Source organism: Ambystoma mexicanum, chromosome 9 (assembly GCF_040938575.1).
Source record: "Ambystoma mexicanum isolate Mex_15411 chromosome 9, UKY_AmexF1_1, whole genome shotgun sequence".
NCBI lineage: Eukaryota > Metazoa > Chordata > Amphibia > Caudata > Ambystomatidae > Ambystoma > Ambystoma mexicanum.
In genome coordinates, this window is record NC_090931.1 from 218,837,176 (window position 1) to 219,125,533 (window position 288,358).

Here is a 288,358-nt window from a genome sequence, read left to right on the forward strand (position 1 = left end):
GACAGCAAAGAAAAGCACATTTGGCCCTATTTATATACCAGGTTCAGGACAATAATGGTGCTGACCCATGATGACAAGCTGCATGCTAATCCTGCCCTATGATATTTTGGGGAATGGTGACCTGGGTAATGTAGTCTGGGGGCATATTTATATTGCAGGGTATTGGGAGGATGTATATATAACCTGGCACAACAGTCGGAATGATACCAACGTGTATGGAACATTCTTAATGAAATTACTCTTTTTACAGTCTTGCAGGGTCTATCAATGCATCCCCAACAGGCAGGTGCATATATCAAACCTTTGGAAAGTATTCATCAATAATTGGAAAGAATGCAACATGGTTACATAATCAATACGTCTATTTGTATTGTACTAAGAAAGCAATGCCCAATTACATAAATACGTTTTAAGATGTTCTCGACTGTTGTATGGTATGTATTTTTTTTTAAATTAGGAATGCATGCATTATCCTAACATTTCACGGATGTGTTGGAGGTAAAAAAAAATAAAAACATAAATAAAAGAAGCATAGATTCATGATGGCATTTTATTATTTGTATTATTTTAAGACCTTGCCCAGAGAAAGCAAATAAATAAAAAAGAGGCATTTAAAATGAATAGAGGAAATGAATGTCCACTCACAGAAATAGAAGCGAAGGAAGTGCATCCACAAGCAAACTGAATAATTAACAATCAGTAAAGCAACACAACGTTTAACAGCATTCAGAGTGACACACTTGAGGAATTAGCAAAGAAGGCAAGGCATGAATGAGCCAGCCACAGTGTTGATTACAAATGTGCTAATGTGCCAGCGTATGCCTTTGACCTGCCAGCTATTGGGCCAATCACAAAGGGGCAATGTATCCTCATGGTCATCAGCCCCTGCTCTTAGGTAACATGGTATATGTTATGTTGCGCCAACACGCCATTCAGAGGCAATTTAGGAGCTTAGTGGAGGTGAGGGTACGCCCCCATACATGTTACAATCACTAAAACAGACAGCAATGAAGTAGAAACATCTGCTAAATAGTTCCAACAGTGTATTAGACATTATCAATGTCTACAGTTGAAGTCAGGATGGTCAATATATCAGGCACTATTCTGAGAAATTCCGGCATTTAAAAATAACATACAGGATGCACTTTCTTTAAGAGGCTTGACTTTATGAAATGATCACGTCATTTTATTCCCAAAGGTGACTTGTGCATTTCAAGGGGGCTGTTTGCCAGTGGAAGGGGGCTGTTTGCCAGTGCAAAGGATCGTCAGCCCCTTTGCATACATTACTGATGGGAGTGTGCTCAGGACACTAATGAATATTGGCACCCCAAAGGGGTTGGCAGCCAGGCTCTGAGCCAATCAGGGAGCTCCTAATGTGGGCTTTACCTCAAAGTTAAATCCTGCGTTCCGGCCCTCCACGGAAGTGGGAGGCTACCATATTCCCAGGCGGGCACCTGGTGCGTACTACCGCAAGCCCCACCTCCACTCCCCAAAGTCCACCTCCCCGCTAACTCCTCCACCCAAACCCTGCCCAACTTAACTTAAGTTGCTTGGTGTCTGAAACACTCATTGTTCCGGAGCTTCTCCACCATGTATTGGGCTCCATGGAAAGGGAGAAGGGACTATTTCCCTTCTCCCTTAACCAGGATGGCCATCTTGGTTTGTCGTTTAAAAACAAAAAATGTTATTGAGAATCGGCAACTGTGCCGTTTAACAACTTAAAACAAACATGTTACCATCCAAGTCACTATTAAGGGATGCTAATAGCAATAAACCCCTCTGGACGGGGGCTTTACCGGGTCTGGTAATGCCTCGGGGCTCATGTTAAGGCCCTTGCTTTGCTCGGGCCTGTAACTGAAATCCCTTTTTGGGGTGGACAGAAATGCAAGTGACATACAAGGGGCGTTTACTACTGCTATCCTGCATTAACGAATCATGGAAGGGAAGGCAATTGGGGTCTCCAGCAGAGCTCCTCTGGCCCCTCTGCAGTTCCAAACAGGAACCGGGGAATGTGGTTATTTTGTGCACAATGCAAAGCACATCCTCTTTGTGAATTTGCGATGCCCACCGGATTTGCTGAATTACGCTCTAAGGGAGTCATCAGAATGCACTCACCTGTGATGCACACATCCAGATCAGCTTGTGAATTTTGCAAAACATGTTATGGCACAATTGGAAAAATATTTTGGGAATCAGGCTTTCGTTGTTTTTCAATGATTCAGCCTGTTATGGCAGAAAAACTTCTCATGTTGCGGCCTGAGGACCTGCCATCCAGGTGTCCAATAGTGAGAAGTGGTCTAGACTCCGCAGACAGCGGAGCGACTCCGCTGCCATAGCATGATCTATTGCTACGCACCTGTTGGCAAGCGATGAGTTGCTAGCCTGCCAGAGCGCACCCAGCAGGAAGTGCAGGCCGCGTGCTCTGCTTAGAGACAGGATTACAAAGCTTCCCCTGTGGAAGCTCACCCATGTCTGAAAGATGGATCTGCTTACAGGCTTCCTCCCTCTGCACATCTACTGGCAAGGCACGAGTGCAGACTCCGGAGTCACGTGATTGCATGTCATCTTTTAAGCAGGAAGTGTCTTGAGAACAAGTGAAGGGAGCTGTCATCATGCAGCCGGTATAAAGACAAGTGTCTCAGCTCCTCCGAGGCATCGCAGCTGCTACACCTTGCAGGAAGATTGGGGACGAGTGCATCACAGATGAGGCTTTCAGTGTCAAAATGGCAGCTTGATTAGAGGCAGTGATGAAAATGGAAATTATTAACTGTGGTATCCCACCAACTGCAGGGCGAGAGGGGGCGCAGTGCGTATAGGAGCACGCGTGTGGGTTCCAAGTTAAATGTGGCAGAACTCACAATATTTTGCTCAGCACCCCCATTCTCAGAATTAAACATTGCTTAAGGCTTTCAAATGGTAATATAGCAACAATGAGTCTGATCAGAGTGGGGGCCTGTAAACATAACTTGTCAGTTAAATGTTAAATGTTAAAGGTATTTGTACCGCGCACCGTCACCAATGCAATTGGTCCCCAGGCGCTCTGGCGGATCTGTAAACGATAAGGTGGGATGGGTTAGTAAGGTGAAGAGGGAGTAGGATAGTGAGAGGAGTGGTGTTCTGTTGGCAGCTTCAACTCGGTATACACTGGGTGCTGAGCTTTGGTGCGGGTATTCGATCGGTGTCAGTCCACGTGTGCTGTTGCTCTGGCTTATGTGTTGTTGCAGTGTTGTGAAGTGCGTGCGGCCTGTGGTGCGAGAGATGGCTGTGTGAGTTTTTAAGTGAGATAAGAATGCAGAGTTTGAGGTTAAAGTGGTTAGTGGGTTACCTGACCTTTAGCATGCTAACATTCATAGTATTGTCTAAGCGTGGCACTTGTTGGCATTCACAATCCTATCTAGAAGCGGCGCGGGCCATTGTTCAGAATTCTGTCTAGGTGTGGGCATGCTAACATTCACAGCCTAATCTAGATGCAGCGCAGGCTGGTGTTCACAGTTCTAAGTGTGGCACATGCTAACATTCAAGTTTCATCTGGGCGCGGGCATGCTATCCTATGTCAGTAACATGCCACTTTGAGTATGATCATTGGTGGTCTGCACACAGATCCCAGCCCGCCTGACGCAGGTTGTGGTTGGCTTGCTAAAACCATGCCACCCATCCCAGCTGGCAAGCCTGGATTCTAGGACCTCCAGCCTCTGAAGGAACACCAGGGGTCATAATTAATTTTTAAATAATGACCAGCGGAAGTGCCCTCGTAAGTGCCTGATAAGCCTGGACACCTTGCTGGATCAATATTTACTGCTGTTTAAGCTATGTGCTCAATTTTATCTGCAACGAGGCCAAGGCTCCCTGCTAGCACCTCCCTACTTGAGGACATGAGCGCGTGCCTTAGCGCGCGCCCAGCGGAAGTGCCCAGCGGAAGTTCCCTCTTCAGTGCCTGATAAGCCTGGACACCTTGCTCGATCAAAATTTACTGCTGTTTAAGATACGTGCCCAAATTCATCTGCAACGGTCTGTTAAATATCATGGACTATACCAAGGCCTTACTAATGCTCTATCGTTAGTTATTTACACCATAATCTGTGTTATACTACCTATATAGCGTATTTAAACACTTGTTTTTGTATTCTGAACAGAGGCCACGCCTCCCTGCTAGCACCTCCCTACTTAAGGACACAAGCGCGTGCCCTCGCGTGCACCCACGGGAACTGCCCTCGTAAGTGACTGATAAGCCTGATAGGTCTGGGGGTCTGCGGCTGGCTCTCACGCGCAATGCCCTTATTTACATGTGCTGGTTATATCGGCTGCGACGTCTGTCGCAGCGCTACCTCCCTTACACGAAGAACGCGTGTGATAACGAGGTACGTGTGTTTCATTAATGTTCGCTGACCAAAGTTGAGCATCCCTTGGGCTTTGATCTTTAGCGGTTAACTTTCACTACCGCATTAGCGTGCTTGCGGAGTTTAACTGGTAATGTGTTTTATTAGCAACCTAGCACGTTTGGGTATCATACTGCAGTTATTCTGTGCTTGCTGCCCTGCAAATTAACCTTGCGTGTAAAAGATTTCTTGCTGGATTTGTTATGAGTACCGAGCAGAGCAAGTTTGTTGGAACGAAGTTCCCTATAATTGGTGAATGTGATTTCCTTTACTGCAAACCTGATGTAATTAAATGTTGAATCGTCATAGGTTTGGAAGTGTGCATAGGAAGTCTCACAAGTTGATACGTGTGGGCGGCTTAAACATATAGATTTGCCGCATCCGCCGCACGTTTATAGTGCTGCCTGGAAGTTATAGTACGGAGTACCATGGTTAATGCGCTGCGAGGCGGGTGAAAGCTACAAGGGAGTTCTGAGGTATCTTTGATTAGTTCTAACACATTGATGCAAAGCCAGACTCACGTGGAATCTATTCAGATCACGTTGTCTGACACTGAAAGTGACGCAGTGTCGGCTACCTGCTCTGATTCGAAAGACCCCCAGAGTAATGCTTCTAACCCCGCCTTAATTATTGAGAAAACATTTCCTAACCTTGAGACGGCAAAAGTGCATAACCATGGGCCTGAAGTTAACATACCTGCAACTTACGCGTTGCAAGAAATAAATGATTTTGATATTAATACTAACAATGATCCGACCTTACCCAATGCCGTAATGCCCTCTAACAATTCCACCTGTAATCTCATTTCAGAAGAACTATTTAATAATAAAATGTCAGAAATTCCTATGCTGGCCCCAGCTATTGAAGCTGAATTGGGTAAGCACACAGGATCATCACTAGGACCTTCAACGCAAGCTTCCCAAAGAGTGGGGTGGGGGGGGGGGGGTTGAGAAATGGTTGAGAATGTATTTCTATTTAATTAGAACCAAGGCAATAAGAGCTCACTGCCTGCCCCGAGTGATGTGAGGCCAATGTGTTGTGGTCACCTGCCTTCTTCTAGTTCCCCCACACAGGTGATAGAAAACAAACAGTTAAACTTTGAGTCTTGTGCTTAAAGTGATCAGGGTGGATTAGAGAAGGACTTGGGGCCTAATTTTTCTTTTGCTGATATGATATAGCGCCTATACACAATGTGTTTCAAAGCGCTTCAAGGCAAGGGAGGGAACAAGGGAAAATACGACGACATTCTTACAGGCCATGAACAGTAAGGATGTGAAATTAACTATCGTACTCGGCCTGACGACATTTCAGATAGTGCAAGAGCTAAGCCATAGGTAAGGAAGAGAGCGGGAAGGAAATGGAAACAGACAGGCGACTACCGTACTAGGCCTGATGACATTTCTGGTAGAGCCAGAGAAAAACAAAAAGGTGAGTGAGAGGGGTGCAGAAAGGGAGGAGATGAACAAAACAAGCGACTATCGTACTAGGCCTGACATTGTTTCAGATAGTGCTGGAGGGAGGGGGAAGGGGAACACTAAGGGGATGGGGGAGCGACAGACGAGGTTGCTATCATACTAGGTCCAGGGACACTTCTGATAGAGTAAGTGCACAGAAGAAAGTAAGGGGAGGAGGGAAGGAGATAGGAACAGGGAGAGATGAGGGGAGGACAGAACAGAGAGTAAGCAGTCAAAAAGAGGGGAGAGCGAATACAATTGCAGAAGTCAGTAGAAACACATATTGTTGCAAGTCTGGATACAAGATGAAGATGGGAACAGCATGATACAGGGCCACCATGAGTACAAGATCAGGCCCCTGCTGGTTTTCCTGCATCGCCACAGCAACATTTTGACAATAGTGTGAATGATATGCATTCTTTCCCAGTACTTATGCGTATTTTGAATTTGCTTGATAAAGGTCATGAACAAACTCACTGGGACATTCGTGAAATGAAACTACTTTTATTAGACATTCAGGGAAAACTGATTAAACTAGAGGGCTTATTTTTTTCATATGAAACTATTTTAACACTTTCCTCTGCACCTAAAAGGGTCGGTAATCAAGCTTCTAAACAATAGCAAAAACAGATCTTCCTAATATATTGGAGCCCAAATCCAAATATTACATTGAGGTTGCAGCGACTAGAGATTCCAAAACTGTACCCAACATTGAGGACTGTGGCGATAATTTTATACAAATTGTTGGCAGCAACTCCGAAAAAAATAAAAAAAATTGGAGAATGAATTGAGAGCTCTATTGGATGCCCAAGTAGGTACATTTAATTTACCATTAGGTTCACTTCAGGTTAATATTGCCAATTTACAAAATATGGAAGAGGGCCCAAATAGTACTTCGGCAGTGACCGATTTCCTGGACCTAGAGAATAAAAATGATAGTGTACCAGTTGGAAGGAATGATGATGAGATCTTCTCAGGAATTCAGGAGGCTACGGGCTCCTGTCTTTCACGAAGAGAGAAACGTTTAGCTGTGAGAGCTCAAAAAAGAAACTTACAGAAAGAAAATTCAAATAAGTCTTGAAAAAAAATCTAAAAATCAATCTGCAAAGAAAATCAATGGTCATAGTGCCAATGTAAAAATCTTATGTAATATCTCGAGTGATGATGTACTTCTGGAGCTCCATAACCTCAATGATGAATCAAAATCAATATTGGATATTAAAAATGATGCCCAAATGACCTTATCTAAAGTTACTACTCAAACCAATGTTAACAAAAACAAAAACAAAATGGGGTGTAATTCTGAATGTCCGGAGATGCTTGGAGTGAAGCCGATGGTAGATGAGGACAACATTCATGATCACTTCTTGAATCCAGGTAGGCAGAAGCAAATTGAATTATTAAAGTTTTATTCAATTAATGGCATTAAAAAATGTCGTGGGGCAGTGCCCGGGGACAGTGTCCTCGGTAATTACAATGCAATTGGGGAAGGACGGGTGGAATCAGTTCTTCAGGTAAAGCATCAATCGACGATATGCAATTTGTATCCAGAACAAGAGAATCGCCCTCTTGAAATTTCGTGTCAACAACTTGGCGCTGCAACTGTGGTGGTAGTAAATGACAATTTACTGAACCAATTAGATTTGGACTTGGTTGACCAAGCAAAAAACCATAGCATCGAGCTCACACAATACAGAAAATATGGGAAGTGAGCTTGCCAGGGCCTCGGGAACCAACAACCCCCCCCAACCAATTGATATTTTTACTTGTAAAGCAACTAAATTAAAAGAAGTTGTCCCCCTAATAAAAATACTGCTTTATGGAACGATAATACTGTGTCTACATCCGGTCATGTTTTGACTGCTGATTTCCTGATTATTGTGATTGGGAAAGTGATCCAGTGATAAACGGGAGGGCCCGCTTAAATAGGACCTATAAGCTAAAAGCGTTTCAAACTAGTCCATCCCAGAGAATGCTTATATTTGAACTGGATAACTTTAGCTGTTAACAATAATACCAGCATGATATGTCATTATAAATCGTATATCATTAAAAAATCAATATGGGACAAAAGATCAGATCTCTCCCACATAGGACTCACCCACCATATATTTAACTCAATAGAGGAGGCTACTACATTTGTGCAAACCCAACCACCCTCAAATGAGCCAGTCGCCTGTCAGGTCAACAACGGGTTACCTTCTGGTATAAATGAAGAAATCGTAAAACAATTCACGACATTTGCGTCTGAAGGAGCTAATATGGCTCGAACCCTTTATGAATTATATAACAGCACAAAATAAAGCTGTGCCAGTCGCCTAGCGACAATTTGCTCATGTTTATTTCATGGAATCCATGCGGATTTAAGAATTTCAAAAATTGGTTTGATTTAATTGCTGCAGATGACAAACCCGCTATTGTCCTACTCCAGGAGACCATGATGACTACCCATTTTACCATAGAAGGCTATGACTCCTTCAGACAAGCTGCCTCGAAAGGCGTGGCTGGTAGACCATCAGGTGGCCTAGCCATTTTAGTCAACAATGCCCTTAGGGCATCCTCCGTCTTAATTTATAATCTTGATGATTTATTGGTCATTGAATTACTCCTTCATGGTGAGCCTCGGGGATCATTTTTGATAATATGTATCTATTGGAATTGTGTGAAAAACCATTTATTGCTTATGCTATCCCAGCTAGGTTTATTTGTTGAAGAAGATCTCACGAGAAAGCCACGTTATAAAATAGTAATCAGGGGTGATTACAATTGTAATTGTACAGTACCTGCCATGACTAACTTTGACGACTTTGGCAAAGGCACCTCCACGACGGCCAACAGTGGTCGAACCTGGGTCAGTTATTTCCTTGACTGGGACATACAGGTTGTTCTCTCGGATGATTTTAGTTATAACTATACATGGACTAGAGGGACTGGGAGATCGTATATAGATTTTTTTTTTGTTTCAACATGGCTGTATACTGCCTGTGAGCCTGTTGTGATTATTAACCCAGTATTTGGTGATCACATGGTAATTAAATTGATGGTGAGATTGCCATATGGCAAATTTAACATCGAACCAAATCTTGCATTGATAGAACCAGATCGCTATCAATTATCAGTGAGGTGGAACCCACAGCTCTGTCGTAGGCTTAATTATGTGAGCAGTCTTGATAGTGGTCTTGTGACCAATTAGAGGTTTCTTGGCCTAAATGCAACACAGGTAGAGGATAATAATCTTAGAATTGTTAAATTCCATCTAAATAAACTGGTTAATGAAACACTAGCTGAACGCCAAGTTGTTAACCATCAACATATCTATAACTTGGCGGTTGCTAGATTAAAAACAATCAAGAATAAACTGATAAGAGAGTTAAGGAAACAAGCCCAGTCTTGCACTGACGCTATAAGTCTGAAAAGACGTATTTGTCAATCGCACAAAAATAAAATGAAAATTCTAAAGAATGACTTACACATTGCTGATAATCAGCGAATCATACATAATTTGATCAAAAAGAACTTGAGGCATGTATGGACAACCTTGAGAACCATTACCGGTGAGCATCAGGGTCTCTTAGAATCATCTATTTCTGCTGATGTATGGACTGAATATATTGCTAAAAAATATCAAATCCCCATTCAGCTATTGATACCAATGTCAAATGCGAGAACTTTACAACTCTTATACTTACGGCTTCTCCTTGGTCCCATAATGACATAATATGGGCAATTTCCAAGCTCAAAAGTTCTAAATCTGCTGGTCCTGATGGGATCCCGCCCTGTGTCCTGAAAACTGACCCAGACATTTGGCCCAATATTCTTAAACAAAAATCTGACTACATTTTTCAATCAAGAACTATCCCTCTTCCATGGTGCTCAGCAGCGATTATTCCGATATACAAGATGGTTAATCCTTGTAATCCTGACATTTTTAGGCCAATAGCTTTAATGGACGCTTCTTTCAAAGTGTTCTCTTTACTTATTCTCGAAGACTTACAAAGATACATGTTGCTCCATGACGTACTGTCACAATATCAGGTGGGGTTTCATAAAGATATGGGCTGCCCACTTAATGCAACAATTATAGCCCATATCTTGCAACAAACCAATTGCGGTCCAGTTTATATGGCTGCACTTGATATGACGGCTGCATTCGACAGTCATTAGGAATCATCTATTTACAAAAATTCTTACTTTGGGAATCCCCATTCATCTAGTTGCCATTATTGCCATGCTTCACACCAAAACAAATTATTGGGTCAGGCTTAATAGATGAGGAGCCCTCACTGATCACATTCCTACTAATATTTGTGTGAAGCAGGGCTGCAATTTAGTAGCAGTCCTGTTCCATCTTTATTTGTGGGATCTGGTTAATTTATGGAAACAAACCAACATTTTCCCAATGAAATTAGGCAAACTGTTGTTAAATTGGATCGCCTTCGTGGACAGTCTAATCTTTTGTAACAGGACGCCCCTCAGCCTGCAAAATTAACTGAACTTGTTTGCATCATTTGCAACCAAGTTCAACTTGCAGGTGAATCCTTCCAAATCACACATTGCAATCTTTTTGAATAGGAAATGAAAAGTAACTAGGTTCACGTGGTCAATTCATGAGCGCGCACAGTCATTGCGGTATTTGGGTTATACCCCCACGGACATAAATTTGATAGTAATGTGGAAAGACTCCTTGAATCTCAAAATTAACCCATTGAGGTCTCAAATTAAGCTAATGTATCGACTATACTGTACATGTTCACTTCTCCCTCTTATTCAATTTTATTTGCTAAATGTGGAGCCCTTACTATTGTATGGCTTGGATATGTGTTTAGCTGACATTGAAACTTTCCTGGACAGTTTGCAGGGCACACTGTGGAAACACACTCTGGGACTAGAATCATCACTACCCAACTCTATACTTTGTCACAAACTGGGACTCTCACAACTTTCATTAAAGTGTCAATGGCAGATGATGACCAATTATGTTAAAATTATAAATCCATCGAGGTATTCAATGTATGAGGATTTATATCAAATGGTCATTGATTTGAATCCACCCTCTATAGTGAAATTTGTTGAAAGAATAAATAAAATACTACTGACTATAACTATAACTTCGAAAGGAAGTGCTAGACACCCTAGTTCTAAACGGAAACATCAAGACTATCGCTGGTGTATTATAACAGATGAACATCTGGGGTATAATTTGTATTATGAACATGAAAAATTTGTTAGAAAACGAGGGGACAGAGCACCCTACTTATGCAAGTTTCCATGCAATAAGGCGCGAATGCTGTACATGCATTTTAAGGTGAATCCATTTTCGACAAATAAATGGCTCCAATACTGACACCGTGATGAACTATACAGTGGAACTGGATGGTGGCGCTTTTGTGCTGAGACAAAAGAGGTTGAAACCTTAAAGCATTTTTATCAAATATTGTACGCATTTTAAAAATACTCATACTATGATATTTGACAAATGCATTCAAACCAAATCCGAGCTTTCTAGAGAAAGATTATGGATAAGATGTATGTGGGGGGGAATAGTCAATCCCTGTTGCTAGCATTGACACGCTTACTGATTATAATCAGAAAAAAAACGAACAGAAAAGCTTACCCAAAAAAGAAATAATTTTTAAGACATCATTTTATACTCAAAAAGAAAAATGTATTCTGTGTACCGGATTGATATCTGAAAATATTACATGGACTGGTGCAATATGTTTTGATATATAAACATGACTTTAACTTTTTTCCTAATAATCCTAAATGCTTGAGCTGATCATTGCTTGTGGCTTGGTGTTTTTAAACTATAAGGAATTAGGATAACTCTAACATGATTTGATGTATTTTTGTTTCATGTTGCAGTGCAATGTGCAAATAGCCATCTCCGACAAATAGTTCATGATATGTCGTTGGCTATGGCTGGCTTTTGTAGTGACCTTCTGGTTGTTATAATACAAAGTATGAATACTGTAATGTACGGTTTGAATGTAACTGACAGATGGTTTTGTTTTGTTTTAGATGTTCTATTTTTGATCGTTTTTTATCTGTTTTATCTGTACCTTGCATGTTTTAGGGATTTTATAGGTATGAAATTGAAGTTGTAATTGCATTTATATGTGTTTTAAAGCATTAAGCCATGTTGTTGTAAAACTGGAATATATTTTGTAAAGGTTTATTGTACAAACCAAAACACAAATAAAATGAAAAAAAATAATGATCAATCTTCACCCTGGTCTGATTTTGAGATCATTATGTTTCAAGAAACCTGGCTCTTAGACAATCTGGGTATAGACGGCTGAATGGTGAATTATAAATCTGCTTGGAAAGAAACACAAAGCCGCCCTAGAGGATGTTTGCTGAATACTACTAGCCCGTCAGATAGCACAGTGAGTAGAGCGCTCGCTTTCACACCTGTGCAGAGCCTGCTGGTGCAGGTTCATATCCCGGCAGGGCCAAACTCAGCCTTTCATCCTTCCGAGGTCGATAAATGAGCACCACACACCGTGTGTAATAATAAGCAGTGCTCAGATACCTGAGGGTTCGTAGCGCTATATAAATGCAAAATTATTATTACTAGGGTTAGTTGTGGTCGCTCGCTTAAGAACTGGTGCTTTAAAACCAAGGCCTTACTAGAAATGGAATTAATTGATAAATCTGGCCCAACAAAAATGTATCTGCTGATCGTTAACATCTACTTCAATTCCATTTGTTTTCCAATTGAAAAAACATAGGGGGACTTAGACAATCTACTCATAAAGTGGGGAAAATCTCACCTGCAGACGCCAGTTCTGGTAGGGTCGACTTCAACTGCTACTGTGCTGTCAATGTGGGAGATGTTGATTTCGTGGCAGACTTAAATTTGAGGATCATCCCAGCTCTCCATCTTAGCGGAACAGGGTCCAGGGATACACATGGCAGGGCCTGGTCATCTTTGTTCTCAAGATGGGGATTCAGTCAAACAAATTTACTTTTGGTGGTCAGTGGGCAAAAACACCTAATTGCTGCAATATTGGGGCTGACTCGATTATCGATTATTATTTTTTTCTAACGTAGACCATGACAGAATTTGTTCCTTTGAGATAATTAACACTCCTCATAGTGATCATTTGATGCTTTCACTGACTTTATCACTGGGTATTTCTCCAGTAGTGAATAGGGCAGGGGTTGTTAACTTGTCTGTAACTGGAGCTTGGCCTAGGATCAGGATAGAAAGTAAATGGCTAATGCCAACAGCAGACTAAATGTTTGGTGGGCTGGACTTTCTGAAGTGGAGGAAAAATGCCAGTACCTGCCCTAGCATGTTTAACTATTTAATTAATACTTGGGGACGATAGGTCAGGATTCTAACACTCTGACCCATTCCTTTGTACTTAAAGATAAGCGACCTTTCGGTGTTGCTTTTAATGAGAAGAAAGGGGACAAAAGAAGGGCACTTAAACTGTTATCCCGCTCTGAGACCTCGCTAGATGGAGCTGCCAAGGGCAAAAATATGATTTGATTAGCTTACTCCAGATGGCTAAGGTACCATAAAATCCAGCTTTATACTGATGAAAATCAGAAATTGTTTAAGATACTTTAAGAGTCTTATTGATAAAGGTGTTGCTGCAATATTGAGATTACGCAACAGCACTGCTTCTAAGCAATCAACTCTCCAGGTATGTTGTGTGTCTGAAGGAACTTGGTCGGATTACCTTTTCAAAAAATGGAACCAAGGGAGAGGGGCAGAAGTTCCGGGGAGTGTGAATCCCTTGGACTCTGCTTTGTGGGAGTTTAGTTTAGATACCTCTGAAGACTTGAGGCATACATTGGGCATACCGAGAGATATGCGTTCATGCCGGATGTTTGGCTCTGACCAAATTGAATCATTTGCCCACTTAGTACTAGAATCCCCCTTTTTCTTGGCCCAGAGAATTAGCCACTGGGAGGCCTTTTACAGATTAGTTACCTTAATGAGCAGAAGCAGTTTTCTGGGATCCGAGACTGGGTGAGACATTTTTTGCCAGATCTCAGATCCAGGAAAATCCGGCCCAATGACCAGCGCTGATTGCAGGCAGAACTAAGTTGACAATAATCACGACCTTGCTTCATCTCCTTACAAACATGCTTGGTATGGTAATACATAGCATGTTAGAATATAATATAAATATGGCTCTCGGGTTTATGGTAATTTCGTCAATTACTTCTGTATGTATCCATATTTATTTTTTACGCATTTTAATTGTATTTACCCTCATTTATTTTTTACTCTGCAAAAGAATATACATATGTTTAGATGCCTGTAATGTGGCACATACAAGGGTGAGTTCTTGCAAATCAAGCCAAGAAGAACCATTTTCACTCTTAGATAAAAACTGCTTGTCCTGCTTTTCCTTGTGACCTGTGCAACATCTCTGCCACCACTTAACCAACTTCAAATGGGAGCAGATTCCTTGTTTCGCCTCTTTTTGTGTTACTTTGCAAGGCCACTGAACTGCAAGGAATGACTGACCAACTGAAGAGCTACGCAAGAGACCTGCATTCCTTTTTTCCCATTTTTTGGAAATTAATATTGAAAGGAAACAGTGTGATTTTCATGTGCATCAATGAAAAACATTCGCGAAAGATGCGAAACACGGACCCCTAAACATGAACCAATCCACACCCCCAACAACCTTCAACATGCACCCACATTAGCCAAATGGTCCCCACCGGACACACTAGTCGTTATATCCCTGAACCTAACAATCCTCTTCCTCGCGACCTTACACTCTGTCATCACGCTGTGTCACATAGTGTTTAATAGGTTCCATAGTGTCACATAGGTTCCGGTAGTTGGCCTAAATGTTTCCTTTCACCCTTACTTAGTGGTATTCTGGTATGTGCATTTTACCTGCTTACCCTACTATAAGATTGTCCAGCTCTTCTCCCATTCTTCCTGTTATCTACATTTCTCTTTGACCTGCCAAAATACTGAAGGTGTACTTATCCATAGGCTGCAATAACTATGTATTGAACATTAGAACATCAGAAAATGAATCAATAGCCCATCATGGCCCCCCTACTCACCCTTACAATGACTGTCGACCCCCATGAGGGCTAATGTGCCTGCATCTTTTATTACTGCCAGGGCATTGAGTGGTGGCTTGTGGGCGACTCACTCGGTTTCACCAAGCATACTCATAATTATCTGCAAAGGAGGTGGCAGGCTGCCAAGTTGCCTAGGCTCTTGATCTGCAAACATGTTTACAACAAATTACACAGGTCACAATAATATGAGCAGGTATCGAAAAAGGGCAGGTACTCTGACTGTCTGACTGTGGCAGATGAGCAGGAGGGCTTGATTGATAGGCATTGGGATGGGGTCCTTGTGCACTATGCTTTACTGTGTATGAGGCGGATGGGAAATTGTAACTAAGGAGTTAGTGGGATGGCTGTCGCGACCCAGCAGGACCACCGTAAGGGCCTTTGAAAATGTTAAAGAATTCAAAAATCTGACAGCATCGAACACAACTCCTACTCCAACTAAAGAACCCTGCGATAAGATTGTAGCACATTTCAACAATAAGACCCTCCTTCTCAAATAACACCTAGACAACAAAAGATGGTCACATTCAGACTCCACCAATGGCAACTCATTGACTCTTTCCTCCACCATCTCTCTACCTAAATTCTGCGTTTTCCCTTCAGAGAACCTATTCACCAGCAATGACTCCTGCAACCCAACTGCATCTCTGGTGGATCCATGCCCTGCCTAAATTATACAAATACATACTGAGACATCCAGAACTAATGCCTGTATTCCTTTTCGTCCTTAATGACTCCTTCAATGCCAGAACGGTCTCAGCTTTGCTGAAATCAGCATGCATCAGACCGCTGCACAAAACAAAGCACAGCTTACTCAAATGACCCAGCTAGCTACCGTCTGATCACAAACACTCCTTTCATCAGGAAGTTACTGGAAACCTTTTCTAGAGTCAATTCCGGGAGTTCTTTGAAACAAACAACCTCCTGAATGAGGCACAACATGGGGTTAGACCTTACAGAAGTACAGCATCTATGCTCCACTCGCTATGGGATACACTTAAAAATAATATACATGCACATTCTGAGTGTGCACTCATCCTTCAAATAATCTCATCTGCTTTGGACACCATCAGTCACAAGATTCTTCTAAAAAGACTAAGACATTGGAGTCAAAGGCATAGCTCTCCCTTGGGCCACCTCCATCCTGAAGGGTAGGACCAGAAGCACTAGCATGGCTCCCTAGAATATTCAACCTCACCGCACTCACCTGTACAGTACCCCAATGATCCGGGCTGTCACATCTCCTACACAACATCTAAGTGACACCACTACTGGAACTAATCAGCCGATCAGGCATCACCAACTACAGAGGTGATACACACAAATTCCTTACACATGTGGACACAAAAATGACAACAAGCAGATAAAACTCAATCCTACCAAAACAGAATGAATGCTCTACAATTCAGCAACTTCTAGCACCTCTTCAATCAATCCCATGACCTTATAAGATGTGCCCATGCCCAACTCAATCCATCACTGTTTAGGAATCTCGGCCCTACAATGGACGATATGCTCACACTGGAACCACAGATCAAGGCCATCAACAGAAATTATTTTTCCAACTCTGCACTCTATGTCGTATCATACCTTACTTAAATTTCACTCAAAGAACCATGGCTGTTATATCACTAGTTCTATCAAATCTAAACTATGCTAACAGCCTCTACCTCAGACTCCTGGACTACCTGATGCGAAAACTGCGAAGAGTACCATATGCAGGTGCCAGAATACTCCCCAGGATCAAGATGTTAGAGCATATGACACTGGCTTCATGTACTCTTCACTGGATGCCTATAAAGAAAAGGATTAAATTAAAAACCCAGCGCAATGCCCATCGCTCCTAAAATAGAAGATTGCTATCCTTCAGAAGGAAATTCCAGCACTGCATTCCTTCCAGAAATGCTGCCCTTATTCCTAATTTCAACAACAAATGACAAGAAGGATCCTCATTTCCCCTACTGGCTGCAAAACACTGGAACACACTACTTAACACTTCACCTGGAAGTGAACCACATGATAGTAAGGGCACAGTTCAAAATATGGCTCTTCAAATGGCCTGGAATGAACAGCACTGAAGCTGGAGCGCTCCAAACATATACTCTTGCACCATGCCAAGTAAACGGATAATAGGCCATCCCACTGTGCAAACATGCTACATTTTGAGAGAAGGCTTTTTTATCCAGACCTGGTGAAGAACACTCACATCCAGCTCCTCACTCGCTACTATGAATGCATGCTATCTTGTGTCAATAATGACCTCATTTAAATAGCCCCTCCAAACTTTGAGCCTGAAACCTACCATAATTCCAACACCTATACAACAAATAAATCAAGCCAGTCTAATCTTCCACTCAGGAGATGTCCCATATGGTCTGTGGATCCTGTATCTACAACCACACACTGCCCTCCCACCCATCTCATACCTCAACTAACTCCTCACGATTAAAAACGTGCACACTTACACCTCACTCGCTCCCATCAGACAACCAACCAGATTGACTATGCTTAACAGACTCATACCTTTCCACCCCTTGCAACAACCATTTCAATCAGTGTTTTAGATCCAAGGGCTTCCCTTTTGGCTGGGTTTGCAACCTTATATAACCCACAAAGGTACAGAGTTAATGGATACCTCCTACCTGCACTCATCAACACCACAGCTCTTCCACGTCTGCCTTCCTACTATCTGACTAACACTCCACATGCATTTTTTCACAGCGAGGCCAACATTCTCGGCAGAAGGGCACTATATAAGACGACTTCAATTAACTTACCATCTGAGGGACACATAAGGCTAGAAGAATCTTTAAAATGATGAATGTTCGAGCCTCTGTGAAGGTTCAGCGCATATAATATAGTCTAATAGATGTTGGTGCTTACTGGCAAAAATAGTCTGTTCTGTGCCCTCACAAAGTATCACAGCCCAAGTAACGAACATGGAAGGCATTGCTGAATCCGATCCATCCGCCGACTTGATGCAAAAGCATTTGTGGCAGATCCCTGCACACCCAGGGTCCTAACCTCTGGAGGGCCCTCCAACCACACCTAAGACACAAACATGTCTTTGTAAAATTCCACTGAGCTGTAAAAACACACATCTTCTGCAGGGCCCTGGTAAAAAACAAACAAGCTATCTCTCATGCTTACCTGACGGGTCTTTCTTTATCCCGCTGGTAAGGTTCAATTCACCCGTCAGATGCCCAGGGCAATTCACACCTACGTGTCTGTCATGACAAGGAACGGGAATGTATGCATTCAAAGACTTCCTTACCATTATCCACACACTCTAGAAGTAGTGCTTGTGAATTTTAATATCACTTCTTCAGAAACTGATGCTGGTTCCACCATTTCCTGCTGAACTCTTGAGCTACTCTCAGCGGCATCCTTTAACTGAAGTGTTCTGAGATGGTTGCAAAGTGAATACACAGATGAAATACTTGCACCACACCACATAAAAAGAAAGCGTGTGCAGAACATTTCACATCTCGACTGCAGAAATGCACAGCTCCCAACCTTTCAAAGTTGTATTGAGAGTCGGTCGGTGTGGCCAGCAGCCATGCAGTGAAGTTGTGACTACTATGTGCTCCTGCTGGCTCCGTTAATGATAAGCCTTTGAAAGTTATTCAAATCTAGTCAGACTCCTGACCAGTAAAACCTGGCTGAGAACAGGAGCGAAGGGGACGGATGCCGCGATTGGCGAACAGTGAGGCAGGGACGACTTCATCCTGGTGGCAGTAGTCGGCAAGATGGTGACCGCCATGAGCGCTGAGGTGGCGGTTAGCGGAGCACACTTGTGGCAGCAAGCCGGGGTGACAGCAGAGGATCTGAAACAGATTGGCACTCAGATCCAGGCAGCTTGAGCAAAGGTCTCCTGCATTGCCCGTCTGGTGCTGGTATGATCGAGGCAGCATTCAGGGAATTGAAGAGAGGGCGAGTGTGTTGCACAGGAAGATCTGCAGTGTGGGGGCCCTGACCGTCATCACATACGAGTGGCTGCAACGGCGGCCGGACACATGTACTGGTGACACAGTGCTGAGATTGGGGTATATGCAGAGAGGTTAGTGTTGCCTGTGGGTTGGGGCAGCTGGAATAGTGCCATACATACCAAAATGGAGGCCTAAACCATCAGCAGTGACAGTAAAATAACATCCTTGATGGCCGACATGGTGGTGTAGGTGCCCAAGCCCCTTGCACATCATGAAGGAGGTGAGCAGCAAGTCCTTATGACCATTACTGCATTGCAAACATGTCTTGAGCAAATAAATGATGCAGTCATGATAGATGTGGGCCTGCTCAGACAGGATGTTCATGCTCTTGCTGACAGGATGGGCAGCATTGAAAAGCAGGTGGATGAGAACAAGGCAAACATCTTGAGTATACAATCAGAGGTTAAGGATCTGATGCTGAAGGTGAGAGACCTGGAACATCAGGCAGAGGATGCAGAAGGAAGAGCCTGTAGAAATAACATACGGATACTGGGCCTGCCAGAGAGGGAAGAGGGTTACAAACCCACCACATTTGTGGAGAACATGCTCCTGAAGGAAGTGGACCCAGGCACATTGATGCAAGGTTTCACCACTGAGCACACATATAGATCCTTGACCAAGAAGCCTCTGCCACGGTTACCCTGTGACTACTCATTGCTAGAATCATGAATTACAGAGACAGAGAAAGAATAATATCTTAATTTAAGGATGCAGGCATTATTCAAAGAGCATCCACCAAACTGGCCATACATCCTGATTATACGCTCCAAGTACAAAGGCACAGAGCTCAGTTTGGCTCCACCAAGAAGCTGCTGTGGCGGGCGGGCCTTAAGTACATATTAATCTACCCTGCCAGGCTCAAACTGTTCCATAACGGCATGTCTCTCTTTTTTGAAAACACCAAAGACGCCCACTAATGGTAGACATGATGAAGGTGGCCCCTCTCAAAGTGAGATGAGACATTGATATAAGAGAACGAGGTGTATGATGGGTCTTATCTGACATTTTGCAATAAAAGGCAACAATGGGACACAGAGATGCGGGAGTCAGGAGTTCAGTGGCGGACACAAGCATAGTCGTGGGCCCAGTTAACTGACTGCAATTGGCCCTGGGGCACCCCCACACGCATTGACTTTAGAGTGTCTGTTCATGGTACCCGGCTTCTGCATGCTGCACCGGGAAATAGGGAGGTGGGTGGGTGGGAGAAGTGTTAACACCTCAATATGTTGTATACTATTGCTGTTTGTCATTGAATTTGTGTTTTGTTTGAGTTGCTTGCTTGAAATGCAGGCTTGGGTTATGTGCTTGTAGCGTGACTCTGAGCCTTCAATTAAGGTTTTGATCATTTGTATACTCTTAAGGATGGTACGAGAGTGGATGTGGATGATGGTTGGAACAGAACCAATGATAAATCTGGCTGAAGGGATGGGTTTGAAAGTTAAGAAACAAGGGCTAGTGACTTGAGTATTGTTTATTGGAACGTCGTTGGGCTCAATAGATTTATTAAGAGAAACTGAGTGCACTCATACCTGCACAGGAAAGGGGTGCAAGTTGTTGTTTTGCATAAATGCACCTCACAGAGGATAGGCAGACCATGATAACCAAAACCAAAAAGTAAGGGGGGGTTAGATATGCATCCACTTATTCTGCATATGCCAGATGTGTTTACATATGGATGGCCCCATCAGTGCCCTTTAAATTGTTGGTGACAAAAAAGGATGATGAGCCAGAATGGTTTTGGTTCACGGCTTTTTAGAAAACAGAAAAGTGTGAATCCTCAACACCTATGCACCTAACCATTATGCCACTGCCTTCTTGAAATCGTTAAACCTCACACTGGTACCCTATGGGGGAGGCTTTTGGACCTCGGGAGAGGATTTCAATTGCACGCTTGACCCCAGAATAGACAGGTCAGACAAAAAATATAGGAAACCTGCTCAGCCGGCAAACATCCCTGCCATTGAACCTTGAGCTTTAGGAGGTATGGAGATTGATGAATGGCGATATGCGAGGGTACTCATATTTTTCTGCCCCACACCACGTCACCATTTTCAATGGTCTTGGGCATTAATAATCACTCCTTCATGAATACATTGACCAACTTCCTGCTCTTGCACTGAAACTAGTGCTCCGTGTTTTGCTCTCCAAAAGGACAGATGTGCATGATTGGAGAGTATGAGGTCTGAAGGGAGAGGTGGCAGCAATAATAATAGTTTGTCCATATATTTTACTATATTTTACCTTTAGACCAGCCAAATGCATTGGACAAAAAGTGCAAAGAGTGATATGATTGACTGCAAAAAATACTGTTGGGAGATCAATGCTTTATTTTCTTCCACTATCCAGCACTTTCTCCACGTATTCTATTAGTGAAGCTTGATTATCTAATCACAGTAGTCTAGAATATGTTGGGAAGGCTGTGTAGAGGGAGAAAAAAAATCATTGTTGTCTTCAATGATGTTATTTCCTCCAACAATATCCCATACAACTGACAAAAATACTTATTTGGAGGTGAATCCAGACATATTTTGACTAAAATGGTTGTAAAGTGTTGGTCTGACCCTCCAAATATGGGCTTACTGGGCTCAATAAAAATACAATGTATGCTGTACATCTAACCAAACGTTACCAAGCCGGTCCCGTTTGAAGAATCCTGTGTCGATGTGGTTGTTCACTATCTGGAGTGGACAATGTGTCATTATTTGGAAAGCTGGACCATCTTGAGATTCGGAAAAGAATGGCGAGCACACTGTGGGTTTTAGTCTGACACTAAACCGTGGGAGGCAAGAGAAACTCAGATCGCTCTTTTTGGATCAGTATGCTGGTGAATTGGTGATAGCAAATATTAATACATTTTTGAACCGTGCACTCTGATAGCAGGCCTACCATATCTGGAAAAACAGTGTATTGCCTAGCAGGCAACATTCTGAATACAGCCTTTTACACAGAGAGAGTTGCCAATATAGCATGTAATGACCTGCCCAAAGCTTTCCTCGGGCCAAATGTTAGGGACGGGTCATTCTCCTAAGCAATAATAATCCCTTCCATAGTCTATAAGTTTATTAACACATGGGGCTTATGTTCATCAGAGCAGTAACATAAATGCAAGGCATGAAAGCCTTGAGTAAGGCTTTAACACTTTCCATTCATGCCACGGTTCATTTTCCATCATTTGTATGGCAGAGAGGAGGGACAGAACACAACTTGTATTTATGTTGTCTCCCTTCCTCTCCACCATAGAAATGCTCCAGCATTTGTGGCAGCTTGGATTTTCTTGCTGGTGAACATGCTGGAGATCCCTGTGGGGTTTCCCCGCTTTATGCCATGCATAAAGCGGGTAGACTTCATAGGGATCCATTGCGCACGATGCCTGCAATGCCCATATACAAGCATGGCTGCGACGCTCACAAGAGTGGTTTGGCAGGCTAAAGAACAATGGTCTGGAGGGTTGCCCAGAGCTATGAACAGGAGTGGGTCCCGAGTCTGCTGGGCTAGGAGACCAAAGCTTCACCTCAATAATGACTCCCAATGAGGCTGAAAACATGTCTGGGTTGCTTGTGGACTCATGCGGAAGGCATGTGAGCAAAACGTTTGGGTTGGACTGCCCCTTTTTGAGGGGGGGACCAAGCCTGATTTGCATATGGTCTTTCCCCTTTTTGTGATGCCCTGGCAGATTGAAGAACACTGGTATGGAGGGTATCCCAGAGCTGTGCCAGATGTTACGATTAATTCTAAACCTTCCAGCCATCACCTCTTTTGTTTTGCTTAGTCACCTCGAGAGGGACGGGTATGCCCAGAAGTGGGTCCGGAGACTGCTGGGCCGAGATACCCAAGCTACATATCACTGATGATGATCAATGATGCTGAAACATGTCTGGGATTGCTTTTGGTCTTGTGCAGAAGGGATGTGACCAAGCACTTTGGGTTTAACTGCCCTTTTTGGATTTGAGTAAATCCTATTTACATATGGTGTTTCCCCTTTCTGTAATGCCTTGCCAGGCTGAAGAACAAGGGACTGGAGTGTTGCTCAGAGTGATGCCCGTTCTTAAGATCAATTATAAAGCTTCCATCAATCACCACTTTTATTTTACTTAGCCACCCCGAGTGGGACGTGTATACCCAGGCTTGGGTTACGAGCCTGCTGGGCCTAGAGACCGAAGCTACTCCTCATTCCTGATGCCCAATAAGGCCGAAACATGTCAGGGTTTCTTGTGGTCTTGTGCAGAAGGAAGGTGACCAAAAGGTTTGGGCTGGACTGACCCTTTTGGGGGTAGGAGCCAAGCCTGCTTTACATATGGTCTTTCCCCTTCTGTAATGGCTTGTCAGCATAAAGTACAATGGTCTGGAGGGTTGTCCAGAGCTATGCCAGAAGTTAACATTAATTCTAAACCTTTCAGCCATCACCTCTTTTATTTTGCTTAGTCACCCTGAGTGGGATGGGTATGCCCAGAAGTGGGTCCTGAGCCTACAGGGCCTAGAGACACCGGAGCTACACCTAAAGGATGACTACCAATGAGGCCAAAACATGCCTAAGTTGCTTGTGGTCTCATGAAGAAGCAGTGTGACCAAACAGTTTGGGCTGGATTGCCTCTTTTTTGGGGTTGGGACCAAGCCTGATTTGCTTATGGTCTTTCCCATTTCTGTAATGGCATGGTAGGCTAAAGAACAATGATCTGGTGGGTTGCTGTGCCAGAGGTTAAGGTTAATTCTAAACCTTTCAGCCATCACCTCTTTTATTTTGGTTAGTCATTCCGAGTGGGACGGGTATGCCTGTAGACCGAAGCTACACCTCACTGAGGATGCCGAAACATGTCTTGGTTGCTTGTGGGCTCATGTAGAAGCAATATGACCAAATAGTTTGGGCTGGAGAGCCCCTTTTGAATGTGGGGACCAAGCCAGATTTGCATATGGTCTTTCTCCCTCCTGTAATGTCTTGGCAGGCTAAAGAACGATGGAGGGTTGGCCTAAGCTATTCCAGAGGTTAAGATTAATTCTAAACCTTCCAGCCATCACTTCTTTTGTTTTGTCAAATTGAGGGTGCCATGAAAAAGGTAACTGCTTAGAGTGAGTGTCTTGTTGAAAGAAATCTTGCTAGGAAATTTCATGATTTCTGATGTATCCCTGTTTTTGAAATCAAAATGGTCAGATCACAGTCAATAACAGTAGTTGCTGTCTGCATGCTAAGTTTTCTTATTGGCTAAGAAGAGATCAGTAATGACTTCCATGTGTTAATAGCTCTCACAACTTTTGTAACTTTGACTGGGGTACACGGATAGGGCATTACCCTGAAGCCTGGAACCAGTAGGTTATGTTGCAGACTAAGAACACGCTGGCCACGGATCTCCAACAGGACTGATGTTTGTTTATTTATTCGGTAATGCGCACCACACCCTTGAGTAGCTGGGCGCAGCAATCATGATGTCCCATGATTGAGGTGTATGGGGCCCGGAGGGAGAGGAGATACCCCCCGCCCCCAGATTGAAACTCCCTCTATCTCCAAAGCAGAACAAGAAGTACCAGCTTTCAGTGCAGGAGCAGGAAATCGGGCAATGTATTCATGAGCGGGTGATTATTAACGGCCATGAACATTACAAATGGCGCCATGAGACGCTGTTCACTGCACATCCAGAGGCCTTCCCTTTCCAATGAGTGAAATATGCAACAAACATTACACCACATAAAGATGTACAATCATTTATCCTTTCAATTTATTTAAAATATAAATATTATGCAGTTCTCGCGTGGCAAGGAGCGGCGAAGCCATTAAAGCATTGCGGTTTTGTGGCTGGAAATCTGTTGTGCACTGCAATATCTCACGGAACATTGGCACATATAATAGGCAGCATTATTGCCTCCTGCATTAAACATAATGCACAGAAGAAATAAATGAGCGGTGCACACAGCTAGGAAGCTGGTGGAGCATTCAGGTGGGGCGGGGTGGCGCGGGAGGCAGTGGAGCGACAGTGGGTGGGGAGAAGAGGGAGACCATGAAGAGCGAAAGGAAAGGGCGTGCCCTTGACTCAAGTCAGGATCAAGCAAACTAGATACCGGGGGTGTGGGGGTGGGGTTCTTTGGAGGGAGACCACAAAGAATGAAAGGAAAGGGGTGCACTAGGATCATGTAATCTAGATGCGGGAGGGCGGTAACGCAACCCGGTCCATGGTGTTAAGCAGTGGAACATGTCACACAGCCCTGCAGGTTATTTCCGCAATTTTTCAACCATTCTATTTTAGGACCAAGGAAACAAGGGGGTTTTGTATTTCAGATAAATATGTTGATGCATTTCCAGGGTTCTATACAATTATTTCGGGAATGCCTACGTGCGTAATTTTGTATTTTTTGATGGCATAAATAGATTGTGTGGGTATTCTAATAATAATTAAAAATGGTTGTGCTTTATCACGTTTTGGTATCAGATTGCTAATATCTTGGAATCTTTACAACAATCCAAAAACAAACGTTTTCTCCTTCCTTAAACTCAAACCCAATTGCTTAACCCTAAACAACTTTTTTCTGTGAGTAGGCCATGTTTGTTAATGTGTCAGTGGCAAAAAAGTCGTCGCCGCCCAGGCAAACACGTCTATATAGTGACGTCAGGTAACCATAAAACACATGCCTGATGACAATCGTTCTGCAAAGGTAAGTGTACAGCAATGAGATGCGCGCGCACGTGGCCAATGCGCGCCTGCGTTGTATGAGTATCTGGCATCGCAGTAAACACCTGTCTGCACTTGGGCCCACTAAGTATGGTCTGGAATATGCAAAATACGTGTTTTTTGCCGTGTAGGCGGCCAACAAACCTTACTTAATACTGCCCATGTCCACGTGTGTTTAAGTAGAATGTTTTACTTTTCATTATTCTGCTAATAAAAGTGCTTTCGTTCACAAGTGTTCTTCCGCCCTGGTCTACCACTTACCGGGTGCTGTGCAGTGCATCCGAGGGTTAATCGGACACGTCCATGCATTTCTATTTTAGATGGAACAGCAGAAGTCTGAACTTCTGATGCCCCGCTGGCATGTCTGGCATGTCTGGCCCTCGAACTGGAATAGAAAATGCATGCTTTCGTTTTTTGACATTTCACAGCGACAGGTCCTTAAGTACACGTCACTGTGATTTGCACCCACATGGATACTAGGAGGCAATCAGACACTCGTGTCTGGAGAATGCTTTCGACACTTTAAGAGACTTCGCCTGTTTATCATTTGTGCAGGCACATAGCCCCCCAAAACATGCAACATCTATAATAATGAGCTGATCAACTAATTCCCCCAAAATAGGCATCTAAACAAAGCACATCCTGTTACTTTTAGATGCCAGATTATTTTGGGAATCGTGCCCTTTGTAATTACCACTTCTACAGTAAATAGGTCCGACTTAAGTGCGAAATTGAGCACGATTTAAGGTACGTTTGAAAAAAATAGTTAAGTGTTTTGAAAACAATACATGTCAGCTCCATCAATGTCAGGGCTTTAATGTGTTAGGGTGACAAACATTCAATGTCTATGGGCGTGCACTGTTGGAATTCCTCTTCCCTAGTAGTTGCTAAATAATACATGTCACGCATGTATGTCTCTCAAAATGGTCACTATAGTCTTTCTTCCCTAGTAGTAGTTATACGACTACTCCCCAGTAGTCCCCCAAATATGGCGCACTTGGTTACAGTCAATGAATGTCAATCTTATGTTGCAAACCAACTCTGGGATCCTCGCCTCCCAACTTTGCTGCCCTCCCATCTGGTCACAAAATGATGCCACACTCACCTATTGCCACTGAATAGAATCTCACAAACAACCATGAAATAAAAAAGAAATAGCCAACCTATCCTATTTAACCTGTCCTTCAACAACCCTATATAGCTCAGAGTATAAGACCTTTCCTATCTACCTACAATAGCCACACCAACAGCATCCTCCCGCCTCTGTCTGAGTGCAAGCCTTATCACATGCCCCAACCTTCCTGCAGGGTGCGTTCTCAATCCAAATATAGCATTGGTTTCCATGGGAACACCACCCTTTTGTCCCCTTTCATCTTTGTGGCCTGGTCTTGTTTACCTGTGGTCTGTTACCCTTCCCCAGGACCCCACCATCTGTTTCTCGGCATGATCTTCCGGAGTGGAAACAATGATGACCCATGTCAAGGAAGTGAGTGGACTGTGTGGAGAGTGTGCCAGTCTCCTAGGCTGTGGACCCTGGGGATCTTGGTACAGTGAGCAGGTGCACAACTACTCTTTGTTCTCTTTGCTGGCTTGTGATGCTAAACTTTATTCCTCATCACCTGGTACTCACTCTCCTCAAGCTCCTTTGGGCACTCTTTTCTGCAGTCTCCCTCTTCGCTTTCTCTGGTCTCTGTCAATTCTTCCCTCTGTGCAGTTTTCTTCTTGACCTCTATTCCCCTCTTCACCTTTCTTCACCCCTTTGGGTATCTCTTCCCTTCTGGCTACTTTATACCTCAGCGTTGTCCCCTCTTTGGGCACTCTCTTCCTTACAACACCCCCCCAACTCCAATGAAATAAAGTCTTTAGAAACTGTATGACTTTACATGTTACCATTTATTGTCAAAATAGGTAACTGCAGCCCCCAGCACAGCCAGCTAAGTCTGATTCCTCCAGACAACTGCTGTGAAAAGTATTTTTCCCCCAACACTCCACAATCTACATTCTATCACCTCCTTCTAAATCCATCCTCATCCAGCCACATATAACATATATCCCTTTCTTCTACATCTTCATTCCTCCTTATCCAGCCTTTTCTTCACTCTTGACACTCATCCCAATTTCCACACTTGACCACCTTCGATTCTCACTGCATCCTTCATCACCTCCTCAACCTGCACAGTATCGATGTACAACAAATCTCACTTCGTTCCCACCACACCCTTCTTTATTCTCAACAAGTCACCCACACATACCTTAGTACCCTGACCTTTCATTTTGTTCATCTTTGCAATCCTCTTCTACCTTTTTAAACCATCTCTCACCCTCGCATCCTCCACCTGAATGTCAGAAGACCTTCTCCTCCCCATCCACGTGTGAAACACACTTTTATTCCTTTTCCTACCTCCCATTAATTCAAAATATGTGGCACCCGTTGACGCATGTGATTGCATCTTCAGAGCATGCACACGTTCTCTGACACGTTCCTTTCTGCTTCTTCCACATACACCAGCCAAAAAGATGGCATCCATGATACACCTATTAACCCTTTCCACTATCCCATTATATTCAGGATAATACAACGTGGTCTTCTTGTGTACAATGCCCCATTTCTTCCGAATCTCTTGCATTCTCCGCCCCAAAAACCGTGTCCCACTAGCAGTCAACACACTAGGCGGATAGCATTCTTCTGTCAAAAGCTCTTCCAGAAAAGCTATCAAACTCCCTGGACTTGTCTCCCTTACAATCTTGAATTCAATCCATATCTACAACATGGCAGCCACAACAATAATGAACTTTCCTTGGCCTCCACCTACATCCACAGGTCCTAAAACGTCCATAGCAATTTCCGCCCAAACACTGTTGAGAGATTTCACTTTAATCTCAGCGGCAAATTCACCTGTACACCCTTTGCTACATTCTCACAATCAGCAATATGTTCTAATCTTTTCTGAAGTCAACCTGTCAAAACTTAGCCACCAAAAATCATCCTGCATTATAACTTCAGTTTGTGATACACCACTGTGTCCCCTATGTGCAACATCAATTGTTTTTCTCTTAAAGATTCAGGGACAACAACTCTCCCCCACCTATACAATAAACCCTTCACAACACTCCACTCATCTCTCACCTCCCAAAAGGCTCTTTCTTCGCCTCTTAATTTCCATGTCTGTGGCCATCCACATTGCACACCTTGAACAGCGCTTGCTATTGGCTCGTCAGCAGCAGCCATACCAGCTTCCTACTCCATCCTGTCGATGACCCTTTCATGCGTCACAAAGAAGATGTCCATTATCTCATCTACACATTTCTCCTCTGTCACCACTGAGCGGGACAAACAAACATCCATTGCATTGTCTTTGCCTGGAATCACCATAATGCGAATTGCATGATTTTGCATCCTCACAACCCATCCTGCCACTCTTCTTGATATTTTGTCCAGATCTTTCATTTAAATATTTCTTTTAAAGGTCTATGACCAGTCCTTAACACGAAATGCAACCCCTAACAAAACGTTTAAATTCCACTACCCATTGACAAGCCAATGCCTCCTTCTGTATCACAGAATACTTTTTTTCAGCACCTTGCAATACCCTTGATGCATGCACTGTAATTATTTAAATTTCAACATCATCTCTTTGGGTCATCACTACTCTGATACTGACCTCACTAGCATTCACCATTATTGTTGACTCTCTCCTGGTAGCTAATTGCCCAAGAGCTCTAGCCATGTCAATCTCCCCTTTTATCCCTTTAAGCTCACCATCACAAGCCTTATTCCTTACAAACTCTTCACCCTTTATCAACAGCTTCCTCACTCCTCCAATTTCATCCACAAAATGTATAACACATTTTTGATAGAACTCTATCATTCCAAGAAACAACTTCAATTAAGTTTTTTTTTCCCGGAACCTCCACATTCTTTATACTGTCTACAATTTCCTCTTTGGGACTTATTCCTTTTGCACTTATCTCATGTCCCAGATATCCCACCGATACTTTCCTGAAGACACAGGTCTCCCTTTTCACTGTCATAACCCGCTTCTAGAATATCCAACAACTTCCAAAGAATTTGTACATGATCACTTTGGGACTCACCACAAATAAGTATGTCATCCTGGAAGAAATGTACGCCCTTTATTCCTTCAAACAATGGGCCTCATTACGAGATTGGAGGTAGTCATGTGACTATTAGCGCCATGACTGCCTCCAATAACAGTACCGAGTCTGCCCTGGTTCAATGGGGATTTACCGGTCTATTCCCATCTTTGCGGGACCGGTAAGTCCCCATTGAAAATGGTAATCCCCATTCCCATTTGAGCCCCCATAGGGCTCAATAGGAATGGGGAGGGCGCAAATAACGGCCCGGTGCATGCCAAGGCCGTTATTTGCGCCCTGGTCCCCTAACGGGAACCATAAGGTACGTTTGGTCTGACCAAACGTACATTAGGGGTCCCATTGGGGGACCTCGGAATAGGACGCAAAGGGATTACCGGCACCGGTGGCCTTACCGGTGCCTGGTATACCTTTGCGCCAAGGTCGAATGAGGCCCAATGTATCCATTACCATTTGAAACACAGACAATACGGAAACCAGTCCAAATGGCATTTGTCGAAACTGAAATATTCCCTCAAGCGTAAAAAACGCAGTCAACTTCCGAGGCTCATGGTCCATGATAAGAACCAGCCAAATGGCTTTTACTCCCACATCAAAAGCACAAACACCCTTCACTGAATGTCCCTTTTCCTCCTTTCCACATGTATTTGTATTTGCCTACAATTTTTCGTTTGTTGGCTGTGCATTTATTTTTATTCTTACTCTTACGCTCCACCTCAATCTTGAGTACCTCCATCTCCTCTTCCACTTTCCCGTCACTCTCTTACCAATCTCCAACACTTCATCCAAGTTAGGATCATCCTTTAAACACAGTTCTTCCCTTATCCTGTTATTGCAACAATACATCATAAATTGATCCTGCGTGTGCTCAGCTAGTGGGCTTCCAAAATTGCATGTCAATGGCGAATGACACAACACAGTAATTGTTCTACACTTTCAAAAGGTTCCTGATGTTGGACATAACATTATACCTTACTAATATTGTGCTAGTTTTGGGATTGAAGTGTGCATCAATTTTTAATAATACCACATCTAACTCATTCATCCCATCAATTACCATTGCACCGGGTAGATCAGGTAGAGTGTGAAGTAGTCTTTGACCCTCATGGAACACACAGTGCAAAGCATCCCCCCCCCAACACTCCACAATCTACATTCTATTGCCATCTTCTAAACCCATCCTCATCCAGCCACATATAACATATATCCTATATAATGCCAAATAACACCTTCACCTATTCTCAGCAACTCCTGTTCCAGTTCTTCTTCTTGCTCTCCCAACTGTACCACTGATCTCCAGTCTTCTCACTCTTGTATATGTTCTTGCACCAAATCCCTGTCTCTTTTTTCCATTCATTTCCCTCTACATTACCACCTCTTGCCTCTATATGTATATATCACCTCATATCTCTCTTTCTCTTTTTATGCCCTTCTACACCCCTGCGCGGAGCATTTGTCTCTCAACCTTCATTCTACAGTCTCAACACTCTCTCCCAGATTCTTCCTCACTTTGGGCACTGATCTCAATACTCTGTCATTTTCCTTACCCATCTAGACACTACAGTGATTATTTGTCAACTCTCTCATCTCTTACTTCCTTCACAGCTTTGAGTGCTACTGTCAAACATTTCCAAGTGTTTCTTCCATCTCCCACCTGATTCACCACTCTGGGTTCCTTGTTCACTCCTCTGAGCACCACCTTTCACCATACTTTTACTACCACCTATTTCTAAATCTTACCTTCACCTCACGTAGTACTGTATTTGCTCTCTGAGCACCACCCTCCTCTTTACTTTAGATCCATTAAGCTCTAAGTCTCTTCAACATTGTTATCTTCTCTGGGCACCTTCAGCTCTAATCTGATCAACAGAATCTGCCTTAAGAGTGCACTCTCTTTGTCTACCTTACTCCCACTCCTTGTCACTTGCTCCTTGTCTCTTGACTCCTCATTCTGGACCCATAGGTCTCTGCTCAAGTTGCCAAGTTCAGTATTTCCCAGCCTCCTCAAACTCTCCTCCATTCTCCTGGATATTGCTCAATATATTGCTCTCCTCCAAACTTCTCCAAATTAATCTGTGTCTCCACTCTTTGTTCTCCAGCTCCTACTCCAAGCATCCACATTGCCAGACTGAGCGTGTGGGCTTTTATAGGGATCTTCTCCCTCCTCTGAACTGGTTACCCTGTGTGGGTGCACCTGTATCCAGGAATTGGACAGGAGCTGAGATTCGTTGTCACTCCTATGTTTAGTTGAGCTTTCCTAAGGTATTAGAGGCCAGACTAAAGCTGTATTTGGCCTGTCCGCCATCTTGGAAGTAAATTACCCTTTCCAGTTCTGAAAGGCAATGTATGGTAAGGACAGAGTTCACCTACCTCCTTAGCATGTAAGCCTGATACTGGAAAAATATTTGGCACACCATGTAATCCCTCAGAATTCTTGCTGGACAGTGGACATCTAAGTCTGTATCATTCATGGGTAGAAATGCTGCAAGAAAACTGTTAACTGGCAACACTGTACCACACATTGGAAGTCAGAACTTGGGGAGAATCTCTCTTGGCTTTTGAAATATTGTGTTGCTTAGTACAGTATGTTTGGCAATAGAAAAAGTGTGAGTTTTGAAAGTGTCTTGACTTGAAAGCTAATGGTAAATGAATCTGTGTGTTTGTTTTTATTCTCTTGGGGACTTTGGATTTTACTACTGGGAGATTTAGGTTATCTAACTTGGGGGTCTGGCTGTATATCTTCATCCAATGACTGTCCCCTGCCATGTGATCAAGACAAAGTAAAGGTGACCAGGGAATCCTTCTCATACCACCCATGGATCCACCATCCACTCTCTTGGAGAAGCACCTGTCCACCCCCCCACTTGATCAAGCCACTGGATGCCCCCAGAGTGAGTCAGGCTACATTGGCACAAATACTTGAAAGACAGGACCTGTGTGTTCCTCAATCAGAGAAGTTAAACTTTATCCTATACCCCCCTTCACCCTGATCTGACGGTCTGTATACAGTAAAGCTGGAATATCTGGTTGGATATGGTAAGATAACTCAATGTGTTGAGATCTTGCTTGTGCGATCTGTGCTTGATCTGCGGCTCAGAGGTTCAAATCCCAGCAAGGCCTTTCAATTTTCCAAGGTTGATAAATGAGTACCAACTTCGGTTGGGAGATGATAACTGTATGCACATGTTCCATGTGCAGAGCTTTGGTGAAAACATTATATAAATAACACATTTATGTTATTTTTATTACGACAGTGATCTGAGTGGAAATACCAGCTGTGTTCGATTTTGCAAAATATCAAATCCTTTGTTGTCCAGTGGATGCAGAGTAATGCCTCTATCAAATAGCTGTGGGAAGAGCGTGCAGTTAGACACACATCGAATTACTCAATTATAAAGCAAAGCATTACTGGGTGGTCCAAAAAAGCCTCATGCTGGCTGCTCTAGTGTAGCAGGGAGAACAGCTCCCCTGCTGTGGTTCTAAAGTAGCCATGGAGGACTTCCCAGCAAAACAGTAGTACCGCAAACACTCATTGCATCTCTTTATGGGATTGTAGCCAGCAGAAATCAATTACTAGACTTATCCATTTCACTAACACCAGCCTCAATAAATAACGGTGTCCCATGTTTCTATGTGTGACTTGAAGCAGACAACACATCTTATCCTATGGAGCTGGTGAGTTAGGCATGGCTCCCTGGCTTGCCATAACTTCCCCAATGCAGGGCTGTTTTTTGTTAGTGAATGTACATTTTTCAATATAGTGCACTACGAGACTTTGCTTGTGGGCAGGTATAATGGCACTCGCAGCCCGAACGACCTGCTCAGACATTTCACTAGCAGGGTGGCTGCTTATGGATCCTGTGTACAGGCCACTTACTGAACCAGTAGAGAAATGGATCATAATCCCCCATCCGTGTGAGATATAACAAGTATATAAACATCCAACATCTAGCTGGCTGAAGGTCCACTGTATGTTCTTGTTGACCAGTCTGCAATAAGGATCAATAATTGAGTGAGGATTGTCGCGCACAATGTCTCCCTCGTCACCCTAGCACTATCATCATTAGTATTGACAAAAGATGACTCATGTGATGTAGGCAATCACAGAAATGTGCGTACCATTGATGATTAAGACAACAATCATAATAATAATTAGGCTTTTATATAGCGCTACAAACCCTCAGGTATCCGGGCGCTGCTTATTATTACCCACGGTGTGTGGTGCTCATTTATCGACCTCGGAAGGATGAAAGGCTGAGTTTGGCCCTGCCGGGATTCGAACCTGCGTTAACAGGCTCTGCACGGGTGTCAAAGCGAGCGCTCTACTCGCTGTGCCACTTGACTGGCTATCATGACATCTCAAAATCTACAAAAATTGTCATATTTTCTTCCACCTTTTGATCTTCATGCAAATTAATTAGCGCATGCAGCAAAAGAGCATCATTGTGCATTGATTCTGTGTTTTTATCTACTAGCTTCTCCTACTTCCATTTTTGGTATGCCATATAAAATCAGACACTGTGTTTTCTTGAAATATGGGCCAAGAAACAATGGCACGAGGTATTTTGTGTCATTTTTAATTCAGGCTATGCATGGATCCCTTTGCCTGGATAATAGCACAGTGCCCCCAGCAGTACCGTATCCCCCAGCCAAATCATAGGCCCTTATCATGAAGGAGAGTTTGAATTTTAGCAAGCAGCAGGGACAGTACCTAACTTAGTAGTGCACTGTGACTGCTATCACCCTTGGTGGTCTCCTCAAAAGGCCAAAGAGCAGAGCACACATCAGACAGAAGCTGTGCATGCAGCAGGAATCAAGGATGGCATTGTACTGTTCGCTTAGCCAGTCCAACATGTACAAAGTAGAATTTCAGGGCATGGCAATTGCTGTCTAGAAGTTCTTCTGTTGTAGCTTGCGTCACACCTGCAAATGAGGCAACACACTTCTAGGAGTGTAGGCCAAGCAGCAGTAGTAGTAGTTGATCTTCTGGCCCATGGCAATTGTATCCCTTACAGACTGGCAATTGCTGGTGGACAGGGTGACAATCATGCAGAAAACAAGGAAAACGAATGATCTTGCCAATTCATAGGACAGCAAGGATACTAGAACGATTGTCCGCTCTAGAAAAGACTAGCTGTAGATGCCAGAGGCTAAGCCACTGGTCCACTACTCCCCAACCATCTCACAGATGGCAACTCCCATGGGGCCTGTGTCTTCAAATACTTGCATACACGAAAAAGGCCTGGGGCTGAACCCCATGCATATGCTGCCCACAGTGATCATTTTGGGCTCAAGATCGCCTCCGGTGGTAAAGAGAAGTAAAGGTTACCCAGTGTGCAGTCACAGCCATCTAGTCAGCACTGTGTCCACTAGTCCATATATTGTATGCCTGCTAAATTATTAAAAGTATCTTGTTGAACACTCTGGTACAACCTTGCGTGAAAAGTAAAGTTGACTGGAAATTTCCCAGTGCTGATTAACTTTATTTAGAAACCACGCCTTCCTTCTCTCCCTTGCACACATGTCCCTTATTTCTAATTGCCCTCTCCAGTCTCTTGACCTTCCATCCATCTTCTCCCCACCTCCTCCTTTTTTGACTTCTGCAGTCAATAAATGAAGTACTCTTGAATTGTAAGCAGCTTAGTGCCTTACCACTGGGTCAATCTGCTTAAACACCTGTACATATGAACACAGAGATGTCATTTGTTGCTTGGCAGGGTTCCGCATACTGTGTATCAGGCATTTCTCTCCATCATTGTTCCTGCATTTTTCCAGGCCTATGATCTGTACTATCTGTTAGACCCTTTTCCCTTCACAATTCATGTGGCTTTTTACCCCTTCAACTGAAGCATCTTTCTTAATTCCCACAGTGTGCTATTCCACTCCGATTACACTTGCTTCCTCCTTACCACCCTCTCACCCCCGGCTCCCTTTCAAGCTCTTTCTTTGCGTTTCTTGCTCGCTGTGATGTTGGCTCTGGATCCGTTGAAGTGTGATTCTTATTAGCTCCATGCAAACCCCTATGTCCCCAGCAGGGCAGGTCTTTGCGGAGTGGGCATGTGTTGATGGGGAATGTGAGAGCTGGCATCTGGAGGTTCATCAGAGATTTAGTACAATGTCTTGCCTCTAAATAATTGCATGATTTGCTTTTTGATACAGGTATGTTGTCTTGTCACAATAATTAGGTACACTAAGTTACAATTAATATATTCCATTACTTCTAAACAATTTAATGTTTTGGTCTTCACTACTAGTATTTTATCTCTTGGCTGTCATGAATCTGTAGTTGAGTTATCCTAAACCTATTAGCATAGCAGATAACACCAACAGTCTTCTGCATTTAAATACCAATACAGGTTTTTAAGGAATATGGGTAAAGATAACATTTGCACAGATCAACTAGGCACGCCACAACGAAAGGAAGCCCTTTGGGGCCAAAAGGCTCATAGGTGGTGAGCCAGGGTAAACAGAGAACAAAGGAATAATTCTGACTCTACAACTCACAAACCTCCAGGTAATCCCATGGGAGTCTGGCAGCCATCTTGGATCCAATTTCATTTAAGCCAGGCCCAATGGATCCCATGCCAGACATTAATTACTCACTACATCTACTGGATCATTTCCCACTCCACTCTTGGATGTGACTCGGTTCTCCTCTGGATCCATCTTCGCTCAGTACCTGAACTAAGAGGAAAAACAAAACGTTTATACTCTCTCTGCGCCAGTTACTAAACTGACGTTGGTGATGTGTGCCTTAACCAGAGCATTAGGGTAACAGAAGGTCCACCAAAAAGCTTAAAAGCAGCCAGTACGGTAGATTTCAGAGACATTAAACAATTGGAACAGCATTAAAGGCATGGTCTAGCAAAACATTTTATTGAAAAAATAGATAGGCAACATAAAAAAAAAAAATACTAGCATTCTCTTTTTTAAAAATTCCTATGTAAAATGTTGAGCTATTCAAGCTAAAAATTCGCAAAAGCAAGCACATGGGCGCATCCATTTTGTGAAATGGATGCCCTCCTGTGCTGGCTTTTGCTTTTGCGGCACTAATGAAGGAAAAGCCAGCCAGCTGTAGTAAACAAAAGCTACCGCTGGGTGGCTTTCCCTTCATTAGTGCTGTACGCAGAGGACGGGGACCAGAGACCAGAGCAGGAAAGCTGCAGCTGAATCTCGGTAAGTGCTATTTATTTAAAAAAAAAAAATAAGCACTAGCTGGGGTTTTATTTCTAAGTTTTCCAGGCTGGAGGAGCCCAGAAAACTTAGAAATAAAACCGCACCTTTAAAAATGTTGTATTTATGTTTGCGGTCACTTTTGAAGTGACCGCAAACATAAATACAACGTTATTGTGTTGGAAAACGCTGCGGTTTTTCTTTCCAAGTTTCTCAGGCTCCTCCGGCTCGGAGGAGCCTGAGAAACTCGGAAAGAAAAACCGCAGCGTTTTCCAACAGAACCGCGTTGTTTCTGCCTGAATCTGCTTTCCCATTTGGGGCTCTCGGGCTCCCGAGCCGAGAGCCCCAAATGGGAAAGCAGATTCAGGCAGAAACAACGCAGCATTGCGGAAAACAACCGCGTTGTTTCTCCCTGAATCTGCTTTCCCATTTGGGGCTCTCGGGCTCCACGGGGAGCCCGAGAGCCCCAAATGGGAAAGCAGATTTAGGCAGAAACAACGCAGCATTTAGCATTTCCCATTTGGGGCTCTCGGGCTCCCCACGGGGAGCCTGAGAGCCCCAAATGGGAAATCAGTTGTAGGCAGAAACACTACGCGGCATGTAAACACAACTGTGTTGTGTTTCTGCCTGCTGTGGCTTTCACTTTGGGTCTCCGGTGCTGCCCTGGGAGCACCGGAGACCCAAAGTGATAGCCACAGCAGGCAGAAACACAACACGGTTGTGTTGGAAAACGCTGCGGTTTTTCTTTCCAAGTTTCTCAGGCTCCTCGGAGCCTGAGAAACTTGGAAAGAAAAACCGCAGTGTTTTCCAACACAATAACGTTGTATTTATGTTTGCGGTCGCTTCAAAAGCGACCACAAACATAAATACAACGTTTTTAAAGCTGCGGTTTTATTTGTAAGTTTTCTGGGCTCCTCCAGCCTGGAAAACTTAGAAAAAAAGGCAGCTAGTGCTTATTTTTTCTTAAAATAAATAGCACTTACCGAGATTCAGCTGCAGCTTTCCTGCTCTGGTCTCCGGTCCCTGTCCTCCGCGTACAGCACTAATGAAGGGAAAGCCACCCAGCGGTAGCTTTTGTTTACTACAGCTGGCTGGCTTTTCCTTCATTAGTGCCGCAATAGCCAGCACAGGAGGGCATCCATGTCACAAAATGGATGCGCCCATGTGCTTGCTTTTGCGAATTTTGACCTTGAATAGCTCAAAATTTTACATAGGAAGTTTTAAAAAAGAGAATGCTAGTATTTTTTTTCATGTTGCCTATCTATTTTTTAAATAAAATGTTTTACTAGACCATGCCTTTAAGGCATTAGGCAGCTAAAAGCCAATGTGTGTCTTGGGTAGAAAACGATGCACAGTTAATTTCAAAGACATTAATACACAAATCACTGATGACCATGTGAATTAAGCGCTGAGGCAATAAATACTGTCAAGCAGCAGCAACATAGTAGACGCCTGCAGATTGGTAGCACCAGAACACAGTCTTGGACACAAAAGGGAACATTATTGTGTAGTGCAGGTCTCTACAACATTTGTAAGCAATGACAAACTAATGCATCCTTTACTATTTATTTTTATTTATACAGCCCTTAAACACAGGTGAAGGGCTTCAAAGCGAGAATTACTGCAACTATTGCAAGAGAAGACAAATCAACGCCTTTTGGACTCCTGGACTAAACAAGCGTCAAGCCAATGCCTTCACCTATAGATGTTCAGACAGGATAAGCAGTGACTGGGTGCTTAGTAAAACATGTGTACCTAATTCTCACCTCTTATTAAAGGTGAACGTGATACCAATCACGCATCAGCAGAAACAAGTGCGGCCCCAAAGACATCGGGCCTCATTACAACCTTGGTGCTAAGTGCACCAACTTTACCATCATGGTGTAAACTCCGTTTACACCATGGTGGATGGCGGATTTACCGCCCCATTCCAAGGTGAGTGGGGCGGTAAATCCCCATTTCCCATTTTCCCTTCCCCATTCCCATTTTTGCCCCATAGGGCATAATGGGAGTGGGGAAGGCGCTAATTACGCCGCCGTAAATTACGGCGGCGTAATTAGCACCATGGCAGGTTAGCGCCATGGATTTTAACGCCTGCTAAAAGCAGGCGTTAAAATCAGAATCAGGTGTTAAGGGTTAACGGTGGCGTTAACCCTTAACGCCTGAGTTGTAATGAGGCCCATCATCTTGTGAACTCCTCCACTGCAAAGGAGGCTGTTCAGAAGGAATCTTTTCAATGCAGAGTGGGTGGAATGGATTTAGAAGTGTCCGCACAATAAGGAATGTAAAACATGTCACTCACTTAGTTACAATCACTAAATTCCATCACTCATCTCCAAATAATTCTGTGATTTTCTCTTTGCTACATATATTCTCACTTGTCACAAAACGATGACACCCGCCGCTATAGAAACTGATGAATATCCAGCCTCCAAATAATTTTATATATTTCTTACTACTATTTGGCCACATCACAAACAGATTGCAAACTCAGTAACAACCACTGCAAGTAGTCCTAGGCCTCCAGAAAAGTGTGATTTTGCCTTCACTGCTAGTATTTTGCCTTGCCACAAACATATGTCCTATTCAGTTACAGCCACAGAATGTAATATCCTGCCTCCAAACAATTCTATGATTTTGTAGTTGCCAGTGTCCTTTCCCATCAGAAAAAGACAGCATAGTTTGTTACAGCAACAGAATACAATTTCTTGCCTTTAAATATTTCTGTGATGTTCTGTTCGCTACCAGTATTTTGTCTCATCAAATAGATGGCACGCCCAGATGAAGCCATTGAATGCAATCTCCTGCCTGCCTCCAAAAGAAATTGTGATTTTCTCCTCTCTCTCTATTCACTGACAAGAGCTGTCACTTTACTTGCATGTCATGAAGGTCAGTCACTGGAATCCTCTCCTTTCCTACTACCCACAAAAAGGAGCATTTGCTATTTCAATTTTGTATCTTTCCGTCGACTAATTTCAACCACTCCCTTAACAATATTCAATGTTCATTTTCTAACCCTCTTTTGACTAAATCCTATTTTAATTTTCCACATTTCCCTGAACTAAATCCTATTTTAACTTGAGATCTCTCTGTGAACTACATTTCTTTTCAATTTCCTAATTCTCCCTCAACCGAAATCAATTTCAATATTCTCCCTTTCCCTCACCTGCTTTAGTAAACATCTGCCTCTGACTACAAGGCGGAACACAGCGACTAGGTCCTTTCCCCACCAGCCAACTTCAAAACATTCAATGCCAGAAAGAATGGTTCTTTGATTTTGACTGTCTTTGTATTATTCAGTTGGTTGCCCTTTGAAAGAATTCAAGATTTTTCTTCTGTATATGTTATATACACTGAGGCTAACCACTAATGCTCACACGGCTCTGAAACTGCTCTGCACGTGTTTGTACATATTTGTTTGTGAATGTTTACCTACGTATGTGTTGATTAGGTCTATGTTCTTCTTTATATGATTTTGAATACAAGTGAAATACTGAAATTGCAATGTGAATACAATGCAGAACTGAATCTGCATCTCTAAACACAGGCTACATGAATAAGCTAAAGTGTCACCTATAAGAGTTTGTTTGCTCACCTTTTCTATATGAGAGTTAGTTTAGAAACACAGCTCTGCATATACTAAGCATGCTAAATGGTTAATACTTTACAGAAAATGCACATGTAAAGTTGCCAAATATATGTGGTAGGACGCCATCCTTTTGTTTCCTGGACACAAACTCCAACCTCCTACTTCAGAGGCCAAGCTCACCTGATACCTCTTTGTTGAACCCCCCAAATGACTTTCAGGGGATTTGGATTCACCGGAAACATATGAAAATCAGATGATTTCGAATTTTGATGAATAAGTTCACCCGCTGCCCAGAGTAGGGATTCTGTGTGCAATATATATATTGATTCCAGATCTTTTAAAATATGAAGGAATGATTTTCATAACCGTAAGCGAGTCTCATGTTAGGGAGGTATGTTAAAATAGATTTCCTTTCTATGTTTCATTTACTGTGCACTAAATTGGATGTTATTGTTATTCATGTCGCTGGGTTCCCACCGGGGTGCAAAGTGTTAAAAGGTTTTTTTTTTTGGGGAGATGGGCTATGTGCATATTGCACAAGCCAGATTGTCCATAAAAAACAAGATGGCCGCTGCCATAGGAAATAAAAATGGGACAAAATCTATGGTGGGCAGTGACATATGGTGAGGGAGCACAGCAGACAAAGCAGGAAACACCAGGACAGAAGGTGAGTCAGTTGGGAGGGAGGGAGGAAGTGGGTCTGTGGGATCTCATGGGGGCAGTGATGCAGTTGAGGAGGGGGAGGGTGGGGTCTGGGAAAGAGACACCAAAAAGCACATTTTAGCACCCAGGAAAGAGGCGTTGGTGGCTGGTAGAACATGGACATACACTGCCAGTTTTTGCCCGTGTTTGAAATCACTTGGTGGTTGAGAGCCCCTCCGCTGGTTTTAATCTATACATATTATCCATTCAAACTTCCTTCAATAATTAGGTTTGAAATAAACTATTATAAACTATTATACCCTTTTCTTACCTCACACGTGGTCAACCCAGAGGATCCCCATGTCTCCCAGAGATTACAATCACTCTCCTCCCCTTTCGCTACATTCCCCACTCTGAACATAACGATCACCAGTTTAGAAACTATAATGAAATAGAATGATGGAATTGATGGAAGATGTCCGGGTCCAGGGAGGGGGGCGACCACGGCAGGGAATTTTCATGATTTTTTTTTCCATATAGGCATGCCTTTCTCCTCTTTCCGATGCTCACGCCATGCACATATATAATACACAATAGCATTGTTATTTTTCTCTTCAAATCGTAGCAGACATTGTTGAGGGTTCCCCCATGGATTTCTGCCATGTGGCAATGCATTTGATTGACTTTATACAATGCAACAAGAACAATGAGAGGCCACCCACTAAAATTAATTCAAAAATAGATCCTACAAGTGGGGTCAGCCGCAAACTACAACAGGAAAAGAAACAGGACTCTCTTGATTTATAATCTTCAAAAATTAATTTGAAACCTGGGTGAATGGAGAAAAGAAACCATTAGTCACAATTGTTTAGAAAGTAAATTTTGAAACAATCTGATCACTGATCATATAGATACAAACATGAAAGAAATGTAAAATAAATCAATTAACTTACTAATGTTGCGCATACTCAGTCATACCACATCAAAGTATATCATGCCCAAAGACGAGGTAGGTCAACCCCAGAAAAAAAAAAACACCACCTGTGCACGCGTACCATACAGGTGACAAAGAGAACGAAAAGTTACAGTTCGTAACTCAACTAAATATGTTTGAACAAAACAAACACAATTAAAGATGTATCCTACATTTATATACCACCTCGAGCTGCACTTGAGTTTCAGACCGTGCACCAAATTGAATACTAAGTGTGCAATAGTTAAGTACAATATCTGGGTTTCGCTACACCAAAGCATGTAACGCAAAAACTATTTAAATAACACGTATTATATGGAGGACTGCAGAGTTCTAATGACGAATTGTAAGAAACCCGCCAACTTCAGTTTCGACTGTGTAGTGGCCATCAATTCAAAACAAGTGGCACAGTCTTTTTCAGGGCTTGAACAATAACCAATTTCATGGGGTCACCTCAGGGGCAATACCTTTTCATGGAAAAATAAAAACATAACACTAGTAAATTCATTCATAAGCACTGTTGGAGTGCACAATAAAAACACAAAACAAACACAGACATAAGCTGAAGCCATTGTTTCCTAGGCAAAGTTGGCACATAGTTAAAGCGTCTGCAGCATTCCCTGCTGTGTCCGATGTCCTCTCACAAGTGGGAACCTGCAAAAAAGGAAGATTTGTCAGCAAGGTGCAATAAAACTCAAATAATAGTTGTAATTGTTTTAACAAAACCCATAGCAATGGTTATGGAAGTTTACAAACACACCTGTGATGCTGGAAATGCATCAGAGGGACAGGGTCTATGAATCCTTTTCCTTTATTGCTTTATCATGTATGTTCTGACTTGTTTTCTGCGCAGGAGTTCATGCGGTACTCCTGGGGGTGCGGCTCCTCCTGTATTTGGTTTGGTGAACAGGCCCTTGGGATACCCTTATGGTACCCATGGGTGGGTGTACTACTAGTGTATTATTTTGGGTACCCGTGTGTGGCCCACAGAGCAGGGTATGGGCTCGTGGCAGTTTTGTGCTGACTTGACAGGTGCTCTGCGCATCCTCCATTTTGGGATGCCCAGACCCTGTCATTGGAATAGTATATTCCTGATGGAGACAAGATGGCCCCCATGGCCTCTTGCCTTCCTTCGCCTGTTACCTTGGTTTTCTCGAAGTCCCCGGAAGCCCTGACTCTGTCCCTTTCCCCTGACTGGCTGTTGGGTGGAAGTTCCATATATGGTAGTGTAGGGAAGTGCCGACCAGACTGGCTGGAGCCTTCCGAACAACCGTATTTTGTGGGTACACCCGTGGGGTGGGACCTGGGTGAATGGAGTGTGTGAATGGGTGTCTAGTATCTGGTGTTTGACACGATGATTGAGACAGTCTTGCCCGAAACTGGTATGAATGCAGTGTGTAGTGCTGAATGGCAGAGCGCTTGTCCGAATCCACATTCTGTGTTGTGAGTGTCTGAATGGAGAAAAATGGCCTGAATGCACTGTGCGCCTGATTGGCTGACTGACTGCCTGAATGCCCTTCTGAGTGATTGGTTGCCTGAGTGTGACCCAGGAGAGTGAATGGGAGATCAACAGTATATCTGGGGGCATCTCACTGCCAGAAATCATTCAGAAGCTCAAGTTGATACTTGATGCTTACTCTCAAAGCCGAGCCTGAAGAAGGGGAACCGCTGTTCCCTTCTGTGTAATCTGTATGCTGCTGTGCCTTCAAGAACTGATCCAAGAGAAGAACTGGTAAGGAGACCTCTCCCCGAGCTATGAGGGACCATCGTGCACCAGCTGATCCTTGCCAAAGCTCTCTGGTAGACAGACCTATGAAAGACTGCTGACCGGAGAAGGGGACTGCTGAGGAGAACAAAGAGAAGCACTGGACAGCCGTCCACCGTCGATGACTGCCGTCGATGCCCGGAGCCACCATGCTCCTGTTGCCTAAGAACATTTGATCCAAGCATTCCCTTGTTCATCATCGTCAACCACTTTCATCCTGCCATAGAAAGTCAAGGCTGTCGACAACCGAGGAGAATACACTGGTGGGTTTCCCGCCACCCAAAGACCTTAGAGATGCCGACAAAGCTACTGAAGCCAGCCGTGGTCACATCCCGTTCGTCGACACCCAACACCGACGACTCGGCACCCTTGCTGGCCCAAAGTTCTTCACTGACTCTTTGCGGCAATGAACCATCATCATCGAGGTTCACTGCATGCCTTCCCTGTTGCAGGACATTTTCGATCAATCGTCAACGAGCACTGCAAGGACCGAAGCTGCTGCCTCAAAGACAACGTTCACCTTTTCTTCATCTTAGAAGTTCGACGGCCCGTTGCTCCTGCTTGAAAGGGGGTGCACTCAAGAAGGGCCCATTGATTCCCCAACAAAGAACTCTACAACATAAGGGACATTTGGATTGCCGAACTATAGAAGAAGAAAAGATTCTAATAGAAAATATATGGACTAGGCTTGTAGTGCATCTTCATTTACAGGTTGCCCAGGTGGGGGGGAGCCTCATACAGAACTGTGTCCAGGTAACGGGGCCAGTATTCTGCCAATTGTCTAACCAACGTATCTTCCTCCTAAGTCTATGGTTGATATTGTTTTACTTTGTTGATTCGTATGCTATTTCAACTGAGTACAGTTGATGCATTTTAATGGAATCAGAGTAATCGTGGTACCACCAAGAACTGTATATATTTACCATTTTAGAATTGTCAGAGCACAAAGTGTATTATTGTGATTGTGTATATAACCTTGAACCTTATTTATATAAAGAGCTGTGTTTTAATTAACATAGCATGTGGACATTCCTTTGTGGGGGTTTGGGGACTAAACTGTACTTAAGAAGTAGCCTGCATCACCTCCTGAGAAGCTAGGCCTTGATTGCTCGACCATAGCTACCTATAGAGAATCTTGGCTGGGGTCCTCCATGCCTCTCCTCTGCCATATAGAGAGCAGGAGTACAGACCCCCCCCCTCCAGTGGTTGCTTTACAACACCCAATGGACTAACCTGACAAGCAAGGTTCCAAGCATAATCATGTGAGAAGCTGAGGCAAAAAACAGAATGTGTCACAAGGCGACACTCCAGATGACTGCAAAGCTGTGAAAAGTTTGAAACAACACAGATTTGAAGTGAGAACTTCAGAGTAAAGACCCCCCAGTGGATGTCTTCATTGAGGCCCCTAATACGGGTTTTCAAATGACAAATCCATATTTGCTGCAGTCTAAAGAGGCAAATAGAAGTGTGATAATGTTAAGCATCTGGTTTGACAGAATCGATGACCATCCACTTAATGTCAGAGGCTGTGTGGATGCAAGATAAATCATTTTGCCCCAATGGTGCTGGCTTGATGCCATTTCGAATTATCAAAATGTGTTCATTGATTCTAACAGGAGCTTTGCGTGTAGTCATGCCAATATATGCCTTTTGTCATGGGCATAGAATCAAATATACTACATTAGTGGAATTACAGTTAGTAATGTTTTTCAATTGCCACTTAATGTTGTTGGAATTGACTTCAGTGGTGGTCATACAAAGTCGGCAACCATGGCAACTCCCGTAACTGAAGTGGCCTACTACGAGGAATGTTGGTATATTCCATAATTGGTTAATGGTGGTCGGTCAAGCAGGCAATTTCGATTGTATCACTTAATATTTGATATTGTTGCCTCTTTTTAGAAAAACAATGGTGGTTGCTAGGTGGAGCCAGTGCTTCTGACAGAGTTTGAATTCTTACTTACCATTTTTTTAATTGAGGTTTTATTATTGGAAAAGGCGGTCACACAGACCAATTTAAATATTTTTTTCTGTGTGAATATTGGAAGCAAGTAAAGAATCATGGTCTCAATGGAATTCACGTCAGACTGACTTTATAGACTGAGCATGCGTCCCCTTGGAATATGCTGAGCTTGGACCTTCAGCATTCTCCGGTTTACTGTGTAAAGACCACCTGCCTGCAATTTTTTTAGAATAAACTGGTTTCAGCCAGTATAAACACATAGGGGATTGGACGTGCATCAGGCGGTGGAAGATCTACTCCCCTCGCCTGAGGAAGACAGAACCAGATGTTGTAAGAATCCATCATCATGCCTTGTAAGTCGATGATCACGTGATGTGCTGGAATCATAGGAAGAGAAGGAGGACGTTGTAACAATGTAATGTAATGAATCTTATTGGTTGTGGGAGGCAGCAGCAACGTGCCAGAACGCCTGAATACGACTCTTCAAAGACATGGGGTTCAGTGTCTTGAGGGGTATAACGGAAGGTGAGCTTGCGGGTGGTGAGGGTTAGTTGGGTCTGTGGGGATTCTTGCATGAATACAATGCTAATAAGCCTTTGCCTTTTCATTCTCTGAGAGCTAATCTGGCTGCTTTTGACTCATACCACTTATGGCCCATCATTCGTCACCCTCTTGATCATCCTGTTATCTTGCTCTGTTCTTTCTTTTCCTTCCACAGGCAACAGTCGGGATACCCTGAGGAAGGGCACGGTATGCCACATTTGTCTAGATAAGTCAGGTGACTGATACAGAGGTGATTTGGTGCATTATTAAAGCCCCTTAATGTAACATAATAAATATTACAAATCCTTCAGGGAGATTCCTAATTAGCTATCTCAGTCTGAAAGGCTCTCAATCTCTCGTCACACTGCTGATGTCTACAGCTGCCTGACACAGTCAAGGTCTTTGGACTACAGCTTGGTGACATACACAATTATCTTTCTGAAGATCCAACCATTGGATGGTTACGTACCACTGCACCGAAGGCAGGACAGGGCTGGTCTGTGGCATGAGGCAATATGTGCTTCTCGGGCTCACTCTGCCCCTTTGAGAGTAAAGATTAAAAGAAGATTTCATTTCGTTGGCAACCCAGACAGATATGCTTGATTCTTTGCTGCTGTCGCTTCGAAAAATCCTTCTGTCCTTCACCACACGACAGCAACACGTTGAATGAAGAATCCACAGATTTTTCATTAGACATTCGCAGTGGACTTGGCCGCTAATCTGCTCTGTATTTTCCATGGAAGCTAATCGCCTTTCTCTTATCTACAGGAGTGAGGGATGGACACTGTATTTGTGAGGTGTGCATTTGTGCCATGTTTGCAGTGTGTATGTGTGGCATATGTGCTATCCAGCTCTCTGTATGCCATGTTCTGTGTGTGTGTGTGTTTAATATGTGTCTGTGATGGACACAGTGCTATGTGTGGTACATGGGTGAAATCTACTTGTTATGTTCCTGCCCCGCGCGGAGGCATAGCGTGGTAGGCCGCAGCAGTAGGCCTTAATGACGCAGCTCCAGCCAGAGCGAGAAAGAAAGACACGACACACGCTGCTAGGGTCTGTGCCCGGAACTGCCTCCCTCGTGCGGGGGCGGGGCTTTTATTCAGACGCCCTACGTCACCGCATAGCGGGGCGAAGGGCGGATATAACATTCCTCCTTTATTATAAACAAAACACGACAGTAAAGCACACCAACACAAACGTTACTGTTACTACTCATAACGGAACTGCAGTTGTACACTCCCATTTCCAAATGTCCAGAGTCCCACCTACCACACATAGTCCTTGAGCCGAGGTGGCGGCTGGATGGCAGCCCTCAGGCCTTACCGTCCACCCCGTGGTGCGGCAGCTACAGTCTCAGGGGATCTCTCACCTTCCACCTCCGGCTCACCCAGGTCCGGTTCGCTCCCCTGCTCCCACGTTCTGTCATCCGCGTGTCCTTCGCCTTGGAAATCTTCGGGTCGTCCTCAACCCTTGGAGACTCCTCATCTTCTTCTTTGTACTACTTCTCTCCTGAGGATTTGGCGGGGCGGTAATGGAGCGCCTGAGGAGCGCCACACCTTTGCATAGTGGTCCTTTCTGCCACATGCCCCGCACGTTGTGCCTTGTGCCGGGCAATTTCACAGTCTGTGACGCGGTCCACCGCACCATCCACACTCTGTGGGCCCCGGGGTCCGTGGTTGCCATCTGGGCGGTGTGTAGTTTCCACAGTATTCATTCCTTGTGGATTGACTGTGTGTGACCTGGGCCACCATGGACGACGCGAGAGCCGGTTGTAGTTTTTGCAGAGTCACGCCCATGTTGGCAGCCCTGGTGTGCGCTAGCTCCCTCTGCCGGCCTAACTCCAAAATGCGCGTCAAGGAGATGCCCCTCTCACCCAGCACCAGCCTCTGTAGTTTCTCAGAATGGATGCCATTGATACTTTGTCTTCGGATCTCCTGCTCAACATCCGTGAACTCACATGACATCGCTAACTTCCTGAGCCGGGTGTGAAACGCATCCAACGTCTCCTCTTCCACCTGAAAAGTGGTGCAGAATATGAATGTCTCGTAATCGGGATTTAGTTGCAGGAGGAAGTGGGCCATCAACGCGTCCTTCGCTCGCTAGTAGACGTCTAGGCACGTTGAAAATGCGTAGCACCTCGTCCCCTATGTTCAGAAGTAGGTGCGATCTCATCTTCCTCGATGATGTCACATCCTTGCACTCCATGGCCATTTCAAATTTTGGGAGCCATAGCTGCCAGCGGGGGCAAACTGATGATGGATCCGTGAAAGGATCGAAAGGTTGAATCATCGTGGTCGAGTTGCTTTGTGGGTGAACCGGCGGTGGCGACAGTGGCAGGTTCGCTGCGATTCTGGATGGCGTGCCAGGGCCGGGAGTGGACGTGCCAGTCGCCATATTGTGTGACGATGTCCCCTGACGGTTCCAGTTAAGGCTGCCCTTTGAGATCTGTATGCGGATAGGGCCGCGCCTGTCCTCCACTGTCTAAAGCCGTGACTGCACGTGCGTGTTTCGTGCGCGGTCGGCCCACATGTCGACATTCGGTGCAATCGGCACCCTGGAAGGAGGTGATGTGATGCACATATGTGTGGTGTGTTCGTTGTGTGCAGTTTTTGCACATCAGTATGTGCAGTTTGTGCATTCTTGTAAGGAGTGGTGTATGTATATTTGGATGCATGTGTTTTTGTTGAAGTGACTTTATGGGGATGTACTTGTGTTTGGGGGTGCATTCTGTGCTTTTTGGTGTTGTGCACAACTGCAGATCTACTGGGAATGCATGTGTAACGGAAGTGTGTGTGTGTGTGCATGTATATTATATATATGTATATATATATATATATATATATATATATATACATATATATTTGTTTCTTGAGTGTGATGTGATGTTTGCAAGAATGGTATGTGGACGTGAATGTGAGATGACGCATGTGTATATGTATGGAGCGTGGTGTCGGTGCATGGTTTCCCAGTGTGAATATTTATAGTGTGGATGGATAGTGTATGGTGTATAATATGTGTTTTATTTTATTATTATACTTGATTTAATTGCATATGCAATGTTTACAAATATGTGGTTATATGTGTGGTTTATGTTAGTTGTCTGTATCATGTGTGTATAGTTGTAGTGAGATGTACAACTGTGTGTGGCGAGCATGTGCGTGGCATGAACATGTGTGCGGATTAAGCTCTATATAAATACATAAATTACACATTGAATGTGTATATATGCGCGAGTTTTGACTTGTTAATTTTTTCAATTGCTGAAAAATGATTTGTTTGTTCTCCGGGGGATGCGTAGTTATGTCATTTTCCTGCCCCCCTGGGATAAATTAAGCTGCCAGCATGCCTTCGGGGGAAGAAATATCTATCCCCTGCTGTTCATAAATTGAGGTTAAAAATTAATAAGTCGAGTGACGCGGTGTAGACGCTGGCGCCGTGGCAGATCCGCTGTTTGCATTCGCCATGGACAGCTGCTGCTCCAGATTTCTGTGTCTCCTATGTGTACACATCTTGCTGGATAAGCTGCCCAATGTGAATGTATTGATCAGCATCTCTGTCTCCTTCAAACATTTTTAAAAGTGTGTGTCAAAATGGCGGATAAGAAAAATAAAAAGGGATTTCATAAACTGGCGAGGTGGCTAATGGCCCTTTACAGCGCAATTCTCATTTTATTTTCCAATTAAACGACTGGAGCTAGCAGAAAAGGTTCATTAGGAATCTTGAGAATTACCCATTAAAAAAAGAAAACAATGTGTAAAATATCAATTAAAATCAGTAAAATTGAAGAGATCTACTGAAGACGTGCCTCCCGCTCTTCTTGGGATCAGCTGGCGATTCAGGCGTGCTGGCCATGAGGAAGAAAGGAATAGAAAACCTTTTGCAAACACTCAAGAACCCTCCCAGTGAGGAGTACTGGAGGCCGAGACCCACCTCGGGGACAATCCTCAATGGCCAAACCAAGTCAGGATTCCCTTTGGTCAACGTACAAGCAGATGACCCTCCATTGAGCATTGTTGATTCCCGTGAGGGGTCAGGGAAGATTTGATGACTGTTTCCTGAGCCACTGGGAGTGATGCTGAGGAATGAGCAAACTCATTATGGCTTTCAAGCAGATATTTTCTCCTTAGATGCTGCTCCCCCATCAGTAAAGGGGTAGCTTTGCATATGTTATGGTATTTAATTAATTTATTGTGAATTTGTTAGGCGCTTATACAACAAGTGAATTGTGTTTCAAAGCGCCCACATAGCAACAAGGAGGGAACGTGGGGTTGAAACAATGTATACAATGGAGGATAAAGACAAACCTACTATGCCTTGAAAGTATTCAGAACGTGCAAGTGCAGAGAAAGAAAAGGGGAAGAGGGAGTGGGGGTAAGTACTGGAATGTCCGTGCTCGTGGGTGAGCAGCAGATGTAAGTGCCAACTATAGTAAGTGCCCAGGGGGGAGGCCGGTGGTAAGTGTTGTGTGTAGGCAGAAGCTGAGGCGATAGGGTGTGGAAGGCAGGGTCAGATTGGCCCCTCAGCCTTTCGGCCCGTGGCCGGGACAAAATCGTGCCTGGGAGTGGGGGCCAGTTTCTGGCAATGCCTGGGCCGGTTTGGAAGACATTTTTTTTCACATTTTTCTTTTCTTCAAAAGCCTTTCATCCTTTTTTAGGTCGATACATGAGTACCAACACCGGTTGGGTGATATTGTATGCATATTTTTTCTATAAAAAAAGATCTTAAGCGTAAATGCTGTACAATAACGTATTATCATTTGGCCTTGGACGTCTGCTTGGATTCACAGTGATTTGGTGTACTTAGGACCAATGCTATTTGATGCCACTTCCGGTTTTGTCAAGGGGTGAAAGGTTGTGTTTCATTGCTTCCCGGGATGTCACTTTGGGTGGGATCAAATGACATCCCTTCCGGTGATGTCATCAAAGGTCAAGGGTCGTGAAGCGAGGGGTGGGCCACTTTTTTGAGGCGAGAGGTGGGCCACTTTTTGTGGGTGACCAGGCCTATTTCTTGTCCCAGTCCGACTGTGGTGGAAGGCCAGGGCTCGAGGGCGCATAAGGGCCCTGGTTACCAATCGTAGTGACTGTGATTTTAGCAAAGGAGTGAAGAAGGGATAGCGGGAGTGAAAAGGAAAGTCTTGAGGAGCTTCTGGAATTTGAGCAGGTCTGGCTCAAGATGATAAGGAAGGGGGAGGCTGTTCCACAGATAGTGTGGTCCCGGGCACCAGACAGCCTTGTGGATGATGCAGAGGGATTTGAATTTAATCTGTGCAGCAACCGGGAGCCAGTGTAGAGTTTTTAGGGTAGGAGAGATGCGGACTCTGTGCTTCAGGCCAAGAATAAGTCTTACTGCCCTATTCTGGATTAGCTGGAGGGGTCGTAAAAAGGAAGATCGTAGATTCAAGAGTGGGCTGTTGCAGTATTCAAGCCTGGAGAGAACCAGAGCTCTGGTAACAATGAGTTTCTGGGGGAAAGGGCAAAAAGGGAGAATTCCTTTGAGACGGAAGAGTTGAAAGTTGGACTTCTTGGCAAATGTCCTGAATGTGAGGTAGGAAGGAGAGAGAGGAGTCAAAGATGGCTCCAAGATTTTTGAATTCGGATGAAAGAGAAGGGGGGGACCCCATAGAGTAAGGCCAGAGTAAGGGATAAAAGAGGGAGCAGGAGTCCCAATAGGAAGGATCTCAGTCTTGATGGCATTGAGGCAGAGATCATTGGAAATGCAGCGGTACTGGATGGCAGATAGGCAGTCCGGGATGATGGTTGAAGCAAGAGGGTCCGCAGGAAGTATGAAGAAGAGTTGGGTGTCATCTGTGTAGAACTGGAAGTTGGGGGGAAGGAAGAAATGATGCGTGCCAGCAGAGCTAGATAAGTGTTAAAGAGCCAAGGGGAGAGGTTGGAGCCCTGGGGGACACCACAGGTGGAGAAGGAAGTAGGCAAATAGAAGGTGCACAGAATTACCTGGAACATACAGTCAGTTAGGAAGGACGTCAGCCAGTTCAGTGCCCATTCCATGATACCCAAGGTATCATGGAGCCGTTTTATAAGGATGGAGTGGTTCACCATGTCAAAGGCAGAGTAGAGATCAAGTAGAATGAGGACAGCTGGAGAGGTAGACTACAGAGATGGGAGCAGTTCTTCACAGGTATTCAAAAGAGCAGTTACCGTGCTTCTGGATGCTCGGATTCCAGATTGATGGTCCTGGAGACCGCCAACAAGATCATTGTGTGTGGTAGGTTGGGATAGGGCTGATTCTCCATGAGTTTCCCAAGGAAGAGGGTGATAGAAATAGGGTGGTAATTAGCTGGACAAGTAGTGTATGCTGAAGACATTTTTAGGAGTGGTTACACGAGGTAGTGCTTGAGGGGGGAGGGGAAAGATCCATTAGCAAACGAGTGGTTGCAGAAATCAGCAAGAGCAGGGGCAAGAGAGCCAATGGTGTTCTTGATGGTTCTGGAGGAGCAAGGGGAAACCTGTTTGGAGGAGACCTTCATATAGCGGACAACTCTGGTGACCTCATCAGATATGACAGAGGAGAAGGAGGAGAGAGAGGAGGATGGAGGGGGGGAGGCCATAGGAGGCAAGGGGGTTTGGCAGAGGTTGGGAGAGAGGATAGCAACGGTATTCAGGATGTCCAGAGTTATTGTGGTGAATTGTGTGGCTGATGCATTGCAAAGGGCCTGGGAAGGAAGAGGGGAGGAGGTGACTGCTGCAGGGTTGGCTGGTTCCCTTCAGATTTTAAAGAGTTCAGCCAAGTTGTTGGGTGCACCAGATACCTGTGCCTGGATTTGGGACCTTTTTTTGGCACGGATGGAGAGTCTGTATTGCCTTAGGAGCAGGCGGCAGACCAGTTTGCCAGAAGGTGAGCCCGAGGCTTTCCCTTCTGCAGCTCTGTACTTGTATTTGTATTTGTATTTTATTTATTTATATAGTGCACCTTGCCCTGGGGCATCCGGGTGCATATCTTAGGTTACATGACAAGGAGACATGAGCATTGCATACAGGGACATCCGGAGTGTAAGAAGAACAGGCATACCAAAAGATGACCATAAGCAAGGCAGATCCCCAGGCACAGAATATATACAGGTTAATAAGAATACAGGTAATTTACAAGGTATTTATATACACAAGCTATTCCACAAGTTGAGACAGTGAGAACGGGGTGGTGGCTAGCGGGCTGGTTAGTGCCAGGAAAGGTCTTGGGCAGTCAGCCATACTTTGGCCTTACTCTTAAAGACGTGGAACGAGGGTTCAGCTCTCAGAGAGTTAGGTAGGGAGTTCCAAAGTTTTGCGGTGAGGACAGGTAAGCTCGCATCACCTGATTTCTGCAACTTGTAGTGAGGAATGGAGAGACAGTTAGCCTGGGCAGTTCTGAGTGGTTGATTGGAGGTGTGGTAAGCAAATCAGCAGGCCAGGTAGTTAGGCGCTTGGCTGCTGAGGCATTTGTGCGAAAGAGTAAGTGTTTTGAGTGCAACTCTTTGTGATACTGGAAGCCAGTGAAGGCTCTGTCTAGTATCAGATATGTGCTGATTCCTAGGGATATTTATGCAGCTCTGATGGCATTGTTCTGGATAACCTGTAGCTTGTTAAGATTGCATTGGTTGGTGCCTAGATAGATAGCGTTGCAATAGTCACATTTTAACATGACCAAAGTTCTGACTAGAGTGGTACAGTTGACTGGTGTAAGGAAAGGTTGGCAGGCTGTGATAAGCTTGCAGGTGTAGGCAGAGGCTGAAGATATGCCATTAGTTTGTCTAGTGAGGGAAAGGGTGGAATCAAAATAAATACCTAGTGTTTTGGTGTTGTTTGAGACTTTAATGGTATTCTCATCAATGAGGAAGGATTTGAAAGAGGGGTCTAGTTTGTTGAGTCTGTGATGAAATCCCAAGATTAGGAGCTCTGTCTTTTTGTCATTGAGATAAAGCTTGTGTTGGGCCATCCAAGCTTGGATGACTTGGTAGATGGTATTTATAGCTAGTGTGTCAGCTGTGTGATCCCCGGTAATGGAGATGAGTATCTGCGTGTCATCTGCATAATTAGTGTAGGTAACACCCAGATAATCCAAGATATCAAATAGAGGTTTCGTAAACACATTGTAAAGTGTGGGGGAAACGCACAATCCTTGGGGTACCCCGCAGGGAACTGGAGAGTGTTCAGCAGCGGCGTTGGGGGAGAACACCCTCATGGATCTGTTATCCAAGAATGAGCTGATCCATGAGGTAGCTTTGTCTGAGAAGTGTGCAGCTAATTTAAGGTGTCAAGAAAGGATTTTGGAGTTTACCAAGTCGAAGGCTGCCGATAAATCTAATAGGAGTAGTAGGACCAGCTTCCCTTTGTCTTTCAGGTCTTCAAATGGGGTTTTTAGGTCGATAATGGCAGTTTCAGTTCCATGACAGGGTCGAAAGCCCGATTGTCTTAGGCCCAAAAGTTTGTTAGTTTCCAGATAGTCTTGGATCTGATGGTTGGCTGCTTGAGCGAACATTTTAAGCAGGAAAGGCACAGTAGTGATAGGCCTGTAATTAGTAGGTATGCTAGCGTCCAGTCTAGGTTTTTTTAAGAAGGGGGATAACCCAGGCATCCTTAATGTTATCTGGGACAATACCTGTGTTAAATGAGGAGTTTATAAAGGCGGTGATGAAGGGGGCTAGTTTGGGTGACACCTCTTTGATAATGGGGGCTGGGCATGAATCGCCCTGGCAATTGGAGGATTTGGGATTGTTGATAATATTTTCAACCTGAGTGGTACAGAGAGATGTGAAGCTGAATGGTTTATGCGTGTGAGTGCTGGGTTTGGATCTGTCATGCAGGAAATTATTGCATTGAGGGTCAATCTGGAGGCAAATTTATTTGTCGTTAATTTTGGCTTGGAGTGTGACTATTTTACCAAGGAACACTTTTTGAATATTGGCACACTAGGTACTATCTTTACTACAGGTATCCAGAGGTGCTGAGGGAGATTCCAGTTCTTTTACAATCTTAAACAGCTCCTTCGTGTTTGATTCAGCTTGTAGGATCCGCTTAATGTATGTGTCTTTTTTGGCCTAGAGGAAGGCACTTTATAGTTCAAGGAGGCTAAGGCGAGGCTAGCATTATTAATTTCCGTAGGACTACTTTCCCAGCGAGCGTCTAGATTATGTTTTTCTTTACATAGAACTCTCAACTGTGGTGTGAACCAGGAGTAGAGGTGAGCCAGTGGTTTGGGTTTCCTGGATTTAAAGGGAGCAATAAGGTCAGGAGCTTCCAGCATAGTCTGATTGAACATGTTTACTAGGACAGTTGGATCAGTGCATGTGGAGGAGAGTTTGTTGAGAGTTGGGAGGAGAAGTGGGAGCACTTTTAAACATGTTATATCTCTCTTATTTCTTGTGCGGATTGGGGGTGCAATGTCCTGCGTGGCACAAATGTCATTAGCTCAGATGTTAAAGATGATCAGGTGGTGATGAGTCCAGGCACACGGTTGGTTAGACTCAATATTGATTTCGCAATTCCAATCGACTAACCAGTCAAGAGTTCTGCCATTGATGTGTGAAGGATCCCTGATACTTTGAGTGAAACCTAGGTTAGATAGTCAGTTAGTGATATCCAGTGCTATGGTTTCATTAGGATCTTGGAAGCCAAGGTTAAAATTGCCTCATTTGATCATTTGCTATTTAGTTTTGGTATTGTCACCCAGGATGTATGAGATGTCTTCTGCAAATGTAGATATAGGTCCGGGAGGACTATAGATAAGGTGTAGTGTGATGGTTTGGCTAGGTGATGTGGCTAGTTTCACTGAAAGTAACTCTGCTGACTGGATCTGTTGAGTGGGAGTGATGCAAAGACTAATGGAGTTTTTATGTATGAAGGCAATGTTGCCTCCTTTGGTTTCACTAGTGTTGCGATTGCTTCTGATGATAGTATATCCTGTAGTGATGGCCAGTGAAAGGAGTGGACCTGAGGCTGCATGGAGCCAGGTTTCCATAATGGCGATAAAGTCAAGGTCGTGTGTTGTCATCAGATCAGCCATGTCGAGCGCATGAGCAGTGAGGGATCTGGCATTAAGCAGAGCTGCTTTGATTATGGATTTTTGAGGGGTGGAGGTACTGGTATCAGGTTTGATGTTCTTGGTGACAATGGGCAGTGAGATGGCATGGGCCATTGCAGTATGTGCTGTAGAGTTTGAGTGCATGGTATAGCATGGGTGGCACTGGGTGCCGTGTGAGGATCTGGAACCAAGTCTAAGGTTCCTAATAAGTATGGTACATGGTTGGTTAAAGGTGGGTTTAGTGGCAAAGTGTTCTAACCAGAGGGCTGGTGCATTGAGGTAATGGTTAGCGGTAGGTAGTGAAAGGGCCTGTGCTGGATTAGAGCAGGGCTGCGAGATACTGCGCAAAGCATAACTGTGCAATTGTCCTCTCAGGTTAGGAGGCATGATGTGCCCTAAGTAAGTTTTGTGTGGTACGATATGAAGGAGCAGGGGGTGCAGAATCAAAAGCAGTGCATTGCAGAGTATGGCCATGACATAGTGCATATACATAATGCAGTGCATTATAGAGTCTGGATGAGAGGACATGGAGTGCAGTGTGCAGGATCGGCAATGTAGTACCAAACACAACCAGAGCAATGAATAATGCTAAGCAACAGATGTAAATACATGAATGGTGGGTGCAAGTCGAAAGGCAATGAGAGATAGCATGCGTCCAGGCCAGAACGCAGCACTGGGCAGCAAATGTCTGAGTACATTGGCACTAGGTACAGGTACAAATGCAATACTGTATGCAAACAGGGCACTACAAAATGCTGAACAGCTGGTCTGAATGAAACAAGTCAAATGCAAAAAACAGTGAGTAGGAGTTCAACAGGTTATGCAAAGTGTAGTTCATAGACAGATCAACTAGTGACTAGGCCATGCAATACCACATGTAGCAGGACAGTACAAGTGCACTTGTCAGCAAGACTAGGGGCCGAACTTGTGTTTCAGGGCTGCAAGTTCGGAGTCGTACCACATATTACACTTAGATACAGGTTTCAGGCAGATCCTCATGACTGGGGCAAGAATGTCCAGAGTGTTAGTAATGGCCAGATGGAGGTTGCTGAGAGCAGAGTCAGAGGTAGAGTCAGAGGTGGGGGGATGAGGGGGATGAAGGTGGATGGGAAGGCAGCAGCTGACACTCCTTTTCATCGGACCTATGTTGGTGAGCAAGGGTGGCAGGGCTGGAGGAGGTGTGGTCAGAGGACCAAGGGGACACAGGTAAGAAGAGAGGACAGAGTGTTTTGACCGGAGAGAGGTGTGATCCAAGGGGGAGAAAGTGGAAGACCAGGGTGGACGAGGGCATCAAGAGTGTGTCCTCCCAATCAAGAGGAAGAGTGAGGTGAAAAGGTCTAGGAAGAGGGTTGATGCTAAGATAGATGAGTCCAAGTGGATGTTGAAATCCCCCAGGAGAAGGAATTTGGAGGTGGTAGTGAGGAGAGAGGAGCAGAAGTCAGCCCATTCAGAGAGGAACATGGTGGTAGTGCCAGGTGCACTGTAGATAGTGGCAATGGTCAGAGAGGAGGAGGGAGAGATGACCAACTTGCAGACTAGTCTCTCCAAGGAAGAGTAAGGCTGAGTGGGTATGAAGGAGGCAGGAACCAACTCAGGGAAGATTAAGGCAACCTCCCCATTTGGCATGGTTAGGTCATGGCTCGGAAAAAATCTTGTAACCATCGGGGAGAAGGGAGTCAAAAGCAGTGACTGAGCTGGAATTGAACTACGTCTCAGTAAGAGCAGGAATTTTGAGGTGAATGTCTTCAAGAAGGAAGCAGATGTCGGCAGTGTGTTTGTTGGCTGAATGGGCGTTGAGTGTGGCCAGGTGAGGGAAGTCTCTGACTTTGAAGATTTCCTGACGAGGAGTACAGGGGCATGGTACACTAGTCAAAGGGGTGGGGGCCGATAGAGTAGTAGGTGGAGAGGCATGTGTGGGAAGGAAGTTAATGAGGGATGGCAGGCGCTGGTCAAAGAGAAGGAGGTTGGGTTGAGAGCCCTGAAACAAGCTAGTGCCAGTGTCGTAAACATTAATAATACAGTATGATGATGAAAAGCCTGCCAAGAGGACATCCCACTTGGTGCCACCATTAATGGGAGAGGATGTGAAAAGCGAGAGAGTAGAGATGAGATGAGAAGTCCATAAATCTGGGGAGGGGACAGACAAGAGGATATCGGTGAAGACCTATCTGGAAGCTACGCTGACATAGGTGCCTGCGATGGATAGGCCAGGGTTGGCACTTAGGAGCTTTATGTTGTGCTTTTTTCTTCCAGACTTTGTAAGAGAGGGAATGTAGTTGATAGTGTAGTAGTTAGAGAAGACAGGAAAGATGGTAAGTTCCATCAGAGTGGCAGAGACTAGTTGAAGGAAAGAGCGGTGGCTGTGCTGCACAGTCCTAGCCCAATCTCACCAGGTGCCTTAGTAGTTACAGGAGGAGTACAAAAATGCAATGCAAAATGTGGGGTTACACACACAAGTACCTTTTTTCAAGAGTCAAGCAGGGCGCAAAAACACACACCTAGATTAGAAAATCAAACAGAGCAAAAAATGCAATGCAAAATGTGGGGTGCAAGAAGTTAAAAACACACACACCTAGATTTGAAAATCAAACAAGGCACAAAAATGAAGTGCAAAATAGTGGGTTCAAGAAGTTACAAACACACACACCTAGATTTGAAAATCAAACCGTGCACAACAATGCAATGCAAAATGTGGGGTTCAAGAAGTTACAAACACACACACCTAGGTACAAAAATCCAACAGTGCAGAATAATGTGAAGAAGATGAGGATTAGGTCAGGCAAAAGTCAGCATGAGGAAGAGGTTTTAGTTCAGGATTGTTAGTGGAGGAGGCAGTGCGAGAGTTCTGTCATCACTTACGCGTTCATTCGGGGGGTACAGGGGCAGGGGCACAAGTTCATCTGGGCACCGGCTGCAGTGTGAGGCACTTCTCATCATGGTTCAGTGTATCAAGAGGTGGGGCCCATCAGGCCCTTCTCGGCCCAGCCAGACTCAGACAGGAGCCTTAAGATCGGGCCTTGGAGGCAGACCGTCTCTCGCCTTCCAGCTCGCCTGATTGGGCCTTTGATGGCAGAGAGGCCCAGTCGGAGCAGGGCTTCCCCCAGCAGGACAGGCACTCCTGAGCCTGCACCTTCAACGGCAGCTATGCTGGAACATTGAGGCCAATGCTGAAACAATGTATGGAAGAGTGAAGCACACGGCAAGCAGCTGCAGTTAAACACTGTGGTAATACATTTGCTATTAAAAACGTTTTTAATCAAATGTTCTTTTTTCCTGATGTTATTCTGAATTGATTTTGCCCGCGGTGTGCCACTTCAGTACACAGGTGGATTGGCCCTCACAAGGCTTACCTATCAGGTGGGTGGTGAAGGGAGCCTCGTGTTGAAGGAGACAAGGCTTGCTTATATATTGCAGAATTGCCTAGGTCGGGATCGAGGTGCTGAACTAGAACAGACTGAGGAGTGGCTATAGAGTGATTTACTGGGGAATAGCAATGTTTTCAAATTGCATTTCAATACATTATGAATGGTTGTAAGCCAAAGCTCAACTGACAAGGCATTCCACAGTTTGGCCACCATAACAGAAAAAAAACGACTGGATCATTTGGCACATTGAAACTATGGTATTACAAGTAGACCTGCGGGACTTCCACCTCTTTAAGATGAGTAGCAATACCCTTGAGATGGATGGGGATGCAGATTTTAATCAAACATCAATAATTCAGATGACACAAATACCTTGGCAAAAAGTTTGTCTGTTTTAATGTAAGTAAGTAAAACAAGGAGTACAACGAACATCAGCAATCGCTCGATACTCAACTCTCAACTCATTTAAGAAAAAACATATTTTTTATAGACCAAATTTGTCACTACTGATGTGTAGACCTGCATCATTACCAATCTCATCCTACGTGGCAAGCTTCTAAAACCTATCTGGAAGTCTGGAAGCGGGATTAGCTCAAAGTGAACTACTAGGTATAGGTGTAATATCTGTATAGAGTAACAGAGAGAAATAATTGGATAGCCAACAACAGGTGGGACATCTAAGCCCTCCCTTCAAAATGGCCACTATGAACGTCACTAAATGTACAACGATATTGGCTGCACAACTATAGGACCCCCAACTACATGGCCCTCTATAATTGGTTGGCTACTAACCCCCGTCAATAACTTTCCACCTACGTGAGCAGCATGCAGACTGAACAACCAGGTGTGGGTTAGCTTGTCTCGATACCAGCTTCCCACCAATTAAAAAGGACACTCCATCACCTCAATGTTTCAGTGTCAATTAGTGTCTGAAGTTGGCAATGAGTTTGTACTGTTCTCTGGGATTCTTAAAGGAGTATGGGTACTGTCTGGCTTCCGTGTGTAGGTGTGATCTCCTCATGCGTCCAACTTTCTTAGATCACGTGATTGGACACCATGAATTGAGCCTTTTTCGTGTATTTAACTGTACTTGCCAATAGTCCTCTGACGTCTTTGTTTATACTTGACCTTCTTGAACAGGAGCTTCTGTTCTTTCATGTTAATTGTATCTAATATCAGTCAATTTTAGTTCTGATAAGACTCTGTCTCTTTGGGTCATCCAACTCCTTAGCTGAAATATATTCTGTTTAATTCAATTGCATTTCTAACTGTGACACTGAATTTGAGGCCTTCCTCGTTGTTCAAGACTGCTATATGCGTAGTGGAACCTGCATTCTTTATTCAAGCCATGTGTATCTATGAGGTAGATATGTATATGTTGGCACTTGTCGCTATCTATTCACTGTAAGCATTTGGCTAGCTTCATGATTGCTTTGCTGCTTGTGTTTCATGCATCTGCACGTGTTTAAATGAAGTATCTTCATCATGCTTATGGCATAAGTTTCTTCATCTTGATCCCAAAATGTCACTTATCCTTAGTACTTCTTCATTCTTCATAAATCGTCTACCTCTCAGGTCTGATTATCTTCTCTCTATGGAATCAATTCAGTTTCGTATGACATCACCATTCATCCTGGTCATTCAGTTTCTTTGTTTCATCTGTAATCGCATTCAAATGACCATCATACTGTCTTGGATGTAGGTTTGGTTTCCTTAATGGATACTTTACTTTACTTCCCATATTCCTTTAGGTATATGCAGTCTTATCGGTACTGCACAGAGTCGTTGCTCTTCTTCTTGCATTCTGATTGGTGTAGTATATGTCACATACTTTGGTTCACACTTCTCAGGTAATGTAGGCGAGGTAGGTGGAATAGGGGTACTTGGCTCCTCCTCTAAACTGGCATTTATGAAAAGACACAAGGGTGTAAAGTAGAAACCTTTTTGCACTAGGCACAGAGCTTTAAAATGTATACGCCTCTCAACCGCAAGGCAATGCAGCCTTCAGACAGCACCCGGAAGGTGTTCAGTGTGACCTAAGTGAAGGAGCACCCTACCAGCCACTAAAGACCACCTTAATCTGAGAATACAGAGACAGTCCTGGATCCAGCCAAACTCTTAAATTCCTAGCGTTCCTGATAGGCGTATTAAAGGGGTCACAGTATATAAGGCCAAAAAGTCTTAAGGTAGGATTTCTTGGAAGGAGCAGGACAGCACTGCAGGATATGGGGCCAACCTTGGACCAGTAGTCTGAGGGTGAAGACTGCAAGAGAACATTTGGGGATGAGGATAAGCAGTGGCTCAATTAAGGATTAAAACACATCAATAATTCATTTTTTTTGCCTTACATTGGAGCTCTGAATCTGAAAATGAGACATAACATATTCTCATATCATCAGTGTTATGATGGGCATGTAGGTCATGCATATAAATGTTCTCATTACATTGCACATTGGGAAAGCCGCTAGGGCCACAGGTCAGAAATATCCAACACCCATAAAGAGATGGCCGTCAGCCAACATACATTAACCCACTATCACACTCCTCTGAATTCTCTTGTGGCTACTCAGGCTCCAATTCTGTCTAATGTACATTCAGAAGATAACAGGAGTTATGAAGATGGGATGCAGCCAGAGCTTAATTAATCTATGAACAGTGTGAATGAGAGTGAATCCTCAATGACAAAGTATCTGGCTTTGGAAAAACTACTAACTGTGGTGATGGACAAATACAAACTGCATGAGTCTAAAATTGAGTTGCAAACAAACAGGGTGGATGATTTGAGACAAATGTGTATAATATGGAACAAACAAATTAGCACTTGTAACGAATTAAGAGAAACATGTGTACTAGTAGAGAATAAGCTGGATAGACAAATTTCTATACTATAAGGTATTCTTCAGATTTGTACAGGTAGCAAAAATATGATTAATAATGTTGAATTAAATGTGATGCAGGAGATGATAGATAATCATCAAAATGTGGAATTGGGATCGGAAAATGAGTTGGATAGAGAGTAAGTAAGTGCAGGCATAAGATAGAGAACTAATGAGGAAAAAGAAGCACAAAAAGGTAAACATTGAAAGAGGCGAAACATACAGCAGGTTGTCATGTATAGCAATACAACAGTGAAAGATAAAAGGAAAAACATAATATCATTGAACTCTGCTAAAATGACTCTTATTGAAAATGAAACTGGAAATTTTGAGGTGACCAAAGCAGTCTCAGCAGAGAAAGAATTTGTGAACATTGAAACGAGTAACTTCACTAAAACCAGTAAAACAGGAACAAAATATCAACTTGCTTGTGGAAGAAGCTGATATTTATGGCATCAAAGTAGTTAGTAATGAAGGGGTGGAGGATATGAAACTACTTAAGGACAAGGGAACTGATATTATATCTAACAGTAAAAGAGTCTAATGTATTAGGAAAACATAATATCTCTGAGATGATAACATCAGAGCGAAGTCCTGACAGATATGAGGATAATAAACGCAGTGATGAAGTGTGTGGAGGGAACGACGAGACAAAACAAACAAAAATATCTGTAGGTACAATGACGAGTACAGGTGCAATGGCACAATTAGAAGAATATAAAGCATTGCAGCTGAGTTGTATTGCAACAAAACATGTCCATCCAATAATTAACAGTGAAGTACTAATGCACATTTTTAGAAGTGTCATTCCATTGGGAGCTGTTACCTGCAATGATATTTTATTTGTTGATCTGATGGGAAATAGTTCTGTACCCACTTCTAATTTGGTGTTTACCACCACTGATATATTGGATTTTGTGTCAATGTGTGATAAGGAATTAGTTAAGTGGGAGTATATTTGTAAACAAATTATTATACCAAAAAAGAAGGAGTTTGATAGAAGGAAAAATTGAGAACTACAAGCAACCATGATGAATGATCAAGATGGTGAGATGAAAGGAATGACTGATGAGCTATCTTGTGATGGGGATAGAGGTTGGGTCACAGATAGGCCAGGAGTGTTCAAGGATATTGAGGGATCCCAGGAATGGTTGCCAAAGACCCTTCATACTTACAATGTACGTATTTATTAGCATTTATAGAGCACACAGCAGCCCTTGGGCATCATGGCACTGATACAAAGTAGAGACTTGCTGGTTACAAAGAGGGTGGAGAGCATAGTGGTTACATGCTGCAGTTTAGCTTAGTGGTTACAGGGCAGCTTTACTTGTGGTTACAGGACTGTGATGCTGGAAATGCATCGGAGGGACAGGGTCTCTGTATCCTTGTCCTTTACTGCCTTTTATCGTGTGTTCTGACGTGTTTTCCACGCAGAAGTTCATGTGGGACTCCTGGCAGTGCAACTCTTCCTTTTGGTTTTGGTGAACGGAACAATGGTATACCCTTATGGCACCCATGGGTGGGGGTACAACCCTGTGTCCCTAGTGTATGTTTTTGGGCACCTGTGGGTGACCCACAGAGCAGGGTACAGACTGGTGGCAGCTCCGTGCTGAATTGACTGGTGCCCTGAGCATCCTCCATTTTGGGATGCCCAGGCCCTGTCATTGTAATCGGTAGATTCCTGATGAAGACAAGATGGCCCCCATGGCCTCTTGCCTTCCATCGCCTGTTACCTTGATCTTCCCAAAGTCCCGGGAAGCTTTGACTCTGTCCCTTCCCCCTGACTGGCTGTTGGGTGGAAGTTCCATGTATGGTAGTGTGGGGAAGTGCTGACCAGACTGGCTGGAGCCTTCCCAATGACCGTATGTTGTGGGTACGCCTGTGGGTGGGACCTGGGTGAATTTAGTGTGTGACGAATACGCATTCTGTGTCTAGTATCTGGTGTTTGACACAATAACTGAGACAGCCCTGCCCGTAACCGATATGAATGCAGTGTGGAGTGTTGAATGGCTGGGTAATTGTCCCAATACACATAACTTGTTATGAGTGTCTGGAGAGAAGTGAATGGCCTGAATGCACTGTGTGCCTGATTGGCTGCCTGCCTGCATGAATGCCCTTCGCTGTGATTGGATGCTTGAGTATGACCCAGCGGAATGAATGGGAGATCAAGAGTATATCTGGGGACCTCTCACTGCTAGGAATCGTGTTCAGAAGCTGAAGTCCACTACGACGAGTAACTGGAGTAACTGGAGTAACTGAAGCTTGACTTTGAAGCCCTGCTGGACGAGAAGAATTGCTCTTGCGCTCCTTCACAATCTGAAAGCTGCTGTGTCTCCAAGGACTGACCCAGAGAGGACCTGGTAAGGTGCCCTCTTCCCGAGCTAGGAGGGACCATCGTGCACCAGCTGATCGTTGGCAAAGCTACCTGGTAGACAGACCTTCGACAGGCTGCCGACCCAAGACGGGGACTGCCGCGGAATCCCAAGGAGAAGCACCCGGACTGTTTTCCGCCACTGTCGATGACTGCCCTCGCCGACCGGAGCCACCGTGCTTCCGTTTGCCTAAGAACTTTCAAATCCAAGGACGCGCTCATCCGCATCGCCACCGTCTTATCCTGCTGGAGAAGGCCTGACCGTCGACGCTCCGAGGAGCATCCACCGGTGGGTTTCCCGCCACCAAAGGACCACAGAGACGCCGACGACTCGACGCCCTTGCTGGGCCACAGTTCTTCAAACTCTTTGCGGTCCAGAACTGTCGACACGAGGTGCCCCGCACACCTCTTCCTCTTAGGACGTTTATGCTTCCCCGTCAGCGAAGCTGCCACTTCACCGTCGTAGCTCACCCTGTTCTTCGTCGGACTTTCGACGACCCGTGACTCCTGCCTTAAATGGAGGACACTCAAAAAGGGCCATCAATTCCCTGATGAGAAACGCTACAATGCCAGATACTTTGGGGTTTTGGGAAGTCTATTGTGAACAATATATGGACTGGGCTTGTATCTTTATTCTACAGGTTGCCCAGGTGGGGGGATCTCCACACAGAGCTGTGTTTAACGGTAGTGACCAGTATTTCTGCCAATTGTTCTTATCAACTGCTTTCCTCTTTTCTCTACTGTTGGTTTCCTTTACGACTTGATTTGTGTGCCATTTAACCGTACAGTTGATGCACTTTAAAGAGATCTAATAGTAATTGTGGTACCACGTAGAATTGTATATATTTGCCATTATAGATAACCGAGTACAAAGTGCGTTATCGTGATATTGTATATAACCTTGAATATTAATTATATAAAGACTGTGTTTTAACCGATACAGTGTGCGGACATTCCTATGTGGGTGCTTGGGGACTGCACTGTACTTAAGAATCAGCCCGCATCAACTTCCTGATTGCTCGTCCATTGCTACCACAATAGAGAATCTTGGCTGGGGTCCTCTGTGCCTCTCCTCTACCATATAGAGAGTAGAAGTACAGACACCCCCCTCCAGTCTTTAAAGGACATAATATACATGCTGGTTATAACGGTTACAGTGGATATTAGTTACATGTTTAGCTCACATTGGACACAGTATATGTTGAATACATGCATGGCTAAGTCGTTAATTGGGCAGCAGAGGGGGATAGTTACAGTTTTTGGTAGGAGAGCGAGCAGGGTTAGTTGAACAGAGTAGTTTTGAGTGTTTTGCGAAAGATGAGGAGGGATGGTTCTTCTCTAAGCTCGCTAGGGAGTGCATTCCATAGTTTGGGAGCTATGTGGGGGAAGCCTAGACCTCCGGCCTTGGCTCTTTTGATGAGTGGGACTTGCAGTTGGTTAACATGTTGACTTATTTTGGGACAGGTAGAGTTGACTCTGTTGACAGTATCAGTTAGATAGGTTGGTGCAGTGCGACTCATGCATTTGTGCAAAGAAGCTGTGCTAATTGCATAGGATTGTGTTTGCGGAACACTAGGGGATATTCCCATTACTGGGCTGAGGATGGCTTTAGCTAGAACTGTAGCTTGTTTCCATCATTATGCCGCAGGAAACATGGATGACAGTACCACCATTGCTTTGCGGCAGGCAAACTATTAGCATAGAGGCCACGAAAGTACTGAGAGGAAGGAAGATCTAAAGGGGGACTTATAATATCATTTGAATGTGAATGGTCCATTGGTAAACATCTGATGAGTAGTGAATATGTATTGGCCGGGATAGCAGAATGGAAATTAGACAATTGGAAAAAAGCAGAATAATGTTAATAAACATATATGATCAACCGTATGTCACCCATCACACGTTAGTTTTGAATACTGTGGATAATACATTGAGTGAGTTAGTGGGCGAAATCAGGGTCATTTTTGGGAGGAGATTTTAATGTGTCTATTCCAGGGATATTAGGAATGACGTAGGATAATGGAAAGTCAGGTCCGATGGATGTACTGAGCTTTAAGAGTAACGGATTGTCATGGGCTAATTTGTTAAATATGAATTGGTTAAACAGATACTGTAAGAGCGATAGACAGGGTGGGAACACTCGGGTAGGCGCTAGGAGTGTAACCACGATAGACTATTTATTTGTGAATCAAATGATGCGGGCAAGGACCATTGATATGGCAATATGCGATATAGAGAACAGTGACCACTTACCTTCAAACATGATAGTCAATGAAGAACAAGGAAAGTTAACAATGAACAACTGTGGGGAAGTGCGGGTCAATATGGGACTTAAAAAGGTAGGTGGAACTCATGGCTTCTTGAAAAGGGCAATACGGAAGCATATTTGGCTTTGAGTGGTTTTCTTTCTGAACATGTGAACAGAACTGGAAAAGAGGAAGCGGGTGAGATATTAAAAGCATTTGAAAGGGTGATTCAAATTGCCCAGAAGCAAGTGTTGAACAGTAGGAGGAAGGTAAAGGAGGGTGTTCAGAACTATAAGCTACCGGATAGAATGCAGCCACAGTATGATGTGAAGATACAACAGGAAACATCTTATTAAGACATGATATATATATATATATATATATATATATACCTTGATAAATAAGACTATACATGATTTGTACTCGTCTAATGACAACCAGTTGGGTAAAAAGATAAAAGCCAGGAAGTTGGTTTATAAAAGATGTCTGCAGGCAGTTCTTAAACAAAAGAAAAAGGAGGTTTGGTTGAAAATAGTTTTGGCTGTGAATAAAAAAAAATCAATCTTTTCTGGAAACGTATCAATAAGAACGGTTGTGAAGGGGTCCTAGTAAATGGAGCTTTGTGTGCAGACTGGGAGATATATACTAAGAACATATTAGGAGGGCACGTAGAAGCAGTAAGCAATATTGAATTCAATGACAAGAAACCATGAGACTGACAAATCTCTTTGAGCAGAATGATTGGCAAGCTAAATTCATCAAGAGCAGCTGGGCCAGACAGTACCTGCAACGCTCTATTGAAAACGGAACCAAGTTTATGGGCAAGAGCTTTGTTATGGTTGTTTCTGTTCATAGGCTTCACAGGACAGATACCAGCATCCTGGTGGGAAAGTGTAATCTTACCAGTGTTTACAAAGGGTATTATAGTGGACCCATCTAATTATCGGCTTCTTTTAATGTTAAGCATACCGTTGAAAATATTGGCAAGGGCCTTTCTTCATGATCTACAAATATGGATGAATGCTACTCAGGTACTCCCTAGTAACCAAACTGGTTTTCGTAAGGGTCAAGCACGATGTATACTCTTCTGACGTTAGTTAGTTCAATTGAATATTCATGGAAGAGGAGGGGCCTTAATGTAGATGACGCTTGTATTGATTATAGTGTAGTGTTAGCTACTGAATATGTGCATGAAAAAAGATACCAAAGGGCTTACTGCATATGATAATGCCGCTATATACATACACCCGGGTGCGGGTAAGATTAGATAGGTATGGGAAGGCAAACAACTGAATCCAAATAACAAAGGAGTCAAACAAGGGTGTATACTCACCCCATACCTATTTTACATCTACGTGTCCGACATGCAGAAGCTTTAGAGATCAATGGAACATATGCAGTAAAATATGACATTATGGCCATATCTTGGATGGGATAGTCAGACAAACTCCTCGTTGTAGATTATATTCAACAATACCTTCAGACCCAACTAGATGCACTAAACAGCTACCCCAAACTGAACGGCTTGAAGATCAACACAGCTAAAACTAAGTTTTTGGTGTTCAAACCAGTTGGGAAGAAGGTAGAAATGTATACATGTATGGTGGATAGATAGGTTGTGGCAAAAGTATGTGAATACCAATACCTGGGTGGTGGTGTTGATTCCAGTCTGAAGTGGGATAAGCATTTATTAAAGGGTTTGCAAGTGTACACAGAAGGCAATACATTCATGCACTATGTACATTGCATAGAGTTATACTAAGAACAATAATTGCTTATGGAGCAGAAGTTTAGGCAAAGAAATGTGGTCAGTAGTTGGAAAGACTGGAATAGAAAATGTTAAGGAATGTGTTGGGCATGCAGGCAACCCTACCCATATACATACAAATGGAATGGAAATTGAATTGGTTGTGATAAAGGGGTCTTGCAGAAGTGCTTAACGTCAGGGAAAACATTGTAAGAGGCTGAACAAGGTACCCTAATGCAACGTTTGTGGCAAGCTTTTATTGCACATGGAAAGGTGATGAGGAAGAGATGTCTGTGGTATATAAAAAAGCAATGGGGAAAGTGGATCTGGAAAAATCTTTATGCCCATTGTCACAGATTAAAACATCTATCAAAAAGACCTGCAGATATGCTGTAAGGAGCAGGATGTGGTGAATCCTTCAACACAATCTAATAATAGTCAATTCATAGAAAGTTACTTGTTGAGACGTGGATCACCTGTATATATAGAAGCGTATCTGTAGAGCTATATTACACAGAGATATATGATGAGTACGTTTAACACCACGATAACGATGGAAATTCTGGGAGCAAGAATAGGCATATCAAGAAATGTAGGACATTGTAGATTGTGTGGGGAGTTAGTACTGGAAACAGCAAAAGATTTATTATGAAATGTGCAAGTTTGGAGTTGCCAAAAAGAAGGGTTTTAACACAATAGAATAACAAGATGGGTGTTTTCTGTATGCAGGAGATATGTACAGGATGTTGTGTGGCAATGATATTAATTTGATGTTTTACATTATTAAACTGTATACTTTTATTGCAGATACTTTCAACACTGTGAGTAGTCACTAGTCATATGGAAATTATATATTTTGGATAATTATGTGTGTAGGGATTGCATGTAGGTTTTAATGCATATGAGGTCGTTTTATAACTGCCATATAAAAGCTAATAACATTTTTTTTAATATAGGAAGAAGGGAGAGTCTCAAAAACAAGCACAAACAAAGAATGAGCAAACTATGACCTTTTTTTATTTGTGCAAGTTTGAGAAATGAGCATGTGTGGCATCACAAAATATGCACTGTACTGGTCAGCCCTCTTGCATACTTTAGTATTAGAAGTACATTTCACAGTGACAAGCCTTTAAAGGGCCTGCCACTGTGAAATGCAAGAGAAAAATGTACTTCTACCCCTGTTTGAGGGATAGAAATGTAGGCGAGACTGCAGCCATACATACTGTCGATGCTCCACATGCAAACAATGCAAAATAGGGCCAGGAATTACCCCGAATATGTATCTCCGGGCGTCTGTTCCAAAAATGGTGCATGGGAATGTCTTTGATCCGTGTGCATTTGAAACTCATCTTGTAGATGAATTCATGATGTACGCTAAAACACCCTCTGATTTGCTCAGATGGTCAAAGGAGAAAAGGGGCATGTGAATGTATGCATCTTTGTGAATTTGCGTGCAACATTTTGGTGCAAATTACTACCATCATCCTGTCACTTGTGCCAAAAAGGTTTTGAGAATCTGACCCATATAGTAAACTTCTCAAATTCTGAATTCTATACCTGTATTTAGTAAAAGTTGACATGGAGCCACTTTAAATATCACCCTTGTCGTAATTAGCCTATGCTGCCAGAGGAACGGCAACATTTGTTTTTTCCTTACCCTTACAAGGGTAAAATATGGTCCTCATTCTGAGTTTGGTGGGGCAGGAAAAGAGTGGCAGTAATTCCAGTACTGTAATTTTTTCCACATCGCTAAATTACCTGTTTTGGTGGAATTACCACTGACGGAAGTATAGAATGGTAGTTCTGCTGATTTTTAGTGGAAAGGTGGAGGATTTACCTCCAGGTTGATGCTGTAGATAAATCCTCCACTTTTCCTCCAAATACCAGCAGAATTACCACTCGGAATTCCATTGGTGGTAAATCTGCTAAAAAATGGAGTCTATTAATGGGGACTAACACTGCCCTACAAACTCTTGTAATCCCATGGTAAACCCACAGGACCAAATGGCGGTAACAGCAACTGATTTTGGCAATTTTTCTGCAGATTTACTTCCAAAATACTGCCAAACTCAGAATGAGGCCCAGTCCTTGTTTTTTATTATTTTGGCATTAGCTAGAGGCAGCAACGCAGAAACCACAAGAGCAAGAGATTCAGAACTGAGCTTGCGGATGCTTCCATGCAGATAACCTTATGGAACCGCAGGAGCAGCTATGGGACCTGACGGAACCAAGTGTGACTAGCCTATGAAGAATATAGAATAGCATAAACATTGTAGAAGCCGCATTATGGTTTAGGAAAATTACAGCAGGCCACAGGCCTCTCAGCAAGGATCAAGCTGAGCTGAATTCAGGCTGGGCAAGAGCAGAACGTGTGAGACAGGACACACGGCCACCAGATACATTCTATTTCCTGAATGACAGTAGCCTCAGCTGCAGTAAATGTAAATGATTCCTCATAATTCAGAGCTGCACATCTCCAAATCATGGTCTCGGAACACGTGACCTGGCTGACACAGACAATGAACAGCAACTAGCGCTGAGTAAGGGAGCCTATCTCACACTATGAGACAGACGCTTGCAACAAAGATGCTACAATGTGAGACAAGTGTTGCACAGAACAAACAAGCACTCTCATAGACTAAGGTGGTAGACACAAGCTACAATGCAGACACATAGTCATTCTTGTTACCTTCAAAAGGTACACCAAGAGCTGAGAACCTTTGCAGATGCCAGCCCTGGGGATGTGAGCTCTAGCCAATCACAGTTTAGTATCCTAGGGGTGGGTAGCACCGGACAAGAACCAATGGTAAGACCCTCACACTGCAACATTGTTATAGATAGTGATTTGGAGATGGACCAGGCCAGCCACCTGACATGGGAGAGCCAGTAGAAAAACACATATAGGCAACCATATAGGTTATTAGCCTTCTAACGGCCAATCCTAGAGGGAAATAGGTTTTCTCAAGCACGGCCCAGGTTGTGACGTCACACTGAAGCAATTGGGATGCAAAACTGGCCTGCAAGCCAGGAGAAGTTGAGATGTCCACGAATTTCTTCGATCCCTGTGCTTATCCCTGTTGGTTTTTAATAAACCACAGTTTGAATTTGCCACTGACTGAGTCCTCTGTTTGTCCTGTGGAAGGTGTTGGGCCTTCTGAAAAACAGCAAACTCCTAGTGGCCCTCTGGCATTCCTGGGAGATTGTCCCAACAGTGCCACAGCAGAAACCTTCCAACCATACTTATTTGATGGAGGATGACAACGGGGGAAGCAGCAGGCACCTGCTCTTTATATGATGACCATCCAGCTACTTTGCAACAATAGCCCTATTGTTGTTTGATAGAAACAAATACCCCATATGTGTACATTACCCTAAAAGGACTTCATCATATTCCAACCATTGAACCAGCAGGGACCAAAGTCTTGGACTGCACATGATACACACAATTGAATTGCCTTGTAACCCTGATATATTAAAGGTGCACTGCACTGTTGTAATGTGGACTGCTGTTCTCCCCCCCCCAGGATTGTGGTATCACAGGCATATGTGGGACTAGCAGTCTCGGCCAGGTGCAGGTAATCATTCAGCACTGTTCAGCAAACATCTCTATTGCTCCCTTTGGTTTGGCATCATATGATCTTCACTGGACCTCTGCATGTTTATGGCCCCCACAATCCCAGCACTGGTAGCTGTGTTAGCCACTTCTTTCCTCACATGTGTCATCTGCATTGGCGATAACATTGATGTTCTGTACCTTTACTGGTGCATCATATAATGCACTTCACTCATCTTACATCTATCGTGCCCCCAATTTGGAAGTGATAAACGCCCGAGCCAACACATAGCATTTGTCCTGGAGTCTTTTCTCTTATCTGAGCCACATACTACACTCTCAGGCAGTGCTTCCTAACCCTACACTTACTCCATCGTATTCCCTGTGCAGTCCCAGCACAAAATATTACTCACAACGAAATACTGTTAGCACCACTAGCACCACCTAAACCTAAACCAGGTGGCGCCTACCAATAACAACCCACCCAAATATAAAATGAATTGTGTCACGCATACGTGCCCCTTCTGGGAGCCACCAGACCCCACGAACACCACAAAGTCACTAACATCCTAGCCCACGGATTGCACTATCACATCAAACATCCTCCTGCTGGCAGATGGCAATGTCTACAACAATGCCACATCCAGCTTACTCCCATATTTAACCTGCCCAATGTAACTTCCCTAATAAATGCACAGATGGATGTGCCCTAACCTCCGTACAGAAAACGTAGACACTTGATCCATACCTCACTCCGTTACCCTGACATGTCCACTGCACAACATTTCACACACAGATCACACACAATAACCCCACCAGCATTCCTACACTTAACTTTCAACAGCTACTGGTGAAAAAAGCCACCCTGAATCCTAAATGCTAAGCAACCCAGAAACATCCACACAAAACACACATCCCCATAACACTCACATTGGAACCATAATAGCACATGACAAACCTGCAGCACCATTACTGTATTACTTGAATGTTGTGCCCACTCCAGGAGAACATACTTTACATTTGCCCTGAAGGCAAACACTACACTACGTGTACCCTGTTTACTTCAACACAATATTATCTTCCTTGACTGCTAGCCTTCCAAACAGGCAATGCACAAGCCATCAAACTCGTTCCCCCACCTCCCTCATTGCCATATCTACAGCACTGGTTTGGAGTTTGGTGCCATTTCCTTTGGAAATATTGCCTAACTCAAATACTGTTACTGCATGCATCAGACATGCAGTAATGGGAAGGTGCCACATTATTCAGTCATACAGAGCCTTCTGTTTTACCACTTTGTTAGTCTCGTTGGACTGCATGAGAATCAGTAAATACTACATATGATGAATTCCACATGTACTAATGCTTTTGTGAGGAGTACATTTCCTCCGCATAGAAAAAGCGTATATTAAGAGTTTGACTTTGAAACTCTACATTTGCAGTGCGGTACAAATGGTGGTAATCCTGAAACTATCGCTGTTTTACTACACCACCAAATTCTAAATGTGGCCTTTGCTCCCTTGCCCCACCCCACACAAAATATTCATGCCCAAAAATGGCTCATGCACCTTTCACATATACAAGTCACTGGCCCATCAATATCACTGTAGACAATCATTCCCTATTACCACTGAATACCAGAGACCATGCTCTAAGAGCAGGCCCGGGATTCAAACCTGTACTCCTCTGCATTGTGTTGCATCCAAGGCAAGCATGTTGCCTCTGAGATATCCTTCTTAGCCACCTATAAACAGCTCTGCCCTCGTCTCAATTACCATAATGTTTTCGGCACAGTGCTTGGTCCCCTGCCCCCCATATAGAACCCTATAGGGAACACGTATCCAAAAGAGCATTATCTGCAATACAACGGTGTATGGAGAAAGAGCCGAACATCCAACCATTCCTCTAGGGCCTTCTGGCAGCCATCGCACTGATATTGCACCTGTACAGTCCATACGCCAAGCGTCCTAGTAAATAACAGGCAAAAATTGGGCCAAATGTCAATCCAGAATTAACGTGCCTGTAATTCTGTTTACCGGCATGTTTCTGGACCAGCATACTCTGAGTTTGGTGGTATATTGGCTGGAATTACCTCGAGCTCGGAGATGGTGGTAATTCCGGCACCCTACCATCAAAAACTGCCGGTAATACTAGCAACTCCCCCCATGGAGTCCGGTAACTCCATGGAATGGACAGTAACTGCCATTACTGGCACTTGGAATCTGTCAATAATTCCGGCAGACCAAGTGCAGGTACGGTATTACCGCTTGGTGGCATCCCACCGGATTTACGGGCCGGATACCACCAAACATATAGTGAGGCCAAAGTTCTGCACAGCATAATATGACATAAGGCAAAAGGCTCTCAACCCAGCCGAGCACCTAGAGCAATCAGAGAAACAGCTGAGATGAGCAGCAACCCCAGGCTTTACACCGCCTTCTGCAATGCACGGCACGCATTGCTTCTGCAGTTGTCTTGCCGCTGCGTTTTCACCTCAGCCCAGCTCCTTGGCTATCCCCCTTTTTCTCCTAAGTGTGCCTCCTATGGGGAACACAAATACAGGAAAAATGACAACATGTGCATTATGGCTCGTTATGCTGTCATCATTGTATGCTGAAGCGCCTGGCTGATGGCATCCCCGAAGGATCCTTACACGCAAACAGCTGCTCCAGATATTTTAGAGCTGAAACAGTGAAGGAATGACATTGGGAAGCCGGGGCCATCCTACTGGAAGGAGGCAAGAGCGTACAAGCGAGGGAGAACAGAGAATCAGCATTATTTATAGAAATAAATCTAACCACCTCAAGGCTTATATACCTATTTGAGAATAACCAATTTAAATATTTAAATTAAACTTCAATGCAACCTAGGAATGGTTGACAGAGTTCCAATGTGTGACTGCAGTTAATAATGACTTTTGTTTACTTGTTTTGTGAGTTGGGCGCATTTAGAAGCAGAGGCCTTGAGGACCATTAGTAGAGCAACAAACACAAACCACAGTTTAAAAACAAGCAGTGGCAAAGTCAATGGGCCTCATTACGAGGCAGGCACTCCCGTAATGAAGGGTGCCGGTACAGGACCAGCACCGTTCATTATGGGATGCCTGATTACGATGTCCCCTAGCGGGACCGGGAACAGACGTCTGGTAAAACCAGATGTCCTTTCCGGGTCCCGCGAATGGACCAAGGAGCTAATAACGAGCCCGTTATTAATGGGCCCGTTATTAGCTCCATCTCCATTCCCATTAAGCCCTATGGGGGCTCAAATGGGAATGATTTTGTGCATGAGGAATTACCGGGTCCTCCAAGGTCGGAATGACCCGGTAATTCCTCATTCACAGAACCCGGTATTGGAACCCGGTATGGAGGCAGCCATGCCCTTATTAAGGGCATAGCTGCCTCCATACTCGTAATGAGGCCCAGTATGTATATGTATCTCTCCTCTAACTATAGAACTGTATGCTTGTGTTCATCATGTATTCAAGTGCGTATTTATGTCCCGACGTGTGGTTGGCATGTGTTATTCATGCCTAATGCTGTTAAGTCGTGGTGTCTCTATTGACGTCAGCAACATGACTTCTTGGTGCTTTAATCGATACTGTCAATTGAGGTGACTTTATCTGCAGCCTGTGGCTCCTCGTCCACTCTGGGGTAGAATTGTACCACACCTGGCCTGTAGGGCTGGCTGAGGGTGTACCTCTCAACATACTTGTCCACCATAGGAGCACTGGGAATTGGTCAGAAATAGTATGGGTGATCGCAGTATCGCCTGGACTTCTTCTGCGCCATGTATCTTATAGGGGGGGGGGTGGTACACTTCCCCATCCCTCTTCATAACACAAGCCCACTCTGCCCTGTTGTAATAGGGAGCAGAGGGTACTGGCACAAACGGTGATATACCCAATATCTACAGTAAGTTTGAATTGGTGTCAGAAATCAACAATTCAGGAATCCAACTGAGTCTGTTTGTGATTGTTTATCTGGAAGCCCACCGTGGAAAGAGATAGAGGAATGCATTCCCAGTAGGAAATGGTTACTTCAAATAAGAAGATTTCTAAACAGACCATAGCTCTGACCTGGCAGAGAAATAAAGTCCCATTTAAAATGTGTGTCTCTTCCATAAAAGCAGCCTATTTAAATAGCTATTTGTTTAAAGGCACCAGGTGGGTCAGGGCCACACCCAAATGCAAATCCATTCAGATAGAAAAATACAATGTCAGCTTAAAATGTACAAGAAATCAGGTGCATTTAAATACAGTAATGTAACCTGAATGTCATTTCATCATTAACCTGTTATATCCACTTGTTCTATCAAAACTTAATAAAATTGAATTTAAAAAAAAAATGATCATGGACAAATAGACTTTTGACTATAACTTAAAAACCATTTATCTGATATGAAAAAATAAAAATAGATGTGATCTGAATCCACCAGAACAAGGAGAACCACGTGCATGCAAAAGTGTCTGTGTCATGTATTCATTAATGTGCATATTGGAAACATTCTGTTATGCATGCAGCCGCAACAAAAATAAAGGATATCACCATATCTAGAATATGCTTACAAATCTGCATATGTAATTGTTATTAGTGACACTGGTCCATACTTGGAATTATATGACAAATAAAGATTCCAGTCCAATTTGAATTCCACATTCCTGATGGCAGGGCTACCACATAGCTAGTACATCCTATTATGACACAGAGAATACTTAAGGATAACAGCAAGCAAAGCAAAGAGGATTACCCTAGTTGTTGTGAGTAAGTGAAGGAAACCCTATCCAATCCAACAGTACTGCTCTAAATGATGCTGTATAGGTGGAGCATTCTGGGTATTTCAACTCAAACACATAGAGAGATGGGAGAGTCTTGGGAAAGCAGAAAAGAAAGAGAGGAGTTTTGACAACAGAAAAGTGGTTTGTGGCTCCAACTGGAAGTAAATAAGGGAAATTCTCATTGAGGGGGTATTTTCCAGATGTGATTACATGCAGAGACCTTTCCCAAGACAGAACCAGATTACCCAAGAGTGATTTTGGAAGCAGGTGGGCAGACTGAAAAAGAGACTACCATGCAGAGATGCCTGAAGACGTTTGATGTCCCTACTTCTCCTGGGCCTTTAAAAAACAAAACAAAAGTGAATACAAAAATCTGGCAAGATTTCAACAAATGTCCAAAGAATTAATGAAATCCCAGATAGCAATTAAACATTATTTGGGAATCCCTGTTTACAAGCATATCACTGAAAGTGGGAATATATGGTGTAGGTGCTTTGTGATTGATAACTAGCATTGAACACCAGGGTTGTCTCCCCCATATAAAGGCTTTTCACCTGCAATTTGGAACTTCTGAAGGCCATTGGCATCTCAAACTGAAATTTGAAATGACAGGCCATTGTGATTGGTGTCTGCCATTGTCAATAAAATATACATATATTCCTTAATTGTCATGTTGAACTGGGGTATTGAGAGGAGGAACATGATATCTAGAGAATTGTCAGGGTGTTAGGGGCCACTATCCCAGCATTCCAAAAAGAAAATAGAATTCTTGAACACAAGCTTGAATTGTAACAGGCTTACCCCCACAAAACACATTTTGTCTATGCCTAGGGGTATGGAAACAATAGTGCATGACACCTAGTGTCCAACAGTTTAAATCCGATCAAGAGAATAATATATTGAGCTAAGATTGTTCTCTGATAGCAACACTTATTGGTGGTTGCAGAGAAAATTAAGTGATTATTTTGTTTCAAAGTTTATTCAAAGAACGTTCTTAACTTTTTTAAATCAAACAATAAATGTCAATTTATTTGTCTACAATGTGGAACATGTTAGTCTGCTGTCTATAATAATCATTCATGTTTGTTTTTCTAAGTATGGATGTTTGTGAAAACTGCGATGAAAACATTATCAAGACAATACAGGCAGGTTACATCTGTTTTTCTTAATTTTCTCTATTGGTGTCCTTTTCTCTGCGCCCGCTATCTGCTGGTTTTTAGGGTGATTGCTGTTTCTGATTAGTCACACTGATCCGTCCATCATTTTTTCAATATTGCTTTTTTAATTTTTCTTTTTTTCATCACAGGTTGTCCAAGAAAGGTTAGAGTGTATTCCTTTCATCTTATCTGTAACAGACCACTCTTAATCTTATCTTATTCACTTTATTTTCTCTCTGCAGGTATTTCACTATTGTTTTTTCCCATGGTTCATCAGGAGAGAATCTATCAATAAAACCAATCATTTACAAGAAATTAGCATTGTTCACAATCAAATTCCTAAGCACTCTTTAGACATGTGTCATGAGTCCATAATACCTGTGTTGTGCATATTTTTGACTCACCCTATTAATTATTTAGAGTTGCTCTCACAAATTGAAGATTGTTTTTCAATTTTTCTATCAGCTTGTTGTAATTTTCTTATCGAAATTCGGTTACCATAATAATTTTGTTTAAGTTTGACTTTTTATGATTGAACAAGTTGTTTGACTCAATTCAACATTATCTAATGTTTGCCCCAATAAAGTGAAGTTTTAATTTTGAAATACTCCATTTTACAATTAACATTACGTTATTTTCCATTATTTTGGCTATAGTTTAAGGGCATTATGGGCAAGGAAGCATTCATATTTCTCTCTGTCCATGGATAGATCCTGAAGCCCAATTTCACATTCCATGTCTTTGTTTTCCCTTCATTACAAAGGAATCATGATATGGGATACTATTTTATTGCCTTCTAATGTCAATGTTCGATTAAGGCCTTCTTTTGTTTGCATAGTCACTTTTCCTCCACCTCAAAGTATTCCATTTGAGGTTTGTTATAAGTCTTTACTTTTCTAAATAACTTCGTTTTTAAGGGTAGGAATGGTGGAGAAGGACAAGATCATGTTTCTTACCTGCAATTTCTTATTTGGATCTGATTGTCTTGCACTATGCCATTTCCGCATTGTGTTATTGCTTTTTCAGAGCCGCGTTAAGTATACAAGCAGGATGACATCATCGCGTATTTTTAAGCGAGGACATAATTACGCTAGACGCCCCACAGCCCTTTTGAATGCTGCATTCCCTGATTTACCCAAAGAGACGTGTTTGTTTCCTTGGGCGCTGATATTGATCTGTTGATAAAGAATTAACCATCCCGTGGAAAGATGTCAATGGAATCTATAAGTACATTTTATTAAAAGCTTCTATAATAAGATTTTCCTAAATTTTGACGTAATAATTTTCCCTCTACTAATAATCCCTTAGTCTTACAAGATCTTTTAAATTTGCCAATTCAGTTTGGAATTGTAGCTGCGGCTATCATTCATATGTATTCCTTGTAAAGTATTTTATGGCTGTTCATTTTTTTTTTCTCTTGCATAGCAGTAATAGGACTTTCAAATGTACATGGGGTGACATTTTTAGTGCAAATATCTACCTCATGTGGTGCAATGATTCTTCATCAGATTCTGTGTTTGTAATCATTGTGCCATATATATTTAAACATGTTCTCTTCTTAAGTATTCAATGGCTGTTCATCATTATTCACTGGGTCATTACCACGTTCTCGTTTTTCATCATTATGTTGTACTTTAGATACACATAATTCACAATATCTCTTATCTAGGTTGTCATATTAGCCAGATAACAAAGGAAACAAATCTGTGTCTGAGTTCTAATCTATATACCTATATTTCTGCATGCAAGCTGTTTGTATTCAGGTGGAATATTGTGGGTAACTTCCACAGCATTAAAAGCTGAACCAGTTTTAATTTCTTGATTTCTTACTTTAGCTACAATAGGATATTCACATAAAAACAGTCTGTTTCTTATCCCATATTTTGGGGTGGTGATTATACTGTAGGGAAGTATTTGATCAGGGATATAGCCCTGTAAAAAAAAAAAAGAAAATCACTAGTCAAGTAAGTATATTCCAATGTTAAAGTCATTACATAAAGGAGATGAGATATGGATGGGAAGAGCACACCCTAGCCGGCATTGAATAACGCTTAAGTAGGGGAAGAGGAAAATTAAGCCTGTAGACATGCCTGCGTCATATCTTACTGCATACTGTATCACCTGGGGTGCTGTGGAGGAGTGTTGTACTGTATGCTACATATTCTAGCAGGTGGCGTTCCCCTACAGTCCAAGCATGTACATAGGAGGGCAGACTCACAATTAATAAGTGCAAAATGTTACTATTTTTCATAGATGTGTTCTTTCTCTCACCTAAAGGTTTTGGGTGAGATGATCTTTCGAAATCTTTGCATGCGTGTTTAATCCGATGTTCTTCTCATGTACAGTAGCCCACATGCATCCTGCACAATCGTAACCATTGAGTACTGTGAATGATTACAGCTACAGTACCAGCTGAGTACTGTCAGGCTTGCACACCATGGTTGCTACAGAAACAATCTATTGTGCCTTTGCTTGTGGTTCACTTTGGACATCTGTGCAAGCCAATAGATGCGCTGCTTTAAAAAGACAGGGAGAGCAACGTGTTGCATGTAAGGATGTTCCTGTTGAAAGATCACTGGATCAAGGTCAGAGGCGCTGTCATCTCCTGCGCTTGCCGGGCCATGGCAATGAAGTGGAGGACAGCAAGGCCAGTTGCTGAACGTTTCTGAATATCCCTCTGTCTGTTTAGGGAGGGGGTGCATGCAGGGTCCCAGTCAAGATTAGATAGTCATCATTGGGACACAAAACAAGGCAGCACAAAGCCCTCTTCTCTTTACAAGCTCAAAAGGAGAATAGAGGACAGGCTGAGAACTGGGGTTGCAAAAGGCTCATAAAGGGGGCAGCACACAGGGTCAGAATGTGGGGTGAGACAAACACTCATAAGGGGGTAGTTCACATCCTCAGAAAGGGGTTGTGCAAAGGCTATGATGGGGCAGTGCACAGGTTTAGAGGGGGCAGGGCACAGGGTAGGAAAGGGGGGAGGGCAAGGCACTGCCTCATAGGTAGGCTGAGAAGAAGCTCAGGAAGGCGAAGCGCACAGGCTCATAGGAGAGAGAAGAGGCCATGCACAGGCTCAACAAGGGTGGTGCAGAGACTCAGAAAGGGAGGCTCCGTACATGTTTAGATGGGGCAGTGGGCAGGCTCAGAGAGGGGACGTGTGCAGACTCACACGGGGTGGTGCATAGGCTCAGAGGTGATGATCCCAAGGCATAGAAGAGGGAAGCTCATATGTTCAGAAGACGGTAATGCACATAGGCTCAGAAGAAGGGTTTGCACTGGCTTAGACAGGGACAGCATACAGGCATAGAAGGGGGGCATTGGACAGGTGTAACACAATGGACGCAGGTTCAGAAAGGGGTGGCACACATGGTCAGATAGGGGAAGCACAAAGGCTCAGATGGGGGTGGCTGAGCGGCTCAGAAGTGGGCAGCACACAATGTCACCTGAACATTGGCATACTTTTAGGGGGGACAAGGTGTGTTGTCCCCTCCTGAACGTTTGAGGGACACCATGTTGCCCCATTCATTTGGCATGGGGCCCTTTCATTTAGATGTCATGTCCCCCCAACATTTTCAGCAAAGTTACTCCACTGCACATGAGGGGCAGAACAGAGGCTCTGAATTGTGGGATACAAGCTATTTCGGGGGTTGAGGGAGACAGAGCACTTTCTTTGAAACAGGAAATGCCTAGGCTTTGAAGGGGACAGTGCACATGCTCAGAAGGAGTGGTAGTGGGCAGACTCAGAAAGTGTGGGCACAAGCTCAGGAGAGGGCAGCGCACATGCTTACAAGCTTGGCAGCAGCCAGATACAGGGGGCAGTACACAGCCTCAGGAGGGGGCAGCATGCATGCTGAGAAAGGGCGGCATCAGGGGTCAAGTCCTAAAAATAACATTGGGAGACTCATCAACAAACGCTATGGGAAGTGACATTGCCAGAAATGTGCATATCATGGTGAAATGTGCAAATTGTATTCAATTGGTTTTGTATAACCACCGAAATTGCACTGGACGAATGGCATTTGTCTTTCATACAATGAACACACACACACAACCATGAGAGGATATTTTTTTCTAATAGCGTTTTTTAAAACGTTAGAAGGTGTGCAGGTTTTTGAACTCCAGGAACCAATAACAATGTTTTCCCTGGAACATGCAGTACCGAAATGGGACACTTCACCTTTAGTTGTTGGTTATTTTTCATCAGGTTATATAGTGCAGTGGTGAAGTGTCCGGCCTGAAAACCTGATGACTGCCGCTCGATGCCTGAGGTTGGCTTAGATTCATAAATTCAAGGAAGACTTTCAATGTTACTCATTTTAGCCGGGGTTGGACTAAGTCGACCCTCTGAAGAAAGTGGATGGACTCTGTGCACCAAGGTGTACCCTCAACTTTATTCCTGGCTGGCATACATGTTCAGTAGGCAGACAGTGCACAGGCTCAGATCAGGTGGCAGTGGACAAACCTAGAAGGGAGGTGCACAAGCTCACAGGGAATTAGCACACAAGCTCAGAGGGGGCCAGGTACACTGGCTCAGAAGTGTGTGTGGTGCAGAGGCATCAAAAGGGGTGGTGTACTGGCTCAGAAATTGGCAGCACACGCACCTAGAGGGGGAAGTACACTGACTCAGAAGGAGGCAGGTCACAGGCCCAAACGTAAGGCCAGTGCACGGGCACAGTAACCGGTGGATCACAGGATCAGAAGAGAGCAGCGCACAGGCTCATAAGAGTGGCAGTGCACAGGCTCAAGAGATAATGGTGCACAAACCTGGACGCGGTCCCCACACAATCTCAGAAGGGGGAAGCACAATGGCATAGAAAGCTGTGGCACACAGGTCAATAACCTCCACTGACAAAGAAGTAAGGAACTATAGACTCACCACCTGCATGTCCATCCCTGATTAGTGTTCTCACAAGTAAAATGCCACCCACCAAACCCCATCACCAGAGGATGTGGGGATTTCGTTATTTTCTATGAAAGAAAGGCCAGCTTGTTTCCATAGCACCAGGGCACTCTTGATATGTGTTACTATACTCATACCTTACTCTGCAGGCCATGCCTTATAGTCCAGAATGTCACTAAAGACAAAGAGATGGTTGACAATAAGGTTTGGAGGCGTTATTGAAACCATCAAGGACCTCCTGTTCATGGACTAGACTGCCATCACCATGAACCGTTCAGTAGGATGGCCTTCAGGCGGTAAGGACACTTTCCTAGCAAACTGGCCAAGGGCAAAGTACATATCTTGAGCTGCATCTCCAACAAGAGCTCAAGACCCCTGGTTTATTTTGAGAGCGCAATGGACATAGCCTTCTTTACAGAGAACATAGTAATGCAGAAGCTGTTGCCAATGTATTGCATCAACCCCTAGAGGACACCTGTAAAGTACTCATTATACAGGACAATGACCCCAAGCATGCTCTGTAGTCTGCATGAGGAAACTGTGGCTCACGTGGGTCTGAACTCCCTCTTGAGTTTACAGACCTAAATCTATCAAAGTGATGGGGCAAAACCTGAGGGGCACCTAAAGAATGTGCCCACCAACCAGGAAAAAACTGCAAGGCATCTAGAGGTTTTGCTGGCAGATCCTAACCCCAGACACCTGTGTAATGACAATAAACCACTTTAAGCTCCCAAGGCTCAAGGAAAACAATGTTGTCTGATAAACATTGTGATTGGTATTCTTATTAATGTATGTGTTACGTATTGTTATGTGATGCAGACTTTCACAGAAAATATTCAGCTCCTACCATTGGCAGGCTGCACACATTAGTACACAAACATGGCCTGATTTACAATGCCTTTTTCAATGGGGAGGTTCCCGTTAAAAAGCCCTTTCATAAATCAGGCCCACTATGTTTACTTAAAACACATCATAGCCAGGGAAGCAGGGGTTTGAGGTTGCTTCAGTATCTTAGGACTTCCCATTGACTTACCCGCTGCTGGGTGTGGTACCCCAAAATATACAGTGAGTGCACATGCAGAAAGAAAAGCGGCACATGCAGCTAATGCATTGTGGAAATTGTGATTTGTGCTATCACCTCTCGTCTCTGACTCCGCTTGCCGCAAATGAGTACACTCACACCAGGCTTAGCATCTATGTATGCATGGGATGTATAAAGCACAAACCTAGCTGCAAACCAACTGAGCACTGCACTTAGGCGTCCCCCTTGGAGGTTACTGGTAAGGGTGAATTAAATCCCACCTCTTGGGATCATCGGAAACAGAGTGGGTCTGACTTACAAAAGGTTTTGAATGAGAAACCCCCATTGATAAAGGCATTGCAAATCAGGCCCTGTATGTGTACTGGTGTGTGTAATATACCAATGGTAGGAACTGAACATTTTCTGTGGGCGCCTGCACCACATAACAATATATACCACATAAATTAATACAAATACTAACAGCAATGTTTACCGGAAAACATCAGGTGAAAAGTAAAATCAATAATTAGTAAACAAGTAAAAGGTGGGGATAAATTAAAGAAAATCAGTAGCAGAGGTGTGAAATGTATTATTTTAGCTTATTAAATGTATCAAAGGGTGGGGCAGATGGAATTCTGAGGCCCGGTTCCTTTAGGGGTCACCAGGTTGGTGATGCGTCCACCTAGTTGATGAAGCACACACTTGGACTGGACACAGGACCCCAATCAATCACAAGTGTACAGGTCGTCTTTCAACTATGCACCCACAGCTCCTAGAGACAGCAACGGATACCTGAATGCCTCTGTGCTTGAGAGGACACCTAAGTCACGCGCTCTTCCCCACCCGCCCCTCACAGCATGCCTCTAGCTAGAGCCAGCACATGAAGGAGCCAGTGCTTCCAATATTAGTGAATGACAAGGAGCCACCTAGAGGTGAAATGGTAAAAAGCACCTTGAATTGCTGTACATGGTTTATCGAAGATAAAATGGAGTATTGGGATACAATTTGCCTGATGAAGAAAAGCAATATGTACAAACACCACTCACAGGTACTGTCGGTCAGCCAGAGGTTTCACATATGTGTTGAATTATCATGGTGAAAATATAGAGCCCACATGAGGAATGAGAGATACGGGATCTGAAGTCACCTATTTCCACGTGTGTAGTGTGATCCTGATGGTAATCTGTCAGCCATTTAGTGTTCTTGCCTCCGTGGACAGCTGGTTTTGTAATCTTAAGCACATCTTCGATAAATGTACCATTCTGTGGGCTGCATAGAGTCTTAATAGGATTAGTACATCTGTTTTGTTCTTGGGCAGTGCCTCCGCGAACTTCCTTCCTTCAACGGCTGAGTGTGGGGAACGGCTGAGTGTGGGGAACGGCTGAGTGTGGGGAACGGCTGAGTGTGGGGAACGGCTGAGTATATGGGAACGGCTGAGTATGTAGGAACGGCTGAGTATGTAGGAACGGCTGAGTATGTAGGAATAGCTGAGTATGTGGGAATGGCTGAGTATATGGGAATGTCTGAGTATTTGGGAAATGGCTGAGTGTGGGAAATGGCTGAATGTAGGAATTGGCTGAGTGTGAGGAACATACACAATATGCATTGATATGCGGGAACATTCGAATGAACATATATCATACCACACCTCACGCCTACTCTCCTCCTTACACCATCACTCAAATAGAACACAGGGATACTATGACACCATTCGGTATAACTGTTCTCATATCAACATCTCCCGCTCACTCCCCATCACTCTAAGTAACCACCGCTGGTTTAACACCCCCAGCCAGGCGTCTCTCCTCAGGCCTAACGCAGCCACTCTCGAGCTGGATTAATTCTGCAAGAGCGTACACATTCTCCTGACCTCTCAACCACCGCACCTACCGCTAAGAAGCAGCTACCACAATAACCCCGCACCAGCTGCACACATACTCTGTGCGCACACGCACCTTTTGTCTCTCTTCACCCTCTCTACTGACTCGAACCTCGGTTCCCAAGGGCGTTCAACCTACCAGCGCCTTCAGACCATACCAATGGTATATAAGGCGCTATATAAATGCAAAATACAATACAATACAATACAAGAAGAGGAGGCCAGCTTCGTTGCTTCTTTAGGCCTCCAGCCCGATCGCTGACTCTGTAATTGGTGTTGGCATCACTGTAGGCTTCAATGGAGAGGTAGACATCTTTTCAAGCAGTTTTTCTATAAAAGGCAGGCTTGATTTAGGGCAATGGTACTCTGGCATAGGTGGGCCTGAGTTCATTTTGTTTCTGAGCAGAGTGATAGCTCCTTTCAAAGCTGTTAGTATCACTCCTGTTTCCAAGGAGGCATTGCACACTGCTGTTAAAGCTCGAGTTTGCATGGTAATGGCCCACTTGATGTTTGCTGAGTATAAACGACTTTGTTCTGAGGACCCCTTCGAGCTTTAGGTAACTTTGATGAGATGATTAGGGGAATAGCTTTGAAAGAAGGAAATTGGGTAGTGCATGTTCTTCTGCTGGGTTTGCTCAGGGACATCTAGGGTGAGGTTTGGTAGCATATTGGATCTGTAATACCGTGTCTGGAAAGGAAGTGGATAATTTTCAACCCAGTTCAACCGACTGGCATGATTTGGGTTGCTTTGGGTGGATTAATCAGCTGAGAATATTTTAAACACTGCTCTGGCTTTATTATGAGCTGTCGATGCCCAGTTTTGGAAGAGGAGCTCCATCCTCTTCGCAATTGCTATATGATAGCCCCTGTTCAGAATTGTAAATTTCAATTTTGTGCCTGCAATTACGGGATTTGCACCAGAGGCATTTCAATCTAACTGACCTCCTTATCTAGACCAGCTCATGGTCAAACCATTTGTTGCTCTTCTGTTTGTTTTGTTAAATCTTTTATTTAAATTATCGACAGAAGTGATCACATCTGATGCTGTGTTATTTCTTCTCACGCTTTATTCCAGAGAAATAACCAGCGTGCCACGTTACATGCACAGAATTAAAGGGATCTGAAGATATAATGAGAATGGTTACTTGCTATGTTATTATTGTCTCTAATCTTTGCCTTATTGTTCCTTTTCAAACTGGGGGCTTCATGGATTCCTTCGTTTCCTTCCATTCCTTCACTAACAGCTCGCCTAATCATTGGAGATAAAACTTGGTGGTATTTTGAAGTTTGAGGGTGAAGGAAAAGACTATATCAGGGGAGTGCTCTTCCAGGTGGGAGGGTTTGGAGACCCCAGGGAAAGCTTGTTCATGGTCTGGCTAACATGTGACATGTGATGCTAGAGTGATTTACCAAAAGTCTGTGTCCAGGAGATTAGCCAAAGATAAAAGTCTGGAGACAGGATGACAGTTTTCTTTCAAGATCATATTCATTGCTCAGTGCTTACACATCTGTCCATTTCCATGAACAATCAACCTTGGAATATTTCAGGAAAATGTAGAGTTAAAATAGTGTATTGCCGGAGACCACCAGGGAGCACGGACCAACATGGCCGCAGAGTGACGAGCTCTTTCACCCTTGTCCCTCTAGAGCCAAAATCTAGTGAATGGACGGTGAAACAAAGCGGATAGTGGAACGAGAGGTTTTCGAGGCTTAGTGCCGAAACCTGATCACACTCATCGGTGTGTCGGTGTGCTCGACTGTGTACACGGGACGATCTGAGGCTCTGGAGGCTTTCACCCTCTGGGTGCACGGCCGTCTCATAGGCTGCTGAGACTTAACATAGGAGACAGCGGAGGGGATAGGATGTCTTGACGCGGGGCTGCCCTAGGGCCTAAGATCACGCAACGCTAGCACAGAGGTAACGATCGTGTGGAGGACGGCGGTAGCCGTGCCAGAGGTTTCCTCCGTGTGTGGATCGGGGACATGAGCGGGGCTCCCCTGCATGCAAGACAGCTCAGTGCTTTGATGCCAGAAGCCCTGTGGAGTGAATGGAGAATGCAGCGGTATGTCCACAGCATGCATCCGGTCGTTATCAGGGGGGAACTGTGTGATGTTACTGCGTGTGAGGTGGAGCTGGAGCTCATGGCCCTGGTAGTGCTCTGTAAATACGTGCCAGCCACCCTGGGGGTTTCCACAGATGGATGCCTGCTATTGAAGGCCAGCTTTGAAGATTAGTGAATAGTTGATGTGGTGAAAAATAGGCATCATATAGAATGCCTGTCGATCACTCCGAGCAGACATGGGGGGCCGGAGGACTTTGGGGAAATCCGCCAGGTACGGGTTCCCCATCCAGAGTGCTCTACATTATCTGCAGTCTGGTGGACGAATGATAGCTGCAGGCAGATTGCTAGCTGCCAACTCCTTTCTGCTGCAATGTAGACAAAATGGGAGATGGAGGGAGAGGAGAGGGAAAGGCCATCCACAATGGAGAAAGTGGAGAATATTCCGGCGCCATTAACAAAGGAGGACATTAAGGATATATTGCAGGAAATTAGGGCCTTGAGAGGTGAAGTTCAGGCCTCTCTTGCAGAATTACGTGATACAGTGGAGGCGCTTCATAATACATTTGAAGGCATGGAAAAATAACCACTTGACCAATGAAGTTTGAGGGCAGAATGATTGACTTGGAAACCAGGGACGAAGATTGCCAGCTGAAATTGGATGTTCTTGAATATAGGGAACGGCAGAACAATTTGCCTTTGGGCTGAAACAACAGAAGTGGGAAACTATGAAGGTGGTGCAGAAGAAAATGCAGGCCCTGATCAATGCCCTATTTGTGGATGAAAGTGGGAAGCTGGTTGAACTTGAAAAAGCTCACTGTGCAGGTACGATCCGGGGTAGAGGCCCAAGCTCTGTGGTAGTGAAGTTTCTCCAATACACAGACAAGGTGACAGTACTGGACAGGGCGAAGTGCCTACATATTTTCCAATTTGAATGGGATGCTGTGCAAGTATGTTAAGCTATTTCCAATGTTACTTTATTAAGGCGAAGAGACTGTCGGCCCCTCCCCACATGGCTAAATGAAAAGGGCATAAGATACCAGTGGTCCTACCCATTTGCTTTGGTGTTTGAGGTCAATGGTGTGGACTATAAGGTTACCAAGGGTGAGGAGGTGATGCAGGTGCTGCGACATCTCCCAGAGAGTGGCAAAGAGAAGCAAGGAGAACCGGAAGGGGGCGGATCGCAGATCAGAGTCATTGCAAGGAATGATGCAGTGGAAAAGAGTTCCTAAGGGTCATAAGTTCTAGAGGTTAAATACCTCACCACCAGTCAAGTGAGGTTGGGGTACAGGACTTCCTGACGATTGAAAGATGAAGTTCCACCGGTTCTGATTACTGACTGTGGCCAGTTTGTTGATTTGATGAGGTCCTTTTTTTGGGTGGGCAGTGGTGGGGGGGAGCTTGACCTTGGTGGCCCGTTATCTGATGGGTGTCTCAAAATTAGAGGGGCATGGGGACAAGGGGTGAATAGGGAGAGAACGGGGGAGGTGGGAGTGCGAGGTTGTGGTGTGAGGTATGTTGATAGGGCATGGGAAAGAATGATGGAGGGTTGAGCGTGTCTAAGGTGGGTGAATCTGATATTGATTCTGCAATGGCTGAAGTGAGGAGCATTGGGGGAGATGCGCTGAGCACTGGTCAATAGCTACACTGAATGTTAATGGTGTTAATTCACCAACTAAATTCTCCATGATTGACAGAGTATTCAGGGGGGCTGGACTCAATATTTTAATCGTCCAAGAAACTAGGCTGTTGAAAGGAGAAAATGTAGAGTTTGTTGTGCTCTATTTGGGGAAATTTATTGGGCAAAAGGGGGGTGAAAAAGGGGGCGGGGGTGGGAATTATGCTGCACAAACAGTTGTGGATGAAAAATCCACTGGTATGATAGGACCTTCATACTCTTTGGCATTAAGTGGAGCATGGATGTCTTTTGTGACAATATACTGTCCTAATCAAGGTCAGATGGTTTTTCTTTGGGAACACGTTGGCTTCGATACTCAGTGAAAGTAAAGGACCTCTGATATCAGGGGGGTCACAATATGTGGCTGAACCCATAGTGGGACAGGTTGGCCCCTCAGAAGATAATGAGCCGTTCTCTCTCAGCTGGAGGGACAGGGTTGCAGACATGTCTTGACATAAATGGGATGGAAGATCGGTGGCGTGTCTCCACCTGGCTGAGAGGGGTTTAACTTTTTGCTCCCCATCCCAGGGGACCTACATCAGCATCAACTACATTTGCGTATATAAGGAATTAATGGGGAGACTGATATCATGCTCTGTGGTGTCCTTTATTTGGTCGGACCATGAGATAGTTGTGATGCAATGTTCCCTGAAGAGTCTTTGTAGGAATGACAGGCTATGGATGTGTAACACCTCTTTATGGAATGATGTAAGGTTCCAAAGGGAAAAAGAAGAGGCAATTGTAGAATATTTTTAAATGAATGAGATAGGGGATGTGGTCTTTTGCACAGTGTGAGAAGCCGGGTGTTGGAAACACTTACCCGTGTCAACGGTATGATCTCGTGTCATTCTTCTACTCCATGGCAGTTTAAATGAACTCCGCTGGACAAAGCGATATCTCGCTTAGCAAAGTTGGGTATGGCTCTGTTCATGACTCATTGCGCAAACACCATTTCTAATGACTATTATCCCACTCCAAGATGGCCCCAGGTTGCCCAATCCAAGATGGCCACCAATGGGAACACTAGGTCTTAAGTGACGTTACACACTATTGGATTCCGGATAAAAGGCAGATATCGATTGACAGTTCAGTCACGTGCAAAACTTGTCTTTCAGGACCCTGGAGCACGTTTGCTCGTTTTCCGGATTTACCAGGATTTTGAATGCTACGATACAATGCTACGATTCTAATATATTAGGTAATTAGGTTGGGTTTTTGTTTTCTTTTTTCCTTTTTCCTATTTGGATTACAGTACAGGATACTAGCTGTTCGGAAACCCAATTCAGCGCTCTGATTTTCGTTTGGATGGCCGAGCTTTCCTGTTGCACACAGAAGATCTTCCTTTGCACAGTTGCTTTCCATTATTAGGTATGCATATGATTGCATAAGGTTACTGATAGAAATATATCTGTGCACTGTTCTAAAATCTATTCCCTTTTCTCCTGGCAGTGTTACAAACCTTCTATCAACACTGACTCTTACCCGTTCTGTCTGTCAATCAAGTATCCCATTTCCCGAAAGATCTTGGGGTAGGGGGGCACAGAGCCCCTGTTCTTATGTGGGAGGAGCTGTGTGTTCCTTTCCATTCCCTAAGGGTCTTTGGCTGCATGGTTCCTGAGAGTTTAGGTCGGTGGTTATGTTCTGATCTAAAGCTAACACCGGAAAGGCTATGTGTAGGGGATTGTTTGTTGGGGAAGGAGTGATTTGGAAAATGGAGAATACTCTTTTGGAGAACAGTTTGAGTACTAAAAACGCTGTCCTCAAACGGAAAATATACACAGGCAAGGTGGGTAAAAGAGCTTTACCTCGCAGAACTCAGAGGAAAGAAGGAGGAATTGTAGACTCTTGAGGTTGGAAAGGTGGTGAGACAATTGCAGTTTTTACACCAGAATTATGATTAAAAAGTGAATAATACGGATGGGCTTTTGGCGGCTCATCTGCGTGGGCAACAGGCTGAGAGCAGGGTTGAGAGGATTATGGGTGTGAAGGGGCAGGTGGATACCACACATGAGGGGGGTGGTCGAGCAGTTTGTCGTGTTTTATTAAGGCATTTACTGTATAGAGAGGCCGACTGAGGGGGGCGATCTGGATTTGTATTTCAATGAAGTCGTGCTCCAAAGGTTGAGTCTAGTTGAAGCTGCAATGTTGGAGACACCGTTTACTCCGCAGGAGGTGCTCCTTGCCATTCAGAGGATGCGGTGAGAAAGGCACGGGTTGATGATGGGTATACAGTTGTTTTTTATAAGACTTTCATAGGACTCTTGGCCCCAAACCTGGTGAAGTAATTTACTTTTATTGTTGAATCAGGGAAGGCCCCCCAGATCTTTTTGTCAGTACCTGATTTGGGTAATACCTAAAGAGGGAAGAGATCCACAGCTGTGCGGATCGTACAGGCCCATATCACTTTTCAACATTGACGCCTAGATTTTACCAAGGGTCTTGGATTCCAGTTTGGAGGATCAAATGTCGCGGCTGGTCCATACAGACCAGGCTGCATTCATCAAAGGTGGACAGGGTGCTGATGCCCTATGAAATACTTTACACTTGATGGATTCAGCACGTGAACAAGGGGGTAATCCATCACTCCTGGCATTGGATGCTAAAAAGGCCTTTGACCGGGTATATTGGTCCTTTATGTATTCAGTATTGAGGATGTTTGGTTTTGGGGGTAATATGCTCAATGGGACACAAGTATTATATTCAAACCCAATGACAAGGGTTGTGGTTAATGGTTGGTTTTCAAGGCCCTTAAGGTTATAAACGGGCACCAGGCAGGGATGCCCACTGTCGCCCTGCTGTTTGCATTGTGAATAGAACCATTGGTGGAACAAATGAGAAAGAATCCTATGTGAGTATAAGTCAGGCTGTGGTGCGCAAAGATTAGCAAGTAGAATTTTTGCTCTAAAATGGCGGCCAGGATTATGGGGAAATAAATGAATGTTGCATAACCTATACTAATACAATGTGTCTTATGTTTCAAGGTGGCCACGTGGGGGGACAACAAAAGGAAAAGGGGGCCCCACGGTTCGAAGACAACTGTCCTGGGTACAGAAGGTCAAATGTACATGCGCTTAATGAATTAATAATAGGTTTAGGCGAATAGTACACATATGGGTTGGAAGACGTAAGGGATGCAGCAGACCGGAAAGCAGGTAAAGTAAAACAGGGCAATGCGCGCAGTCACCCAAACGGAGCTGTTAGATATTACAATGGTGCGGAGTACTCAAACAGCTAGGGCAATGGCTGGGCAAAAAGGTTTATGGTATGGCATGCAAGTTGGTTGCACGGAGAGGGGTGCTGTGACGGGCGTAACAAGGAGAAGCAAGGGGGGTATCTGGGGAAAGGGCAAGGTACAGCGCAGAGTGTCTCGGGGCTGGAAAGGACGGTGGTTGAAAGGAAGACTGAACAAAGGGTGGTATGGGGGGTCAATGTTAAACAATGATGGAAGGGAGTTGCTGGCATCATAGTGAGGTTAAGGTCTTGCTAGGGGAGTGAACTAGTAAAGAAGAAGAGGGTTAAGTAAGAAAGGGGAAGAAGAGTAGGAACCAGAATTGTCAAAAAAAAAAGAACCAAAATAAATAAATAAAATAAATAAATAAATACGAAAATAATAAGATTCTGAGTTGAGCTGCGAAAAAAAAAAAGGACAAGGCGGGCAGGGGGGAGGCAGGAAGAGGCAGGTGGGGGAACTCTTGGGCGCCGGAAGCCGCACAAGAGTCATGGTGGAGGGATAGGCAACAGAAGGTTGGGCCGGCCAGGCACAAGGAAACAGGGCGCAAGGGAATCCAAGTAGTCAAAAGGGGGGAAGGGGACACATGTACGCAAAAACAGGCGCAGCCACTTCAGTTTGCAGAGGAATAGTGGTCGGGGACCAGGGGGGAGCTAAGTGGGGGGGAGTCTCAGGTGGGGGGGGGGAGAACCCCAGGGGAGCGAGGGTCAGACAACGGCAGTAAGAGAAGGTGGAACGAGGGAGAACAGAAAATCTAAGGGGGGCATGCAAGAGGGTAAGTCACACAATTAACGGGGAGTGAGGAGTGGCCATTGGAGACTGGGTGGAAAAGGCAGAGGTAGGTAGCGGGGGGATGTGAGGGGGGGCGAGGAATAACATAGGGCCCTGGAAGATTTGGGGTCGGGGTACAGAGGGGTGGGTAAAGGGAAAGCTTAGAACACTTACACCTGACCAACAGGGAGAAAAAAGGGGGGGGGCAGACAACAGGGGTGAGAAGAAACTTAACGATCTTGCACCTGGGAAAGTGGGAAAAGGGTCACCGGCTCAAAGTAAAGCCGTTGAAAATGTGGAGTAAAGTAACGGCGTCAGTTCCGCTTAACAGATGCTGCTTGCCAGTCAAGTTGGAAGTTCATGCTAAAGTAAAGTAAAAAGTAACAGCGTCAGCTCTGCTTAACGGAAGCTGCTCGCCATTCAAGTTGGAAGTTCATGCTAAAGTAAAAAGTAACAGCGTCAGCTCTGCTTAACGGAAGCTGCTCGCCATTCAAGTCGGGACTTCATGGAAAAGTAAAGTGAAAAGTAACGGCGTCAGTTCCGCCAACAAGAGGATACCCGAAAAGGAAAGTGGGAAAGTAACGGCGTCAGCTCCGCTTAACTGAAGCTGCTCGCCAACAAGTTGGCTCACGAAAAGTAAAGTGGGAAAAGTAACGGCGTCAGCTCCGCTTAACGGATGCTGCTCGCCAGTCAAGTTGGAAGTTCATGCTAAAGTAAAGTAAAAAGTAACAGCGTCAGCTCTGCTTAACGGAAGCTGCTCGCCATTCAAGTCGGGACTTCATGGAAAAGTAAAGTGAAAAGTAACGGCGTCAGCTCTGCTTAACTGAAGCTGCTCGGCAACAAGTTGGCTCACGAAAAGTAAAGTGGGAAAAGTAACGGCGTCGGCTCCGCTTAACTGAAGCTGCTCGCCAAGTCGGGAGTCCTGGCTAATGTAAAGTAAAAGTAACAGCGTCAGTTCCGCTCCAAGGATGCTGCTCGCCAACAAGTGGGGAATGTAAAGGGGTGCTGCTCAGAGTAGAATATACTGAGCAGTACTGCCAAATGCGAGTAACGGAGCACCTGTAAGCTACCTCCTGCTTAATAAAGCAACTGCGGTCTATACATCCACAAATAAATGTATCTGTGTGTTATTTCAGGTGGGGGGGTTGGTGAAGGGCAGAGGAGAGGGAATGGATTGGGGGGGCCGCCGAGGTAGCAAGGTCGCTTCATGTCACTGATATCACAGTACAGGAGCCGGGATGGCTGAGTTTGGGGTGTGGCGGCTAAGTGCGAAACACCGCCTCCTACTGGCGAACGAAGCTTGTTTTGCAAGGGATCTCATTGGCTGGGTGACCCGCCTTCCATGGGCGCTAAAGTTCTTTAAAGGGTCACACAGGAGGTTGTCAGGCCATTAAACACCAGAGGAGTATACTCCAGAGAGAAAGACACAGAAGGACGGAAGCAAGAGATTGTAAGATCCATGGCCAGCGGAAAGATTTTGATTAGAATCAAGCCACTGAAGATTCTCTATTTTTTCACTGCCTCGCCATGTGTTGCATTTGAAGTATCACGTTGGCCATATTTGGCTGCTGCTTCTTCCCCTAGCAACTGTGTTCTTGCCATCTTTATAATATCCCTCGGATAATGGATAGGACATTTGCTATATAATTATTTCTGTTTTGATTTCGGTATTTAAAGGTCAGCGGCACTGGAAAGTCCTCAGGTGCTCTGCTTTTGTTTGACACTGAGCCCTCCATTCTATTATGCAGAATTACAGCGGATATGTCATTATCTGCGTGCTGGATTCGGGTTTGGTTATACTGTAGCGATGCTGCTGGCGCAACAGAACAATCGGACTGCGGCATGCGCCACGTCCTCATAATGAGAGAGAATACAACAATGCTTTACTTGATACAGAGCCTTTGTAGTCACGGATCCCGAAATGCTTTGCAATCACAAAACGGGATGCATGTATGAAAGAAGTCCATTCTACACAACCAAACGGCACATTTTAGGAGCATAAAGGAGAGCTCCAACCCGGCGGCAGAGGTGGGGAAAAGGCATTTTAAGGAGAGATATGAAGGATAGAGGTGGGGGAGGGAGGTAGATGGGACCCACGGAGGCAGTTCATGAGAGAGGATAAAGAGACATAGAAGGAGTAAGGAAAAGAAAGAAAGAAAGAAAGAAAGAAAGAAAGAAAGAAAGAAAGAAAGAAAGAAAGAAAGAAAGAAAGAAAGAAAGAAAGAAAGAAAGAAAGAAAGAAAGAAAGAAAGAAAGAAAGAAAGAAAGAAAGAAAGAAAGAAAATAAATTGAGGGAATGCCAGAGCTAAAAGACACAGAGGTATTAAGAAAGAGAAAGAAAGATAGAGGAGTGAGGGATAGAAAGAGGTTGAAATAAACTTTGTAATGAGATTGGGGATGGCAGACTCGCAAGCTGGGGAGGAGCACCAGAACATAAGGAAATATTTATGTATTTAGGGATATTTGTATGGCGCCTATGCAGCAAGTAGTGTTTCAAGGCACCACAAGACAAAAAACAGGGGTCGGGGGGGGGGGGCGGTACAAGGAAGAAAGACATTCGGATTGTGCAAGTGCTAAAAAGAAGTGTGAGGGAAGAGGGTCAGGGGCGAGTGTAGAATGAAGTGCTAAGGTGGGAAGGGAAAGGTGAAGGGGCAAATGCAGGTGTTAGGGGAGGATGAAGGGCAAGTGCCATGGAAAGCAGGTAAGCACAGGCAAAGGGGGTCGTGCGGTGGGGCTCTGGGACCCTGTAGTACTCAGACAGAACCAGGAAGCCAGTCGTAGAGGAGGAGGAAGGAGTTAGCAGGGGAGGGGGAGAGAGAAGGAGGAGGAGAAAAGCAAGGTCTTGAGGAGCATCCAGAACTTAAGGATTTCCGGCTCAATCCTGAGAGGGGCAGGGAGACCATTTCAGAGGGAGGCTGCTGCGGAGGAGAGACATCTACCCCCCATCTTTGCTTAGAGAGGTGGCAGATCGGCAGATAGTTGGATCTAGCAAGACTGAAGGGCTCTACCAGGGAGGTGTTTAGCTTGTGGGTGATGCTGGGGGTCTTGAATTTGATCAGAGTAGCAACAGGGAGCCAATGGAGAGAAATTGGGGCTAGAGAGATGCAGTCCCTGGGCCCTGGGCTTGAGGCAAAGAATAAGTCTCACAGTCATATTCTGGATTAGTTGAAAGGGATGAAGGGAGGAGGAAGGAAGATTAAGGAAGAGGTTGTTACACTATTTAAGCCTAGAAAGGACCAGAGCTCTGGAGACATTGAGTTTCTGAGGTAAGGTGAGGCAGGTGAGAATACCTCAGAGGAGGTGCAGTTGATAGTGGACCTTCTTGGCAAGGTCCACAATGTTGGGCGAGAAGGAAAGAGAGGAATCAAAGATGACACCAAGGTTTTTTGCCTCATAGGAGGGTGATAATAGAGGGCTCATGGAGGGCGGCTAGAGGGAGGGGGCAGAGTGGGAGCTTGGGTTCCAATGGAAAGAATCTCAGTATTACAAGCATTAAGGCAGAGATCATTGGCAGCACACCATGACTGAATAGCAGTCAGACAGTCAGGGATGAGAGACGAGGGGGAGGAGGAAGAAGTGGGAAGGGAAGTTTGAAGCAGAGCTGCATTTCGTCTGAATAACACTGGAAGTAAGGAGTGAAAGAAGAGATCAGATGGGCCAAGGGGGCAAGGTAAATAACGAAAGCCACTGCAAAAGGATAGAGCATTGAGGGATGCAGCAGGTGGAGAGGGTGATCAGGGAGAGAAAAGGGCACAGATGAACAAGGGAGGGTCTGTTGGAGACGAAGGAGGTCAACCAGTCCAGAGCCACACCTGTGATCTCATGGGTGTCATGGAGCCGAGGTATCAGGGTGGCATGATTGACTGTGTGAAAGGCAGAGGAAAGATCAAGGAGGATAAGAACGGAAGGAGAGTTTAGAGAGCAAGTTGTCAAGTGTGTTCAGTAGGGCAGTTTCCATGCCTCTGGCAACTCTGAAGCCAGACTGATGGTTGTTGAGTCAACTGGGAGACGGCAAGCTTCTTGAAGAGTTTGCTCTGGAAGGGGGTAGTGTTTATAGGGTGATAGTTAGCAGGGCAGGAAGGGTCAGAGGAATGCTGTTTAAGGAGGGGATTCACAAGGGAGTACTTGAGGGGTTGAGGAAGGAGCCTGTGGCAAATGAGGGATTCCAGAAATATGCCTGGGAAGGCGCAAGGGAGGCAATGTTGTCCTTGGTGGTTTTAGAGGAGCAGGGAAGCACCTGTTTGAAGGAGGCTTTCATAAGAGAGGACTAGTCTAGAGACCTCATCTGGTGCTATGGGAGAGAAGCTAGGAGAAAGGTAAGGAAGGGGAGAGGAGAGATAAGGAAGCCATGATAGCTGGGGAGGAAAGAGAGGGGAGTAGACGAGTGTGAGGACAGAATGTTCTGGATTTTGGAAAGGAAGTGGGAGGTCAGAGAGGTACAGAGGGTCTGGGATGGAGGGGGAGATGTGGAGACTTCAGAAGGATTGGCAAGTTCCTTGCAGAATTTTAACAGTTCACTAGGGCGGTTAGCGGCCCTGGAGATGCAGGCTTGGATGTGAGCCCTCTTCTTATAGTGAATGGAGAGTCGATGTTGCCTTTGGAGCAGGCAACAGGCCAGTTTTATCAGAGAATGTGCCTAAAGTCCACCACTTTTGCTCAAGCACTCTGCATTTGCATTGCAGAGATGCTAGGTCAGAGCCATACCAAGTGTTACACTTGGTGGCAGGCTTCATTTGGATCCTCATGATGAGGGTGAGGGTATCCAGGGTGTTAGTGATATAACAGTGAAGATTAGCAAGGACAGTGTCCGTGTGGGCATCCATGGCAGGAGAGGGAGGGAGAAAGAACGTGGTAACAAAAGGCAACAACTGACACTCACTTCATCGATCGAATGACGGAGAAGGAGATGGACAGAGATAGCAGAGGCGTAGTAGAGGGACCTACGAGATCGAGATGAGAACACAGGAGGAAAAAGTAAGACCAGGAGAGAGGAATAGTGGGAAGATTGGTGATAGGAATATCAGAGGAGATGTGAGCATCCAACGTACGTCCAGAAGAGTGTGTCGGTCCTGAGGGATGGATGGTAAGGGAAAGAACATTGCAGAGGCTGCAAAAGTGTCTAGTACCACCTCAGAAGATTCCAGGTGAATATTGAAGTCACCAAGGAGAAGAAGCTTGAAGGTAGAGGCAAGAAGGGAGGAGGTGAGATCAGACCACTCAGATAGGAAGTGGGCAACCGTACCAGGGGTCTTGTAATTTGTGGCAAGAGTCAACACAAGGGTTGGAGAGATGCCACACCTGCAGACAAGGCATTGAAAGGAGGAGTTGGACTGAGTGGGAATGATAGTGTTAGGGATCCAGTCAGGGAAGATCAAGGCCACTCCGCCTCCAGACTGGTTAGGCCTGGGCTTGGAGAGGATCCTGTAGCCCTCAAGAAGTAGTGTGTCAAAAGCAGTGGCAGAGCTGGCAGTGAACCATGTCTCAGTGAGGGTGAGAAAATCAAGGTCCAAGTCTTTGAGGAGGAGACAGATATCAGAAGTATGTTTCACGGCAGAGCAAGTGTTGAGGGCTTCACAGTGGACTTGTTTACCACCTGTGAAGGTCTTCCGAAGATGGTTACAGAGTGGTGGTCCACCCATAGAAGGTGGGGAAGGAGGTGGCCACCGGAGGAGTGGTGGGAGAAGGGAACCAGTTGTTGAGAGAAGTGATCGCCCTGGGCCATTCATTGCCATTGTGATAGACATTAATGATGCACCTAGAGGATGAGGAACCTGCTAAGAGTACTTCCCATCTGCTGCCTCTTTTAATGGGAGACGAGGAGAAGGGAAAGAGGACAGAGACAATATGTGGAGTCCATAGGCCCGGGGGGGGGGGGAGATATATGTGACAGTCTGCCTGGAAGAAGTGCCGACGTAGATGTCAGCGATTGGCAGGCCTGGGTTGGAGACCAAGAGATTCTTTTTGAACTTTTTCCTTCCATGTTTTGAGAGGGAGGAAGGACAGGAAATAGAGTAGCAGTTAGAGTAAATAGGTGAGATTGAGAGAGCCATGGATGGATGGAGAGAGCAGAGAGATGGAAGAAGAAAGGGGGGAGGGAGCGGAGAGCTACACAGGCACAATGAACTCACCAGGTGGCCTAGTAGTAGACAGATGAGATAAGAGAGAACCAGAACAGTGTATTGGTCTTACTCTTCAGGGCTACACGGTATGTCAGCCCTCCTTGCAACTGAAGCACATGCATTGATGCAGCAGGGGAGGGGGTTAGGAACTAAAGTCAATGCTGCCAATAGGTGAGTAGATTTCCTCTCTGGTGAAGGCCTCAGTGAGGAGAACAGAGGGCTTTGACAGAGATGTACAATGAATAAAGTACAATGAGCCACATTGATTGGTTGGTGACCAATTTTCCCACGGGAGGGTGGGGGGCATGCCAGGATAATCAAGCGGGACAGGCAGCAAAACAATAAGCAAAAAGGATGATACATTGAGATCGGGCACACGTAGCAAAAAGGCAAGAGGTGGAGAAACGGGGGCTTCCAGAGCAGCTCCAAAGGCACATAGTAGTAGCAAAAAGGAGTCTGACAAATGGGGTTGCAGGCTTGGGGGAAACAGGGCCTACTAATCACAGGTGAATCCATCCTTTCGTTATGCACACAGTGCTGGTGCTGATAAAACTGGTGAAACACTCAAAGCTTTAAAGAAAAAAACTGGTGCTGCGGTCGGTGAAGAAAAGTCTCCACCATATTTTGAGCAAGATGGACGCCAAACAAAGCCAAGGCCCAACATACGCAGGAGCAGGCATGGGGGTTAGGGGTCCAACACAAGGCCAAGGTGAAAGCAATCATTACTTTAATGTTCAAACCTGGTGTAGCGGTCGGTGAAGAAAAGCCTCCATCACGTTGTGATCAAGATGGATGGAAACAAAGGCAAGGCCCAACACACACAGGTGCGGAGTGAGGGGTCCCACACAAGGCCAAGGTGAAAGCAAAGCTTGCTTTAAAGCACAACGCTGGTGCAGCGGACAGTAGAGAAAAAGACGCCCCAACGTGGAGAACAAAGTAGATGCAAACCCCAACACACGCAGGTGAAGGCATGCATGGGTGTGACGGGGCCCACACAAGGCCAGGTTGAAGCACATCTCAATGTAAAATACAGTGCTGGTGCAGTGTTCGTTGGAAAAAAGCCAACGCCACATTACGAGTATGGTGAATGCTGAAAGGAGATGAAACGAGCACACATGGGTGTCACGCAGCCACTTCCACAATAGAGAAGGAGGCAGTAACGAAGCATGCTTTCCACAGCAACGAAGCAGATGCAAATGCTGTATGAGAAATTGTAGTGAAGGCCTTACTTGGGAAAAAGGCTTAGGTAAAAGAGTAGATGCCTCAGCGACCGGATCAGGATCACATCAGATGACCATCAGAAGCGTTGTTTTTAGATGTCCAAGTGAACAAGGGTCAGGAGCAGCAACCGCTGATCCGCGCAAATGCCCAAACGCAAAACACACTCCCCACACTCCGTGCGCTCTGCGTCCGAGGGAGAGGAAGTAGGGCTGTGCTGGGCCACAGAATGATGGCAAGTGATGACAGACTCCCAGGCCCCGGAGCTCTGGCGAAGTCTGCCCCACACAAAACACACTCTCCACACTAGAAAGAAAGAGTAAGGGGGAGCTGGATCAGAGAAATGAGAGAGAAGAGAGTGGACACTAAACTGCAGAATGTTGGGCTGGGCCCGTGGAGCTCTGAAGGCAGAGGACGAGTCCGACAACTTGCCGTCAACAATGCAAGAAAAAGAAGAAGAAGAGGTTTAAGTGTGGAGGAAGAGTTACGAGAGCAGGAAATAGCAGAACAGGGGAGCTGAAAAAGAAAGTAGCAAAGTTAGTGGAGGCACAGAGGATGGAGAGAGAATAGAAAAACAAGACTGAGCGAGAGAACATTGATAAAGAGGAGACATAACGATAGAGAGAAATATTCGAGTAAAGAAGTGGGCACATAGAGATGGTTAAGCACTGGCTGACAGTCTTCCCAGGCACATAGAAAGAGCAGTGACCTATGGTCCAGTAGCCTCTGCCAACTGCATCACTCAGAGAAGTTATCTTATGCTTTTATACCCAGCTAAATCACCACCATAGTAGTACCGAAACACCCAGGCGTGTTGGTGGATGGCACCGCCCGTGCAGAAAAGTCACTAGCGATTTTATTGACATCGATACTGATGGTCCCAACACTAGCCCAGCGACCTCGAGACTGTCTTCATACTCTTACACCACGTGCTCAGCTCCTTAGTTGATTTGAAGCAAATGTTTACTTCCTATTTTACTTTCTATATTGCAGCTATAGTTTGGGAGGGACAACTGTGCTTTGAAGAGCTTTGTAGAGCGAGCAGGTTTTTATGGAGAAAATGGGAAGAAGGGTTATAGAGGTGGGGTGGAGGATATTTCAGGAAAACACATTTTAGGTAGGCAGGAAGCAATGTTTCAACTTCCTCTGGAAGTTAAGTTCATGAAAGTTTATGAATGGGCCACATCAGGAAGCCATTTTGAATTTAGCAGATAAGTCCATTGGTCTGGGCACTGTGAATGCCCCATCAATTTCAAGAACCAAACAACCCCACAGCAGCATGGTCATCTCAGAGGCAGTCAGCACAACATAAAGTCATTACTGACAAGTGGCCACCCCTTTTTGATCTCGATTCCCAATATCTAATGCAACATGTCGGGAACAATGGATCAACCGGATGGCATGAGGAAAGGGACTAGTGTGGCCTGTGTGACCAGTGGACAGGAGAAGCAGTGTATCTGAAGCAGTGCAAGGCCTTTTTCTGGGACTTCCATCAGAGCTCTTTTCCAGTGGATCTTCTGCAGTGTGACCCTGAGCCCTGCTGCGCCACTGCAGCACAGGGACCCACACACCAGCTTTCGAACTGAAAGCATGTCATTAAAATTAACGCATAACAGAAAGGCATTGAATCGGGGCCATTTCAAAACACTCCTAAATCAGAAACCTGGCAGCGGCCATTTTCACAATGCCTTCCAAGTACCAATCAAACATGAACTGCTATTTCCGTGACTCATCCACGTTCCTTTAGAAATCGCTGGATATCCTTCCCAGACAGGAAGATGGGTTCTGCAGAAGCTGTGAGTCTGTCACTTAGGCTGGAAACACATTGAAGAGGACGTTTCAAAAGACCATCTACATCGCTAATATATGCAAGATCATGGACTTTCCTTTCGAAACTCAAATGTTATTTCCAAAAATGATAGATTGTGTCAAAAGAAGAGACCTTAACCTTGGTGAGGATGCTAACCAGCTTCTGGTAACCGTGTGGGTGTTGAACGTGGACCGTGTGCCCGGACGCTGTAACTCCTGGCCATGCTAGTGTCTGCTAAGGGGTCAAGAATCAACTGGTCTGGTTCTGCTGGACCCATTAACCTAAGAGAGGTACTCGGGTACTTAGTTGCTGCTGGAAAGCGTGGTGGTTAATTTATGTGGATGTAACATCTCAGATAATTCAGTGTAAATAGATGTCAGAAAGACTGATATTAAACATATTTAAAAAAACAAATACGGCAATTAACAACTATAATAGCAACATTTTAATACGTCAGAAATTAGACCCTTTAAATTAGTGGAATTCAAGCCACTTGAGAAAAGTAGAGTGTAAGACACGTGTTAAAATTAAAGATATAGGATTAAACAGGATGGCATTTAAAGAAGAAATCAGTGTGAACAGTTTAAATATAGAACAGACAATGCATGCAGTGAGATGTTTATTTTGCGAGCGGCAGATAGTTGGTATTCCCCAGAGGGAGGCAGAAGAGCAGCAAGAGGATGAGAGGTGGGAGGAAAGAAAGAGGCTCGAGAGGAGTCAGGAAGCCTAGAGGTGGGGTGAGTTGAGGCAATAGGGAAGGAAGGAAGGAAGGAAGGAAGGAAGGAAGGAAGGAAGGAAGGAAGGAAGGAAGGAAGGAAGGAAGGAAGGAAGGAAGGAAGGAAGGAAGGAAGGAAGGAAGGAAGGAAGGAAGGAAGGAAGGAAGGAAGGAAGGAAGGAAGGAAGGAAGGAAGGAAGGAAGGAAGGAAGGAAGGAAGGAAGGAAGGAAGGAAGGAAGGAAGGAAGGAAGGAAGGAAGGAAGGAAGGAAGGAAGGAAGGAAGGAAGGAAGGAAGGAAGGAAGGAAGGAAGGAAGGAAGGAAGGAAGGAAGGAAGGAAGGAAGGAAGGAAGGAAGGAAGGAAGGAAGGAAGGAAGGAAGGAAGGAAGGAAGGAAGGAAGGAAGGATGCATAATACCCACCAGCAGACTGTGGTCTTAGAAAAGGGCCTCACACTCACCTTCCACAATAGCAGCACAAATGTTTAAGAGCCCTAGCCTGCCACTGCCATTCTGGTTTACTTGGATACAAAGTCTGGATTCTGCACAGATGGAAAGCACAGTTTCTCACCCCTTCAAAATTGTGTCCCATAAATCAGAGTGAGTGGGGTGTCGACACTCCTAGTATCCAATATTCAATGGCGGAAGTTCCATACGAAGGAAAGTAGGTTAACAGTTCACCCTGAAGCAAATACTACTTAATCACACCAGGCACCCATTAGGAGAGCTATGTGGAGAGAGGTCTGATGTCATAGTGCTGCCTAAAGCCTGTTTGCAGGTGTCCTTTGTCCTACTGAGTCAGTTGACTCCCTGTGTTGCATGGAGACTCTTTTATAGGGAAAGGCCAGTCTTGGATCCAAGGCAGAGACCCCTCACTGTGTGCAGTACAGAGAAAAGCGTCCTGGCGCTCATGTAGGATATGTACTTTATTCACTGCAACCATGCTCAAGCACCCTTGAAGCCTGGGGACAATGGACTTGAACAAGGGCAGCAATGAGAAGACGTAGGCCCTCATTACAACCCTGGCGTTAAGGGGTTAACAGCGCCATAAAAGGTGGCGGCGCCATTAACCCCTTAACGCCTGATTACGAGGTCCCTTTGCGGGTTGGCGATTTTAAAGCCTGCTTTTTGCAGGCGTTAAAATCCAACCCGCAAAGGGACCTTGGTGCTAAGTACGGTGCCGCAATTTGCGGCACCGTACTTAGCGCCTTCCCTATTTCCATTGAGCCCTATGGGGCAAAATGGGAATGGGGAAGGGCCATGGCGGCATGGGGAATTATCGCCCCGCCAACCTCAGAATGAGTCGGTAAGTTACCGGCATGGACCATGGTGCTACTAGCACCATGGTCCAATGCCACGGTCGTAATGAGGGCCGTAGACTCCTGGTAAACAGTGGCACGTCATCCAAAATGTCTGATGGGCTGTGGACACTCATCCTTTTCAGGAGTAGCTGGAAGCAAGCCTACTGAAAACCTGATCACTTCATCATTTGCATGGTGCAGAACAGGGAAAGCTGCTGCTCTGTTTCTCACCAAGTTACATTACACCAGTTCCCGCCACTGTGCTTCGGGAACCAGGTCATTTCTCTGTGGTGCAGGGGAGTCAGAAGGCCATTGTAGCTGCTTGCGGCAGGAGTCTCGAGCTGGAGCCAAGGCATCATACAAGTAAGAAAAAAAGCTGTCTTTCCAATGGTGGAAATGGAAAAAAAAATGAAGTGGGATGCCACAAGGACCAGGGTGGGGGCAGAGGTTGGAGGAGGGGGCCAAGTTCCAAGGAGGCAGAGTTCAGACGGGGCGGTGCTGGCAGTTGAACTCAGATCAAACTAAATGTTCGAAATAATAGGTTAGAAATGGCACAATTTACATATTTGGGTGCCTGCCATACTATGGCTTGTGTAATTTGCAAGCCATCTTTTATAAACTTGGAAATATGTTAGCAGGCAATGAGGCCGACAAATGGACCTGGGGCATGCTGAAGAATGAATGAGGAAGCAAGAAGGGAATGCAGTGTCAAAATGTATTTGAAATACCAGTATCCATCTGGGAAAGGTAATGATCACCGAGGCCCCAGCTTCACAGGCTCAGTATTATAATCATCTCTGTGTGTACAGTGCGCTTTTTGCTCTGCAACAGGGTCTTTGACCCTCGGCGAACCTGAGGGCTCGCCTCTGTGATGTAATCTGCTCTGTGGAAGCGCACTGTGGAGGAGTAGCCAAGTGCCTCTACAGGAAGTCCCGCCCCACGTGTTTGCCTATATGTTTGCAATGGGAAATTGCGACATGCTCAAAGCCAATAATGGTACCTATACCGCGAAAAGTCCTTGAAACAAGGTATCCTTTGAGAAAACCCTACATGATGTGTGAGTGCCAGGGGACCACTCCGGTGGTGATAGTGCGCGGTACAAATGTCCTTTAACATTAACATTAAAATGTATCTGCAAAGAAATGACAGTCTTCTGAAGGAAATTCCGGAAAGAAGTGTGAAGATGAGTGAAAGAGAAGACTGGTGACGTAATCTGAAGTTGAAATGACGTACCCAGAAGAGATGCCAATGAAGAAGGTGTATAGGCCTTATAGAATCTGACAGTGAAGTAAAGAATTGAGTAACATTTCATGAGCAAAATGAAGATTGCACATTCAGGAGAAGCACTAAAGAAAATAAAATGCCATTTTGTAATTGTTCAGATGCAGTAACGCAAGTAGAATGAAGTAATCATAAGGTTGGATATACATAGTGAATACACTCCAGGCAGTACCGCCAATATATATATATATATTTGTGTATAGAATCTGGATGTTCCACAACGCATTTTAGCAAACTTGGACCCCGCGAATATAAGGGCTGAAAGTGTGGTGCAGTTTAATATAACAGCTGACGTCAAAGGAAGATTCAAGAAGGCTTTTCTGGTCTTGTGTCAAAAGGTGGGGTCGCCAAGAACCTGGTTATCTACTTGAGAAGACACAATGAACGTGAGAAGTGAGCCAAGATCCTGTTTGAGGTGTAATGGAAAAGCACTAGAAGTGCCAGGTTTTATTAATTTAATAGTATTAAATACAACGAAGGAGCTCAAAATGTGGTCTCCTGTCACATGGTCAGATGAAAATAGATTTTGTGCAAGCTACACCGAGACCAGAAGATAAGGCCATACTCAGACTCCCTTTTATTCTCAGGCACAGTGATTCTTTGCAAGGCAGAGTTCAAAGCACCAATTCAATGGCAGACCCAGGAGTGATGTTGGATGTTGGGCTAATTGGGTGGGGAGGCATGACCAAGCTAACCCTCCAGCACCTGGGGTACCAGCTTGCTTGCTGCTAGCGAGTGTAATATTCCAGAAGGGTACAAGCGTGCCAACCAATTATAGAGGGCCACGTAGCAAAGAGCCCAATAGTTTGAGAAGCCAATAAAACGTTGTGTATTAGATTGACACAGAAGATTATTTTCTCTAGGGGTGGGCATAGCTGACCACCGGACCTTAGAGACCCAATCACAGTCTAGTCTCCCATAGAAACTATACGTAGATGTTCCCTTTAAGCCTATCACATAACCTAGCAGGTGTTCCTATTTTGCCACATAGTATGACATCACTCATGATGAGTTTTTACTATATAACTGTCTTTTTTCATGAAAATCGTTGAGAGACTTATGACTGTGCGGTGTCCGTTGATGCCCATTGCACTCCCTGTTTTAGACAATTGCAATTAAAATAGTTGTGTTTTTGCCAACTTCCTGAGTCGGTCTGATTATTAATGTATGAGTAAGATATGCATCCCCATCCATCTCAGATACTATTACCTTGTCTTAAAGGGCCTACGGGTTCACTTGGTAGCAGGAAGAGGATGGTTCAGGTCTGTCGGTTAGCAGGCTTTTAGTGTTTTCAGAAAATCAGACATCCTCTGCCATTTAGCCAGTGGATTGTGAGGTTTCCTGTGGAGAGCGGCTGATATACAACTCTTGCAATAAAATCGATATAGGTGGGATGGGTGCCTCTTTCACGAAATCCCTCCTGTTTTCCACAGGCGCTGAGCAGATCGAAGGTGACGGTGGCTCTTTGGAGGAGGGGACGATCCCGTGGATCTTGAGTTGAAAAGCAAATGGTGAGTAGATTGCGGGAACTGTCAAAATAAGAGAATGGGGATTGTGTTAAAACAAAAATAACAGGGGGTTGATTAATATATGACGAGGAGCGTCAAAGAGCCTAGTGTGCTAGCTCAAGGAGCTTTAGAAGGAGTAATTTCAAAACCCAAATGTGTGCTTAGGTGGCGCATAAACAGGTTTATGAGAGAGAATTACTCAATCTCCAATAAGAGAATTTTAGGGGCTGAGAGAAAAGCGTATCATGATGAGATATATGTAAAGTTGACTAGTCTGTCTGTTTGTGTATTTTGGAATGGAAAAGAAGTGTCAGGAAATGACAAGAGTAAACTGTGAGCTCAAGGAATAGAAAAACATTGTTATATATCTTTTTAGTCATTGTCGGCGCCGACTGAACAGGTAGATGGTAATAATAGAGAAGTAGAGGCTTTGAGCGGCGAGGGTGGAGTGCGCTCATATTTGCTATTTTTCTGAAACGTATTCGGTGTATATCAACAGTAAGTATCGACAATCAATTAAGACTTGTCACAATGGGGGATGTTATTCCACTGATGCAACTGTGCAAGACCCTTCCAAAACATGCACCCAAGCTCAAACATTATAGTGCAGAGTGAGTAAAGGTTATAGCAGACAACATTTTCATGACATGGCCACAAGGGGGATCGCTGTCAAAATCTGTTTTGCAACACATGACCACATACTTGCAAGTGGCGTACACAGGGAAGAAATTGGAGAAAAGGCTATCTAGTTTAGAGCTCTGGAAGATGTACCAGGAGGAACGGGAAGACCCACCTCCTGAGGACGGAATGCTTAATCCCCTTACCTCGCCCGAAGTAAATTGCAATAGTACAAAAGATGAAGGATTGTATCCATTAAGGGAATTAAAAGCAGTGACAGGATATAGTAATCTGATACATGAACCGCCTGCTTCTAGTAGTGATGACAGTCTAGAGGAAAGTAAGAGAAAAGAGGAGATTGTTAAGGTCTTAAAAGACAAAGAGGAGAAGAGGGAATGACCGAATGTGACCCTAGATATAGAACAAAAGATTAAGAGATTGAAAGGAGAAAAGGATAAAGCTGACGAGGTAATGCACGTGCAGAACTAACGGATGGGTGGACAGATCTTGCTGAAGCTCAATAGGAAAAGCATCGAAGAAGTTTGGCAAAAGGAAGATCAAGACAAACAGGATAGAAAAGACAGGGAACGCGAGAAACAACTAAAGGAAGATGAATATAAGAGAAATAATAGACAGAGGCAAGAACAGATGTATCAAGAGGAGCAGCAAAAGAAGGAAGAAAGGGCAGAGGAACAAATAAACTATGACAACAGGCAGAGAGCAATCGAAGAATGGGATATTCAGGAAAAGAAGAGAGAAAAGGAAGAAGCACAGAGATTCTGGGATAAAAGAATGCAAAGACAAAGGGAAGAAGAAGTACATACAGCAAATGAGAGAAGGGAAGAGGAAAGAAAAGAAGAGGAAAGGGTTAGATGGAAAGCAAGAAATCAAAGGGAATTAGGGGAAGAAATGGAACAAAAAAGAAGACAAAGGTAACGCGATATTGATCACATTCAGAAAGAGTTAATGGAGCCGAGTCCAGTAATATCATGGAGTCATATAGAGAAGTTCCTCCCATCGCAGGGAGTAACGGCAGGGCCATCTAGGATTACCCTAGAGGTGTTTTTTCCTGTCGCAGGGTGCAGCGTCAGGGCCATCTAAAGTTATATTAGATGAGAGTTTCTAGATATGAAGTATTGGAGATAGGATTGATAAAGCCTATCAAGATATGAGGACAAGGGGTGAATCGGGAAGCAGAGGAAAAGGAGAATGATCTATAGTCTATAGTTGTCCAATCGCAAGGTGACGAAGGAAGTCTGTTCAGTCTGGTTCATAGAGCCTTGTGATAGACAGGCTGACCTTAAATAGGGATTAAAGAGACAAGAGTCATACTAGTTTGGGAATAGATATGTCAGATGAAGAGAGAGAAACCTTCCGTGGGGAGGAGGGAGCAAGTGCATGCGGTCCTGAGGGATGTCTGCAGACAGACAAGGAAGTCAGATGGTCTGATATAGAACAGCATAAGGATAGGACGCCAGATCCTATGGCGTACCCAGAGGGACCTAAAGGACGATCGCATAGTGAGAAGCGAGAGTCGCCACCATATTTAAACAGGCTGAGTTAATTGCCACGAAGAAGGCAATCAGGAACCATTGCCCCCACTATCGGTAGACAGACAATGGGAGCCAATTGCGGATTTGGGTTCATGCAGTTCCCTTTATTGGAGAAAGGATGGGTCAGACCGCAATATATCCCCTGGCCACAGATGGATAAGGATAATCTAAGATGCAAACTCCCTAGTTTAACTGCTTGAGCTAGAAAAGATGACAGGAGGAAATACTCTGGCTATAGGGGAACATTAAGGTTCTCCTAGCAGCCATGCTTGGGGAAAGAGCTGATGACATTTGGACGAGAGCAGGTTACTCAAGTATCACAGCACAGAATACAGCTCATGACGGAGTGCCATTTAATAATTGTATAGCAGATGTCTGGAGAGCACTGAGGGTACATTATCCTGATACATTAGATATGGGTGCAATTATGGCATGTAAGATGAAAGATGATGAAGATCTGCTTGCTTATATTCAAAGTATTCAGGAACGGTGGACTTTGGAAATGAGGGAGCTGTGGGGGAATTCAGTGCCAGTCTTCTACCACATGTTGTGTCAGGGATTGCCATAAAAAGTACAGAGACAGCTTAAGAAACTAGTGTGAATGGAAGCGAAGCCATGGGCAGAGATCCCGTTGACTATCGCCCATCACTGCTGGCTGTTGCAAGAAAAAAATAAGAAGAAGGAAGATGCTAGAAACCGTGAGGAAGCCAAGTTAGTTCAGAAGAAATTGCCAAAGTATGCCATAGAAGGGGCGGTACTGACAAGCAGAGAAGGGCTGGGAACGCAGCAAGCAGTGGGTAAATCGCAGGCGTATAATCAACACCAGATAGACCAAGGAGGGAATGGATTTACGGCGAGAGACAGAGGAATGGGTTTCAGAGGAAGAGGTGGTTTCCAGAATAATCATGGACGTTTTCAAAATAATCAAGACGAGTTTCAGAATATGCAGAATGATAATCAAAATGTGCAAGGAGGTTTAAATCAAGAGCGCTAGTCAGAAGGGCTCCCCCTTTATGTTGGACTTGTGGAATGACAGGACACATTGCTCGAACATGTGGGAGCCCAGGATCTGTACAGAATGGGGAATTCTCAAGTGGGGGGACAGCTTATCCTCCAGCATATAGCTCACAAAATAGGGATGGGTTTGCCCAAGTTCAGAGAGTGTATCAAGCACAAATGACGCAAAAGCAACAGGCATTTGCAACCACAGCAATCACCACTGAATCTGCCGCAAAGGCAGTCACAGCACTCGTCTATGCAGATACAGCAGAATGCAAACAAGGGAAGTTATTGACTCCTAGAGTGGGGGGTGTCACTGTGGTGGAAGGAAACCCTTTACAGGTACAGGGTTAAGCATGTATCCACAATAGGACCTCTCACAGGGTGACTTGATGTTTTCAGTACTATCGGTAACACTGGTCCCCCAAGAGGAACCAAGGGTTTATGTTACCATAGAAGGCAAATCTGTTGTTTTTTAGTAAACACGGTTGCAACTCGCTCATGTATACGAGGGAATATATCTGCACCGGGAAATGCCACGAATGCTCAAAGTGTCTCTGGAGCTACAAGCAGAGTTACCTTTTTTAATGAATTACCAGTCTCTATAGGAGAGTGTGACATGTCTGTTCCATTATTGTACTCAAGGCAGACACTGATTAATATTCTGGGCCGAGATTTAATGATGAAGCTAAATATGACAATTTATTTTACTGATGAAGTCATTGTGTGTTCCACTCCAGAGATAAATTATCTAAACTTGGGTGAATTTATATTGTCGTTTACAGAACAAATGGCTCTGCGAGGAATGCCATTAGAGCCAGAAGTCTTTCTATGTGGGTCACACATTTTGTTGACATGGATGCTCGATTTAGTGGGAAAGATTATGAGAATACCTGATGAGTTCCTGTTCAGGCCACAGGTACCTGTGGTCGAAGAGGGGGGACTGATTATACGCCTGTGGCTGCGGGGGGAATTGGCCATGCTCGAAGGATCCGATGACGAGGTTAGGCCAACAGTGATCACCATTGGGGAAGGATATCGATTGACTGACGTCACAGACGAGGATATGTTTAGAGATGATCCGTCAGATGATGAAGTAATATTCGAGATGAGTATTACATAATACATATTGGATGAGAATAGAGATAATGGAGGTCCCACAGCGTATGACGATAGTGCAGCAGCACCCAGCGTTTTTTTATGAGGATTTGGAAAAAGTGCTGACATCTTTATGCACTACAAGCCCCTATGACATAGGCCTATTGGGGTAGAGGAGGTTAAAATTAAGCTGAAGCCAGGGGCAATTTTACCTAGAAAAAGACAGTACCCACCATCACAAGAGGTGGATGAGGGTATTTTAAGACTATATCAGCCATGATGGAACAGGGTATCTTAGTGACGTCAGAGTCACTGTGTAAAACTGCTGTGTACCCTGTGAAGATATCAAAGGAGGGGTCATGAATACTAATTCAGGATCTGAGGTCAATTAACCAGATTGTAGAAGCAGAGTTTCCTTTAGTTCTGAATCCAGCAACGGTTTTATGTGGTATCCCAGCAGAGGCATGATATTTCACAGTGATTGACTTGAAAAATGCATTTTTCTCAATCCCATTGCGTAAGGGCTCCCAAGACCTTACGCAATTTACGTTTCATCAGACTACACTAAAGAGCACTCATTTGCCCAAGGGTACTGTGAATCTCTATTGATCTTTAATAGGGTCCTGCAGATGGACCTAAGCAATATTGATTTGAAAAGTGTTGTGCTGCAGTTTGTAGATGTCATTTTAGTTTATAGCATGACAGAAGACGAGTACAGGCAAGACTAGATTCAGCTAATGATCACTCTAGCAGACAAGGGATATAAAGTGGACAAGGAGAAGTTTCAATGTTGTCAAGAAGAGGTATTGTACATAGGTCAGTTAATCTCACATGATGGAAAGAAAGTCACACCTGAAAGAGCTGGGGCGATTATGAAAACAGCAAAACTGCTCACGATAAAGCAAATGCAGAAGTTTTTGGGATTGTGCAACTATGCTAGAGCATGGGTATCTGATTATAGTTCATACACAAGACCCCTTTCGCAGGCTCTGAAGAAAGACCAAGTGAACAAGGAAAAAATAGAATGGACTGAGGAAATAGAGAGAGGGTTTGAAGAATTATAGAACACAATTTGTACAGCTCCAGTTTTAGGAATTCCCAAGTATTGTGAGGCGTTTTTCTTATTTTTGCACATGAATGGGAAAGTTATGACAGTGGTGCTTACACTGAGGACAACACTAGGGTACAAACCTCTGGCATATTATAGTGGGATTTTAGATCCAGTTATGAAAGGACACTTAGCTTGCAAACAATTGCTGGCAGCATCCTTGTTCGCCATTGAGAAGGCTACCAGCATTGTAATGGGGTGTTGTATGACGTTGTTTTTTGAGCATGCATTGTTTGCCGTTTTGGAGAAACCTAAGGATACGTTGATATCTCAGAGGGCTTCTGCATATTAGGTAGTTGAATCAAATCCAGAAATTAAAATAGTCAGGTTTAAAATAGTGAACCATGCCATGTTTCTAGCCGAGCCTGTGGCAGAGGGTGAGCAAGTGCATAATTTCTCTAACTATGAGGAGTTCTATGAAAATATTCCACAACTGAAGGAGAATTCTCTAGTAGGGGTAGGTTTTCTTTATTTGCAGGTCTTCAAAAATGTATCAAACTAATGGGAAAGGCATTCAGGTTCAGCTGTGGTAAGGCAAGGAACTAATGGGGAATTTGAAGTAGTAGCAAGTGCAAGACTATTGTCTCACTTTTTGGCACAAGCAGCAGAACATGTGGCGCTTATTGTCGCACTCAAGAAACACAAAGGACAGGAAGTGACGGTGTGCAATGACTCCGCCAATGTGACATCAACCGTGCGCGCAGGGCTAGCACGTTGGAAAAGGAGGGACTACCTCCGAGCGGCCCGCACTCCAGTGCAACACGCAGCATTATTGGGCAGGCGCATTAAGCCGCAGACGAAGAGGCCAAAAGGGTTGCATATTCCTGAGATATTTCAAGTTTTGATACTCCAAATGTAAAAGAGAAAGTAGTCATAATTATGATTGTAAATGAAGGGTTTAATCATTTGTCCATAACACAGTTCGTGGAAGTTCAAGGCAGTTCTCCACATCAAGAACTAGCAATGTGGAAATGCAGGGGGGGCGTTCTTTATCCCCCTCTGAAGCATTGTGGCAACAGGACAGCACTGGAAAGCCAGTGATGCCTGTAGCATTATTAAGGATAGAGCTTGAACAGCTGCACTACCATGCACATGTAACTAGGGGAAGCATCGCAGCAGCTATTGCGGAAGACTGGTTCATGCCGAACCTGTTAGAACAAGTTGCCTGTATGTAGTAAATTGCATCGTATGTCAACATTTTACTGCTGGGCACACACTGCGAACAATCAGAGGAGTGATTCCTTGACTGAACGGTCCTTTTCAGCATTTACATATTGACTATGTTGATATGCTGCAAGTATGTAGTGGATATAGGTATATGATAGTGGTGGCATGCCCCTTTTCGAGATGGTTTGAAGAAGGTCCATGTACACAACCTGGTGCAGCTTGCACTGTGAATTATTTAGTCAGAGAAGTCTTTCCTAGATGGGGAGTATGTGAGCTGCTGAGATCCGACAATGGGCCCTGTTTTGTTAATGAAGTATTTGAACAGATCAGCTTAATGCTTAGCATAAAACACACATTTTCTTCTGCTCATCACCCGCAAGTGAATGGAATATGTGAGAGACTCAACGGTCTTCTTAAAGAAAGAATAGTTAAACGCAAATCGACACTGAAGAAGGGATGGCTGTATTGACTGGCCCTTGCATTATATGCATTAAAGCATTAGACTGGCTTGGACCACCACCTCAGACCACATGAAATAGTAACATGCAGGTGAATGAGAACACCCCTGTCTCCTCCATCGAGGAGCAGGAGTGATGTCGAGATGACTGCAGACGTGTTAGGAAATGAGTTACATACTTATTTGGCATGTATTATCGCTAGTATCTCTGTCATTTCAGATCAACTGAAGTATAAGGGGTGTCGGTCTCAGGACACAGATGAGGGCCATTCAGCAACCGGATGTAAAGAACTACTACCTATACCCAAGTTGTTTATTGGAGACCCAGTCTAGGTGCACAATTTTACAAGGAAGTGGCACAAGCCCTATTTTAGTGGACCATTCATAGTTGAAAGTGTCACTCCCTCAGCAGTAAAAGTCCAAGAAAGGTACTCCTGGATACACTTGGGCGATGTGAATCTGTACGCTGGTGAGACTGATGCACCCCCACCCGTTGATTCAGAAGCAAGGCAAGGAGAAGTAGTTCAGCATGTGCTGACTCAATCGATGACAAGGAAGAAGGATGCTAAGATTGCTGATTAAATAAATTCAAGTGGGCATTTGGACTGTGGCTCACCTCAGACACTCTTTATAGATATTTTTGCAGGAGTGCAAAAGTAAACGTTCTCGAGCAGCAGGAATATTTGAATTGGACTTTAGAAAGTGTTCATGTGCTAAAGATGCCAAATCTTGACTTTGAGTATGACGACTGGAAAAGGGAACAGTTCCCTGATTCATTCCTCACTGAGTTTCTCTTTGGTTAGGCTCATGGTTTTATCTAATGTCGATGTCCATAGACTACTTATCGCTATCTTTGTATACTTACTCCACGCCTATCCTGCTCTTGATTGGCATAATATTAACATTCATATGTTTCTGCAAGGTCCTAAGAATCGCCCTGCAATCAGAGGGTAACTTATGGAGATAATTGGGCACATTCGGCAGCTACCTGACCATTTACTGAGGCTGCCTGATTAAAAAGGTTTTTTCCTTCCTTAAAAGTAGTACACAGGCACGATGTGAAGTGTTGAGAATAATGCGGTTCCGGAAAGTGAGCATACTCGACGACCTGTGGAGAAACACCAATGGTGAGGTCTCATGTATTGGTGCATAAAATATGTGTGCTCAGCAATTATCATTGTTTTTCTGTTTTTACTAATCCACACTTTCTACTTCGTTGGTCCCAAAAAGGTAGGAGTTCCCTTGATTCTTCCCACCCCAGTGACTTATGCAGAATTATCTGTTGCAAAGAGACCAAGGCTATATGTGTTTATCCCTACGCCAGTGACACATGTGAAGTCACCCATTTCTCTGACAAGTGCTCCTATGATTCCCCATGTAGTAGGACGCTTACTGATGTATTACATGAATTTTAGGCATCCTTTTGGCATCCACCCCCTTTGAAAAAGGGAGACACAAGATAAGCGCAAGGGAAGATGATTACGATTTAAATAATGATCTAGACAGCAGAGCCCATATGGCGAATAGCATGCGGTATCAACACATGAAAGAAGTGTGAAAAAGAACCTCTGAGGAGAGTTGCTATCTTTGTGCTCTCCTGCCTCATGTATTCGGGAAGTCCAAGATATTCATAGATATAGAAGTAGATGTCCAGACAGCTTATTGCTTGACTCAACTTGCACTCTGCCATACAAGAGGTGAGTTCCAGGGTCAAACAGCATCCTTGGTATGGGTGACTGAATGGTCAGCTCTAGAAGAAGATGATTATGTTCAAGATTTGAAGACATTAACAAGAGCACACACCATTGTTTGATAAGATATGAACAGCCTGGAATGACGGGAGCAGGAATCAGATGGTAAATAAATAAAAAGCTCAATTGCCTAGGAAGTAATGATGAAGAAATACAAATATGCAAGGAGAGAGGTCAGATGCAAATCTGGAGAACAGTGCTTTCTCCAGATGGCTTGGAAGAAGGCACAAATGTATGCAGAGCTGTGGCAGTAACAGGACATCACAAACCAGTTATAGATTGTGTGAAGAAGGGATACAAACCTCTCTGGCCGAAGCTGGCAAAATTGCTGACATGGGTTGAAGACAAAGGAGGCCCGTTGCAGATAGTGTAGAGATATGCTTCAGAAACAATGGCACAAGAAAAGTTGTAAAGAATCAGCAGTGCAGTTGAATCTTATATGTACCAGGAATGATGGATGGAACAGTAGTGATAATGGACCACTACTCGGCCTGTGGATCCAGAGCATATGTGAATCTGCCCATGGACTGGTGGGGGCTATGTTCTATAGTGATCATTCATGTTCCCGCATTGGTGATTCCGAAGACTAACCGGAACATTGGAGAGTTTCCAAAAGCAGATGCTCAACTGAGGAAGAGGAGAGCAGTTGGATTCCTCAATCGAACAAAAAGAGAGAATTACTTTTCAGCTAAATTGATAGAAGCTTTCAATGACTTTATGTATGAACATAGGTTGTTCAGCCAATGTTCAGTGATATTCACAATGGTGAATGCTAGATGGTTCCAGATAACCAGATGGGAGCGCCTGCATATGATCAATACTACCATAAAGGGATGTAATGCTATCTAGGAAGAGCTGAGAGCCATAAGATTGATGACTCTTCAGAAAAGATATTTCCTGGACAAATATCACTGCCATAGATGGAGGTGTTTGTGCCAAAATCAGAGAATCATCTTGCACACTCATACCTTCTCACGATGAAGAGAATGGCGAATGCTAGATGGTTCCAGATAACCAGATGGGAGCTCCTGCATACGATCAATACTACCATAAAGGAATTTAATGCTACCAAGGAAGAGCTGAGAGCCATAAGATTGATGACTCTTCAGAACAAATATGTCCTGGACATGATTACAGCTATGGATGGAGGTGTTTGTGTCAAAATCAGAAAATCATGTTGCACATTCATACCTTCTCACGAAGAAGAGAATAGGACCTTGACAGAGGCCATAATGATGCTGACAAAATTGCACATCAAGATGGAAGAGGAAGTAGAAGATATTGCAGATGACAGCTGGTTTTGCATCAATCTTTTGATGGGTTCCACAATGGATGACGGGCATCTTCAAGTTCCTTGGAGCCTTGTTGGTGATGATCATGTTTGGATTCCGTGTAATTAGAGTAATAATCACACAGTGCAAGAAGACAGCAAAGAAAGCAACAGGAATGAAGATCATGATTGATGTTGAGTCAAAGTTTGGACCCAAAGAGCTGACAGATGAAGAAATTAGAGACTATATAATGGCCAGTATTCATGCACCTGAGGGAACGAAATTCCTGTATCCAAGAAACTACAAGAAGTATGTGGGAGGATGGATCTAATGCAGCCCAAATGGAAAATGTAGTCTCATAACCTGGAGTATTGATGACCATACGAAATCAGAAGGATTTTTTAAAGGAGTAATGAAGATATGGACTCCAAAGAGTCACTTCTTCAGACAAGGATGTCTAGATGAGAAGACTAATGGGAGAGTGTCAGTGCCGCCAATATACATATATAAGTGTGTATAGAATCTAGAGGTTCCATGAGGAATTTTAGCAAACTTGGCCCCCACGAATAGAAGGGCTGAAACTGTGGTGCAGTTGAATGAAACAGCTGATGGCGAAGGAAGATTTGAGAAGGCTTGTCTGGCCCTGTGTCAAAAGCTGGGGTCACCTAGAACCTGGTTATCTACTTGAGAAAATACAATGAACGTGAGAAGCTAGCTGAGCTCTTGTTTGAGGTGTAATGGAAAAACACTAGAAGTGCCAGGTTTATTCATTTACTAGTATTATATACAACAAAGGAGCTCAAAATGTGATATTCTGTCACATGGTCAGATGAAAATAGACTTTAGGCAAGCTTCACCGACACCAGAAGATAAGGTTATGCTCACACCCCCTTTCATTCTCAGGCACAATGATCCTCTGCAAGGCCGAGTTCAAAGCACTAATTGAATGGCAGACCGCAGGAGTGATGATGGATGTTGGGCTAATTGAGTAGGGAGGCATGACCAAGCCAACCCTCCAGCACCTGAGGTAGCAGCTTTCAAGCTACTAGCGAGTGGAATATTCCAGAAGGGTCAAGCGTGCCAACCAATTATAGAAGGCCAGCTAGCAAAGAGCCCTATAGTTTGAGAAACCAAGAAAACGTGTATGGAAGATGACTTGCACTAAAGGTGGGCATAGCTGACCACCTGACCTTAGAAACCCAATCACAGTCCTGTCCCCCATAGAAATGATAAGTAGATGTTCCCTTTAAGCCTATCACATCACCTAGTAGGTTTTCTTATTTTGCCACGTAGTACGACATCACCCATAATGAGTTTTCACTATATAACTGTATTTTTAATGAAAATCGTTGAGAGACGTATAACTGTGCGGCATCCGTTGATGCTTGTTGTACTCCCTGTTTTAGACAATTAAAACAGTTGTGTTTTGCCAACTTCCTGAGTCGGTCTGATTATTGATGTATGAGTAAGATCTGCATCCTCATCCATCTCAAATACTGTTACCTCATCTTAAAGGGCCTACGGGTTCAACAGGCCCTGTGTGTACAGTACGGTTCGCCGAGGGTCAAAGATCCCTCTTTGACCTGGGGAGACAGGCGGCTCTTCAGGATGGAGGGGGTTGGCTCGGGCTGCAGTCCCTGTCATCCTTAAGACACCCTTTGGCCTTGGATCCTACTCTTACATACAAAGGGGGGCGTAGCGAGAAGAGCGCTCATGGCACAAATGTGCTGTGTGCAGCTGCGCCCCCCGAATCCATACCATAGCGCAGCAAGTGATTTTGTTTGCTGTGTGGGTTGTTTCTTGGGGGTGAGGCAGAGGCAAGCCAGATCCTTAAATCCAGCTAGAGATCTGGTGCTGAATCTCAGATCCAGCGAAACCCGCCCATTAGCCAGCGCTGAATATTACACAATGGATCCTCCCACTTTTTTATTTTCGGGGAGCTGGTTCCACAGAGCTGGAAAGAAAGTAACTAAAAAGAAAGGAGGTGAGAATGGTCTGCCCTCCCTTTTGCACCATCTTATTCGTAACATGGACAGGAAAAAGGATGCACAACTTAATTATACATGAATCAATCCAGACTCTTGTGCCATTTCAATTATAAAAATCAAAATTCTGTTTGCATTCAGATACATTGACGTTAAGCATTCATAGATATTTTGTGACTGCAAAACCATCTAAACACCAATGGTGATGTGGGGTTAGTAGAAATATGCCCAACTACAGGTGCATCAACAAGTACATAATAAACTGAGCAATATTTATCAATCCAATTTGACACATTAGACGATAGAGGTGCCTCTGCTTATGTGAATCGAAATTTGACTGGCACTTTTTTACATGGTTGTCAGCCACTTATTTGATGAATCAATAGTTGTGAACACAAAAGAGGAACAGTGCAAAAGGGAGGGGTAGTCGGTTCTCACCATCTTTCTTTTTTTGTGTATGCATGTGCATGTGCATATTGTGACAATGGGCTCAATAAACCACATGACGACATAAATGCGTGTTATGTATACAAATATATACAAAAGAGGCAATTGGAGCTACACGTGTAGGGCTTGGTCGCTGTACGCTTTACCTAAATGTTGAAGGGGTCTCCCATCTCCCTAGCCCAAATTCCCTACTCCAAGAAGACTTGTTAAAGATTGGTACACTATTGCCAATGTAGCCCTACCATCTAGGCTATCTCTGATCTGAGGAGGGCCAAAGGTTGTAGCCTTTTCTATCTCCCTCAGGAACTTTCTAGGTAACCTAAACCACGTTAGTCTGATGATCTAGTCATGCCCTTCCTCTGGTGACAGTCTCTCACCCCCAAGCCTCACTCTTTCTTGACCCTCTTCATCTCTGCCTCTTGCTCCACGTGTCAATCCATTTCTCTTTACTCCTTTCCTCTTCTGGTCTAATCACTTCTCTTACTTCACCTTTCTCCTGGTCTTACTCCCTCTCTCATTGACCTGTCTCTAAACTCTGCCACCTTTCTGTTCTTTCTCCTCCGAACAATACTATACTCCCCTTCCTAGTTGTATTACCTATCACCAGTCTCTTCACCCTGCTAGTCTAACTCCACCTCTAAACCCGTCTGTCTCCCCTCCCGTCTAATAATCCTGATCATACTCCCTTTTCTCACTCACCCTCCTATCTCCTTCTCTTTTGGGCTGGAATGTTCCCTGGATGTCTTTATAAGGTCATAAGGGTCATTAGCCTGCCCCTTTTCAGCCTTCATTTTCCTCTAACCAGCCATGTGGTCGATGTGGTCACTTGTTCGCTGCTTCCCCCTGATCAGGAAAGTCATTGCCCATAGAGAGTTTGGGAGTGTTCCCAGGTTGCCCTGCTGCTGTGTAGTTCCCCCCTGGCTCCAGACTTGCCAGTACTGCTCCCCTGTTATCTTGTAGAAAATCTGGAGACCCTGTATTGGGCATTGGGTCACCCATTTGGCATGTTGAGGGGTGGATAATATATGTTTCTAACAGGGCAGCCATTCCTTTCCCACTAGTCTAAGCCATTGGACCCAGGTGCTTTGTGGTACTTGAAGTCGCTGCTGCTGTTCTCCGGGTGGTTCCACTAGCCATTCCAGCAGTTTGAGGAGAGTGGTGGGTGTTGGTAGTTGAAGTGTCTTGCATTTAGATAGCAGGCTTTTCTAATTGCCAAGACTACAAGAACCCATATGAAAGGTTAAAAAGAGAGACCTGACTAGGACATAGGTAGATTTCCGCAGGGACAGGGAAAGAGGTACCAATACCCATGTGTGACTAGAAACATACCTGGGAGACAGGGACAGAAGTCCCTCTGAGCTCCCTTTCATCCCATTGGAGTAAGTCTGACTCTGGCATGTCTCTGGAAGGCTGCCTACCTCAGCTTGGGAGGATTTGTTAGGCCCCACCGGCAGAGTCATATTATTGACCCAATGACAGTATGCCTGCATGTGAGGGATGTATGATGTGTCTTTGTAAATGCACATGTGAATCAGACAAGTGCAGTGTGTATGTTGTGGTTTATGTCTGTCCATGTGAATGTGTCTGAGTGTGAAAGGGAATATTGTGTGTGTGTTGTATCATATGGGTGCATGTGTGAGTGAATGAGAGCAGTGTGTATGTATCACGACCCTCGCCCAAAACCCCCTCTGGCAAACCCATTGGCCAGGTGGAGTCAGGACTCGAGCCTCTAGAGCCTGGCATCCTCTTCAAAAGCCCTCATGGGGCCAGTCCTGGCGTCTATGGCGCCAGGCTCATACAACATGAACAACAATGTGCTTGGGAACTATTTTATTGTATTGTCAGCCAACATAGAGGCATCCACATAGCCTGGTTCCCTAGAACCAAGCTATGCGGTCTAGTGTTTTGGGTGTGGCAGGCCTGGAACTACTTTCCCTGGTACTACTTTACATGGGCTATATAAAGCACACCCTGACTGCAGAACATGCTTCGTGTTACTTTGCAGCTTGCAACGTGACGCTCACCGTGTCCAGCTATTCCCTCGAACCTCGGAGAAGCAGAACCTGCAAGGAGACAAAAGGGACATCATTAGCAGCAGCATCTTACCTGCAGTCTTCATCTTTAAACACTCGCAGCTACTGAGAACAGTTTACTCGAATCTGCACGCCTCCCGGACAGAACGACATGAAAGAGGAAGATAAAGGCAACATTAAAGAAAGCTGTAGAGACATTTCCAAATTACGAACTGCTCAAAAGGCTTACCTGGCTGGTCGCCTCTCGCCTGGCACCACTCCGGACATTCCACTCGCGCTGAAGAGCACCGCGACCTACAAGGAAGGAAAACACAGGTTAGCAAAGGCAAGACTTTGCAGCGCTGAGCATAGCGCTTACTTACCACATCATAGCGCTCTTAATGCGCCATCATTTACCAGCGGGGCTCAACTAAGCCAGTTCGCCCTGCTGAAGCTCCACATACCTAAGGGAGAAAAAGGAGACATTTTAAAAAAGAAAGGCATGCAGGATAGCAACAAAACTAAAGAACAGCAATAAGACCTACCGGAACAATATCAAACGGGCCGGTGTCAGTGAAGTAACTGGACCACACTCGCCCATGAAAGACAACACGCCCCTGCAAAGAAGGCAGGACGGAGAACATGCCTAATTCTTCCACAAGGCAGAACCTTCCCCGCAGACCACATCAGGGCAAAGCTGAGAAGCATACCAGCGAGTAACCCAGCTAGGTGGTGTCCCTGTGGATACCAGGTGAGCGTAACAGTATGTTAGCAGATTGGTGTGAATTTGTGTAGACATATGGCTGTATTCACAGGCTGCGGAGTGATCCTGATTTGTGGGGGCGGAACATGGGTGAAACTGTATGGACATGTTTTCTTACAATAGTAAGCCTTTTTTATTGAAATTATGGGCAGCGCCAACATGAAGAGTATTGTTAGGTGTGGAAACTGGTTTACATTGGTGCAGCCACCATGGACAGCTTTTTATAGAGTAACATGGCATTGTTTATTGGCATTAGGGATAAAGGAAACATAATGAGTACGCTTACATGGCCATATTGGTCTATTTTGGTGCATTTATTATTGACATGTGTTCCTATAGTGGCATGGTATCTTTTGCTGGCATTATGGACAAAGTCAACATGATGAGTGATTTTACATGGCCATTCTCGGCTACATTGGTGCAGTCAATATGGACACAATTGTTTACAGTGATATAATATTTTTGCTGACATTATGGGCAAACACACGTGATGGGTTTTCTTAGGCTGGCATATTGGGCCACATTAGTGCAGGCAATATGTTCATTTTTTTTATAGTAGATAGTCGCTTGGTATTTTTTGCAGACATTATGAAAAGGTCCAACATTCTGAGTCTTCCTAGGTCAATATACTGGCCTACATTGATGGATCTAATATGGACATGCTTTCTTATAGCAGTATGTAATTTTTTACTTCATTGTCGGCAAAGCCGTCGGAGTATTTTCTAACATGGGGATACTGCCAGGCATATATTGTCAGAGCCTGCATGGCCAGGTTTTCCTTTAGTATCATTAGTGGAATTATAGGCAAAACAAACATGAGTATGTTCTCATGTGGAACTAATGATGTATATTGGTGCAGACCGCATTTACAAGTTTGGGCACTGCCAGCTCTAACATGGTTCTTTAGATTGTCATAATACTGGCATATATTGTGGATAAGGGCATTGGGAAAATGCATTGGAAACTGTTCTTGTAGAATTCTGGTGACTTGGGATCTGTTAAACTTTTCATATGTGACCCTACAAAACTGATTGCAAACTGTGTGGCTGCCTATTCAATTTATCACAGAAAATTGGCTTTATATTGCTCCATTTCAACACACTATTTAAAATAGTTTGTGGGGCGATAACCACCCCGAAAATCTCCCTTCATTTGATTTAGTGTTGCTGAATATGCTAGGTTGCTGGTGTACATTCAAGTGAAATGTTTATATCCCTCCAATTGACAATTCACCCGCTGACACTGCTGCTAGGTAATGAGCAACACTACTGTTATGTTTGGACAAACATTAAATAATGTGAGCCTTTATCATTGTAATTATAACACATGCAAAAGTGTGGCACTGGCTGAATCATACAATACATACCTGCATATCTCATCACCAATGCTTTCCCATGTCTCTCTGCATGTTTTGTGCTCATCTCACAGTTATTTATGTCTCCGTGGACACATCTGCCTCCAGGGGAGGTGTCTCCAAGGGGCAGGGGATTTTAACTTTTTCTATTGAAATGGGCCCCAAAGCTTGGAGGGTGGGGAGCTGCTATGACAAACTGAGCTTATTAACTTTTCTTAATTGGTTATTTGGGTTTCAGCGTCCAGCTGGCTGCTTTTCTTAGTTCTGCTGTGCAGGGACTAATAAAGCTGATCCTAATAATCTACAGCCACTCAACCAATACCTCCTTTGCTTTACGTAGGATTTTGGCACAGCATAAGGCCACATGCTAAGCATGATGAAATGTATAAACAAGAAATCCAAAAGCTGTGAAACAATGAGTTAATATACTATAGTCTGATTTCCATAGTTAGTAATCATGGTATCAGAGACATCCAAAAAATTCCTCCTTGAGAGACAAAAGATAATCTAAGGGAATAGGAAAAAATATAAAGCTAATGTTATAAATAATTTCAATGGTTTATTGACAGAAAAAAGACATACATTTTTTTTTAAAAAAAAATCATATTAACAAGTTACCATTCAGTTTTGGTGAAAAAGGTGCATGTAAAAATTAGAGCACAAGGATTAAACAATTAAATGAAACACAAACAGAATGAAAACTACATACAAGCAGAGGTATAAATCAACAGGTCTGTCAGGATTGAGCAATCACTGAAAGACAAATCAAATATAAAATAAATAAATACATTTGTGCAAAAGTATAAATTAACTTCACAGGTCTGCCTACGTAAGCTCTTCACATTTATTCATGTCAAAAGAATGGTCTCAAAATGATGTTTCCAGAAGGTTGGGATTTCAACAAAGAAAGACCTAATTACGTTTCGGCGGGCCACCTGTAGGGCCGTTGATGTAAAAAAATAAACGCCTTCCTCGGGGCAAAGTAAGAAGAAAAAATCCCTGCAGGGGAGCAGACAAACGGAAAATGCTAAGTATCCAATAACATAGGCTTCCTATATAATTCTCAATAGACTATCTTCAGTTGACAAGGTACATAAACAAATTCTTCAGAGGGTTTTACATGACTGCTAATTCAACTTGTCCAGAAAAGGAATCTTACCCAAATCAATGTGGGTGGGATCTTCTAGACAAGGTTTTTTTGACGAAAAAATCACCTCAGTGCCAACCAGGAGCACAGGCACCTAGTGAGCGATCAAAGCCAGTACTCATCTGTAAAACCTGTAAATCAAAGTGTTTGAGTTTAGGTTTGGACTCGAGACTCGTGCTGAAATGGAAATGGAAGGGGGACAGGCATGTACCTGCTTTTGTAGAAATGCTGCCGTAATGCCCATAAAATGGTGAGATCCTAAAGTGGTGGGTTCGCCATGAAAAAGCAGTCTTGAAAGTAGTTGCGATGCAGTGTCGAAGCTGGTGGGGAAAATCATGAACTAGTATTGATGCTACGCACTCAAAGGCATCAACAATTGCAGAACATGGAAGACCATTGCAATAATGCTTACTTGTCCGATTTAACTTGGTGGGTGGAATCCGTTGCACTAGATGCCTGCCAGATATCTAGTAACGTGTTCATGCACGTGGGCTGGTTCCATATATAGGTAGGAAACCTGTGGGGAAAACAAATGAAAACCCTTAAGAATATGGCTGATAGTGGTTGAAGAATTCAGTGCAGAGTTAGAAGCAAATAGAATTAAATAACACAGGGGGCCAAGCATTGTGCTTGCACAGGAGTGCAAAAGCGAAAAATGAGAATGAAAACCATGTAGCCAGGGCACTTACCCGCGGCATTGAAGGAGGCGAGCTACGCGAGGGACGCTGTAGCCGTAGAGATATGGGCCCTCATTACGACCCTGGCGGAGAGGGGTTTACGCCAGCGTAATGCATGGCGTACCTCTCCGCCAGATTAGGATTTTCCGTAGCGCCATGGTGATTTTTACGCCCGGATTTTCCGGGCGGAAAAATCCATGGCGCTACGGGACCCCTCGTTAATTACGCCACCGTATTCTACGGTGGCGTAATTAACGCCTTCCCCACTCCCATTATACCCTATGGGGCAAAAATGGGAATGGGGAAGGGTAAATGGGGATTGGGGACTTACCACCCCGCCAAGGTCGGAATGGGGCGGTAAGTCCGCCAACCCCCATGGCGGAGTTGGCAGCTCTGCGCCATCGTCAATGGTGCAAATTGCACCATGGATCTCCGCCAGGGTCGTAATGATGGCCATGGTATGCTCGGGAGCCTCGCACAGTCTGTGTGCTGAAATGGCTCCTGCAGATGTAATGGGCAGAGGGCGGCTGCGTAGCGCGAGTAGCGTGACGTGCTGGCCCTCATAGGTCGCGGGCAGCGTACTAAAGCTTGTGCAAACCGGATAGGTTGTGGGCGGCGCACCCACCCTGTGTGAGCAGCGCCAGTATCATGACATATCCGGCCCTAATAGGTCGCCAGCAACACACTCTTGCTGGGGGGTGTATTGTTGCAGGAAACGTTGTCTCACGTAAGAAGGTGCAAAAATGAACGGAACAACTTGCTAGCACGGAGACTGTGAGCATGATGAAATGAACATTTTCCCTAAGGAAGCACCAGTCTCCGCAAACTAAAGATTGTGCCACTTTAAATGTGCATTTGCTGGACCACGACAGACCTCTCCAAAAGGTGTTCAATTATCACAGGCATGTTTTTCCATGCGTGTAGCTCTTTGGTGAGGGACAGTGAATATGCATGGGCATTAATGAAGTTCAAGATCTGGCTCATGTTATGGAACTTCCATTATAAAAGAGCAAAATCACTGATTGCACTTTGCATTAGGAAGCATATGGTCTGCTACAATCTATGCAATGTACAGCTGCCTCCTCTTTTATCTATGCTGCACTGATTTCACTCGTCCTATTCCTCGCAACATAATGATTTTATCATTGGATATGTGCTCCATAGACACACAATTGCACCAATCTGAAACTACTTTTGCACCAAAAAATGTATTTGCCATCTTCTACTGCCTGTCATTTGTTGTTAACATTTGCAGCAAGGTTCCCAGCCGTAGGCAAGGCGTCCCCCCAAACATGATTTTGAAATAGTCCTCTGCACATATTCCGCCAGCCCCATCTGCCTCTTAGTGCTAGTAGGGAGAGTCGGTGACCAATGTGAGGTTCAGCACCCCATTTTCCAGTAAATTACTCATACATACATGTACCAGTTCCCACTCAATAACTGCAGACATGAAATAAAAGATTCAGAGGCAATTAAGACAATATGCAGAGTTTTGGGTTAAATGTAGCAAAACTTGGTTGGGGCAGAGCTGTGGGGGGGAAAGCCTGTAGATCATGTTAACGCCAAGATGGCTTTGGGTGGACGTGCGCCTTATAAATTCATTTAACATAACATAACACCCCAAAATTGGACATCCTAGCCGAAATACAGGTGTTACTGACGCAGAACGGGATGGATATCACTTGGGTGGGTGGAGAATTCAACAATGTTATGTGCAGGGCGAGGGATAGGACTGATGGGAGTAATACAGGTGCCACAGCTTCTTGATCAGGGCTGGCAACGTTCGCTGAGGTGAATGGCATGGTGGATGTCTTGATGGATATACGCCTGGAGGGCAGTGGCTTCTCTTTCTACTCTGGGGCACACGCCACACTATCCCGCATAGATTGCTTCTTTCTCCCCAGCACAGGCACTGGGAGGGTTGCTGAAGCGCAGTACCTGCAGAGGGATATCTCCAGCCACGCCCCGTTATCCATTATTGTGATGGGGAAGGAACCTAAGGGGTTAGGGGAATGGAGGCTAAACATCTACTACCTGGGGAATGAGGAAATAATGGGAGGGCTGAGTGAGGGGACGGGAGAATTATTTACCCAAAATGAAGGGACAGTGGAAAGTAGGTCCACTCTATAGGAAGCATATAAAATAATGTGGAGGGGCTGCACCATCCTACAGGTAGGTGAACACCGTAAGAAAAGGCGCGTGATGCTGGTACAGCTAGAGAGGACTGTCAAGGAGAAGGAGTACAATTAAGGTCGAGATAACTCAGACAGTGCAATGAGGGAACTGCTGCAAACTATGTTGAGGTTTAAGGAAGTGGCCACCGATGAGGTAAAGCAAGCCCACTGGGCGATTAGAGCCTTGGTATATGAGATGGGGGATGGAGCGGCCCGGCTGCTAACTTGGTTAGAGAAACAAGAGGAATGATCGAGGTGGATTAGAGAGGTAGAGGTGGCGGCTGGTGGGGATCGAAAGTTGGGGCAATAGGTACTGGAGGACTCTGCAGGCTAATACCAGGAATTGTATGGGAAGAGAAGGGGGTCGGGCATGGGCGGGATGAGGGAATACCTAGAGCAAATCTCCTTAACTCGACTGACAGATTCGGAAAGAGAAGAAATTAACAGGGATATCTCTATCAAAGAGGTACATTGTGCAATCGAGAAGTTGCAGTCTGGGGAAATCCCAGGGTTCAATGGCTTCCCCCCAGAATTTTGAAAGAGGCTCAGCAAATAAACAGTTGCACTCATGTTGGAGATGTTTAAGGAGAGCAGAGATACCAGTGACCTCTCCGTGGACCTAAGACTAGCTACTATCACGGTGTTGCACAAGAAAGGGGAAGCCAAGGGAGCAATGCTATTTGTATCGACCAATCTCTCTCCAGAATTGCGAGACAAAATTTTGGAAAAAGTATTGGAAAATAGTGTGCTCAGAGTGATTGGCAGGGTGATTAAGTCTGACCAATATGGCTTCATTCCCGGTACGGCCACCAGTATCATCATCAGTAGGTTACATAACGCATTGTCTAAGGTGCAGGAACTGGAGGGCCTGCATGTCATTATGGCCCTAGACTCAGAAAAGGCCTTTGACTCGATTAGGTGAGTTTTCCTATTGGAAGTTCTGGGTAGAATGGGTTTTTGTTGAGAGATTAATGGGCTGGATCAAGCTATTATATGCAGAACACTGAGCCAGAGTCAAGGTCAATGGGTACATGTTGGAGACCTTCCTGCTTCAACGGGGTACGAGGCAGGGATGGCCACTGTCCCCGCTGTTGGTTTTATTTGTGGTTGAACCACTGGCCTAAATTATGAGGCACGACCTGCTCCATACCGGGTTTGCATGGCCCGAGGGATGCGAGGATCACATTTTAGTTTATGCAGATGACTTACTGCCTTACCTGGGGACCCAAGGACCACAGCCCAGAGGGCCATAGCTACAATACGGGAATTCTGGGATCACAGCGGCCCCAGGATAAACTGGAGTAATTCTGTAATAACCCAGCATAAGGGGGGACAGAGGTAATCCCAGAGGAGTGCCCCCTACTCATGGCAGAAGGGCCTTGCACTTATCTAGGGATAAGGATTTACATAGATGAATGTTGGTTTCTCCACAATAATTTGGACACAGTCCTGGCTAGGTTGTAGGAGAACGCAAAACATTGGGCAACTCTGCCACTTACCATGGTGGGGAGGGCCAACCTCTTTAAGATGGTGACCCTTCCAATGCTACTATACATAATGCAGAATACCCTGGTGAAGGTACCCAAACTCACCTTTCACAGCATAAATGCAATGCTCCCGGGCATAATATGGGGGCGTGGCATCCCATAAATAGCACTTATATTCCGAACTAAATATGTGTTGGAGGGCGGTCTGGGGATACCCAACGTACATAAATATTACTGGGCGGCCTAGTTGGTGGTAGCTAATGAATGGGTATACAGGGACAACGGGCTGGCACATAAGAGCCTGGAGATTGAAACCAAAGGCCCCAAAACTCCACTGCAGGTGCTGTATGGAAGCCTGAGGAGTCGGGATCCCCGGTCGGCAGAAACTAGGGTTATAGGAGACAGAGCAGCAGTTACCAAAGCCAAGGGGTACAAAGGAGTGATCACAGGACGTATGCCACTCTGGGAAAATACACATATACCGGAGGCACACGTGCTGGGAATGCACGCTAGATGGATAGATAAAGGCATTGTTACTGTAGTGGAGGTCATTAAAGGGGGCGGGGTGGTGCCAATCCCCAACCTCTGCACCAATTATGGATTAGAGGACAAGAATCGGTATTGTACATCTACCAACCTCACGCACTACATAGTAAATAGGGAGCAGACGCCAATATCCCAGACCACACCCCTTGGAGATTAACCTATTCTCAGGCCACATAGAAAAAAAAGGCAATCACAATGTTATGCAAGGCAATGAACAACTATACAGTACAATGACTGGACAGGATCCAAGCAAGGTGGGAGTATGGTGTAGGGGAATTGGAAGAGGAAAAGTGGGTGGAGGCAAAGATGGCTGTCTGGGAAATGAACATGTCTACCGGACTCCAATTGGTATAACTAAAGGTTGTCTATTGAGTTTACTATTCCAGAACTAGCATATAAAGGATGGGGAAGGCAGAACGCAATAATTGCCTGAAGTGCAAGGGCGAGGATGTGTCCTTTTTCCGCATGATATGGCCCTGCCCCGGGGTCAGGGCATACTGGCAAAAGATTCTTTACGTAAAGAATTATATACAAAATAATAGGGCACACTTTTAGTTATTGGAGGAGGAACAAATGACACGGGAAAATACCCTTTATCAATCACATGTTTGCAATAGCCATCAGATTGGTGGGAACAGCCGGTGGTGGCTTAGGGGCTGTGCCCTAAGTGAGAGAGCTACATCAACCCTTCACCTGCCTGTCCCATCCCTGAGCCACACCGGCGGCTGGCCTTCAAAATAGGAGTGGACAAGAGGTGACACGGCAACCCCATTGCAGTAAAGCCCATGTCAGAGTGCCCTCTATGGCCACTAACTCTGGACAAGGACACTCCGCAATGGGGCCGGAGGAGTTGCCAAGGGAGACATATGTTACCGCCTCTTCTCTACCTGGCTGTGACTACTTAGATATCGCTGAGCAGAACTCTACTACGGAGGGTAAAAGGAAAATTATGCTGCCCGCTGGGTCCGAGCAGAATTGGAAAGAGCACTCTTGCCCCGCGTTTCACCTTGTAGGGGCTCTGTAAAGCCCCACCTGTGATGTGGAATGCCGGCATGATGATGTCATTGCACCGTTCTTCAGGAAGGCTGTCCCTTTGGAAGGAGGAGGCTGCCCCATCCTCTTATGTCCACCTCACGGTCTCCACAAATCCTTCCCCCTCCAACCGGGCCAGATGCCATGACTCTCAGGGACATTCTGCTGGTGAGGAGGTAAGGTGAGCCTTTTGGAGGTCAGCGCCCCAATTCTGTAAATTACTCAAACACGCATGTAGCAAACGCACCCTCAATCAATGGAGACCTGAAATAAAAGACTCAGTGGCATTAAGACATTAGTTGTCAGTTAAATAAGGCCAATACTGTTTTCATGGTTAAGAGGGCCAAATGATAGGGGGAAAACCCCTTAATTGATAACATGTTTTCATCAGCCTCCAAGTTGGAGGACACTTTCAGTGGTGGCCCGGAATCTGTGTCATGGGGACCTACCTCACCCCTGGACCTGGCATCCCCAGCCCGGAGCATTCGGGCTGTCACCACATATATATGAGCAGACAAAGCTACCAGTCAGCCCCTAGCCAATATAATCCATCCCAGAGTGTCCTCTTTGGCTCCACATTGGGGCCAGACAATTTGGTATAACAAAGGGTCCCACCTGGTACCACCACAGCACTGACTGTAGGCTGTAGCCCCACACTAGCCCCCAGACCTAAATTAAAACAGAGAAAACTAACAGGCATCACATTATGCCCTAAAATAGCTCTCACTACTCTATTGTGAGGCCAGGGCAGCATCACTTTTTGCTCCCTTCGGGCCAAAAATCCTTCATGGTAGGACAATAGATGAGCGAATGTGTTCTGTGTATGCAGGTCTGGCCCCAACAGCATGAATTCCTGCTATACACAGCTGAGTGCATTCTCGACAGCCTCGACTGGGATGAAAGCCCACCACCTGTGTGAGCACCCCCGCCTAGGCAAGGGGGAAATGTGGAAGGAAAACTCCCCTACAGCCTCATTTTGACCAGTCATCAAGGCTGTGTTGTTAAACCATGCCCTGCAGGTGCATTCCCTGAAGTATTCTTGTCACTGGGGCATATAGAGTGGAGGAAGCTGTTTCCATCTTGCTAGCTTTGTCATAGCATAACCTCTTCAGGTAGAACGGGTGCCGCCAGCTCTGACTCTGTGCCAGTCATGAAAGAGTAGGTGCCATACTCTATCACCTCAAGCCCAACTTCTGTCCAACAGGCCATCATGATACTGCTGAGCTGGCATTCCCTTGGAGGTGATCCCCCCTCCCCTTGTGAATTTGAATGCTCCCTACTCCCCCACCTCTAACCTGAAGGTTGATCTTAGCTGCCAGCACTGGGCAGCACAGCTTCAGTTCTGCCATTCCCAGGACCACCCAAACCCATTTTCCTAAATGATGTGTCTTAGATCTAGGATATTCGAAGGGCTTTTTTTCCTGCTCCACCCAACAGCCCATCCATTGCACCCCCTTAGTGTCGTCCCCTTTTCTTCCTTTAAAGGACACTTTGCCTACCATGCTGGTGACATCGAAAGCCATCAAGAATGCACACCGAGAGAGGAGGCATTTAAACCTGTTTAAACCGGTCCACTTTCCAAGTTCACATCGCAAATGACTGGACAGGCTTCTGTGACAACCAATGGGAGCCAGCTTGCCTGTAGACGTGAATGCCAGCCAGACACTTCTGCCGTTCTTTCCTTGGTCAGTGACTGCGTCAGCAGCTCATTCAGTCCTGGGTACCAATGCTTCAGAGGCCTTGCAGGAATGACCTTGTTAGGTAAAGCTGGACTTTCTTTATCCGCTCTAATTGTTCTGATCATGTTTCCGTGGAGACGGCGGACGACTCCTCCTTAACCCAACATCATGCTGCGGCATTGCCACTGACCACACCACCCACTGTTTCCCTCTCTGCTGAAAGTTGTGCAGCTTTGTCTGGTGTGAGCCTCCAAAGCTGCTGCACGAGCAGGCAACCATGCAGTGTCCCCTCTGTAGCACACGTCAGAATAGAAATTCCAAAGATAGATGTATTTGTCATACCATCCTTACTCTCATCTGCCCCACACTGTTCCTGGTTGTCCCTAACAGAAAGGGCTCGGCTTACACTCTGTCAAACACGTGCCCTTTTGTGTTGTGTCCTACTTGTTTTACGGGTGTGCCTGCTTGTGTTGTCGGAATAACTGGTTATAAAAACACCACCCATCATTCCATGCCCTGTCAAGAAGGAATTGAATCACTGCTTGTTGACCCCAGAAACCGCCCCTCAGGAGAAAAGTGCCTCCTCCCAAGGAATGGTGGTAATTACCCCCAGGGATATCCAGTTGCTTCTTCTCAGGGTCAACCCATGCCATGTTTCACTGATCTGATAGTTAACTTGCTCTTCCCCTTCCCCAGCTAGAAGAAGAAACATGCTGAAATACTTAATGTCTGAGATCAACCTGTCCTGGAGCCCTCTCACCACATCAATCAAAAGTTTACTGAATTCGGATTTCTCCATTAGCATTAAAGAAAACATTCATATTAAGATAAAAAAGGGACTAAACAATTCCTAATCCAGCTCATCACCAAATTGTCTGGCATTGTTTACAGCGCCAACTGCTGGACAAACCCTGCGGGGCTCCATCTTCATGCAGGGGACATATAGAAATTTTGAAATGCTCCCAGATTTTTGGGAATGCCCCCGGCCTTGTCATGGTGGTGCAGGGCCTATCTCTGGGTCTTCCGGCTCTTCCTGGCTCTCCAGGGAAGAGCGTGGCATCTCTAGGATTTCCGGTAGGACCAGCAACTCCGCCCACACCTCCTTGTGATTGTCTATTAACCGACTGCTCTCTGGCAAACCACATTAATGTGTGGGCACAGGCACGATATAGAGAGGAAATCCCATGCATATCAGGCATCACACTGTGGTGTGTGACTATTTTAAAAAACATGTGGGTGGGACAATGGGTGGGGCAAGTTAGCGGAGTCTTGTGTGGATGTGTGTGGCGTGTCGGGCAATGCAAATCTCTGGGTTTTTCTGTTTGAGATATAGGCAGGTCCATAGCTCTCAACTCGCACGCTTTTGGCGGTGTCACCCGCCTTGTAAACAGGTGACTCACCCGCCAAGCCGCCTGCACGCCCATTCATTTCAATGGGCCCTCACCCGCCAAAAACAAAATCGTGTGTTTTCACCCGCCTTTGTGACACAAATGGTTGAGAGCTATGCAGGTCTGGGTTGTACTCACAGAAGGGTAGGGGCGTGTCCAGACTTTTTTGACCGGGTGGCCCAAGTGGGGCACTGAAGTGCGAGCGCACACACACAAAATGATCATAGTTTAGGATAATGGGGAGTCATCTGAGGTAGCCAATCAGATTCCATGGGTAGCACGTGCCACCCCATAGCGCTCCCTGGACACACCTATGCAGAAGGGGCTTGCCCTGACAGTAACAGCAGAGGAGGAACAGGCAACCCCGGAAAAAACAGCCACGGCTCTGCTGATCTTCTCCGTTGCTGCAGCGGCCTCGCTGTCCTCCAGGCGCTTCTCCCTGTTGTTACTGCCATCATCTGATGTTTTCTGCCGCCTTCCTCAGTTTTTCCTTTTCACCTGCAGAACACAAAGATGGAGAACGCACTGAGCCTGCTCAACAGAGCACACTGGCTCAGGCGCGCCACATTAAGGCCCTGTTGTCTCCCACCTACACACAGGACGTTGTATTACGACGTCATTGCGTCAGCATCCGAGGAAGCTGGCACTTCAGAGGGAGAAGGTTCCCCCATCTTTCTGTGAATGACTACCTCCACACAAACCCACCCCAGCGCCAGATGCCTTGTCCATCGGGGACATTGCTTTTATACCTGCGCACACTGGCTCCAGCCTCAGTCTCCCACCAACGTCTCTCTCCCGCATGCCTTCACTTACACTGTCATACCCTGTCTCCCTTTCCCCCTCGCTGTATACCGCTTTCTCTCGCTCATGCACACATGCTCTATTTCCCTCTCGCTTCAGACTCCGCATGCATCTTTCTAGCCCTCACACTCTTTCACTGCTTCTACTCTTCTTGTATATTTCTCCCTCTTTCTCGTTCTCCTCTATTTCTCCAGTCTGTCTGTTTCCCCGTCCCATCGTTCATTGTCTTTGTCGATGTTAGTCTCTTTCTTTCATCTGTCTCTTCTCCTTCCCAGTCCTCTCATTCTCCTCTTTCCTTCATCACTCTATAGACGCCCCTCTCTCAGCACCTCTCTCCTTCCGCCTCACTCTCTAGTTTCTACCATCACTCTCTTAGCTCTCTACTTTTTTTCTTACTTTCACGCTCCCTCTGTTCTCCTCTGTCTCATCCCTTTCTGTCTCTCTCTCACTCTCTTCTCTCTCTCTCTTTCTTCTCTCTCTCTCTAACTCCTTCTCTTCTCTTCTCTTCTCTTCTCTTCTCTTCTCTTCTCTTCTCTTCTCTTCTCTCTCTCTTCTCTCTCTCTCTCCCTCCCCCTCGCTATTCTCTTCTCTTCTCTTCTCTCTCTCTCTCCCTCCCTCTCTCTCTCTCTCCCTCCCTCTCCTCTCTCTTCTCTCTCTTCTCTCTCTCTCTCCTCTCTCTCTCCCTCCCTCTCTCTCTTCTCTCTCTCTATCTTCTCTCTCTCTCCCTCTCTCTCTCTCTCTCTCTCTTCTCTCTCTCTCTCTTCTCTCTCTATCTCTCTCTCTCCCCTTGTCATCTTTTCTCTCCAAGACTGCAGTCCCCTGCTTCGTCATTTGTAATTCGCCCCCATGTGTGCCGTTCTATTATTGCCCGGTCACAGCTGGTTTAACATAAGGGCGCTGAGAAGACTTTCCCCAGCCCTCAAAGAGACTCTTTGACAGAAGAGAAGCTGGAAGCCCGAGTCCCGGCAGGGCTCCCCGAAGCCCACCGCTACGCCTCAGCCATCAGACCACGCATCCATCACATTAGGCCGGCGAGCCGGGGTCTCGGGAGAGGTGCAGACGGGGCTTCAGCCTCAAGAAATCTCTCCAATAACTCACCGATGTCAAGGCAAGCAGGAGTTCCGAGAATGGCGGGAGAGCGGCGTGGTGTCAGCGAGATTCAAGGTCATTCGAGGTCACCGCAAAGGGCAGCCAGGCACTTTGCCTTGTCAGCTGGAGTTAGAATAAAGCGGATTTCCCCGCGGGCATTCAAAGGCAAACCTGCACCACGGCTAGGTGACATCGTTTTTGAAATATAACAGCAGACCCTCCTTTCCATGACAGGTACTGCCACGGGAACATCTCACACTAAGGCAGCAACCAGCCTGGCTGCAGCATGGAAACACAACTATACAACAAATGTTAAAAACTTTGCATTTTACAAGCAGGTACAATGCAGGTAGTGCATGTGGCAAGCATAGTTGGCACACACAAACTATTTCCGGAAACTGCCTGAGAACGATTTTGTTATTCAACTGCTCTCATACATTTTGCTACTATTACGTAATTAACTGTTTCTCATTTCAACCACATTGGAAGGGTGCAGGCTGTCAGCCCAACTGAAATGCTGACACCTGCAGTCAACACCCAGATCTCCATAGTGGGGACATTAACCCACTGAGCTACCTTACCGTCTAGGCTTCAAGGGCCCCATGCACACCACGTATTAAAGATAACTACTGGGTATGCATGCCTGTCATTTGCAGAGACATTTTTATGGGAGGTCAGAAGGGGCACTTGCCCAGGCCCCCCGCCTTGGAGGTGGCCCCACAAGGCTTCCTGATCTAAAGAAGTAAGATTCCTTTGTTCACCAGAGTTAAATAGCACACATCAGGATATTTTATGACATGCCGCTGAGGCTCTAAAGCTATTGCCTGACTGTTTTGGCAAATACATTCTGCCCTCATCAATTCATCATGTAATTATTTCTGTGTTCACTGTGGTATATTCGGAATTATGTTGATCATGTGCAATAGCCAATTTTGAAATGCATATTGGTCAATTGAGTGCCATAATGGTTCAGATTTTAGCTCAGTGTGTTAAGCACTCATTGCAGGGATGTGTGTTCCTATGCAAGATTAGAATTGCACATTCCTGTAAGGCTGGATGAGCCTTTTCTATGTCTGAAGTTTATAAACCTGCCTGCCTATGTACTTGGTCTTGCAGCACAGCAGGTGCTATTATCAGCAATGTATCTGCACCAGATAGGGGTTGCTATAAAAACAAACATGTAATCATTATGGTGAAGGTCTAGAAACTGGTTTGTTCCGATAGGTTCTTGAAAAACCTAGGTAATCACCTCCAACGGTGAGCATAAACTGTTAGTCCAAGAGATGAATATGTATCCAAATTTGGAACCAAAGCATTCATGCTTGTGTCCTGGCTTTGCCAGCAGACAATACAGTGATCCTGGTCCAATCATCTAATATCTCATACATTACTGCACTGTCTTCTATGAGGTTTGTCTCCTTGCATGCTGGTGACATCGTTTAGTCAATTACTTGATCTTTCTTCTTATGTAGGCCATTTGAGTGAAAGGGGTGGTAGACAGAAGGGAGCGGACCAGATGGTGCAGGACTCACAAGCTTATTTTAAAGTCTGCTCCTTTGACATAAAAAAACGCAAAGGTCTTTCTGCATGTTTATAAATGACAATTTCCCAAGCGAGTGTTTTGGAAGTACGTAAAGCTTTAAAATACAAAAGACCAACCCAGATTAAATCTGTTAAATCACACTGATTGGTATGCTGGTACGTATATACTTCTATGTTAAACCATTCTATAATATTTGGTTTTTAAAACTTGTCATGTTTGGTAATGTGATTGGTGTACTTTCCAAGTCAGTTTTATAAAATTAGATTATTTTAGTTTATGTAAGTACTGGTAATGAAAGTGTTTAAATGCAGAAATTGCAGAGTTGGCACCAATCCCAGATTCACCCCTTAATCAGTGTATGTAATGTTGGGCATCTAATTTAATCTTGTATTGCCTAGCCTCTCGAAATTGCCAGTCCCTAAACCTTTTAAAATTGTCAGCCTTTCGGAGTGATTTCCTTCTCAGGGTATGATCTTCAAATCAGCCTCATTCATGGTTTCACTGGCTAAAGTATTCCTTCCACTATAATAGTGAGCATTGATATATTGCACACCACAGGCACTTATTATTTTGATCTCTAATGGCAACACTATTTGAAAACCATGTACCACTTAAAATCTCATTCTGTCTGGATACAGACACCTCCCTGGTAGCTTCTAATCTGCTTCCACTATCCATGCTACGATATGTGTAGCTTTCTCCTTCCTACCAATTGGTCTACTCTATCCATGCTTCAGCATGTCTGCGTTCTGTGAGGCAGCAAATGTGAGTTCTCTGTCTATTCTGGGTTACATGTACCTTTTACATAGAGTCCTGGATCAATACTACAGGCTGCATACCTTCCTGGATGATATTGAAAAAAACGTCTCCTGTATCTATGCTAGAACAGAAGTAACTTCTTCTTAGACTGATAATGTTGGCCTTCAAATGGTACTTGTTTATCATTCTGACTAGAGCAAGAATGAAGAGGGTAAAGGGACCTAAAGGGAGTAAGCATCCTTATTTTGAATGCTTTGAGGCAGCATATCATCCTATGGGTTGTGATTGTGGCAGGGGGGCAGCGGGATAGATATTCTTTATCACTTATTCCTTTGGTTTGGTGGAGGGGGGCCCTAAAGATGTACGTGCCCAGGGCCCCAAAAGTGCTTAAGATGGCCCTGGTCATTTGGATACAATGCATTCAAACGTAATGTGTCTGGATAGGTTTGAAAACATGGAGTGGATTCTGCCCCTGAGGACAGGACTTGGATGCTCTTCTAATGTTTGTGGGATGCTTTGAGTTATTTGTAATTTTGTAACTATCCTTTTGTTGCAAACGCATAATTTGTTTGTCTCGAACGCACCGCTCTCTAGTATGTCCTCTTCAGGCAAATGGTGCCATACTCTTCTAACAAGGGGGTTTACCCGGTGCATTAAAAGTAAACTCAGAAGTGCAGGACTCATTACCTGAGAGTACCTGCTTACTTTTGAGAAATGCTGCTACACCTCCATTAAAAGTATTGGCTTCCTTGGGGGCGTGGTTTGGCGCCGACGATTATGGCCACCTGGGCGCTTCGCTCCGACTCACCAACGCCTCTTATCCTGGATTCCCCCCACTTACAGCATCTTCTTGGCTCCTCTTCCTCGTCTCCGGATTGAAGCTCGCGGACTGTAACTTCTGCCTGACTTTTAGCAGACCTGCACACGCCTTCAGTGTATCTCCTCGACTGGAACGTGAGCTCCTGCAGTCTCCGTTAACGGCCGCTCTCTCTGAGGTAACATCCGTCCTCCTGCATGATGCGACGTGCCGGCTTTGGCCTTGGCTTCTTCCTTAAGTTAGTGGTGCCACCGCATGCTGGACTAAGTTAATGACACCTGTTTTTTTTTGTTCTCTTTGCTGCTTTCTGCCATGGTGAAGCAAAATTGCCTTTTACTCTGCTACTATGGCATTTTCTTTTTTCTTTTGATTTTATCTTCGGATATTCTTATTATATGAACGCTGCACTGTGCATATGCTGTGAGTATTTTTCCACAAGGAAAATAAAATGCACCAGTTTTTTCTGCCCACTCTACGTATTAAGGACTCATTTATCTTCTTTTTGGCTTATTTCTGATACTGTTGATCTGCTTCCAGATAACCTAAAACATACTCACATGGCCCTGTGCTTTTTAGTGTTCAAGCCTCTTCAGAGCAGTAATCAATTTGGCAATTTATGTGTATCTAGTTGCTGCTCCTGCACACCATTTAAAATAAATCTTTCCTGTGATTTTCAGTGTCCTTGTTTGTGGCTTGACTTTTTACCTCACTTTTGCTGATACCATGGCCTCTGGTAAGAGCAATCATAAAGTTATGTCTACCGCCAAAGAGTTAACCCCATCCTCGACCAACCTCAAAAGACCAAAAAGTGATTTGCCTCCACCGCTGTCCCCTGTTTACACAGCCATTGAGGCTATCTTACAGTAAATAAGAGCATTAAATCCCTTCATCAAAACTACAAATTAGAAATTACAGCAACTTGATGATAGGTGGAAGGGGTTTGAAAACCAAATGGATGAGATGGAAAAAAGGCTTGTATTTGTTGAGGTTGTTTCCCCTACAGTGGTGCTGCTGGAAAAAACAGTTAAAGATCTCCAGAGACATAATGAAGAGTTGGAAAATAGAGGTGGATGCAATAACCTGTGTATCTCTGGCCTGCCGCAGGGGTGTGAGAGATCTGCCCATATTGTGTTTCTTCAGAAGATGTTGCAGCCCTGTTTCATCTCCCTCTGTACACTCCATGAAACTTAAATCCTTCTGGATCAAAGATGCTATTGCTAGTACAGCTGTGGGCAAGAAGGGTGGTGTTGCCATACTTATTAGTAAACAATTGTCTTTCAAAATCTTAGACAGTAGAAGGTTCACAAGCAAGCTACATCCATCTTCTGGTGTCCTGCTTGTGTCCTGACAAAAGCCTTAGTCGGACTACCAACTGTCCGGTTACATCAGTTCACACTCTTTCATCTCGGAGAGTTTAGACATCTAATGCTGGAAACAGAGTTACCTCTGTCGGCACATTTCCTAAGCGGTCCTCCTTGACAAATCAACTATAATATATATGTTTGGAAGTCACCTTTTTGTACTAACACCACCTTAAGTTAATGATGAGCTTGATTCAGTTTTGATATATCCAAATTGATACTTGTTCTTTTGAAAATTGTGTTTCATGCATTTTTGTTCCATGTTGTCTTATATGTGTAAACATTTTTTAAAAAAAATTAAGAATGGACTATGATATGTCCTTCCTTTTATGATGTACCAGAAAATAAAACTCAATATATTTTTTGTAATACCAGCCTTTCTCATATCTTGTGATATCTGTTGCACACACGATTTTGACTCATAGCTACCTCACACTACCCTGAATCTCCAACTTAGATGTAGACATCTATAGATAGCTTGTTTGGGAACCTTCTACCGTCCATGTATTCCAGACCACATCCCACAAGCCCCGAACAAAAAGTGTTCTTTTTGTGCTCACATAGCATTGTTCTTGTTCAAAATCTTAGGTCAGGATGTTGATCCTAATGGGCACTGGACTTTGGTCCAGCTTCTGATTGGCTCCGACTTGGTTTTCATCTTGAACATCTATGGCCCCACTATGCCTGAACCTGGTTTCTGGGACTCCTTTAAGCAAATCATTCTCATTTCCAGTCTTACCAACCTTACTATAAGTGGAGATGTTAACCGACTGTTGGATCCCTTCTTAGACAGGAAATCTAAGAGCATTTGTAAAGGTTCCAAGTCCAACAAAGCCTTTAAGCGTTGTCCAACCAAAACCGGCCTAATTGATACATGGTGACTTTCCCATCCAACTGACCTAGAGTACTCATTTTACCCATCCCCCATAACACTCATTCACACATTGAATACCTCTTTTCTTCAAAATCTCTCAAAAGCATCATTATTGACTCTACTATTTCTAACATTATCATCTCTGACCATGCCCCTGTTTGCACTACCTTTAACCTTACTGACATAAAACATCATCCTCTAGATGGAGATTCGACAACAACCTCCTACAAGACCAACTTTTTATCCAGTCCTTCCAATTGTTCCAGCAGCAATACTCTTCAGAAAGCTTGGATGGTGACACCTCAGTGGTAAATAACTGGGATGCCTCCCAAGCTGCATTGAAGAGTCATATTATCACTTATGCTAGCAGGAGAAAAAAGTTGCTTAAAAAACACCTAGATGATTTGCACCTTTAGCTTTCTGACATTGAAAAACAATTTTATTGGTCCCCTTCTGACACTAATCTTTGTTTGGTCCTCTCTTTGCGCTTTCAAATTAATAAGGGACTCACAGAGTTGGTCTCCGTCAGTCTATCAAAGTATAAGACCACCATTTAACAGACATCTAACAAGGCCAGTAAATCGCTTGCCTCATATCTCAAGACCAAAAAGGGAAAAACCTTTATCTCACATATTAAGGGTAACTTTGGCAACAACATCACTAATCCTGATGACATTTTGAACTGCTTCAAGCTATTTTATTGTGATCTATATACCCCGGAGACATCGGTCTCTGCTGCAAGCATTGACTCCTTTCTCAATGGTATTAGCAGACTTTCATATCCCGGTACTGACCTTACCCATTTAGAAGGAGACATTACCCTTCATTAAATTAATCGTGCTGTCGAGGGGCTGGGCAGAAGGAAGGCCCCTGTTCCTGGTCATCTCTCTGTTGAGTTTTTTAATAATGTTGCCTGCTCCCTCAATCCCATGCTCGATGCATTATATTCCCATTTTCCATCTCAGAATTGCTCATCTGGATCCTTCTCCAAAGCACTACTCATTCTTTTCCCTAAAGGTGATAAAGACCCGAGCTCCCCAAAAATTATAGACCAATCTCCCTTATCAACGCTGAAAGCAAGATTTTTACCAAGGTTCTTGCTAACAGAATTGAATCATCCCTAACCGCTTTGGACAAATCTGATCAAGTTGGTTACATCAAGGGTAGGAACATCTCTGCGAAAGGCGAGACTACTGTTTGATGCCTTGTACCTTGTCTCTTACGATAAAAAAAACAAACATGGTTATGCAGCTATAGCACTGGATCCTAAAAAAGCCTTTGATCAGGTCAACTGGGATTTTATGTTTCAATCTCTCTGATGGCATGGCTGTGGTGAACATTTAATTTCCCTTATTAAACTTCTCTATTCTTTTCCCACTTCTTCCATTTGCATAAATGGTCAATCTTCTTCCTTCTTCCCTCTGCGAAGAGGCACCAGATAGGGATGTCCCCTGTCTCCCATTCTTTATATTTTATCTTTAGAACCCCTGTTAAAACTTATCAGATAGTAATATTCCTGTGATCTCATGTGGGAAATCCAGTACTAAATTAGCTGCTTGTGAAGATAATATTCTTATCCTCATTAAGAATCCGAAACTGCATCTTCTGCATCTTTTGGATAGATTACATCAGTTTTCCTTAATATCCGGTTACAAGGTCAATAAAGATAAGTCTGAGATTTTACCTCTGAACTCCCTTTGTGTCAGACATGATTTGGATTCTTATGGGTTTAAGTGGTGTCATGACTCTATCAAATACCTTGGCCTCCGCTTTGCTTCCTCTGTGCATGATACAATTAAACTCAATTCAGAACTATTAGTCAACAGAATGAAAGAACTAATAGGTATGTGGTCACCGCTTTACATATCCTGGTGGGGTCATCTCGACACCATTAAAATGAGGCTATCCCCTATTATTTTATATCATTTACAACTGCTTCTGGTCTCGTTTCCTTCCATGTTTTTCAAGTCCATTTACTCAATCCTCCTCAATTTCTTATGAGGATCATGGAAGTGTAAGAGGATTGCTGTCAACAAACTGAAAGACCCATATGATAGGGGAGGGGGTTAGGGTTCCGGACATTAAATTATATCACACAGCCTTAACTCTTAAACAGTCCTGTTGCTGGTTTGCCCCTCCTGGTTCCCTGACTTTCCATCCTGGTTCATGCTGGAGAAACAACTGACGTGTACATGTGACATCTCTGACCAAAGCACCATTCTATGACCCTATTAAGGCTTTCATCTCCGCTCTCAGACTCCTTCTCTTCCCTCACAACAAATCCCCACCTCAAGAGCTTTCTCCGTACCTGTGGCACAACACATCTATGACTATTAATGGAAGAGCCCTTTATCGCAAGTCCTGGTTAGCTAAAGGCATCAGATGTATCCATCAGATTGTCAATGGTAGCTCCTTCTCTCATTTCAACAGCTCAGAAGTATGTTCCTTATTTCTATTTCGGATATTAATTTTTACAACAATTTGATTAATGCGAGTTTAGACGCACTTCAACGTTTTTCAAATATCATTCTTATCCCTGATGCCTCCTAACTCTTGTTTCTAACCATGGTTTCCGATACTAGAGCTGCCAAATTTTACAGTGTATTAATTAACATAGAGCATTCTACCACTAAATGGCTGGTTCAATTGAATTGTGAAACTGACTTTGGTCTTCTCTTAGATGATCATATGTGGTCTCAATTGTATACTAGAATCAGGGCAGTCTCCATGTCTGCCAATATCACACAGAATATGTACTTCTTTATTCATAGAACCTTTATTACCCCCTGAAAATGTCTAAATCTATGATTAGTACAGATAGCAAATGTTGGTCATGTGTGGGTGCCCCTGCTTCATATAAACATATGTTTAATGATTGTCCCCTTGTATTCAAGTTCTCGCAAGAAGTATGGAGATTTCTCAAAATAATCTTGAATGTCAATATCCCTTTATCGTTTTTGAATGTTTTCCTGGGTAGCCTTGCCGCCAATGACAACATTTCACAGGATTTTGCCATGCTTTATGATCTCTTCATTGCTCTAGCCCATAAGCTTATCACAGCCACTTGGAAACACTTGCAAAATATCTGCATTAAGGGGTGGTGGAATAACATTTTCCACGTGCAGAGAGTTTAACACTGAATGACTACCTACCTTGATGCTATTCCCAGGTACATTGACAAATGGGTTCACTTCATTCATTGTCTGGACCACTTTAATATGTCCGCTCATGGTTCTTGAGCAGTTTACACACCTTTTACATTTGTTCATTTACACTGTTGTTATGGTACCAGCCATTCCTTTATATTAGAAGTTTGGATTATTTGGCTGTACATTTGTGATTTCAAGTATTACACTTGTGACCATCCCCTTGTCCTCCCACCTTCCCCGTGTGTCTTGTTCATCTCCCTGTTTGTTCCCCTGTTTGTCCTTTATTCCAGTATTCGTTTCTACTTGCAGATACTGTAATGTATGTTCTGTTTCTGTCTTGCAGCAAACTTCCCCGCTCTTTTTTTTCCTCCCGTTTGTGGATCACTGACTGTTCTGTATTATTGTCTTTGTGCAGACTATGTTCATTATGGTTTTTATTATCATCTAGATTGTTGTTATATCGTTCTCGATCTGCTATAATCTCAATACAGATTATCAAACAAAATGTATTGGCTTCCTGCTGAGAAATGTTGGAACTGTGCCTTTCAGTTAAAAGAAGTGCAGGTGCAGGCAAGCTCCTGCCCATTCAAAGTCCTATGAACTTATGTTTTTCTCCTGAGTGTAATATTGCGACGTGGAGCTGTACATGTTGACATACATGTAGGCGGCTCCCCGCGTGCAAATCTTTGTCATTTGCATGTCACAGTGCAAAAGTGTGTACTTCACCTTTTGCCCTCCATTTTTGCACTCCACTGTGCCAAGTGAGGCAACGTAGCAGCATTTACTTGTGATTGTGAGAACCACTTGACAAGCTTGCAATGAAATGTTGCCGGACATGCTCGTATGTCAGGAAGCATTTCATTTTCATTGTGAACACTGCTTACCATGAGTGTTGCATCCCTCTCAAGATCACCTCTTTCATTCTTCTTGTGTTCCTGCTCCCTCTGTTCTCCTCTGTCTCACCCCTTTCCTTCTTCTCCTATCTCCACTCTAGGACCTGCCTTATCCTTCTCTCTGTCTCTCGCGCTCGCAAGGTAAGCAGTGTTCACAATGGAAATGAAACACTGCCCGACATGTGAGCAGGTCAGGCAATATTTAATTGTAATTGTGAGTGCTGCTTTCCATGCTTTGGATTCCAATGGGTTCTGTCTGCATTATGCTGGTGCATAAAACAGGCAGATTCCATAGAGATCTCCTGTATACATGAGGGTAAACTCCATCACTTTTGGGAATTGGAGAATACTAAAACATATACCCAATGTTTGTTTCCATCAGGCTTGATTAAAAAATAAAACGTAGGTATTTAGATTCTATGTAAGCTGTTGCTTTACCCAGACCAATACGTAGCTCTGCTATCAATTTGAAAATGTAATAAATACATCTTTGCATGTCCTATATTGAATGAATCAAAAACACATTTATTAGAATCATTATTACATTAGAACAATATACAGCTAATAAATATGAAAAAGCTAAAACAGACCTGAAGGATGACAGTTTAAGACATGCATACAAATGCCAAACACACAATCATTTGATGCTCGAACAAACTGATAACTAATATACAAATCTCAGGTCTACGTCCATGATTGTTTTTACATATAATCATTTTGTTTCTTGAAATAACTATTCCTGTACTCCATTTAGTGAGGACGTTGTAAAGAGATCAGTTTTCAGCCAGGATTCTCTGCAGTCAGCCATCCCTGGAAATAAACATTTTAAATGGTGGTTGCAGGCATCTAGCAATCCCGTGGTAAGAAAACAAAAATATCTTTTTTTATTTATTATTGTAAAGCTGTTGCTGGCTGGCTCCTTCTATTGTGTCTGCCCAATTGTATACAGACCCACTAATGTGTAGGGTGGGTAAGTGAAAGTGTGGATAATAGTAGTCCTTCAGACTGTGGTGATACGGTTTGCAACAGAGTTTCCTTTATTTAAGGTACTTTATCTGTCTTATATAGTTAGACTTGATAGACTTGATTCATCTTAAAGATTTATGATAGACTCATGCACTCATTATTGGTATGCAGTATTGATACTCAATTAGTGTTGAAAGATTCCTATTGTGCTTAACTTTTAATATTTGGTGCTCCATTCACTGATTATAGGTGTGCAGTGTTGAGGTGAAAAGAGCATGGGGCTCTTATGATAGCAGATTTGTATACATCCATTGTAGTCTTGATGTTGAGCGAGTTCTTAGTTAGGGAGCTCTGATCCTTTTATGAAACAGGATCAGTGTTTCTTGCAACAGGACTGACAAGAAAGGCTTCCAGTCCAAAGTCAAACCTACCAGGGGTGAAACCTTAATAAAAGGGTCAGAACTCACTAGCTAATAACTTGCATAACACCAAGAGTACTGTAGAGGAGAAGCCAAGTACCTCTAACGGAAGTCCCATACTGCCTATATGTCGCCAGCTGGAGATTGCAACATGAACAAAGCCAATAATGGTACCTATATCGCGAAGAGTCCTCGAAACAAGATATCAATTGAGAAAACCCTATATGTATCTGTGAAGAAATTACAGTCTACTGAAGGAAGTTCCAGAAGAAGTGTGAAGATGAATGAAAGAGGAGACTGGTGATGTCACATGAAGCAGAAATGATGCACCCAGAAGATATGCCAATCAAGAAAGTATATAAACCTTATTGAAATTGATGGCGAAGTAGAGAATAAAGCAACATTTTGGGAACAAAATGAAGATTGCATGTGCAGAGAAGCACTGAAGAAAATGCAAAGCCATTTCACAAATGTACAGATACAGTAATGCAAGTAGACAAAGTAATCATAAGGCTGGCTATACGTAGTGAATAGACTGCAGGTGGTGCCGCCAATATCTATATGTGTGTATAGAATCTGGATGTTCCACGACGCATTTTAGCAAACTTGGACCCCGTGAATGAGAGGGCTGGAAGTGTGACACAACAGAATAAAATAGATGACGGTGAAGGAAGATTCGAGATGGCTTGCCTAGCCCAGTGTCAAGAGTCGGGGTTGCCAAGAGCCTGGTTATTTACTCGAGAAGATAAAATTAACCTGAGAAATGAGCCAATCTCCTGTTCGAGGTGTAATGGAAAACACTACAAATGCTAGGTTTTCTTCATTTAATAGTTTTAAGTACAATGAACTAGCTCAAAACTTGGTTTCGAGTCACATGGTTAGATGTAAATAGACTTTGGGGCATGTAGACTTTGGGGCATGCTACATTGAGACCAGAAGATAAGGTAATGCTTTCACTCCCTGTTATTCTCAGGCACAATGAGCCTTTGCAAGGCCGAGTTCAAAGACTAATTTACTGGTAGACAGCAGGAGTGATGATGGATGTTGGGCTTATTGAGTGGGGAGGCATGAACAGTCCAACGCCCTAGCACCTGGGGTATCAGCTTGTGTGCTGCTAGTGACTGGAATATTCCAGAGGGGTCCGAGTATGCCAACCAATACTGTAGGGCCACATAGCAAGGAGCCCTATAGTTTGAGAAGCCAATAGAACATTTTGTATTAGTCTGATATGGAAGATGACTTGCACTTGGGGTGGGCTTAGTTGTCCACCTGGCCTAAGAGACCCAATCACAATCCCCACCTTTATAGAAAGTATACTTAGATGTCCCCTTTAAGCCTATCACATCCCCTAGTAGGTTTTCTCGTTTTGCCACATAGCATGATGTCACTTATGACAAATTACTGGTATAAAGTTGTCTTTTTTCATGTAATGCTGAGAGAGCGACTCTTGAGAGACTATGCTACGCTGCGTTCATTGATGCCCATTGTACTTCCTGTTTTAAAAAGTGTATTTAAAACAGTCTCATTTTTGCCAAACTTCCTGAGTCAGTCTGATCATTGATGTATGAGTAAGATCTGCATCCACATCCATCTCAGATATAGTTACCTCGTCTTAAAGGACCTGTGGGTTCAGAACAATGATATTAAACTCACCCAGTTTAGCCCAGACACTGTATACCACTGTATACCACCACACCTCTACCCCCTCTAATCCAATAGTACCAGATATGTCATACAACTCATCTTTCCAAATTATTCATCCAACAATCTCCCAACATCCACACAGTGAACTTTTTCATAGCGATGGCCACATCCATCATCCCTATACACAACAATCAAAACCCCTGCTACCCTCGCTTCCTGTAAACCACAACCAGAACACTTCATTGACTAATCCCCACAGTCCCCTTTCCATGCCAGGCATCCTTGAAAGAGCTGGGGTGTGGCATGTGCTGTCTGCGTACTACCATAGTGTCTGTGGACGCCGTAGCACAGAGGCATCCCTTCTACCCTTTTCACTTTCATGTTTGTAACACTTCCTCATTGACTGCTTTCAAACAGTCACACATCATTCACTAATCACATCCAAAAACTCTACACCTAACCCTGTCATCTCAGTTCAACACTTCAGATGTACACTAACTCTCCGAGTACATATCTCCTGTTAATCACAGCCATCTGTATCAAAAACTATTATGAAACCCTGCAACATTTCTATTTCCAGATTCAACAACATCTGCATTTAACAATACATAGTACAGTTATGCTTATATTTTTTAAATAGGTTCTGCAACTCTTTTACAAACATAAATAAAGAGGGTTCATGTGACTTAACCTGTTATAAGCTTCCCAATAAGCAAATTCCCTTTTTAACCATTCCAGCAAACTCCATGCATTGCAGTATTCGGCACCTGCTCACATCAAGCAGCAAATACGTACAATGCTGTGCATTTTCAGAAATGTTTCTTTTTAGGAGAAATTTGATGAAAGTAAAAAAAACTCATCGGTCCATTTATAGCAGCACTGTGTGTAACTTTTTTGTAACAGAAAGAAAAAGCAGATGTAGAACATTTTTAAGTGACACTAGGTGTGTGTTTAATATGTTTGCAGTACATGCATGCCTGCCAATATAACCCATTCCAATCTGTAGGTGCTTATCAGGTCTTCATTTCTTTATTTGCATTAGGTGACATGTAATTCCAACTCTCCCATTCTATGACTCAAACTACAAGTCAGACAATAAAAAAGAAAAAAAACAGGACTGGAATGGAATATTCGAAAGTGTCACATTTATATCGAATGGAAAATATAAAATGCTGTGTGTTTAAAAATGTTTCTTTTTAAAAGCATTTTCATGAAAATAAAAAAAATGCATATGTGCATTTATAGCAGCACTGTGTGTGACTTTTTACTAAAAGGAATAAAAAGCAGATGCAATAAATGTCTACATTATTAAGTGGCACATGGTATGTGGAAGTATAATATGGTGGCAGTACATGCATACTTACTAACATAACCCATTCCAATCTGTAGGTGCTTATCCAGTCCTGTTTATTTCTCTGGAATCTAGAACTTGTAGTCCAAGTTGTATAATGGAAAAAGTAGCAGTACAAGTCACAGAACGTAAACAAAAAAATTAGGACTACATAAGCACCTCCATATTAGAATGGAATATGTTAGCAAGTATGCATGTACTGCCAACATATTAAATTTACACCCACCAAGTTCTACACATTTGTTCCATCTGCTTTTATTTGCTTTTACAAAAATGTTGCACACATAGCTTCTATAAATGTATAAATGCATTTCTTAACTTTCATGAAAATACTCCTAAAATGGTCAGCATTTTCAATTTTTCATTCTATATAAATGTCACACTTTCCAATCTCGCTCATTGCATCCCTTACACTACCACCATTCTCCACCTGCTCACACATATCTGTGTACTGCCAAAGTATCTATATACAACACTTCACCTTACATATAAAGTACTGTTCTTTCCCAATCTCTACTTTACCAAACCAAACACTTCTGCAACAGCAATCCACCATTGCATTACCACTAGGCCACAGTTTCCCTATTCTTTAAAAGCACTGCAACACATTACAAATACATTGCAACACAGAGTGCCTCCTTTATTAAAACCATCAGCAGAAAAATAACCTAGATATGCATTCTTGGTCCAAAACACAACTTACACTCCAATTCTTCTAACGACATAGTTAACACACTCTAGTATAGTACAAAAGCCACAATAAAACTTCAAGAACTCTTTTTCCCAAGAACCCCTCCTACCTTCATAAATAACCACTTGGCTTACAAAATGTATTTCATCATTACCACATTTACCCACTACGTTTATTTAACATTTACAGGAAAGAAGATTGGCGAAACCAGCTGCTGAAAAACGAATAACCTTCATATCCTACAAAGTAAGTACATTAATGTACCATGTATATTTCTGTAATTGTAACAATACACGCCCACCAAATAGTAGCCCAGAGTATTCTTCTGCATCAACATTTATCTGACTCTAACTCATAATATTGCACATTTAAACACTCTTTCTATTCCCATCTGAACACCACCATTAAAACACCCCCTGTTTTCCTCAAAACACAATGTTTCTACTCATTCAATCACACCACCACTCCCTTCCTCCCTAACCCAAGCCCATCACACCTCTACAGACTCTTACTCTTCCAACCTTCCCAACAACATCTACTATGCTGCTTCACAATCAAACAGCACTATATTCCTCTCTACAATCACACTCACACATCCATGCACCATACATGCATATACATATCACATACTTTCTTTATTCCCAACAGATACAACAAAAGGCCTACTAAAAAGCAACCTCATAGAAAAGAAAGAAAAAATAGAGACAACAAGAATAAAACCAAGCCATATAGCCAACACCTATAAAACAATTTATAGAAAACATTAAAATTAAAGAGCTACTAAAATCACCCAACAAAATTAAACCAGGCACAATTAAAAAAGGTAAGGCCCCTCATCCACAAACTAAAAGTAAAAAGAAATGTAAAAAGAAAAGCAGACCTACTAATAAACCTAACAATATATCTACCAGTGTTAACGTAGCCACAACAATCCAATCCAAAAAATGAATTTTACAAAACATGTTCCACCATAGAGTTCTTCACAATCTTATAACACAATCTGAAAAGTCACAATCTACACTGAAAAACTACCGCAGGAAACTAATCCCTGAATCTCTAATTGACAGCGCATTTCTACTAAATAGAACATTGTTTAAATTGATTTCAAGCAGAATTAAACCACTATATAAACTAATTAATACATTACAAAAAGTTCTTCTAAACATGTGCAATGTCAATACAGATACCTTTTCAAACTTCTGTGAAGGTGAATGTATTCACACAAGCAGCACAGAACCATATTTCAATGACGATGCTTATAAACAAGAACAGGCCCCAGGATATATAGTTGTATAATCCACAATCACAAGAACATACTTCTTGCCTGATCGGGATGTTTCTAGAGGACCAATTATATCCATGCTGATTCTTGAAAAGGGGATTTCTATGATTGGTAATGGGTTTAGAGGGGTTGGTAACAGGATGTGTGTGCTGGTCGTTTGACAAATTACACAAGTTTGGATGAATGTTTTGACATCCGCGTGAATACCTGGCCAGTAAAATTTCTCACTAATATGCACCGCTGTTTCAGATTGTCCTAAATGGCCCCCGGTAAGGTGGGAATGTTAAATCTCCACTAAAACCTTTCGTGGCTCTTAGGTATTGCCAATTGTGTTTTTATTAGACCTTCCATGTTATTATGTCTTCTATAAAGCAATCCTTGTTTTAAAAAGGAAATGGGATTTCCCTTCTCCAAGCCTTCTCCTTCTGGGATTGCTTGTAGAAAAGCTTCAGCGAGAGCTGGATCATTTTGTTGGGCGAAGGTTAGGTCGGGATAGATGGTGGGCTCCTCTCCCTTTTTCTCTTCTATATTAAGAGATTTAACAGCTTCCCCAAAGCCTAATTTGCCTCTGTCTGTTTTATCTGGTTTGCTTTCTTTAAACTGAGGGAATAACTCTATTTCTAAAATTCCTTGGTCAATTTGATCTCCCCAAAGTATCTCAAAAGGGATCTCACGATTATTCTTTAAGAGAACCTTTACATCTCCCCAGAAGTCAGGATTAATAATGCCTGCTAAGACGCCTATCTCGATTTTCCATGCTAGGCCAGATTTTTTGACCAATCCCATGTAACACCCCGGAGGGGGTATCAGGACTAAATCCATAGGAATCATTCCCCTTTTCCCAGGAGGGATAATAGCTTCCCTCCTACTGCAGATATCAAACTCTATCGATTCCTTGGTGGCGATTAAAGGGTTAGACGCTCTTTGACTATGTTTATGAAATTGTAGGATTCCCCGATGTGTTTCAATTGAGTCACATCCAACTGCTGACGCCATATGAAATGAACTCATGGTGGCAACAGTAAAGACAGAGACAAGTGATCACAGTTCAAGGGTCTTATGTCCTCAAAGTGGGAATGCCGGGTGGTCAAAAAAACAAAAAGATTTTCCTCGATTTTTTTTCAGAAAAAGAGTCAAGATTTCAAATAAGAGATGCGCTGTTGAAGATTACAAACAAGGATTTCTTAACACTAAGGGAGGCTATGAAGATGCGAGATACCAACGGTACAGCCACCAGTCCAGAGGCACCTCTGTCTGATCTTTGTCCGCTGCGACACTTGCCTTTCTTCAGCAAATATACATATTACCGCAAAGATGATTTATCACTACAATTATCACAGAATTATATGGATGAGAGAAGCAGTCAGGACAGACAAAAGAGATTCTACAATGCAGAATGGATATGTTGGAATGGGTTGGATTAGATTACTTTAAGATACAAGATTGGCTATGGACAGTTCTATGCAAGATACTCACAACTATGGTTTTGGAATAGGAATAGGCCCGTCAGGATCTGGTCAAAGGTTTCGGACTGGAATCTGCTTGCCACCGGACAGGATTCAGGGCACCTAGTTTGGCTCTCCGCACGGCACTCTGCCTCTGCACGGTTTCTTGGACTGGATCTGGCAGGTTGGTTCTGGGTTACAGCTCTGCTCTACTGGTTTGGATCTCTGGGTTCTAGCAAGGTTCTTGACAAGAAGCAGAAAAACAGCACAGCCTGGCTGTTGAATTGGTTGTGCACCTTGGAAGTTTGGGGTTAAAATCAGGTTGCAAGATTTTAAAGGCCAGCTGAGAAGGGTTCAGCTTTGGATTGGGCCTTCTGCTTTCAGGGTTCAGGAGTCTTGATCTGGGTTCTGGAGTCTTGATCTGGGTTCTTCCTGAAGAGCGCTTTGCCAGTAAAATCAGTTGATGGGTGAATGTGTGTCTGTCTAGGTCCTCAACAGTCCCTATTTATCTATTTTCCAAAGGGTTGGGTAGGCTGATTATACTATGCCCAACCCTCTAAGAATCCGAGAGGTCAGGGAAGTTCCTCTCCCGTGATTTGAGAAGCAAACAGTGTGTCATAATGTGTCATAGGGCCTCATTACACGGATGGCAGAGAACCATGGCGCTATTAATGACTTTTACCAAGATGGCCACCATGGAAAGGGAAGGCGGGGTATATAAAGAACACAACAGGGCATGAGCGGTGGGTTGGGGGGAACAGGGGAGACACATGGGCATGAGCGGGGGGTGAGAGGGAACAGGGTACAAACGGGGCATGAGCAGGGGGTGGGGGGGAAAAGGAAGTAAACACGGGGCATGAGCGGTGGTGGGGGGAACACGAGAGAGACACGGGGTATGAGCAGGGGGTGGGGAGGAACACGAGGGAGACTCGGGGCATGAGTGGGGGGGTACAGGGCACACACGAGACCGAGACATGAGCAGGGGTGGGGGGAAAGGAGAGAGACACGGGGCATGAGCGGGGGGGTGGGGGGAAACACGAGGGAAACACGGGGCATGAGCGGGGGGTGGGGGGAACACGAGGGAGACACGGGGCATGAGCGGGGGGTGGGGGGCAACAGGAGACAGACACGGGGCATGAGCAGGGGGTGGGGCCAACAGGAGACAGACACGGGGCATGAGCAGGGGGTGGGGCCAACAGGAGAGAGACACGGGGCATGGACGGGGGGTGGGGCCAACATGAGACAGACACGGGGCATGAGCGGGGGGGTGGGGAGAACAGGAGACAGACATGGCCATGAGCGGGGGATGGGGGAACAGGAGACAGACACGGGGCATGAGCGCGGATTGGGGGGATACAGGAGACAGACACGGGGCATGGGTGGGGGGAACAGGAGAGAGACACGGGGCATGAGCGGGTGGGGGGAACAGGAGACAGACACAGGGCATGAGCGGGGGGGCAACAGGAGAGAGACATGGGGCATGAGCAGGGGGACAACAGGAGACAGACACGGGGCATGAGCGGGGGGCAACAGGAGAGAGACACGGGGCATGAGCGGGTGGGGGAACAGGAGACAGACATGAGGCATGAGCGGGGGGTGCTGGGGTACAGGAGACAGACACGGGGCATGAGCGGGGTGGTGGGGGGCAACAGGAAAGAGACACGGGGCATGAGCGGGGGTTGGGGGGAACAGGAGACAGACACAGGGCATGAGCAGGGGGTGGGGGAACAACAGAGACAGACACGGGGCATGAGCAGGGGGTGGGGGGCAAGAGGAGACAGACACAGGGCATGAGCGGGGGGTGGGGGCAACAGGAGACAAACACGGGGCATGAGCAGGGGGTGGGGGGCAACAGGAGACAGACACGGGGCATGAGCGAGGGGTGGGGGGAACAGCAGACAGACACGGGGCATGAGCAGTGGGTGGGGGGAACAACAGACACGGGGCATGAGCGGGGGGTGGGGAGAACAGACATGGGGCATGAGCAGGGGGGTGGGGGTCAACAAGAGACAGACACGGGGCATGAGCGGGGGTGGGAGGAACAGGAGACAGACAGGGGGCATGAGCGGGGGTGGGGAGAACAGGAGACAGACACGGGGCATGAGCGGGGAAGTGGGGGGCAACAAGAGAGACACGGGGCATGAGCGGGTGGGGGAACAGGAGACAGACCCGGGGCTTGAGCGGGGGGTGGGGAGAACAGGAGACAGACACGGGGCATGAGCGGCAACAGGAGACAGACACAGGGCATGAGCAGGGGGTGGGGGGCAACAGGAGAGACACGGGGCAGGAGCGGGGGGTGGGGGGAACAGGAGACGGACACGGGGCATGAGCGAGGGTTGGGGGGAACAGGAGACAGACATGGGGCATGAGCAGGGGGTGGGGGGAACAACAGACATGGGGCATGAGAGGGGGTTGGGGAGAACAGACATGGGGCATGAGCGGGAGTGGGAGGAACAGGAGACAGACAGGGGGCATAAGTGGGGGGTGGGGAGAACAGGAGACAGACACAGGGCATGAGCAGGGGGGTGGGGGGCAACAAGAGAGACACAGGGCATGAGTGGGTGGGGGAACAGCAGACAGACACGGGGCATGAGCGGTTGGGGGGCACAGGAGACAGACACGGGGCATGAGCGAGGGGGTGGGGGGCAACAGGAGATAGACACGGGGCATGAGCAGGGGGGGGAAAGGACACAGACACGGGGCATGAGCGGGGGGTGGGGAGAACAGGAGACAGACACGGGGCATGAGCGGGGGGTGTGGGGGCAACAGGAGACAGACACGGCACATGAAGGGAACAGGAGAGAGATACGGGGAATGAGCGGGGGTGGGGAGAACAGGAGACAGACACGGGGCATGAGCTGGGGGAACAGAAGACAGACACGGGGCATGAGCGGGGGGGTGGAGGGAAGGGGAGAGAGACACACGGGGCATGAGCAGGGGTGGGGGGAGGGAGGGAGACACACAGAGCATGAGCAGGGGGTGGGCGGGAGGGAGAGAGACACACGGGGCATGAGCGGGGGATGGGCAGGAGGGAGAGAGACACACGGGGCATGAGCGGGGGGTGGGCGGGAGGGGGAGAGAGACACGGGGCATGAGCGGGGGGTGGGCGGGAGGGGGAGGGGCACACAGGGCAGGAGCGGGGGTGGGTGGGAGGGGCAGAGACACACAGGGCATGAGCGGGGGGTGGGGGTAAGGGAGAGAGACACACAGGGCATGAGCGGGGGCTGGGGGGAGGGAGAGAGACACATGGGGCATGAGCGGGGGTGGGGGGGAGGGAGAGAGACACACACACGGGGCATGAGCGGGGGGTGGGCGGGAGGGAGAGAGACACACGGGGCATGAGCGGGGGATTGGCGGGAGGGAGAGAGACACACGGGACATGAGCAGGGGATGGGCGGGAGGGAGAGAGACACACTGGGCATGAGCGGGTGGTGGGCCAGAGGGAGAGACACATGGGGTATGAGCGGGGGGTGGGCGTTTGGGAGAGACACACGGGGCATGAGCGTGGGGTGGGTGGGAGGGAGAGACACACGGGGCATGAGCGGGGGGTGAACGGGAGGGAGTGACACACGGGGCATGAGCGGGGGGTTTAGACACACGGGGCAGGAGCGGGGGTGGGGGGTTAGGGAGAGAGACACACGGGGCAGGAGCGGGGGTGAGGGGGAGGGAGAGAGACACACAGGGCATGAGCAGGGGTGGGGGGACGGAGAGAGACACACGAGGCATGAGCGGGGGGTGGGGGGAACAGGAGACAGAAACGGGGCATGAGCCGGGGGAACAGAAGACAGACACGGGGCTTGAGCGGGGTATGGTGGGAAGGGGAGAGAGACACACGGGGCATGAGCTGGGGTGGGCGGGAGGGAGAGAGACACACGGGGCATGAGCGGGGGGTGGGCGGGATTTAGAGAGACACACAGGGCATGAGCGGGGGGTGGGCCAGAGGGAGAGACAAACGGGGCATGAGCGGGGGTGGGCAGGAGGGAGAGACACACAGGGCATGAGCGGGGGGTGGGGGGAACAACAGACACGGGGCATGAGTGGGGGGTGGGGAGAACAGACACGGGGCATGAGTTGGGGAGTGGGGGGCAACAGGAGACAGACACGGGGCATGAGCGGGGTGTGTGTGGAACAGGAGACAGACACGGGGCATGAGCGGGGGGTGGGGGGCAACAAGAGAGACACACTGGGCATGAGCGGGTGGTGGGCCAGAGGGAGAGACACATGGGGTATGAGCGGGGGGTGGGCGTTTGGGAGAGACACACGGGGCATGAGCGTGGGGTGGGTGGGAGGGAGAGACACACGGGGCATGAGCGGGGGGTGAACGGGAGGGAGTGACACACGGGGCATGAGCGGGGGGTTTAGACACACGGGGCAGGAGCGGGGGTGGGGGGTTAGGGAGAGAGACACACGGGGCAGGAGCGGGGGTGAGGGGGAGGGAGAGAGACACACAGGGCATGAGCAGGGGTGGGGGGACGGAGAGAGACACACGAGGCATGAGCGGGGGGTGGGGGGAACAGGAGACAGAAACGGGGCATGAGCCGGGGGAACAGAAGACAGACACGGGGCTTGAGCGGGGTATGGTGGGAAGGGGAGAGAGACACACGGGGCATGAGCTGGGGTGGGCGGGAGGGAGAGAGACACACGGGGCATGAGCGGGGGGTGGGCGGGATTTAGAGAGACACACAGGGCATGAGCGGGGGGTGGGCCAGAGGGAGAGACAAACGGGGCATGAGCGGGGGTGGGCAGGAGGGAGAGACACACAGGGCATGAGCGGGGGTTGGGGGGAACAACAGACACGGGGCATGAGTGGGGGGTGGGGAGAACAGACACGGGGCATGAGTTGGGGAGTGGGGGGCAACAGGAGACAGACACGGGGCATGAGCGGGGTGTGTGTGGAACAGGAGACAGACACGGGGCATGAGCGGGGGGTGGGGGGCAACAAGAGAGAGACACGGGGCATGAGCGGGTGGGGGGAACAGCAGACAGACACGGGGCATGAGCGGTTGGGGGGCACAGGAGACAGACACGGGGCATGAGCGAGGGGGTGGGGGGCAACAGGAGATAGACACGGGGCATGAGCAGGGGGGGGAAAGGACACAGACACGGGGCATGAGCGGGGGGTGGGGAGAACAGGAGACAGACACGGGGCATGAGCGGGGGGTGTGGGGGCAACAGGAGACAGACACGGCACATGAAGGGAACAGGAGAGAGATACGGGGAATGAGCGGGGGTGGGGAGAACAGGAGACAGACACGGGGCATGAGCTGGGGGAACAGAAGACAGACACGGGGCATGAGCGGGGGGGTGGAGGGAAGGGGAGAGAGACACACGGGGCATGAGCAGGGGTGGGGGGAGGGAGGGAGACACACAGAGCATGAGCAGGGGGTGGGCGGGAGGGAGAGAGACACACGGGGCATGAGCGGGGGATGGGCAGGAGGGAGAGAGACACACGGGGCATGAGCGGGGGGTGGGCGGGAGGGGGAGAGAGACACGGGGCATGAGCGGGGGGTGGGCGGGAGGGGGAGGGGCACACAGGGCAGGAGCGGGGGTGGGTGGGAGGGGCAGAGACACACAGGGCATGAGCGGGGGGTGGGGGTAAGGGAGAGAGACACACAGGGCATGAGCGGGGGCTGGGGGGAGGGAGAGAGACACATGGGGCATGAGCGGGGGTGGGGGGGAGGGAGAGAGACACACACACGGGGCATGAGCGGGGGGTGGGCGGGAGGGAGAGAGACACACGGGGCATGAGCGGGGGATTGGCGGGAGGGAGAGAGACACACGGGACATGAGCAGGGGATGGGCGGGAAGGAGAGAGACACACTGGGCATGAGCGGGTGGTGGGCCAGAGGGAGAGACACATGGGGTATGAGCGGGGGGTGGGCGTTTGGGAGAGACACACGGGGCATGAGCGTGGGGTGGGTGGGAGGGAGAGACACACGGGGCATGAGCGGGGGGTGAACGGGAGGGAGTGACACACGGGGCATGAGCGGGGGGTTTAGACACACGGGGCAGGAGCGGGGGTGGGGGGTTAGGGAGAGAGACACACGGGGCAGGAGCGGGGGTGAGGGGGAGGGAGAGAGACACACAGGGCATGAGCAGGGGTGGGGGGACGGAGAGAGACACACGAGGCATGAGCGGGGGGTGGGGGGAACAGGAGACAGAAACGGGGCATGAGCCGGGGGAACAGAAGACAGACACGGGGCTTGAGCGGGGTATGGTGGGAAGGGGAGAGAGACACACGGGGCATGAGCTGGGGTGGGCGGGAGGGAGAGAGACACACGGGGCATGAGCGGGGGGTGGGCGGGATTTAGAGAGACACACAGGGCATGAGCGGGGGGTGGGCCAGAGGGAGAGACAAACGGGGCATGAGCGGGGGTGGGCAGGAGGGAGAGACACACAGGGCATGAGCGGGGGGTGGGGGGAACAACAGACACGGGGCATGAGTGGGGGGTGGGGAGAACAGACACGGGGCATGAGTTGGGGAGTGGGGGGCAACAGGAGACAGACACGGGGCATGAGCGGGGTGTGTGTGGAACAGGAGACAGACACGGGGCATGAGCGGGGGGTGGGGGGCAACAAGAGAGAGACACGGGGCATGAGCGGGTGGGGGGAACAGGAGACAGACACATGGCATGAGAGGGGGGGCAACAGGAGAGAGACATGGGGCATGAGCAGGGGGACAACAGGAGACAGACACGGGGCATGAGCGGGGGGCAACAGGAGAGAGACACGGGGCATGAGCGGGTGGGGGGAACAGGAGACAGACACGAGGCATGAGCGGGGGGTGCCGGGGTACAGGAGACAGACACGGGGCATGAGCGGGTGGTGGGGGGCAACAGGAGAGAGACACGGGGCATGAGCGGGGGGTTGGGGGGAACAGGAGACAGACACAGGGCATGAGCGGGGGGTGGGGGAACAACAGAGACAGACAGGGGGCATGAGCAGGGGATGGGGGGCAACAGGAGGCAGACACGGGGCATGAGCGAGGGGTGGGGGGAACAGCAGACAGACACGGGGCATGAGCAGTGGGTGGGGGGAACAACAGACACGGGGCATGAGCGGGGGGTGGGGAGTACAGACATGGAGCATGAGCGGGGGGGTGGGGGTCAACAAGAGACAGACACGGGGCATGAGCGGGGGGTGGGAGGAACAGGAGACAGACAGGGGGCATGAGCGGGGGGTGGGGAGAACAGGAGACAGACACGGGGCATGAGCGGGGAAGTGGGGGGCAACAAGAGAGACACGGGGCATGAGCGGGTGGGGGAACAGGAGACAGACACGGGGCTTGAGCGGGGGGGTGGGGAGAACAGGAGACAGACATGGGGCATGAGGGGCAACAGGAGACAGACACAGGGCATGAGCAGGGGGTGGGGGGCAACAGGAGAGACATGGGGCAGGAGCGGGGGGTAGGGGGAACAGGAGACAGACACGGTGCATGAGCGAGGGGTGGGGGGAACAGGAGAAAGACATGGGGCATGAGCGGGGGGTGGGGGGAACAACAGACATGGGGCATGGCATGAGCGGGGGGTGGGGAGAACAGACATGGGGCATGAGCGGGGGGTGGGGATCAGCAAGAGACAGACACAGGGCATGAGCGGGAGTGGGAGGAACAGGAGACAGACAGGGGGCATAAGCGGGGGGTGGGGAGACCAGGAGACAGACACAGGGCATGAGCAGGGGGGTGGGGGGCAACAAGAGAGACACGGGGCATGAGTGGGTGGGGGGAAGAGCAGACAGACACGGGGCATGAGCGGTTGGGGGGCACAGGAGACAGACACGGGGCATGAGCGAGGGGGTGGGGGGCAACAGGAGATAGACACGGGGCATGAGCGGGGGGTGGGGGGAAAGGACACATTCACGGGGCATGAGCGGGGGGTGGGGAGAACAGGAGACAGACACGGGGCATGAGCGGGGGGTGTGGGGGGCAACAGGAGACAGACACGGCACATGAAGGGAACAGGAGAGAGATACGGGGCATGAGCGGGGGGTGGGGAGAACAGGAGACAGACACGGGGCATGAGCGGGGGGAACAGAAGACAGACACGGGGCATGAGCGGGGGAGTGCGGGAAGGAGAGAGAGACACACGGGACATGAGCAGGGGTGGGGGGAGGGAGAGAGACAAACGGGGCATGAGCGGGGGGTGGGGGGAGGGAGGGAGACACACAGGGCATGAGCGGGGGGTGGGCGGGAGGGAGAGAGACACACGGGGCATGAGCGGGGGATGGGCAGGAGGGAGAGAGACACACGGGGCATGAGCGGGGGGTGGGCGGGAGGGGGAGAGGCACACAGGGCAGGAGCGGGGGGTGGGCGGGAGGGGCAGAGACACACAGGACATGAGCGGGGGGTGGGGGTAAGGGAGAGAGACACACAAGGCATGAGCGGGGGCTGGGGGGAGGGAGAGAGACACACGGGGCATGAGCGGGGGTGGGGGGAGGGAGAGAGACACATGGGGCATGAGCGGGGGGTGGGCGGGAGGGAGAGAGACACAAGGGCATGAGCGGGGGATTGGCGGGAGGGAGAGCGACACACGGGACATGAGCAGGGGATGGGCGGGAGGGAGAGAGACACATGGGGCATGAGCGGGTGGTGGGCCAGAGGGAGAGACACATGGGGCATGAGCGGGGGGTGGGCGGGAGGGAGAGACACACGGGCCATGAGCGTGGGGTGGGTGGGAGGGAGAGACACCGGGGCATGAGCGGGGGGTGAACGGGAGGGAGTGACACACGGGGCATGAGCGGGAGGGAGAGAGACACACGGGGCAGGAGCGGGGGCGGGGGTGGGGGGTTAGGGAGAGAGACACACGGGGCAGGAGCGGGGGTGGGGGGGAGGGAGAGAGACACACGGGGCATGAGCAGGGGTGGGGGGAAGGGAGAGAGACACACGAGTCATGAGCGGGGGGTGGGGGGAACAGGAGACAGAAACGGGGCATGAGCCGGGGGAACAGAAGACAGACACAGGGCTTGAGCAGGGTATGGGGGGAAGGGGAGAGAGACACACGGGGCATGAGCAGGGGTGGGCGGGAGGGAGAGAGACACACGGGGCATGAGTGGGGGATTGGCGGGAGGGAGAAAGACAAACGGGGCATGAGCAGGGGGTGGGCGGGAGGGAGAGAGACACACGGGGCATGAGCGGGGGGTGGGCCAGAGGGAGAGACAAACGGGGCATGAGCGGGGGGTGGGCGGGAGGGAGACAGACACGGGGCATGAGCGGGGGGTGGGGGGCAACAGGAGACAGACACGGGGCATGAGCGGGGGGTGGGAGGAACAGGAGACAGACACGGGGCATGAGCGGGGGGCAACAAGAGAGAGACACGGGGCATGAGCGGGTGGGGGGAACAGGAGACAGACACAGGGCATGAGCGGGTGGGAGGAACAGGAGACAGACACGGGGCATGAGCGGGGGCTGGGGGGCAATAGGAGATAGACACGGGGCATGAGCAGGGGGTGGGGGGAACAGGACACAGACACGGGCCATGATCGGCGGGTGGGGAGAACAGGAGACAGACGCGGGGCATGAGCGGGGGGTGTGGGGGCAACAGGAGACAGACACAGCACATGAGGGGAACAGGAGACAGATACGGGGCATGAGTGGGGATGGGGAGAACAGGAGACAGACACGGGGCATGAGCAGGGGGAACAGAAGACAGACACGGGGCATGAGCGGGGGGTGGGGGGAAGGGGAGAGAGACACAAAGGTCATGAGCGGGGGTGGGGGGAAGGGAGAGAGACACACGGGGCATGAGCGGGGTGGGGGGAGGGAGAGAGACACACAGGGCATGAGCGGGGGGTGGGGGGAACAACAGACACGGTGCATGAGTGGGGGGTGGGGAGAACAGACACGGGGCATGAGTTGGGGGAGTGGGGGGCAACAGGAGACAGACACGGGTCATGAGCGGGGTGTGGGTGGAACAGGAGACAGACACGGGGCATGAGCGGGGGGTGGAGGGCAACAAGAGAGAGACACGGGGCATGAGCAGGTGGGGGGAACAGGAGACAGACACAGGGCATGAGAGGGGGGGCAACAGGAGAGAGACATGGGGCATGAGCAGGGGGACAACAGGAGACAGACACGGGGCATGAGCGGGGGGTGGAGGGAAGGGGAGAGAGACACAAAGGTCATGAGCGGGGGTGGGGGGAAGGGAGAGAGCCACACGGGGCATGAGCGGGGTGGGGGGAGGGAGAGAGACACACAGGGCATGAGCGGGGGGTGGGGGGAACAACAGACACGGGGCATGAGTGGGGGGTGGGGAGAACAGACACAGGGCATGAGTTGGGGGAGTGGGGGGCAACAGGAGACAGACACGGGGCATGAGCGGGGTGTGGGTGGAACAGGAGACAGACACGGGGCATGAGCGGGGGTGGGGGGCAACAAGAGAGAGACACGGGGCATGAGCGGGTGGGGGGAACAGGAGACAGACACAGGGCATGAGAGGGGGGCAACAGGAGAGAGACATGGGGCATGAGCAGGGGGACAACAGGAGACAGACACGGGGCATGAGCGGGGGGCAACAGGAGTGAGACACGGGGCATGAGCGGGTGGGGGGAACAGGAGACAGACACGAGGCATGAGCGGGGGGTGCCGGGGTACAGGAGACAGACACGGGGCATGAGCGGGGGGTGGGGGGCAACAGGAGAGAGACACGGGGCATGAGCGGGGGGTTGGGGGGAACAGGAGACAGACACAGGGCATGAGCGGGGGTGGGGGAACAACAGAGACAGACAGGGGGCATGAGCAGGGGATGGGGGGCAACAGGAGGCAGACACGGGGCATGAGCGAGGGGTGGGGGGAACAGCAGACAGACACAGGGCATGAGCAGTGGGTGGGGGAACAACAGACACGGGGCATGAGCAGGGGGTGGGGAGTACAGACATGGAGCATGAGCGGGGGGGTGGGGGTCAACAAGAGACAGACACGGGGCATGAGCGGGGGGTGGGAGGAACAGGAGACAGACAGGGGGCATGAGCGGGGGGTGGGGAGAACAGGAGACAGACACGGGGCATGAGCGGGGAAGTGGGGGGCAACAAGAGAGACACGGGGCATGAGCGGGTGGGGGAACAGGAGACAGACACGGGGCTTGAGCGGGGGGGTGGGGAGAACAGGAGACAGACATGGGGCATGAGGGGCAACAGGAGACAGACACAGGGCATGAGCAGGGGGTGGGGGGCAACAGGAGAGACATGGGGCAGGAGCGGGGGGCAGGGGGACCAGGAGACAGACACGGTGCATGAGCGAGGGGTGGGGGGAACAGGAGAAAGACATGGGGCATGAGCGGGGGGTGGGGGGAACAACAGACATGGGGCATGGCATGAGCGGGGGGTGGGGAGAACAGACATGGGGCTTGAGCGGGGGGTGGGGATCAGCAAGAGACAGACACAGGGCATGAGCGGGAGTGGGAGGAACAGGAGACAGACAGGGGGCATAAGCGGGGGGTGGGGAGACCAGGAGACAGACACAGGGCATGAGCAGGGGGGTGGGGGGCAACAAGAGAGACACGGGGCATGAGTGGGTGGGGGGAAGAGCAGACAGACACGGGGCATGAGCGGTTGGGGGGCACAGGAGACAGACACGGGGCATGAGCGAGGGGGTGGGGGCAACGGAGATAGACACAGGGCATGAGCGGGGGGTGGGGGGAAAGGACACATACACGGGGCATGAGCGGGGGGTGGGGAGAACAGGAGACAGACATGGGGCATGAGCGGGGGGCGTGGGGGGCAACAGGAGACAGACACGGCACATGAAGGGAACAGGAGAGAGATACGGGGCATGAGCGGGGGGTGGGGAGAACAGGAGACAGACACGGGGCATGAGCGGGGGGAACAGAAGACAGACACGGGGCATGAGCGGGGGAGTGGGGGGAAGGAGAGAGAGACACACGGGACATGAGCAGGGGTGGGGGGAGGGAGAGAGACAAACGGGGCATGAGCGGGGGGTGGGGGGAGGGAGGGAGACACACAGGGCATGAGCGGGGGGTGGGCGGGAGGGAGAGAGACACACGGGGCATGAGCGGGGGATGGGCAGGAGGGAGAGAGACACACGGGGCATGAGCGGGGGGTGGGCGGGAGGGGGAGAGGCACACAGGGCAGGAGCGGGGGGTGGGCGGGAGGGGCAGAGACACACAGGACATGAGCGGGGGGTGGGGGTAAGGGAGAGAGACACACAAGGCATGAGCGGGGGCTGGGGGGAGGGAGAGAGACACACGGGGCATGAGCAGGGGCGGGGGGAGGGAGAGAGACACATGGGGCATGAGCGGGGGGTGGGCGGGAGGGAGAGAGCCACAAGGGCATGAGCGGGGGATTGGCGGGAGGGAGAGCGACACACGGGACATGAGCAGGGGATGGGCGGGAGGGAGAGAGACACATGGGGCATGAGCGGGTGGTGGGCCAGAGGGAGAGACACATGGGGCATGAGCGGGGGGTGGGCGGGAGGGAGAGACACTTGGGGCATGAGCGTGGGGTGGGTGGGAGGGAGAGACACCGGGGCATGAGCGGGGGGTGAACGGGAGGGAGTGACACACGGGGCATGAGCGAGGGGTGGGCGGGAGGGAGAGAGACACACGGGGCAGGAGCGGGGGCGGGGGGTTAGGGAGAGAGACACACGGGGCAGGAGCGGGGGTGGGGGGGAGGGAGAGAGACACACGGGGCATGAGCAGGGGTGGGGGGAAGGGAGAGAGACACACGAGGCATGAGCGGGGGGTGGGGGGAACAGGAGACAGAAACGGGGCATGAGCCGGGGGAACAGAAGACAGACACAGGGCTTGAGCAGGGTATGGGGGGAAGGGGAGAGAGACACACGGGGCATGAGCAGGGGTGGGCGGGAGGGAGAGAGACACACGGGGCATGAGTGGGGGATTGGCGGGAGGGAGAAAGACAAACGGGGCATGAGCAGGGGGTGGGCGGGAGGGAGAGAGACACACGGGGCATGAGCGGGGGGTGGGCCAGAGGGAGAGACAAACGGGGCATGAGCGGGGGGTGGGCGGGAGGGAGACAGACACGGGGCATGAGCGGGGGGTGGGGGGCAACAGGAGACAGACACGGGGCATGAGCGGGGGGTGGGAGGAACAGGAGACAGACACGGGGCATGAGCGGGGGGCAACAAGAGAGAGACACGGGGCATGAGCGGGTGGGGGGAACAGGAGACAGACACAGGGCATGAGCGGGTGGGAGGAACAGGAGACAGACACGGGGCATGAGCGGGGGCTGGGGGGCAATAGGAGATAGACACGGGGCATGAGCAGGGGGTGGGGGGAACAGGACACAGACACGGGCCATGATCGGCGGGTGGGGAGAGCAGGAGACAGACGCGGGGCATGAGCGGGGGGTGTGGGGGCAACAGGAGACAGACACAGCACATGAGGGGAACAGGAGACAGATACGGGGCATGAGTGGGGATGGGGAGAACAGGAGACAGACACGGGGCATGAGCGGGGGGTGGGGGGAAGGGGAGAGAGACACAAAGGTCATGAGCGGGGGTGGGGGGAAGGGAGAGAGACACACGGGGCATGAGCGGGGTGGGGGGAGGGAGAGAGACACACAGGGCATGAGCGGGGGGTGGGGGGAACAACAGACACGGGGCATGAGTGGGGGGTGGGGAGAACAGACACGGGGCATGAGTTGGGGGAGTGGGGGGCAACAGGAGACAGACACGGGTCATGAGCGGGGTGTGGGTGGAACAGGAGACAGACACGGGGCATGAGCGGGGGGTGGGGGGCAACAAGAGAGAGACACGGGGCATGAGCGGGTGGGGGGAACAGGAGACAGACACAGGGCATGAGAGGGGGGCAACAGGAGAGAGACATGGGGCATGAGCAGGGGGACAACAGGAGACAGACACGGGGCATGAGCGGGGGGTGGGGGGAAGGGGAGAGAGACACAAAGGTCATGAGCGGGGTTGGGGGGAAGGGAGAGAGACACACGGGGCATGAGCGGGGTGGGGGGAGGGAGAGAGACACACAGGGCATGAGCGGGGGGTGGGGGGAACAACAGACACGGGGCATGAGTGGGGGGTGGGGAGAACAGACACGGGGCATGAGTTGGGGGAGTGGGGGGCAACAGGAGACAGACACGGGGCATGAGCGGGGTGTGGGTGGAACAGGAGACAGACACGGGGCATGAGCGTGGGTGGGGGGCAACAAGAGAGAGACACGGGGCATGAGCGGGTGGGGGGAACAGGAGACAGACACAGGGCATGAGAGGGGGGCAACAGGAGAGAGACATGGGGCATGAGCAGGGGGACAACAGGAGACAGACACGGGGCATGAGTGGGGGGCAACAGGAGAGAGACACGGGGCATGAGCGGGTGGGGGGAACAGGAGACAGACACGAGGCATGAGCGGGGGGTGCCGGGGTACAGGAGACAGACACGGGGCATGAGCGGGGGGTGGGGGGCAACAGGAGAGAGACACGGGGCATGAGCAGGGGGTTGGGGGGAACAGGAGACAGACACAGGGCATGAGCGGGGGGTGGGGGAACAACAGAGACAGACAGGGGGCATGAGCAGGGGATGGGGGGCAACAGGAGGCAGACACGGGGCATGAGCGAGGGGTGGGGGGAACAGCAGACAGACACGGGGCATGAGCAGTGGGTGGGGGGAACAACAGACACGGGGCATGAGCAGGGGGTGGGGAGTACAGACATGGAGCATGAGCGGGGGGGTGGGGGTCAACAAGAGACAGACACGGGGCATGAGCGGGGGGTGGGAGGAACAGGAGACAGACAGGGGGCATGAGCGGGGGGTGGGGAGAACAGGAGACAGACACGGGGCATGAGCGGGGAAGTGGGGGGCAACAAGAGAGACACGGGGCATGAGCGGGTGGGGGAACAGGAGACAGACACGGGGCTTGAGCGGGGGGGTGGGGAGAACAGGAGACAGACATGGGGCATGAGGGGCAACAGGAGACAGACACAGGGCATGAGCAGGGGGTGGGGGGCAACAGGAGAGACATGGGGCAGGAGCGTGGGGCAGGGGGACCAGGAGACAGACACGTTGCATGAGCGAGGGGTGGGGGGAACAGGAGAAAGACATGGGGCATGAGCGGGGGGTGGGGGGAACAACAGACATGGGGCATGGCATGAGCGGGGGGTGGGGAGAACAGACATGGGGCATGAGCGGGGGGTGGGGATCAGCAAGAGACAGACACAGGGCATGGGCGGGAGTGGGAGGAACAGGAGACAGACAGGGGGCATAAGCGGGGGGTGGGGAGACCAGGAGACAGACACAGGGCATGAGCAGGGGGGTGGGGGGCAACAAGAGAGACACGGGGCATGAGTGGGTGGGGGAAGAGCAGACAGACACGGGGCATGAGCGGTTGGGGGGCACAGGAGACAGACACGGGGCATGAGCGAGGGGGTGGGGGGCAACAGGAGATAGACACGGGGCATGAGCGGGGGGTGGGGGGAAAGGACACATACACGGGGCATGAGCGGGGGGTGGGGAGAACAGGAGACAGACACGGGGCATGAGCTAGGGGTGTGGGGGGCAACAGGAGACAGACACGGCACATGAAGGGAACAGGAGAGAGATACGGGGCATGAGCGGGGGGTGGGGAGAACAGGAGACAGACACGGGGCATGAGCGGGGGGAACAGAAGACAGACACGGGGCATGAGCGGGGGAGTGGGGGGAAGGGGAGAGAGACAAACGGGACATGAGCAGGGGTGGGGGGAGGGAGAGAGACAAACGGGGCATGAGCGGGGGGTGGGGGGAGGGAGGGAGACACACAGGGCATGAGCGGGGGGTGGGCGGGAGGGAGAGAGACACACGGGGAATGAGCGGGGGATGGGCAGGAGGGAGAGAGACACACGGGGCATGAGCGGGGGTGGGCGGGAGGGGGAGAGGCACACAGGGCAGGAGCGGGGGGTGGGCGGGAGGGGCAGAGACACACAGGACATGAGCGGGGGGTGGGGGTAAGGGAGAGAGACACACAAGGCATGAGCGGGGGCTGGGGGGAGGGAGAGAGACACACGGGGCATGAGCGGGGGTGGGGGGAGGGAGAGAGACACATGGGGCATGAGCGGGGGGTGGGCGGGAGGGAGAGAGACACACGGGGCATGAGCAGGGGATTGGCGGGAGGGAGAGTGACACACGGGACATGAGCAGGGGATGGGCGGGAGGGAGAGAGACACATGGGGCATGAGCGGGTGGTGGGCCAGAGGGAGAGACACATGGGGCATGAGCGGGGGGTGGGCGGGAGGGAGAGACACACGGGGCATGAGCGTGGGGTGGGTGGGAGGGAGAGACACCGGGGCATGAGCGGGGGGTGAACGGGAGGGAGTGACACACGGGGCATGAGCGGGGGGTGGGCGGGAGGGAGAGAGACACACGGGGCAGGAGCGGGGGTGGGGGGTTAGGGAGAGAGACACACGGAGCAGGAGCAGGGGTGGGGGGGAGGGAGAGAGACACACGGGGCATGAGCAGGGGTGGGGGGAAGGGAGAGAGACACACGAGGCATGAGCAGGGGGTGGGGGGAACAGGAGACAGAAACGGGGCATGAGCCGGGGGAACAGAAGACAGACACGGGGCTTGAGCGGGGTATGGGGGGAAGGGGAGAGAGACACACAGGGCATGAGCAGGGGTGGGCGGGAGGGAGAGAGACACACGGGGCATGAGTGGGGGATTGGCGGGAGGGAGAGAGACAAACGGGGCATGAGCAGGGGGTGGGCGGGAGGGAGAGAGACACACGGGGCATGAGCGGGGGGTGGGCCAGAGGGAGAGACAAACGGGGCATGAGCGGGGGGTGGGCGGGAGGGAGACAGACACGGGGCATGAGCGGGGGGTGGGGGGCAACAGGAGACAGACACGGGGCATGAGCAGGGGGTGGGAGGAACAGGAAACAGACACGGGGCATGAGCGGGGGGCAACAAGAGAGAGACACGGGGCATGAGCGGGTGGGGGGAACAGGAGACAGACACAGGGCATGAGCGGGTGGGGGGAACAGGAGACAGACACGGGGCATGAGCGGGGGCTGGGGGGCAATAGGAGATAGACACGGGGCATGAGCAGGGGGTGGGGGGAACAGGACAGAGACACGGGCCATGATCGGGGGGTGGGGAGAACAGGAGACAGACGCGGGGCATGAGCGGGGGGTGTGGGGGCAACAGGATACAGACACAGCACATGAGGGGAACAGGAGACAGATACGGGGCATGAGTGGGGATGGGGAGAACAGGAGACAGACACGGGGCATGAGCAGGGGGAACAGAAGACAGACACGGGGCATGAGCGGGGGGTGGGGGGAAGGGGAGAGAGACACAAAGGTCATGAGCGGGGGTGGGGGGAAGGGAGAGAGACACACGGGGCATGAGCGGGGTGGGGGGAGGGAGAGAGACACACAGGGCAGGTGCAGGGGGTGGGCGGGAGGGAGAGAGACACATGGGGCATGAGCGGGGGGTGGGCGTTTTGGGAGAGAGACACGGGGCATGAGCGAGGGTGGGCGGGAGGGAGAGAGACACACAGGGCATGAGCAGGGGGGTGGGCGGGAGGGAGAGAGACACACGGGGCGTGAGCAGGGGGTGGGCGGGAGAGGGAGAGACACACGAGGCATGAGCGGGGGGTGGGCGTGAGGGGGAGAGACACACGGGGCTCGAGCAGGGGGCGGGCGGGAGGTGGAGAGAAACACACGGGGCATGAGTGGGAGGTGGGCGAGAGGGGGAGAGACATACGGGGCATGTGCGGGGGGTGGGCGGGAGGGCGAGAGACACACGGGGCATGAGCGGGGGTGGGGGGAAGTGAAGAGAGACACACGGGGCATGAGCGGGGGGTGGGAGGAGGGAGAGAGACACACGGGGTATGAGCAGGGGGTGGGGGGGAGGGAGAGAGAAACACGGGGCATGAGCGGAGGGTGGGCGGGAAGGAGAGAGAGACACCGGGGCATGAGCGGGGGTGGGGGGGGAGAGAAAGACACACGGGAAATGAGCGGGGGTGGGCGGGAGGTCGAGAGACACACAGGGCATGAGCAGGGGGTGGGCAGGAGGGGGAGAGACACACGGGGCATGAGAGGGGGGTGGGCGGGAGGGAGAGAGACACACGGGACATGAGCGGGGGGTGGGCGGCAGGGAGAGAGATACACGGGGCATGAGCAGGGGGTGGGCTGGACGGAGAAAGACACACGGTGCATGAGCGGGGGGTGGGCTGGAGATTGACACACAGGGCATGAGCAGGGGGTGGGCGAGAGGGAGAGAGACACACGGGGCATGAGCGGGGGGTGGGCGAAAGGGAGAGACACACGGGGCATGAGCGGGGGGTGGGCGGGAGGGAGAGACACACGGGGCATGAGCCGGGGGTGGGTGGGATGGAGAGACACACGGGGCATGAGCGGCGGGTGGACGGGAGGGAGAGACACACGGGGAATGAGTGGGGGGTGGGCAGCAGAGAGACACACGGGGCATGAGCAGGGGGTGGGCGGGAGGGTCAGAGAGACACACGGGGCATGAGCGGGGGGTGGGCGAGAGGGAGAGACACACGGGGCATGAGCGGGGGGTGGGAGGGAGGGAGAGACACACGAGGCATGAGTGGGGGGTGGACGGGAGGGAGAGACACACGGGGCATGAGCGGGGGGTGGGCGGGAGGGTTTAGAGACACACGGCGCAGGAGCTGGGTGTGGGGAGTGAGAGAAACACACGGGGCATGAGCGGGGGTGAGGGGGAGAGGCACACAGGGCAGGAGCGGGAGGTGGGCGCTAGGGGGAGAGACACACAGGGCATGAGCGGGGGGTGGGGGTAAGGGAGAGAGATACACAGGGCATGAGGAGGGCTGGGGGGAGGGAGAGAGACACACAGGGCATGAGCGGGGGGTGGGCGGGAGGGAGAGAGACACACGGGGCATGAGCGGGGGATTGGCGGGAGGGAGAGAGACACACGGACATGAGCGGGGGATGGGCGGGAGGGAGAGAGACACACGGGGCATGAGCGGGGGGTGGGCCAGAGGGAGTGACACACGGGGCATGAGCGGGGGGTGGGCGGGAGGCAGAGACACACGGGGCATGAGCGTGGGGTGGGTGGGAGGGAGAGACACACGGGGCATGAGCAGGGGGTGAACGGGAGGGAGTGACACACGGGGCATGAGCGGGGGTGGGCGGGAGGGAGAGAGACACACGGGGCATGAGCAGGGGTGGGGGGGAGGGAGAGAGACACACGAGGCATGAGCGGGGGGTGGGGGGAACAGGAGACAGAAACGGGGCATGAGCCGGGGGAACAGAAGACAGATAGGGGGCTTGAGCGAGGGATGGGTTTAAGGGGAGAGAGACACACGGGGCATGAGCGGGGGATTGGCGGGAGGGAGAGAGACACACGGGGCATGAGCGGGGGGTGGGCGGGAGGTAGAGACACACGGGGCATGAGCGTGGGGGGGTGGGAGGGAGAGACATCGGGGCATGAGCGGGGGGTGAACGGGAGGGAGTGACACACGGGGCATGAGCGGGGGGTGGGCGGGAGGGAGAGAGACACACGGGGCAGGAGCGGGGGTGGGGGGTTAGGGAGAGAGACACACGGGGCAGGAGCGGGGGTGGGGGGGAGGGAGAGAGACACACTGGGCATGAGCAGGGGTGGGGGGAAGGGAGAGAGACACACGAGGCATGAGCGGGGGGTGGGGGGAACAGGAGACAGAAACGGGGCATGAGCCGGGGGAACAGAAGACAGACAAGGGGCTTGAGCAGGGTATGGGGGGAAGGGGAGAGAGACACACGGGGCATGAGCAGGGGTGGGCGGGAGGGAGAGAGACACACGGGGCATGAGTGGGGGATTGGCGGGAGGGAGTGAGACAAACGGGGCATGAGCGGGGGTGGGCGGGAGGGAGAGAGACACACGGGGCATGAGCGGGGGGTGGGCCAGAGGGAGAGACAAACGGGGCATGAGCGGGGGGTGGGAGGGAGGGAGACAGACACGGGGCATGAGCGGGTGGTGGGGGGCAACAGGAGACAGACACGGGGCATGAGCGGGGGGTGGGAGGAACAGGAGACAGACACGGGGCATGAGCGGGGGCAACAAGAGAGAGACACGGGGCATGAGTGGGTGGGGGGAGCAGGAGACAGACACAGGGCATGAGCGGGTGGGGGGAACAGGAGACAGACACGGGGCATGAGCGGGGGCTGGGGGGCAATAGGAGATAGACACGGGGCATGAGCAGGGGTTGGGGGGAACAGGACACAGACACGGGCCATGATCGGGGGGTGGGGATAACAGGAGACAGACACGGGGCATGAGCGGGGGGTGTGGGGGCAACAGGAGACAGACACAGCACATGAGGGGAACAGGAGACAGATACGGGCATGAGTGGGGATGGGGAGAACAGGAGACAGACACGGGGCATGAGCAGGGGGAACAGAAGACAGACACGGGGCATGAGCTGGGGGTGGGGGGAAGGGGAGAGAGACACACAGGTCATGAGCGGGGGTGGGGGGAAGGGAGAGAGACACACGGGGCATGAGCGGGGTGGAGGGAGGGAGAGAGACACATGGGGCAGGTGCAGGGGGTGGGCGGGAGGGAGAGAGACACATGGGGCATGAGCGGGGGGTGGGCGTTTTGGGAGAGAGACACGGGGCATGAGCGAGGGTGGGCGGGAGGGAGAGAGACACACAGGGCATGAGCGGGGGGGTGGGCGGGAGGGAGAGAGACACACGGGGCGTGAGCAGGGGGTGGGCGGGAGAGGGAGAGACACACGGGGCATGAGCGGGGAGTGGGCGTGAGGGGGAGAGACACACGGGGCACGAGCAGGGGGGCGGGCGGGAGGTGGAGAGAAACACACGGGGCATGAGCGGGAGGTGGGCGGGAGGGCGAGAGACACACGGGGCATGAGCGGGGGTGGGGGGAAGTGAAGAGAGACACACGGGGCATGAGCGGGGGGTGGGAGGAGGGAGAGAGACACACGGGGTATGAGCAGGGGGTGGGGGGAGGGAGAGAGAAACACGGGGCATGAGCGGAGGGTGGGCGGGAGGGAGAGAGAGAGAGACACACGGGGCATGAGCGGGGGTGGGGGGGAGAGAGAAAGACACACGGGACATGAGCGGGGGTGGGCGGGAGGTCGAGAGACACACAGGGCATGAGCAGGGGGTGGGCAGGAGGGGGAGAGAAACACAGGGCATGAGAGGGGGGTGGGCGGGAGGGAGAGAGACACACGGGACATGAGCGGGGGGTGGGCGGCAGGGAGAGAGACACACGGGGCATGAGCGGGGGGTGGGCTGGAGGGAGAGAGACACACGGTGCATGAGCGGGGGTGGGCTGGAGAGAGACACACAGGGCATGAGCAGGGGGTGGGCGAGAGGGAGAGAGACACACGGGGCATGAGCGGGGGGTGGGCGAAAGGGAGAGACACACGGGGCATGAGCGGGGGGTGGGCGGGAGGGAGAGACACACGGGGCATGAGCCGGGGGTGGGTGGGAGAGAGAAAGACACACGGGACATGAGCGGGGGTGGGCGGGAGGTCGAGAGACACACAGGGCATGAGCAGGGGGTGGGCAGGAGGGGGAGAGAAACACAGGGCATGAGAGGGGGGTGGGCGGGAGGGAGAGAGACACACGGTACATGAGCGGGGGGTGGGCGGCAGGGAGAGAGACACACAGGGCATGAGCGGGGGGTGGGCTGGAGGGAGAGAGACACACGGTGCATGAGCGGGGGTGGGCTGGAGAGAGACACACAGGGCATGAGCAGGGGGTGGGCGAGAGGGAGAGAGACACACGGGGCATGAGCGGGGGGTGGGCGAAAGGGAGAGACACACGGGGCATGAGCGGGGGGTGGGCGGGAGGGAGAGACACACGGGGCATGAGCCGGGGGTGGGTGGGATGGAGAGACATACGGGGCATGAGCGGGGGGTGGACGGGAGGGAGAGACACACGGGGCATGAGCGGGGGGTGGGCAGCAGAGAGACATACGGGGCATGAGCAGGGGGTGGGCGGGAGGGTCAGAGAGACACACGGGGCATGAGCGGGGGTGGGCGAGAGGGAGAGACACACGGGGCATGAGCGGGGGTGGGAGGGAGGGAGAGACACACGAGGAATGAGTGGGGGGTGGACGGGAGGGAGAGACACACGGGGCATGAGCGGGGGGTGGGCGGGAGGGAGAGAGACACACAGGGGTTGGAGCGGGTGGGGGGAGGGAAAGAAACACACGGGGCATGAGCAGGGGTGGGGGGAGGGGGAGAGGCACACAGGGCAGGAGCGGGGGGTGGGCGCTAGGGGGAGAGACACACAGGGCATGAGCGGGGGGTGGGGGTAAGGGAGAGAGACACACGGGGCATGAGGGGGGCTGGGGGGAGAGAGAGAAACACACGGGGCATGAGCGGGGGTGGGAGGGAGGGTGAGAGACACACAGGGCATGAGCGGGGGGTGGGCGGGAGGGAGAGAGACACACGGGGCATGAGCGGGGGATTGGCGGGAGGGAGAGAGACACACGGGACATGAGCGGGGGATGGGCGGGAGGGAGAGAGACACACGGGGCATGAGCGGGGGTGGGCCAGAGTTAGAGACACACATGGCATGAGCGGGGGGTGGGTGGGAGGGAGAGACACACGGGGCATGAGCGTGGGGTGGGTGGGAGGGAGAGACACACGGGGCGTGAGCAGGGGGTGAACAGGAGGGAGTGACACACGGGGCATGAGCGGGGGTGGGCGGGAGGGAGAGAGACACACGGGGCATGAGCAGGGGTGGGGGGAGGGAGAGAGACACACGAGGCATGAGCAGGGGGTGGAGGGAACAGGAGACAGAAAGGGGGAATGAGCCGGGGGAACAGAAGACAGACACGGGGCTTGAGCGGGGGATGGGTTGAAGGGGAGAGAGACACACAGGGCATGAGCAGGGGTGGGCGGGAGGGAGAGAGACACACGGGGCATGAGCGGGGGATTGGCGGGAGGGAGAGAGACACATGGGGCATGAGCGGGGGTGGGCGGGAGGGAGAGAGACACAAGGGGCGTGAGCGGGGGGTGGGCCAGAGAGAGAGACACACGAGGCATGAGCAGGGGGTGGGGGAACAGGAGACAGAAACGGGGCATGAGCAGGGGGGTGGGGGGAAGGGGAGAGAGACACAGTGGGCATGAGCGGGGGTGGGGGGAGTGGTAGAGACACACGGGGCATGAGCCGGGGGTGGGCGGGAGGGAGAGAGACACACGGGGCATGAGCGGGGGGTGGGCGGGAGGGAGAGAGACACACGGGGCATGAGCAGGGGGTGGGCGGGAGGGAGAGACACACGGGGCGTGAGCCGGAGGTGGGTGGGAGGGAGAGACACACAGGGCATGAGTGGGGGGTGGACGGGAGGGAGAGACACACGGGGCATGAGCGGGGGGTGGGCGGGAGGGATAGACACACGGGGCATGAGCGGGGGTGGGCGGGAGGGAGAGACACACGGGGCGTGAGCCGGAGGTGGGTGGGAGGGAGAGACACACAGGGCATGAGTGGGGGGTGGACGGGAGGGAGAGAGACACGGGGCATGAGCGGGGGGGTGGGAGAGAGTGAGAGACACACGGGGCATGAGCGGGGGTGGGGGGGAGGGAGAGACACACAAGGCATGAGCCGGGGGTGGGTGGGAGGGAGAGACACACGGGGCATGAGCGGGGGCTGGACGGGAAGTAGAGACACACGGGGCGTGAGCGGGGGGTGGGCGGGAGGGAGAGACACACAGGGCATGAGCCGAGGGTGGGTTGGAGGACGAGACAAACGGGGCATGAGCGGGGGGTGGGCGAGAGGGAGAGACACACGGGGCAAGAGCGGGTGGGTGGGCCGTCGGGAGAGACACACGGGGCATGAGCGGGGGGTGGATGGGAGGGAGAGACACACGGGGCATTAGCCAGGGCTGGGTGGGAGCGGGGGGTGGACGGGAGGGAGAGACACACGGGGCATGAGCGGGCAGTGGGGGGTAGGGAGAGAGACACAAGGGGCAGGAGCGGTGGTGGGGGGAGGGAGAGAGACACACGGGGCATGAGCAGGGGTGGGGGGAGAGAGAGAGAGACACACGAGGCATGAGCGTGGGGTGGGGGAACAGGAGACAGAAACGGGGCATGAGCGGGGGTGGGGGGAACAGGAGACAGACACGGGGCATGAGCGGGGGTGGGGGAACAACAGACATGGGGCAGGAGCGGTGGTGGGGGGAGGGAGAGAGACACACGGGGCATGAGCGGGGCTGGGGGGGAGAGAGACACACGAGGCATGAGCGGGGGGTGGGGGGAAGGAGAGAGTCACGGGGCACGGGGCATGAGCGGGGGTGGGGGGGATGGAGAGAGACACACGGGGCATGAGCGGGTGTGGGGGGAGGGGGAGAGACACACGGGGCATGAGCGGGGGGCGGGCAGGAGGGGGAGAGACACAAGGGGCATGAGCGGGGGGTGGGCGACAGGGGGAGAGACACACGGGCCATGAGCGGGGGCTGGGCGGGAGGGGGAGAGACTCACGGGGTATAAGCGGGGGGTGGGCAGGAGGGGGAGAGACACACGAGGCATGAGCGGGGGTGGGAGGGAGAAAGACACATGAGGCATGAGCGGGGAGTGGGGGGAAGGGGAGAGACACACGGGGCATGAGCGGGGGTGGAGGGGAGGGAGAGAGACACATGGGGCATGAGTGGGGGTTGGGGGAGGGAGAGAGACACACGGGGCATGAGCGGGGGGTGGGCGGGAGGGGGAGAGACACACAGGGCTTGAGCGGGGGTTGGGGGGGAGGGAGAGAGACACACGGGGCATGAGCGGGGGTGAGGGGAAGGGGATAGAGAGACACGGGGCATGAGCGGGGTGTGGGGGAAGGGGAGAGAGACACACGGGGCATGAGCGGGGGTTGAGCGGGGGGTGGGTGGGAGGGGGATATACACACGGGGCATGAGCGGGTGTGGGGGGGAGGGAGAGTGACACACGGGGCATGAGCGGGGGTGGTGGGGAGGTTTGAGAGACACACGGGACATGAGCAGGGGGTGGGGGAAGGGAAGAGAGACACGGGGCATGAGTGGGGGTGGAGGGGAGGGAGAGAGACACACGTGGCATGAGCGGGGGTGGGGGGAGGGAGAGAGACACACGGGGCATGAGCAGGGGTCAGGGGGAGGGAGAGAGACACACGGGGCATGAGTGGGGGTGGGGTGAAGGGGAGAGACACACAGAGCATGAGTGGGGGTGGGCGGGACAGAGAGAGACACACAGGGCATGAGCGGGGTTGGGGGGGAGGGAGAGAGACACACGGGACATGAGCGGGGAGTGGGGGGAAGGGGAGAGAGACATACGGGGCATGAGCGGAGTTTGTGGGGGGCAACAGGAGACAGACACGGCACATGAGGGGAACAGGAGACAGATACGGGGCATGAGCGGGGGGTGGGGAGAACAGGAGACAGACACGGGCATGAGCCGGGGGAACAGAAGACAGCCACGGGGCTTGAGCGGGGGTGGGGGGAAGGGGAGAGAGACACACGGGGCATGAGCAGGGGTGGGGGGAGGGAGAGAGACACACGGGGCATGAGCAGGGGGTGGAGGGAGGGAGAGAGACACACAGGGCATGAGCGGTGGGTGGGCGGGAGGGAGAGAGATACACGGGGCATGAGCGGGGGGTGGTGCCGGAGGGTGAGAGACACCGGGCATGAGCGGGGGGTGGGCGGGAGGGTGAGAGACACACGGGGCATGAGCAGGGAGTGGGCGGGAGGGGGAGAGACACACGGGGCATGAGCAGGGGGTGGGCGGGAGGGGGAGAGACACACGGGGCATGAGCAGGGGGTGGGCGGGAGGGTGGAGAGACACACGGGGCATGAGCGGGAGGTGGGCGAGAGGGGGAGAGACCCACGGGGCATGAGCGGGTGGTGGGTGAGAGGGGGAGAGACACACGGGGCATGAGGGGGGTGGGGGGAAGTGGAGAGAGACACACGGGGCATGAGCGGGGGGTGGGGAGAGGGAGAGAGACACATGGGGCGTGAGCAGGGGCTGGGGGAGGGAGAGAGACACACGGAGCATGAGCTGGGGATGGGCGGGAGGTAGAGAGAGAGACACACGGGGCATGAGCTGGGGGTGGGCGGGAGGGAGAGATACACACAGTGCATGAGCGGGGGGTGGGCGGGAGGGGGAGAGACACATGGGGCAGGAGCGGGGGTGGGGGGAGGGAGAGAGACACACAGGGCATGAGCGGGGGTGGGGGGGAGAGAGAGACACACGAGGCATGAGCGGGGGGTGGGGGGAAGGAGAGAGTCATGGGGCACGGGGCTTGAGCGGGGGTGGGGGGGAGAGAGACGCGGGGGGCGGGCAGGAGGGGGAGAGACACAAGGGGCATGAGCGGGGGGTGGGCGGGAGGGGGAGAGACACACAGGCCATGAGCGGGGGCTGGGCGGGAGGGGGAGAGACACACGGGGTATGAGCGGGGGGTGGGCAGGAGGGGGAGAGACACACGGGGCATGAGCGGGGGTGGGAGGGGGAAAGACACACGGGGCAAGAGCGGGGGTGGGCAGGAGGGGGAGAGACACGCAGGGGTGGGCGGGAGGGGGAGAGACACACGGGGCATGAGCGGGTTGGGGGGAGGGAGAGAGACACATGAGCCATGAGCGGGGGTGGGGGGAAGGGGAGAGACACACGGGGCATGAGCGGCGGTGGAGGGGAGGGAGAGAAACACATGGGGCATGAGTGGGGGTGGGAGGAGGGAGAGAGACACACGGGGCATGAGCGGGGGGTGGGCGGGAGGGGGAGAGACACACAGGGCATGAGCGAGAGGTGGGTGAGAGGGGGAGATACCCACGGGGCATGAGCGGGTGGTGGGCGGGAGGGGGAGAGACACACGGGGCATGAGCGGGTGTGGGGGGAAGTGGAGAGAGACACACGGGGAATGAGCGGGCGGTGGGGGGAGGGAGAGAGACACACGGGGCATGAGCGGAGGGTGGGGGGAAGGAGAGAGTCACGGGGCACGGGGCATGAGCGGGGGTGGGGGGAGGGAGAGAGACACACGGGGCATGATCGGGTGTGGGGGAAAGGGGAGAGACACACGGGACATGAGCGGGGGGCAGGCAGGAGGGGGAGAGACACAAGGGGCATGAGCGGGGGGTGGGCGGGAGGGGGAGAGACACACGGTCCATGACCGGGGGCTGGGCGGGAGGGGGAGAGACACACGGGGCATGAGCGGGTGGTGGGCCAGAGGGAGAGACTCATGGGGCATGAGCGGGGGGTGGGCGGGAGGTAGAGACACATGGGGCATGAGCGTGGGGTGGGTGGGAGGGAGAGACACCGGGGCATGAGCGGGGGGTGAACGGGAGGGAATGACACACGGGGCATGAGCGGGGGGTGGGCGGGAGGGAGAGAGACACAAGGGGCAGGAGCGGGGGTGGGGGGTTAGGGAGAGAGACACACGGGGCAGGAGCGGGGGTGGGGGGGAGGGAGAGAGACACACTGGGCATGAGCAGGGGTGGGGGGAAGGGAGAGAGACACACGAGGCATGAGCGGGGGGTGGGGGGAACAGGAGACAGAAACGGGGCATGAGCCGGGGGAACAGAAGACAGACAAGGGGCTTGAGCGGGGTATGGGGGGAAGGGGAGAGAGACACACGGGGCATGAGCAGGGGTGGGCGGGAGGGAGAGAGACACACGGGGCATGAGTGGGGGATTGGCGGGAGGGAGTGAGACAAACGGGGCATGAGCGGGGGTGGGCGGGAGGGAGAGAGACACACGGGGCATGAACGGGGGGTGGGCCATAGGGAGAGACAAACGGGGCATGAGCAGGGGGTGGGCGGGAGGGAGACAGACACGGGGCATGAGCGGGTGGTGGGGGGCAACAGGAGACAGACACGGGGCATGAGCGGGGGGTGGGAGGAACAGGAGACAGACACGGGGCATGAGCGGGGGCAACAAGAGAGAGACACGGGGCATGAGCGGGTGGGGGGAGCAGGAGACAGACACAGGGCATGAGCGGGTGGGGGGAACAGGAGACAGACACGGGGCATGAGCGGGGGCTGGGGGGCAATAGGAGATAGACACGGGGCATGAGCAGGGGGTGGGGGGAACAGGACACAGACACGGGCCATGATCGGGGGGTGGGGAGAACAGGAGACAGATACGGGGCATGAGCGGTGGGTGTGGGGGCAACAGGAGACAGACACAGCACATGAGGGGAACAGGAGACAGATACGGGCATGAGTGGGGATGGGGAGAACAGGAGACAGACACGGGGCATGAGCAGGGGGAACAGAAGACAGACACGGGGCATGAGCTGGGGGTGGGGGGAAGGGGAGAGAGACACACAGGTCATGAGCGGGGGTGGGGGGAAGGGAGAGAGACACACGGGGCATGAGCGGGGTGGAGGGAGGGAGAGAGACACACGGGGCAGGTGCAGGGGGTGGGCGGGAGGGAGAGAGACACATGGGGCATGAGCGGGGGGTGGGCGTTTTGGGAGAGAGACACGGGGCATGAGCGAGGGTGGGCGGGAGGGAAGAAGACACACAGGGCATGAGCGGGGGGGTGGGCGGGAGGGAGAGAGACACACGGGGCGTGAGCAGGGGGTGGGCGGGAGAGGGAGAGACACACGGGGCATGAGCGGGGAGTGGGCGTGAGGGGGAGAGACACAAGGGGCACGAGCAGGGGGGCGGTCGGGAGGTGGAGAGAAACACACGGGGCATGAGCGGGAGGTGGGCGGGAGGGCGAGAGACACCCGGGGCATGAGCGGGGGTGGGGGGAAGTGAAGAGAGACACACGGGGCATGAGCGGGGGGTGGGAGGAGGGAGAGAGACACACGGGGTATGAGCAGGGGGTGGGGGGAGGGAGGAGAGAAACACGGGGCATGAGCGGAGGGTGGGCGGGAGGGAGAGAGAGAGAGACACCGGGGCATGAGCGGGGGTGGGGGGGAGAGAGAAAGACACACGGGACATGAGCGAGGGTGGGCGGGAGGTCGAGAGACACACAGTGCATGAGCAGGGGGTGGGGGGAGGGAGAGAGAAACACGGGGCATGAGCGGAGGGTGGGCGGGAGGGAGAGAGAGAGAGACACTCGGGGCATGAGCGGGGGTGGGGGGGAGAGAGAAAGACACACGGGACATGAGCGGGGGTGGGCGGGAGGTCGAGAGACACACAGGGCATGAGCAGGGGGTGGGCAGGAGGGGGAGAGAAACACAGGGCATGAGAGGGGGGTGGGCGGGAGGGAGAGAGACACACGGGACATGAGCGGGGGGTGGGCGGCAGGGAGAGAGACACACGGGGCATGAGCGGGGGGTGGGCTGGAGGGAGAGAGACACACGGTGCATGAGCGGGGGTGGGCTGGAGAGAGACACACAGGGCATGAGCAGGGGGTGGGCGAGAGGGAGAGAGACACACGGGGCATGAGCGGGGGGTGGGCGAAAGGGAGAGACACACGGGGCATGAGCGGGGGGTGGGCGGGAGGGAGAGACACACGGGGCATGAGCCGGGGGTGGGTGTGAGAGAGAAAGACACACGGGACATGAGCGGGGGTGGGCGGGAGGTCGAGAGACACACAGGGCATGAGCAGGGGGTGGGCAGGAGGGGGAGAGAAACACAGGGCATGAGAGGGGGGTGGGCGGGAGGGAGAGAGACACACGGTACATGAGCGGGGGGTGGGCGGCAGGGAGAGAGACACACAGGGCATGAGCGGGGGGTGGGCTGGAGGGAGAGAGACACACGGTGCATGAGCGGGGGTGGGCTGGAGAGAGACACACAGGGCATGAGCAGGGGGTGGGCGAGAGGGAGAGAGACACACGGGGCATGAGCGGGGGGTGGGCGAAAGGGAGAGACACACGGGGCATGAGCGGGGGGTGGGCGGGAGGGAGAGACACACGGGGCATGAGCCGGGGGTGGGTGGGATGGAGAGACATACGGGGCATGAGCGGGGGGTGGACGGGAGGGAGAGACACACGGGGCATGAGCGGGGGGTGGGCAGCAGAGAGACATACGGGGCATGAGCAGGGGGTGGGCGGGAGGGTCAGAGAGACACACGGGGCATGAGCGGGGGTGGGCGAGAGGGAGAGACACACGGGGCATGAGCGGGGGTGGGAGGGAGGGAGAGACACACGAGGAATGAGTGGGGGGTGGACGGGAGGGAGAGACACACGGGGCATGAGCGGGGGGTGGGCGGGAGGGAGAGAGACACACGGGGGTGGAGCGGGTGGGGGGAGGGAGAGAAACACACGGGGCATGAGCAGGGGTGGGGGGAGGGGGAGAGGCACACAGGGCAGGAGCGGGGGGTGGGCGCTAGGGGGAGAGACACACAGGGCATGAGCGGGGGGTGGGGGTAAGGGAGAGAGACACACGGGGCATGAGGGGGGCTGGGGGGAGAGAGAGAAACACACGGGGCATGAGCGGGGGTGGGAGGGAGGGTGAGAGACACACAGGGCATGAGCGGGGGGTGGGCGGGAGGGAGAGAGACACACGGGGCATGAGCGGGGGATTGGCGGGAGGGAGAGAGACACACGGGACATGAGCGGTGGATGGGCGGGAGGGAGAGAGACACACGGGGCATGAGCGGGGGTGGGCCAGAGGGAGAGACACACATGGCATGAGCGGGGGGTGGGTGGGAGGGAGAGACACACGGGGCATGAGCGTGGGGTGGGTGGGAGGGAGAGACACACGGGGCGTGAGCAGGGGGTGAACAGGAGGGAGTGACACACGGGGCATGAGCGGGGGTGGGCGGGAGGGAGAGAGACACACGGGGCATGAGCAGGGGTGGGGGGAGGGAGAGAGACACACGAGGCATGAGCAGGGGGTGGAGGGAACAGGAGACAGAAAGGGGGAATGAGCCGGGGGAACAGAAGACAGACACGGGGCTTGAGCGGGGGATGGGTTGAAGGGGAGAGAGACACACAGGGCATGAGCAGGGGTGGGCGGGAGGGAGAGAGACACACGGGGCATGAGCGGGGGATTGGCGGGAGGGAGAGAGACACATGGGGCATGAGCGGGGGTGGGCGGGAGGGAGAGAGACACAAGGGGCGTGAGCGGGGGGTGGGCCAGAGAGAGAGACACACGAGGCATGAGCAGGGGGTGGGGGAACAGGAGACAGAAACAGGGCATGAGCAGGGGGGTGGGGGGAAGGGGAGAGAGACACAGTGGGCATGAGCGGGGGTGGGGGGAGTGGTAGAGACACACGGGGCATGAGCCGGGGGTGGGCGGGAGGGAGAGAGACACACGGGGCATGAGCGGGGGGTGGGCGGGAGGGAGAGAGACACACGGGGCATGAGCAGGGGGTGGGCGGGAGGGAGAGACACACGGGGCGTGAGCCGGAGGTGGGTGGGAGGGAGAGACACACAGGGCATGAGTGGGGGGTGGACGGGAGGGAGAGACACACGGGGCATGAGCGGGGGGTGGGCGGGAGGGATAGACACACGGGGCATGAGCGGGGGTGGGCGGGAGGGAGAGACACACGGGGCGTGAGCCGGAGGTGGGTGGGAGGGAGAGACACACAGGGCATGAGTGGGGGGTGGACGGGAGGGAGAGAGACACGGGGCATGAGCGGGGGGGTGGGAGAGAGTGAGAGACACACGGGGCATGAGCGGGGGTGGGCGGGAGGGAGAGACACACAAGGCATGAGCCGGGGGTGGGTGGGAGGGAGAGACACACGGGGCATGAGCGGGGGCTGGACGGGAAGTAGAGACACACGGGGCGTGAGCGGGGGGTGGGCGGGAGGGAGAGACACACAGGGCATGAGCCGAGGGTGGGTTGGAGGACGAGACAAACGGGGCATGAGCGGGGGGTGGGCGAGAGGGAGAGACACACGGGGCAAGAGCGGGTGGGTGGGCCGTCGGGAGAGACACACGGGGCATGAGCGGGGGGTGGATGGGAGGGAGAGACACAAGGGGCATTAGCCAGGGCTGGGTGGGAGCGGGGGGTGGACGGGAGGGAGAGACACACGGGGCATGAGCGGGCAGTGGGGGGTAGGGAGAGAGACACAAGGGGCAGGAGCGGTGGTGGGGGGAGGGAGAGAGACACACGGGGCATGAGCAGGGGTGGGGGGAGAGAGAGAGAGACACACGAGGCATGAGCGTGGGGTGGGGGAACAGGAGACAGAAACGGGGCATGAGCGGGGGTGGGGGGAACAGGAGACAGACACGGGGCATGAGCGGGGGTGGGGGAACAACAGACATGGGGCAGGAGCGGTGGTGGGGGGAGGGAGAGAGACACACGGGGCATGAGCGGGGCTGGGGGGGAGAGAGACACACGAGGCATGAGCGGGGGGTGGGGGGAAGGAGAGAGTCACGGGGCACGGGGCATGAGCGGGGTGGGGGGGATGGAGAGAGACACACGGGGCATGAGCGGGTGTGGGGGGAAGGGGAGAGACACACGGGGCATGAGCGGGGGGCGGGCAGGAGGGGGAGAGACACAAGGGGCATGAGCGGGGGGTGGGCGACAGGGGGAGAGACACACGGGCCATGAGCGGGGGCTGGGCGGGAGGGGGAGAGACTCACGGGGTATAAGCGGGGGGTGGGCAGGAGGGGGAGAGACACACGAGGCATGAGCGGGGGTGGGAGGGAGAAAGACACATGAGGCATGAGCGGGGAGTGGGGGGAAGGGGAGAGACACACGGGGCATGAGCGGGGGTGGAGGGGAGGGAGAGAGACACATGGGGCATGAGTGGGGGTTGGGGGAGGGAGAGAGACACACGGGGCATGAGCGGGGGGTGGGCGGGAGGGGGAGAGACACACAGGGCTTGAGCGGGGGTTGGGGGGGAGGGAGAGAGACACACGGGGCATGAGCGGGGGTGAGGGGAAGGGGATAGAGAGACACGGGGCATGAGCGGGGTGTGGGGGAAGGGGAGAGAGACACACGGGGCATGAGCGGGGGTTGAGCGGGGGGTGGGTGGGAGGGGGATATACACACGGGGCATGAGCGGGGGTGGGGGGGAGGGAGAGTGACACACGGGGCATGAGCGGGGGTGGTGGGGAGGTTTGAGAGACACACGGGACATGAGCAGGGGGTGGGGGAAGGGAAGAGAGACACGGGGCATGAGTGGGGGTGGAGGGGAGGGAGAGAGACACACGTGGCATGAGCGGGGGTGGGGGGAGGGAGAGAGACACACGGGGCATGAGCAGGGGTCAGGGGGAGGGAGAGAGACACACGGGGCATGAGTGGGGGTGGGGTGAAGGGGAGAGACACACAGAGCATGAGTGGGGGTGGGCGGGGACAGAGAGAGACACACAGGGCATGAGCGGGGTTGGGGGGGAGGGAGAGAGACACACGGGACATGAGCGGGGAGTGGGGGGAAGGGGAGAGAGACATACGGGGCATGAGCGGAGTTTGTGGGGGGCAACAGGAGACAGACACGGCACATGAGGGGAACAGGAGACAGATACGGGGCATGAGCGGGGGGTGGGGAGAACAGGAGACAGACACGGGCATGAGCCGGGGGAACAGAAGACAGCCACAGGGCTTGAGCGGGGGTGGGGGGAAGGGGAGAGAGACACACGGGGCATGAGCAGGGGTGGGGGGAGGGAGAGAGACACACGGGGCATGAGCAGGGGGTGGAGGGAGGGAGAGAGACACACGGGGCATGAGCGGTGGGTGGGCGGGAGGGAGAGAGATACACGGGGCATGAGCGGGGGGTGGTGCCGGAGGGTGAGAGACACCGGGCATGAGCGGGGGGTGGGCGGGAGGGTGAGAGACACACGGGGCATGAGCAGGGAGTGGGCGGGAGGGGGAGAGACACACGGGGCATGAGCAGGGGGTGGGCGGGAGGGGGAGAGACACACGGGGCATGAGCAGGGGGTGGGCGGGAGGGTGGAGAGACACACGGGGCATGAGCGGGAGGTGGGCGAGAGGGGGAGAGACCCACGGGGCATGAGCGGGTGATGGGTGAGAGGGGGAGAGACACACGGGGCATGAGGGGGGTGGGGGGAAGTGGAGAGAGACACACGGGGCATGAGCGGGGGGTGGGGAGAGGGAGAGAGACACATGGGGCGTGAGCAGGGGCTGGGGGAGGGAGAGAGACACACGGAGCATGAGCTGGGGATGGGCGGGAGGTAGAGAGAGAGACACACGGGGCATGAGCTGGGGGTGGGCGGGAGGGAGAGATACACACAGTGCATGAGCGGGGGGTGGGCGGGAGGGGGAGAGACACATGGGGCAGGAGCGGGGGTGGGGGGAGGGAGAGAGACACACAGGGCATGAGCGGGGGTGGGGGGGAGAGAGAGACACACGAGGCATGAGCGGGGGGTGGGGGAAGGAGAGAGTCATGGGGCACGGGGCTTGAGCGGGGGTGGGGGGGAGAGAGACGCGGGGGGCGGGCAGGAGGGGGAGAGACACAAGGGGCATGAGCGGGGGGTGGGCGGGAGGGGGAGAGACACACAGGCCATGAGCGGGGGCTGGGCGGGAGGGGGAGAGACACACGGGGTATGAGCGGGGGGTGGGCAGGAGGGGGAGAGACACACGGGGCATGAGCGGGGGTGGGAGGGGGAAAGACACACGGGGCAAGAGCGGGGGTGGGCAGGAGGGGGAGAGACACGCAGGGGTGGGCGGGAGGGGGAGAGACACACGGGGCATGAGCGGGTTGGGGGGAGGGAGAGAGACACATGAGCCATGAGCGGGGGTGGGGGGAAGGGGAGAGACACACGGGGCATGAGCGGCGGTGGAGGGGAGGGAGAGAAACACATGGGGCATGAGTGGGGGTGGGAGGAGGGAGAGAGACACACGGGGCATGAGCGGGGGGTGGGCGGGAGGGGGAGAGACACACAGGGCATGAGCGAGAGGTGGGTGAGAGGGGGAGATACCCACGGGGCATGAGCGGGTGGTGGGCGGGAGGGGGAGAGACACACGGGGCATGAGCGGGTGTGGGGGGAAGTGGAGAGAGACACACGGGGAATGAGCGGGCGGTGGGGGGAGGGAGAGAGACACACGGGGCATGAGCGGAGGGTGGGGGGAAGGAGAGAGTCACGGGGCACGGGGCATGAGCGGGGGTGGGGGGGAGGGAGAGAGACACACGGGGCATGATCGGGTGTGGGGGAAAGGGGAGAGACACACGGGACATGAGCGGGGGGCAGGCAGGAGGGGGAGAGACACAAGGGGCATGAGCGGGGGGTGGGCGGGAGGGGGAGAGACACACGGTCCATGACCGGGGGCTGGGCGGGAGGGGGAGAGACACACGGGGCATGAGCGGGTGGTGGGCCAGAGGGAGAGACTCATGGGGCATGAGCGGGGGGTGGGCGGGAGGTAGAGACACATGAGGCATGAGCGTGGGGTGGGTGGGAGGGAGAGACACCGGGGCATGAGCGGGGGGTGAACGGGAGGGAATGACACACGGGGCATGAGCGGGGGGTGGGCGGGAGGGAGAGAGACACAAGGGGCAGGAGCGGGGGTGGGGGGTTAGGGAGAGAGACACACGGGGCAGGAGCGGGGGTGGGGGGGAGGGAGAGAGACACACTGGGCATGAGCAGGGGTGGGGGGAAGGGAGAGAGACACACGAGGCATGAGCGGGGGGTGGGGGGAACAGGAGACAGAAACGGGGCATGAGCCGGGGGAACAGAAGACAGACAAGGGGCTTGAGCGGGGTATGGGGGGAAGGGGAGAGAGACACACGGGGCATGAGCAGGGGTGGGCGGGAGGGAGAGAGACACACGGGGCATGAGTGGGGGATTGGCGGGAGGGAGTGAGACAAACGGGGCATGAGCGGGGGTGGGCGGGAGGGAGAGAGACACACGGGGCATGAACGGGGGGTGGGCCATAGGGAGAGACAAACGGGGCATGAGCGGGGGGTGGGCGGGAGGGAGACAGACACGGGGCATGAGCGGGTGGTGGGGGGCAACAGGAGACAGACACGGGGCATGAGCGGGGGGTGGGAGGAAGAGGAGACAGACACGGGGCATGAGCGGGGGCAACAAGAGAGAGACACGGGGCATGAGCGGGTGGGGGGAGCAGGAGACAGACACAGGGCATGAGCGGGTGGGGGGAACAGGAGACAGACACGGGGCATGAGCGGGGGCTGGGGGGCAATAGGAGATAGACACGGGGCATGAGCAGGGGGTGGGGGGAACAGGACACAGACACGGGCCATGATCGGGGGGTGGGGAGAACAGGAGACAGATACGGGGCATGAGCGGTGGGTGTGGGGGCAACAGGAGACAGACACAGCACATGAGGGGAACAGGAGACAGATACGGGCATGAGTGGGGATGGGGAGAACAGGAGACAGACACGGGGCATGAGCAGGGGGAACAGAAGACAGACACGGGGCATGAGCTGGGGGTGGGGGGAAGGGGAGAGAGACACACAGGTCATGAGCGGGGGTGGGGGGAAGGGAGAGAGACACACGGGGCATGAGCGGGGTGGAGGGAGGGAGAGAGACACACGGGGCAGGTGCAGGGGGTGGGCGGGAGGGAGAGAGACACATGGGGCATGAGCGGGGGGTGGGCGTTTTGGGAGAGAGACACGGGGCATGAGCGAGGGTGGGCGGGAGGGAAGAAGACACACAGGGCATGAGCGGGGGGGTGGGCGGGAGGGAGAGAGACACACGGGGCGTGAGCAGGGGGTGGGCGGGAGAGGGAGAGACACACGGGGCATGAGCGGGGAGTGGGCGTGAGGGGGAGAGACACAAGGGGCACGAGCAGGGGGGCGGTCGGGAGGTGGAGAGAAACACACGGGGCATGAGCGGGAGGTGGGCGGGAGGGCGAGAGACACCCGGGGCATGAGCGGGGGTGGGGGGAAGTGAAGAGAGACACACGGGGCATGAGCGGGGGGTGGGAGGAGGGAGAGAGACACACGGGGTATGAGCAGGGGGTGGGGGGAGGGAGGAGAGAAACACGGGGCATGAGCGAAGGGTGGGCGGGAGGGAGAGAGAGAGAGACACCGGGGCATGAGCGGGGGTGGGGGGGAGAGAGAAAGACACACGGGACATGAGCGAGGGTGGGCGGGAGGTCGAGAGACACACAGGGCATGAGCAGGGGGTGGGCAGGAGGGGGAGAGAAACACGGGGCATGAGAGGGGGGTGGGCGGGAGGGAGAGAGACACACGGGACATGAGCGGGGGGTGGGCGGCAGGGAGAGAGACACACGGGGCATGAGCGGGGGGTGGGCTGGAGGGAGAGAGACACACGGTGCATGAGCGGGGGGTGGGCTGGAGAGAGACACACGGGGCATGAGCAGGGGGTGGGCGAGAGGGAGAGAGACACACGGGGCATGAGCGGGGGGTGGGCGAAAGGGAGAGACACACGGGGCATGAGCGGGGGGTGGGCGGGAGGGAGAGACACACGGGGCATGAGCCGGGGGTGGGTGGGATGGCGAGACATACGGGGCATGAGCGGGGGGTGGACGGGAGGGAGAGACACACGGAGCATGAGCGGGGGGTGGGCAGCAGAGAGACATACGGGGCATGAGCAGGGGGTGGGCGGGAGGGTCAGAGAGACACACGGGGCATGAGCGGGGGGTGGGCGAGAGGGAGAGACACACGGGGCATGAGCGGGGGTGGGAGGGAGGTCGAGACACACGAGGAATAAAGTGGGGGGTGGACGGGAGGGAGAGACACACAGGGCATGAGCGGGGGGTGGGCGGGAGGGAGAGAGACACACGGGGGAGGAGCTGGGTGGGGGGAGGGAGAGAAACACACAGGGCATGAGCAGGGGTGGGGGGAGGGGGAGAGGCACACAGGGCAGGAGCGGGGGGTGGGCGCTAGGGGGAGAGACACACAGGGCATGAGCGGGGGGTGGGGGTAAGGGAGAGAGACACACGGGGCATGAGGGGGGCTGGGGGGAGAGAGAGAAACACACGGGGCATGAGCGGGGGTGGGAGGGAGGGTGAGAGACACACAGGGCATGAGCGGGGGGTGGGCGGGAGGGAGAGAGACACACGGGGCATGAGCGGGGGATTGGCGGGAGGGAGAGAGACACACGGGACATGAGCGGGGGATGGGCGGGAGGGAGAGAGACACACGGGGCATGAGCGGGGGTGGGCCAGAGGGAGAGACACACATGGCATGAGCGGGGGGTGGGTGGGAGGGAGAGACACACGGGGCATGAGCGTGGGGTGGGTGGGAGGGAGAGACACACGGGACGTGAGCGGGGGATTGGCGGGAGGGAGAGAGACACACGGGACATGATCAGGGGATGGGCGGGAGGGAGAGAGACACACGGGGCATGAGCGGGTGGTGGGCCAGAGGGAGAGACTCATGGGGCATGAGCGGGGGGTGGGCGGGAGGTAGAGACACACGGGGCATGAGCGTGGGGGGGTGGGAGGGAGAGACACCGGGGCATGAGCGGGGGGTGAACGGGAGGGAGTGACACACGGGGCATGAGCGGGGGGTGGGCGGGAGGGAGAGAGACACACTGGGCATGAGCAGGGGTGGGGGGAAGGGAGAGAGACACACGAGGCATGAGCGGGGGGTGGGGGGAACAGGAGACAGAAACGGGGCATGAGCCGGGGGAACAGAAGACAGACAAGGGGCTTGAGCGGGGTATGGGGGGAAGGGGAGAGAGACACACGGGGCATGAGCAGGGGTGGGCGGGAGGGAGAGAGACACACGGGACATGAGTGGGGGATTGGCGGGAGGGAGTGAGACAAATGGGGCATGAGCGGGGGTGGGCGGGAGGGAGAGAGACACACGGGGCATGAGCGGGGGGTGGGCCAGAGGGAGAGACAAACGGGGCATGAGCGGGGGGTGGGCGGGAGGGAGACAGACACGGGGCATGAGCGGGTGGTGGGGGGCAACAGGAGACAGACACGGGGCATGAGCGGGGGGTGGGAGGAACAGGAGACAGACACGGGGCATGAGCGGGGGCAACAAGAGAGAGACACGGGGCATGAGTGGGTGGGGGGAGCAGGAGACAGACACAGGGCATGAGCGGGTGGGGGGAACAGGAGACAGACACGGGGCATGAGCGGGGGCTGGGGGGCAATAGGAGATAGACACGGGGCATGAGCAGGGGGTGGGGGGAACAGGACACAGACACGGGCCATGATCGGGGGGTGGGGAGAACAGGAGACAGACACGGGGCATGAGCGGGGGGTGTGGGGGCAACAGGAGACAGACACAGCACATGAGGGGAACAGGAGACAGATACGGGCATGAGTGGGGATGGGGAGAACAGAAGACAGACACGGGGCATGAGCTGGGGGTGGGGGGAAGGGGAGAGAGACACACAGGTCATGAGCGGGGGTGGGGGGAAGGGAGAGAGACAAACGGGGCATGAGCGGGGTGGAGGGAGGGAGAGAGACACACGGGGCAGGTGCAGTGGGTGGGCGGGAGGGAGAGAGACACATGGGGCATGAGCGGGGGGTGGGCGTTTTGGGAGAGAGACACGGGGCATGAGCGAGGGTGGGCGGGAGGGAGAGAGACACACAGGGCATGAGCGGGGGGAGGGCGGGAGGGAGAGAGACACACGGGGCGTGAGCAGGGGGTGGGCGGGAGAGGGAGAGACACACGGGGCATGAGCGGGGAGTGGGCGTGAGGGGGAGAGACACACGGGGCACGAGCAGGGGGGCGGGCGGGAGGTGGAGAGAAACACACGGGGCATGAGCGGGAGGTGGGCGGGAGGGCGAGAGACACACGGGGCATGAGCGGGGGTGGGGGGAAGTGAAGAGAGACACACGGGGCATGAGCGGGGGGTGGGAGGAGGGAGAGAGACACACGGGGTATGAGCAGGGGGTGGGGGGAGGGAGAGAGAAACACGGGGCATGAGCGGAGGGTGGGCGGGAGGGAGAGAGAGAGAGACACCGGGGCATGAGCGGGGGTGGGGGGGAGAGAGAAAGACACACGGAACATGAGCGGGGGTGGGCGGGAGGTTGAGAGACACACAGGGCATGAGCAGGGGGTGGGCAGGAGGGGGAGAGAAACACGGGGCATGAGAGGGGGGTGGGCGGGAGGGAGAGAGACACACGGGACATGAGCGGGGGGTGGGCGGCAGGGAGAGAGACACACGGGGCATGAGCAAGGGGGTGGGCTGGAGGGAGAAAGACACACGGTGCATGAGCGGGGGGTGGGCTGGAGAGAGACACACAGGGCATGAGCAGGGGGTGGGCGAGAGGGAGAGAGACACACGGGGCATGAGCGGGGGGTGGGCGAAAGGGAGAGACACACGGGGCATGAGCGGGGGGTGGGCGGGAGGGAGAGACACACGGGGCATGAGCCGGGGGTGGGTGGGATGGAGAGACATACGGGGCATGAGCGGGGGGTGGACGGGAGGGAGAGACACACGGGGCATGAGCGGGGGGTGGGCAGCAGAGAGACATACGGGGCATGAGCAGGGGGTGGGCGGGAGGGTCAGAGAGACACACGGGGCATGAGCGGGGGGTGGGCGAGAGGGAGAGACACACGGGGCATGAGCGGGGGTGGGAGGGAGGGAGAGACACACGAGGAATGAGTGGGGGGTGGACGGGAGGGAGAGACACACGGGCATGAGCGGGGGGTGGGCGGGAGGGAGAGAGACACACGGGGGAGGAGCTGGGTGGGGGGAGGGAGAGAAACACACGGGGCATGAGCAGGGGTGGGGGGAGGGGGAGAGGCACACAGGGCAGGAGCGGGGGGTGGGCGCTAGGGGGAGAGACACACAGGGCATGAGCGGGGGGTGGGGGTAAGGGAGAGAGACACACGGGGCATGAGGGGGGCTGGGGGGAGAGAGAGAAACACACGGGGCATGAGCGGGGGTGGGAGGGAGGGTGAGAGACACACAGGGCATGAGCGGGGGGTGGGCGGGAGGGAGAGAGACACACGGGGCATGAGCGGGGGATTGGCGGGAGGGAGAGAGACACACGGGGCATGAGCGGAGGGTGGGGGGAAGGAGAGAGTCACAGGGCACGGGGCATGAGCGGGGGTGGGGGGGAGGGAGAGAGACACACGGGGCATGATCGGGTGTGGGGGGAAGGGGAGAGACACACGGGGCATGAGCGGGGGGCAGGCAGGAGGGGGAGAGACACAAGGGGCATGAGCGGGGGGTGGGCGGGAGGGGGAGAGACACACGGTCCATGACCGGGGGCTGGGCGGGAGGGGGAGAGACACACGGGGTATGAGCGGGGGGTGGGCAGGAGGGGGAGAGACACACGAGGTATGAGCAGGGGTGGGGGGGGAAAGACACACGGGGCAAGAGCGGGGGTGGGCAGGAGGGGGAGAGACATGCGGGGTGGGCGGGAGGGGGAGAGACACACGGGGCATGAGCGGGTTGGGGGGAGGGAGAGAGACACATGAGGCATGAGCGGGGGGTTGGGGGGAAGGGGAGAGACTCACGGGGCATGAGCGGGGGTGGAGGGGAGGGATAGAGACACATGGGGCATGAGTGGGGGAGGGGGGAGGGAGAGAGACACACGGGGCATGAGCGGGGGGTGGGGGGAAGGGGATAGAGACACACGGGGCATGAGCGGGGGTTGAGCGGGGGCCGGGTGGGAGGGGGATAGACACACGGGGCATGAGCGGGGGTGGGGGGGAGGGAGAGAGACACACGGGGCATGAGCGGGGGTGGGGGGGTAGAGAGACACACGGGGCATGAGCAGGGGGTGGGGGAAGGGGAGAGAGACACGGGGCATGAGCGGGGGTGGAGGGGAGGGAGAGAGACACACGTGGCATGAGCAGGGGTGGGGGGAGGGAGAGAGACACACAGGGCATGAGCAGGGGTCGGGGGGAGGGAGAGAGACACACGGGGCATGAGCGGGGGTGGGGTGAAGGGGAGAGACACACAGGGCATGAGCGGCGGTTGGCGGGACGGAGAGAGACACACGGGGCATGAGCGGGGTTGGGGGGGAGGGAGAGAGACACACGGGACATGAGCGGGGGGTGGGGGGAAGGGGAGAGAGACATACGGGGCATGAGCGGAGTTTGTGGGGGGCAACAGGAGACAGACACGGCACATGAGGGGAACAGGAGACAGATAAGGGGCATGAGCGTGGGGTGGGGAGAACAGGAGACAGACACGGGGCATGAGCCGGGGGAACAGAAGACAGCCACGGGGCTTGAGCGGGGGGTGGGGGGAAGGGGAGAGAGACACACGGGGCATGAGCAGGGGTGGGGGGAGGGAGAGAGACACACGGGGCATGAGCAGGGGGTGGGGGGAGGGAGAGAGACACACGGCGCATGAGCGGTGGGTGGGCGGGAGGGAGAGAGATACACGGGGCATGAGCGGGGGGTGGTGCCGGAGGGTGAGAGACACGGGGCATGAGCGGGGGGTGGGCGGGATGGTGAGAGACACACGGAGCATGAGCGGGGAGTGGGCGGGAGGGGGAGAGACACATGGGGCATGAGCAGGGGGGGCGGGAGGGGGAGAGACACACGGGGCATGAGCAGGGGGTGGGCGGGAGGGTGGAGAGACACACGGGGCATGAGCAGGGGGGCGGGCGGGAGGTGGAGAGACACACGAGGTATGAGCAGGGGTGGGGGGGGAAAGACACACGGGGCAAGAGCGGGGGTGGGCAGGAGGGGGAGAGACATGCGGGGTGGGCGGGAGGGGGAGAGACACACGGGGCATGAGCGGGTTGGGGGGAGGGAGAGAGACACATGAGGCATGAGCGGGGGGTTGGGGGGAAGGGGAGAGACTCACGGGGCATGAGCGGGGGTGGAGGGGAGGGATAGAGACACATGGGGCATGAGTGGGGGAGGGGGGAGGGAGAGAGACACACGGGGCATGAGCGGGGGGTGGGGGGAAGGGGATAGAGACACACGGGGCATGAGCGGGGGTTGAGCGGGGGCCGGGTGGGAGGGGGATAGACACACGGGGCATGAGCGGGGGTGGGGGGGAGGGAGAGAGACACACGGGGCATGAGCGGGGGTGGGGGGGTAGAGAGACACACGGGGCATGAGCAGGGGGTGGGGGAAGGGGAGAGAGACACGGGGCATGAGCGGGGGTGGAGGGGAGGGAGAGAGACACACGTGGCATGAGCAGGGGTGGGGGGAGGGAGAGAGACACACGGGGCATGAGCAGGGGTCGGGGGGAGGGAGAGAGACACACGGGGCATGAGCGGGGGTGGGGTGAAGGGGAGAGACACACAGGGCATGAGCGGCGGTTGGCGGGACGGAGAGAGACACACGGGGCATGAGCGGGGTTGGGGGGGAGGGAGAGAGACACACGGGACATGAGCGGGGGGTGGGGGGAAGGGGAGAGAGACATACGGGGCATGAGCGGAGTTTGTGGGGGGCAACAGGAGACAGACACGGCACATGAGGGGAACAGGAGACAGATAAGGGGCATGAGCGTGGGGTGGGGAGAACAGGAGACAGACACGGGGCATGAGCCGGGGGAACAGAAGACAGCCACGGGGCTTGAGCGGGGGGTGGGGGGAAGGGGAGAGAGACACACGGGGCATGAGCAGGGGTGGGGGGAGGGAGAGAGACACACGGGGCATGAGCAGGGGGTGGGGGGAGGGAGAGAGACACACGGCGCATGAGCGGTGGGTGGGCGGGAGGGAGAGAGATACACGGGGCATGAGCGGGGGGTGGTGCCGGAGGGTGAGAGACACGGGGCATGAGCGGGGGGTGGGCGGGATGGTGAGAGACACACGGAGCATGAGCGGGGAGTGGGCGGGAGGGGGAGAGACACATGGGGCATGAGCAGGGGGGGCGGGAGGGGGAGAGACACACGGGGCATGAGCAGGGGGTGGGCGGGAGGGTGGAGAGACACACGGGGCATGAGCAGGGGGGCGGGCGGGAGGTGGAGAGACACACGGGGCATGAGCGGGAGGTGGGCGAGAGGGGGAGAGACCCACAGGGCATGAGCGGGTGGTGGGCGGGAGGGGGAGAGACACAAGGGGCATGAGCGGGGGTGGGGGGAAGTGGAGAGAGACACACGGGGCATGAGCGGGGGATGGGGGGAGGGAGAGAGACACACGGGGCATGAGCAGGGGGTGGGGGGGAGGGAGAGAGACAAACGGAGCATGAGCTGGGGATGGGCGGGAGGTAGAGAGAGAGACACACGGGGCATGAGCTGGGGGTGGGCGGGAGGGAGAGAGACACACAGGGCATGAGCGGGGGGTGGGCGGGAGGGGGAGAGACACATGGGGCAGGAGCGGGGGTGGGGGGAGGGAGAGAGACACACAGGGCATGAGCAGGGGTGGGGGGGAAGGAGAGAGTCACGGGGCACAGGGCATGAGCGGGGGTGGGGGGGAGAGAGAGAGAGACACACGGGGCAAGAGCGGGTGTGGGGGGAAGGGGAGAGACACGGGGCATGAGCGGGGGGCGGGCGGGAGGGGAGAGACACAAGGGGCATGAGCGGGGGGTGGGCGGGAGTGGGAGAGACACACGGGCCATGAGCGGGGGCTGGGCGGGAGGGGGAGAGACACACGGGGTATGAGCGGGGGTGGGCGGGAGGGGGAGAGACACACGGGGCATGTGCGGAGGTGGGAGGGGGAAAGACACACGGGACAAGAGCAGGCGGTGGACGGGAGGGGGAGAGACACACGGGGGTGGGCGGGAGCGGGAGAGACACACGGGGCATGAGCGGGGGTGGGGGGAGGGAGAGAGACACATGAGACATGAGCGGGGGGTGGGGGGGAAGGGGAGAGACACACAGGGCATGAGCGGGGGGTGGGGGGGAGGGAGAGAGACACACGGGGCATGAGCAGGGGTGGGGGGAAGGGGAGAGAGACACATGGGGCTTGAGCGGGGTGTGGGGGAAGGGGAGAGAGACACACGGGGCATGAGCCTGGGTTGAGCAGGGGTGGGTGGGAGGGGGAGAGACACATGGGGCATGAGCGGGGGTGGAGGGGAGGGAGAGAGACACACGGGGCATGAGCGGGGGTGGGGGGAGGTAGAGAGACACACGGGGCATGAGCAGGGGGTGTGGGGAAGGGGAGAGAGACACGGGGCATAAGCGGGGGTGGAGGGGAGCGAGAGAGACACACGGGGCATGAGCGGGGGTCGGGGGGAGGGAGAGAGACACACAGGGCATGAGCGGGGGTGGGCGGGAGGGGGAGAGACACACGGGCATGAGCGGGGGTGGGCGGGACGGAGAGAGACACCGGGGCATGAGCGGGGGGTGGGCGGGATAGGGAGAGAGACAAACGGGGCAGGGGCATGAGCGGGGGTGGGGGGGAGAGAGAAAGACACACGGGACATGAGCGGGGGTGGGCGGGAGGGCGAGAGACACACAAGGCATGAGCGGGGGGTGGGCAGGAGGGGGAGAGACACACGGGGCATGAGAAGAGGGGGTGGGCGGGAGGGAGAGAGACACACGGGACATGAGCAGGGGGTGGGCGGCAGGCAGAGAGACACATGGGGCATGAGCGGGGGGTGGGCTGGAGGGAGAGAGACACACGGGGCATGAGCGGGGGGTAGGCTGGAGAGAGACACACGAGGCATGAGCAGGGGGTGGGCGGGAGGGAGAGAGACACACGGGGCATGAGCGGGGGGTGGGCAAGAGGGAGAGACACACAGGGCATGAGCGGGGGTGGGCGGGAGAGAGAGACACCGGGCATGAGCCGGGGGTGGGTGGGATGGAGAACACACAGGGCATGAGCGGGGAGTGGACGGGAGGGAGAGACACACGGGGCATGAGCGGGGGGTGGGCAGCAGAGAGACACACGGGGCATGAGCAGGGGGTGTGAGGGAGGGAGAGAGACACAAGGGGCATGAGCGGGGGTGGGCGAGAGGGAGAGACACACGGGGCATGAGCGGGGGGGTGTGCAGGGGGGAGAGACACACGCGGCATGAGCCAGGGGTGGGTGGGGGGGAGAGACACACAAGGCATGAGTGGGGGGTGGACGGGAGGGAGAGAGACACAAGGGGCAGGAGCTGGGGTGGGGGGAGGGAGAGAGACACACGGGGCAGGAGCGGGGGTGGGGGGAGGGAGAGAGACACACAGGGCATGAGCGGGGGTGGGGGGAGAGAGAGAGACACACGAGGCATGAGCGGGGGGTGGGGGAACACGAGACAGAAACGGGGCATGAGCAGGGGGGTGGGGGGAAGGGGAGAGAGACACATGGGGCATGAGCGGGGGGTGGGCGGGAGAGAGAGAGACACACGGGGCATGAGCGGGGATGGGCGGGAGGGAGAGAGACACACGGGGCAGGAGCAGGGGTGGGGGGAGGGAGAGAGATACACAGGGCATGAGCGGGGGTAGGGGGAGAGAGAGAGACACACGAGGCATGAGCGGGGGGTGGGGGAACAGGAGACAGAAACGGGGCATGAGCAGGGGGGTGGGGGAAGGGGAGAGAGACACACGGGGCATGAGCAGGGGTGGGGGAGGGATAGAGACACACGGGGCATGAGCGGGGGTCGGACGGGAGGGAGAGAGACACACGGGGCATGAGCAGGGGGTGGGCGGGAGGGATTAGAGACACACAGGGCATGAGCGGGGGGTGGGCGGTAGAGAGACACACGGGGCATGAGCAGGGGGTGGGCGAGAGGGAGAGAGACACACGGGGCATGAGCGGGCGGTGGGCGAGAGGGAGAGACACACGGGGCATGAGCGGGGGGTGGGCAGGAGGGAGAGACACACGGGGCATGAGCCGGGGGTGGGTGGGAGGGAGAGACACACGGGGCATGAGCCGTGGGTGGGTTGGAGGACGAGACACACGGGGCATGAGCGGGGGGTGGGCGGGAGGGAGAGCGACACACGGGGCATGAGCGGGGGGGTGGGCGAGAGGGAGAGACACACGGGGCATGAGCGGGGGTGGGCGGGAGGGAGAGACACACGGGGCATGAGTCGGGGGTTGGTGGGGGGGAGAGACACACGGGGCATGAGCGGGGGGTGGACAGGAAGGAGAGACACACGGGGCGTGAGCGGGGGGTGGGCGGAGGGAGAGACACACAGGGCATGAGCCGTGGGTGGGTTGGAGGACGAGACACACGGGGCATGAGCGGGGGGTGGGCGAGAGGGAGAGACACACGGGGCAAGAGCGGTGGGGTGGGCGGGAGGGAGAGACACACGGGGCATGAGCCGGGGCTGGGTGGGAGGGAGAGACACACGGGGCATGAGCGGGGGTGGGGGGGAGGGAGAGAGACACACGGGGCATGAGCGGGGGTGGAGGGGAGCGAGAGAGACACACGGGGCATGAGCGGGGGTGGGGGGAGGGAGAGAGACACACGGGGCATGAGCGCGGGTGGGGGGAAGGGGAGAGAGACACACAGGGCATGAGCGGGGGTGGCGGGAAGGGGAGAGAGACACACGGGCATGAGCGGGGGGTGGGGGAGGGAGAGAGACACAAGGGGCATGAGCGGGGGTGGGGAGGAGGGAGAGAGACACACAGCGTTTGTGTGCAGGCAGCAGATCTCGCTCCTCGGCCCTCCGCTGGTCACCGTGTGCCGATGGCGTGAGCGGGGGGCTGGAGGAACAGGGGAGACACGGAGCATGAGTGGGAGTGGGGGGAACAAGAAGGACACACGGGGCATGAGCGGGGGTGGGAGGAACAGGAGACAGACACAAGACTTACTGTGCAGGCAGCGAGGAACAAAGATGGCGGGCGTCTCTGAAGCCAGACGCACTGCACGCTTTCACTGCATCCAATGAGAGAGCACGTCAGATGTCCGCGGACATCACGCAAGCTGCTTGCCCAATCACCATCCTGTCTGCGGAGCGAACAGGGAAGTGTGTCCGCGAAGCGAACACAGATATCACTAATTTTTTTCACTTACATTTTTGTCATTTTTTTAAAAACGACTGGACGGATTTACACCAAATAAAGCAAAGCACGCTTTCGGGACCAAGCCGCCACTCCTGCCGCAAATTTGGTGTAAATCGGTCCAGCAGTTTGGGCTGTAGGCGTGAGCAAGGTTTTTTCTCATTATGTCTATGGGGAAAAAAAAGTTTTGTGACCCCCCTATAACTTTGCTCCCCCTGGACGAATGGACAAATCCTCACCAAACTTTGTAAACAATTCAGAGTGACCCAAATACTTTTTATGCAAAGTTACACCAATTTAACCATAACTACATGGCCACTACCGTGGCCATGTAATATATATATATATATATATATATATATATATATATATATATATTTTTTTTTTTCTCATAACCCCTCATTCTTGGCTCTCGCAGTTGTTTGTTACTGTGTGTCCTTTATGTCTTGTAATCTGTCCCCTATAATTTTAAAAAGGCTCCCAATACACTACAAAAAAGATTTCACTTTTCATTTCTCTTATGCTGTGTTTTAGCAAAACCTGGGGTTACTGTTACTTAACTTGGTGCTATACTTGCATTATAAAAATAGTGTCTACTATTGTGGGGTGTATATATGTGTTCAGTTTGTGTGCACATGTGTGTGTGTGTGTGTGTCTGTATGTCGTTCCCCCCACTTTATGATCATAACATGACAAAACTCAAACCTAATAATCTCTGTTTTCCCATGTCTCGTGCATGATGTCCTCTCTTTTCCCACATTTCCAAGTTCCCTTCCTCTTCAATCCTTCTAATATACCAATCATCATAAATACTACTAATCCATAAAATGCTCAGTACTTGTGCCAAATCCTCCTTATTTCTGTTTGTAATTTTTATCTGTTGAATAAACTTCCATTAAACTAGCCTTTGTTTGTCAAATTAGACTATCTGTGTTTTTTTTACCAAGAGCCATCACTCCATCTAATTACTGTTACTACCCCCATTTTGAATCCAAAGGTTTGTGTCAGTGTATGTGCATTGGATAGTGCTACTGCAAAATGTACTTATAATCTTATCAATTCCTGCTGTACTCATGTAAATGTTTGCTGTGCCTAGCTGGGTGTCATGTGTTATTACATTAGCCTACTCTGTTGTGTAATTTGCATTTATAATTGTATTTTTATTCTCAGTGCATGCCTCGCAGCATGTGTGATCCTGGGCATATTATTTCAATGATTCTGCGCTATGCAGTGGGGGATAGGCTGCCTCCCTCTTTCTGTCCTTAGTCACCAGTATTCTTACTGTCCAGGCATTTTGTAGCACTCTCTTGTGCCTTTATTGCAAACTCTATCTCATTCTTGCTCACTCTTGCTCTACCATGCCTGTTTCCTTTCTCACCATCATTCCTCTCTCTCTCCTTCTTAAATCACTTTCCCATTTCCCTCTTTTGACATACTGCCTTGCTTTTCTATTGTTACAAATTGTATAAAAAATAAACTGTGTGCATCTGTTTTTATTCTTTCGATGGTGTACTGAAATGTTTAAGAGCCTTTCTAAGATGTTCCAATCATTTCTTATGTTACTTAACACAAGGGTCTGAGGCACCTCCCTGAGCTCATTCACTATATGTTGGAAAACCATTGGGCAAGGCACCTTTACCTTTCCCAAATATTTTTCAACAATGTGCCTAGACTTTAAAAATTGTTTCTTTCCATTGCTCAACATGCCTTTCTCGCTCATCTATGTGATTACCTATGCACTCTTATAGTATATGCCTTTTTAAGATGCCCCATCTATAACTAATAAATATACCTGAAATGCTTAAATCGGATTAAACAATTAGGGTTGCTCTGGTGTGTGCTAATATAGTGTCTCTGATCAGGTGGTTAATAAAAGTGACTGGCAAAGCTCCAAAAAGTCAAAAATAACTAATAAAACCTTAAAATGGGAAGCCACTTGTGTAATTTTAAAAAAGTGATCTAATGGTTCCAATCTAATCCATATGTGGATAATGAATGGGGACAGGTGCTATTGTGAACATTGAACTCCAAATATGTTTAATCACACGTAACTTTCTGGTCAAAACAAAAAAGTATTAAAAAAAATATATACCCTTACCAAATGAAAAACAATGGTTTACATGACCCAGAATCCTGTATATTCCAATTAAATGCTCCCTAAGCACATCACTTCAACATAACATATAACAAAATATAAAATTATTTATTATCTTTCTTCAAAACCTATCCAATCTCAAATTTCTTCAGCTGGTGTTACATTTAACTAAAACTGACATCTTCTACTCAAAAACACCATTACTACTGATATTTCCCATAAAAACCTGCCTTTAGTCACAATCTTCACTAATAATATGCATGCCCACATACATATCATCTCTAGCCCTACTCATTCTTATTCATTTTAATCATATATGCACACATTTTGTATGCCTCAGATCACACCTCTTTTTTCACTTTTTTTTTCCAATCGAAATTGGCACTTACATGTGTCTGTGTTTGCATAACTTTTCAAATATTCCTGCTAATCGCTCAACCACAAAGTCATAATATTTCAAAAAAACTTGCAAAATAGCTCAATTCGCCTTTCTAGAAATCTAACCTTTCATATAATTTCTCTCGTAATATTCAACTTGTCATTTATCTCAACCCTACAAATATTTCTAACACAAACTTCCCAACTAAACTCTTTTGCACTCTTAATACATACTAAGGCAATCAATGTGGGAAACTGAGTTACTAATAACTTATCCCACTAAACTACCCTGGGACCTGCTCTCTCTCTGAGCCCCCTCCATGTCCTCTACTGAAGACTGTGAGCTATGATTTTATTCTGCCACCCGCCTTTGCATATTGAAACAAAAGAATGTGTATCCCTACTTGACAAGGTCATAAATTGTGGTGCACTTTAACTGAATTGTTCGTATAAAAAAAACAGGTACTCCCTTAAATCTCTTCCATTTTTTAGCTTAAATACATTATAATATATGGACATTGCTTAGGCCTAAATAAAATGTACTTCAAGAAGACTTTGCTCTTTTTTTCTTAACTCAGCACTATCAAAGGGTGCTCGGTTTCTCTTTCAGTCAATGCCATTTTTAGGCTTTGTGTTATTAGAGCTGTGCTCACTTGCGCAAAAGAATGTGATTCTGTAATTTCTACAAACTTAGTCCACAAGCGAGTTTCATTTAAAGCAAGCTGTCGGTTTCTGCCACGCACACAGGAGACGAGCATAGCAAAGAAAATTATATGTTTGCCTTTCTGCTTAACATGGCTATTATTTATTTTCAGCACAAAAAAAATTCTGCATCTTTCAAACCTGTTTCATCTGTAATTTCATTTTATAAAAATACAAAACTGCGCTATTTACTACGTTATTCATTTAAAATTGTCTTCACTGATCAAATATATGGCCTTCTGTCTATGGAAACATTATGAAAAAACTGCATTTGCTTTGTGAAAAAGTAAAAATAAGAATCCCTAAACAGATGAATGAAAACATTGTTTTCCTTAAACTTAACGATAACAAATAATGCATCCATCACACTTCATACCACATATAACCCGAGTTAGATCTCATGGTCACACAGTAAAACATATAACATAACAAATATTCAAACAATGTTTTTATTAAAAAGCCAATTGCTCTTTTCGCCATTTATTCATGGTAAAATATGTGGTAAAAGGAAATCCAGCTTCATTCACCACATACACCTAGCACCAAATAAAATATCTTTACTATCACAGCTTAAACCCCTACTACAATGTGCACTTTACAGCCGTCTTGTTCTGTTATCTCTTTTAACAAAAAGTATTCCATCTGAACATTCATAACTCCATTTTTGAGCTTGACAACTCACTCTTCATCTTGCCTTGTGCCTCTGGTATCTCTAAAGTGTACACCAATTGGAAAGTAGTGTGTGTCCTTGAGTTCCCTGGAAGCTGGAAACTGAAGTATCCTTTCCTTAGTCACATTTTAATACACTTTCTTATTTATATATCTACATAATACAAAAGCTTCCCTTTATTTTCCGTTTCTTATAAAGTATATACAATGCAATCTATCCTTCCCTTACCTCTGTTCCCTGCAAAACAAATACGTTACCATTATAATTATGAGACCATCTGGCTTCCTACCGCTCTGCCAGGCACAGGGAGGTGCTCTGAAACAGGGGGTCAACTGCAGTTTATCCTTTCCCCTCATCTGTGTCCTGCAAATCCCCTGTGTCCGTTAGCGCAGTGGAACATGGGTTCTTGCTGTCTTTGAAGTCTTAAGGTAGTCCCTATCTTGGGTCGCCAAATATAAAGAGATTCATTCTTAGCCATAATTCTCTGCTGTCAGCCATCCATGAAAATAAATATAATTTTCTGCAATGAAGAGACATCTGGGCAGCCAGCTGGATGTGCTTTTGTTTAATCAGTGCTTCTTACAGCTAAAGAAGGAAATGCCTCAACTTTATACAGCATACATCATGGTTTTATACAATGGCAACAGATTATGCAATCATTTTTATGATTTCATGAACTATAGATTCAAATAGGCTTTGATTGGCCATTTACGTAAAGGTCAAACATCACTTGATTTCCATTGGACAGTAACACTTCCTGAACACATGACTTCCAATGCTAATTGGCATGACTAGGTGTTTTCCATTTTTTTCTGAATCATTTTACCTATGTTGCAACCTTTAAACTGGAACAAACAGAGTTAGCAAATGACACATTTACTTTCCAGACTTCTAGTACATTATGTCCAAGGTCATTTCACCTTTCCTATCTACTTCTGACTGTGTGCCACCTCCACTTTATGAGTCACACCGTTGGAAACCACATGTTCTGAAATTAATTCTGCTATATCACTGTACCTGTGGCTTCTACCCAGGCACTCCCTTTTTTTATTGCACACAGCACGTTTTCTGTGCTTCCAGCACTTTTAAACCCTCAATAAGTTCTGATGCCTGTAGCCATCTGTAATGCAATGGCTGTCATTTGCTGACCTATATTCTACATCAGAAATCTATATTCTGTGTTAATGTTGTGTGAAATGTAAGCATTCCTTTACATGTTATTTTGCCCTAAATAGGTGTGTCCAGTATCACCTATTCCCTAATGTATCTGCCTATAATATGGGCTTCCTAGCTGCCACAATGGACAATACTCCTGATTTGTATAGTGTTGAACAGGAGGGAGGAGTATAGGCCCTAAATACCATATTTACTTGTCTCTCACCAGAGAGCAGACAGTGATGCAGCTCCTTTACCAAGTTCTCCATAGGCACCCCAGACAGTATCTATTCAGATACTCATATCTCTCTAAAGGGCTCCTCCCTTGATCAGCTGTCACCATATGAGGGACATTTTGTGTATTTGCTTTAGAGTTCAGGTTTCTAGAGCTGCCATCTGTGTCAGGCCAACAAGTGCTGCAAGGCAAAAGTCAGGTAGAAGTGACTTCTTACTGTTGTTCACAAGATTTTTCAAGTGCCGATTTTCAAGTAGGTGATGCTGAGTCATGGTCATAATGTTGTGTATGGTGGAGTGTGAGAAGACCAGTAGGACTCAGGCTATTCTACTGCTTTCTGTCACTGCTATGTTGTTGCAGTTATAAAGCTGGTGACACAAATTGCTGAAGCTTTTTAAATGTATGTAGTGAAAAAAACGTGCTTCAAAAGCAAAAAATAGATCGATTTAGAAAGATCACTCAGACACCGCTCTGAGCAGTCTTTCTAAATCAAACTGTCAAGCTACTGCCACAGACAAGTGAGCACTCGAGCTAACATGTGTGGCCAGATGAGGGAAGTCACAGGAATGAGGTATGTGTATTTTTGTGGGAGAGGAGGGGGAATGTCTGGGCCATGGGTGGATGATGAAAAGGTGGATTTAGGGGTAACCCTCCACAATTTACTAGAAAACCAGCAGGAGAGGGTGGGGTGGTGCTGTGGGCGGGATAGACTTCTCGCAGGATGGGGGGTACAGAATGTCACATTCAAATCGGCTGGAAAAAAACAGTATGTTTTCTGCTTTGAATTTAAAATGTGGAAATAACACATAGAACCAATTTAAAAATGAAGAATTTCATGAAAGGACATGCGAAAAGTAATACCAAATCAGATGTCTTTAACTTTAAGGAGTCAGGATGCTTTTTCTCAGCTTAAGGGGATGGCTCAGATGGTGTTTCTGTCAGATGCAGCTCTTCTGTAAGAAGACCAGAGTGAAGATCTCTTCAACACAATCTTTCTCCTCTCCCTCTGTTTCGTCTGATGATGAGAGCCTGAGATATGGCATAGACACACTTTAAAAGAGATGCGAGAAGAATTCATACATTTATTCATTTATTTATGTACTTGTAGCGCCCCAAAAGCCTGCAGGCATCAGGGCGCGTGAACATGAAACAGAGACAAACCTATGAAAAAAAAAGAAACTCATTCTTATTTTCTAGGGAGTTATTCTAGTCATTAGTTAAACTGAGACTGAGGTTTATTTAAACAGATAGGTTTTCAGGTGTCTCCTGAACATCTGATAATTTTTTTCCAGCCGTTGGTTATGGGCAACTTATTCCAGCATTGCGCTGTCTGTACTGGGAAGGATTTCCCCATACCTGTTACTCGATTGAAGCATAACACATTCAACCGGCCTTGGTCTTTTGATCTAAGGTGTCTAGATGGAATATATCTAGAGAACTGGTTCTTCAGATACCTGGGAGCTGAGCCATGCAGACATCTATGAACGATTGACATTGACTTGAAGTCATTCTTTCCTCTATTCTCAACCAGTGCAGTGACATTCTTCCTTCTGTTGTGTGCTCTCTATTTTTTATCATTTTAATAAGACAGACGGCACTGTTTGCCATGACCTGGCAGTTCTCCATTTCTTTCCTGGGAGCTCCTAGCAGCAAAGCATTACCGTAGTCTAGCCGTGATAAAATAATAGCCCTTGCAATCGTTGCAGTATTCTCCTCATTTAAAAACAGGCGGATGGCTCTCTGAGTCATAGGTAATAAGCATTGTTTTTGTGTAGGTATTTCACCTGCACCTCCGACCGTACTGACGCCTCTACCATCATCCCCAACGGTTTGACTTGTGTCATTACTGGGATAGTTGCCTCCTTAATGGCGAAACGTTTGTATTCTACGTCTAATTTGGCTCTGGCTTGGTGTGTTCCAAAGATCAGTAATTCTGTCTTAGTGTTGCTAAGACACATTCAATTCTGTTGCAACCACTTATCTATGATGTGGTAGATTTGTGTTATTTTAGCACTGTCACTTGGATAGTTACCTTCTAATTCAAAGACCAACTGTGTGTCGTCGGCGTAATTCGTGAAGAATACACCAACATTTTCCAGAAGGTCACAAAGGCATTTTATGTACAAATTGAAAAGCAATGGGGATAAGCTTGCCCCTTGTGGCACTCCAAATTCAATATGTGTGGCCTCAGAAAACCTTTATCCCCAGTGCACTCTGGATTTCCGGTCTGCTAGGAAGAATGTCAGCCATGCTAAAGCAGCCAGTGAGCATCCTGCTACTTTCTCTAATGCCTCTTGCAACAATTGATGATCCACCAGATCAAATGCCGCACTAAGGTCCAGCAGCATCAAAATCCCGCCTTTCCCTGATCTAGGATTTTGAGCATATGTGTCTGCAGATCTAACATTGCAGTTTCGGTGCTATGTGCCTCTCTGAAGCCTGATTGTTGTTTGTGAAGAATATCGTGACTTTCTATATATTTTTGGAGCTGATTTGTCGCTACCTTGTCCAGTATTTTTAAGATAAAGTTTGAATTTGTAATGGGACGTAAATTAGTAGGATCCTTCGGGTTCAAGCCTGCCTTTTTTATCAGTGGCGTAACAGTCACTTCTTTGATACACTTTGGTACCAGGCCCTCCTGAAAAGATGCATTCACAATTCTTGTGAAAACTGGTGTAAATAGATCTTTATTCTCTAAAATAATTTTTGCCGGTAGAATATTTTCCGCACATGATGTCGGTCTCATTTTGGTCAATACTAGGGACAATGCTTCCTCCGAGACGGGGAGAAAGCTGAAGTTTGGTAAGTCATTATTTCTGCTTATCACTGTAACTTGCAGCAGTACAGATCCAGGTTTTTCTCTGGATAGAATTATATTTTCTCTTGCCTTTTGTATTATTGCCGAGAAGGCATTCTGTACTATTTCGCAGTCTTCCTTCATAGGATTAAAAGGCGGAGTAATGGCCTTTGGTTTATCCATGCATTTGAGAATTTCAAATATTCTACTCGTAGCATTAGCGGCAGCTGCTATCTCTTTGTTATAATAGTTGCTCTTTGCTTCTCTTCCCTATATTTTAGGTTTATTTGTTTCCATTTCTCTTTGTTATCTGTTGTAGGATTCTGGTTTATCAAGCTTGAGTTTGTTCAAATCTCCATGGAACCATTTCTGGTTTTTATCAACTTTCCTAACCAGTTTATGCTTTAACGGGGCATACTGTTTCATAAGCTCACGAATGTGCGTTGTGAAATGGTGAAGTATGTTTTCGCATGCTGCATTATCTTGAGTACTGTCTTGAATCCTTTCCAAGCAGGATTTCAGATGTTCGGGTCCTATCTTTTTAAAGTTACGACTTAACACCTTCACGTGTGGGTTATGTGTAACTACCAAAGGATTATTTAACAAGACATCAACAAAGACCGTAAAATGGTCTGACCAAATGCAAGGTTTGGTAAAGACATTCTGTGTATCTAAATTTCATGGTATGACTCAATCCAGTTGGTTACCCTTGAAGGTAGTGGGTTCATTATTTATTACAACATGGTCTAGGTTAATCAAAGTTTTTTCTAGTTGAATTGCCTCTATATCGGTGTTATTCCCTTTCCATCTATTGAAATCTCCAACAAGTAAAGTTGCAGAATTTGAGGACCTTAAATTATTCAGTTGGGGTATTAACTTGTTACAAAAGTCTGATACGAGTGCTGTTGGTCTGTACAGTACAATTATGTTTGTACAGTCATTAGGGGTATGTGTGTGTTTGAGATGTAAAACTTTACATCCACTGCATACTAAATTGGATTTGAATACTTTGATGGATTCTTTGGCAATGATTGCCACACCTCCACCAATTCCACAATCTCTATTTTGGTTATAAATAACATAAACCTCTGGTACTGCTGTCTCACATATTGGGCCAATTGGCTCCTTTAACCATGTCTCTGCGATACACATAATATCCCGTTTTTTTTCTTGTATAAAATCGTGTACACTGAGAGTGTGTTTGTTTAGGGATCTGGTATTAAGTAAGCAGACTTTCAGGGTTTCTCTTTCCGAACTCTATGTCATGTCCGACACCGGAGGAAACCCTTTGAATTACTTCCTAAATTAGAGTTTGTCTTACTTAGGGTGTGAATCTTATGCTGGTGGTCTACATTACCCGGTTGGTAGACAATGTGCTTAGGCTGCCTAAAGAAGACGATGGTGTGTGCCTGCTAGTGTTACTGAGGTCTAAGGACAACTCACCTCTGAATTTCCTTCGTTCTTTTTCGAGTGCTGAAAACTACTGATATTACAGGATCAGGCCACGCTTCCGCATCCTTTCACGGACTGCCACAGACTGCCCATCCACGCCTACATGTTCACGCAGGGTAAGTAGGGAAATGGGCACTTAAAAATAAAACTATCAGTGAGTTGTAGTTTATGGGCCACTAGGGGGCTAAACATATCTGTCCACAACCAAATGCCCTGCCGATTGCAAGTCAGATTTTCACCCTTATAACTAAACCATATCTTCCAGGATACCACTGAATGAGGATAATTATTATGTAGTGCTGAGGGAATAGGAAGAAAGCGGCAACGGTTCCCTACCTGTTTAGATGATTAAAATGCACAGACAGCGGTTTCTTAATCCTTTTGTGTCCAATTTAGTACCAGACACAAAACAAAAGAGGTGATGGCTGGAAGGTCTGGAATTAATACTGACCTCTGGCATTGCTGGAGGCAACCCTCCAGACCTTTGTTCTTCACCTGCCAAGCAATTACAAAAGGGGAAAGACCATATGCAAATCAGTTTTGGTCCCACCCGAAAGGGGCAGTCTAGCCCAGACTGCTTGGTCACATTTCTTCTGCATGAGACCACGAGCATCCCACAACATGTTTTGGCCTTGTATTGCCTCATCAGTGAGGAGTACCTTGGGTCTCTAGGCCCAGCAGGCATCGGACCCACGTCTGGGCATACCCACCCCACTCAGGTTGACTTAAGCAAAACAAAAGAGGTGTTGGCTGGAAGGTATGGAATTAATCCTGACCTCTGGCATTGCTGTTGGCAACCCTTCAGACCATCGTTCTTCACCTGCCAAGCTATAACAAAAGGGGAAAGACCATATGCAAATCAGGCTTGGTCCCACCCCAAAGGGGCAGTCCAGCCCAAACTGTTTGGTCACATCCCTTCTGCACGAGACTACAAGCATCCCAAAACTTGTTTCTTGATCGTTTTGTGTCCAATTCGGTACCAGTGCATACATTTGTGCTGATATGTGCTGAACATTTTGCAGCCTCGGTTGAAATAAATCACTTGAAGGAAATCTTTTGATAAGACTATTGATGATGCTCTCAAGAAAGTCTTTGCTGCTTTTCTTGGCTGTTCAAGCTTGTCTCTTTATAGAATATTTGATACCATCTCTACTGATATATTTCGATGCCCTAGTTTCTGCCAATAAGAAGGAACAGGACTGTTCTTCCCAAGATGGAAACTCTACAATATGGTAAGTGGGTACAACATTTTCTGCATTTTGCACATGCAAGACACATCCTAGACCTAGCTATATTATATAATTAGATAAACTCTTCACCATATAGACCCATCTGGAGGCATTGAGGTGAGTGCAGCATACTGTAGAGCCTTCTGGGCCCTGATTTCGTTTGTTTCCAGCCCCTGTTGAGGCCCCCTGCACCTGCGTGCAGCGTCGTTCCTCCCGGCCCCTCTTGCTCTCTCTTCCCCTTCCCGACCCTCCTCCCGCCTCCCAGCCCGCCCCCTCCCCTGATAGGCCACCTTAATTCCTTGTAGGAAGTAGTCCTCTGCAACTCACCTCGAGCGCCACTTTCCATCTGGAGGCATCGAGGTGAGTGCAGCATACTGTAGAGCCTTCTGGGCCCTGATTTTGTTTGTTTCCAGCCCCTGTTGAGGCCCCCAGCACCTGCGTGCAGCGTCGTTCCTCCCGGCCCCTCTTGCTCTCTCTTCCCCTTCCCGACCCTCCTCCCGCCTCCCAGCTCGCCCCCTCTCCTGATAGGCCACCTGAATTCCTTGTAGGAAGTAGCCCTCTGCAACTCACCTCGAGCGCCACTTTCCATCTGGAGGCATCGAGCTGAGCGCAGCATACTGTAGAGCCTTCTTGGCCCTGATTTCGTTTGTTTCCAGCCCCTGTTGAGGCCCCCTGCACCTGCGTGCAGCGTCGTTCCTCCTGGCCCCTCTTGCTCTCTCTTCCCCTTCCCGACCCTCCTCCCGCCTCCCAGCCCGCCCCCTCCCCTGATAGGCCACCTGAATTCCTTGTAGGAAGTAGCCCTCTGCAACTCACCTCGAGCGCCACTTTCCATCTGGAGGCATCGAGGTGAGTGCAGCATACTGTAGAGCCTTCTGGGCCCTGATTTTGTTTGTTTCCAGCCCCTGTTGAGGCCCCCAGCACCTGCGTGCAGCGTCGTTCCTCCCGGCCCCTCTTGCTCTCTCTTCCCCTTCCCGACCCTCCTCCCACCTCCCAGCTCGCCCCCTCTCCTGATAGGCCACCTGAATTCCTTGTAGGAAGTAGCCCTCTGCAACTCACCTCGAGCGCCACTTTCCATCTGGAGGCATCGAGCTGAGCGCAGCATACTGTAGATCCTTCTTGGCCCTGATTTCGTTTGTTTCCAGCCCCTGTTGAGGCCCCCTGCACCTGCGTGCAGCGTCGTTTCTCCCGGCCCCTTTTGCTCTCTCTTCACCTTCCCGACCCTCCTCCCGCCTCCCAGCCCGCCCCCTCCCCTGATAGGCCACCTGAATTCCTTGTAGGAAGTAGCCCTCTGCAACTCACCTCGAGAACCACTTTCCATCTGGAGGCATCGAGGTGAGTGCAACATACTGTAGAGCCTTCTTGGCCCTGATTTCGTTTGTTTCCAGCCCCTGTTGAGGCCCCCTGCACCTGCGTGCAGCGTCGTTCCTCCTGGCCCCTCTTGCTCTCTCTTCCCCTTCCCGACCTTCCTCCCGCCTCCCAGCCCGCCCCCTCCCCTGATAGGCCACCTGAATTCCTTGTAGGAAGTAGCTCTCTGCAACTCACCTCGAGCGCCACTTTCCATCTGGAGGCATCGAGGTGAGTGCAGCATACTGTAGAGCCTTCTGGGCCCTGATTTTGTTTGTTTCCAGCCCCTGTTGAGGCCCCCTGCACCTGCGTGCAGCGTCGTTCCTCCCGGCCCCTCTTGCTCTCTCATCCCCTTCCCGACCCTCCTCCCAGCCCGCCCCCTCCCCTGATAGGCCACCTGAATTCCTTGTAGGAAGTAGCCCTCTGCAACTCACCTCGAGCGCCACTTTCCATCTGGAGGCATCGAGGTGAGTGCAGCATACTGTAGAGCCTTCTGGGCCGTGATTTTGTTTGTTTCCAGCCCCTGTTGAGGCCCCCTGCACCTGCGTGCAGCGCGTTTGTCCCGGCCCCTCTTGCTCTCTCTTCCCCTTCCCGACCCTCCTCCCGCCCCCCAGCCCGCCCCCTCCCCTGATAGGCCACCTGAATTCCTTGTAGGAAGTAGCCCTCTGCAACTCGCCTCGAGCGCCACTTTCCATCTGGAGGCATCGAGGTGAGTGCAGCATACTGTAGAGCCTTCTGGGCCCTGATTTCGTTTGTTTCCATCCCCTGTTGAGTCCCCCTGCACCTGCGTGCAGCGTCGTTTGTCCCGGCCCCTCTTGCTCTCTCTTCCCCTTCCCGACCCTCCTCCCGCTTCCCAGCCCGCCCCCTCCCCTGATAGATCCTGACAAGAAGATCTGCACTCATTACTAGTCCTCCCAGGGCAGCCCACTGCTCGGCAGCCCATCGGCTAAGGACCTGAGGCAAAGGACGGCTCCTACAAAGACGGCTCCAGGTCGTATATGCAGGTATCAGCAGGAGAAGCAAGAAGCCAACATCAAATAAGTGTGGAAAGGGCGGGGCCAGAAGCAATTACTTCACACCATACTACCCTACCACTCAATCAAAGAAGCCTCACCACTGTAAACTAGTTATATCCGCGGCATGACTGCATTTAGAAACCCTGTCCTATACCTGCGCAAAACTGAATTTAGAAGTGTGCCTAATAGCCTCTCTGTGAAAGTTGCATTTAGAAGTGTGCTCAAGAGCCTCTCTGTGAAAGTTGAATTTAGGAGTGTGCCAATAGCCTCTCTGTGAAAGTTCAATTTAGAAGTGTGTCCATTAACCTCTCTGTGAAAGTTGAATTTAGGAGTGTGCCCAATAGCCTCTATGTGAAAGTTGAATTTAGAAGTGTGCCCAATAACCTCACTGTGCAATCCCGAACTAAGAAGTGTGCCCAATAGCCTCTCTGTGAAAGTTCAATTTAGAAGTGTGTCCATTACCCTCTCTGTGAAAGTTGCATCTAGAAGTGTGCCCATTAGCGTCTCTGTGAAAGTTGATTTTAGGAGGGTGCCCAATAGCCTCTATGTGATTGTTGAATTTAGAAGTGTGCCCAATAACCTCGCTGTGCAAACCCGAACTTAGAAGTGTGCCCAATAGCCTCTCTGTTAAAGTTACATTTAGAAGTGCGCCCAAGAGCCTCTCTGTGAAAATTGCATCTAGAAGTGTGTCCAAAAGCCTCTCTGTGAAAGTTGCATTAGAAGTGTGCCCAATAACCTCTCTGTGATTGCTGAATTTAGAAGTGTGAATTTAGAAGTGTGTCCAATGGCCTCTCTGTGATTGCTGAATTTAGAAGTGTGAATTTAGAAGTGTGTCTAATAGCCTCTCTGTGAAAGCTGCATTTAGAAGTGTGCCCAATAGCCTCTCTGTGAAAGTTGAATTGGAAGTGTGCCCAATAACCTCTCTGTACAAAGCCAAACTTAGTAGTGTGCCCAATAGCCTCTCTGTGATCGCTGAATTTAGAAGTGTGAATTTAGAAGTGTGTCCAACAGCCTCTCTGTGATGGCTGAATTTAGAAGTGTGAATTTAGAAGTGTGTCCAATAGCCTCTCTGTGAAAGTTGTATTTAGGAGTGTGCCCAATAGCCTCTCTGTGAAAGCTGCATTTTGAAGTGTGCCCAATAGCCTCTCTGTGAAAGTTGCATTTAGAAGTGTGCTCAATAGCCTCTTTGTGAAAGTTGAACCTAGAAGTGTGCCCATTAGCCTCTCTGTGAAAGTTGAATTCAGAAGTGTGCCCAATAACCTCGCTGTGCAAACCCGAGCTTAGAAGTGTGCCCAATAGCCTCTCTGTGATTGCTGAATTTAGAAGTCTCCCCACTAGCCTCTCTGTGAAAGTTGAATTTAGAAGTGTGTACAATAACCTCTCTGTGCAATGCCGAACTTAGATGTGTGCCCAACAGTCTCTCTGTGATTGCCGAATCTAGTAGTGTGCCCAATAGCCTCTCTGAGAAGAGCTGAATCTAGATGTGTGCCCAATAGCCTCTCTGTGAAATGCTGAACCTAGAAGTGTCCCCAATAGCCTCTCTGTGAAAAGCAGAATCTAGAAGCACATTTAGAAGTTGAATTCAGAAGTGCGCCCAACAGCCTCTCTGTGAAAAGCTGAATCAGGAAGTGCATTTAGAAGCCAATCTTTACAAGTGCGCCCAATAGCCTTATTGATTCTAGAAGTGTGCATTTAGAAGCTGGAATTAGAAGTGTGCCCAATAGCCTCTCTGTATTCCCAGAAGTGTGCCCAACAGCCTCATTGAATCTAGAATGAATTGCGCCCAGTAGCCGCTCTGTGAATCTAGAAGTGTGCCCAATACGTGAAAAGTTGAATTTAGAAATGTACCCAATAGCCTCTTAGTAAATTTTAGAAGTATGCCCAATCGCCTCCCTGCGAATTTAGAAGTGTACTCAACAGCCTCTCTGTAATTCTAGAAATGTGCATTTTGAAACTGAACTTAGAAGTTGCCCAACAGCCTCGCAATTTCTACCTAAAATAATAATAAGCATACATCTGTATTACAGCTTACTAGAAGAAAGCCTAACCAACAGCGTAACTGTGCTGTAGCTACAACTCAATAGGCCGCCCAGTTAGTATATCCTAGGATCTAATGTAACTGTGCTAACCGTGCTGTAGCTACAACTAAACAGGCCGCCCTGTTAGAATTTCCTAGGATCTAGCTATATCTCAAATGGCCTAATATCTGCTAGCCAGTACAATTGTACACTAAAACCTAGAATAAAGTGAATAATATAACCCGATTTCTTGGAACCTTGAGTACAAGACGACTCACAGCTATTGAAGCAGCGGAACATATAAAGTCCAATAAACTGTAAGTTGCACTTGAGACTGCACCTAACAACTCATACTAGACATGTGTGCATCCACTCCTCCAGAGTCTGTCAGAAATGACCACCATAATCTGCCCCCACTCCCTGTTCTGCCTCCCCTCCCGTCTCCCCCCTCCCAAATCGTCCCCCCCTCCTTTGCACTCCCTACCATTCGCCTCTCCAAACACCAAGCCAGAGGGGCACGATGGCGAGCCAACCACCCTAAGAAGACTCCCCCCGAACATCACCACCGATCATCCCACATTACCCATGCCCGCTCCCCTCACTATCATAGCGAGCACACCCCGCCCTGCAAGCATCCCCCTGCCTTGCCTACAAACACCCTCCGCTCCCCGAAACACCACTTCCCATCCCTAAAAACTGCACACCAAGCCTTTGCAAGAACCGAAGCTTCATCCCTCTCCGCCTCTGACCCCCCTACTCTCTCCCACACTCCAATCGCAATAAAGAAACTAAAGAGGAACCGTACCCGGTCCCCCTCAATCTCTCAGCACTCCTCGCCTGCCCTGTCTCGACCCACAACCTCTGTACCCCAATCACCTCCCTCCCCCGTAGCTTCACCCTGCCTGAAACCCGTCTCCCTCAACTTCTCTTCAACTACAACCGAAAGTCCTAACCGCCCACACCCTACCTTCAATTCCCCCGAGCCAATCCCGAGCTTCCCAACTCACACAGCCACCCATTCCTGCCCGAAACCCACCAACTCCGCTGCTCGCCCACTATTCCCATCGATCGTCTCCCGCCCTGCCCCTCTCCCTCCCCAACTTCCTCTCCCTCAGCCACCTCCACCTTCCGCTCCTGCTCCGAGACCAACCTCACCTCCCGATGTGAACTGCATCCTATTTAATGCCCGTTCCGTAGCAAAAAACAGATACTGCATCTTTGACCTCCTCACCTCGGACAAACCAGATCTGGTATTCATCACCGAAACTTGGCTCTCAGACGACTTCGCCCCAATCGCCAGTGAAGCCTTCCCCCCGAATACTCCCTCATCCCACTGAACCGACCTTCTAGAGGAGGAGGAATAGCATTCGTCTTCAAGTCTCTCTTCCATGCCTCAATTATCGACAGCCAACCTTCCATTCCACACTGCAAATCTCTCCTCGTTAGACTATCCCTCTCCCCATCGCTCTCACACAGCTTCCTAATAATCTACAGACCCCCTGGCTATGATAGACATTTCGCAAACAACCTCTGCGACTCTATTTCCACCCTTCAACTAAACCACCCCAACCTCACCCTTCTTGGAGACTTCAACATATGGCTTGACATCCCCACCAACCCCATGACACACTCTCTGATCGACGGTTTGGACGCAATTAACCTCCAACCTCACACAAACGACCCGACTCACTACAAAGGACACACTTTTGATGCCATCTTTAGCTCCAACACCCTGATTCATTTAAAACCCCCCACCCCTATCCTCTGGTCCGACCACTTCATTCTCTCGTTCACCATTCACTCACCCGACCGCCATCCCGTACTCCAATCTGAACCTCTGAATCTACGCAAATGCTGGAAAAAACTAAAAATCGTCCCTGACCTAGCCGACGCACTCCTCCAGTCTCCACCACCTACCTGCCTACTGAACAAACAACTAACCCCCGACGCCTTTGACTCATGGCTCAATGCATCTCTGACGCGGCTCACTCCCCCTTGCAAACCATCAATCCGCCGCAGCCAATTCCCCAGATGGTTCACTCCTGAGTTGAAGATCACTAGACAACTATATAAATACCTAGAACGCAAATGGCAGAAAGACAAAACCCAGGTGAACAGGGCCTCCTTGACCCGACACCTCTATCAGTACAAGGCCGAAATCCGGAAATCAAAAAAAGCCCACTACAACTCCCGAATCCAAAACTGCAAAAATCCAAGCAAAGAACTCCACAAAATCATCTCCGAATTCACCCATCCGGCCTGCAACACGACCGTCCCAACTCCCTCACAATCACTATGCGACTCACTCTCCCTCCACTTCTTCACCATAGCTCTCGAAAGAACAAATACTCTAGCCACCAACCAACTCTCTTACATCCCCAAAGCAATTCAACCCCCATACCGGCCACCCCACCAGATGCAGCCATTACGCAACCAACGTTTGAATCCTTTAGTCCAATATCACCTGAGCAATTTCACAAACTTCTATTTGCCCGCAAACCATCAGGCTCGCCTCTGGACCCCTGCCCAGTCGCAACACTCAAAGAAATCTTCACTTCCACCTGCGCAGGTGAACACGCAAGATCCATCATAAACACCTCCCTTTCCTCTGGTATCTTTCCCGACGCATTCAAACCAGTTTATGTCAAACCTCTAATTAAAAAACCCTTGCTCGACCCTCTCGAGCCCAAAAACTACCACCCCATCTCAAACACCAGATTCCTTGCCAAACTCATTGACCGAACTGCCTACTCCCAACTAAATGCATTTGTCGAAGCCAACAATCTCTTAAACCCCGCTCAATCAGGTTTCAGAGCCCGCCACGGAACTGAAACCACCCTAACCTCAATTTGGGATGACCTTAAAATGACTGCAGACTCTGCGGGATGCACAGCACTAATCCTTCTTGACCTATCCGCTGCCTTCGACACAATCAACCACTCAATCCTCCTAGACCGCCTCCACTCCCTTGGAATTCGCGGAACCGCTCTTAAATGGATAGCTTAATTCCTCAAGGATCGGTACCAAATAACGATACTCTCCAACTATACCTCCCAAGCCCAACCAGTCAACACGGGAGTCCCACAAGGAGCGTGCCTATCCGCCCTCCTGTTCAATCTCTACTTGATCACCCTCCCACCACTAATTCATTTGCACAACATCCTGTGCTACAACTACGCCAATGACACTCAACTAATTTTAAAACTCCTGAACTCAAAACCCAACTGCAGACCTGACCTGGCCTCCTGCCTGCTTGACATAGACCTCTTGATGACCAAAAGCCACCTCCTGTTAAACCCCTCCAAAACGGAAATCATGGTGTGTGGAAACCTGGAGCTTCTCCCTCAACCACTACCCTGGCCATCCGCCATGGGCAAGTCTCCGACCCCCCCCAACTCAGTGAAAAATCTTGGATGCACCCTTGACTCTGACCTAACACTCTCGCGCCAAGTCAACAACGTCTCAAAGTCCTGCCACTACCACCTTAAAACCCTTAAGCGCATCTTTCCATATCTCTCCTTTCCCAACAGACTCTCTGCGGTCCAATCAATCGTTATATCAAGACTGGACTACGCAAACCCCTTATACCTCGGAGTCCACGCGTACCGAATGAATAAACTCAAAAGGGCACAAAACGCGGCAGCCAAATTGCTTCTTGCGCTTGGCCCAAGAGACCACATCACCCCACCCTCGAGACACTGCAGTGGCTTCCAGTAGCCCGCAGGGTGACTTTTAAAACCTTGTGCATCTCACATCGAGCACTGCATAAAACAGGACCTCAATATCTTCAAGACAAGCTAAAACCCTACAACCCCCCACGCACCTTAAGATCAAGCTCAACCGGCCTCCTAATCATTCCGAAGACAAACTCAATTAGGTTAGGTGGATCATCATTCTCAGCCGGAGCCCCCACGCTATGGAACTCACTCCCACCCCACATCCGCCAGACTGAGGATTTAATGGCCTTTCGCAAACTGCTGAAAATCTGGCTCTTCCCCTAAAATCAACCTGTACCAAACCAACCCAAACAGACCAACAGAAACTCAATGACACCAATCCATCAAACCACCTGATGCAAGAAACTGGCAACTGACATCCCCCAATAATCTTGAAGGGCAAACAGAATTAAATTAATATAGATCAAAGCAGTGAAATGATTAATAGGAGTAATAAGATTTAAACTCCCGAAATGAATAGAATGCATGTGGAGTGAACAAAGTGAATGACATAGACAAATTACTTAGAACAGATAACTATATAGTTTGAATGAATGTGGGATTCGAATGAATATGTAGACCGGATGAGTGTATGGATTGGATGAACATGTTGAGTGGATGAGTGTGTAGAGTGGCTGGATGTGTAGAATAGACAAGCGTGTAGAGCGGATGAGCGTGTAATGCGGGGAAGCAAGTAGAATGCAGAAGAGCGTAAAACAGATGAATGTCCAGAACAGATTAGCGTATTCGGGATAAGTGTGTAGAAATGATGAGTATGTCAACCTGATGAGTATGTAGTGTACATTAATATGGAAAACGCATGAATATGGAAGTGTAATGAGTGTGTAGAGCAGAGGAGTATATAGAATGCAGGAGGGTATAGAATGCAGGAGTGTATAGAGCGGAGGAGTGTATAGAGCAGAGGAGTGGAAAGACCGGAGGAGTGGACAAAGTGGAAGAGAGGATTGAACGGATGAGAGAATGAGTGGATAGAGTGGATGAATGGATAGAGCGGATGAGCGAACAGAGTGGATGAGAGGATAGAACAGACAAGTAGATAGAACGGATGAGAGAATGAGTGGATAAGGCGGATGAGTGGATGGGGCAGACGAGTGAATAGAGTGGATGAGTGGATAAAGCGGAGGACTGTTAGAACGTATGAGTGGATAAGTGTACAGACTGGATGAATGGATAAAGCGGATGAGTAGATAGAGCGTTACGAGTGGATACATGTGCAGAATGAATGACTGTACAGAACAGAGGAAAGTATAGAGCAAATGAGTGTAGAGATGAACTTATAAGACAGAATATCGCTGTTGAATGCGTGAAATGCACGAGTCCTTAAGGCAGACGACTACGAGGAGCAGATGTGTGCGGGGAGCTAATGAGCACGGGATCAGATAAGTGCAGAGAAGGGAGGAATGCGTAGAGGGATGAATGCATAGAGGGATTAATGCGTAGAGGGATGTGTGCGTAAAGGGGATGAAGCTGTAAATGGGGTTGATTTGCGTAGATGGAGGAGTGCATAGAGAGGAAGAATGCGTAGAGGATGAGTGCGTAGATGGGATGAGTGCGTAGATGGGGTGAGCGCGTAGATGGGCTGAGTGCGTAGAAGGGGATGAGTGCGTCGTGGCCGTGTGTGCGTCCCGAGGGGTTGAGCGCGTCGAGGGGTTGAGCGCGTCGAGGGGCTGAGCGCGTCAAGGGGATGAGCGTGTCGAGGGGTTGAGCGCGTCGAGGGGTTCAGTGCGTCGAGGGGTTCAGTGCGTCGAGGGGTTGAGTGCACCGAGGGGCTGAGTGCGTCGAGGGGTTGAGTCGATAGAGTGGATGGTGTGGATAGAGTAGATGAGTAGATGGAACGGACAAGTGGATAGAATGAACGAGAGAATGAATGGGTAGGGCAGATGAATTGATAGGGCGGATAAGTGAATAGAATGGATGAGAGGATAGAACGGAAAAGTGGATAGAACAGAGGAGAGAATGAGTGGATTGTGCAGATGAGTGGATAGGGCAGATGAGGGAATAGAGTGGTTGAGTGGAAAAAGCGGATGAGTGTTAGAGCGTATGAGCGGATAAGTGTACAGAGTGAATAAGTGTACAGAGTGAATGAGTGTACAGAACAGATGAAGGTATAGAACAGATGAGTGTAGAGATGAATATTTAGAACAGGATATTGATGTTGAATGCGTGAAAGACACGAGTGCTTAAAACAGATGAGTACGGGGAACAGATGAGTGCGGGGAGCAAGTGAGTGCGGGGATCAGATAAGTGTGTAGAAGGGATTGATGCGTAGAGGGCTGAGTGCGTAAAGGGGTTCGAATTGCGTAGTGGGGTTGAGCGCGTAGAGAGGAAGAATGCGTAGAGAGAAGAATGCGTAGAGAGGAAGAATGCGTAGAGGGGCTGAGCGCGTAGAGGGGCTGAGAGCGTAGAGGGGCTGAGCGTGTAAAGGGGCTGAGCGCATAGAGGGGCTGAGCGCGTAGAGGGGCTGAGCGGGGAGAGGGGCTGAGCACGTAGAGGGGTTGTGCGCATAGAGGGGTTGTGTGCGTAGAGGGGCAGAATGGGTAGAGGGGTGAGTAGGTAGAGGGGTGAGTGGGTACACGCTTGATGCTGACAAGAGTGCAGGCTTGAGGCTGACAAGAGTGGATACGAGGGCATTGAATGGACTGAAGCGCATAGAATTGGGTAACGTATAAAGTATGGTTTGGAACGCAGAGAACGCTCAAAGTGCATTTAACCCACAATGACTGGAGCAGGCATGGTGAACTGGAGCACACAGGAGTGAACTCGAACACACGCGGCAAGCAGGAATGCATGAATGTGTGACCGAAATATATGGAACAGACTAGGATGCATGGAGTGGATGTGAGTGCAAGGAACAGACGTATATAGTATGATTTGGAATGCAGAGAATTTCTGAAAGGATATATAACCCATCTTTTCCCACCACCATGCTTACTCTCTCCTTACATCACCACTCAACTAGAACACAGTGATACTATGACACCATTCGATATAACTGTTCTCATACCAATACCAACACTCCCGCTCACTCCACATCATTCTAAGTAATTACTGCTGGTAACACACCCGCAGCCACACGTTCTCCTCAGGCCTAACGCAGCCACATCCGTTCTGGATAATTCCTGCCAGAACGAACACATACTCCTGACCTCATAACCAGCACACCTACCGCTAGAATGCAGCTATTACACGGATACCGCAAGAGCTGCACACATACCCGGTGCCCACACGCACCCTTTTGACTTTCTCTTCTCTCTCTACTGATATGAACTTCGGTTCCCAAGGGCGTTCAACCTACCAGCGCCTCAGACCATACCATTGGTATATAAGGCGCTATAAAAATGCAAGTTAACAATAACAATAACAATATCTCCTTACTTGTGTGACCAATTGTCTTGCTTCTTCAAAACAATATATTGTTTTAAATCCACCTCTTTCTCAGTCACTATCGCACTACCAATGTCTCTTGGCAATTTATACTCTGTGGCCCAACATGTATGTGGCAAGCTGGTGTTTACCAGCAAATGCTCTGTATCTCCCCTTGACAAGCCAAGATACCCTTTGCACCTGACCTTTTAGAAAACCATAAATGCCTCCCTCCTCTCTGTATCAAACATAACACATTTGAAACTTGATATCATCACCCAATTCTCAAGTAAATATCATTTGATTTAAAGGTCCAAATGAACCATATATCTATCTTTGATCTTTGATTCACCTTCAACTTTATAATAATGGGAGCATAAATGGAGCCATCTTGCAACCAACTCTATCCTTCACCACTATCGGGCTGGATCCTGCCCCGGCAGAGGATCAGGATTGGTTTCATTCACACCTCCACACCTCACACCTAGATGGCATTGTAATCGCTTCTAAAGATGGTGGTGCTTGTGGCAAAGTCCTCTGGGAAATCCCTGCTACACTTGCACCATTCCCTATAACACTGTGCATTCACCTTCAATATATTGCTGTTATGCAATGCCATGCCCTTTAGTGGTTTGCCTTTTTCCTCACCAATCACACTCAACATATTTAGCTTTCCCCATTCACCTATTGTGCTGCTTCCAGCGTAACCCAGGGCTATGTTATCTCGCAGATTGTGGGCTCCTCTAAAATGTTTCTCTAGCTGATGCAACCAGATAATCTGGTTTATATTTTCATAAATCATCAGATGACATCCAAATTATGCTGCGGTTGTACAGAAATGGTCTTTCCACACTTAGCCTTTAACTATATCCCACTGCCAAATGGATGATGGCAAAGGGAAAAACAAAATACTTTAAAAAAACACAGTTTTTAGATTCTATGATTATATCCACCTTTGTAGAAGCTCCCTCTGTGCACATAGAGGCTCATTAAATGTGTGGCAGTCTGGAAATAAGGGTGCCAGTCGCAGCGTACCGGCACCTTTTCCGGACCGCCACACTGCAACTCTGCCTTCTGGGGCCGTTGCGCCTGGCAGGTCTGACATGCCAGTAGCAATGGTCCCGGAAAGAAGAGTTGTCACGGAAGCACCGGCTACGTTAAAAACGGTGCCTGTGCGTCCGTGAACCCATCCCATGGAGTACTAAACACCACGGAATTGGCACTTTCCAAATACGCTACCTGATCTCCCGCTCCGCCAGGACTTGTAATGTCCCGGTGGCACCGTGAAGTCAGGCGGTGGATTTAGTGTTAAGAGGACGACAGTTTACGGGTTACCGCTGTCCTCGTAATGAGGTATTTATAAACAAAGGGGTGCCTGAACCCTGGTCCTGCAGGCTAACAACAATAATGAAACACAGAAATGGACCAGTGGGATAGGGAATGGTGGGGAATGGTATATATCAAACACTTAACTTTTCATAAATAACAATAAATGTAATTTTTTAATTCGAATTTTATTTTATTAACATAGCATATAAAATATTGATTTCTCGTGTATTCAATGCGCAACAACGCTGTTAATGAATGTTAATGAATGCAGGTTGATGAGAGACGTTCCTAAGAAGTCCTTTTTGTGTAAAGGATCATTTTTTCAACATAGAGGTCTTACTTGCGAAGTAAAGAATATTTCCAAGGCTGCACGCGAATATCCCAAGGGCAGCACATGTTTTGTTATGAGCTACTACCAAGGAGTTTATTTGACAGTGAGAAGTTGGTGGCACTATACTGAGTGTGAAGAAATCACTGGGATGTGAAGGACCCCTCTCATAATTGTTAAGGATATTTTTGGAATGACTGGACATAGACAGTAGAATTGTTGTAATTCAGGTCTATGAGTGTCTGTTACTCACACTACATGGTCTAATGGGAATGACCGCATTTCCATATTTGGCCCTGAAGAAGGTTGCTTTATCAAGAGGACGAATCTACGGCAGTCCAAATAGTCAAACGAAACATATGTAGACTTTATAAATCTGTGCAATTGAATAAACACAGATAGTCTCATCGGCTATTGATGTGGAGGACTTTTGTATTGCAAACTAAATTGGATGTTGACCTAGGTAGTCAACACACCAAGTATGACTAATACAAGATTTTAAGATAATTGAATGGATGGTAGGAATGAATGAGTGTGTGTGAGTCGAATTATGGTAATATGTGTTTTTTTTATTGATATTTTATATGTTTCTATGTTATTAAATAAAATTTGAATTAAAAAATTACATTTATTGTTATTTATGAAAAGATAAGTGTTTGATATATACCATTCCCTTTCCCACTGGTCCATTTCTGTGTTTCATACTCGGAATGAGGTAGACTGGTATTGAGCTTGGAACTGCTGAAGGAGACCTTAGATTTCTACTTTAACACAATCTCTGACCAACCACACAAACTCTTAAACCAGAAACTGTCTTCTAGGGGGAAATGCTGAATAGACTCCTCACATTGGTGTCCTTCTCTCACTGTATTACTACCACCAATGGCTTAGTTTACAAGCCATCTTGATGATGGCAGCAACATTTTCTGGGCTTCCTTAACTGCATGATTTACCATCTGCAATATGTCTATAAAATGGATGAAGAATTGTCCACATCTCTTTGGTGAGGAGCGTGAAACCATATATCCTAAGGGGAAGACAGGGTTCCAACGTAAATATATTTAAGGGTATGTATGGAAGACCAGACAGTCTTCACTTAAGGGAGGAAGGAAGGCAGGGGGCATGAACAGTTAGTCCCAATAGAATACACACAAGAGGACACTTCACAGATCATCATAGGGTTATGCATAAATTACACAAAGTTCAAATAAGCACTTGAGCTGTAATACACTAGAAAAGTAAATATATAAAAACAATAAAGGGCCTTAGGTGGACCCTTCTTCTTCTAAGCTAAATGTATTACTCTATGACTAGTGCCCGGGGCTAAACTCAGAACAATATAATGGTAAATGGTGAGGGAAAGGAGTCCTAGAATTTAGTAAAACAATTATGCAGTCATGGTCAGGACCCATAACGTCAACACATGAATAGGGACCACATTCCTCAAAATCTGTGCTGTACAGTAAAACAAGGTAAACCACATACTAAGTATGTACCGTGAGGGATGCAAGGGAATTAACTGTTTGAACCAATAGCCAGAGGGCCACCAAAGGCCAGGATGCACATTGACCTATGATAGCAGACTTGAAAAGTCTTAACGCACTCCTAGAAATAGCTGGAAACCAAATAATCAAGGTTCGATGCAGCAAATCAATGCATCTCTATGAACCAGAACAGAGTGCCGTGATTTACTATGGTAAAATATTTTTTAACAATTCCCAGATAAGTACTACTATTGAAATTATTATAGTCACTAGACATACATAATGGCTTTTGATGAATCTTTGTAGATTTTGCAAAGATTGTTTGATAATTACCCATATTTTCTGCACAAATTTGATGTGGCCAGTGTGGGATGTTCTTCCTCCTTTGGCAAATGCTGAAATACCATGGGCTTTAAAGTCCGCTTTTTTTGTACTCCTTGCCAGTTTTGATTGATCTGTTGCCTTGAACAATTCTTTTAGTAGTTTAGGCAAGGAGATGTGGGGTAAATGACTTCACCTCTCTGCTCTCCTCCACAGTAAAGCTATAGTTGCAACATGAAACTATGCAACGGTGAAAGAGATAAGCACAGTAGTTAATATAGTATTAATTACCATTCCACATGGCAATATGATGAGCTAATTGTCCCTCAAATTAGCAGTCCAGAGTCAAAGTAGAAGGCCTTCAATAACGTGGAAGAGCAATGATCTAATTATAATACCAATACTTGGTGGGAGCAGTCAACTCACAATACTGGGTTTGGTTTTGAATAAGCTGTTTCTATATTTGTCTAATGTATGAGAAAAGCAGCGTTGGTTTAATGTGGGTGTGGTGTGTTATCATTATGAATGCCCTGAAGGTGATTCTGATTGGCTAGTGTAATAGCATCACACAACTAATGAGGTGTGTTTGAAAAGCCTTTATTAACCAGTTAGTGCCCTCATTCAATGTATCCTGAGTGGTATATTACTGGAGTGCATGTTTCACTGCTAAATAGTGAATCATTCCCATGAGCGTGCACCAAAGCCATTGCTCCATGTGTACCATCCACTGTGCAGAAAAGTACGTTCATATGTGATATTTCACGGAATATTGAAGGTGCACTATACGTATGTGCAAATGGCAAGAACATCTTTCAAAAATATGATAACCTAGAAAGCCTAGAAACAATTTGACATGAATAATAAAAGACATTTTTACATCTTTTTTTAATAGTTTTTTCTATTTGCATATTCAACACAAAACGCAACATAATATGTACGAACTTTAAATAACCACACGCATCACTCCTCTACTGGCACATTCGAGTTGGAGTTTGCTATCTGTTCTCCTATGGTCAGGTCACGGAGAGGCCTTCATCCCCTCTGTCCGTAATGTTCATTCGCTGCTGTGTGTGTCACACACGAGTACAGTTGGGCCGAGCCCCACCTCCCTCGATCACTTCCTCTCCTGTTTGCTGCGTCGTCTCTGTCGGATGAGCAGTCCTCCTCAGTGCCCCTGGGTTCGCCAGTGCTGACTTCTCCTTCACTCCCAAAAAGGTCCTGTACCAGAATTTTCCATGCTAACACCTTCAAACCGCCGTCACTTGCAACCCTGTGCAGTGCCCTTGTCCATACAGATGTTTCAGCAATCACCCATTTTTGCAGGTCCGCCCACCACCTCTCTATTGACGGTCCTGTTCTTGTATTCCACGCCATTGCTATGCAGTGTTTCGCCAGTATCGTCATCAGATCTTTAATTTCTGCCAGGTGTGTTCTCTGCCTACCCCACCTCGGGAACAGGCCCAACAGGTAAGATTGTGGCGACCATGCCTGCATTTGGATTCCCCCCTTCGACGCTTTCTCCTTGATGGAGTTCCAGAAGTGTGTTAATCTCGGCCATGACCAAAACATCATTTTTCACATAGTTGTGTGATGTTATGGGTGTTTGCCCAACACGATTTATCATAAGAGATTTCATTTTCAATATGCATAAACGTAAAGCCATCTGTTTTTCAAGCTAGAAGCATTATCTCTTAGCGATTAGGCACACAGTTATTGCCTGAAGTATACGTATATATGTAAGCATGTATGAAATGGCTTATATGGAGCATACACCAGGGTGGGCAGCAACTGAGCACTGCACATCAAGGAGACACAGTCATAGTATATCATTTTATGGATACATTTAAAAGGAAATAATATTAAGGGTGCATTTAAAGCTATGGATCGAGGGGGATTTAAAGGCCTACAGGCAGATGCTATAGGTGACAGAGGGAATGGCAGACACAGTCTGTGTCTGTAAAGTCCCTTAGCTAACTAGAAACTTAATTTCTGTGAATTTCGAACAATCTGACCTTCCTAATAACACGTTTGTGGCTCGATTTGCAAACGTTTTACTGGTGCAAATGAAGCTGCGTGCTACCCAGCCTCTCCTCTCCTTTTCTCTAGAAAAACGTGCACAATTCACAAAGGGCATCAGAATGTGAGCATCATATATATGCAGTTCTCGTGATGTTCCCACTCACCGCTGGGCACAACTGAGCAAAGTAGGGGATGGAAGGGAGCGTTTTTAAAATTTCAAAGAGGATGCCAAATTCAAAAATGTGAAGCACTTTGAAATGTGCAGAAAATAAAATCATTACCCTGTGTCTGTTTGCAGAAGACGCAGGGGGTGGAAAAATGAACAAGAGTGTCATTTCTGACCTTTTCTTGTAGTTATTTTTGTGTGGCAGCGTCCGTGTGAACCACTGCTGTCCTACTTGCCTTTCTTTCCCTCAAACAGGGAGCCAATTATACATCACTCTCAGAAGCATTCTTCTGACACTAGTATATGTCAAGGGGCTGGCCAGCACATCATTTATTTTTGGTTGATTTGGTGAGAGAACCTTGGTCCAAAGACATACACCGCTCTGAACATAATTAAATCATCAGTCAATACATAAGTAAAACAAACCATTAAAATGCCGACAAACTACAGTCAAATATTATGGAAAAGGAACAAATAAAATAACTAAGAGCAGACATTGCAAAATGCATTAGGCCACATTTTCACTCACAGAGATGCTCTTGTCACCTTTGTAACACGTTTACTTCTTTGAATCATGCAAGTAAAAAAGCACATATGCTGCACTTTCATTTTTTTTAACATTTGCCTAGCACTTTTAAAATTGAACCGAAATTCCCTGGATCTGCATCAGCAGCTGCCTCTCTTCTTCTGCTTTCGTCTGGATTACAACAGTACATTTTTCTCTGTGTGTTCATTATTCTCTTCTCTTCTTAAAAGGCCCTACATGAAAGTAAATGACAGCATAAGACTGCTCAGTGGGCAACAAGAAAGGGAGCAACTACTTGAAATTAATTGACGGATTGTCCCATTATAATTGAATGTTATTGTGTGAAACTCAGTTCTTCCCGGATAATACACATCTTATATTGATCATTAGTAATATCCATTATATAGAAAAAAAGGTTTTGACATCTAGCAGAGCAAAATGTAGGTGCTTTAGTCAAATGATTCGAATGCATAGGTCAGAGAAACCTTCAATAGGCATCTTGGAATGTATTAGTCAAACATAGTTTAGTTGACTTTAATCTGTGTGGTAAATACAGCCCCAAGAACTTCCTTGACCATGTAGGCCCAAAATGTGCAGAAATACATAAGGCAAGATATGACTGTCAAACAAAGAGGGCAGTATTTCATTCTCAACTGTCACACGTCACAATTATGTTTGCAGAGAAACAAAGGCTACAAACATGAAATGGGCCATGTATTTGAATGACAAAGCCCCAAAACCAGAGGCCTATCTTTCACGAAATTATAAAAGAAAAATAGAAATTGACACATTCTGCAGCCTGGAAGGAAAGGAACACATGGGAAATAGGTTGCCAGAAATTAAGTCAAAGGCACTGATTTAGGAAACTGAAGCTTGTTGCAGCTTTTTTTAAAAAAGAAACTGTGTAAATGAAGATGTTACAAACTATATTTTGTATTTCAAGAAATTGATGCAAGTCCCATGTAGAAAAGTCAGATTGCAAAATCATCATTTATTTGCTGTTCGTAAGAACTGACCAAACAGCTGTGCTGGCACAATGATTTTTCCACAACAAGCCAACAAGGTCAAGCACAGTCTTATCTCACAAACTAAACATTTCTTTGAAGCTCACAGAGCCAAGAAAGGGACAGAGCTTGTTGCGGATTTACATTTTTTGAGGTGAACAGATATCCATTGTGAAAACAGGAGAACCAATTAATGAAGGTTAAAAATACATAGAATTCAAATTCAGTTCCTGATTAGGTCCAGGATATGACTGACAATTGACGTGCACCAGAGAATGGCCTATGAGAGAGTGGGGGGAGTTGTCAGCCTCTGGTCATATAAGATAAGCAGACCCCTGGCCCGGCTATTAACTTTGAAAGGAGCTAATGACTTAATATCAGGCTTTGTCAACTAAGGAGCAGATAGCCTAAATTACATGTTAAGTTTATTGAGGAGAAGAAATATGAAGATCATTAAAGTAAAATCATGCATGTTATTAGGAATGGCCATGGGTTTATGGAGGATCATATTTTGTTGATTATCTTGGGAACCATAATAAGTGCAAAAAAGACTCAAATATACTGGGAACACTTATGAGATGGGATCACTTTGATAATAATTCAACCCTGAGAAGTGAATATATAACCTGAAATGTTATGATAGCTTCCCATAAAACACTTTTCATATAGATGGAACCCTTTTTTCTTCATCACTATGCTATGAAGAAACTCTTCTACAGGGAGTCACTTGCAGTAAGGCATAAGAGGACACTCAATGGGAAAAGGGGAAAGTGTCTGCAATCATCTGAGTGGGAACTGCTGGAATTATTGCTGGAGAACCAACATTGCCTGGGAGTTGGATTAGACCAGGAGGGAGACTAAAATCTGGAGTTAACCTGCTGAGGCAAATAAAGGGATGGATTCTGGCGGTCTCCATGATTTCCCTGAGTATCCAGAAACCTTTTTTTTTAAAAAATATTTTTATTTTATTTTTTAAGGTCAAAGAAACACACTACAACTGTTTCAAAACATGGAAAGCATCATATTCCAACACATTTTCAAACTCCCCAACTCCCCCCTCCCCCCTCCCCTTTAAACTAGAGCCGGTTCTCACATGTTGTTTACGGGAACATCATTGGGTGGCACACTACCTAGACAGCCATCAACCGGGTCCTCTGTTTCGTTGTCACCCTGGTGAGGGTTTGCCAACGAGGCCACCAATTGCCGCCAGGCCAGCAAGGGCCCTACTTCTTCTTCGCCCCCCCTGGTGACCGCTTCAAACCAGAATACGGATTCAGCTTCCGCCCACCTCAAGAGGTCTGTCCACCATAACTCCACCCTAGGTCTGTGGGCCGCCTTCCATGGCGATCCTACGTTTGGCCAAGACATAGGCCAGGTCCTTCATCTTGTTTATGTGTTTCGAATGCCGGGGTCTAGGGAAAAGTCCAAGCATGCATGACCAGGCCGATTCCACATCCAGCACCACCCCCCCCGTCAGCCAGTTTCGTCTTGACCTCGTTCCAAAATCTATGCACTTCCGGGCAAGCCAAAACATGTGAAGGTGTGGGGAGGTCCCGCGTTCACCTCCCCACACCTGGGGCATTGCTGCATAGCCGATCCCCCAAACTTTGCAATCTTCCCAGGGGTCAAATAAGCCCTGTGGGTAACATACAATTGAAGCTGTTGGAATCTCGCGTTACGGGACACCTTTTTATGGTACCTCTGGGCATGTTCCCACTGCCCATCCGTCATGGGTCCTCCCACCTCCTCCTCCCAATCTTGTCTCAATTGGAGCAACTCCTTCCCTGCCCTTGCTCGCAGGAGCTCATATATCCTCGATATTTCGTGCCCGCCCTCCGATACATCATACATGGTTTCCAGGGAGGCATCTGGATCCTCCGCGAGCACTGTCTCCGGCCATCTTTCTCTAGTCTTTTTCACCAGCCTAGTGTAGGTTATATATTGGCCACCATGTACTCCCGTCACTTCCTGCAGCCGCTGAAAGTCCACCGCCTCCCCTTCCTGCCATATGCCCCGAGGGTGGCCAGGCCTACCTGTTCCCAGTATCTGCGGACCGATTCAAGTAGTTGAGAGTCGCTCCCACACAGAGACACCAAAGGGGCCTGCTGGGAGTATGGTTCCGAGTCCCCCCCAATCTTCCATGTCCTGTGCCAGATCTCCTAGCCCAACCTCAGTAGCCGCCCCTTGCCCACCAGTTTATCTCTGCCCAACCACACCACTTCCATCAGAAAGTATGGGGCTGTATCTTCGCGCAGGAGCCTGGCTTCCGCCGAGTCTTCAGTCGAGAGCCACCTGGCCACGTACTGCAGCTGCCCCGCCAGGTAATAGAGTTCGAAGTTAGGCAGGCCTATCCCCCCCCGTCACACGGGTTCTGGAGCTTCCACAGAGCCACCCTATTCCTAGAGCTGCCCCACACAAAACCCCTACACACGCTGTGAAGTTTCGCGAATAGGCTCCTGGGTATCAGAAACGGGACGTTTATAAAGAAGTGAAAGAGTCTAGGCAGGACCACCATCTTGAGCAAGGCCGCCCTCCCCATCATGGTCAGGGGCAATCTGGACCAAAATACCATACTGTTCTTAATCCCCTCTATCGCCTTTTCCGTGTTGTGCTTGTGTTCTGTCTCGATCTTGTGGTAAATGTTTATTCCCAAATACCTAAATGTTACAGGCTGCCATGGTATTGGCAGAACAGGCAGCCTCTGCACCGGGACATTCCTATATATACCCAAAGGGAACAGGCTGGACTTTCCAGGGTTCACCGATATTCCAGAGAGGATGGCGTACCATTCTATCACCTCTAGGTCGTACTGTAGGTTTTCTTCTGGGTAGCGCAAATAAAGGAGCATATCATCCGCATATAATGTTATCAGATGCTCTCCACTGGCCGTGTTTATGCCCACCTCCCCATATTGTTGTCGCAGGCATATTGCCAGCGGCTCCAATGCCAGTATATATAGCATAGGTGACCAGGGACATCCCTGTCTGGTCCCCCTGCCCAGTTGCCAAGAATCTGAGACCATGGACCCTGTCTTGACCCTCGCCATCGGGGTGCTGTAAAACAATTGTACCCATCTCAGGTATCCGGGTCCCACTCCGTACCCCTTCAGGACCGCTTTCAGCCAGGGCCAACGTACCGAGTCGAAGGCCTTGACCGCGTCACTATAGCCAGCTCACCCGTGTCCTTCTCAGTTTGGTCTATGACATGGTGTAGCCTCCAGTGGTTATCGGTGATGTTCCTACCCCGAACATATCCCGTCTGATCTGGGTGTATCAGTTTCTTAATCACCCTCTTCAGTCTGTTAGCCAGCACCGCCGTGAGTATTTTGCTGTCCTGGTTGAGCATGGACAACGGTCTGTAAGACCCGCGCTCCACGGCCGGCTTGCCTGGTTTCAGGAGTGGGATGATTACAGCCTCACGGAGGGACAACAGGAGTTCTCCTTTCTCATAGGCCTCGTTGAAAGTGGCAAGCAGTAGCTGGAGCAACTCTTGCTGGTATGTTTTGTAGAACTCGCTGGGCAGCCCATCCGAACCTTGCAAGTGGGCAAGTTCCGAAATCACTACCTCCAGCTCATCCGAGGTGACGGGTGCGTCCAACTCAGAACGTTCTAGATCATGTAAGGTGGGCAGCTCAATGTCCCCCAATGTGTCTAGTATGTCTTGGCCCATATCCTCCCCCGTGTCCTCATACAAGTGTCTGTAAAACTTAAGGAATTCCTCATTTTCCTCTTTCTGGGTGTTGCATATGCTACCTCCTTCGCCCTGAATCTCACTAATCACCGAGCGGGGGGTCTCACTCTTATACAGCCAAGCCAGCAATCTGCCTGGCTTGTCGCCCCCTGCATGTATCCTCTCCGTATATTTCCTGTAGCTGAGTCTGCACAGTCTATCCCAGAGTGCACTGCAGGACAACTGTAGCTCCTCTACTTTGGTTCTGTTATCCTGAGCGGTGCTCACGCAACGCGTGAGCTCCTCTAGCTCCCTTTCCGCCTCCCGGAGCTCCCTTTTGACCCCCCTGTAACCCCTTAATTTGGGAGATAGCTACCCCACGCACCACCACCTTAAACGCTTCCCACAATGTGCCCACAAAGTTTACGCTTCCCGTATTTGTATCAAAATATTCTTCAATGGTGTCCCTCAGGCCCTCCCGAAACCCCTCATCCTGCAGAGCCTCGGTCCTAAGTATCCATGTAGGGATCTGCGGTCGTGGGGGTTGGTGTCTCCAGTCTACCACCAAGGGCGAGTGGTCCGACAACACTCGGGCTTTGTATTCTGCTCCTTCTATTTCTCTCACTATCCCGGCTGTTACAAACATGTAGTCTAACCTTGTGTACAAATCATGTGGCGCTGTGTAGTGTGAGTACTGTCTATCCGTGGGATGCAGCCTTCTCCACGCATCCTCTAGGCCTAGGTCTTTCAGTAGGGTACTCAGCGCTTTAGCCGCCGGTGCCGTTTTTCCTGCCCTGTCCTTGGACCTATCCATACTGGAGTCTACGGTACAGTTAAAGTCCCCCCCCACACTACCATATCCCCCGCCAGGGGGCCAAGTTTACCGTAGAGGGTCCTAAAGTAAGCCGCTGTATCGTTATTGGGGGCGTACACATTTATGATGTGTACTTCTCTGTTTTCCAAGAGACCCGTTACCACCACCATTCTACCCTCCGGGTCCACCGTAGAATCAAGCACTCGAAACGGTACGTGGGGCGCCACCCAAGTGACAACCTCTCTGGCATACGCTGAGTACGCCGCCCCCACAACGGTGCCCTTCCATTTCCTCCCGACCACCTCCAGCCTTTCCCTAGTGAGGTGGGTCTCTTGCAGCAGGGCTATGTCTACTCGCATCCTCTTTAAATACATCATCACTTTGTTACGTTTAAGGTAGCTGTTGAGGCCCCGTACATTCCAGGTCACAATTCTGAGATTACCCGATGCCATCTGGTCGGTCTATCTCTATCCCATCCCTCCCCATAATGTTCCCCATGTAGGGTCGTTTCCTGGCTCTTTCCCTTCTGTTAACGAACCGTGCCCCCCTTCCCTCTTCCCCAACCTCACACCACTGCACACAACCCCGCCCCCCTCCCCACCAACCCCCAACAATAGCCCAGCTCCATCCCTGGATCTCAGGCCTACCCACGTCTGGACCCGTCTCGTGACCAAGAACAAGGAACCCGCGGGGTGTCACCAATCTAACAGTGACCTAACTAAGTGTACTACTATCGGGTGCAGAGGTTGCTCCCCAGCAGCTCCCAGTCATCTATTTAGGAGAAGTGAATTCAACGAGACCCGCCAGCAGATGCCCTGACTTCCCCCACACAAGCACAATATCAAACTATATTCTAGTCCCAATGTCATAGCTATGGCCCACGGGTGCCTCTGCAGTGTGCTACTTATCTCCATCCGCTTCTGTCTGGGCATCCGATTCCTGAGGTCGACCTTGCATATCCAGCCGTTCCATCGCGTCACTCGCCGTCTCAAAGAAGAGGGATCTGTTCTTATGAATCACCTTTAACCTGGCGGGGTAAAGCAACATGTAGCGGTGGCCTGCCTCTCTGAGCCTCCTCTTCACCGTTCCAAAGTTCATTCGACTCCGTTGTACAAGCAGGGTGTAATCCGGATACGCTGTTATATTCGCTGACCCCCTTTCTATCGTGCCCCCTTTCCGGAAAAATTCAAGAATCTTCTCGCGGTCACGATATTTCAAGATCTTTGCCATCAACGGCCGAGGGGGGGCTCCTGGGGCCGGTCTCCTGGTCAGGGCCCTGTGCGCCCTTTCGACCGCGAACCCCTGGGTCAGCTCTCCGCCTGTAATCCCCTGCAAAAGCATGGTTTCAACGAAATCCGTGGGGTTCGATCCTTCCATTCCCTCCGGTACCCCCACTATGCGAATGTTATTGCACCTGGCGCGCTCCTCCGCCTGCTCTGCTCTGTCCTCCAAATTGCCCACTCGCTGCACGAGGGCATGAAGTTCCTTGGCGTGTGTATTGCACGCCTCCACGGTCGGGGCCAACTCCTTCTCCACTTCCCCAGTGCGCTCCGCGATCGTTCGCACATCCTGGCGCAACAGGTTCACTTCTTCTCGGACCGCTCCTATCTTGAGGTTTAGGCCCTCTTGCAACTCTTTCATGGCCAGGCCCAGCTTCGTCTCCCAGGCCACCTTCAGGTCAGCAATTGCTGCCAGCACCTCCTGGATGGTACACGGTGGGTCCGTCGCCGCTGCAGGGGTTTCTTTGCTCTTGCCCCCTTCCGCGCCCGAGGGCGACCTAGCATAGGTCTCCATCGTAGGCTGTTTGATCCGGGGTCGCACCACCTTGGAGGACATCCTGTTGCGTCGATTGGGCCCATGCGCCCAGCTGTATCCTCGTGAGTTTCGCTTGCCGGCTCCTTCACAGCAAGGTTTCGCTGAACCTGGGTTCACTCTGCTAGCCCGCCACGACCCATGGCCTCTGCAGTGGGGGCTCGCCCTTATGTTCTTGCTTTTCAGCCCGAGGCGCATGCGACCCGTCTATCTGGTTGGGTTCGCCCACGTTCCGACCAACCTTGTCTTCCTCAGCTCGTCGGACCTTTTATGGCCCTTTGTCCACAGGCGGCCATCTTGGGTGCTCCCCTTCCTTTGCACGACCGCCACCTTCTTCGGGGTCTGGTTCCGTGAATATGCAGTCTCGCCGTTGGGGAGGGCACGCACCGTATGCCCCTGACTTTCATATGCCTTTAGATCCACCGTGGGCTCGAAAGTCCGCCAAAAACCATCACTTTTTTCGCATGATCAGGATCGGATCATCGGGAGCTCCTCCAAGGAACGTCCTCTCACATAGCCATCAAGCCACGCCTCGAGTATCCAGAAACCTTAATGACTTTTTTCTGAGCACAAAACCCAGAAACTTGTCCAACAGAACAGAGTTTTTTTGGGGATCTGTTTGATGTAATTTGATTGGGTTGGCAGATCAAGTAGATCCTTAGCTTTTTTAATAAATAATAATTTAATTAACTGTTTTATAACATAAGAATGCAGGATGAGCTTGGGGGAGTTCAAAACCTCTGATCTCTCTCTGAGCACTGATTAAAGTTATAGTTATTTAAAATAAGTTGGTATCCCTTATCTTATACAATTACCTAAAGTGGAGCGGTGTATAAAAAAAATCCCTACTGCTCCCGATTCCCGAGACCCTGTCTTAAAGCAAAAGGCTTTTCATATTAAACCTAATATCTGGGTTTGTTTTTGGGGAAGAAAAGTGTCTTTAAAAATGGAATAGAGTGAAGTCCTTGATTTATAAGCACAATCTATATAGAGAATGGAAAAGGGACTCCTTGTAGAAGTGAGTTTCTTCCTTGTATAGTGGTGAAGAAAAAAGTCTTTCATCTATAGGAAAGGTGTTTTTTTCTTTGAAGTTTATTGTGCTCCAACTGTGCTAGCATTGCCAAGTGCACAGGGAGATCAAAATAAAGAGCTCTGCATGTGTAAAATGTCTTCGACCACTAGAAAAGTGCTGCACGTTATTTAAATCAAACTTCAAACTTCATTTAAAGTATATTGCCAAGCATATTATCCGGCTTTGCTGCTTATATTTTTACATGTTTACATTAAGTGTATTGTAAGTGACCCCATCATTTGAAGTGCTTATTCAACCTGCATGTCTATTTTCATGAGAGCAGAATTGAAAATACACATGTGGAGGTTTCAACATTTGTGAATTCTATTATCAAAAAGTGAATAGTGCTCTACTTATTTTTAAAGCTTTGTTTTATGCCGCAGAGTAAGGTGGCATATCATGTGATTTGGTGCAAATATTCATTTTATATTAATTAATACATATATATTCTTTCTACACACCGGCCTGTTCCTGGCTTCCCTATTGTTAAATGGGAGGGATCCACGTGGTATAGTATGGTTCATAAACAGGGCTAGATTGAATTATAAAAATAGGTATACTGGCGTGGAACTCTTGATTGGGGCGGGGGTGTACACTCGCTGCATTAATTGTTGCCCTATAAATATACCTCACATAAATGGGGGCTCTGTTTTCTATTCAAGACAAGTGCATTGTTAACAGCATTGTTAGCAGGCTATTCATTCTAGTGCAATGTCAGTATGATGCATGGCAGGTTGTTGATGCATCGTTAAAGTACCACTGTTGCTTGACCCATGAGAATCAGGGTGGGGGTCAGTGGAATAAGATTGCGCAGAGTAAAGCAAAAGTAATCTGATTTGGTATTGATTGTTGCAATCTAGCAGGAATAAAGTGCACATTTTTTGTTCCTGAGTAGAAAGAGTTATAAGGCTGCAAAAAGACACTTTTAAAATGAGTACCATTGAAACGCAAGATGCCAGGAAACATCTAACTAAGCTACTTATTCATGGAGAGTGGCCAGAGCAGGAGGCTGGGTGCTGGCAGGACAGAATGGTACAAGAAATTGCATCAGTAGGCATTGATATTTGGCTTGAAGGTGGGATGTTATATAAAGCCCTAACAGACTTTTATATGATGCTAAATATTTGTGAGGGACACATTCAAATGGCTCAACTCATGGCTCAGTTGTATTTTCATTTGAAATGAATAGAAGAGCAACTGCAAAATGGAGGTTCTAGTCTCCTACAAGGTCAGAAATCACTCACACAGCTAGAAGATAGATCAAAACAAAGTCAAATTCTTGAACGAAAGCATGAAAACCTCAATGAGCAACTTCAAAAAAAGAGGTAAAAAAGCTGCCTATAGGGAGGCACAGAGCACGCTGCACTGCAAGAACCATCTAAAGAGAGTGTAGAAACAAGAAGTCACCTTCACACCAACTGAATGACCAGATTATTCACAAAAGAGTATTATTGGATGAAATTGTGGCCTCCAGACAATCCACAAATGAGTTCAAACGTGAAAATAGTCAATTCATTATAAAAGGGATTGACACCGAAAATGACTTTGATCAGACATACCAGGATCAAAATATTCTGAAACAACAGACAATACAACTGAATAAGGAAAAATACATCTTACACCAGAATAACAGTGTCCTGTTACAAAAAGGAAATCAGATGAAAATGGATGTAGAAAAGGGTCAGCTGGTAAAATATAGATTTTATGGAGCGTTTGAGACAAGCAAAAGCTGACCTTGTGGAGGCAGTGCATCGTGGGGGCGCTCAAGAGAGAGAATGTGCTATTTTAAATAAAAAGCACTTGGAGAATACGCATATAATACAAGAATCGCAGAAGGAATATGAAATCCTTCAAGAAAAGGTTCAGACAGTAAGGGACCAAATGGCTGCTCAGAGCAGAGTGCTTAAAGCTAGCCAAGCATCGGTGTCAGATTTAAAGGTTCAACTCTCTGAGCATAAGCAGGAAATCTTGGTAGAGAAAAACACCTGTGAGAAATTAAATAATGAAATCCAAAAATATAAACAGGCCTTGAGACACTTTGACCAATTAGGGCATGGGATAGGTCCCTATGACCAAGGAGAGATGTCCCTTCCTACAAACTCCCACATACAGAGTGGAACTGACTTCATGCATACAACCTATAGAGAAGAGGGAAACATGAGGCAGGTGGGCTCGCCTATTCCTATTCACTCAGATCAGGAAGCCCAGTCCTTATCTGACGTTGATGGACATACACCTCTACAAAATAGAAGGGAAGATGATCGGATCAATGTGTCCTGGAAGGCAAAAGATAGTTCAGTGAGTACTTCCTAACCTGCAAACGCTTATGACCAAAAGATTAGAGAATTAGACTTGCAAGAAATGATCTTGCAAAGAGACACCTAACCCGCTTAGATGAAAGAGAATGGCAAAAGCTTCAACCAAGGAAGGCCATTTTAAAAAACTCTGCACATTGAGGATGATGGGTGGATTTATTTAGAGTAACTGGAAGGAAGGCTACTAGTACCCATTGCAACAGTCTGAAAAAGAGACTGGGCCTCATTACGAGGAATGCGGTAGAGGGATAACAGCCAGAAGAGTTGCCGGCCCTGTTATCCCTCTACCGCCCCATTACGAGGTCTGCTGGCGGGTACCTTAGCTGGACCCACTAGCAGACCAGGATGCTAACAACGGGCCTGTCATTAACAGGCCTGTTGTTAGCATCCTCCCCATTCCCATTGAGCCCTATGGGGGATCAAATGGGAATGGGGATGTACCGGGTCCGGGTTCCTGGAATGGGGAAATACCGGGCCCTCCAAGGTCGGAATGGCCCGATATTTCCCCATTCCAGGAACCCGTACCCGGTAGCCGGTATGGTGGTAGGCATGCCACTAAGAGCGCATTGGCTACCTCCATACTCGTAATGAGGCCCATTGTGTTCTATCTTGTGACAAAAGGTGACAGCAGGGAAAGTGGCCCTGAGAGCTCACAGTGGCACAGACAAAAGGAAGAGTCCGATAACATGATTCTGCAAGGTGTTCCCAATCTCCTAGAGATAGGGAACATGGAGGAGACAGGGAATGGACTGCCAACAGCAGGACTGATTTCGAGGACTCATTTTCAGATATGAAAAAGAAATATGAAACAGAGAAAGGGTTTTGTTAAAGACCCAATCAGGCAAATTAAAGCCATAAAGAGATACTCAGTTTTGGAACATTTGGAACTTTATGACTAATGATGTCCTCATTTCAAATGAAAAATTATGTCAATTGCATGGAGTTTGTGAAATGGACGTTTTCCACAGAGTACGCCAGTTTCTTTGCAGGACTGGAAGACCAGGATCATTATAAATGGTCCACCTATGAGGTGGCCAATTTGAAACATTTTTCGACCCACAGGAGCCCACAAGAGGCCCACAAGGCTGCATATAACATGCAATGTGGGAAAGATCATGCACCTAGGGAATTTGCACAAGAATTGAAAAGTGCAGTTGCACAGACTTCCTGGTGGGTGAACGTGAATAGCAAGGAATTTGTGACCACATGCTTCTACGTTTTTTCCAAATACAAATGTACCCAATTAGTTCACAATTTACATGAGTGCAATGCACCAGGATATATGAGGTCCAGAAACCCACTGACAATAAAAACAACCTGTATACCACAAAATTATCCACCACACCTGTCCCTGCAAAGGTGGCAGAGGTGGAAATGACCCCTCCTTTTGACCTGGAGATGGGGGAGGCCTAAAATTACTTCTCCAGTTGATGAATAAAATGAGAGGCAGAGGAGGCCCTTCGCCCTGGCCCAATCAAATGGCAGTCAATCAAGGTACCAGAATAATAACCCCTCTCAGCCTGCCATTGACGTAGGTATTTGATCAAGGGTACAAAGCCAATCCTAGTGTATGTGTACACACCTGCGGCACAAGGGGGGGGGGGAATCAGGCAGGTACTTCCGCAGGAAATTTCCCACCAAACCCTCCACAGGAGAGAAGTACCATGTCACCTCCAAACCTGAATTCTTTCAACAGGTACCCTCCAAATACTCATTTTCAAAGCAATCCTCCTCCTTCTCCCCAGTTCCAGGGCAATATATCCCTGAATCAAGGAGATGGGAGAACCAGGAATGAAAATTAAGGTGGACATTTCCAATACAAGATCTACTTCACTAGAAGGGACAGTTACCAGTTTAGGGAGCAGCAGAGGAATGGACAGAGACCGCCCTACAACCCAGAAACCGAAAACAAAAGATACACAACTGGAGGAAAGTCTCAAAAATCAACAGGTTTCTGAGAATGAGGCCCGAGTTGTAGGGAGATGCCAACCCCTCAAGGAAACTTCCTTTCTTACTAGAACAGAACCCATGGAAACATCTCAGTCTGAAAGTGAATCCTCTACACCAGGGAAGCTGGAGCCCAAATAGCATAGAGTAAGTAGAAGAGGTCAAAGAAAAACTTGCTTTGAGGAGGAGAACAAGATAATCCCCTTTGAAAGAGAAGAATCCCTGGAGGATTCAGGTAAGGAAATATATTCTCTTTCAGGAATGGGGGATCCCTCCTAAAGAAAAATGGGTCCCAATAGTCCCTGAGTCTGACAGGGTAGGTATGGAGACTGACCCATATTGAGAGATTCTGGGACCCCAACCATGAGAGCCAGTTCATACAGAGACTGTAGAGGTATCCTCCCCACAAACATGTTCTGAGAACTATCTTCAGACAAAGAGGGTCAGCAAAGAATCTGGGTAGAAAGAAGATCCCCCCAGCTACACACATTGTAAAATGTAAATTCCGGATCTCTGGCAATGAAAATCACCTATGATCACACAGTGAAGGAGTTCAATATTAAGAAAATGACTGCCGAGCTGGCAAATAACTCACACTGACTTTGTACACTTGAGCAAAAAGGGGGCATGTTGTATGCCCCAGTCAACAGCAAGTGGAGTTTCACTTCCAGACCAATCAAGTCCCAGAGATCACCATCATCTCTGTGGGAGAGAAAACTGGTGATGGGAACTCTTCTCAACTACTGAAAATAACCCTTCCTCCCAGTTGGAAGTGGTATTACTCGCTGGAAGGGAACACTTTGAAATGTTATACTAGTCAAAAGTCAAGAGGAAACACTGAATCCATTGTAAGCGGAAGATGAAAAAGCAGCCCAATGACTGACTGACAGTCAGAAAAAGAGCTAACACTTATTTTTCCCCATTCAGATAAATGAGGTGGAGGAGCTAACACTTATTTTTCCCCATTCAGATAAATGAGGTGTTCGCCAGAGTAAGCCTGAGTAATGGAAAATGCTACATCAGTGAAGGATTATTCATGCAACTCCAAAAAAAAAAAAACATTGCCACATTGAAATTGATTTATAAATGGGAAGTGGGTCTGGAAACACCAGATTCCAAGCATTGCTTGCCTAGGTGTATGCTACAACATTTTTACTGGCAACAAAATTATAGAACACAATTGTTGGGTCATTAGAGATGTCCCTTCTGACTTTTATTGGGGTAGTGACATTCTACATCATTTCGCAATTAACTTATATCTAATTAACAACAAAGTATGGTCACAACTGGGGGGTATTCACACAGGCTTTGACAACTCTGAAAGAGCATTTTGTTCAGCTCTATTGCTGATGCCTACATACATTTGAACACCAATTTTCGTGAATAACAGAGAGCCTCAAAGTATCACTTTGGCAAAGACACCTCTATTGTAATGGCAGTTCATGCCCAACACTTTTCTATTGATTTAGGGAATTAAATCGTCAGACCAATCCCAAACAACTGTTTCAACACCAGTGATAGTATTCCTCCAGAAAAGGTTTATACCTGTTATGGAGGGAATTTCCTGGTGTACTTTTCACACCCTTATGGGTTGGAAGAGCTAACCTTTGATATCAGGAAGGATGAGGTGGTATTTAGAGTCAGCAACAACTACCTCAAATCCAAGAAATCTCATGTCCAGGTAAACAGCATCAAGAGAGATCTCTCCACACAACTGGAGGATACTGCTGACATTTTCAAGCCAAAGATCTTTCCGGGATTCAGGCAGATGGTCAAGGAACGGATCAATTTCACTGATGCCTGTGTGACTGATGAGCAAAGACAGAAGCTGAAACAGGTGTTCCTGGACTTCCAGGATGTCTTTTCAGTAGATTAATTTGATGTACATCTATCCATTCAACCATCATACCCATGGTCCCAAAGATGGCTCCAGTATTTGTTAAACAATACTGGTTACCTCTCGCGTCCATTGGGTCACTCACAGAGATTATCAATAATGTAGAAACCTGTGGCATAATTTGTACATTCCACAGTGCCTTTAACAACCTGGTACTCTGGATACTAAAAACAAATAGGCAATGAAGACTATTTGCAGACCTGAGGGAGTTAAACAAACGGGTCCACATGTCTAGATCGAATCTTCTCTACATCGATCAGTGGCTGGTACAGATCAAAGGGTCAAATGTTTAAACAGCCATTGGTTTTGCCAATAGCTACTGGACATACCCGTGAGTAGGGAAGACAAATACAATCTTGCCTTTACCTTTGGGGTAAGCAAATACTTAGACCAGAACATCCTTTGACTATATAAACTCTGGACATTAGTTCAATATATCCCTTCGACATGGGTGAAAGGGGAAACCTGGCCTATGTAGATGAAGTATTGATCAAGAGCTCAACTGTGGAAGAACATAGTACAGGAATCTGCTATGTTCTGCACCAGTTGCAGAAAGCCGGAGCAGAACTGTCCTTTCAGAAGGCCCAGCAGTGTAAGACCTGACTTATCTTTTTAGGGCACAAAATAACAACTGAATGTAACAACCCCCAGCTGAAGAAAGTGGAAGAGTTATTGAAATTAAAGACCCTACTTCTCTGCGACAATTGAGAATCCTTCTTGGACTCACTAATTATAGTCAAAAGTTCATTGAAGACTACACAGCGGTCACTCGACCCTTGGTCCATGTATTAAGGGCTGCAGTGAAGTGGGAGTGGTGTCTGGAGCAATCTGAGGCAGTTAGGCAACTGAAAAGAAGCCTTTCTCTAGCTCCTTGTTTGGCTTACCCCATTAAGAATAAGGATTTCTTCTTGGAGACTGGGTTTTCAGATACCTGCCTAACAGCGGTATTGTACCAAAAGCACAACATAGTAAAACAAGTTGTCTCTTACGCAAGTAAAATTTCTGTGGAGGAACAATTCAACGACTGCTAAAAAAGGCACTCCTGGCAATGGTTTGGGCATTGAAACATTGCCACCTGTTTATCAAGGGAGAACACATCATCATAGATACTCCTCACCAACCCTTGCAACACTTACAAAGTGACAGGATCCACCCCATGAATGTAAGTAATTCCAGAATTACTTCATGGATTCTGTCCATGCAAGACTTTCCTGTGGAGGGCAGGTATTTCCAAAACAAGAAGAGGCCTCTAGCACAGGCATTGGAAAACTTGCATGATTGTGCTCAAGAAATCTTTCTCGAGGACAAAGGTCTAATAACCAAAAAACAATATGGAGGCATACTTAGCATCCCCACACAAGGTCTATGAGGAAGTCACTTTCTAGGGGATACCCACACTTTATATGGATGGGTGTGCCTGCTATGTTGGCAATAACAGGGAAAAAGAGCTAGTGGCTGGCATTGGGAATGTCTGGGTCAATGACACCCCTGGACCCTCAGCTGGTTACAAAATAGGACGCTGAAGTAGTCAGGTGGCAGAGTTGATGGGCGTACATCAAGCCATCCTCACTGCAGTACACCACCAACTCAAAGAAATTGGGATAATTATTGACTCTGACTATGTGAGGACTGTGCTTGGCCTCATTACGAGTTTGGCAGTAGCTGTGGCGGTAAAACCGGCAGGCTGCCACCGGACTCATGTATTTTTCTGGCGCCTGACTTCACAGAAACACTGGGGGATTATGACCCCGGTGTTCCTGGAATTCAGGCGCTGGAAAAATATTAATCTCTGTTCCAGTTTGAGTCCCATAGGAAGCATCAGCACCGTTAATGAAGGTGCCGGTGCTACCGTGGAATTCTGCAAGCAGCTACCATCCCACCCGCCAGCTCAGACCTGGCGGGCGGGGCGCCAGCTGCCCGCAGACTCGGAGTGTGCTGGTCTGGTAACAATGGTGCCGGTAGTCTTACCGGCACCGATGTTACCGGACCAGCACACTCGTAATATGGCCCATAGAGTTAAAATGTGATTCCCGATAAGGTCCAGGATCTGATTGACAATTGGCATGTACCAGAGAATGACACATGAGAATGTGGGTACAGATGTCTTCCTCTGTTCAGATAAGATAAGCAGACCCATGGCCCAGCTATTACCTTTGAAAGGAGATCATGATTTAATAGCAGGCCATGTCAACCAAGGAGCAGATGGTCTAAACTACATGTTAAGTTTCTTGAGGAGAAGAAATGTGAAGATCATTAAAGTAAAATTATGTTTGTTATTAGGGATGGCCATATGTTTATGAAGGACCATGTTTTGTTTATTATCTCAGAAACCATAATGCACACTACAATTACTCAAACATGCCTGAAAAGCTTTTGAGAAGGCCTATCACCTTGATAAACATTTGACCTTGAGAACTAGACTTATAAGCTGAAATGTGATGATAGATTCTCAGAAAATATCCCAAAATGTTTATTTGGGGATATGGTGGGTTGTTGAATTAGATCTCCGTATAGAACTTCTTGTGTTGATGACTATTACATTTGTTGAATAAATTGCAGAAATCTGCCATTCTAACCTGCAACATCTTGCCAACGCCAGACAAATGTAATCATCCCGGGAGGATAGCTCAGGGGCAACGTGCTCGCCTTGGAAGCAAGACGATACAGAGCAGAAACACAGGTTCAATACCTGGGTCTGCGCTTAGAAACCTCTGGGTATTAAGCGCATTATAAATAACCTATCATATCAAATCATTAAGTCTGGCATGTTTAGACCAATTCAGATATCTATATTTGTTGATGCTTCTTTTATTGTTTATTTATTTATAGAGCGCACCGGACCCTGAGGCAACTGGGCGCTGTAAAGGTTACCTGGTTATCGGTTACAGATAATAATCACATTTAGATACATACATGTAGGTTTGTAGTAGCAGCAGATAATAAATACTTATATACAATAATATACAGTAATACACAGTAATATACAAGCATGTTGTATGTTATGCAGTCATAAGTGTGGGATAAGGGCATCGGGAGTGCTAAGAGGAGGTAATCACTTGTCAGCAGAGTGTAGCCATCTTTTGACGTTGGTCTTGAACAGATGGAAGGAGGGTAAAGCTCTCAATGTATCAGGGATGGAATTCCACAGTTGGGCTGCCCTGACTGGAAAGCTGGCGCCTCCTGTTTTATGAGTTTGAAATTAGGAATTCTGATGCTGTTAGATTGGGCCTTTCTGATCGGGCGTTCAGACGTATGTTTGATGAATCTGCCGGTCAAGTATACAGGGGCCTTGTTGGTAAGGCATTTATGTGTAATGTTTAGAGATTTAAGCTTAATTCTGTCGTTAATGGAGAGCCAGTTGATGGCGCGTCTCTCATGTGAGATATGTTGTGATTTGGGGATGCCTAGGGCCGATCTTAAGGCATTGTTTTGGAGTGTTAGGAGTTTGTTAATGTTATATTTACTGGTGCCCAGATAGAGTGTGTTGCAGTAATCCAGCTTGGATAATACTAGCGCACATACTATTGTGGTGCAACTTTCATTAGTCAGGAAAGGTTTGCATGCGTGGATCAATTTGCAAGTGTAACTAGTGGCAGAAGCTGTGGCGTTTACTTGCCTTTTAAGGTTAAGAGCCGAGTCTAGGTAAAAACCTAAAGTTTTTACTTCATTGGCTACCTTAATCTTGATTCCGTCAATGGTAATGGATCTTTACCGAGGGGTGAGTTTATTCAGTTTGTTGGTAGAGCCTACAATAAAGAGCTCAGTTTTTTCATCGTTAAGACATAATCCATGGGTGGCCATCCAGGTCTGTATGATTAAGAAGATTTTGTTGATGAGATCTACATCTTTGTCATAGTCTCCTTGGATGGGTATTAGAATCTGAGTGTCATCAGCGTAATTTGTGTATGAGACACCCAGGTTCTCAAGTATTTCAAATAAAGGCTTTGTAAATATATTGTACAAAGTGGGGAGAAACAGGATCCCTGTGGTACTCCGCAAGTGATTGGTACTGGATCTGCTGCAGATGAGGGTGAACATACTCTGATAGATCTGTTGTCTAGAAAGGATGTTTTCCAGGTGGTAGCATCCTTAGAGATGTGGGTGGCTGATTTCAGGTGGTTGCACAGGACTTTGTGGTCAACCAGGTTGAATGCACTGGATAAGTCCAAAAGGAGGAGAACGGATGCTTCTCCTTTTTCTTTGCGGTCGTCCAGTTGGTTCTTAAGGTCGAGTAGGGCTGTCTCAGTCCCATGTCTTGGCCTGAAGCCAGATTGGCGGGTACTTAGTAGGTTATTTACTTCCATGTAGGATTGGATGTGGAGGTAGGCAGCTCTGTCAAGAATTTTGAGGAGAAATGGCACTGTCATAATGGGCCTGTAGTGTGTGGGGACACTAGGATCCAAGTTAGGATTTTTTCAATAGTGGTAGTACCAGCCGTCTTTAAGGTTGGTAGGGACTGAGCAGGATTTGAAAGATGAGTTGATGAGGGTGGTGATAAAAGGAGCCAGGTCCTTTGCTGCTTCTTTGATAATTGGAGCTGGGCATGTATCCCCAGACAACGGGATGGTTTAAGGGACAAAATGATGTTTACGACCTCACTAGTGGAGACCGATATGAAGTTGAATTGGTAGCATGGTTTAATTTGGTTGTTGGTTACTTCTTGCAAGATGGCTTCTTGAGTTTTTAGTGCAATACTATGTAAGCTAGATTTTTTGGCTGTAATCTTGTCTTGGAGCATGGATATTTTCTTACAAGGGGCATTTTGGATGTCCGTGCACCAAGTTTTGTTTTTTATGCACGAGTCAATGGTGGGGACTGGGGATTCTAATTCTCTTAGTATAGAGAAGATTGCCCTAGTGCTTGAGCTGGCTCTTTTTATTCTTTCATTGAAGGTTTCTTTTTTGGTATTGATAATGTATTTTTTGTATTTCTTGGTTAGGGAGGTGAGAAGGTTTTTATTTTGCTCCGTGGGTTTTTTTCCAGTTGGTTACAGCTTGTCTTTTCTTATTGCGAAGGGCTTTCAAGCTGGGGGTGAACCATGAGTTCAGGTGAGCAAGAGGTTTTTCTTTACTAAGTTTCAGGGGTGCAATGGTATCAATGGCTGAGTTGATTGTGTTGTTTAAAAGATTGACAAGATCTTTTGGGTCAGTAGGCAGGTGTCTGGTGTTGGTTACAGGGTGGAGCAGAGGAAGGAGGTTGGCTACTGTAATGTTCTTTTTACATTTCGTTAGGGCAGGAGGGGCCATGGGTTTAGTTAAATTGGTTTGCAGACTGTCCTGAATGTTGAACGAGATCAGATAGTGATCTGTCCAAGGGAAAAGCTCGGTGGTGGATATGCAGGAGTTGCAATTGATGTCTGCGAGCCAGTCCAAAATTCAACCCTTTATATGGGTTGGTCCATTGTTCCTGAGAGTGAGACCTGCTTCTGTGATAGTGTTTGCTACTATGGTGGCATTCAGTTCATTTGGATCATTCAGACATAGGTTAAAGTCACCAAGTATAATAGTTTGGGTGCTAGGTTTGGTGTTAGTGTTTAATAGGGTTGTTATGTCCTCTTCAAATGACCCCAGAGGGCCAGGGGGTCTGTAGATCAAGTGCACAGTGATGGTACATGTGCCCGATAAACTTAGCTTGGCTGAGAATAGTTCTGCAGATGGAAATGGCATGAGTTCTGTTTCTCTTAATGCCAGATTGGATTTAAAGATGGATGCTACCCCTCCCCCTTTGGAGGTTACTCTGTCTTGTCTTGTGATGGTGAAGTTAGGCGAGACCGCTAAGGATAGGGCGGGACCATCTGCTTTGTGGAGCCATGTGTCCGTAACCGCTAGGAAATCTAACTGGTTGGCTGTAATGATGTCAGCTATCTTTGTGGCATGGGCTACTAGGGATTTGGCATTAATAAGGGATCCCTTGATTATCTGAATATCCTGGATTATATTCTTAGTTAAGTTTGTGAGGTTGGGACAGATGGGGTTACGTTGCGGGGTCATTTTAGATTTCCGGTGTATTGGATTGATGGTAAGTAGATTGAATAGGTTCTGGGTTGGATTGGATAGGTTTTGGGGGTTACTAGTGGTAACGGTAGGTACGGTGTTAGAGAGTCTATAGCCTAGTCTATAATTTCTCCAGCTAGTGGCACAAGGTTGGTTAGGCTTGGGCCTGCTGGCGAAGCGCTGGATCCATTCGGTAGGTGTCATGTGCTCGGACGTTAGATGCACCTTGTCGTTAGGACTATATGTTTGCTTCTGAATGAGGAGGAGTGAAGGCAGGAAGTAGGTGGGTTTGATTAGGTTGGAAGGTGGTAATGGTTTCATCATCGCTATGGAGTTGGGGGCAAGATTAGCACTGTTCGTATTGACGCCTGGTGCTAAGGATAGGTTGTGGCAGGTGAGTGCTTTTGTGATTCTGGGTGCCATTTTGTGATGGCGATTTAGTTGTAGTGGGGCAGAGGTAGAGATACAAATAAGTGCTATGGCAGTAACAATTGTAGTCAGGGTGTAGGTCATGACTTGGGTAGTTCGGTAAGCTAGGGCAGATGCTAGATCTGCGTGGGTAGCTGTGGAAGGATAAGTGTGATACATGACAGTAGTAGACTGAGTGCAACCATGGTACTTTATCATAGTCACTTGACCAGGAGTATCTGTCAATACAATACTTTCGTTGAGGCACTATGTACTAACTGGGATAGTTGCGAGCGCCAGGGATAGTTAGGGTAGTGATCAAGTGATTCAGGTGACAGAGTACAGGGCGTCACTGTTAATAGATGGTGCTGTACCATGCAGTTAGGGCTGGTTCAGGCAACTCCGTAAAAGACTGTTAATTTTGAAAAATATATTTGTTAATAGAAAAAAATTGCCATGTTGCAGATTTTAGCTACAACTGTAAAATTGTTCAGAAAGATAATCCAAGGGGGTGGAGTCATAGTTACTAAAAAGGACTAAACAGAGAAAAGGGGAGGACACTGGAGGTCCAATCCAAATTAAGAGCAAATAAGATTGCACCTGATAATTTAGATATGTTGTGGGTGCAGTTTATATTTCATAAGGGGACACAAAATGGTAAAAGTGGAGGGCTCTCTGAAATCATCTGAGTGGGTACTGCTAGAAAAATTGCTGTAGAACCTACATTGCCTGTGAGGTGGATTAGACCAGGAGAAAGACTTTAATCTGGAGGGAGCCTAGAAAGGCAAATAACGGGATGGATTCTGAAGGTCTCCGTGATGGAACCTGGAGAGGCTGTCTAGCCAAGTCCCTATGTTTCCCCTGAGTATTCAGAAGCCTGGATGAATTTTCCTGAGCACATATCCCAGAACTGTTCAATGTGAGTAAACTTGTCCAACAGAACCAAGTATTGTGGATATCTGCTTGATGTACTACTTTCACCTTATTGATTAGGTGGGCAGACCAAGTAGATTTTTAGCTTTTTTACTGAAAAATAATTTAATTAACTCCATATAGTCAAAGAACGCGGGGTGAGCTCAGGGGAGTTAGAAAAATCAGAAGCCTCCTAGCGCTGACTAAAGGTATAGTCCTTTAAAATAAGTGGGTATTCCTTACCTTATTTTGGCCATCTCCAAAATTCCCTAAAGTGGAGGGGTGTATAAAAAAAACAAAATTTCCTACTGCTTCCCATTCCCTAGACCCTTACTTAAAACAGAGGGGTTTTCATAGTAAACTTCATATCTGGGTTTGTGCAGGGACAGGAAAGTGTCTTGAAAAAGGGAATAGAGTGAAGTCCCTGATTTAAAATCTCACTTTCTGTGGAGAGTGGGAAAGTGACTCCTTGTAGGAGGGTTTCTTCCTTGCATAGCAGTGAAGAAAAAGGGTTCCATCTGCATACAAAGTGTTTTGTTCTTAAAAGTTTGTTGGGCTCCACCACTCCTAGCATTGACAACTTCACAGGGAGATCAAAATAAAGAGTGCAACATTTGTGAAATTTCTTTGGCCAATAGAAAAGTTTTGCATGTTATTTAAATCAAACTTCATGTAAAGTTTATTACCAAGCATATGATGCAGTCATGTTTCAAGTTGCTGCTTACATTTTTACATTAAGTGCATTGTGATCATTTGAAGTGCTTAATCATGTCTTTTTACATGACAGCTGGACTGAAAATTACGCATGTAGAGTTTAGAATATGTATTTATTCTATTAACGTAAAGTGAATAATGCTCTACTTAATTGTATTGAAGCTTGTTTTGTGCCACAGAGTAAGGTGGTGCGTAATGAAATTTTGTGCAAATATTACATTAACATATTAATGAATAAATATATATTCTTTTTACCCACCGGCCTGGTAATTGGCTTACCTATTGCTAAAGGGGGAGGGATCTACGTGGTATGATATGGTTCATAGACAGGGCTAGATTGAATCATATAAACAGGTATATTGGTGTGGCGATTTGTATTGGGGGGCCAACTCCCTACATTAATTGTTGCCTTATAAATAAACCCCACAAATCTTTGAAACCCTATGGACCCTACTGTGAAAACTAAATTGGGTTCTTATATCGCACTTAATGTCAGAGGATTTACAGTAGCAAATTCTGTAAAACCAAGCATTTGGATTGTCCTGTTGTTCATAAGAGACATCTATTTGGGAAATGTTATTCATTTGTCATAATCAGAGTTGGGCAAACATGATTTGTGAATATTTATGGGTCACTGATACAAAGGTTTTATGAAATGTGTATTTTCTCTAGAAACCCTTGAAAGTGCAAACTAGCCCCTGTGACCCGTCCTAAAACATATGTATGCTCCTCTCCACCCCCAAAGCTCCCATGGACCCTCTCCCAAGCATTCAGACAACATTTCAAACGTTTTTCTATTTCCAGCACAAAAACCTACAAATTGAAAACAAAGTTACACCTATCACAATGTCCTGTAGATTCCCAGCAGTCCCCATTGGAGCAGGTGGTCACATTAAAGAGCCCTGTGGCGGATGGCAGCAGACTGCCATGCCTACTATGCAGCCCCTTAATTTTCTACCCCTGTGGGATATCAAACTTTTCTGGAAAGTTCACAGGACGTTGAGTTATGCAAAGTGCGGGTGATCCGTCAAATCCTCGAACTTGTACACCTAGACAGCCTTATTCAGAGGACAGACTACATTCACATGTAAATATTTAGGGATTCATTTTAATGTAAATGCATATTGCATGCAATTTTGTTAATTTACAAAGTGAAGTGTATTTGTGAAGATCATAACCAGGCAGAATCTTTTATGCTTAGTTTTGCAAAAATTAAACACTGCATGCAAATTACGCTCTGAAGGCATCGTTAATTAAAGATTTCTTAGGGATCCACCTGCTATTTAGCGACGTAAATGCAAGGCGGATTCTATAGGAATCCTTTACTGCTACACCCGTGTGAACATCTCAGGCAATTTTAAAACATGGTGCTCTTCCAAGACTAATGAGGAAAGCAGAGCGGAGATGCAAACTCTCCGTTGGGCGCCTCCTATGCACAATACTTAGCAGGACAGCAAAATGACAACTTCAAGGCATTGCTCCTTGCTTTAATGCTTTCATTTTGCATTCCACTCAGTTGAAAATCACCCCTTAAGTGCCGTCAGCATTAGCAACACTGTCAATGTCAGAGAGATCTGGTACATTTTGGAGCCTGTTAATATGTTCTAACATAGAAGTATCTAAAATAATATTGGCAGCATCTTATGTGTTTAATAGGAACATTTCAAATGTTTGGCTGAACTCCACGTGTGCTAGTCTTGGGATAGTAGATGATATGGATTCCAGGCATTGTTTCGAAAAAATAGTTTTGAATGCAAAAGTTTTGAAAAATAATGCATCGAAAAAATGCATTTTTTTGCAGGTAAAGGTTTTGTTTTTACTAAATTGGGTGTTAAGGGGTAAAAAAACAGGGTTTGGGGGGACCCCCCACACCCCTCATCAAATAAAATTAAAAAATGCATTTTTTCAATGCATTTTTTGTCAAAACATTTGCATTCAAAACTTTTGTAGTCGAAACAATCCCTATAAACTGATGATATACCTTTATCAGTATTTATTTTCATGTGGATTCATTTAGAGGGCAGACAGTTTCTGCTTTAGGATGCTTTTAATGCATGATTCCTTTAAGGAAAAATCCTCCAAATTTGGGGCCCCTTTCATGTGTTTATTATACTGAAGAACTATTTCTCCTGCAAAGAACGTGCTGGTATCATTGAGGGACTGCTTTTATTATTATGCAAAGGGATCACTACAAGCAAATGTTAACGTGTTCATACTTAATGAAGAACCTCAATTGATCAAACTAAAATAGCTGTATCCGGCACATGGAAGGGATGGTCCAAAGAACCTCTCAACACTAGCAATCTCATCTTCAACGCTCAAGCACACTATATGCATACTGACGATGCCTTTGCCAAATTACAATTTTAAAATCTTTCCCTACTGAAAACAAAAAAAACATTTGTGGCTGTTGACCGCCTCAGGGACGAGCAATGCATTGCAGATCACAGGAAAAAGGCTGACGCGCCTCAGGGTGACGCGCTTATCCCAGGAGGAAGTGGTGAGCCGCGGATGATGAGTATGTGTCAATTAAATGTGCTGAGGGGGAGGAAGTGCTATGGAAGAGGCGGGCAGGATATGGCCATGGAGCAGAAAAAGGGGGTGCAACATGTGGGACTTCTCGAAGGTGGAGGAAAGAGGGGGTAAATGAAAAGAGCAGCCTTACATGAGGCGACCTTCCACAAGCACTCTTCTTTAAAATGTGGCAAACAGACATAGATTTAAAAAAAAAACAGAACTCAACAACAACCACCTCTCAGCCCCCTCTATCAACATGGGCACACAAGGCTCCCATCTGGACACAGGTGCCTCTATGCCCTTGACACTGACCACCTGGAAATAGATCTGCATGCAGAGCTCAGGGCACTTCCGGTCTTCACACACCAATGCAAGAGCACATCTATCTTGCTTTTCTCTCTCTCTCCACTAACCTAACCCATCTCCCTCAGTTTCAGATTCACCAGAGCACCTGCAAACCCTGCAAATGGAAGTGATCCCTGGTATGCACCCGAGTAGCATATAACATAACATACCATATCACATGTCATGTTTATATTTTTCAGGGAAATGTACCTTATTTGATTTGTATGTTTTAGGAGTGCTTCATACTTTTTTTATGGGAAATTGGCAATATTTCAGGGTTTTGCAAAGTGAGGGTGCACCTGGCATGACCGGTTTTCTCCTGCCTCCATCACCAAGAAATGTTATTGGAAGACCGTAAGAACAGGCAAAATGTGAGTGCAGCACGAAATGGCATGCGCTGACACCAGCCAGTGGGCCCAGCGTTTCCCACCAACCCTGCAAGCCCTAAACAAGCAAAGGGGAACCATGTGTGCCATTTTGAGCATACTACATGTGGCAAGGAAATGTGTAAGTGCACTCTGCATGGCTCAGGCCAGCTAAAAGGGGCTGGTGTACAAATAAAATATGAAATGCCCCTGATGTTGGATGATTTTGAAGGAGAGTTTAACATTGTATAAAGGATTTTACAGTAAATTCATTTCATATCTTTTACAATAAGTCTGCGTCTTTTTGTAAATTCTGTGTCAGCTATGGACAGGTTGGAGAGCCAAGCACCCGGATTACACATGTAGACACAGAATCCATACTATATAGAAATACACAGTAGAAGTATTCTGTGGGGCACTAAGGAAATGCAATGCACCATGCACCACTTGACTTAACCTACTCTACTAAAGTTTGCTTTGTCAATGAACTGAAGGTCAAATTAACAAGATCCACTTCCCTTCAAGCTTCTGCAAAGCATAGGGCATTTCGTGTCCAACAGCAGGCACACTCTGGGAGGCCACAGAGGCTGCACACTTCCCTCTACCCTCTCGCCTTTCCTCCCTACCTGACCCCACTACTCATTCCAGTGATGCTTAATATTGTAATGTTGTACAATTATACAGTAATTCTTGCCCCTTCAGTTCATATTACCTTTATATGTCACCTGTGATGTGTATGTATTTCTGCTTGTTTTGTTTTGTCCCTGGTATGCGTCCCACCTTTGTTTTACACCCTCATAAACTCAACACTTGTTCTCATGTTTGTGCTATTGGATATGCACCGTTCGTGGGAATGCCTCTGCCATCTGGAAATGTGCTATGTGTTATTGCTAGCCATTTATGATCGAAATTGACAACCCTGTTCTTCAAATAAATACAAATCCTCATGCTGCTAGCCCAGGTGCTATTGTGGTGCATCTGCCTCCCTTGCACCTGCACCAGCAGCCAACACTAAAAGCTCCTAGATGAGAGCATTGAAGGCAGGCAATGAAGGGCATGAGTCCAAAGGAACTATGTGATGTTATGTTGAAGGTTCTCATACAGCACACTGTTGCCATCTGCATGGTCTCTTGGTCCTCTGGTGGATCTGTAAAGCAAGGAGGGAGGCGGGTATGTTAGTAAGACTGACCGGGGAAAAAGAGCAAGAGAGCTGTGATGTGCTGTTGGCAGCTTCAGTTCCAGAGAAACCATTCACTGAGTGCAGGTGTGTTTTTCAGTTTCTAACTGCCATGTGATGTTGGCCGAGACTTTATGAGGTTTGTTTCGTTGTTGTGAGTGGAGAAAGGGGCATATTGGACACTGCCAAATAAGTGCTCAGTGAGCATAATGTAAATTAGCAATGATAAGCTAGGTGGTCTTGTGGGACAAACAAGTCAAAATGTGCCAGCAGGGCATAATGTAAACTAGTAACGATCTGCCAAGCAGGCATAATATAAATTGTTGACTGATGTTAATGTTATGTTATGTTATGTTATTTTGCATTTTTATAGCGCCTTATATATCATTGGTATGATATCAAAGAGCTGTGGGTTAAACGCACTTGGAGACTATAGTCCAGGTCAGTGCAGAGAGTAGAGTGGCATATAGTGCCATGGTGCACTCGGTATGTGTGCAGCCATTGCAGTTGCGCAGAGGTGACTGCATTCGATTGTTAGGTGTGGTGTGGTGGTTGTGAGAGTTCAGTGAAATGTGTGCAGCAAGGTGGGTGAGCTCTGAGTCTAGCTGTCGTGGGGCCTTTGTGAGAGATTATGTATGCAGCTAGGCTGATCATTTTTTCAAGGGGTATAGTTGCGTTCTAGCAGACTGTTGAGGTGTACAAGGACTAGTGTAGGTATGTGTGCAGCTTGTCCAAAATTGATAGAGGGGTATAACTGCATTCTATTGTTTGTTGATGCTGTTAGGGGGACCCCCAGGCATGCAGAGATGTGCTAGGAGTCCGCAGACACCCAGCTCACGGAAGGCCCTAACTCCTTCCCTGGTCCCTAAGAAGTCGAGGTCCACACAAGTAGCAAAATGTCACTGCGGTTTTATTGCAGACAGCAAAACACACATGGGTCATATGCATGGAGGGAAGTTCAGGCACATCTCGCCACATTCAGGCTCACAGGCCAGTTTTCTTACATTGTAATGTCACAATTGGCATCACTAATTGGGTGCTTCCCTAAAACCTTTTGCCACTCAGGATAGGTTGCTGAGTGGTTGACTCCGTATGGGACCCTATAGAGAAGTGATGTGAGTTGATGAGGCTGTGTCGGGTGGTACGCTTGGATCCTCCCTAAAAACTGTTACATAAAACTATTACATACAACTACAGTGAGCGGACCCTGTGATTGGTCAGTGACCCCTGCCATCTGCCCCTAGACCCAAAGGTTCTGATTGGCCAGGCCATAAGCCCCCAAGCCTGGGACAAACTCTGTTCCCAGCCCACAAGACAACTTTTTGTAATACATGTATACTGTGTGTCAGCAAGGTGCAACTATGTGTCAGAGTTTACAACAGTGTGTAGAAGACTAATGCAATGAAAGCATTCAATTCCCATCGTACAAGAGTATCTGGAGATTTGGGAGTTTGTTGCAACCCGCTGTCTGGTCGCGGGATGGTTGTTCCTTCGCAGCCTTCGAGTCCTGGCCCAGTATTAACTCGGCTAGGTCATGTTTTTGGGGACCACTCTTGCGAGTTCAATTGCTTTGAATTAGTCTGTATTTTGCAGGGAATATTCATTGCTGCAGCCGGCGTCACCTTGGCTCTGCGCGTGGTATTCCATTCGCTACATTGTGGCCTTGGCAGTGCTGTCGCTCCTGACGTGGCTGTTCTGCTTGCACAGCATCTTGTGAGGCTTGAGATTTCTCTGAGATGATCATGGCCTGCTGGATTTCCTAAGACCTAGTCTGGCTTCTAATATGTGTTCTCCATAGTGTCCATAGGTTAGTGCATCATGACAGGCAGGTCCCAGATCCCTTGAGTGCTCGTGTCACACTATAGGGTTAGTTGCATGTAAGCATCTGCAAACATGTACATGAGCTCTTCTTGCTTCTTGCATTTCTACGTTGCTGTAGCAAGCCTAAGTGGCAAAAATAATAAACGTGCAGACAGTATGTACATGTCACTGTCCTCTAACTCATAGATCTTTATGCATGTGTTCTTCGTGTAGGTTGGGTGTGTGAGTGTTCTGAATGTGCGAATTGCACGTGTGCTTCCTGTCTAATGTGGCTGTGTTGTGGTGATGTCTCTAACAACTTGAGGCATGGCTTCTTGGTGCTTTTAGTCAATTCTGTCCATGTAGCCATTGCCAGCTCTGTCTTGTGTGCCCTCGTTCACTCTGGGTAGAGTGCGTGTTACTGCAGGGCTGTAAGGTCTGCTGACAGGGTATCTTTCGTGGTAGCTGTCCATCGTGGGAGCAGTGGGAATTGTTCTATGATCGACGGCTTCTTCCGGTTGCGGTGTCTTTCGGGACAGAAGGCATATTCGGATTTTCCCTCTTCAGTCCCCCCTCTGGTCGACCACACCACGATTATTTCTTCCAACGTCTACCAAGCGCCACACTTTTGTAATTCTTGCAAAGTGTCCATAGCAGTTGACATGATCTTCAAATGACCAGTACATATAGACGCATCCACCTCCGGGTCTGCAATAAACCAACTTCCCTTTGTACTTCTTTGGGATGTAGGGGTTCTCTACCTTCATTCCTGGTGGGAATTTGTCAGATTCTGCTATCCTCTGTCTTAGTCTTTCTCGTTCCCTCAATATTTCATCCAATGGCTCATTGTTTTCCATTGCCATCAGCAATGTCATTCCCACCACTTCTTCTGCCGTTGTCTTGCATTTTTCCATACATATCTTTATCCCGCACAATGATGCTACTCCTATTATCAAGCCCCCGATGATCACCTTCAGACCGTCAGCTAGCCAGGAGGGCATCCATGACCAGAGGTAAGAGATACAACTCCCATTTTTCTTCGTACCCTTTGATTGTTCTTCCATTTTAGCGTGCATCTGGGCCAATTGTGCTACTGCGTCCCATTGTCCTCATCTTTGGCTGGTGAACGTGCAGCAGGAACTTCCAATGTTTGCGCACACTCCTCCTTCCATCGCAGGGAGGAAGTCTTGAACTTATCTGTTTTGTAGGGCCACTAATCTTATTGCTCTTCTTTCTTATTTCATTGCGTTAAATCCATTCACTGTAGAATTTATTGTGTTCATGAGCTCCTATCGAGTAATTTGGAGCCATTTTGCATTTGCATATTTCTGTAATCTGGGATGCAGTAATGATGCAAAAAACTTTTGTGTAATGCTAAATAGTCTGTGTGACGCCGGTACATCATACAGCGTGACTTCTGATCGTCCCCATAGGTAGTTCCTTTCTCTATTCACCCTTTTCAGTCCCTCTTTCTTGAGGGTGTTGTTGTGTCGCGGGTGTGATATCGGTTGCAGTGACCTCTTCTTTCTCTGATTTCCTTCGTCCTTTTTGGGGAACTCGTCAATCTTCAAATCTTTTCTCTGTACGACCAATGAGCGCATATTGACGTGTGCCAGGGAACATATACCTCTCCAGTTCGGCAGGAGTTTGTAATATGCCTTGGATCCACAGTCCCAATAGTGGTCCATGAGCACTGCAGTTCCTGTTTTCATTTCAAGGACGTTCACTATTCGTCTGCAACCTTCATTTTCTCATACTTCGTCGTCGCTGTCATGTTGGTAACAAAAGGCTGGTGTTGTCAGGGGAATGATAGTGAGTGGTCCTTCTTCCTTATCCACCCAAGTTAATAGACTTGCACTTTTGTCCCATTCCTTTAAGGCACTTATCATTTTCTTCCTGCACCTTGTTCACTGGCACTTTCTTTAATATCAGTGCTTTACTTCGACCTACTCCATCCTCCCATCTATCCTTTGTATAAACCTTTTCATATATCTATATCTGTGGTCATTCCCAGCAACCAGGTTCTCCTCCTTTCTCCTTCGCTCTCCATTTGCATGGCACGTAGTCTAAAGTGATACTCTTCATTTTTCCCTTTTCTGGACCCTCAGTAATGTATTGTAGAGCGTCTGTGTGCTGCAGTAGTTGTTCATCATGGGTAATATTTTAATGAAATTATCTTCATAAGGGAAGGTTGCCCTAGACATCCATCTTAATGTCACTGTCTTCTATTGGAACCTTCCTCGTGTCTGGAACATCACGAGGTATAGGAGACATTGTGCTGTTGCCACTGGTACTTCAGTTGCTACAAATGTTCTGGATGTACTCATGGCATAAGGGATCAGCGAGCAGACATAGCAGCTCTCTCCTCTAGTGTCCCTACCAATTTTGGACATGTGATTATACCACATGTTGTTTGTTGCATGAGCAGTGTCAGTGAGGTATGTGTCAATGCGCTTAATGTCTGTGCCAACACTGAGCTTACCTCTGCTTACCTTATCAGCAGTGTCTTCTGTACCACCTAACACAGTAGTCCTTGCAGCTTGGGTGGGGGAAGTGTTAGTACTGGATACAGCAGAGAAATGCAACGCGAGGTATAACTGCCATCAGACAGTAGCTAAGAGGCCAGTAGATAGCAGTAACCACACAGTTTGTGTACGCTATTTTATTAACAATGCCATTCTTGTCCTTACGCTGCATTTTGAGCAGCTGATGAGATGATAAAGTTGCCCGTCTGAAAATCGTGATAAGAGAGCATTATTGTGTTAGTATTCGTAAGTACTCTTAATCTCTGAATACTAAATAATCACTTAATGCCCATGCACATATCTCTTCCCAAATTGTCTGTATAGAGGAATCTCAGAGTGTGGGCAGGACAGGATATGAACTTTGCTCAAGTTGTGGGTACATTTGGGCCAAATACTCTATGAATACTTGATAGTATATCTTGGGTGATCGTGCACTAAAATGTCTGGCCCTCCTGATGGCGTGGACAAATTGGTTGGAAAATGCTTTGGGACGGTCAACAGGGGGCAACACTGGGCACCTTAAGCAACGTCAGGTAATGACAAATATCCCTGCCTACTTATATAACAGTCACAGAACCCTGCATATGCAATTAAGAAGAATGTTAAGACAGTGTTAACACAGTGTAGAACAATAAGGACTGTGCGTGCTGAATGGTCAAATCAACTCAGGGTGCTACAACATATTGACTAGACTTTGTTTGAGGCAGTGGAAGAGATGTTGGACAGGATAATAATATTCCCTTTTGAGTATTCGCTGTTGTGGGAATGGGGACCATGTTCTTTTACTGGTCAAGTTGCACTAGTTTTGCAGTGGGAATATCAGGGACTTGTGAGCGTCTGACCATTGGGTGGCCAGTAGTCTCTTGTTCATTTGGACTTGGGATATTATCAAGTTCAGAAGTGATTGGGGCACTAGTACTTTCTTATACATTGCTTGTTGCTGTAGCATTGTCCCTTGTCGATTTCTGTTGTGACGCGTTGGGGTGAGGCCGATGTTTTGTAGGGCTTGATGTCTTGGGAGTGGTACCAAACTGGCTTCCGTTGTAGTTTGAATGATCTCTCTGTGACTGCCTCGACAGTGTGGGGACCTGTAAAACAAGGCGTGTTCCAGCATCTCGTAAAGTTTTTTAGGAGAACTTGGTCCCCTATTGTAATGGGCAGTTCCTTATGTATCTCTGGGATATTTTCGTCTAATTGTATGCTGTCTTCCGGTCTCCCCTGTGTCCGTTGTATCTGGCAAGAGATAAAAGAAGTGCTAGAAACAAGTGAATTCATATATTCATATATTTCATTTCAAAAAACATCAGATGCTGATTCACAATCTTTGATCGCCCTTGTGTGTGGAGCCAAAGGGAGATGCATACAGCCTCCTGTTACCACCACACGGGGCATTAAATTGTAGTCGGACACAGGTTTGTTTCGTAATTTAAATAGGACCAGGGGCAGGCAGTGGAGCCAATTCTTTTTAGTGCTCTGCTGAGTTTTAGCTATGCTTTCCTTTGGAGGCCGTTGAAACATTTGCACATCCCATTGGCTTGTGGGTTATATGCACAGGCATATTTGTGTTTTATTCCTAATAGGGGTGTTATGTGTTGGAACAGTTCATTGGCGAAGTGAGGACCATTGTCAGAGCGCAGGACCTCACATACTCCCCATCTTGGAAATACTTCGCGGACCAGGAATTTGGCAGCTCTGAGGGTGTCGGCATGGGAACATGGCCCCGCCTCTAACTCTGTTGATAAGGGGCAGACCACCACAATCATGTATCGATAACCTTGACATACATTGATCATATCTGCGTAGTCAATGTGTAGATGTAAAAACGGGTCTTTGGGTCGGGGTATTGCTCCTCGTATTACTCTTAATGTGTGTCCAGCAGTAAACTGTTGGCTCGTTAGGGAAATGCTGATGAAGTTAGCAACGGGTGCATTTAGGTCAGGATAGAACCATGATTCTCCAATGCATGTTGCAATGACCTCTTTCCCTGTGTGCATGAGATGATGCAGATGGGTTAGTGCTGTTTTCAATAGTGCGAGTTGCATCACTACCTTTCCTGCATTATTTTGTCACCATAGGGCATTAGTAGGAGACATTGAACATCCTCTTTGCATCCAGAGTTCTTTTTCATTCTTTAGTGCAGCTGCCTGTAATTCCATTATTGAAGTTTCTGGTAAATGATTGTACGTCTCTTTCATCAACATTTGTCTCATCCCTCCCCTACTTTTTGTTTTTCTTTTAAAAACCCACATTTCCCCAGAATAGGATGCACACTGTGCATGATATTCTGCTGCTTCATTCCCCTTTGAGATCGGGTCCTCTCCATTAGCATGTGCTTGGCACTGGACTAATGCTAATTCCTCAGGATATGTTACAACTTCCATTAGTTCTCCCAGCAGTAATGCATGCTGTACAGGGGTCACATCTGCTCTCCTGAATACTCTTCTCAGCCATCTCGCTAGTCCTGAATGTACTGTTGACATAATATAGGCAATGTCTGAGTAAATTGTCACCCTCTTCCTGTCACACTCCCGTAGGGCTAGTATTAGTGCGGAGGTAATCAGACACTCTTCACTACTTGCTTGTCCAGTCCTCCTTCAATCTGACCACCGCTGCCCCTGTTCTACTGATGCCATCACCTTGATCAATTGTTGAAGACCAATCAATATACACTACCTCTCCCCCCTCAAGCGCATCTTTCTCTACCTTCCATGTTTCAGTGTAAAACTCAATGCTTTCTGTGCATTCTCAAGGGTGGTGGATATCTGCCAAGAACTGTGCTGGATTTACATTTCTGCACCTTACTATCTTTAATTCTGGCCTTGATAGGATGATTTCATATCCAGTTGCTCTTTGTGTTGTCAGTGTGCTTTTAGGGTTGTGCAGGATTGCAAAGAGGGCATGCTCAACATAAAAGGTGGTTGTACACCCAATTGTTATTGTTGAAGCCTTCTCTACTGTGAAAGCTGCAGCAGCCAGGTGTTGTTCACACGTGAAATGTCCTTTCATTACTGGATCTAATTGCCCACTGTAAAAGGCAATTGGCTTGTGGCCCATGCTTGTTTTCTGTGTCATTACTGCTTTCATGACCACCCTGTCAGATTTAGAAAACAGGAAGAATCCCATTTTATAGTCTGGGGTCCCTAGAACTGGAGCTGAAGAGATCTCTTACTTCAGCTCGTTAAATGCTTCTGTCATTTCCCTAGTCCAACCTAGTAGCTGTCTTTCCCTCTGTGCTTCCTTAAGTGCTGTAAGAAGAAGACATGTATAGGTGATGTAGTCAAAGACCCATGATCTGCAACAATTGTATATCCCTAGGAACTGCTATAACTCCCTTACTGTTTTAGGTTGTGGCGTGTTAAATATAGTATGTGCTCTTTTTGGCGCTATGTGTCTGCCGTTTTGGGATATCAACTGTCCAATGTACAGTAATTCCTTTTGGCAGTAATGTAGTTTGGTCTTGTCTATCTTGTACCCTTTTTCTGCCAGCACACTGAGCATGTGTAGTGAGTCTTTCCTACATTCTCCCTCAGTGGTGCTGCAGATGTGGATATCATCTACATACTGTAAAACTGTGCTTTCTGTCTGGACATTACCTAATTCCATCAGTTTTACTCTGTTAAAAATGGATGATGACTTGCAGTACCCTTGAGGAAGTCTAGTGTGTTTCCATTTCTTGTTGCGATACATGAAACTTGTCAAGTCCTGTGAATCTGGATGCAAGTGAATTGAGAAGAACCCATTCTTGAGATCAATAACAGTGAAACACGTTACTTCAGCTGGGATGCCAAATAGGATTGTAGCAGGGTTAGCTGCAATGGGGTACTATGCTTTTACAACGTGATTAAGGGGGCATACATCCTGAATGAAAGGCCACAACCCCCCTTCTTCTTGCGGACAGGATATACTGCAGTGTTGCATGGTGACTCTGATGGTACTAGGATGCCTCTGTCAATGAGGGTGCTGATAGTTTCATTAATGCCTTTGTTAGCTGTCTTAGTCAGGGGGTATTGTTTGACCTTTGGCAGAATTGCTCCGGGTTTTAGATTTATCTGCACTCCCCCTATGCTTTTTATGCACCCCACATCAAAGGAACGTGTCCTTAATGTGTCGGGTACTTTTGCTAGGTCCTCTTCACAGAAGGGAGGTGGTGCTTCTAAGGCCATTGCAATTTTTTGTGCTATTTCTCTGTATGTTATATGCAACCAGACATACACATTCTCAACATCATCTCTGATTCCCCTTTCTTTGTTGAAAACAGTTTCTCATCTGATACTTATTTTAACCTGCATCCCTCTGCCACTGCAATGATTGCTCTCCATGCCTTGCCATTGTCGTCAATTGCGTTGTGAGATTTTCATGTTTAGTCGAGTTCCAGAGAATCCTTGTGTGTTCATGGCATCGCCTGACAACGCAAATGTCCCTCCTGTATGCATGACCTAGTTGCCCCACTGTCAACAAGAAAGGAAAAAGTTTTGTCACCTATCGGCACCCTTATGCAAGGTTCCTCCACAGTATTGGATGTGGCCGGCAGGATGGGACACAACAAGTTCCTCTGTGGGCTGTCCTATTGCAGGTACCTTGACTGTCCATTCCCTGTGTATGGGTTATGCCCCACTATGGTCACACCTCCCATCCTTGTCACTGGTACTGTTGCCAACATGTCCATAGGTTCAGGTGAATGGTCCTGTATCTGAGTTAGCTGTTGTGCTGCTTGCAACTGCTGTGGCAGTGGTGCTGCCATCTGTGGTGTCGTTTGTTGAGATATTGTCATTTGGGTGCACTGAGGTTGTATCTGTGCTGGGGGCACCATTTGCTGTTGTATGCTCTGTTTCTGTCCTTGTTGCTGGATGTCTTGGGGATAGTAGCCATCTTGCCTTCTCTGGTACCCTTCATGCCCTTACCCCCCTCATCCTTGTTGCATCCCCATATGTCTGCATGTACAAGAAATGTGACCTAGCTGCCCACACATCCAGCACTGAGGCGGCTCCCTTGCTTGCCATGGGTAACCTCCTCCTCCCTCGCCTGGGCCCTGTGGCATTTGCTGCGCATATCCCCTAAACACCCCCAAGGGTTGGTGTGATTGCGGGCCAAAACCCTGTCCTCATTGGAACCCTGCCCTGCCACGATAGTTCTTTTGGTTTCTGCCCCTTCCCATGTAACCTCCTCCCATGGGTGGTGCATATTGTTGCATTTTGCTGTACTGTTGTTGCTGTTGGACCTGGGGTTGAGGTTGGGAGGTCACTGTTTGAGTTTTGTGGGCCCGGGCTTGCCAGCAATGCTCCTTTTAGTGCATATTTTGACAAATTCCTTTGGGCCAGTTTTGCCTCATCTCCCTTCCTTTCTTCTGCCTTTTGCTTTAACTTTTCTTGCCATAGCCTACAATGGTGCACTATGGTGAGTTGTATTTCTGGCCACGCCTTCGCCTCCATCCTCACCAATTTTTTCACATGTTTCTGTACTGGTTCTGGTAGTCCTTGCATCAAGATATGATAAAAGATTGCTATAGTTTTATCCCATGGCTCTCGAGTTTCAAGGCACCAAAGCTCTTGAATCTCTTGAATATAATTAACAGGATCCTCCTCATCATGCATCTTGCGTGACGTAATTGCCCCTATATGTGAGGTGTCGGGTTTCTGTGTCCGCAGTGACTGCCATACTGCTGCTCTACAGTTCTCAAATGGTGACCAGTCGTGTTCAGTGTTTTGGGTAGTCACTCCTGGGAACCCCACCCTCTTCCAGATGTGATCTGCTGCATCGCCCAATATTGAAACAGTAAGCCCTCAACATCGCCCACCGCCAAACTGTGTCCCGCCGTCATTTTTTCCATTTCATAAATCCATTTCCCAGTTCCTCCACTTAATGGGGGTATCCTGCACTTAATGTTTTCTTTATCCTTGTGCTTTCAGGGTACGTACTGTGGTCGTGCCCCCCCCGTTCTAGTAGTGGCATCTGCAGGTGTCCGTCTGTGCTATCTTTTCTGAATGGTGCCCCTCTCATCCCCAAGTTCTGTAGCTATGTCTATAGGTTCTGTTGTGTGTGTCTGCTGTAGTACATATTGCGCCCCTGTCAGCCCCCCGTGGGCATGAGTGTCCCCTGTTTTGTATGATCGTGGTCCTGTCTCTCCTGCGCCCTGGGAGTTCCCCAAGCCTGGTGTTATATGGTGTCTGCAGGGCTTCCCCTTCTGTAATGTTTTGAGCTTCTTTGGCTGTGTCCTGTCCTCCACCCCTCTGTTCTTGTGACCTGCATCCCCACAATGTCCCTTCCCTTGTTTGTGTTAGAGTTTGCTGTGCCCCTCCCTCTCTCCGTTACTGTTGCTATCGTCCTCGTCCAATTCCTCGTCCATATCGCTTCCGAATCCATTAGAAAAACTCAATTTGCATGTAGTTGGGTAGTGTACCGCTACTTTTGACCCTTGTCCTATAATTCCAATTCTTTTGCTATCTCTCTCTTCTGCTCCCTGTCTTCTTCCTCTCGTTTTGCTTCCTTTTCTCCCTGTAAATGCTCCTCCTCTTTTGCCCTCCCTCTGTAACCATGTTTGAGCTCCTATCCTTCTTTTGCCCTTGTTGCGCCTTTCAACTCCCCTGTGATGAGCCCGTTTAACTTCTGTGCCGCTAGCCACTCTTCTGGGCCTATTCCTACAAATTCTGTCTTTAGATGCATCAGCCCTTCCTCGTCGAGGATGGGCTGTCGGCCGCCTGACTTGTACCTCGCTGTCCCTCGCTTTGGGCATATGGGGGCAGTGTATATGTTGGGTTTGAGTATCTTTCTACTACTTTTAATTCTCTTAACAGATACATGCCCTGCTCCTCCTCCTCCTCCTCCTCCTCTATGGCATCTGATGTTAAACTAGGCGTGCGGGACGGTGAGGGAGGCGGAGCACGACTGTCCGTTCCCTCCTCCTCCACTTCCTGTAAGCTCATCATCCATGGCCTGTCCTCCTGGCACATACCCCACAGTTCGAATATCTCCATATGGTTAGCTAATTTCTTTCCTTTGTATGTGCTCTGTAAGTGGGTCAATAGTGATTGCAGCACGTCTTTGGAGAAACTGCCATTAGGCGGCTATGGTCTTGCTATTTTCCTTTCGGTGCTTTTGGACCATCGTATACTATATTTAACTATCTTGTCTTTATAAGGAGGCAGTGGGCCTCATTACGAGCATGGCCATAGCCGTGCCTGTATGGCAGGCACGGCTACTGCCATGCTCACTACAGGCACAGCCACCCACGATTGGGCAATAACCGACCCATTACGAGTTGAATGGACAGGTAATTGCCCATTCGCGAGTGGCGGTATAGCCGGGCTCCCGATCCCCATTCTGCCGCATAGGTGATAATGGTGCCAGTACAATCACGAGTTCTGCTTGCGGGTGCCGCACAGCCCGCCAGGTAATACCTGGCGGGCTGTGAGGCACCCGCTAGCAAAACTCGTAATTCGGCAGTACGGTATGAACAGTGCCGATGCCTTCCCGGCACCGTTCATACCGTTACGGCCAACATTATAATGAGGCCCAGTGTCTTGCAAAGGTGCTGGATGGGAGTCACCGCCCGCTATACATAACGTCCACACCTCTGTGAGAATAGATAACAATGTCGTGTTTTACTTGACCTCTAATTGAGGATTTCGATGCTCCGCTGTCAAGGGCAAAATAATGTGATTACAGTTCAATATTTCAATGCATTTACTGTGCAATATTTAAAACTTCTATCTATGTACGAGCCTCAGCGGCTCTGCGCCTTACACAGCGTACTCTGTGTACAGCCCCGCCTTCACCAGAGCTGCTGTTATCCGGCACACCACCTTGATCATGCACATGCGTCTTCCATGGACTGCCACTGGTTCACCTGTCTACCAACCCAAATGCCGTACTGCTAATCCTTCACCGTTTACACCACACTGTCCTAGCGCACCAACCTATGGGTGACGTCACCAAGCTAAAATTCAACACATGAGAGACACTTTGGGCCTCATTAGGACCCAGGCGGTAAGGGGTTTACGGCGGCGTAAACAGCGCCGACCCTTACCGCCTGATTCCGAGGTCCCTTAGCGCCATGGAGGTTTTAACACCTGCTTTTAGCAGGTGTTAAAATCCATGGCGCTAAGGGACCTTGTTGTTAATTACGCCACCGTAATTTACGGTGGCGTAATTAACGCCTTCCCCACTCCCATTATGCCCTATGGGGCAAAAATGGGAATGGGGAAGGGTAAATGGGTTAATGGGGACTTACCGCCCCACTCACCTCGGAATGGGGCGGTAAGTCCGCCAACCACCATGGCGTAAACATAGTTTACGCCATGGTGGTAAAGGTACGACCCAGGCGGTAACTTACCGCCTGGGTCGTAATGAGGCCCTTTGTGTGTGCACAGAATAATGACCCGTTGCTTCAACCCCTCATCAATAAACCACAAGGACCCCAAAAACCCAACAGCTGTCTTCCCACCTCCCAGGAGTGGAGTATACTCCTCAATTCTATTGTGATTAAACTGCACCCGCTGCGTTGACTGATGTGTGATACGTCTCTCACCAGGGAGACTTAACCAGTTAATGCATCTTCCGCAATCTAGGATAGCTACGGCTAACCCTCACTGGGATACGTCATCTATGCACCTGAACTAAAACGACATGTACCTGTTGCCTCGCAACCCGAATGCTCAAGAAACATAGAAAGGAGACTTCTGCCTCCGCTCCGGTCCCTACCCCCATGCACGTGCTACCAGAATTTCAATACCAACAGTTATCATAGTTTACATCCCCCTTCATCCTATTTACACAACCCCCCCACCAAACCAAAATGCATTGCTGATTGCGTGGACCACACTTACTTTTGTTCAGCATCTGCCAGCACCGCTCAGCTGCTGGCTCCCTATTATCCACTCGTATAGCCCCCTCTGGACTGTGTGGACACCTCGCCGATAGTGGGCGGGATACTTTTGAAGTCGGCTCCTGACGACCGATCTCTGATTGCGCTGTCTCGTTGTCTCGCAATTCCTGTGAGAGTCCTGCAGTCCTCTAAGTTTGACGGCTAATAAGGCAGAACCTGGCTGGACTGACATCACAAACAATCTCAGCAGTGCCTCCATCTTGTTAGGAGGACACCCAGGCAGGCAGAGCCGTGGTAGGAGTCTGTGGACACCCAGCTCACGGAAGGCCCTAACTCCTTCTGTGGTACCAAAGAAGTCGAGACCCACACAAGTAGCAAAATGTCACTGCGGTTTTACTACAGACAACAAAACACACAGGGGTCATATGCTTGGAGGGAAGTCCAGGCACATCTTGTCGCATTCAAGCTTGCAGGCCAGTTTTCTTACATCGTGAATTCACAATTGGTGTCACTAATTGGGTGCTTCCCTAAAGTGGAGAATGAGCATATTTTGGAGGAGTGAGCGTCTGTGCTTACTGGTAGGAAGCTCCTGTTCCTGGCTACGTTTTGGAACACAATGAGCTGGCCGTGTCTGTCCTGGTGGTTCCCGGTAGTGGGTCTTCGGGATGTATTCTCTGGCTGGTGCAAAGTTTGTTGTGTTCCCTGGTTGGTGGGCCCCTCTTCAAGAGGCTCAGTTGTAGATGTCAGGGGCCCCATTTTTAGGATCCTTGATCATTGTCTAGGGTCATAGTCCAAGGTGGGTGGCCGGGTAAATTGCTGACACGTCTGTGGTTAATGTATACATTAAAGTTACTCACTGTAGTGACTATAGTACGCATAGTCCATAGGACCCTGATGTGGCCGTCATTGATGTGGCAGGTGGACACAATGGAAAAAGACAATATGGCAATGTGCTAATCAGTCAGAACATACCTAACGATTTTATAGTATCTTTGTTCATATATTCTGAAGAACGATTTTATAGTATCTTTGTTCATATATTCTGAAGACCAATATTCATCCAAATATGTGGTGCCTTAAACTTGCATTCCACCTCTGATTTATTGAACGTTAAACATATTAAAAGGAGTACACATTCAGCGCATGAACTCCACATGAATTGCACGAAGCAATGAGGCCAAAAATGTAAAAGCAATATGCTAAGTAAAGTTCGCCATCAATAAAAATATTTTATGAGCTGCATGAGTTGTGTTTATAATCTGTACACTGCATTAAGCTGAGAAATGTATACTCTTTTATCAACTTCCCATCAATCACGGTTCACATTAGGAACAATTAACACCAGCTGCTAAAGTGCTTCATGAAGGTTACCCTAAGCTGAATCAATAAGCTGAGCTAATGCTGTCAATCTCGCTACACAAAATGACCCCATTATGTGCCCACGCGGGACAGCAAGGACATAAAAGAAATATAGTCAATACACCTGGCATGCAGCTCAAGGGAAGGGTAGGAAAGTGCTGCCGAAGAAATGTGTGAGTGAACAGCAGGTGTTCATCGAGGGCCAGGGGTATTTTCTATGGATCATTTGATGTAGCAAGCCTAGTGACATGTTATTGGTAGAGACTTCCATTTCTCTGATGTTGTCAATGTGCAGAACATATGGTGCAGAAAGTGTGACTGGCTAGAATGGGCTGGTTCACACTGCGCTCTGTGCAGTGTACGAAACGCAAAAAGCCTCCAGCCAGGGTCAGGAGCATGGGTTGGCCTATAGTAAATTAGTTGGTTTGGTTTCCCTGAGTCTTTTTTTTTTTACATTTGTGTTTTCACTTTGCAGTGAGACTGAGCTCAACGCTCTGGATGGTTCCAACGTCTCTAGCAACACACAAGGGAAAGTGGTGCGCCTGGGCTAGAGCTAGGAGCAGGCCTTTTGCAAGCTATTCCAGGAGGTGGAAGGGTGTGCTCCTCCGAGTGACAGCATGCAGATACCAGAGGAGATAAAATGACAAAAGGAAGAGAGAGAAAGGTTATACAGACACATATTGGGCTCAGATGGAGACTGGATCCCAGGTGAAAGGGTCCCCTAAAAATCTTTAGTCCAAGGAGGTCTTCCTTTGGGAAGTCTTCTCAGCTGCCCCTCGGTTAGTCTTAAGATGGACCCATGCCATGCATCGCCAAACACAAGATGCTGGTGTTTGGAGAAGAATGGGGACATTCCAGACGGTCTCAGTAATCCTAGTCCACGGATCTTGAACTGAGACAGTGCAGTGACTGTAAGGAAAAAGCGAAGGAAAGGGCGTGTGTGGTTTGCCACCGAGCCGTGTAACATTGCCACAATACCTGAGAAGGAAGTAAGGAAGGAATGCAGTAATATGGGATTCAGACATTCCGGAAAGAGTTCCTTCCAAAGAAGCACTACGTGCACCATGCACTTTATACATGCCAGTTCCTCATAAAGTAACACGAAATGCATTTGGTGTGAGTTGTCACTGACCACTAAGGGACCACATTGCATTTGTGCCAGCACAAGTCTCTCACAGACTTGGGCATCCATCTCGTGTGGTTGTGTGGAGGAAGATGGAAGGCCTGAGGTGGATGAGACAGCCGCCCCCTCCCAGTGCACTGTTTGGTGCCTGCTCGAGGTCAGTGCAATGATGCCATTGTGTTGGCATCTGTTATCATCAGCAGTGTCCTGCTTTCCTACCCTCCTCCCTAGTATGACTTTGACTCAGTGGTCCCCTTAATAGTTGTCACAGGTGTGGTGTCATATAGATCAGTGGGTAGACCTATCTGTCTATCTCCAGTGTTGGGGTATGCTCTTCTCGAGGTGCCAGTAGGATGCTCTTGTATGAATTTAGCCTTAATTGGGGACAGGTAGCTCTTGTCAGCTGCCATTTATGAAGCTAACAGGCAGGAGGGCACAGGACTGGGTCAGCCAGGCTGAGTTGGGGACTTTACCGCGAGACACTGAGTGTCAGCTACTGCTGCAAGTGACCATCAATTCCTATCAAGTGCAATCGATCTAGAAAGCAGATTTTCTACCATTATTTTTTAAATGCATGTTTTAGTTATAAATGAGTTATAAATGAAAACTTTAACATTATACACATTTAACAAAAATAAGAACACAATCAGAAGAAAAACAAGAGGTTACATCAGCAAAATTGGAACCTTTGATTCAATTATACATTAATGCAACCTCATACACCTCTTCTAATTAATTTCTTAAACATTAATTTCAACAATTAGTTCAGTGCATTGTTTCCATGCTAGAACTTTCATACCGCAAGGAGATTAGAGAGAATTAACAATTTAGCATTAGAGTAGGACAGTTTACTCTGATGATCTATTTCAGGTGCTTCAAGATAAAGGGGTTTAACAAACCGTGTTACAGTTGTTTGTCCCGCAAGAAATTCTTACCACATCCATTCACTCGCGTCGCATTTTAGCGCGTCCCAAATCTTTTTAAATAGTGCAAACGTAGACCCCTAACTAACGGACACAATATCATTAAGTGCTTCAAAGTCTCTATCTGCTTCCTTTCATCACAGAATCTGCCAAAAATCTGGTCCGGCGGGAGCACACTGTATTTTCACTGAACTTCTCTTGTTAGTATTAGGTTCAATTTAAATCTTAAAAACTCTGTTATAATGCATTTGTCAGGGTAAATAGCCAAATAAGGAGCCAGTGTCCCTGAGTTCGTATAGTTTAGCATTAAGTGCTACAGAGAGACATCATTATGCATAGTATCAATGGTTCAGGCCCAATCGAAGTGGTATAAGATTGTCTTCACTCATCCTGGATTTTGGACCAGATCCTCCACATCCAAGATCAGGGAGTCAAGCACGGCAAAACAGTACAAGACATTTTCCCTAATAAACATATTGCCGCCCCTTCCCCCAGGCTTTTTTAGATCGATGAAGAGTGAATCTTTTATGGGAACTAACATTTTATAAAGAAACCATAACAAATTCCATTGCACTCTACATTTTAACAAATGTTTCCCAAGTCATATCTTAGAGCAACATTGGGAATGGAGCCAGCATTCGAAGAAGTCAATGCCAAAAGAGACCCTCCAGATGCGCAAGCCAACCCACAATCCAAGGGGATAAAGTTCCATCCTATAGAGCAGTTTTGGATGGACTTTCCCCTCGTAAAATTGTATGACAGGTATCAGGGAAATGTTCTCAATGGATGGTCTATTCTACTCATTTGGTTATACTAATTGGCAGTACAAGTCAGCAACCAATCCTTAACTTGGGGTGTATTTTCTTTTGCAGTAACTGGAAAGCCAAGGTAAATACATTACTTAACTTTTTCCAGGCTTTCAGTTCCCAATTTCCAATTAAATACAGATTTATTTTGCTTATTCTCGCATGACATGATCTTAGTCTACAACGCATTGATAGTTAGTGAATTAGCGTGCACAAACTTTGTGACTAATTAAGCGTTGAAGTCCAATGGGTGTGCGAACAAAGAGAAGGACATCTTCCGCATAATCCAACCATACAGGTATTGTTGGTTGGATTATGCAATTGTATTCGCTCTCCACTCTTGCTTCTCCACTCTTTTTGACTGCTTACTCTCTTTTCTCTCCTCCTTTCCCTTCTCCCTTTTCCTATCTCCTCCCCTTACTCTCTTCTATGCACTTACTCTATCAGAATTGTCCCTGGACCTAATATGATAGCAACCTCGTCTGTTTCCTCCACCCTCCCATTACTGTTTTTTTCCTCCCCACCCCACTCTAGCACTATCTGAAATATCGTCAGGCCTAGTATGATAGTCGCTTGTTTTGTTCCTCCCCTCCCTTTCTGCACCCATCTACCTCACCTCATATTTTTCTGCGGCTCTACCAGAAATATTGTCAGGCCTAGTACGGTAGTCGCCTGTCTGTTTCCATTTCCTTCCCACTCTCCCCCTCCCTTCCTTATCTATGTCTTAGCTCTTGCACTATCTGAAATGTCGTCAGGCCGAGTACGATAGTTAATTTCACATCCTTACTGTTCATGGCCTGTAAGAATGTGGTTGTATTTACCCTTGTTCCCTCCCTTGCCTTGAAGCGCTTTGAAACACATTGTATATGAGCGCTATATAAATAAACAATCATATCATATCATACAGGTTGCAGCCCCTGCATCTTTGGTGTTGCAAATGCAGCCGCATTCAGGTCATAACCAATATCACATAGGTAGAGATTAAACAGGCAGGAAGCTAAAACACATCCCTGTCTGACACCTCTGAATGTTGCCACGGTGCATGAAAAAAAAAACCTTCTCATCCACCCTTATGCTAATATTTACATCCTCATATAGCTCCATTAAAAGACATAACAGACCTTGGGGAATTCCCCATGATTGCAGCTTTGCCCAAAATAGGCCACGGTCCACTGTTTCAAAAGCCCCTGAAAGGTCAATGGTGGCCACATTCACAGCTTCAACTTTCCCATCTCACACTTGGCTTACAATTGTACTTCAGTATAAAGCTATTAAGGGAAGTACTCAGAGATTTCCTAAATCCTGTTTGCCATTTTTGAAATCAAACCCCAACCCACTTTGCCAATTCTCCAGATGCTCCAACAGCAAGGCTGCAAAGACCCTGCTGTCAACATCGAGAATGGCATTAGGTCGATAATTTGCAGGGTTGGAGCGCAGACCTTTCTTATAATTCGGAACTACGTAAGCCGTAGACCATGACTTAGGAAAAGTATAGGTATTGCCCACTTGATTGAACAGGGTGGAAGGATGGAGGCCCATGCTCTGGGGTTTCCCTTTAACAACACGTTGCACAGTTGATTCGGCACTGAGGACCTGGAGTTACTAATCTTAGAAATCGCCTCTTCCACTCGTTTCCTCTCTGCATGGAACTTCCATCCCACATCCTCAGTGTTTTTTAAAAACGTCATACCTACAGGCTGTGACGCCGGCAAGGAGAAAACACTCTGGAAGTAGGAGACCCAGTCTGCTTCAGAGACTGCATTAACCTGCACAGAGGCTTGAGAGGATTCCAAGTTATTTAACAATCTCCAGAATATCTGCGTGCTTTTCTTAGACAGTACCTGCAGTAGAGCCTCACACTCTCTGTGTAATATCAGGACACGTTTGCCCTTTACCCAATTGCGATATTTCCTTTTAAGTTCTTTGATCCTAGAACTTTTATCCAGGTTTGGCAGCTCTTTGTCCCTTCCCAGTGATTTTAATAACCTTTCAAGCCTCTTTTGCATTCTTCAACCTCTACATCAAAAGCATGTACATGCTTCCTTCAACCCATTGCAGAACCTTGTTTGTATAAACCGCACTGCCCTTAAATAGCACCACCACAAAATCACTATACCATGGAATTGCTAGTGTATTATATAGCCAGGCCAACAATGCATTGTCTAAATATTGCTTCAGTGTGGAATGTATCCTTTCAATTGACGTGAGGTTCCAGGTAATTCTATTCTCACCCTGTTTCACCATAAGACCCATAACCATTCTATGAGAGGGATTGTCCTCAATCTTTCAAATTTCCAACACTAGAGAGGAATGATCACTATAGTATTTTGGCAATATCTGGACTGACGTGCACTTATTAAACAGGGTGCTACTAACAAAGATGTAATCCAATACTGATGCTACATTCCCATTAGACCAGGTAGCTTTCGCTGGTATATCGCCTTCAATGGCCCCATTTAGTATTTGTAGTCCCAAGCCACACAAAGTACTCGCCCATTTTGACCCATATATTTGCTTAATCTTTGTCTTTGTTAGCTGGCTCACCCCCCTCAGACAAGGGGCAGGCGGAATTTAGATCTCCAGAGACCAAGAACCACCCACCCAAGTGGGAGTTATACCATTCAATATTACATTTGGACAGTATGTTTAGTGTACTCATCAACTCGCCCATTTTAATATTCCAGTAAATGATCACAATCAATAGGCTGTGTATTATGGAATAGTTGAGCCGTACATGTGTGGCCAGGATTCCAAAACAAATGTCCATCTAGTCGACAATGGAGTAGCCCATAATAGATTTAATCAGGGTCAGAAGGCCACCATAAGGGCATTCCAGCTCTCCCCGTCTAGCATTCTGGGCACATATCACATAACTTCAAGCATTGGGGCAGCAAGCAACCAAGTCTCTCGTGGAGAAATTATTTCATAGGTTTTTAGCAGTTTCCCTACTATACAGTTAGAAACTAGATGAGTGGGGCCTCTCATATTCCAAGACATGCATTGTATCAACACTTCCCACAATATTCAAAAGGAGGAGTGTCTTGGATCATTGTTGTTCACCCAACAGAGTGCGCTTGGTAGCCAGGACCAGTCATGTGACTGTTCACCTTTATGGATGTCATTCTTGGAAGCCCGAATCTCTCTTTCAAAACCATTTCCCACACCCAGTGTTACTTTAATTTCAAAGGCAGAGGAAGTCTACCAACTTCCCCACATGGCTTCACCCTATCTTGATAAACCGAGAGATCACAACCAAAGGCCTGGACCAATTGCTTTTCTCTCAAGATAATATCACTAATCATCTTGGAAGTAATATAGATCGCAGCCCTATCTGTTCTAAACAAATCAATACAATCAGCCCAATCCAAATCGTTTGACAGGGCAGACAAAGTGGGGATTTCACTGAAAAGACATAGAATATTTGCTCAATGTAAAATGATGGGCTTGCTCTCTGCCAGCACACTTTCAATTAATAAATTCCAAGATGAGCCATTCTTCCTTCAAATCTTTTCTTTTGATAGCGGTAGGGAGTCCAGTTCTCTATTCTTAAAAAAAAAACGTTGATCCTAACGTGCCACGCTATTTGCTAAGGTCATCTAGAGTCTCAGTGAACTCAGTACCCTTTGAGCTCCTCAAAATACTATATGGCTGTTTTGGGTTTTTGCCACCCCCCCTCGTTCCACTTCTTCAATCTGTGACTTTGGGGTGGGGGGGCCTCCCTCCTTCCCCCAAAGAGGGAAATGTCTCGAGGGGAAAGCCCACACCAAGTGCGGCACCTTGCCACTACACCCAGTACTAGTTCCCGGCACTGGACCATTCACCCCTCTAACAGAATTGCACATTGTCCCCATAGATGTTACTGGGGAGAATTACAGGGCCAACTTGGGCTTTTCGGTCACTGAACACCCAGACACACCAGTAACCGACGTACTTGACTCATGACATTTAAATGTATTGTCAAGGGTGGCGGAAGTGTAAGGGCCTCACCCACACATAAACATTCATTTGAAACATCAGCAGGAACCATAGGCCTCTTTCCTATCACCCCCATTGCTGTATCACCCACTGACGGTATTGCAACCACCACTTTTTCCAGAATAGCCTTAACCGTTTGCTGCTGTAATAGGCTGTTTACAACATTTCGGGATGCTTCTTTGCACATCTTTTGTATGGGTTTATTTTTTAATCTTTTTGTAAGACTTTTTTTTCTCCTCCTAGGCTGTGATGACATAGCCAGCTAACCCCCTTGGGACTATCACTCATCGCTCTCTTCGACCTTGATAATCCCACTCTTTTCCCTAGATATGGATATAACACAATATCAGGGGAAAGAGTGATTTCCACGATCCCAGCCGCAGCCCCCAGTGTCCACGATGTGGCTCCCACCACCTTTGGGATGCTACTATAACTCGCAGCATCATCTGTTGGGACGCACTCAGACAATATCAGAGGTACAAGACAGTCGCAAGTTCGCTTTTGAAGTTGCTGTTACTGCTGGGAGCTGCTGCACAACACCGGTCAACGTGCTGTTGTTCCTGTGCTGGTACGTGGTTCAACTTACAATTGGGTGCTGAAGCCCGCCCCCATTACCCAGCAACTTATACACTGAATATGCACGCGCTTTGCACGTGCGCTTTGCATGTTCGCTTTTGAAGTTGCTGTTACTGCTGTTAGCGCTGTGACAGCGTGGTAGTAGCCTGGGTGCACACTCACCTTTTCATAAGAACCTACATAAATTAGTAAGTACGAGTGTGTGTCCACTTCTGGTTCAAACCTTGTGATTTTGTGTGCATAACTTTGCTGGCTAAGTAATAAGTAAGGAACATTATTTTTGTGTACTAGACTGCTGCGAGGATCAGCACGGCATGAAAGGCATAGCGTACACGCTGAAATCGAACATGCCAGCTAACATAGTGGCCACAAGAGCCTCTGTGCTATTGAAGACAGTTCCACACAAACCTTCTCCCAATATTGCCCTAAAGAAAAAAATGAATGCACAACCTGCTGTCACGCCAGAAAGTCATAGCTCTGCGGGCGATATTCGAGGCTTCTTTATACCAAGATGTGAATCTGATATGTTGCCCACCTCACGTGGTCCAAACAGCGCAGACATGATTGATAATCTTGAATCTGTGAATGTAGATCTCCCTCTAGAAGGGGAAGCGAAATGTGTGCTACGCAGACAGACCTGGAGACAAGTCTTCTTGTGGATTTATCCACACAACCTGCCAACCCTATAACCATTCTAGAACCTAGATCTTCTAATCAGCATGTAGAAATTGTGAGTCTAATTGCTGATGAAATTTTAGTGCCGACAGCGACAGTACACGTGAATATTGATAATGTAAATGATATTGATCTGCGTGTATCTGAAAATTGCCCACCTCCATATGAGTCAACCATATAAAATGATAGAACCAAACATAATGCTGTAAGTTTGTATGGGTCCCCTAGTCTCTTTGACCAACACACACAGAGATCGGATGGACTAGCATCGTCCTTTATATATCCTACTCCACATGCTCCACATAAGAAATCCAATGTGGAATCGGAAGAGGTGGCAAAAAATATCAACACATCAAATCAACATAATCGATTATTAGAAATAACTTCGATAAACACCGCAGTAATGTCTCTTTTTAAGATTTTTGAATCATTAGATGCAAAAAACACCTTGCAAACCAGGCAGCTAGATCATAAAATGAAAAGCTTGGAAAAACTTAATAGAGATGTTAAAGGACAAGAGCTAACGATGCATACAGGTGCAAACGCTGCCTTGACTGCCACTCGCACATGTCACCAACAGCTTGAAACACACCTCAAACTACAACAGCCTGAGAAAGCCCTAGAGTCAGCATTACCAACTTTCTCCACAGTCATCTGTCCAGATATATCTACCTTGGCAGACAAATCCTGTGTAATAACTGGCTCAATGGACATAGCACCTGAAATTGTGGCCTGTGAGAGTAATGACCATACAAATCAGATCAGAAGCACAACTGCAGAGCTGCTATTTACAATATGTTCAATGTGCAGATTCACTTTAAAAAGAATGACCTCCCGAATGATATAAACAAAAAAACTAAGAATCAGAAAATATTGCTGTGTCCAGTGCAATTACGCACCAAACAATTCATCTGACGCATCCAAAATGTGGCTAAAAAAAGTTCAGTAACAGGTGGAAATATTCATGCCAAATATAACAATTTGAGACGGCAAAGATGGCCGATGTCCAGTGGGACAGTGCAGGGTGTTCCATCTTTTGATCATCCACCCTTAAATGAATTAGAAGCCTTGCTTGGTGAGAATAATGGAACTAAACAAGCCCAGGACTTAAATCCCATTGCAATTGCTGTAGACAGCAAGGATGAGCATGTGACATCTGGCGCAGTATCAATGTTTCCCTTACCCTCTAGTACTGCAGATATGTCTAACTCAAGTAATAACAAAATCAATCATGTACCTGTGGACATTTTGACAGATAAAAGAGTCACCATTCCAAATTCAGTTGACGAATATTTGAAAATGAAGCAAGGCTTGGACATCGTGGCTAACGACAGGCTAACCAAATCAGTGACCTCTGTCGTTCCATCTAAATTCCCTCTGAATTCTAACCCTGTGAGTACTTATAACGTAATTGTCCCTGAGGCTAACCATGCAACAGGTGATACTTTAAAAGATATTAGAGCTATGATCCAAAAATTAGTAGACAAATATCTAAAAATGAAACAAGGACATGACACACCAACAAAAATGTCATTTGAAACTAAAGTAATGACACTCCCTTGCGAACATTCCATCAATTCACGATAGACAGTTATTTAACGGCGATGACTGAACCAAGTTTAAACAATGAGGTGAGATGGATCTAACACAGGAGAGTCGCCTGCAAACCACAAAACACTTGTTAGATCCAAACAACTACCACAGATTTATACTCAAATGTCGACCTCAATCCCACACAGAATATGATTTAAATAGAACAAGTGTGATGGTGATTTTTGGGGATGTCGAGAAACTAAGAGACATTTCCTTAACAGACATAATTCAGGTACAATTCCTAAATAACAAAACTTAGAGATGGTACGGTTGTGGATCTCTTCGAACCTGGTTAGGAACATGATTTGGCAAGCAAGGATGGAACTCTTTTCTATGGGGTTTCTTCTTGCTGTAGATCCGACGATACTGTCCACACCCAACGCTACTGGATCTCATGATGACAGAAACAAAGTTCCCATGATGAGACAAATTCCGAACACACCCAAATCAGAGTTCAAACTGTGCACTAAGACTCCAACCGGCCCATAGAGCTGGGGGTTTCCCAATAGCACTTTAAGATGAGGCTGTAGCACCCGTGAGATGGATGGGGATGCAGATTAATACTCTTGCATCAAATCAATAATGACAACTCAATGGTTTGGCAAAGGTAGTCCATTTAATGACAAGTACAAAAAACGGGGTGTTCATGAATATCAGCAATCGCTCCATCTTCCTTCTCGCTTCAACAACTCCAATGAACTTCATAAAAAAACACATCATTTATACCAAAAACTCGTCTTCACTGACGTGTAACGCTTAAAATCCGGCATGCAATTCTATTGGTTCTAGGAAGGTAACTTTTATATAGGTGCTAAATCTGTATATGGTAATGGAGTAAGGGGATTGGATAAACAGTGTCAGGTGGGGCATCTAAGCCCTTCCTTCAAAATGGATACTGTAAACGTCACTAAAAGTATGACGTCTCATTGGTTCTACTCACTATAGGACCCTTGATTACTTGGTCCACTATGATTGGGTTGGCAACAACCACACTCATACTTTTCCACTTGCTTAGCAGCATGCAGAATAACCAACCATGTGCAGGGCTGTTTGTCTGCACCCCCAGTTTACCTACAATTATTGTTACAATCAATCATCACATCAGTGGTCATGTCGCAATTATTTCTTTGTGGTTGGCCTCAAGATTGCTTCTTGGTCTGGAAAAGTTAAGACATCTCTGCATGGCACAAGTCCATGTCTAGGTGTGAAAGTTGCATCCCTTCTCGCTTGACTGGTCACTTGAGTCCGACACCATGAAATCATCTTATTCTTCATGCAATTGGAGTATTTTATTTAATTCTGCAGCCTTCTGCCTTCTGTGGCTTATCTTGACCTTTCTGAACAGGATACTCTGTTCTTCTTTTCATAAATTGTATCCACTGTTGGGCTATTTCAGCCGATACAACCTTGGCTTCTTGGCATGATTTGCCCTCGTCTGAGTTTCTTTCTGTCTTTAATCCTCGGTTTGGTTGCTTCTGAGCTCTCCTCTTGAGACCTTTAGTAACCGTTGGTTGATTCTGCTCTTGTGCATAGTGGAAGTATACTTATATAAAGTTCTCCTTTTCCGGTAGATATGTATAGGTGGCACTTGCAGCAATCTATTTTTCTACTAACCATAAGCAAGCCTCACAAATTCTTGCTTCTTGCGGTTCCTTGCATATGTACACCTGTAAACTAACTGAATATCTTCATTGTGCATGTGGCAATATTTCTGACATCTTTGACATTGATTATTTCACTTTAGGTTCAGGATGTCACTTATCCAATGTGTTTTGTCTCTTTTCATCATTCGCAGGTTGTCATATCTTCTGTATGTGAGTCAGTCCAGGTTCTTGTGACGTCACCATTCGTCTTCCTTCAGTATCTTTTTAGCTTCTTCAGGGATTGCATTCTGACTATCTTCATTCTGTTTCATTTGTTGATGTGTCTTTCTCAATGGGTACCTTACTGTCCAGGTTTTCATAGGTGGCGGTACTTCAGCAGGTGCTGTTCTTCTGATAGGTACTGGACAGAGCCCAACTGCGGCTCTCTGCTGGTTTATTTGCTCATCATGCGTTACATATGTCCGTGTGAACGTTCCTGGTACTTCAAAATGGACGGCTGGCGTGTGGGTCATGCTTGAGACCTCCTCTACAAAACAATCAACTAACATGGAGGAGGGTGTTACACACTGAGAACTTGGAACCATTTGTGAATAACTCATAACAATCTGAATTCCATCAAGAGTCATTAAGTTTAGTCAGTTGGAACACGTGTGGTCATGCCCATTTGTCTGTTGGAGGTGATAACAACTTAGAGGAATTTGACATTATTGCACTGCAAGAATTGTGGTTACTGGAGTGCCTGGTTTCGAATGGATGTGAGATCATCTTTCAGGCAGCAAAAGCAAATTACAAGGGCCGTCCTTCTTCGAGTCTGTTGATTGCAATAAAAAAAGGGAAAGGTTTAGCCATTTCACCGTGAGTTGCACCTAATATCTTTATGCAACTCGCTAAAATAACGTACCCTGGTAGATGTTTAGCAACAATCAACATTTATCGCAATCTGTTAGCCATAACAGACCAACTGTCCATGCATGAACTTGAGATTCTTTTCAACATAATCATGCTGGACAAAGATATAACAAACACTATCTTTGTCGGTAACTTAAACTTGCAATACTTGAAGCTTGGCAAACCCACCAAACGAAACCCAATTTACGAGTTGTGGAACACGTTTATGTCCAGCCACAACATGATGATGCTAAATGGATCAATCACAGGTGATGTTCCACCAAAAGAAACCTGGTGCCGAGGAACGAGTAAGTCAATTATTGACTACATATACACTGATGAAATAACATTCCAAAAGGTGACTTCGTTCAAAATTGTCCAGCAGAATTCCAGTGATCATCAGATGCTGACCATGCAGTGGAATTTTGGTGGAATTGCTCAGGAAGCCAAACAGAACAGACTTAATGGCTGCCTAACAGTTAACAACTCAAGAATCCGATTTAGGTGGTCCGATACGACACTTAGTGCCTTCAATGCAAAGCTGCTTGAGAGACGATCATGTTTCCAGTGTGCTGAGGAACCCTATAATGTCACGCTTCAAATGTTTAGACTACATTCTACCATAAGGACTACCATGCACATTACACCTAGACACAGTTATGACCAACAAATACAACAGAGAAAGACCTTGTTGAGATGTGAAAAAAGGAGAGCTCAGCATCTATCAATAGAGTTTAGGAATGAAAAAGTGCGTGAACTGCAGCGTGTATACTCAGCGTGTGTGAGATCCCGTAGATGCAGCCTGTATCAAACTGATGGTGAAATGATGCTCAAAGTGATCCTCTCCAAAAATGTAGTGAATATTTGGGCCTTGCTTAATGCAGCAAACCATCTAAAACAAGCCCCGGTTCAGATAAATGGAGTTACGGAAATCAGATGGATTGAGTACTACACAAAATGATATGCTCCTTCGCATACACATCAAAGTACCTTTGAATCAACAGAGAGAAATAGCCACTCACTTCATATATGCGAAGAAGATGTCTTAGAGTACATTTGTAAATCATCTAACTCAAGACACCCTGGCCCTGATGGGCTTACCAACTTAATGATGAAACAACATCCTCAGCAATGGGCTCTGCTATTATTTAACATCCTTTCCCATGTGATTGACACAGACTGCATCCCACCATCTTGGAAATCATCTGTAGTCATCCCAATCTTCAAAATAGGTGACCGGGCATGCCCAGCCAATTATAGATCAATTTCTCTGTTGGATATTGTGGGGAAAATCTTTTGTAGGTTCATTTTACGAGATCTTAATAAATGGGCAATGACTAACAACAAACAAGATCAATACCAAACCGGATTCATCCCAGGTATGGGGACGTCAATTAATCTTTTATCATTAACAGCAGTAATACAACATCACGCACTTATGAAACAATGGTTATACTTTGCCTTTGTTGACTTTAGAGCCGCTTTTGACTCCGTAGTATGACCACTTTTGATGGACAAATTTGGTGCGTGAGGGCTGCCCTGAATAGCTGATGAAACGTATACATGCTTTGCACTCTGATACCAACTTGAGAGTAGGACTTAATCTGCAAGGCCTTCTAACTGATAATATCAGGACATTTAGAGGACTTAGACAAGAGTGTATACTTGCATCCATGTTATTTAATTTTTCAAAGCAGTCATTGGTAGAACCTTTGAAGATATCATAGCTGATCCCCCAAAAATGGCGGGGAAACCATTGATGGCCCTATTATACTCAGACGATCTTGTGTTAATTTCGAAGACCCTGCGTGACCTTCAAAATCCACTCAATGGTCTTGCAGATTATGTCGCTAAGAACATGCTCTCAATGAATCGCAGTAAAACCAAAGTGATGTCTGTAACAGGGACTGGAGAGGATTTCAGAAAAAATCCAAGAAAACCCAAAAATGGGAAATTAAGGGTGAGAACCTAGAAATTGTATTCCCTCATAAAGTGACACCAAAATACACATCAATTGATTAATTTCCCCTTAAATGTCCTCAGTCCCACCCACAGTCTCAGGTTCATGTGCTTCAAGACTGGCAAGAGTCTCCATTGGGGCACTTGAGAGGTATGGTGATAAATGAGTAAGAAGATGAATTTGGACCAGATGATGTCAAATGTGAAGGAGTCAGAAGGCTGTCCATCATTGAAGAGATATTTCCATGGTCAATATCTGAATCGAGTGACTGTAATGATCTCCCTTCCCTCAAAGAAGGTCTCAACGAGATACTCACCAAGGGCCCCTGCATGATATCCATGTTAGCAATCTTGCCACCACAGACAGCCTGGACCAGGCTATCCTGCATTTCTAGAACTAGAGGAAGATGATGCACCGGCAAATCCAAGGGTCCCTGTACATCATTTACATCAAAAGTCTGATTGTCTGTAATCATACAGAACAAGCAGTCTGCAATCTCTTGTGATTCTGGCCCTGACAAGGAAAGCTGAGCCGGTGTTTCCAATGAACAGGGCACTAATTGTGGTGAGAAAAACAAAGTAATTTGACCCTAACATGGTGGCGGTTTACCAGTCTTCTTGGGGGCTTAGGGCTATCACCACTGTCCAAGCATTGCCCGATTGAATCCTCCAACACGCCATTGGGTGAGAGCGGCAATGGCAGATTGGCTGCCAATACCATTTCTTAAGCAGAAATCATCTCCCAGTTCTCTAGAGTATTTTTCCCCTGCTCAATTCCACTCCTCAGATCATACATTGGTAATAAAGAGATCTTTAGTTCAACAGATGTTTCCAATGACAAGGGATTACCTCAGTCTCCGCCTCCAGCCAAGTCAGCAGAACTGCAGAACTATAGCACACTTCACATCATACATTCTTGCGCGCTTTCACGCTTGTGTTCACTTTAAGTAAGCCGATAAGGCTTATCTGCCAAGTGCCGAGCTCTGCTCCCAGGCAGTGTAGATGATACCAGAGCAGGTTGCTTGGAGATTCACATGCAGGAGCTTCCTGTAGAACTGTAGCACACTTCAGCTCACATTTTTTCATATCTCTCAACCATTTGTGTCGCAAAGGCGGGTGAAAACACCCGATTTTATTTTTGGCGGGTGAGAGGCCCATTGAAATGAATGGGTGTGTAAGAGGCTTGGCGGGTGAGTCAGCTGTTTACAAGGCGGGTGACACCCACCAAAAGCGTGTGAGTTGAGAGCTATGCTTTTTCATGCGCTTTTGCGCTGGCGTTCACGTTAAGTTATCTGCAAAGGGTTGTCTGCCAACTGCTGAGCTCTTCTCCCAGGCAGTGCAGAAGATACCAGAGCAGGCAGCTGGAAGATTCATGTGCAGGAGCTTCCTGAAGAAGTGTAGCACACTTCAGCTGACACTTTCATACACCCTTTCACGCTCATGTTCAGGTTAAGTAATCTGCTTAGGCTTAGGTTTAGCTGCTAAGGCTTATCTGCCAAGTGCCGAGCTCTGCTCCCAGGCAGTGTAGATGATACCAGAGCAGGTTGATGGGAGATTCACATGCAGGAGCTTCCTGTATAACTGTAGCACACTTCAGCTCACACTTTTTCATGCGCTTTTGCGCTGGCGTTCACGTTAAGTTAAAGGCTTCTCTGCCAAGTGCCGAGCTCCACTCCCAGGCAGTGCAGATGATACCAGAGCAGGTCGCTGGAAGATTCACGTGCAGGAGCTTCCTGCATAACTGTAACACAGTGCAGCTCACACTTTTCTACTATACTTTTCTCCTTTACTAACAAATAAGAAGGCAGGTTTATTTAACCCAAATGGCCTCTGAGACTGGTCTTCAGTTATTGAACATGTATTGATTTAATGTACCTATGAAGATTGACTGGAGACAGTGCTGGCCACCCTCCCGGCACAATGTTTCCATCCCCAGCTGTTGCTATCATGTGCCCTGCTCAGTTAGAACATGCATTGAAAGGGCTGCTTGGGTGCCCTGGTCATTAGAGTCATGATTATAGGTCATGCCCAGAATTCTACTACAGTTTTCTGAGACTTGGGTGAGTTGAGTGGCAGCTTGTGGGAGTCAGCAGACAAATGGCGGCCGCACTTGTTGTGCTTTTGGTTGCTTAGCAACCCTGTATGAGCCTGCTGCTCATTGGCCCCCTGCTCGCATATCCTGTTCACGGCCGCGCCGGAAGGTGTCAGCCGGGCCTCCATCGAAGGCACTCAGCAAAGGCACAGGCCTGTCTGTGCCTGTCCTTGCCATCCACGCCGTTAGCCAGGAACTTTGATCCAACCCACATTTGGACATAGCGTGAGGTATGTGAACACCCACTCATACGAGTACGCTCAGACATTCTGCTATGTATTCACACAGCCTACGGTTACACCTATTATGTCATTAACTAATCAAAACAACGGCCTACCCGATAGAGATCACATCTGAGGTAACGATGTGACTGCGTTAACATACGGCCAGATATAGAAACAATTAGAAATTGTCTAGTCCCATTGCACTGCTGCACTAATGCTATTTCCACCAGTATCTGCAATGCCACTTGATAGCGGCATGCTACACCCAGTCCTTATTTCCATTGCCCTATGTTAGCGGGATTTAGGGTTGCCGACCGACAGTATGTTAAAATCATGCGCTGCCTGCCCTGGGTACTTTAGTCAATTTGCTATGTCCCACATCTAGGTGTTGCCTGCCCTGTGTACTTTAGTCAATCTGCAATGTTCCACATCTAGTTGTTCTCTGCCCTGTGTACTATTAGTCAATTTGCAATGTTCCACATCTAGGTGTTGCCTGCCCTGTGTACTTCAGTTAATTTGCTATGTCCCACATCTAGGTGTTGCCTGCCCTGTGTACCCCAGACTAAATTGTGATGCTCCAAATTTAGGGCCCTGGTCAGCTAACACTCCTGCCACCAGTACTGCTACTAGTACCGAGCATGTGTCCATTAACCACCATCGTACTTGCATGCACCCTGATCCTTCCTAACATTGTATTACAGCCCAATATGGTTCCCCAGCTACCTCAGCTACCAAACATGCCATAATCAGCTATGCCCATTACCAAGCCCCCACACCCAGATACTTACAACCCTCAATCACTGCAATGTACCAGTCTCCCTCAATCCACTATCGATCGGAACCTAGGACTCAGAGCTAGACTAGCTAAAATCTATGAGCCCCTTGCCCGCTCACTGCCCACCGCTCAGAATGCCAGAACGCTACACATCTCCTCTACTAAAAGAAAATCAAACCTGCCGCAAAACTCCAACCCTAGACCCCTACGCAAAACCCCTACACATGATACCCCTGACCCCACACGGAAC